Source organism: Musca vetustissima, unplaced genomic scaffold, assembly GCF_032173495.1.
Source record: "Musca vetustissima isolate MV318-11 ecotype Yass unplaced genomic scaffold, APGP_CSIRO_Mvet_v1 utg10137, whole genome shotgun sequence".
Lineage (NCBI taxonomy): Eukaryota > Metazoa > Arthropoda > Insecta > Diptera > Muscidae > Musca > Musca vetustissima.
Window position 1 is genome coordinate 69643 of NW_026880745.1, and position 247139 is coordinate 316781.

Genomic DNA, 247139 nt, shown 5'->3' on the forward strand with positions numbered 1-247139 from the left:
CATTCAGGGACGCTTTGCAGTGGAGCTTTTTTACCTCGCAAAGAGGCTTAAATCAATTGTATTTTACAAGGTATCCTATGGATTTCTAAAATTCAGTTTTTTTCCAAATAGATGAAGTTCTCCACCGAAGGGATACAATCAGTGGACATTTTTTGAAAGGTCTTTTGGATGTTGAAACATTATTTTCCGGCTGCTGTATATAAATCATATTTTATCCTTATGCTGGATATTGTGTGTAGCATCGATTGTATCATATTTTTATACCCTTATCCCGATTTAGTAACCGATTTCATTCAAAGTTTGCACGTCATAATATTTAATCCAAACTTAGATAAGGTTCGAAGATGGCATACAAAATTGAATTAAATTGAATTATGAAGGTAAAATGTAAGAGAAATTGCCGAATTGGTAGGAATGAGTAAATCTACTGTCCACGACATTATAAAGAGGTTCCGTGATGTATTCAGATTGACCAATAAAAGTAGAGAAGGTCAAGGGAAGATATTAAACGAGCGAGAAGAGCGTTCGACATTAAAAGAAATAAAACAATATCCATTTAAAACCGCAAAAGAACTTAAAATAAATTTAAAAACTCGCATTGGAAAAGATGTGTGCCTAAATACTGTTCGCAATACATTACATAAATATGATTATTATGGGAGAGTTGCAAGAAAAAAGCCATTTATAAGCATTAAAAATAACAAGTGAAAAAGCGTTAAGTTTGGCCGGGCCGAACTTTGGATACCCTCCACCAGAGATATACTTACAGGAACTTGAAAAAAAATATAGGGAACATACCAAAAAGTGTACCTATACCCACATTTCTACAAACCGACTATGGTTCTAAACATTTGTCTATCTTATTATTTCTTCCAAAATAGTTCAAGTTCGAACATGGGGAATATCGGTTCACTCTTTCTGGTAAAAGATGGTTACAGTTCATATATATGAATATATATATATATATATATATATATAACGAGCCTTATGTTCTAGTTTTTTTTCGCATCTTCCGCAGATGAAATGATTACAATTGAGTCTTAAAAACAAACCCAAACACGGTACAAATCATATAACTATGTTAATATAAAAAAGGGGGTATATACAAAAAGAGAATATTAAAAATTTTTTGGAGTTACCATATACCACTTATATGGGTACCCAAAATACAGAAAATTGGAGTGCCCTTATATGGGTACTAAACCTGGATTCATATATCCCATTTTCGAACTTGGCCTGCCTGCAGACAAAAGACAAACCTATGCAAAATTTCAGCACCTTATCTCAATTCCTTCAGAAGATAGCGTGATTACAACAGACGGACGGACATGGCTAGGTCGTCTTAGAATTTTACCCTGATCAAGAATATATATACTTTATAGGGTCAGAAATGAATATTTCGATGAGTTACAAACGGAATGACAAAATTAATATACCCTCCATAATATGGTGGAGGTTATAAAAACAGTAGACTGAAATATGCCAAGGAGTATTTACTAAAACCAGAAGATTTTTGGAAGCAGGTAATTTGATGATATATCATCTTAAAATACATTTCTATTGACAGTTTTTTTATATTAAGGTTCTGTTTACTGATGAAAGCAAATTCAATTTGCACGGATCAGATGGAAAGATGTATGTGTGGCGTAAGCCAAATGCTGAATTTAATCATAAGAATACAAAAGCCACTGTTAAACACGGAGGAGGTTCTGTTATGGTTTGGGGCTGCATGTCGAGTGCGGGAGTAGGCAATTTGCATTTTATTGATGGTAAAATGGACAAATTTGTCTACCTCAACATTTTAACAACAAAATGTAAAGCAAAGTGCAGACAAATTGGGTATCGCGAACAACTTTGCCTTTTATCAAGACAACGATCCCAAGTACACATCAGGTGTTGCAAAGCTTTGGTTGATCAATAACTACCCCAAACTTATACAAACACCTGCACAGAGCCCAGACCTTAACGTAATTGAGCATCTTTGGGAAGAATGAGCTAGGAGAGTGTATGAAAAAAAAATGTAACTCCTTAGTACAGCTTAAGGAACTCCATAGAGCCGAAGGTATGCCAGAATTTGGTCAAATCAATACCGAAGCGTTTACAGGCCATTCTGGACAAGAAAGGATATGCAACTAAATATTAATTTCTCGATTTTTTGCATTTTTTAACATTGATACTTTGCTTTGTCCGATTTTGCGTTGAACACAATAAATTGAGTTAATTTTGTTTTTCTGACGAAATTTACTGTTATTGTTCAGAAATATAAGTAAGTAATGTGTAAATAAAATCGCAAAAAAATCTTCACATTTAGACAATTTTTTTTTAAATGTATAGCATTATTATATGGAGCCACTGTATGTAATCCAATTCGCCAAAAATGCTCAAAATTTTCCGTTTGGATCCATGATTGCATTATGTAATATTGAAAATTCGAAGATGGGTCTGAAGATCAATTTTTCTAGCACCTCACCAAAGATGATTGGTTAATTGTCTCAATTTTAAGAAATTATAAATTTCTTCATCTTGACACTATACAACGATTCCAAGACCTCGATAAATCAAAATAGCGTACCTATGTCATAGGCTGAGATTGAAAACAGTATCGGCCAAAACCTAAGCACAACCTCAGTAATTTTTTTATAAATAGATTCCCAGTCTATTTTTTTCTGGTTTGACAGTTTTCTCGGTTGATTTTTGAGTTAATAATCTCCAACAAGTTCTGGATTGGGTTAAGATAATGGAATTAGACAGGTTTAGGGACAAGTTCTGGATTGGGTTAAGATAATGGAATTAGAAAGGTTTAGGGAGAATTTAATCGAATTGTGCAAGAAACCGCCCTTAAGCAATCTTACCGTATGTTTTGGTTATCTCGCTAGAATGTCAATGTAAGAGTCATCTATTCCTTAGCTGGGACCAATAACATGAACATTTCTACTAGGTAGATTTCTTATATATAATATTACAGCCAATAGGAGTGGGAAACGTGCCCCAACCTCCTTAAAATGTCGACATGTGGGATGTGCTATTATATGGGGACCAATATTTATAGTTTTTTGAAGTTTTGTAACCCAAAAAAAACTGAATCCAAAATTTTCTAATGTTGTGGTGTACAAATATGTGGGATCGGTTCAACGCTTCAACTACTTCGCCCACAAAGAAATGGACGATCCGATTTGATCCCATTTTTCTCTCCAAAATTGGTTCTAATTCATTATCCAAAGTGATACATCGATTGCACCTCATAAAATTTATACAGTCGACTCCGCTTTACTGTAAGTCGCTTAACTGAAAAATATCGGATAAGTGAAATTAATTTCCTGCACCATTAAATTTTAGCTTAATCGCCCACAATTTACTCCGCATAAGTGAAACATCGCCTAACTGAAAATATCGGATAACTGAAATAGCTTTTGGAATCAAATATTCCAATTTCCTTTCAAATCACTCAGTATTATTGAAAACTATGAGAATGAAGCATAATTACAGAATATTTTGCATTGAGGAATTTTTTAATTGTGAGAAAGTCACTATTTTTTCCAAAAAATGTAAGTTTCCATTAATATCAACATTATTTTCCTGCTTTGATCTACTTTATCACTATTTGTGCTCATAATTTCCTTTCTTTCTCTCCCTCTCATTTTTCGATAAAAACAATCACCAACACTCATAGTACTGCAGTGTTTGTTTTGGTATCGTCCCCTGCCTCGGTGGTCTGGGCTAGTGATGCTCATAATACATGCATTGGTATTTTTATGTTACTCTCCCGCCATGCAACAAACGGAAAATCTAAATTGAGAGAGAATACGTGTGGTTTGTTGTCACGAAAACGTAAAGGGCTGAACAACACTGTTCTGTGCCATACAAAGTTGTTTCTTTCACTCTCTCTAAGAAGAAGCCAGTTTTATGAATTGCATTCATAAAATGCAGAAATGTATACATAAAATCTACGAATTATTTTTTTCTTTGTAGATGTCGATTATTGCAATTGCTCGAGCCCGACAATGCACTCCGAGTCCGAAGAAGACTTGGACACAAACTGTCCCAAATTGTATAGACATTTCATGAAAAATAAATGCTCCACAAATGCCACAGGTTGATGATATATATGACTGATACATTGAAAGATTTCCATGCCATAATCTGTTTGAATGAACCTATATCTTTTTCTTTGCCATTAAATTATGACAACATATCACAAAAAATGCTATTGGTTGGTATGGACCACTTGTGCCTTGTAATGCGTTTATTTTTTGTTATTGTTTTCGTTATTTCTTCAATCATTATATGTCATGTTATGAAATCATTTTGTCAACGCGGCCGTTAGTCGCACTTTGTCCAGCGAGATCGATACGACATTTATGGTAAAACAGGATATCACAGCTATTTGCAGGTTCGAAATTGTAGACAGCCAAGCATTGAGGCATGTTAGAAACATGCAGACATGCTTTCGCCGTTGTCTCCAAGACCAATAACAACAAAAACAACAACAGCAATTTAAATTTGTATTATCAGTGATCGGCGCTCAGACCGCCGCTCATTGCTGCAATTTCGCATTCGATTTATTTTTGCCGCCTTTTTTTCTTCTATGAGTTGACAATCACTCCATAATGGTGTGTGTCCAACACACCCGCCCCTCCTGTACGACAGCTAAGTTGTGGTGTTGCATTTCCGTTACCAATTTTGAAATTATCACAAAAAAAACTTAATAGATAATAAATGGTGCGCACACAAAAAAAAAAGTTTGCAACAAGTGAAAACGATGTTAGGATCGGCGGGATCGAACTTTTTATACCCTCCACTATGGAATGGGCATTCAAAATACCTAAAGTCTGTCTGGATGTGTTTGTAAGCGTTAGGACATTTTAAATTTCTGCCGGATACTTTTAGCAAATTTCAGACACTCAAATTGAAAAGTTGGGCTAGGAATTTCAACATAACGAAAATTACTTGGGGCCTTTGTATGGGGACTATGAAGGAACATGGAAAAATTTTTGGAGAAAAAAACAGTTTTCACCTTAATCTCAAAATACAAAATTATATCTACTTCGTTGGAAAATGCGTTCAGGACCATGTTATTGCGGCTGGGTCTATGTTAAACAATTTACTTATATTAACGAATTTTCTACTGTGACGTTTTTTCCACCAAGTAAACGAAATGCCAAATATCATCCACTTCTATTGGAGAAAGTGACTGAAACCATCAAATTATTTAAAATTCGGCGTTACCTTTATATGGGGTTGAAAATGTTTTGTTCCTAACAAGAACCTGTAATACTACCACTTCGGTTGAAAATCTAGTATCTTTACATGGAGTATATTAGGATGGGGAAAAAATAAATCCATTAGAGGCGGGTCGTCGAAAATGTCGATAAAATCGGATAAATGATGGAAGTTGACCGACATGTTAGCAGTCGTAACTTCGCCCAGGAGCTAAAAATCGACTGTTTTAAACCATTTACATAAAACTGGATTAAAAAAGCAGCTCGATGTTTGGATGCCATCTGTGAAGACTTGGCCAAACGAAATGAGATAGACCCATATCTTTAACGGATGGTGACTGGAGATGATAAATGAATCACAAAAGCGGTGAAGCACCTCAAACGGTGGCCAAACAAACGGCCAGGAAGGTTCTGCTGTACATTTGATAGGACTGAGTTGCTTCCATGTGGCCAAAAGCTAAATTCTGATCTCTACTGTCAACAACTGGAACGTTTGATTATTGCAATTGACCAGAAACGGTCAGAATTGGCTAACAGGAGAGGTGTCGTTTTCCACCAGGACAACGCTAGGTCACACACATCTACAGTGACTCGCCAGAAACTTTGGGAGCTTAGTTGGAAAGTTTTATTACATCCGCCATACAGTCCGGACTTGGCACCAAGCGATTATCATTTTTGTCTTGCATTGCAAAATTTAATTAATGTGAGGATAGGAAGGGTTGTGATAGGGAGGGAGGATTGTGAATATCGACTACTAGATTCTTTTGCAAATAGAAAGCAGGACTTCTATGAAATAAACATTAGGAGTGACCTTTAAAATGGCAACAAACTCCTAAGTTCAAATAAAAACAATGGATTTATTTTTTCCCAACCTAATATGTCAGAACATGGAAAACAAAAAATGGCAACATATGTCCACGTCGCATGGAAAATGCGCCTAAGACATTAAAATTGGGCAGGATTTGTGTATGTGTGCTAGAATACTGAACTATATTGAATGGAAGTCGTTGCGTGCCAATTCAGGACCATACTTCGAATGTCCCATCTACGTTTCGGATCCTTTTCTGTTTATTCAAGTCGAAAGTTGTGAAAAATAACACACAACCCAAAACATACTCGTACGTCAAATCGTACTGAGTACGTTTATGCTATGAAAAACTTCCAATATAAATGTCAGATGGCGGCCTACAGCATGAAGTTTTTACCTATGCCATATGTTAAAGAATCTTAAAAAAAGATTTGCGAGGATATGCTAATACCCAGAGAAATTTGTCTTTAAAAAGTGTATGTTTCAGGAAGTATCCTAATGTTTGATATTATAGTACATCCGATAGCGTTAAAATAATCGGTCCCTTCTGTCGAACACATACGACCACCCTCTCAATGTAGCATCATCATCATTTATTTAGTGGCTATAAAGCAATGTAATGAAAGTAAAGTTGTTATGTGTCAATTACATTGCATGGCGTATTAATGTGGCCACAATCGGTGTGTGTGTGTTTGTATATCAGGCGCTCTTTGCTTACTCGACGAAAAAATGTTTGTCCACATTTACGAAACAAAATTCACTTTTAAGTTACACGAAGGATGACTGCAAAAGAAAGAAAATTATGCGTAAAACTGGCTCCATTCAACGATTTCAGGTTATGTGTGGTGGCAAAGATAAAACTGCAATTTTTTCTGGGTTCATGATAATTATGACAACGATGATGATGATTATTAAGTTGGGTTTGCAACATCATTATGAAAATGTTTGTATACAAATGTTGACAAACAACATGTTGTGTGTTTAACGAACAATATGAAACATTTGTATTGCATTTAAGATTTATTTTCGAGGTTGTGTTTATGGTTCGATGAGTTCTTGTCGGTGATAATGATGTTCACGTGCGTCTTATATTATGGTGTGGAAGTGGTTCGTGATTGATAATACAGTATTTTGGTTCAAAACACACTGATTTCACTTTTCTGTACAGAACTAATTGCAAGTGTTTTTTGCAAGTAAGTCAAAATTACTGTATATGCATTTCAAACCTTGGACTACCTTCTGATATTTTAATTCATATATACATATATCGGGTACATAAACCTGGAAATCGTATTACAAATCTATAAAAAAGGTTTTCTGGAAAACAAATCGGTGGCCTTCCAAACATCACGTCTACCATCGATAGACAATTATAAAGGCCTTGAAGTTCCCCTTCCAATATAGGAATATTCTACATAATTACATTTTTTTTGATATATTCACTTGTATGAAAATCCCGGGTCCTTTCCATCCACAGCCATTTTTAACTGGTGTTAGTCTACAAATATATTCAAAAGTAATCCAGATTACATATATATGCACCTTTTAAAGAAAACGTTTAGAGGTTAATGCGGAGTAAAGGGCACAGAGCTTGGAAGAGGAGTAGAGGTTATTGACTCCCTATTAAAAATCCAAGGGACCAATTCTATTTATTTCGGTTCCATAACAATTTTTAACTGCAATACCAAAACAATAGACCACAATAGACCTTTATGGTGTAATGTTGCCCAACAAACAACAATTAGTTAGAGCTTATATTTAATATGCAGCTAGTAGATATATATATATATATATATATTCTTTGGATTTCAAATGTCAAGACCTGATTATGGACGACACATATTAAAAGTAAAATCTAAAAAAATCAAATTTTTGGTAAAGTTATGAACTTTTTTTTATATAGAGAAGAGGGCAAAAACTTGTACAGTACAATGTTGCGCATAGTCTAAATTATTGAAATGTATTCGAATTGTAAGAATTCTGTCATCAGAATTATTTTTGAATATAGAGAATAATTTAAAATTATTTTTCTGTCGATTTTTCCGTTGGTTTTCTGTCGAATGCAAGGATGTAGCGATGTCAAATTTTGTGCATATCCTGTTTAGGATAGTTGGATTGAATCTGTGAACAGAAATTTGTGCTATGATTATGGAAAAAAGTTTGGCCACAAAGGGTTAAGTATTACTTCCATAACCGAATTTATATTACCCACCACGCGGGTGGGTCTTAAATCCAAAGAAAATAGTTGGTGAAAGAAGCAGAAAAAAATTTGAAAAACCAACAAGAGAAGATTAATGATTGCGCACCAAGGCAATGCGAAAACTTACGTATCTGATAAAACTAGTGCACTTTTACTGGACAAAACGTGGAAATAATTTGCAATCCACCGTTCTACATTGACTTGGTACCGAAAGACTTATTTCTCGAACATCAAGCAAAAACTGTATGGTCGAAGATTTTTGTCGCCAGAAGATGTTGTTCAATAGATATTTTTTGAGGTGTCTATTTCGGAGTTAAAAAAGTCGTCCGGCAATTGAGCTGTCGTGTGTGTGTGTGTGTGTGTGTGTGTGTGTGTGTGTGTGTGTGTGTGTGTGTGTGTTGAGCGCATGAAAATGAGTATAAAGCATTGTAGAAAAGGGCTTGGAAAATAATAAAATTAATTTGTATTATAAATATACCTACCTGTATAAATAAAATTAGTCAAAATTCAAAGAAATTCAATAAGGGCCAACATGGGATTATTGAATTTGCTGCACGTCGGGTAAAGTAAGTAAAATTCCTCCCCACTAAAATGATTTCGATGTTGGTCGATATTTTGACATAGGAGTCCATAACAAGTTGCAGTTCATTTCCAATTATGTGACTCTTCAGATTCTCCGATTCATGCTTAAATGTTGACTAGGCGTAAATTAAAAATCCCGCATATTTTTATGAATTTTGAAAGATCTTGATGTTTTTTACAAAACAAGTGTCTGCAATATGGTATTCTGAGTGATCAAAGGATAAAATATTTTACGCTTGTAAATTACATGTATGCAACATAGAACCAAACCGTCCATGTTCAGAATTTTGAAGATGATAGAGGACAAAGACCTCACAGCAGGAAATATTCAATATAGATTCGTCTTTTAAGGTAGTCCCATATAAATGCCCTGCCAATTTCATCTATTCTGATGATCGTATATTCGAGAGTGAAACTTGCTCGAATTCGAGCGAGAGTACTCCTGCGGTAGAAACAATAAATCGAGTATACTCTATTTTTCTCTGCCACTCAAATAAGAGCGCAAGTGCTTTGCTCGTTTTAGAGTGGGAGTGAAATACGCTCGAAATCGAGCAGATTCCACTCTTGCCGAGTACTCATTTTTGAATATCTTTTTTTTTAATTAAAATAAATAAAAATATTTTGATTTTAAAGCTGAATAATGAACTGCTTAGGCATTGATCGGCTTTCCTGCAAAAATAATTTGTATTTGTACCTTACATGTGTAAACATGTTTTAAATGCATTCAAAGAACAAAATAACCAATGTTTTTTGTTTTTATTCATGATCGATCAACAACAAAAACAGTTTGCTACCACACACGCAAATCAGAAAAATTAAAACGGTTTATAAAATGTATAACAGGTAATTATTTGTATAACACACCTTCTTTCCCACTGTTAATTCACATGCAGTATTGTTCGAACATTCAACATCATACAACCTTCCAGTATGGACTCAACGAACATGTTCGATAGCGAACAAACAGACTTCCCGCCAACCACAACCACCACCAAACATGGACAAAACACAAAATCATAAACAAACAAACAAGCAATTCAACACAATTCAATTTTCAGTTTTGCATTCAAATACCTTTAAGACTTTGAGACGTACGGATGTTAGGTACGCGCGCAATGTAAAAATTAAAAAAAAACGTAAACAAAAAAAATAAACGTAACGCTAACAACGCAACGAAAGTTATTCTAAATGTGTTATCTGAAACATGGAATATAAAAAAAAATAAAATATATTTGTAAATAAAACAAAAAATTACAAAATGGAAATTAATTAATGAAAAAATATTAAAAAAAAACAAATATTGAAATATTATATATGTGAAATAAATGCCTACCAACAACACTAATACAAAAAAGTGTGAAGTAACACAAAGTTTGCTAATTATTAAAAAACCATCTCTTCTTGGAAACAATAATATATTTATGCAGAAATATATAAAAAACCACCAACAACAACAAAGTGCAATATTTTTTGTGTATGTGTGTCCAAATGTGAGTTTTAAAATAACAACAACAACGAATAGCAATTCAATGGCTATTTATGAGAAAAATGTGCCACAAATAAAAAACAAACAAAAGCAAAATTCACAAAAATTAATTAATAAAAAAGAAACTACAGTATGAGCTCCATTTATGCAAATGTAAATTGCACCTAAATAAGGAATATTAAAAAAATAATTATTAAAAGAATTGGTGAATAACTTTATATAGATCGACTGTAAATTTGGATATTTCTTATCCATTTTGAAGGTTGGGAGTACATCAGTAAATTTTAAAGGAATAAATAATCTGTTATAGAGTTCATAATCCTTCTTATATTTATTATAGAAGAAGGTCTTCTTATAGAAGAAAGGCATATCTTCTTATAGAGGAGCAGAGTGTTTTCGTATAGAATATCAGAAATTATTCTTAGAGAATACCAGAAATTATTTTTATAGAACAGTAGAAGATATTCTTATGGAACGGAGATATTCTTATAGAAATGTCTTCTCATAGAAAAGGAGAATATCTTTTTATCGAAGAGCATAAGGTCTTCATATAGAAGAATATAAGATCTACTTATAGAATAACAGAAAGCCTTCCTATAAAAGAGCAGATGTTATGTTTATAGAATATAATCTTCTATAAGCAGACCCCCGCTTATAGAAGAGCCGAGGATATTTTCAGAGAGGAGTAAAGTGTCGTATTGAAAAGCATAAGGCCTCTTTATAAAAGAGCAGTATGTATTCTTATGGTAGAGGACAAGCAGGAGTCTCATATAAAAGCAGATTGTCTTCATAAAGAATATCAGAATATCTTCGTAAAGATGAGAAAAGAAAGAGGTCTTCTTATAGAAGATTATAGGGTATTTTTAAAGTGAACCAGAAGGACTTATAGAGGAGCAAAAAGTGTTGTTTAGAAGAAAAGAGAAGTTTTGAAGAGAAGTATGTCATTTTATAGAAAAGAGGAATGTCTTCTTATAGCAGAGCAGAAGGTTTTCTTATAGGGGAGCAGAATATACCAGAATGCTTTCCTATAGAAAACCAGAAAATATTCTTATATAAATTGAAAAGGAAGCAAAAGACAGAAGTCCTTCCAATTGAAGACCAAAAATTCTTTTCATAGAAAGCCAGAAGATTTTCTTACGCAGGAGCACTGGGTTTGGTTTAGAAGACTGAAAGTTTGTTTTTTTTAGAAGAGTGAAAGCTATTCCTCAAGATATTTCAAAAATAAACTAAAATGACTGCCTAAGCCTTGATTAGACCTGGATTATTAATTTATTATAATAATTTTAATTATTAATTTTATATACTTTAAAAATACTACTTTTTTAAATTAAAACCAGTGAGCGGAGCAGTATAGTCGGACGGGGCCGACCATACGATACCCTGAACAACTATCACGGAAATCTAACTTTCTGCGGATTTTTATTCCGAGCCTGACAAAATGTCGTGATAGTTGCACCCTTTTGCCCGATTAGAGGTCAATAGCACCTCTTCCTTACACGGACATACTTTCCGAATATTACTAATATTCAGCATAGTCCTCCTAAATACTTGATCAGATTCCCTTGACCGTGGGTTGTGTTGTGATGTTCGGTTTATAATTGTGGCCTATAGATCGACTCGAAAAAAATAAGTTTTCGGTCCACTTCATCCCAAAATTATTATCTGATCACCTCCGAAAATTATAGTCGTTGTCCCTGACCACTACTGGAACCTAATGGAACAATTCATAGCGATCAGCTATATATTTCCAGTATATATCCAGTGTGGTAATAGGCTACTAAATAATATATCAGTACGTAAGCACCTATAAATATTTAAGTGTAACTCCCACATCTGAGTACATACGACCATATAATTGGTATAAATTTAAAGGTCAACCACTCGTTTTGGATGTGCTATCAACTTCTCGGGTCTTTGTTCTTCATGGGTAAATATATACGCTATAGAATACAAATTTTGTCATTTTTCACTCAAAAGTCAGGGTCCATTTGACCCGCTAAATATTGACCGATCTTTATCAAAACAAACATGCTTATTCTTTGGCCCGATCCTTCTTCATGCAAAAAATCGCGGTGTTTGGGCCATAATTGCGGCCTCTGGAGCGAGCAGAAAATCCGACAAAAATAAAGTTTTTGGTCCATTTCATCCCTTAAATATTAACTGTTCTTTTCCTAAAACAATAGGGGTCTTCATTGGCCAGAACCCATCCTACATGCAAAATTTCGTGAAGATTGGTCCATAACTGTGGCCTGTATTGTGTTTACAAATTATAATGGACAGACGGACGGACGGACACACATGTCTTTATCGACTCAGCTAGTCGAGATATGACGATTGGTATACTTAAAGGTGGGTCTAGGACCAATATTTCGCGGCGTTACAAACTTTTTGGGCTGCACAAAGCTATAATACCCTGACAACATAGTTGTGTAGGGTATAAAAATAGTCTAAAATGAATGCCTAAGCCTTGATTAGACCTGGATTATTAATTTATTATCATTCATTTTAATTATTAATTTTTATATACATTAAAAATACTACTTTTTTTAAATTAAAATTAATACAAAAATTCCTCATATTAGGTTAGGGAAAAAGAAATCCAGTTTGGTTTTGTGTAAATAGTTTAAAACTGTTAAGGTCGATTTTTAGCTCCTGGGCGATGTTACATGCCGGTCAACTTCGATCATTTCTCCGACTTTATCGACATTTTCGACGATCGGCCTACCGGTGCGAGAAGCATCTTTAACCTCAAAAATTCCTGAACGTAAACTACGAAACCAAAATTGGCTGTTACAGTATCGGAACCATAAACACCATTCACTTTAGCCGCCTGTCTTGGCATTTTCGCCATTGGCAAAGAAAAACTGTAAAATGTACCGAATTTTATCTTTGTTATTCACTTCCACTTTTAACACCCTATAACTAAAAACTGAATGCACCAAACAATAAACAGGAAAATATATTTTTACTACTACGAAATGTCACCCTTGCAACGAGCAGAACTCTGAAATTGTTTGATCGACACAATGGCACAATGAATAGGTAGTCCATTTAGATCAGCTGATGTCTTGATTAACCCTTTCAGTGTTTTTGTCGAATATATTCGACATTTAAAAATACTCTCTTTCTTTGCCATTTTCCGGTTATCCTATGTACCGTTACTATTGTTGTTTTTGTTTTTGCTGAAAGACAGACGAAACTGTCCGATGATTAAAATTGCAATTGCTATTTTTTCTAAACTTTGCCCTTTTATATGATTTAAAATACAAAATTTTAGATTTTTATTCCGACAAAAAATTTTATTGACACTGAAAGGGTTAACTGTCAAAGTGCGTAATTTCTACTTGAATTCGATGCGCAGTGTTGCCAACCATTTGAAATATTATAAGGAAAATTTTGACAGATGCTCGAGACAAAAACAAATGTTTTTGTTGTGATATATCACCTTATTATTGCATCATGATCGACACCATACGAGAAATCTATCAGTAAAGTCATCTGCCGAAAAAATAATGGATTTCTTTTTCCCCAACCTAATATTAAAGAATTGCAAAAATTGAGCTCTTACTGTAGTTTTTTGGTTTCCGTGAAGATGATCGCAATTTTCGAATAAAAATTTTAAATTTGAATTTTCCAGTCATAAAATTCATGCAGTGAATGAACCACCATCCATAAAAAAGAAACAAGCCGGCTCCATCTAAATATAAATCAAAAGAAAAGTAAATAAATTAAAAATTTCGAAATAAAACTGAACACTTTTTTCGTTTATTTGGAAAAAAGTGCAAAAAATCAGTTTTAAATATATATATTTGGAACAACAAAAAACACACAACGTAAACAACAACAACAAAAGTTTTAGCAAAAATTTTCAATTGAAATTTTGCATTAAAACGAAGCTGTGCCAACGAAACGGAGAGAGGCCTTGGAAATAACAACAAGAAAAAAGAAGAAAGAAAAATAAGTTCAATAACCATTTAACAAAAGTATTGGAAAAAATGTGATACAAACAAAATTTGTTTTAAAATTAAATTGAATTTAATGTGTGTTAAGTGAAGTTAAGTGATTTACATGGAAATTTTGAATTTGGAAAACATTTAATAAAAAGAAGAATTTAATTTTTAAAGAAACGATTGAAAAAAACAAAAATTAATAACAAGAAAACAAAAAATAAATAAATATTGATTTTATTATTATTTTCAAACAACAACAAAATTTAACAAAGTGAAGATAGATATATAAATATTTATTTATTAAAAAAGTATTAATAAATCTCAAAAGAAATTCTAAGAGAAAATTCTCAACATTGAATTGGAGCAAAACGTGAAGAAAACCCATACATGCCACAGAAAAATTAAAATACTCAGTAATTAGTGAAGAATAATAAATAGAGCTTAACAGTGTAATATATTAACAACAAAAGAAGAACGATTTAAAAAAAGTATAAAACAGTATTCCAAGAAAACCACCAATTGCCTTTACCAAATCCAACCATTCACTATATTTTCTTAAAACTGGCCACTATTTGTTTGGCTAACTGCTCAAAGAATGCAATGGACGTTTTGAGGGGCCCCCTCATTTAATTGCTTTTAATTAACACACTTCAAGAAACAAATACCAGCATCGGCAACAACATCTAAATCACCTGCATACGAACAGCAACAGCAGCCGCAACAACAACACCCACCAACCAAGCAGCCACCCAACCACATTGTATGTTGGACCTTTTAACACAAAAGAAACCAAAAAAATACATCATCGTCATCATCAACATCATTATCGGTTTTTTTGTTTGTTTCTTTTATAAATTTTTTAATTTATTTCAACTGAAAATTATTTTTTGTTGAAACAACACCAACCAAAAAAAAACACCACCAACAACAACAACACTATTACCACCAACACCCAGTTGAAAAAGTTGTTAATTGTTGCAAATATTTTATTATCATTATGTATCTAATACAGGTGAGAATTTGTTTCTTTTTCTTTCTTTATATTTGTTTTTTTTTTTTTTTTGTTTTGGTTATTCTTTGTTATTTATGTTTAGTTTAAGTTATTTGTTTTCCTTTCGTCGCTTTTCTTGTTGTTGGCCTTTACATTACCAACATCAACACCGTCAACACCTTTAGGTTTGTTTTCTATTTTCTTAAATATTTGTTTTTGTCTTCGGTGTCTCTGCACACACACACATACACTGGCACCTCTTTCGTTTATAATGGTGTTAGGGTCAGTGTGTCTTAGGGGCATGCATATAGTGCATATAGATAACCGAAACCACCTTAAATATTTTTTTATTCACGACCAAGTGAAACTAAATTCGGGCTAAGGTGAAAAAAACACATGTGAAAATGGTGTGACATTGGAAGTAATCCTCGACCTGATATGAAGACCTTCTCATCCTTCCCTCAGAAGAGCGGAAGATCTTCTTATAGTATTACAATACCAAAAAGACCAGAAGGTCTTCTTCTAGTCTTTTAAAATTTCTTCATGTAGAACATCAGAAGGTCTTCTCATAGAAGATCAGAAGAACTTTTCATAGAAGGGTAGAAAGACTTATTATACAAAGGCAGAAGGCCTTCTTATAGAAGAGCAGAATGTTTTCCCATAGAAGAACAGAATGTCTTATCAAAGCAGAAGATCTTCCTTAGAAGACCAGATGATCCTCTATTTGTGGATCAGAAGGTCTACTCATGGAATATCAAAAAGTCTTCTCATAGAAGACCAGAAGGTCTTATCAAAGTAGAAGATCTTCCTTAGAAGACTAGAATATCATTTATTAGTGGATCAAAAGGTCTTCTCATAGAATAACAGCCATTTTTATTAAAGTTGAAGATCTTCCTTAGAAAACCAGAAGATCTTGTATTAGTGGACAGGAGGTCTTCTCATAGACGAGCAGAAGTTTTTATCATTGAAGATCAGAAGTTCTTCCCATAGAAGAGCAGGAGGTCTTCTCATAGAAAATCAGAAGCCCTTCTCATAGAAGGTCAGAAGGTCTTCCCAAGAATAACAGAGGGTATTATCATAGAAGATCAGAAGGTTTTCTTAAGAAGAGCAGAGAATTTTCTCAACAAAAATCTTCTCAAGAAGAGCAGATAGTCTTTTCAATATCAGAAGGTCTTCTGAAAGCCGGAGACCTTTCATAGACGAGCAAAATATATTAGGCTGGGAAAAAAAGAAATTCAGAAATTAGAAATTAGGCTGGGAAAAAAAAGAAATTCAAAAGAAATGCCAAATATGCCCCATTTTGTTGTATGATTTGTTGCCATTTTAAAGGTAACTTCATAATGCCTCTCTCATAGAAGTCCTGCTCTGTATTTGCAAAAAAAAACTCTAGTAGTCGATTTTCACAATTCTTCCTAGCTACCAATTTTTTATGATTATAGAAATTTTGCAATGCATGAAAAAGAAGGTAATCGCTTGGTGCCAAGTCCGGACTGTATGGCGAATGCATTAAAACTTCCCAACCAATCTTCCGAAGTTTCTGGCGAGTTACTGTATGTGTGTGTTACCTAGCGTTGTCCTGGTGGAACACGACACTTTTGACCAATTCCGGTCGTTATCTTCGAACGGTCCAGTTGTTGACAGTAGAGATAAGAATTTAGCGTTTGGCCATATGGAAGCAACTCATAATAAATAATCCCCATCCAGTCCCACTAAATGCATAGCAGAACCTCCCAGCCGTTCGCCCTGGTTTGGTCACCGTTTGAGGCGCTTCACTGCTCTTTCGCCACGATCGTTTTCGAACGGGGTTATCGTATGTGATCCATTTCTCATCTCCAGTCACCATCCGTTTATGAAATGGGTATATCTCATTCCGTTTGTCCAAGGCTTCGCAGATAGAAATTCGAAATTTCTTTCTATTTTTTCAGTTAAGGGGACCCCCCCATTCTCTGGGTCAAAATTTTTTTAATTTAATTCGTTTCTACACTAATTCAATAATGTCTCTACAAAATTTCAAGTGAAAATCTCAAGAACTCTTGAAGATATAGCCGATTTATTGTGTCAGCATCAAGTGACTGCTAAAGGGTTTCTCAAACTTTAAACGCGTTTTTCTCTTTTGCGAATGGCGGGCTCGATAACTCAAAATCTAATAACCCAATCGATTTCAAATTTTTACACGGTTCTCTGTGAGTGTATAGCTATCGTATGAACTAGGATAAAGCCAATCGGTGAATATCTTCCTTATTTTTTAACTTGGTTTTTGGTCAAAATTCGGTGATTTTTCAAAAATATTTTTTTATAGGTCCGCCATTTTGTTAATTTTAGAGCGAAGTCATTAATCCTAGTTCATACGAGAGCCAGACATGTACTCTTTCTAACACCGTTGGAATTTTCGGATTCCGTTGTTCCAGTGAGGAGTTATCATGCCCGCCATCAAAAATAAGGACTTTTCTTTAATTACAAAAAACAACAACAAAACAATAACAAAAATCTTTTGTAAATTATTTTTCTTCTTTTTTAAATCTTCACATATATATGTGCAAAGTTACAAACCTTAACAAGCATTGGTATTGATTTGCCAGCCCATTGAAAATCTTGAAAAATTAAAATCGAGAATGGGTGGGGTTTCCTTAATTGGTTTGGCACCCAAACATCGAGCTTCTTTTTGAATCCAGCTTTGTGTAAATGGTCGATTTATAGCTGCTGGGCAGTGTTATAATTTCGATCATTTCATCGATTTTATCGACATTTTCGACGACCAGCTTAATGGATTTCTTTATCCCCAACCTAATATTATATAGGAACAGAGAGTCTTCGTATAGAATACAGAAACTACATATAAAATACCAGAAGAGATTCTTACCGAAAACCACAAAGTTCGAGGACTTACCTGGCGTAATCTGAAAATAGAAAGTTTGACGTTTTTAGCATAAATTTACCATGTTCGCTGTAAGGTACTACCATGTGTTGTGTTGTTTACAGTGTTGCATTCTCAGAGAAGAACATTGCACAACTTTCGCTGTGGATAATCCACAGCATCTATAAACTTAAAAATCCGTATGGCAATATAGTCTAATCATAATTCATCTAAAGTTATTCATGGAAGAATCGCTTAGAAGCAAAGCGTCTTATATCAAAGGTTCCGCTTTAGCAACATAGGACGGCTAATTCTGAGTTGCACACCACTATTAGTGAAGGCACAAAGCAGAATCTTTTTGTCCGGCGAAAACGATATATGTAAGTCGCCATATAGCTTTTTATATAAAACATCAAAATGTCTTCCTATGGGAATCACAAATTCTTCACATTGAAAACCAAAGTTCTCCCCATTGAATACCAAAATTCCAACATACATACGCTGCATAGTAAAGGTGTAGATTTTCTTATAGTTGACCAATAGCAAATTAAGTTTTGAGCTTCTACATGAATACCTCTTTCTGGCCTATTTCTCAGGTCTACAAGATCCTTCTCCGATCTTCTATAAGTAAATTTACCGATTCTCCTGAAAGATGTATTTATTCTTCTACTATGTACTCTATTTTAGGCTTTATTAAGATTTGCCTTGTGCAACATAAATAATTCTCAGGGTCTTAAATAAATAGTTGCAACACCCGTCCATTGTGTCAATTGTAAAATAATTTTTATGACGAAGTTCTTATTGATCCTTATTACCTTAAACAGGTAAATAATAATAACGAGATCAATTGTTTACCTGCTTTTACCAATTCTTGCACTGATAGTCATTAAATATTACTTAGAAAGGGATTTATTTACACCAATCGTAAAATTTAATAAACAGTCAATAAAAACTTGCAAGAACAGTTTATAGTAGGTACTCAGTCAAACCTTTCCATTTCATTGCTTATTGGAATTCAACAAAAACGAGAGTTTTCTTTGTTGTCTTGATTAACTATGGGAATACATCTCTCTCAATTTATTTGCAAAAATATGAAAGCCCTTCAAAACAGACAATGTTTTACATAAATTTTCATAAATTACTTTCTTTCGTAATTAACGGCTTTTTTGTGTAAAATAGTTCGGCAGTCAGTTCGTCAGTTTATCTGACATGTTTATCTTCATTATTTAACACAAAAAAAACAAGCCACCTATTCAGACAGACAAGTCAAAACAACCAAGCAACTGTAAATTTGATGAATAAACTTCAGTTGAAAAAAGTAAACGCTGAAGTATTTAACTAAATGAAAAGAGAAATTTACATAAAAACCAACATTTTTTTGTTTTATAAAAAATATGCAAAAATAAACACAATTTAATGTAAAACTTGTGGGGAATATAACACTTTAACGGTGGCGTGTTTGTTGAAAAAAGTGTAAACGTTTTAAATTATTACTGGAAAAAGCATTTTATAATGGACTGTTATTATTTTAATGCAATTATATGTATATTGTAATCGAAGGACCAAACTACATTATTTTATTTCAAAAAAATCAAAAATCCAAGAAGTCGTCTTTAAACCCAAATATTAAAATAAACAACAACAAAAATTATAAGATCAATAGGCTTGCATTACCCTTTTAGGAGTTAAAACTGTTTTTCAGGTTCAGAATATCGCTCTTATTAAAGACATGAAGTAATTTACAGTTAAGGTATTTAATTAATTAAATAATAATTTCCGTTTATTCGTATTCATATCGAAGGACCAAATATTGAAACAAAGCCAGGGTTGCCATTATCAATTTCTCAAATGAGACTACCTTGTACAGTTATGCCATGACTGCCTTATTACGAAGTTACATAAAACGATCGAAGGACCAAAACGCTATATTTCAACGGCGATGGCAATCGAAGGACCAATATGTGTTTTTAAGAACACATATTGGTCTTATGGAAGATCGGAAATACCTTCGCATTAAAAACCAAATTAGTATTTTTTTTTCTTGACTAAGACTCAATACTTGATTAACGATCGAAGGACTTTCATATTATATGTCAACCGTGTTTTCAATCGAAGGACCAAAATGATTTTTAAAATATACCTATTTGGTCTATTTGTAAAATATCTGAGAGGTGATATTTTTTACTGGAAAACTAGAAAGGTGTTCTTATCAAAGACCAATCTGTCTTCTTATACATTATAATCGGATTTTTATTGGCTTATTAGTCTAGACTATTTACAAGTCGAAGACTATCTACAAGTCGAAGGACCAAATGTAATATTTATTCATAATTTTGTAATACTTTGCGATTTTATAACTCTCAGTTCCACCAGCAATGGCAATTGTACTACAAAAATATCGGATTGCAAGCGATGGATTAATATTTTGTATGTCATCAACAATCACAATCGAAGGACCGAAGAGTAGTCTTATATAAGACAAGTAGACCTCACTTGTATGTGTATGTGTATCACTTGTATGTGTATCTTATAGAAGACAAGTAGACCTCACTTGTATGTGTATCGAGTTATAGTAAACTTCATATTCACATCTATTTTCCGTCAGTGGTCACAATCGAAGGACCAAGTTTTATGTTTATAGGAAAAATATGAAGTTATCTTCGTAAGATAACTAAAAAATCATGAAGAACTGTTCTTTTTGTCCGAAAGGTAAAATGTACTGTTCATTCATGTCGAAGTATGAAATCTGTGGTGGCGTACAAATTGAACTATTATATCTTTATAATTTAAGTACCAAATATATTTTTTGACGAGGGAGCTATTTTTGTGCATCAGTAACCCCGAGAAATATAGATATTCGAAATGTTTTCTTAGAGAATATCGCAAATGTTTTCTTTGTCCCCCAAAAAACCTTGTAAGTGGATATTCTACGCTATGAATGTCAATCGAAGGACCAACTGCCACGTCAATGAATTTAGTCATGGAAACCACGAAGTGCAACCAAATTATTTATGATTTAAAAATTCCTAATTAAAAGCAGATGCAATTCAAATTGAAGGACCAATTTTTTATGTTTTTAATACATTTTTTTATATGCCGTTAATAGTCGAAGGACCATGTCAATCATAAAAGTTTATGTGAAAACAGTTTATTGTTTGACCTAAAGACATTAGCCTAGTTAATTGAGAATGACTCAATACTCGCCAAAGTTATGTTAAATTTGGTGTCTTTTTTCTTCAAAAAATTCTTTTTGGAAGGTAACGCTAATTATTCGCCAACTGGCACTACTCCAAAAATGCGAAAATGACAACAAAGAAATTTGGGACAGGGTCATAGGAAAATACAGTAGCCCCAATATTTTTATTATTTATGGAATTACTTGTTGAAAATATTTTTTAAATAATTTTAATGAAGATTTCGATCAGCAAGCAATTGATTTCACTGGAAATTTCCTTCGGATAAAAAACAATGATATCAAAAGAAGAATGTTGCTCTGCCACACACTCCCAAAATTAATTCACATCATCTCTTGAAATTGCTTTGCTTGGTGTCTATTTGCCTTAAAGATTCCAGAGAAGCCATTGTTATGCCCGTTAGAATTATGGCAAATTGTAGAAATTTGGCATGTAAATGGGTCTAAAAATGGTTTATCAAGAAGAAAGAGAAATTCGTTTAGATAAATATGTTAGTCTGTGCTCAATCATGATCTTAAATGGCTATCATATTTCTATCGAACTGAAAAAAATATATTTTTTTCGAATTCTACCCACCCTATGTATATAGGCTGTCAATGTAACATTCTCCCTATGGCGGCCCCATTCTAAACCACGATATAGCCAATAAAATGGCCACGAAACTAAGCTTGCAAATATGTAGGGTTTGGTGGTGTTGATTTTCATTTCCAAATTTTTGGGAAAATTGTGAGCAATCAGCATAGGCGTGGGTTGTGGACCCATTGGCTGGATTTCAGGACATTCTACAAATTGTATGATAAATATACAACATTAAAAAATAAAATTATTATATTTACCATTTTGTTGCTGTTCTGTGGGCTTTTGAGTTTGGGAATTATCTTGGGAAAATGGCCAAAATACCATTACTGATAGATTTTGTTGACTGCCTAATTAAAAAAAATATATTTTTAATTTTCAATATAAAATTTTGACAACAATAAAAAAATTCCAAAACAATTTATTGTTTTTTGAAAAACGTCATTGTAAATATGAATTTCAAGTGTTCGAAATAGATTATGGAAAACAATGAAAGGTTTACATAAAACTAATCACAATAAGCACAAGGCCATCATAGGCCATCATAAGCTCTTCCTATGGGAGACTCAGATGTCTTATTATATTATAAATTATTAAGACCATGCGATATTTTTATAGAAGTCCATGAGGGCTTCATATAAAATACCATGATCGTGAGGTTTTCTTGAAGAAGACCAAGAGGTATTCTTGAGGAAGACCATGAGGTTTTCTTGAAGAAGACCAAGAGGTATTCTTGAGGAAGACCATGAGGTTTTCTTGAAGAAGACCAAGAGGTATTCTTGAGGAAGACCATGAGGTTTTCTTGAAGAAGACCACGAGGTCTTCTCACACAAGTCCATCAAGACCATCGTCTTTTTTAATGGTCAATATATTTTCTTATATAAAAAGAAGAGGTGCCCTTATAGAAACCCCCGATGTCTTCTGATACAACAAAAAGAAGGCAACGAGGTCATAATGTCTTCCTATAGAAGTGTCTTCCAATAAGTCTTCCTACAGAAGACGAATGTGTAAGTGTTCTTATAAAAACGTGATGTCTTCTTTTAGAAGAGCAAGATTTCTTCATAGAACATCAAACGGTCTTCTAATAGAAGACCAAGAAGCTCTTCTTAATGAAGAGCTCTTCTTCCAGACAAAGAGAACTCCTTATGGAGGATAATGTAGTACTCCTGTAGAAGACCAAAATATCTTCTTATACTAAAATGTTTTTTTTATGGATGATGAATAGAACTTTTATAGAAGAGCATTCAGTTTTTTCTATAAAATATATGTGGTTCTCAGGAGCTAAAGTATTGAGGAGTTTTTCCTCAAAAATCCGGACCTTAGGAACTGAAAAATATTTTTCTATAGAAAAAAAGTAGTTTCTTAGGGAATAATCTTTATTTACGGAGGAAGAAAATCAGTATTGTTTATATTATCGCTCTTCAATCCTCCAGATAAAAACCTGTCCCAAAAGGAATAATCTGTCCTCAGTATAGAAAAAAATATGTCTTCTTGAATATTTTTCTATAGAAAGAAATCGGTCATATGTGCCCGATAAATTATTTTCTATAGAAACAAATCTTCGACAGAGGAATTTCATGCTATATAAAGCGGGTGAACTGTTTTTCTTTAAAAGAAAATATTAGGTTTGGGGAAAAAGAAATCCATCCATCCGAAAATGTCGATAAAATCAGATAAATGATCGAAGTTGACCGGCAGTCGTAACATCGCCCAGGAACTAAAAATGTACCATAAAACAGTTTTAAACCATTTCACAAAGCTGTGTAGGAAATTTCTTTTCTGACCTCATTGACCAACAAATTTGGGTTTCCATAAAAAAAAATTGACATCCATGGCTGAGAAAATGTGACCTTTCCATGTTATTTCCTTTTCACGGTTCTAAATTTGCCCATATTTTCCAAGTTTCCTTTTTTAATTCTCAAGAATAAATTTCCTCTAAAAATTCACCTCTCTCAAAATATTATTATTGCATTTAATTCGTTCGATGAAAATCTTACACTCCATTAATAAATAACAAATTAAAAAACAATAAAAATAAATTTAACGGAACATTGACACACACATTAATATTGTTATGTCTATACAAAAAAATCGAAAAAAAAAACAAAATACAAAAAACCAACAATCAAGAACCATTGATCCACTACTGCCATCCATTGCTATCGGGTATTTGTGGTTGGCATGGAAACCATCATCATGCTGGTTTGTTGACCACCAAGCATGTACGTATGTTAGCTTGCATGTTGTGTATCTCAAAGATAACAACAACAACAACAACGAAAGACACTGAGAACGAGACACACACAGAGGGCGAAGCCGATGTAAAATTCTCGGCGGCGGCGGCTAAGCATAAAAAAGTCGGCGGCGGCTAAAAGTCGACTGCAGCCGAAAGAAAATCGGCGGCGGCGGCTAAAGCAATATACGGCCGGCGGCGGCTAAAAGTCGGCTACAGACGACGACTTTAACGTGAACAAATAATTTCGGTTGTTTTAATAACTGTCAATTCATTTAATTTAAAATGAAAATATAAGTTTATATGCACATTTGTTGCTTATAGCACATTAAAAATTAATAAAAATACTTTAATTTGATAAAAATGGTTCGACGACTGCCTTGTTATCGTGAACAAACAATTGTTTCTTTACTGTTGCCGGATGCAGGCTGCTTCTCTTTGCATTTACACAATTCCCGGCATATGAAAATGCTTGCTCTGAAGATGCTGATGTGGCTGGAATTCCAAAGCACATATTTGCTACAGCAGCAACATTTGGAAAGATCTATAAAAAGTAAATGGTCAAAACGTAACCTGCTTAAAATAAGTTTAAGATGTGAATCTTTAACGTACTTGTTTGTTCTGTCGCCACCAATCTAGAGGCTCAACCGCCTCGACTTTCATTTCCAAATATTTTCTTATTTCTAACTCTACGTTATTTTGTACATTAGAAGGCGATGGTCCCATAAATTCCAACATTCTTTGACGACTAGCTGATATTTTCTGCAAGTAAAATATACGTTAGTTAAGTTTACCTTTACATTTATTAAAACATAATACCTGTTTTTTTGCATTTGGTTCAGTGCTCGTTGATGGCTCATTTAATAATGTGTCATCGATTTCCTTTAATTTTTCAATTTCTTCCATAATCAAGTTCTCCTTGGAAATTGGAGACAGAACATCATGCACAAGTTCCAAGGAGTTTGGCGATTGTTTGGGTATCTGTAGTATATATTTATCTAAAACAGGCCAGTTTTTTTGGCATGGGTCCATAAGCGCAGCTACAACATACATTCTATATACTTTGAATCGCTTTGTAAAGTTTTGCACAGCGAAATTGCATAAATTGATTGTTAGTTCAAAAGACGCTTTTTCTTCTTCTTTCTTCAATGAGGACATAATGGATTCCTGAAAATAAATACACGAAGATATCGTCGGATAATCTTGGCCTTGAAGGTGTTTTGTGGCGTCCTCAAAAATTTTTAAAAACGTGCCAAATTCCGTTATAATTTGCATTTCCATTGTCCCAATCACTAACAGTTCCTTTTTAGCTTTAACTAATGCTATATTTATAGTGGATATATTATTCGTATAGCTTTGAATCATTGCAAGCAGAGAGTTCCAACGTGTTGCAACGGAATTTTTCAAAGAGGTGTGGTGCTTGACGTTTAAAGTTGCTTCATATTGTTCAGTAAAATAGTCATCTCCATGTGGAAATTGTTCGCAACTATCCAAACTCTCCAAAATTATTTCAACCTCTGTAAATATTTTTACTAAATCGTTTTGTTCCTCCATATTTTGAATATTTGATATTTCTTCATAGCTATACATTAAGCTGCCATAAATTTTTTTTAATTTTGATATTATGTTATTAATATTTTCAAATGACTTGTTGTTTAGTATATCTTCCATCAAAAATCTGTGTAAAACATGAGCCATACAACCATATCTTGGTATATTTTTAATTTTTAAAGCTGAAACGATTTTGCTTCCACCATCAGTAACAGCACATATGTTTTTTTCCAACAGATTAAATTCACATAAAGCTTCTTCAATTTTTTCTACAACTGCTAGTCCAGTGTGAGGTCGTGGAAAGATCTCTGTCTTGAGCGTTACAATTTGCATTTGAAAATTTTGGCAGAAATGCACTTTTATGTTTATGTAAGACAAGTGCTTATGTTTATCTGACCACATATCCAATACAAGTGTAACATTTTCGGGCGACTCTTTAAGGCTTGTTTTTACGTGGTCCAAATATATGTTATAAACATCGTTTAAAGCCGTTGTAGCTATTGTCCTATCTGTGGGGAATATAGCCTTTGGGTTTAAGAAAGATACCAATTTCTTAAATCCTGGCCTTTCAACAATTTTAAACGGTTGCAAATCCCAACAGCACATTTCGGCGACCCGGCGAGCATTTTGTTGTTTGTTGTTACAACTTGTTGAGGATTTCAATGCATTTTGTGTCATTGTTGAACTTTTCAGGTTATTTAAAGATTTCACGTCCAAGTTATGTACAGCTCGTAGATGGTTCATATAATTTGTGGTTGATGTTGATTTTCCAAAACTAAAATCATAAACAATTACACACATGCGAATGGAAAAAATTAGAAATTCTTACCTTTTTAAATTGGTCTTTTCATCCAAACACAATTTGCAAAATTTATATTTTTGAAGTATATGCCTCTTTTTAAAATAGAGATCACCAAAATATTTCCAACACAATGATATACCACCTTCATTTACAACAACCTTTGCCAAATTTTTAAATTCATTTTTCTTTTTAAAAAGATCTTCATATTGAGATACATCTGCATATTGAGAAATATTGATTTCAGTATCAACAGATTCGTCAGAATCGGATTCTGATTTAGTCAAAACTGTTTGAACCTTTCGGTTAGCGGAAAAATAATTTTTAATATTCCTTTGGCACATTTTGCATTCTTTTCTTTGAACAAGCAAAAACACAACGAATCTTTGGCAAACAATATGGTTGCCACTCCATCAAAATTCGTAAGTTACAAAAGGTTGCCAAAGGTTTTGTGATAAAAAAACAAATCTACAAAGACATAATACCCTTACCACTATGTGCTGTAGGGTATAATTAATATAAATAGCCTACACGTTTTTGCCTCTCGAAGACGAGTGCACAATGTAAATTATCGTCCAATAATGAGCATTATAATATGTTAATTTATCGATAAGATTAAAAGACATATTTATACAAATTTGCTGTATAAATTTATATTTTTCAACGGCTTAGCCGACTCAGTCGGCTAAAAATTTGAGCCGATGAGAGCCGCATACATCAGCGGCGGCTCAGATCACTTAAAAAAAGTCGGCGGCGGCTGCACGCCGACTGCGAGCCGATCGGCTTCGTGCTCTGGACACACAACGTTGAAAAATATTTTTATTTCAAAAAGTTTGTTTTTGTTTTAACGGTCGAATTGACAATATTGATAGCTTGAGGAAATTACGTTACTTTTCTTATCGAGCCATGACTGTAAAGTATGTATGTATATATTACATAAATAAGAACGTTGACAATTTTAGTCATCAACACCCGGCGCTTAAGGGGAACAATTTAAGGGTTAAAGTGGTGGGCTTGTCTCTCTGTATTTGATGTGGTCATTAAATTAAAGTTTTGCATGACTTGCACATATAGTTTTTAATGAAGACGAATTCGTTTGTAAGCAGATTAGAATTTGAAGAAACTATAAAAATTGACCTCATTGATGAGATTTTTTTTTCGTTAGAAAAAATAACGTACGGAGAGTAACACTTTTTTAGAAAAAATACAAATCAGTGAGTTGTTTATTTCGTCTATCGAAAAATATCCAGGCTTCAATGACGGAGATATTCTAACTCAATACACGAGGAATTTTCTCAGTATCTGATATATTTTTTCTACAGAAAAAAATTCAACCTCAGTATATGAGGACTTTTTTCTATATAAAAACTTCGACCTTAGTATCTGAGGTTTTTTTCATTCGAATAAAATTCGTCCTCAGTATCTGAAATCTTTTTTTCTTTAGAAAAACTTCAAACTCAGTATCTGTGGTCTTTTTTATAGATTAAAATTCGACCTCAGTATCAGAGGTATTTTTTGTAGAAAAAATTCGACCTCAGTATCTGAGGTATTTTTTTTTATAGAAAAAATTCAGTATCTGAGATATTTTTTTGTAGAAAAAATTCGACCTCAGTATCTGAGGTATTTTTTTATAGAAAAAATTCGACCTCAGTATCTGAGGTATTTTTTTATAGAAAAAATACGACCTCAGTATCTGAGATATCTTTTTTAGAAAAAAATCGACCTCAGTATCTGAGGTATTTTTTATAGAAAAAATTCGACCTCAGTATCTGAGGTATTTTTTATAGAAAAAATTCAGTATCTGAGATATTTTTTGTAGAAAAAATTCGACCTCAGTATCTATTCTTTATATAAAAAATTCGACCTCAGTATCTGAGGTATTTTTTTATAGAAAAAATACGACCTCAGTATCTGAGGTATTTTTTATAGAAAAAATTCGACCTCAGTATCTGAGGTATTTTTTATAGAAAAAAATCAGTATCTGAGATATTTTTTGTAGAAAAAATTCGACCTCAGTATCTATTCTTTATATAAAAAATTCGACCTCAGTATCTGAGGTATTTTTTGTAGAAAAAATTCGACCTCAGTATTTGTGGTATTTTTTATAGAAAAAATTCAGTATCTGAGATGTTTTTTTGTAAAAAAAATTTGACCTCAGTATCTATTCTTTATATAAAAAATTCGACCTCAGTATCTGAGGTATTTTTTATAGAAAAAATTCAACCTTAGTATCTGAGGTATTTTTTATAAAAAAATTCGACCTCTGTATCTGAGGTATTTTTATAGAAAAAATTCGACCTCAGTATCTGAGGTATTTTTTATAGAAAAAATTCGACCTCAGTATCTGAGGTATTTTTTATAGAAAAATTAACCACAGTTTATGAAGTATTCTTGCAATAGAAAAATATTCTATATGACTTCTTTCCTTTTTTTCTATATAAAAAAATTCTCATGTGGATATTTTCTTTATCCACAATTTCGAGTGACACAATTTCGTTTGCTTTGTACTACACAAGTTTTTTTTTTATTGTTGGGAAAAGCAATAACAACACCAAGTTGTTATGGTTACCCAAAATAAGGTGAAGGACACAATAAGGACGAACTTTCCCAATCTCAAACATGTTGAGGTTATATAGTCTTTGAAACAATAGCTTCTATTAGAAAGTTCAGTTAATTTTAAGATTAGCCCACAAAACAAAGCAAAAACTATGTTCTATGTTTTAAGGTCAAATCAAGCTGTTAATTCAAAATCCAATAATGTATTTGCGGCAAGAGGCCAGGCAATACTTTCTCAAAATCATTTAGTTAATTAGCTAAGATAACAAATCCCCCCAAAAAAAGTAACAAACACAAACAATTATATGAAGGTTTAAAACGTATCGTATCTCCAGACAAACTTGAAATGTTTTCAATGGAAAACCCCCTCAATTCAAACTTCTACGCGATATTCAGCCTAGTTTTGAAAAGGTGAATGAGTGAGCGGATGACCAATCATAATAGCAAGCTAATGTTCTTTGGAATAGATGGGGGGTTTTTGCCTCTAGCATTACCATCACCACTACACCAACTAAGCAAGTTAATTTGTGTTCACATCAAACATAAGTGGAGATTTTGAAATGAACACCTGTCTGTGAGTTGAGTGTTCGTTCTTTTTTATGCTGGCTGATTCCTTAGAATGGTATTTTAGGAAATTTTAAAAACATGATTTAAAATTCTGATAAATCTATATTTATTGGGTTTTTTTTGAAAGAGTTTTCATAGCCAAGCTTTTAGAGATGAAGAAAATCGAATGACCTATTAAAATTCCATTAGAATGTAATTTGATAGAATATCTCTCCCAAACAAATTAATTAGCTATTTTCGGAAGATTTTCTTTGAAGATGTCCCCCTATTCAATATTTTTTATGTAATGTATTCATAATTGTTATATTTCTCCTTTATAGAATATTATATTTCTGGGTTAAATATGTTTTTTTTTCTATAGAAAAAAATTGTCAATAAAAAAAGACAGAATGTTTTCTCAGACACTGAATACAGAAATTCTGAAGTGCTATTTTTATAACCATTTTTGTATTAAACATCCAATAACTAGGTATAGACTGATTCTATAGGAAAATAATAAGTCATTGAGGACAGTTTATTTCTATAGAAAAAAATCATCTGAGGTCAAAACAATGTATTAAATACTGAGACCCGAATTTCCTCTATAGAAATAAAGTTCTGATTCCGATTTGTTTTATAGAAAGACTTCATCAGTTACTGAGATCAGTTTTTTGTATTCTGGCCCTGAACTCATATTTTTATACCCTTCACCACACTGTGGTACAGGGTATTATATCTTTGTGCATACGTTTGTAACAGGCAAAAATAATCGAGATTCACCCACGGTTCCTTTTGAGAATATGCATTGAATCACTTTCTGAGTCGATTTATGCATGTCCGTCTGTCCGTCCATGTATTTTAGTTAACAAAGTACAGGTAGCATTTATGATCCGATTTGAATGAAATTTAGCATAGGTCACTTAATTGGCCCAAGGACGAACCCTATTGAAATTGGAGAAAATCGGTTCACGTTAGGCATAGCTCCCATATAAGGGTACCCCCCCATTTTCGGTATTTTGAGGGGTTTTATCGCGTTTTTTGACTGAATTCGCTGAAATTTGGTACTTTGAGTTCTTATTGGGTAGCTAATCTCCCTACTAAAAATTATAAGTATAGGTCCTTTTTTTCGGATAGTCCCCATATAAGGGTACCCCCAATTTTCGGTATTTTAAAGGTTTTGATAACATTTTTCGACCGAATTCGCAGAAATTTGGTACTTTGAGTTCTTATTGGGTAGCAAATCTCCCTACTAAAAATTATAAATATAGGTTAATTTTTTCGGATAGTCCCCATATATGGGTACCCCCAATTTTCGGTATTTTGGGGTTCTTGAGCTCGTTTTATAACTGAATTCTCTGAAATTTTGTACATAGGGTTCTTATTGGGTACCAAATTACTCCACTAAAAATTAAAAATATAGGTCCAGTTTTTCTGGTAGTCCCCATATAACGGTACCCCCAACTTTTTGGTATTTTGGGGGTACTGTATTTTTCGACCGAATTGACTGTAATTTAGTATGTCGAGTTCTTATTAGGTAGCAAATCTCACCACTATAAATTATAAATATAGGTCCATTTTTTTCTGGTAGCCCCCATATAAGGGTACCCCCCAATTTGCGGTATTTTGGTTCTTGAGCACGTTTTTCAACCAAATTCCCATTTATAATCCGATTTGGATGAAATTTGGCACAGGTCACTTAATAGGCCCAAGGACGAACCCTATTGAAATTGGGAAAAATCGATTCAGATTTTGATATAGTCCCCATATATATTTTCGTCCGATTTAAGGTAAATGGTGCACCAAAGTCCCCAAATATCTTTCGATTTGCACGAAATTTGGCACACCGTACTGAATTAAGCCTAGAATAATGTGTGCTAAGCTCCGTGAAAATCGGTTCAGATTTAGATATAGCTTCCATATATAAATATGTAAATATGTAAATGGGCCAGCAAAGTCCCTAAATATATTTCAATTTGCACGAAATTATGCACAGCGTAATGAATTAGGTCTAGAGTGATGTGTACTAAGTTTCGTGAAGATCCGTTAAGATTTATATATAGCTCCCATATACACGAAATTTTGCACAACGTATCAAATTGAGACTTGATATGTCTGTGTCTGATTGAGATTAATTTTTTAACATTGCGGCGTACAGCATTGCGGGTATCAATTCGTTTTCCATGAATTTGTCCCATGGTACGCAGGCGACTCTAAATCTGCCCGAATAAAATTAAATTTATCATAGGTTGCAGAAAGACATGAGTATGTTCCTTCGAGGGAATACTGACATACACATGTAAGGATACTTATGTACAATATACCCAATGTGGTAAAGGGTATCATATAGTCGGCCCAGTCCGACTTTACCAAATTTCTTATTGGTTTAGAAAAAAAATCCTCACTCATCGAGGAGGATTTTTTTCTATAGAAAAAATTCTTCAGTCACAGAGAACTAATGTTTTTCTATAGAACTGAAAATTGATTTTTTCCATAAAAAATAATTTCTAAGCCATGCGTACATATTTTCTTCTATACTCATTCAACGAGGAATATTTTTTTTTTTTCAAATAAAATTCTTCAGTCCCTTGGGACTAATTTGTTTCTATATATGAAAACATCACATTTTGTTGTTGTTTTTAACTAGAAAAATCCTCTGTGCCTGATCGCAGATTTTTTTCCTATTCAAAGGATAACTACCTCAATTGCGAATAGATTTTTCCATATAAAAATTTTCCTTATATCAAAATAAATTCCCCACTCCGTGGCTAATTTTCCCGCCTTTGCTTGTTTCTTTTTCCTTCTTAGCTCTTTCATAAACGTAACAATTTTACAAAGAACAGCAACAACACCAACAAAAAATCCAATGACTGTTGCCATTGATATTCATGGCATTTTTGTTGTTGTTATTCTTGAACATTTTTCATGTGACGTTTTGAAACCGAAACCGAACACTTGGCTTATAATTAGAAAACAACAACAGCAACAACAAAAATAATAAAACAAAATGTTAAAACAATTCCATGCCATTCAGCGTGCAGCAGTTGTGTATGGCTGAAGGCAGTCAAAACTGCATAGACATCGTTTTGTATAGACCAGAACAGAAACAACAACAACAAAAAGGTTTTTGTTTTTAACCATTAGCCGCCAAGATTCCAATACCCAACACCATGCATTCCTTTGGTACAGTTCTTTTTATTATATTTTTTTTTTGTTGGCAAGAGAGCCAGCGAGGGAGGAGAGGCCTACAACCAGCCGTATCGTGAGGGTTACACTACACCATGCACCAGTGGTGTATTAGTTGTATTGTAATGTTTTTACCCTGAAGTGTGTGCAACATGGTCAGAACACCACATACAAATACAAAATAAAAATAAAAACAACAACTATAAACGTGCCTATTGTTGTTGCTGTTGTCATTACTCTCATAAATACTTGATTTAGGAGCCAAGAGACAGACGGACAGAAATTTTTGTTGTCAACAAAAAAATGCTGTTTACCTTCAAAACTGTGTTGCTATTTTGTTGCCGTAGCTGTTGTTTTTTATATTTTTGTTTTATTCTGAATTTTTTTCTAAATGGGGTTTTTCTTAATAACATGTTGGTTTGATGTTCGATTAGAACCTAAAGTGTGATTTTCGCCCAATCATGTAATAAAAATGGGGAAAAACTGAAAACAAATCATCGAAGTTGATAGTCAAATTCAATAGGAAAAAGTGGCTGAGGATTTTCATGGTTTTCCACAGGCCAAAAATTTAGTACTTCTGTAATAAAAATATATTTTTGAGAAACTTTTCGTTTTAAGAAAGTCATAGAAATTAAGCGATTTTTTTTTGTAACAATGACTTCAGTAACTGAAAATGTTTTATAGAAAAAATCGGTACTCAGTTATTGGGGAATATTTATTCAGAGGAGAAAAAATCTGACTTTTGTAACTAATATTTTTAAAGGTCATAACCTTTACAAGCGCCATGGTCATAAAAGTTTTTGTATTCATTGTTAACAATTCTTTAACTATACTCCAAAAAATCACTACTTTTATTCTTCATTACCCGAATGTGGGTTTTTATTACTACCAAAAAACCTCCTCCTCCTCCTATTCATTTTTATGGAAACAATATAATCGGAGAATCTTCAATAACAAGTCGTTGGTAATTTTTACGACATGTTACCTCATAAAAATATAGCCCTCACGTAATTTTCAAATAGATAATCGTCTCAGTTATAATTCTGAAACATTTAGGGTTTACCAAAATCTATTTGAATTCAACGGAATCTATTGTTTTGTTGTCTAAGATAATAAGACATTTTCAACTACCTGAATTCACACGTACTGCTATTTTGGCATCAAGAGATCCGCAGCATTTTTTTTGTTTTGTTTTATTCTAACTGATCCTAACAGCTGATCGAAGGATAGGCTCTAAGAAAAATAATCATACATTAATCTTGTCGTCCATAGACAGGGTTCTACTGACTGGGCTACCTACCTGCTTTTGCGTCATTGTAATTTATTCCGTAGGCGTTTGGACAATTAGAAAGATTTTGTGAGAAATTCGAAATTACATTTTCACAATGATCAACAGATGGAACTGCTTAACATTTTTAATTTTTTTTTTTGAATTTTTTCTTGAAAAATAAGAGAATACCTCACAACAGAAGTCGATTTTTATACCCTACACAACTATGTTGTCAGGGTATTATAGCTTTGTGCAGCCCCAAAAGTTTGTAACTCCGCGAAATATTGGTCCTAGACCCACCTTTAAGTATCTCGACTATCTGAGTCGATCTAGACATGTGTGTCCGTCCGTCCGTCTGTCCATTATAATTTGTAAACACGATACAGGCCACGGTTATGGACCAATCTTCGCGAAATTTTGCATGTAGGTTGGGTTCTGGCCAATGAAGACCCATATTGTTTTTGGGAAAGATCGGTTAATATTTAGGGGATGAAATGGACCAAATACTAAATTTTTGTCGGTTTTTCTGGTCGCTCCAGAGACCGCAATAATGGCCCGAACATCGTGAAATTTTCCATGGAGAAGGGGATCGGGCCAAAGAATAAGCATGCCTGTTTTCATAAAGATCGGTCAATATTTAGCGGGTCAAATTGACCCTGACTTTTGTGTGAAAAATGACAAAATTTGTATTCTATAGCGTATATATTTACCCCTGAAGGGCATAGACCCGAGAAGTTTATATTATATCCCAGAGGAGTGGTTGACCTTTAAATTAATACCAATTATATTGTTGTATGTTCTCGGATGTGGGAGTTACACCTAAATATTTACAGGTATCTTCGTATTCGTATATTATTTAGTAACCCATTATCACTCTAGAGAGCGGAACTATATCGCTGATCGCTTTGAAATGTTCCATGAAGTTCCAGGTATGGTCAAGAACAACGCCTATAAATTTCGGTGATGATCAGATAATAATTTTGGAATGAAGTGCACCGAAAACTTATTTTTTTGTGTTATTTTCGAGTCGATCTAGAGACCACAAATTAAAGCCGAACAACACAACACAACCCACGGTGAAGGACAATAGCTGTACTGAATAATCATAATATTCGGAAAATATTTCAGTGTGAGGAAGAGGTGATGTTTACCTCTAATCGGGCAAGAGGCTGCAAATATCACGAAATATTGCCCAGGCTCGGAATAAACATCCACAGAAAATTTGACTTCCGAGGTAGTTGGGTAGGGTATCGATTTTTTCTATAGATAAATATACCTCAGATAATGAGGTGGGGTTTTTTCAATACGAAAAATACCTCAGATTTTTTCTTTTGCAAAAAAATCAACACAGATAATGAGCTCGAATTTTTTCTACAGAAAAAAGTACCTCAGCTACTTAAGTGGAATTTTTTTCTATAAAAAATTACCTCAGCTACTGAGGTCGAATATTTTTCTATAAAAAATTTCCTCAGCAACGAGGTCAAATTCTTTCAATTAAAAAAATTCTGATAGGATTTTTATACCCTTTACCACACTGTGGTACAGGGTATTATGTCTTTGTGCAAATGATTGTAACAGGCAAAAGGAATCGAAATAGACACATGGTTCCTTTTGAGAATATGCATCGAATCATTTTCTGCATCGAATAATTTTCTGTCCGTCCGTCCATGTATTTTTGTGAACAAAGTACAGGTCGCATTTATTATCCGAATTGGATAAAATTTGGCACAGCCCATTGGTTTGGACCAAGGACGAACCCTATTGAAATTGGAGAAAATCGGTTCAATTTAGATATAGCCTCCATGTATAGTTTCGCCCGATTTTAGGTAAATGGTGCACCAAAGTCCCTGAAAATCATTAGATTTGCACGAATTTTGGTATAGCGTACTGAATTAAGTCTAGAATGATGTGTGTTAAATTTCCGTAAAATCGGTTCGGATTTAGATATAGCTCCCATATATAGTTTCGTCCGATTTTGTGTAAATAGGCCCCGAAGTCCCTATATAACTTTCGATTTCAACGAAATTTTGCATAGGGTAATAAATTAGGTCAAGAATGAAGTGTTTTAAGTTTTGTGAAAATCGGTTCAGGTTGATGAGATTATGCTCCCATATATAGTTTCGTCCGATTTTATGTAAATGGTGGACCAAAGTCTTTATATATCTATCGATTTGCACGAAATTTGGCATAGGGTAATGAATTAGGTCAAGAGAGAATTGTCATAAGTATCGTGAAAATCGGTTCAGATTTAGTTATAGCTTCCATATGTATTTTAGTCCTATTCAATGTAAATTGATTGACACAACGTTCTGAAATTTGTATTCCGACGACTTCTGTTAGGATACATATATTGAATATATCCAAAGTGGTGAAGGGTATCATATAGAGTCGGCCCAGTCCGACTTTACTACTTTCATTACTGGTTTTTCTATAGATGTATTTTATTTTACATTGTAATAAAAGAATTCGACTATTCTCACTAAGGGTGCAGCGAACATTTAAACATTACTGGCTATTTAAAATGCCATTGTGGTAGTAATTAAAATCAGTTAAGAAGGATTAGAATTTCAAAATAAAATTCCATACAAAAAACATTTCTTTAAAACCAATTCTGGGAAATTTTCAACACTCCCACCAGCATACCTGTTGTCCAGAGAATATTAAAGTCATTGGTGTGCAGATGTGTGTGTGTGCGTGCGTGTGATCATCAGTATTGTCACGTAGTATTGGGAAAAGATTTTTATTTTCAGATAAACCAAATAGACATGATGGTGACCTCTTCTTACCTAAGCTGTCACAGTGTGTCTGTCTCTCGTCACATTTCTCAAGAGATTGATTTCGTTTTGTGACAAATGACAAAATGTTAAGCAGAAAATTACCCTTAACATTTAACGGAAAACATCATGATCATCAATCAATCACGTTTTGATGGTAATCGAGAAAACAAAATAACCATCCAAAAGATTAAAATCGAAACAGCAGATTTTGTGAAGACCTATCACCTCAAATATCCAATCCAACTTATCTGGACAGAATTTTACTAATCTCTATCCGTTATTATGCTTAGGGTTTAAAAAATCAATTATTTCACTCAAAATTGTTGTTCTTGGCTAATACCTTTCGGGCAGAATCTTGAAATGACATACCCGTCTTTATGCAACATTGTTTGAGAATGGTGAAGGAGTGTCGGTGTTGATGTGTGTGTGCGTGTATGTTTCAGAATCCGTTCATTTCACGATCATTGATCTTTGGTTTGTGTTAATGGTTTGGCCCATATTTTATCTCCTCTACCATTTATTTACCGTTTTCCGACTGGTTGTATGTCATTTCATTCTGCACATTGTCACTTGAATTCAATGAACTTTTAAGGTTTGATATGTGTCAGATGCGGTCTTTGGAATACCATCTCATGTTATTCGATATCTTTTTTATTCCAATGACATACAACACAAACAAAAAATCTTTGATTTATTTTATCTTAAGGATGGAGGGGAACAACATCCAAATGCCTGCCTTTTAACATAAATTTATCGGAATTTATGTTAAGGGGATTTTAATTCCTACAGGAGTAAATAAACGGAGATAGTCATTCAGGGAGTGTTAAAAAAAAAAAAAAAAAAAAAAATATTTTAGTACCCTGTTATTGTCTTTGACTTTGGATAACCTCTGTGAGAATGGAGTTTAGATTTTTTTATAGAAAATGAAAATATACTAAAAATGGACCTATGTAAAATCTATAGAAATCTTCTCTCTCTTTCGTAACTGATTTATTTTTTATAGAAAAAAAATACAAGTCAATATGAGAGGTGCATTGTTCAGTAACAGAGGTGCTTTTATCTATTGAAAAAATCGACCTCAGTTACTGAGTTATTTTTTTTCTGTGGAAAAAAATCAGATTCAGTTTCTGAGGTATTTGGTTTTATAGAAACAAATTGTTCTCTGTAACTGAAGAATTTTTTCTACAGAAAAAATTTAACTTAGAGATTTTTTTTATAAAAAATCAACCTCAGTAAATAAGTTATATATAGCTATAGAAAAAGGTGTTTTTGTGTAGAAAAAATTAATCTGGAGGTGTTTTTTTTCTATTGAAAAAAATTCAAGCTCAATAACTGAGGTTTTTTTCTATTAAAAAAATTCAACCTCAGTAACGGAGGTGAAAAAATCAACCTCAGTTACTGAAGGACCTCTAACAGAGGTACTTTTTCCATAGAAAAAAAAAATTGACACCAACAACTGAGGTACTTTTTCCTTCGGAAAAAATATTTAGCTCAGTGACTGAGGTGCTTCTTTTCTATAGAAACAAATTAGACCGCAGTAAATGATGCGTTTTTTCTATAGAAAAATACTCAGTAACTGAGGTGCTTTTTTCTGGTTTTATCTTTTCTATAGAAACAAAATCGACCTCTAAAACGGTGGCTACTGATGCCTAATTTAATTTCCAATTCACAACAATCTTCATTCTGCCGCAATTGGCCGTTTTCTATTGAAAAAATCCGCCTCAATAAAAAAATTTATTTTTTTTTATCTGATCCCTTTTATGGAATGCCCTTTGCATTTATACGATTTAATCCAGGAACATTAGTTTTAACAGTCAAAGGTTCAAGGGTTTAGCCGAATGTGAATATTACCTTTGATTAAATTTTCCATCTGAATCCTTGTTGCCTTCTCACTCCGATGGAACTTTATCTGGATAGCCTCAATCCATGTACCAAATACTCGCTATCAATGTTCATTAGAACAGACGTGTGAAGAAAATATTTACACACCTTTGTCTGGCATCTTACCTCAAAAATGTCTGTAATTAATGTTCATGTATACCCCGAAATTAATCGAAGAAAATATTGTTTTTGATATGAACATCAAACGCAACACAAGAAACATCGTAACAACATACATCTCTTGAAAAATAATAACCATGACCATGATTTATTGGTGACATGATCTCGAAGGCGATATGATGAACATTCGAATTCTGAATTTTTCAAACATCATCTTTTAACCCTTCTCCTCACAACACACAGACACAGAATGCCCCTCATCATAAAAAAAAAACATTTTTATAATTTGTTTATCAAACCAAAAAGAACGATGTTCTGATGGTGCTTAGTTGTATCCACAACAACGATATGTTGCCTTCAAACATTAATTGATAGGCATTTTGTCTGACGAAAGAAAATGTGAAAGAATTTACACACAATAAAAAAAATCTACTTTAAATATTTTTTGTTTTCAATGTTGATCAGAGATCTCTGATGAAAGTGTTGAGCCCTTGTGCGTGCAACAGATCGCGTCAAATGAATACGCCCATGTTATTCTTCTATGGGCATTGTTTTTAATTTCAATGATTGAGTGACAGCATAAAATTATAATAGATTATAACCCAAGAATTTCCATTATGGCCAAGAAAAATCCATACAAAGTTAGAATGTTTTGTTGTAAAGGAAATAAAAATGAGACACGATAAGGCATTGGATGAGAAAAAAGAATTTGAAATAAAATTTCGTAGACAAAATTTTTTTTTATTTCTATCTTCGAAACACGTATGGAATATTTCCATATAAATTCACCTAAATTCGATAAATTTTATTATCGCGTTTTTGTTAATTTATTTTAATTTATGACAAATTTTATTAGTTTTTCAAAATAAAAATAAAAAAAAACAACAATATAAAATAATTAGTCCGTGCTATGTTAATTAGTCAAAATTGAAAACTATTAAATGCTGTGATGGTATTGATTTGACAAACTTTATTAGAAAAATCGAGATTTGTTTAAAAAAGTATTGAGCATTTTGAGGGTCCAACTGTTGGGTTATTTTATAATGTATTTATATATCCCTAAAGGACATAGACCCGACAAGTTCATAGTATAACCAAGAGGAGTGGTTGACTTTAATATTGATACCAATTATATTGTCGTATGTATTCGGATGTGGGAGTTACACTTAAATATTTACAGGTGCTTACGTATTCAGATATTATTTAGTAACACATTACAAACCTTGAGGTCGGAAATATGGCACGAATCGCTTTGAAATTTTCCATGAGGTTCAAACTGTGAAACGGTTATGATCAGATAATAATCTTGGGATGAAGTGGAACGAAAAATTATTTTTTGCCTTTTTTGAGTAGATATATAGGCCACAATTATAAGTCAAACTTCACAACACAGCCCACGATGAAGGATATCTGGACATATATAGAAATATTGCCCAAGCTCGGAATAAACATCAACAGAATGTTAGAGTTCCGTGTTAGTTGTATAGGGTGTATGGTCGGGCCCGTCCGAATATACTGCTCCGCTCACTGGTTTTGGATTACCTTCGATTCATATACAAAAAAAACTCAAGTTCGAGAAAAACAAACACATAAAAATGTCTTCAATTTCGGTAGGACTGAACTCTTTATATACTCCTCCATGAGGTGGATATTCGAAATACCTAAATTGTTTGGCATCGCACTTCGATGGAGGTTTATTATCAATTAATTGCCCTCCAATAAACGATTTTTTTTTGGAGGTAGGAAATCTTCTCCTCGACTCGCTCCAATTTTTTTGCTACCTCACTGATTTCTGTGCCTACATCTTCTCTAATTCTTGCCTTCCGAATATAGAACTAGACTGTGTTGGTCATGTATCATTTATGATTCAAGCCTACCACAATGAAATTTCCCTTTTCGTTCTCCCACTTTGAGTTTATATGGTTTAAGTTAGAGACCTAATTTTTAAGGGTGGAAGGGATTAGCCCGATATGTATATCATCTTTTATTGTGTTTTACATAAGGACCATTATAACCGTCCCACTCCGATGCCCTTTACCACAAGGAAATTTCCCTTTTCCTTCTCCTCCCTTTTGAATTTATATGGTTTAATTTAGTGACCTTATTTTTAATGGCCCAAGGGTCGAAGGGATTAGCCCGATATGTATATTGACTTTTATTATTATATTTTACATAAGGACCATTATAACCGTCCCACTCCGATGCCCTCCAATAATCGATTTTCTTGCGAATCTGACATTCTCCCTCGCTGCTTTATGTGGCTTCCTCTCCTTCAATACATGACTTGAACCCAATCTTCAAACACACAGAAATGGATAAGTTGTGCGCCTTACCCTTAGTCTTAGTATTACTTGCCGTCCAACCGCATCACAAGGAGAGTCTCCTTTTTGTTCTCCTCCCTGGGAAAATTTTCTAACTTCTTCACTGGGCAGTGTATTGTTCAGCAGGACAAAGACTTTGAGCATTCGTTTTGTCGTGAACTTGCTGCTCAAACCTCTGATGAACATCGTTGACTTTTGCAACTGAGGAAGGTCCGTTTTCCTCACCGGCTTCAGCATTCTCGCTCGCATCTCGCTTGTTGCTGGCCATTAACAGAATTAGACAAGTTGTGCGCTATACCCTTAGTCTTAGTATTACTTGCCGTTCAACCGCATCACAAAGAGAGTCTCCTCTTTGTTCTCCTACCTGGGAAAAATTTCTAACTCCTTCACTGGGCAGTGTATTGTTCTGCAGGCCAAAGACTTCGAGTGAACTCGCTGCTCAAACCTCTGATGAACATCGTTGACTTTTGCAACTGAGGGAGGTCCGTTTTCCTCACCGGCTTCAGCATTCTCGCTCGCATCTAGCTTGTTGCTGGCCACTAATTTTCTGCGGATTTCAATGCTATTGGAGGACTTAAAATCAATCATTAATATTTTCGATTAGATGTCCAGGGCGAAGGGATTCCCTTCTTACAGCATGTGCTTCGAGATCTTATTATTGATCGCGTTCATCACATCCTTACCTATTTACTGGATGCCACATTTTCGTCGATCACTGCGGCGGCCTTCTAACCATTTTTGTTATTCTCTTCCTTTTTCGTAAAGACCGGTTAGTCCTTTTGGTATTCCCGGTCTTTACGGAACATATGATGCAGTGCTCGTCTTCTGGATATTACAAACAGCTTGGTTACCCTTAGTCGATGAATTCTCTTGGCAGTTTTTCTCATTCAACTTTGGGTTGACTTCGCGTTCTCTTTATATCAGCCGATGGGAAGCCCTGCTTCCTTTTGGCTGCGCGGTAGGCTTTCGTTTGTTCTTCCAAAGACCTAATCAGGTCCGCTCAAAAGGTCAGGCTTAACCTTTATATTTTTATTTAGAATTATTTTGGTATTCGCGCTTGATACTCCGGTTTTTTCTTATCAGATAGCTGGTTTTTTTCCTTGTCATGAGCTTAGCAATGTCTTTGCTCACTTCTATCACCATCTTATCAGCTTATTTACCCCTCCGCTAACTTCAGAGGGTTATATTGGTTTTACTTTCGTGTTCAGAATGGGAATTTGAGTCCCCGCTTGTGTCGGAAGATTGGGACGATATTGCTCTTATCCATGGTTCTTAAACTCAGTATCTACGTTTGATTGTTGGCTGGCAAGACACCCACAACTGTTTGCTCACAATTGGGTCCGTTGGGCCAAGGCCCTAACTATCTTATTAACCTAACAGATTGTAATAGATGATCATCATTCACGTAATCCGTCACGTAATCCGTCGAAATATATTAAAAACGTTTAATGGCTCCTGACAAAATATTTGTCATTTACAGATGAAATATGCTATGTAAATTACTCCTAGTAATTTCTCAAATTACATTAATTTCTGAGTAACTTCAACAACACACAACATTTTGTATGTTAATTTAAGAAATTACATATAATTATGAGTGAATTAAATGGATTCACATTCCACGAAGGCCAAGTGTTGAGTAAAGGAGAAAAATACACACAACATTAAAGAAATTCCATACATTACACCATTATCACAATAATCACAGCACGGACGACTGTCAGTCAGTCAGATTGGTTAATTACGTAATATAATCTCGTATCTCAGAGTCAGTCACTTAACGCCCGACAGAATCCAAAATGTAAAGTTAAGAGAAAAAACAAAAAACCTGATTCAATATTAAAGGGTTATTGGCTATACCCATTGGATAATAAATAAACACCTGCATTCATTAGCAATTCGACAACAACAACATACAAATGCATGACAATTACTTATACGATTTTGTACAAATAAGTGGATAAGTGTAATTGAAGAAATACTTCAAATCATTATAAACCAAACATGTTTTATGAAAGAAAAAAATCGTTTATAACATCAAAGCTGGTCAATTAAATATGCCTTTAGCTATACAATAAAGGGACAGGGGTCATTGTAAATTAGATGTGATTTTTTTTTTGGGAGAAATAGAAACGCGTTGATATTTTAATGTTGTGCTGTGAATTTGAATTACTTCTTGCGTTTATAATTAACGAAGCCAATTTAAAACCAGTGAGCGGAACAGTATAGTCGGACGGGGCCGACCATACAATACCCTACACAACTACGAAGGAGTTCTAACTTTCTAAGGAAGTTTATTCCGAGCCTGGGAAATATTTCGTGACATTTGCACCCTCTTGCTCGATTAGAGGTCAACAGCACATCTTCCATACACTGACATATTTTCCGAATATTACTAATATTCAGTACAGCCATTCTTATTACTTGTCCAGATTGACTTCAGCATTGTATGGTGATGATCGGTTTATAACTGTGGCCTATAGATCGATTCGAAAAATTGCAAAAAATTAAGTTTTCGGTCCAATTCATCCCAAAACGAAAATTATATCAACGAAAATTATATAACTGGAACCCCATGAACAATTCCAAATCGATCAGCGTTATATTTCCGCCCTCTAGAGTGTGGTAATGGGTTACTAAATAATATCTGAAGGTGTAAGCATCTGTAAATATTTAAGTGTAACTCCCACATCCGAGAACAGACGACAATATAATTGGTATCAATTTAAAGGTCAGGCACTCCTCTTGGATATACTATCAACTTCTCGGGTCTATATCCTTTAGGAGTAAATATATCTGCCATAGAATCCAAATTTTGTCATTTTTCACACAAAAGTCAGGTTCCATTTGACCCGCTAATTATTGACTGATCTTTATCAAAACAGGTATGGTCAATCTTTGGCCCGATCCCAAAATTAAAATTTCACGATGGTCGGAACATAATTGCGACCTTTGGAGCGATCACAAAAACCGACAAAAATTAAGTATTTGGTCCATTTCATCGCCTAAATATTCATTTTCCACAACCCATCCTACATGCAAAATTTCGTGAAGATTGGTCCATAACTGTGGCCTGTATCGTGTTTACAAATTATAATGGACAGACGGACGGACGGACACACATGTCTAGATCGACTCAGTTAGTCGAGATATGAGTCGAGATCGGTATACTTAAAGGTGAGTCTATGACCAATATTTCGCGGCGTTACAAACTCTTGGGGCTGCACAACTCTGTAATACCCTGTCATCATTTTTGTGTAGGGTATAAAAATGTTTAACAAATCGCAAATGTGAGAGAAAAGGATCGATCGAACAATTCGCTCCATTTTAATTTAATGGAATAATTTTATAGCTACTTAAAGAAAAAAAAAGTTTGAGATATTTTATCTATAGCCTTGATAATTTGAGTTTACTTATAAAATCCGTTTCGCATAATTCAATGTCTTTTATACGAAACATATTACCTATATTTTGTTCTGGCCTAAACTTAAAAAAAAAGTTTTTTTAATTGTTCTTTTTAAAATTTTCCACTCTGGTAGAAGATACCTCCAAAACATGACATTTAAACGCATCAGTAGCACCTTATTGCGATGAAAATCATTGACGACGCATTTTTTTCTTGATGTGACCGAAAAAAATGGAATTCAGTCAGGGCTATACTGCGGTTGACCAATCAATTCCACTTTTTGGCCGCTCAAAAATGAGCTGGTTTGAGTTGATGTGCTATCGCAATGTAATGGTCTATGGAGTTTTTTTTAAGTTTTTCGATTTTTTTTCCGAAGACTTCAGGCAAACTCTCAGAATTGACCAGACTACGTTTCTCGAACTGTACAGTCGCCACATGATTTGTTTTACCTATGAAACAGTCGACAATTTGCTTCGAAATGCTTCGTGCAAAAACGGCTTGTGCAATTACATGGTGCGCAATGATTCCACTTCGTCTATCCCAAAATTTTCCAATTTCTCCCAAGAATTCAGGCAAATAGTACTCAGAATTGATAACCTACTTTGCTCGTGATTTACCGACGACACATGACTACTTTTACCAGAGAAACGTGCAATTATTACCTTCCACAAACAGCTTTCGTTAAATTTGACTCATCTTCGAAGACAAACGATTTCGAAATAATACGCCTAGATCCAAGCTTCTTTTGAATTTGTTTTGATGTTTTGCACCAATGATATGAAACTTTTATCTGGAAATAACGATAGTATTATCTATCTTATCGTATAGCACGTTTTCAATGTTCTGCAGCACAACAGTCCATGAAAACTGTGAAAAAAATTCTTCATATTGGTCGGCGCATTTCATCGAGCATGAAATAGTTTAAATATGGAAATAGTTTAGCTTTACTTTCTACGACATAACTATTAAGTCATTTTTTGAAATTAGCTATGTTGCACCGTGGCAGTTTTGGGGTTTTGCGAATTAAGTCTTATATTACCTGAAAATCTTTATTTTTCGAAAAAAAAAACTCAAATAATACGACATTTTGCTGTGCATATTGTGGCGTATACGTAGTGTCGACACTTATACGTCACCATGTTTTGTAGGAATGAACCATATTAATTTTTGGTGAATAGGGAGTTAAAATTGAAGATAGTATAGTAATATTCGTAGGGCCTTAGCTGATACCGCAATTTTTGTTAACAAATTTTGTGAAGCTGATCTGATGTGAAAAATGTTATTTTTGAATCAACATTTTACAATCTAAATTTCTATTCGTATATTGTGGCGTATACGTAGTGTTAACACTTATACGCATCCTTGACAGGAATGAAATTCACAATATTTTTGTTAAGTAGCACACAATATTTTAATTTTTTTCGCATATATGCGGTCCTATAAGAACCAGCATGGGAGACTGCGGAAAAATATGCATCCTTGAATTGTAAGAATGGAAAGAAATGAAAATCACAATCTTTTTGTTAAGTACGGCCCAATAAGAACCAGCATTGGAAACATCGGAAAAATAGAAATACGAGATATATTGACCTGGCGCTATCTCAAAAAGTATATTGAATTTACTGCCATTATATCATAGCTCCTCATTGTAAGGCTATAACAAATTCGGCATTATAACATTTTCGTTTTACATATCTTTTAGTTTATTAAATTATTACTCTGTAATTTTGATCAATCTCCAAAGGAGAAAGGAAAATATGTATAGAGGACATTTTTTATACCCTACACAACTATGTTTTTAGGGTATTATAGCTTTGTGCAGCCCCAAGAGTTTGTAACCCCGCGAAATATTGGTCCTAGACCCACCTTTAAATATACCGATCCTCATATTTCGACTAGCTGAGTCGATCTAGACATGTGTGTCCGTCCGTCTGCCCATTATAATTTGTAAACACGATACAGGCCACAGTTATGGACCAATCTTCACGAATTTTTACACAGAGAAGGGGATCGTGCCAAAGAATAAGCGTGCCTCTTTTGATAAGGATCGGTCAGTATTTAGCGGGTCAAATGAACCCTGACTTTTGTGTGAAAAAATTACAAAATTTGTATTCAATAGCGTATAGATTTACCCCTGAAGGACATAGACCCGAAAAGTTTTTGGTATATCCAAGGGCAGTGGTTGACCTTTAAATTGATACCAATTATATGGCTGTATGTACTCAGATGTGGGAGTTACACTTAAATATTTACATGTTCTTATGTATTCAGACGTTATTTAGTAACCGTTTACCACACTAGAGGGCGGAAATATAGCGCTGATCTCTTTAAAATGTTCCATGAAGTTCCAGTTATGGTCAAGGATAACGTCTATAATTTTCGGTGACGGTCAGATAATTATATTGTGATGAAGTCGACCGAAAACTCAATTTTTTGTGTTTTTTCGAGTCGATCTAAAGGCTCCAATGGGAATAAGAAGATCACAACACAAGGGAAGGGAATCTGGACAGAAATTGGAAGGGCTGTACTGATCATTAGTAATAATTGTCGGCCTCTAATTGGCCCAGATGGTTCAAATATCGCGAAATATTGCCCAAGCTCAGAATATAGATCCACAGAAAGTTAGTTTTTTCGTAGAAGTTGTGTAGGGTATCATATGATCGGCCCCGTCTGACTATACTGCTCCGATCACTGGTTTTTAATTGTAATTGTTTTAGACTTGGTTTTTCTATACGGAAATGAATTCAAATAATATTACAATTATTGCGACAATTTGCTAATAAATTATTTTCTTTTTCCCTCTCTTTTCAGGTATGTATTCTCAAAATCTATTCCGAATTACCCCGCACTCTTGAAATATTTGAAATTGTTTTTCGTTACAAAGGCTAAGTATTATGTTTTTCTGCAAATTTTACATTCTATACATATAAATTGTGATGTCAGCATTTAGATTAAATACAGACCATTGTAGCAAATGCGACAGACAATAAAATGCAACATTTCATTCCATTCCATCATCAAATCCAATTAAATTCAATAGCAAACAATCTTTTATTGTCAACAACAATTCACGCAACAATTGATCTTTTAACAGACCCCCCATACACAATACATCAGCACCCATCCGCCACTAGCTCGAATATTTTTTTCTTTTTGCAGATTGACATTCACTTTAATTAAGTCCAATTCATGTTTTTTGCTGCTGTGATTATTATGCAGCGGCGACATGGGGCCCTACACAAAGCTTTAATTTAAAATCAGACACTGATTTCAAATTTTTTTTGGCATTTAAATTGTTAGTCTATTTAGAATAACTTTTGAAAAGAAAATATGATTTTTAAAAGTTTAGATAATTGTATGTCGTCCGGTCATATAATATATATCTATGTTTTCACATTTATACTTCTTTACACACATTTTCCATATTTTGTCTCATTTCACCTTAGTATCTGCACAGCTGTGCGTTTTTCCAGTCCACACCCCTTTCCGCTGTGACGGTCTTATGTCTAATTCCAATTTAATAGAAACCTTTTAAGAGCACAACATTTATATCACCAATACTTGTTTTGGGTGGTTAGGTTTTTTTTGTCATTTGAATATCGGTTTTTACAGTCTTAATGTAAAAGTAATTTGTTACCGCAACCGACGACGAACCCACATAGCAGCAGACACACGATGGCAAACAAATCAAATAACAGCTGCAGACGAAAAATCAATGTAAAAATTGGTTTAACGCAATTTTCGTTGATATGAAAATTACGAGGGATATTTTAATAATGAATATCACCATAACAATTAAATTTCTTTAGGTACAATGTGGCGCATAAGTAGTGTCAATACATATACCCAACCATGTGCAGAAGAGAAAGAAATGTCAGTTTCAAAAAATTTTAAATGGTAATATTTATTTTTAATAATTAAAAATAAATTCTTTTCAGAATTTAAAACTTTTGAAGGAGTTTTTTATGGTCAGTCGTAATCCCAGTAAATTCTTTTTATAGAAACAACTATTTATTAGTGGTGAAACTGCGACATTGTCCACCAAGGGGTAAGGCAGGCAGTTTCTCGATCTCGTTCTTTCTGTTTTCCGCTCTTTTTGCAGAAGCTTTTTATAGCTTCTATACAAAAAACCGTTTAACACCCAAATATCTCTTGTAACAAATCGAAGTACTTGGCTATCCAACGATGTAAACTGCATAAAAATTTCGTTGGTGCTTACTTCTTGGTTAACAAGGAAATAGTAAACAAGACCATACTTTTGCCATTGTTATGTGTCGTCGAAGTGTCAATGAAGTGGGTCACACTTTTTAGATTAAATTCACGTTCAATGTCGATGATTTCAAATTCAAATTTCAGGGTTCCAAACTCTATTAATTCACCCACAATTAAAATTGCACCGAATTTAGTAGTATAATTTCCAAAACTTCCTACTTAAAACAAACCTACACCCCGACAGTGATTCTAAATCCAAGTTTTAGGATTCCAACTCCATAGGTTCACCCAAAATTCAAATTGTACCAGTAGTTTGAATTTCCAAAACCTCTTACTTACCCCAAACCTACACGACCATAATGATCCAAAATATAAATTTCAGGATACCAATTCTATCGGTCCACCAACAATTCAAATTATACCAAATTTTGAACACAGCAGTGCCAATTCCAAAACTTCCTACATATACCCCAATCATACACCCCCACACTGATACTAAATTCAAGTTTTAGGATACCAACTCTATTAGTTTATTCACAATTCAAACTGTACCAAATCTAGTGCACAGTAGTACGAATTTCCAAAACATTCTACATACCCCAATCCTACCCTCCACACTGATCATAAATCCAAGTTTGAGGATTCCAACTCTATCGGTTTACCCACAATTTAAATTGTACCAAATTTAGTACACAGTAGTACGAATTTCGTTTCACCTACAATTAAAATTGTACCAAATTTAGTACACAGTAGTACGAATTTCCAAAACTTTCTACATACCCCAATTCTACACCCCTACACTGATACTAAATTCAAGTTTTAGGATTCCAACTCCAACCCACAATTCAAATTGTATTCTAACTCTATCGGTTCACTCACAAAATTTACAAACACAAAATTTAGTACACAGTAGTACACATTTCTAAAATTGCCTTCATATCTCAATCTTACACCTCAACAGTGATCCTGACTCCAAATTTCATGATTCTAGCTCTATTGGTTCGCCTAAAATTCAAATTGTACGAAATTTAGTACCATTTAGTACCCATAAGTATTAATTTCTTAAACTGAGTGGTTCTAACTCCAAATTTCATTGTTCCCGCTCTATAGGATAACCTAAATCCAAACTGTACCGATTACAGTACGATTTAGAACTTTTCGCACACATAAGTAACAAATTTCCAAAACTACGTTCATATCCCAATCCTACTCTCCGACTGTAATTTTAATTTCAAATTCCAGGATTCCAACCAAATATAGTACCATAAAGTACTTTTCGTACACATGAGTACACGCTTTCAAAACCATCTCCTTATATCGACCCAACTTTCCAACCCTAATTCGCATTAATTTTTAGCTCTATCCGTTCACATGCTACAGAATTGTACGAAATTTAGTACATTTCGAAAGTTGTAATTCGAATTTCCAAAAACCTTTTGGTACATCTATCCTACACTTCATCAACGACCACCAAACCAAATTTCAGAGTTCTAGCTCCACCGGTTCGCCAAATACAAATGGTATCACATTTAGTACTTTTCGTACCGTTCTAGTACGAATTTCTAAAAACCCAGCCTTATCTGTCACATTTGGACCAAGAGTGACCCTCACCCAAAATTTCAAGATTCCAGGTTCAGCCGTTTCGTCTGGGCGGTGATGAATCGTTAAATCAGTCAGTCAATCACTTTACTCTTTTATTAGTATAGATAATTCGTCTAGACCTATTTTTTATATATGTGGACCCACTACGGAAAATAACCCAAATTACATGATACCCTCGTGCTGATAGTACTTTACCTTTTGTACAATGCTTTCCAAAACACACTCACCCAAAATCAATACACCAAGAAGAAAGTATTGCACTTTTTGCACAAAAATTGTATTGGAAGCAGAGAAGAGAGCGAAAAACAATACTGTTACAATTTTTGATTTTCATTGCTGTCGACAATGAATTAAGAATGGCATTACAAAAAAAAAAAAAAAAAAAAAAAATAGTAAAAACTTTTTGCTGTTGTTTTTTTTTGTTTTGTTTATTTGACTTTCTTGAATGATTTACAGCGTTTGCCCGCTTTTCCGTCAATTGAAATTCAGTACAAGGTTTTAAGTTTGGAAATGGTAACGTTAGCTGGTTGCTTGGTTAAATTGAAATGGATTTTAATAAAAATTACACAAACACAGAGACAGACACACCGTAGAGGAATTTATAATAGACGCCCAAAAATTAGATAGATCGAGGAAACAAAACTCAAAACGTGGACAAGGGGTCAAAAACACGAGCAATGTTTATGGCTCAATAAACATGTGTTCAACTGTTGTATATTTTTTCATTATTTTTCTTAAAGGTAGGGATTTGTTTTTATAGTGACCGTTTGGTTTTATGCTGCAAATGACAGTTAAGCCATAAACTAACAAATAATAAAACCGAAAACCAATTTGACTAGGAAACAATTTGCCAAAATTTCAGAGTTTATGTTTGCTGTTGTTATTATGTAGCAGTATTGTGTGATTTTTTTTTGTTCACACAAATTGATTCACAAGCTCAGGGCAACAACACAAAGAAGTTTTGTTATGTTATAACCTCAGTTTTTTTTTACGAATAAGAAATTACAGTTGTTTTTTCTTTTTGCTTTTCATTTATTTCTCAGATGTCAGTCCGTAAAGAAGTGTGTCAGATTTATTATTGTTGTTGTTGCTGCTGCTGCTTTTTTTAATGATACAGGTTGTTGTAGACAAGTTTTGTTTGCAATATGTAATTATAAGCAAATGTTAGGTTTTAAAAACTTCACAAGTTTGTTTCAATGTTTTTTTTTTCTATTTTGCAGTTAAGGTAAGGCAGGTGAATAATATTTGCAGGAAATATTGCTGGTGGTCTTAGAAATTTATGAATTCTCTAAAACTCTTATAATCCATCAAAATCCTAGCTCTGATAGTCCTACAAAAATATCCTTATGAAACCCACGTGCTCACATACTTCCAAAAATATCAATGAAACCACATGCTCTTGTGGTATATCCAAAGTAATTCTTAAACCAGTGAGAGGATCAGTACAGACGAACCGGGCCAACTTTATATATATATATATATATATATATATATACCACTGAGTCCTAACATTTTGGAGGCTTACATATAGAGTTTGGGCAATCTTTCGTCATATTTGCCCCCTATTGATCGCTAAGAGGTCAACAGAAACTCTTTCTTATCCTGTCATATTTTCCCCTAATGACTATATATATACCACTGAGTCCTAACTTTTTGGAGGATTACATATCGAGCTTGGGCAATATTTCGTCATATTTGCCCCCTCTTAATTGATAAGAGGTCAACAGAACCTCTTTCTTATCCTGTCATATTTTCCCCGAATGAATATTTAGCCCATAACATGCACATTATTTTAATTTTACACAGAAAAAGGCCGTGGTAGATTTGACATGCTGAATATTGACCGATCATTTTCAAAACCATCCTTGTAATAAGTTGGCCAGATTACCTTCCTCATCGAAAATTTGTGATGTTTGGTTTTATAGCAAATTAGAATACTGGTCTGAAAATTTGAGTTTTCGGTTAATTTCTTGCACCAATTTTGTACCGATTGGACCAACCTTGGTGAACCATTTATATCCAACTTCTAGGTTATACTAATTTCAGTACGTTGTGCAAAATTTCGGGGGAGGGGGGGGCCGGAAGTTAAAAATGAAATATAAAAATGAATGAAAAAAATCTCTGTTGCAAACATCAATTTACTGCGAACAAAATTCATTTTGGGGGGTGGGGGGGTCCCGGGCCAACCTGCCCCCACCTCTGCGTACGTCCCTGGTAGAAGCTATATCAAAATCTGAACCGATTAAATGAGACTTGCCAGAGATTAACTTATATTAACTACAGTTCACTGTACAAAATTGTGTGGCAATCGGACAATCTTTGGGTCTTTTTTGATGCACAATTTACATAAAATCGAAAGAAAAGAGTATATGGGACCTATATCTAAATCTGGACCGACTTTCAGGAAAATTAACACACATCATTCTAGACCAAAATCATTACGCTATGCCAAATTTCGTGCAAATCGAAAGATATATAGGAACTTTGGTACACCATTTACATTAAATCGGACGTAAATATATATTTGGGAGCTATATCTAGATCTGAATCGATTTTCAGGAAATTTAACACAGATCATTCTAGGCCTAATTTATTACGCTATGCCAAATTTCGTGCAAATTGAAAGATATTGAGGGACTTTGGTACATCATTTACCTGAAATCGGACGAAAATATATATGGGAGCTATATCTAAATCTGGACCGATTTTCAGGAAACTTAACACACATCATTCTAGACTTAATTCAGTTTGCTGTGCCAAATTTCGTGAAAATCGAAAGATATATAGGGACTTTGGAACACCATTTACATTAAATAGGACGAAAAAATATATATGGGAGCTATATCTTAATCTGAACCGATTTGTCCCAATTTCAATAGGGTTCGTCCTTGGGCCAAATAAGTGGCCTATGGCAAAGTTCATCCAATTCGGATCAGAAAAGCGACCTGTACTTTGTTTACAATTTAACATGGACAGACAGACGGACGGACGGACATGCATAAATCGACTATGCATGTTCTCAAAAGGAACCATGTGTCTATCTCGTTTTCTTTTGCCTGTTACAAACATATGCACAAAGACATAATACCCTGTACCACAGTGTGGTGACCAGGTTATACAAATTTGCACCATTGATAATATCTTTATTTTTTATGTCTACACACGACATGAAAATGCTTATACTGGCATGGAAAATAATCATTATTTACGATAACGAATGTACTGAAGTATTTCATATATAGTGAACAAATCGAAAACACACACATACACCCAGTAATAGGAACACCAAACAATAAATAGCGATATTAATTTTGTAATTTTTTAAATACCTGTTAAATTTCCAATAACAATGAAATGTCCACCATAAGCTGCTTGGATTACCATGCAGTCATTTCAGTGGCCACCATCATCGTCGTAATCTCCATTCTCATCATCATCATGATCAGTACCACCATCTACATATGAAATGGCAATTAAAAATCAATTTACACTAAAAGAGTGGTACGAATGAAATTTGAAACTCATCACCGTGACATGCCGGCAAACAGCAGCAGCCGCTACGGACATTTTTTTTATATTATTTTTTAATTCATGGCAGCTAAAATTGACCATGGCCAAGATATGATGGTCTTCTTCTTAAACACAAAAATAAAGCATTAAGTTAACGTAGCTTTTATTACCACAAATTGCCACCTATTGCTATGTAACCTGCTGGCTGTTAAGTTGAATATGATGGCGGCGTATACCCGAGAAATAAAATGGAGGATAGGCACTTGTAAGTGAAAGTTATTCCCAATCAAAAACTTGAAAAAAATGTCTGCTTTGAATTTTTAACATTTATTTTTTTTTTTTTGGAATATGAATGGAAACTAAATCATAATGAATTGGAATGTGTTGGATATTCGAAAATTTTGTTTTGGTTTTTTCTTTTTTTATTTAATTTATTCTCGTTAAATGTGAGACATACTGATGACATGTGTGGACAATAAATTACAATTTCCATCTTCTTATAGCTAAACATTGCACCTAGAATCACAATTTTTGAATTTTGGGATTTAAGCTTGCAAAAATGTTGGGCATCGCACGGCCGACTTAGTCCGGCCATAGACTTAGAATATTGTTTTCTTTTGACTTCAGCAATTGCATTTAAATTAATTTCTTATTTATAAATTCCACAACAAAATCTTGGACAAACACAGACACCTAAGGTTAGCACACTTAGACTCATGCCACAATTAACGTCCGCAAAACATTAAATACACACCACGACAGACGTTTTGTTTATTACTTCAGCACGATGTTAAGAATATTTAATTTTCATGTTTTGTTTGAAATTTGTCTTTTTCTTGCATACATAATTTTTAAAATGAGCCCAATAGAAATTTTTCAATGGGCCGAATTTTGGAACACCCTGTTCTTTGTATCAGTATTGCAATATATTTAAATTGTGTTGTGCCTGCACTTCTCAATAAAATGTATAAATAACATACTCGTATACTTTTGAACAAACTATTCATCAGATTTTCTTAATGTTGTTGTTGTTGTCAATAAGTGTATACATTTTTTAAGCTTGGTGTTGATTGTTGTGTTGGCCGCCAAGTGAGTAGCTCTGCTAGCTTGTTGGCATTCTCCAACATTTGCATCGAACCGACCTTACATATCCGTGTTACGTGAAACGTGCTATGCATTCATAATTCATTCGACAAACGTTTTGCTATTATTGATTGTCTTCAAGCACCGACCGACCGAATGACCACAACAAGCAAATAAATAAATAGCCAGCTTTTTGAGGTATTTAAGTGGGAGAAAAATATAAATAACGAAAAAAATGCATTTACATAAAATGGTCATAGGTCAGTGACTTACGATTACTTCGGATATGTACTTTTTTATATCCATTATTTATAATGTTTTTTTATGTTAAAGTGGTAATTGCACCATAGGGATCGGAGAATTTTTCAGAAGTCTCAGTGGAAATTGAATTGGACTGCGAACCGAAAACCCATTTTCATATAATAAGGTATACACATTTGGAATCGATTGGATTAATATGGTTTGTTAAACTGATACCAATGTCTGATGCTTAAGCCATAAACAGACTATAGCTTTTAGGGTTTTTAAAATATTAGTTTGGGGAAAAAGATATTTGTTCGGCAGATGGCTGTACTGATAGATTTCTCGTGAAGTATCGATCAAACAATTTCAGATTTATGCTCCTTGGAAGAGTGAAATTTCGCAGTAAAAAAACGTATTTTTCAGTTTTTTGTTTAGTGCATTCAGTTGAGAGTTGCAGGGTGTTAAAAGTGGAAGTGAACAAAGAGAAAATTCGGTACATTTTATAGTTTTTCTTTGACAAAGACGAAAATGCAAACCAAGCGGCTGAATATGGTTCCGATATTGTAACAGCCAATTATGTGCAATTTTGGTTTCATAGATTCCGTTCAGGAATTTTTGGTAGTCCGGTCGTCGAAAATGTCGATAAAATCGGAGGAATGATCGATGTTGATCAGCATGTTAGCAGTCGTAAAATCGCCCAGGAGCTAAAAATCGACCATAAAACTTTTTTAAACCATTTACAATAGACCAGAAATAGCCAATAGGAGAGGTGTTCCACCAGAACAACGCTAGGCCACACACATCTCCAGAAACTTCGGGAGCTTGGTTGGGAAGTTTTAATGCATCCGCCATACTTTCCGGACTTGGCACCAAGCGCTTATTATATTTTTCTTGCAAAAAATTGTTTAATGATAAAAAAATGGTATCTAGGGACGACTAGAGTTTTTTTTTGCCAATAGAGAGCAGGATTTCCATGAGAGAGGCATTATAAAGTTACCTTTAAAATGACAACAAATCATACAACAATACCGTGCATTTTTTTGATGCAAAAAACCTAATATATTCTTGAATAGAATAACATTTATACCGATTTACGCATATCCGACTGTTGAAATCACGATTAAGATCGCAATATTTAACATAGAGCTAGAGAGAAATTTTGTGCAGTCATTGCTAGTACTCCTAGGATATTTTGTATTGGTCACTTTTCCAACCCCATAAGGGTACGTACCCCCCAATATTCGGTATTTTGGGTTCTCATAATATAGCACATCTCCGTACCCCCTATTATTCTGCACTCCAGGGATTTGGGACACGTTTTCCCAACGAAACTAATATTCCAATCCTTTGCAAATTTGTACACTTTGTTCTGTACATATATAGCTATCGTATAAACTAGGATAAATGTCATCGGTCAAGATCTTCTTTATTTTCTAACTTGAATTGTGGTCAAAAATAGAGAATTTTTCAAAAATTAAATTTCATTTCAAAATCAAATTTCAAATCCTAGTTCATACCAGAGCCATACATGTACTATTCCAATGCCGGAATGGAATTTTCGAAATCGGACCTTCTAGTGATCGGAAATCATGCCCGCTGCCGAAAATAGGACTTAATTATAAATAAATAAAACAACAACAAAAATTTCATTTCATTTCAAAATCAAATTTCAAATCCTAGTTTATACCAGAGCCAGACATGTACTATTCCAATGCCGGAATGGAATTCTCGAAATCGGACGTTCTAGTGATCCGAAATCATGCCCGCTGTAGAAAATAGGACTTTTCTTTAATTATAACTAAAACAACCACGAAATTATGTCAATTCCTTTTCTTATCTTTTAAGTCTTCATGTACTTATTCACAAAGTTACAAAGTCTTCAATGTAATGCAGGTCCATTTGCTGGCCGTTTGAATATCATAAAAATTTGAAATGGGTTCCCATAATGCAAATTGCTTCCTCGATTGATTTTGTCTGAACTTTTCGGTTTTGGTTGAAATTAGCATCAGAAAAATCGAAAAGCCTCCAAGCAAATAGCTGTTTAAATTTAATTCAAATTTGAAATAAATTAACTGTCTTCGAAACGAACAATTTGAGTTAATATTTCAAACTTTAAGATAATTTCAAATAATTTGTTTTCAAATATAATAGTTCTTTTTTTCTAAATTTCTCTTTTCAGGTATGTATTTTATCGTCATCTTATGGGTGATAAGGATATGTCATAAAATTTTAATACGAATTAGAAGAACATCTGTATATGTGAGGTAATTTTAATAATTATGTTAGATATGGTTTTAATTTCTATGGTCAACATCAAAGACGTAACCAGCTACAATATACTTACAAATGATCAAATACACTGTGAGACAAAATCGAAGTCATGGTCTGGGGGATGGACTAATCCTATTGGGGATGAAAGACAATGGTGAGTATGTGAAAACACCATATCAAATTTCGGAGATATGACATGATTATTTGATCTGAATATCCAGATCAAAAAATTAAAAACCCGTTTCTTTCTTTCCCAAATATATATTTTGTCGTATTTGGAATAATGTTTTTAAAATGTCGATTCCTCGTCTTCGAGGATCCCACGTAAAATCTTATTAGCGAGGATGAAAAATCGCATCTTGTGATAATTATAAAGACACACAAGGAATCGACATAGAATGACAAAATGTTCTAGAAAAAATATTAATCATTCGTTTTTTTCTAAAGAATTGTAATCTGAAAATATACAATAGCTACAAATCAAGATATGAAGGTATATCTCCATGTATAATAGGGTCTTCAGCAAAAAATGATTACGCCATACCTATGAACTTCTTTGCTTTGCTTTTCATATACTTACCAAGGTCTTTAATTTTTCAAAAGGAATTTTCCACCCCCAAAATTTTGTTCTGCAGTGTAATTTAATAATACGACTTCCATCTTGCTGGAAAAAAATTAAATATAATTCAAATTCATTGTTAAAAACGTGGCAATTGTTAAAAAACTGGATTAATATAATGATATAGTTTTTTGTTTCTTCTCACAATTGAACATATATTCGTATGTATGTTCGTTGATGTGTACGGTCAAGGTTGAAAAATATTAAATATTAATTAAGAAATTGTTAGCATACATATTTTTTTGTTTCAATTGGGATTACAATTGAATTACTTTTGCGTGTTTTTTGCTATAGTAACATTTAAAAAAACGTATTTTCATGTATGTAAATGTTTCAAATTACTATGTAGCCTATGTGGTATTATTATAACCATGAAAAATATACACATTGTTTTCTACTAAATTATATAGAATTTATGTCATCTAAATAAATGATATTTGAAAACTGTACACATAAGGTCAAAAAGATCAAATTATTTTGTTACTCAGCGTGTGCCTTCAAACAATTTCTTATTTGAAAAATTCAAAAATTACAATTACACTACGAAACGAATCGGTTAACTTTTTATTAGGTGATGCAATAGCCCGCGCCAGCTGTGGTGTTACATTCGCTCTACCATACGGTAGAGGTTTGGAATAAATCAAAATATACACCGTGGATCCTATTAATTCACGTTTTTGAAATAGTCCAAATTATATTTTCCACCGAAGTGACGAATATTTGACACTCCAGGTTCACATTGGATATAGTATACCATAAATGGATAATGGTGCCCCATTTCCGATTGATTTAAGATCTTAAAAAGGCACTGAACCATTTCGGAATTATTAGGACTTAAAAGAACATTTTGGTTTCCTAGATATTGAAACAATAATCTAGCGAAAAATATTAGCTGTAGTTCCATGATTTGGTATAGCCTTATATAAGGGTCTCAACCGATCTTATGTATATCTGGTTCTAATGAAAGTGACTGCAATTTAAAATAAGCATAAAATCTCCTCTTCAAAATATAAAAAAAAAAAACAGCGAGCAGAGTAGTATAATCGGACGGGTCCGACCATATGATACCCTACACAACTTCCAGCGAACTCTATGGTCTCTCTATTTCTCGATATTTTCACTCTCTTTTTCAGGCATATTTTCCACGAATAAAAAATTATTTCATAAGATTAAAATGTTGTTATTTTACACAAAAAGTTTTTGTTCATTTGTCCCGCTAAATATGGACCGTTCATTATCTAACAACCATTGGAATAAGTTGTTCTATCGCCATCCCAATGAAAATTTATGATATTCAGTTTATAATTATGGGGTCTTAAACTAATCGAAAGCCGGACAAAAATGTTTTCGGTTCATTTCATACCCGAAATGTGATATGATTATCATTGAAAATTATAGGCGTCTTCCAAGACCATAACTCAAATCTCATTCAAAATTTCCTAGCCATTAGTGCTATATTTCCGCCCTCTAGTGTGGTAATGGTAATACTAAACAATCTGATAATACATATACCTCTTTATTATTTACGTATAACACCCCTATCCGAAAACAAATATCAATATAATTTGTATCTATTTAAAGGTCAACTTCTCGGGTCTATGTCCTTTAAGAAAAAATGTTAGGTTGGGAAAAAGAAATCCATTATTTTTATATGAACTATAGGACTTTATTTAACATGCTTCGGAATGTCCGATTTGCACCGTTTTGTTATATGATTTGTTGCCATTTTAAAGGTTTAAAGGTAATGCTCTCTATTTACAAAAAACTTTAGTAGTCGATTTTCACAATCCTACCTAGATACCAATTTTTTATCATTGAAGAAATTTTGCAATGCAAGAATGCTGTATGTCGAACGCATTAAAACTTCCTAACCAAGCTTCCGATGTTTCTAGTGATTCACTGTAGATGTGTGCGGACTTGAGTTGTCCTTGTGGAACACGAAACCTCTCCTGTTGGTCAATTCTGGCCGGTCTAGTTGTTGACAGTAGAGATCAGAATTAAGCGATTAGCAACTCATAACAAATAATCCCCTTCCAGTCCCACCCAATGCATAGGACCGTTTGAGGTGCTTCACCGCTTTTTGACCACGATCCCCAATTTCATATCATATCCCCATATATCAATAAAATTTGTATCAATGTAAAGGTCAATCCGTCCTCTTGGATATACTTTCAACTTCTCGGGTCTATGTCCTTCAAGAGTAAATGTATACGCCCCAGAATAAAAATTTTGTTATTTTTCACACAAAAGTCTGGGTCCATTCAACCCGCTAAATATTGACCGATATTCATCAAAACGGTCATGCTTGTTCTTTGGCCATATTCCCTTCCTCGTGTAAAATTTCGTGATGTTCGGGTCATGAAAACAGACAAAAATAACGTTTTTGGTTCATTTCATCCCCAAAATATAAACCGATCAATAGGGGTCTTTTTGGTCAGAACTCATCCTAAACGCAAAATTTGGTGACGATTGGTCCACAATTGTGACCTGTATTGTGTTTACAAATTATAATGGACAGACGGACATCGTATATATCTACATCGACTCAGATAGTCGAAATATGACGATCGATCGAAATATGACGAAAAAGGTGTGTCTAGGAGCAATTTTTCGTGGCGTTACAAACTCTTGGGCCACACAAAGCTTTAATACCCTGACAACATAGTTGTGTAGGTTATAAAAATCAATATCGGAACAAAATGGGTTAAAATATGTATACCTCTTACATTTTTTGTTACTTGATTGACGTTTCGTTTAGAAATATTGAAACATTTGTAATACATTTCACGTTTGGTTAATAACTTAGACACGTGTTAAATTTTAAATTCAATAAATGCAACATCATCATATCACTCACAACACGAAAAAAAATCTTAAAATCAATAGCTACGAAAACAAATAACCACAAAAAGACATGCAAATGATAGGCTCTTTTAAAAGCATTACAATGAAGCAGTAAAAGAAGAAACGCTAAGATATTGACACGTCCATTAAAAATCGGTAACAATGTCAAGACACCATGTGACACCAGCATAAACTAAAACCCTGCACATTATAAGCCATTTAATGCGGCCTATGGCCCTTGGACATGTCTTGTGGCATTGTTACAATGTTTGTTAAAGACTCGCATACCTTCATTATCAAGATGATGATGGTGGCGGTTATAATAAAATTTCCCCCTTTTTCAATTTGAATTCCAACATTGTTAAGCACTTAAAGACAACAATGTTAACAATAACGGAAATCAATCATAATTACTTCCGATTACAAAGTAATAATGGAACATTACTGCTTCGAACAAAGGCTTACAACCAACATCCATGGCTACTAAGTGAATAATCATGGAAAGGAAGCTGTGACTTGCTGCAAAAGATTTTTTTCATTTTTTGTGCCTTTCAATTTGTTTTTATTTTTTGTACTTTTTCTTTGCTTCCTTCTTCTATCTTTTTAGAATGACAAATTGATTTACTTAAATGCATGTAAATTAATTTTTAAATGAATAACAATTTGTATTCTTTTTTCATTGTGTGTTATTCTTTTGTTAAAATATTCACACAACTGAATTCACAGTTGTGTGTGTGTGTGAATTCACAGTTGTGTGTGTGTGCGTGTGTTTGTGTTTTGCGAACAAAAAATGCCACAAGAAACTTTAAATTCAAGTTCAAGCTCAACTCATACAAATGAATGGCGAAGGTCGGATGTTTTGTATTGTGTTTTAATTATTTTCATTGTTGCTGTTAAATAGTAATTGCAATAATTTGTTCGCTTAAAATTGCATAACTGAAATGTTTGCATGTCGTACTTAAATTAAGTATAAGTATGGTGATTTGTTTTAATTTGGGGAATTAAAGGTGGTGAGACCTTTTTCAAAGTCTAGAAAATAATGAGTGCTATTTTTTTAATCTCAGCTCTTTGATAAAAGGTTTTCAAATTAATGAGGTTGGGAAATTGTACAACTATCAAGAATCTTAAGAGCTTTGATTGAATGGGGAAACAATTCAAATTTTATAATACGTACGGCGATCAGGATTAGATCGCCATAGTACCGCTAATACAGACCATGTCAGTATTAGGGGTACTCGACATATATTGAATCATGGGTTTATGGTTACGACTTAAGAACCAAACCCATTAGAAGCCTTCGTTTGAGTCCACAAAATTGTTTGATCTGGCATATTTTGTTTTTAGTTATTTTAGTTTAGTTAGCTGTTACAGAACGCCGATCATAAGCTGAGCTTAAAAAAGATTTCCAAACGCGTCGGTTTTGTGCGCAAATCCACAAATTTGGAATACCACGTTCCAAGATTTTGTTTTCTACTTGGTCTTTCCATCTAATACGTGGCATTCCCCTTCTACGGGAACCATCTGAAGGCTCGCTTTTATATGCCTTTTGAGCTGGAGCATTATCATTCATTCGCACAACATGGCCTAGCCACCGTAGTCGCTGCAGCTCAATACGACTGACTATGTCGATGTCCGCGTACAAATTGTAAAGCTCATGGTTTATTCGACGCCGATATTCACCGTCGACGCAGATCGGTCCGTAGATCTTTCGAAGAATTTTTCTTTCAAACACCCCAAGAGCTGCCTCATCTGCTTGCGCAAGTACCCATGATTCAGATTCATATAATAGCATGGGTAGTATCAGCGTCTTGTAAAGTGTGAGTTTGGTCTGGCGGGAGGTGGCCTTGTTTCTAAGCTGCTTACTTAGACCATAGTAGCATCTGATGGCCATCACAATCCTTCTCCGAATTTCGAAACTGATGTCCTTCGTTTTATTTATGGCGGTACCAAGGTATATAAAGTCTTTGACTACCTCGAAGCTGTAGTTCTCAAGTTCCACAGTTGGTCCGAGTCTACTGGACGTCTTGCGCGTTGATACCATCAACTTGATCCGCCGTTTACTGCAAGACCCACTTTGGCAGACTCCTTTTCAATTTGCTCAAAGAAGGCTGTTACCGCTCGCAATGTTTTGTTTTTGTTTATTTATAATTGAAAATTGTTTTTATTGGTTTTCAATGATTTCCCCGTCATTGGGCGCCAATCCAGGGCAGTACAGATGATTCTCATTTTAGTCGATCAAATAGGCGCTGATTTGAACCGATAGTTTACAAATTATGGTGTACCCCTCCGATTTGACAATTTTACGTTGTTCAAGCGAAACAGTCGCCACATTATTAGATTTGTCGAAGAAACGAGAGATAGCGCCATTCAGAGTAAAATTGCAACATTAAATAAGCAGAGACACCAACCAACCAATGCACCAATCAAAGGATTCGTTGTTTCCAAACAATGATAGATGGCTTCCCCATTTTCTAGGACAGGCAACTGCTGACTAATTATCTATTTAACTGGAATTAAAAACAATGTTAGGCGAAACGTAAACAAAGAGTAATCGAATAAGATGACGATGATTCCTAAGTCCTGTAATTCCAAAATGAGTAACAGGAGAAAACACATGGCATATCCATGAATTGTGACCTCTGACGATTTTGATTTACGATTTACTTTGAAGAAAAATGAAATACTGAAACAATTATGTCCCAAACACCACGAAATTTTACACGATGAAGGGAATCGGTCCAAATAATGACCATGAATATTTTGATGAAAATCGGCCAATATTTAATTAGCGGGTCAAATGGACTCGGACTTGTGTGTGAAAAATTAAAAAAAAAAAATTATACTATGATGTATATATTTACTCTTGAAGGACATTGAACCGAGAAGTTGAAAGTATATCCAAGAGGAGTGATAGACCTTTAAATTGATAACACTTATAGTGATGTATACAGTCTGATGTGGTAGCTTTACTTACTGGTGTCTACGTATTCTGATATTTTTAATAGAGGGCGGGAATGTATCGCTGATGGCTAGGAGACGGCACTTATAATTGTCGATGATCAGATGATATCTCGTTGATGAAAAGTACGAAGGGGTTTCTCAATTTTAACGGGTCTAAGTAACCAAATTTTTTTTTTTGGGTAAAATAACAACACTTTAATCTTATGGTGCACTGTTTAACTTCGGGAGAACTTGATTTGGAAAGATGCCGCAGAGTAGCTGTTAACTACTGATCGATTAAGGGGATCCCCCATTCTCGGGGTCAACATTTTTTTTGATTTAATTCGAATCTACACTAATTCAAGAATGCCCCTACCAAATTTCAAGAGAAAATCTCAAGAACTCTTGAAGATATAGCCGATTTATTGTGTCAGCATCAAGTGACGGCTGAAGGGCTTCTCAAACTTTTAACGCGTCTTTCTCTTTTGTGAATGGCGGGCACGATAACTCAAAAACTAATGACCCAATCGATTCCAATTTTTTACACGTTTCTCTGTGAGTGTATAGCTATCGTATGAACTAGGATAAAGCCAATCGGTGAAGATGTTCCTCATTTTTTAACTTGGTGTTTGGTAAAAATATTTTTTCAAAGGTCCGCCATTTTGTTAATAATAGAGCGAAGTCAATAATCCTAGTTCATACGAGAGACATACATGTGCTCTTTCTAACACCGTTGGAATTTTCGGATTCCGATGTTCCAGTGGGGTGTTATCATGTCCGCCACCAAAAATAAGGACTTTCCTTTAATTACAAAAAACAACAACAAAACAACAACAATTTTTTGTAAATTATTTTTCTTCTCTTTTAAATCTTCAAATATATATGTGCAAAGTTACAAACATTAACAAGCATTTGTATTGATTTACCATCCCATTGAAAATCTCGAAAAATTAAAATCGTGAATGGGGGGGTGGTTCCCTTAAGCGAAATAACTCCCATGCTCGAAATATAGATCCGCAGTGGTAGTTGTGTAGGGTATCGTATCGTCGGCCCCGTCCGGGTATACTGCTCTATTCCATAATATCCAAATTTTAATATTATTAAAATATGTACTAATCTTCATATCCCACTGAGTAAATAAATTCAGAACAAAGCCTCATAAAATCTATTTACCCATTATTTGCCTTGATCGTTTTCTTCTTCGTCTTCTTTGATGATTCATTGATTCTTTTCATCATCATCATCTTTGATTTATTTATTTTGTTTTCTTCGTTCGATGTTGATTTTTTATTACATTTAATTAAATCATTAATTACCCGCTGCAGTTTGATGATTCGGATGCACAAACCCCCAACATATAGATTAATGATGAAAATGACGATGACTGTTTGCCAACTTTTTTTTTTATAATATTTTGTTATTGTTCGCGGTATTTGTTTTGATTTACTCACACGATTTTTTTCGGCGACAACAAATTTTTGAAAAAAAATTCAATTACGTCAATTTAGTTTCTCAAAATTTGTTGTCATTTTTTGTGTTTATTTGTTTTCTTTTTTGTTCTCCGTTGGCTACTTGCCGGATTTGGGTTCTTAGTTTATTGGCCCAAATTCAAAAAGAATAGAAACGGAAAGATGGAAGACGATTTGCCGACAAATTTTCAAAAAAAAAAAAAAAAAACTATTCTATAATTGATGACATCTTGCTTTGGGAGAAAATAAATACGATATGCAAACAATTTTCATCCATCATTGACAAAGTCGAGTGACAAATTTCGAAAAGAAAAGCAATTTTAAGGAACATTTACACTTACAAATATATTGAAAATTGGACCCAAAACACAATGATGGTATTGTTTTTATTTGGTTTGGTATTTTCCACAGGTATGCCAACATGGCTTTAATTAGGCACAGAGTAATGGATTTCAATTTGCACCCAACATTTGTTCGCATCACAAGAGATTCCCTTTCTTTTTTTCTAAATCCCAAAACAGTTGTTGAATTAAAAAAGCGAATATATTTTTTTACTACTTATTGCCTGCACTGTCTGTCTTGGTCTATTGAAAACGTTTGCCAAAATACCTATTAACCCATTTTTAGTTTGATTTCTGCTGATACCAGACGCCTGTCTATCATTAATTAATCTATTTTGGTATGGCCACAAGACAACAACAAAGAATCACACACGAAAAAATTCCAATTGTAAATAGCACAATGTTTTTTTTTTTTTTTTTGGTTTTCTTCTCCAACTTTTTTCTACCTTATGTTTTCATTGTTTTATTTTTTTCACAAACGCCTAAAAGCACCCACTTAAATTACTGACAAAATACGAAAAGAAACGAAAAAATAATAGAAAACTTGGCATATGGACGTACACATTCATTATCCTCCATTCAAACAATTGGTGATGCGACGCTACACTTCTAAAACGAAAGTCTTCCGCATTTCAAACATTTCACTGAAATACCAGCAAAAAACGCCACTTAAACGATCCGTCAGGCGACTTCGTATCTTCAGTCCCACATAGTTTGAGATGAAACAATTCGTCGTTGTGCTAATAATTAAAACAGCCAGCCAACAACAATTGCAAAAATAGATTTTGAAAAAAAAAATAATCAACGAAAGATATTCACACATCACAAGCTATCTATTCAAAATTTTAGCTACACATTTAACGAGGGTGGTTAGGGGAATTTTTATGTGTATATTCTGCATTTCTTAAAGCTGATTCAATTTTGAAAACATTCTCAAAACTACATCATTTCCCGGTTTGGCAATTACCCTGAAAAAGAGAAATAAATTTATCGTTTATTTCGGCCGATTCGGAGGGTAAACCATCACTCAAAATACCTAAATTCTAATCGGACTTTTATATGAGGGCTATGTCATGTTAAATTGTTGTCAGAACAAAACGAAATACAACAATTCAGACACTCTAGTTTGAAAATTGCATTACGATCGTGGAACATACTTGATTATGGGTTATATATTTACTCCTGAAGAATATAGACCGGAAAAGTTGATACTATACCCAAGAGGAGTGATTGGCTTTTAAATTGATATCAATTATCTTAGTATATGTTCTCGGATAGGTCAGTTATACATAAATATTAAGGGGACCCCCACATTCTCGGTGTCAAAAATTTGATGTCATTCGAATCTATTCTAGTTCTAGAGTGTCCCTACAAAATTTCAAGTGTAAATCTCAAGAACTCTTGAAGATATAGCCGATTTATTGTGTCAGCATCAAGTGACGGCTAAAGGGCTTCTAAAACTTTAAACGCGTTTTTCACTTTTGCGAATGGCGGACACGATAACATAAAAACTAATAAACCAATCGACTCCAAATTTTTACACGTTTCTCTGTGAGTGTATAGCTATCGTAGGATAAAGCGTAGGATAAAGCCAATCGGTGAAGATCTTCCTTACTTTTTAACTTGGGTTTTGGTCAAAAATCGGCGATTTTCCAAAAATATTTTTTCAAAGGTCCGCCATTTTGTTAATTTTAGAGCGAAGTCAATAATCCTAGTTCATACGAGAGCCAGACATGTACTCTTTCTAACACCGTTGGAATTTTCGGATTCCGATGTTCCAGTGAGGAGTTATCATGCCCGCCATCAAAAATAAGGACTTATCTTTAATTACAAACAACAACAACAGAAAAACAACAAAAAATTTTTGTAAATTATTTTTCTTCCTTTTTAAATCTTCAAATATATATGTGCAAAGTTACAAACCTTAACAAGCATTGGTATTGATGAAAATCTTGAAAAATTAATATCGAGAATGGGGGTTCCCTTAAAGGTGGTCTACTACGTATTCTGATATTGTTTAGTATTATCATTACCACACTAGAGGGCGGAAATGTAGGGATGATGGTTATGAAGACGTCTGTATTTTTCGATGATGCTCAGATCGTATTTCGGGGATGAAATGAACCGAAAGGTTTTTTTTTTTCTAAACGCTTTAGACATCACAATTATCAGCCGATTATCACAAATTTTCCATGTTGAAGGTGACCTGACCAACTAATTCGAATGGATGTCCTGATGAGGTGCTGTTGTCCTCTAATCGACCAAGAGAGTGCAAATATCGCGTAATATTATCCAGGATCTGCATATAGATCCGCAGGAACATAAAGCACAGTGGATGTTCTGTAGGGTATTATATGGTCGGTCCCTGTCCGACTATACTGCTCCACTCACTGGTTCTAATTAAATTAGATTACTTCCAAACTGATCGAAGAGAGTGCAAATATCGCGTAATATTATCCAGGATCTGTATATAGATCCGCAGGAACTTAAAGCACAGTGGATGTTATGTAGGGTATTATATGGTCGGCCTCTGTACGACTATACTGCTCACTGGTTCTAACTAAATTAGATTACTTCCAAAACTGATCGATATTGCCTCAAGGCAAAGACCGATATTGTCTACGCCGAAGATTTTTGTAAATCGAATCGAATTGTCTCTAATTTAATATTTTGGATTCTTATTGGTTGTAAAAGTTTCCTATCACAAATTTAGCGGAACAGTCGCTACATGACACGTTTTTTTTAGATTGTCTATCAAGACCCACTGAAATACAAACCTATTGTTATTTAATTTCGGATTCATATGCATAGATCCATGTTTCGTTCATTTTTCAAAACCCCTCGAACATTTTTGGTCGATTATTAATACTATTGGTTTTGCTGAAGGAATAGATGATAATTTTCTTCGAAGTCCGAATAAATTTCATTCTATATGATTCGTCCTCTTATGTATCATTGGAAGTCCTCTTATGTGTTTCGTCCTTTATTATGGATATATAGACGGACAAATAGTTACATGGAGATACGATGATTGCTATACTAAATGGTGGTTTTAGGACCAATAGTTCGTAGTTAATAGTTGTGGCCACAAAAACGTATAATATTCTCAAAAATACATCGAAACCAAACTCAATTAACACTAGAAAGACGGGCATTTTGTATATACCTATATTGCCTAAAATCGGTCAAAATGACTTCATTCTGAAAAAAATTTTATTGTGTAAAGAAATTTTTTTAAACTATTTTTTTAATATTTTTTACAATATTTACAATCATACAAAACGTTGTTATTATTTGTTTTCGGTGGTAGGGCTCTCGAGTTTCCCCTTTTGAAAAATAAGAGCGCGGACAAAATGTTCGAAAAAAGAGGAAGTCTTTACTCGAAGAGTGAAGTCGACTGGAAATATAAAATTTATTTTTCCCGATTTGTGTGTTCATATGTGTTTCTAGAGTAGCAAACGGGTTTCGATGTTGTTGTACCGATCTGGTCATATAAGAAATTTACTTTATACAATAATAAAAGTAGTTTGATTATTTAATATTTCAAAAAGGTCAAAATGACCGCTTTTAGGAAATATAGGTATAGCACATGTGAATACGGGGAATGAAAGAGGGGAGGAAGCAGCTACTATGATTAATAAACGTAGTTCTATGTGGTACAAAAAGTCACCAAATTTTAAAAAGCTGGGTCATAATATACACAACTGTTTTTGTACTTGAAATTGAAAAACAGTCAAAATGACTGCCTTCGGCAATCTAGTGTTAATAGAGGCTTAAAGGGGGAAAACGTATGAGGATTCAGGTCTGACCTGTTAAGTTGGTTTTGTATGAAATGCATGGTATAATAATAGAAGGTAACAGCAAGTGTTGTTGTACAAAAAACGATACAACAACCACATGGAAATTTGTTTTTGTAAGTTCTACTAGTGTCAACTCATTTGACAGAAAATGTAAACAAATAAACAAATTATCATCAAATTATTTTTATTTTGAAAATGAAATATTTTCGAATCCTCAAAATAAAAATTGAAAAACATGAATGAAAATCGATCAAATTTATATTTCTATCGCTTCCACATCTTTCCTATAATTGAGCCATTGCCATATATATGTGTAACACATATGAAAATGCTGGGAATAGCGAGTTATTCCTTGAATAAAGATTTGCTTCCTCAAACTTTCCCAGCAGGCAGATTGAGTAAATTGAATACAGGAGCACATTTAATAAAGAACAATTTCAAATTGTATGCGTTCCCAATTTTCCTGTTGGGTGATTTTTAAAAACATAATTTGTCAAATTCATATTGACACTAGTATTACGTTGGAATCAAATCAGCTGGGATTTGCTGTTACCTTTTATAATTGTACCATGTATGAAATGTTAATTTATAAAGGAATATCAGAGTCAATCTTGATATTGGACGCCGCTCTCCTTATTTTTTTTTACAAGAAAAAAAAAACAACCTAACATTCCAACACTGAAGTTTGGTTAAGAGGAATGTTAACTTCTGATTGGCTGTTATGTTGATTTTGAAGTATTGCCATCTAATTTTGGCATATTTGCTAGATTTACGTTCCCGAACTTTTCAAATTATTTTATACTCAGAGAGCAATTTTGAAATGTTTCCCTTTTACTAGCTTTACTATTAAAAAAGTACTGGAACAGGTCGAATGTAATTGAAATGTAATTAAAAAAAAATTTTTTTGTTATACCAATTTTTTGTTATGCAAATGACAAAACCTCAACAGCAAAGGTGTTGATTCACAAAGCAAATGAAATATCTGCCCCATAATTAAATTTATAAGTACTAAAATGCAAAGCGGCAAAAAGCGAAAACCTGTAGCCAACCACATAGATATTTTCCACACCTAATTAGAAAACACATAAAGAAAATTTAAACTAAAAAAATATTACCACAAAAGAAAACAAAAAAAGCAAGAGCTTTTAAAATTACCCATATTCGTAGACGGCACATATACATACAAACGGCAACAACAATTATAAATATAAATAAATAAACAAATTTCATGAGGAATGGATAGATGGATGGATGGCTGGTTGGACATTTCTTCTTAAACAAACACATACGTTCGTTCATACTTGGCCAAATCATCATCATCATCATTGTACAATGAATTCGTTGTATTCAAATTATCGAATATCCAACACATTTTGTTTTTTTGTTTTTTTTTGTGTAAAAAATAAAATAACAAAAATGTGTACATCCGTATTTTCTCTCTTTGACATTTCGAAAAATTGTCTTAAATAGAAAATATGTAATTAAGATAAAAATATATATGTATGTTGTGTACACATACAATTATTATTTAAATGAATCGTTTTGTCAATGTGTCAACTTAACTGGTGGCAGACGAATTGGCGGGGCAGGAATCTGTAGGGATGGCCACAAGAGAATACGTCTGATGATTTCAATTCTAAGAAGTCAAATTTGAATCTTGGACTTGTTTGCAACATTCTTTTAACTGTAATATCAATCTGAAAAGTACAATTTATATAATTCTTTATAACACTAGATTGCCGAAGGCGGTCATTTTGATCATCTTTCAATTTCAAGTACAAAAATAACTGTGCATATAATGACAATTTTTTTTTATAAATTTGGCGACTTTTTTATAATAAACGTAATTCTATGTTGCACAAAAAGTCACCAAATATAAAAAAATGTCATTTTTGTACATGAAATTGAAAAACGGCCAAAATGACCGCCTTCGGCAATATAGTGTTAAACCACAATTTCGTATCCAACAATTGTTCATTGTGTATAGTATTGCAACATAGTAAGTCTGATCAAAAATCGTTAATAATAAGTACGTAACCCTCCTCAGATATAATACACTTATGTCAGCGTTACTTCCGATCCTTGAAAAACGATTTCAATTTTTCTATATATCCTCAATCGTAGGAGAACGCTTTCTTTTCATCTCTGTCATATGTTTAGGGAAAAGGGAAAAGTCACTGGGACTCAGTCCATTGTAGTAATCCTTATTGTAAAAAATCAAATAACACATCAGAACACTACTAAGGGTAAGGTCACACTAGGCAAATATTTGACGAAATGTGTCAAATATTTCTTTGCCATAATCTGACCACAAAATATTTTCAATGGCAAACATAAAAACAGCTGATTTTGGGCAAACAAATTTTTTTAACAGTAAACAAAATTTTGCGTAAAGTATCCACAATGTGAACACCGACTAGCGAATATTTGCCTTATTTTTGGGCAAACATTTATTTGACCTTACAATATTTTTGTACGGGCAAACAATGGAAAATGACAGCTGATTAATTCATTGTGTTGGCATTTATATTATTGGAATTTCGTCATTTCGTTTGAAAATAAAACATTTTTGACACTTTATCCAATAAAATATGGCATTTTTTTATGAGTGGAAAACATAATTTCAGGCCCTAGGTACGCTTTCAAACCGAATAAGCTTAATATTGGTAATTCGAATTCTTTTTGGGGAAGACACCGCCTCGCAATGTTCAATATAGGTCAACATTTGTGTGTATGTAGCCCGATTTTCGATCTGTTGTAGGTTTTAAATATATTTTCAAGCGATATTAACTAAAACCCTTTATTTTGTATTTCGGTTTCTCAGATGGTAAATTATCTCGTCACATACAATTTTCAAATATCGACATATGGTCTAGACAAACATGGAGTTTTGACATATTCTCCATATAAAGGTCTCGCCCCATTTGGTACAATCCGAATTTTATTACCAAATGTGATCTAATTTGGTGGTGGTTATTAAAATGTTCGGTACGCCTGAACTTAATGGCAAATTGTTTCATTCATAATTCAAATCCTGGCAAGATCTAGCTACAGCCTCCATATATACGTTACATCCGATTTAATATATAAGCTGATTCCGACAGGATTTAAAAAATAATCGAAGTTGGCCATAATTTCTCTCAATATTCGCTGACAAATAAATTTATCCTTTCTGACAATTTGATCAAAATGTTTCATGGTGCAAATATATTATCCAATGTGACCACGCGTCAAACATGTTTTCCCATTTCATTATTTGACACTATTTGCTCATTGTTTGAGCAAACAAAATGTGTCAAATATTTTAGTGTAATGTGAACACAAAATAAAGAGTGTGCAAATTTGACATTTTATGGGCAAACAAAAAATAAACATTTGAGTCAAAGTGTGAGACCAAAACGCTAAATATTATGTTTATACATATAAATATATGTATCATACATTTGTATAAAAATAAATATATTTTTTTATCATACCTCGTATTTTTGATTATAATTAGAATTCTTGCTTCTATTGATAATTGTATCAATTTGTCTAAAACAAATACCTAGTCTCTTGTTGATTTATAAAAAAAAACACCTATTTAAGTTCATTCAACTTGTATCGTTTTTTAATATAAACAAAAAAAAACTACCTATCTAAAAATAATTACAAATGTGTATGAACAAAATGAAAGTGTTTTATTTATTCTCAAACACTTTTTTCTATTTTCTAATAAAACGAACTTTCTTCATTTGTACATTTATGGTTAGGAAATATTTTTTATTTATTTTCTTTCTGTTAAAATATATAATTAATGACCAAATATTGTATTCGAAATCATTCAATTACAATGACATTTATTTGCTTATAATGTTTTTTGAAACATAATACAAAACAATTTCAATTGTTATTGATTCGTTACATTCGGTCATCTTATGTTAGTCACAAAGCTACCACTTTGAAACAGTGATGACAATTTAGTGATTTTTTAAGGGGACTGGTATGAAAAAATGTATGTTCTATACATAAAATAACTGTTATTTTCAATTTTTTTATTTTTTCTACAAATGTCTCTTATACATATTGGTAATATCAGCAATTTTGATTTGTCAGTTTATTTTTAAGAGATAAAAAAGTTAGTCGTGTTTTGGCCTTTTTTAAATTTTTTTATTCCGTTGTGTGTAAAAATGAAATTAAATACACAAGGATTTAAAATATTGATTATGGCGTTTGGTGTGTCTGCTATGATCAGGACACAAGTTTAATTGTGGAATAACCTGTTTAAGAACATGTCAGTGACGATCCTCTACTGGTCGAATGGAGAATTTTGGATGATCGTCGACTCTATCAATTTTTACGGATGTTTCAAGAAGATTATTCCAAAATTTATCAATTTGGAACCAAAACAAGCATGGACATCGTTCAGATCAACGTTGAACCAGATCACGCAAAAAAGGTCATAAAAATAAATCATGGGTGTATGGTTATGACATAGAAACCATAGAGACCGAGACCGGAAAAATCATGTCAAGTTTGGTCAAGTGAGAAGGTTACCTCGGTTGCAAGGCGCATACGACCACACGGTCATACGATCAGTAAGGAATACAACTGTGAATTTAATCTCTGCTTGGGTGAACCAATTCGTCATGGATTTTTCACCATGATAGCTCACCTGATCACACATCGATGCTTGTGCCTGAGTTTTTGGCCAAAAATAAAATCGACATGGTGCACACTGGTTTTTTTCTACTTCGCAATGCTAAAGATACCGATGAAATGAAATCAAAGACAAATCGAAACAGGAGCTCTTGGATTCGGACCAAGCCCGAAGGGGATTACTGTATAGGGCACAATATAAGATATTAACTTTTTTTGTGTCGTCTTGGAGAAAATTATTCATCTTCTCTTGCTTGCTTCCCGAGCAATCGATAAAAGATCGCATGAGAATGTTCATGTGTTAATTGCATCTATTTGTGACGTACACATGATCGAACGTCTTTGTGAAGAAAATGTAAAAGTTTCTTAAAAAAGGCATGAAATACATGTAGCAGCTCTCAAATTTGTATTTTAAATCAAATGTTATTTTCAATCGATTGGAAGATTTTTTGCAGCGTTTTTTTTTCAATTCGATTGGACCAATTTATGACTAAATCGAAAAAAATACCATGAGGCGAAGTTTCAAAATATCATAAATTGGTCGGATGTTTGACAGAACGAAATACCAAATTACAGATATTTAGATTAGAAAAAATTAGAAAATGTGTATACGACCCTAGAAATATTTAAAATGGGTCGTGACCCATTGAAAACGTTCTGTCTTTATTCGCAGAAAAACTGGCATACTGTATTGGTTAGAAATATTATATTTCCTTGGTTCTTCAAAAAAGTGGGGTTAGACCCCACACAAAAACACACACAAAAGTATAAAAAGTATATACCTATATGGAAAATTTACTGCTGAAACTGGGTTCAAACTTCAAAAGTGTTGAAAAATAGGGTATGCCAAAAGTGGGATAATATTATTTAATACCATTTGAATACATCCTAGGAGTAAAATCAGCAGACAGCCCGATTGAATTTCCTTCTGAGTCTCTGCCGAATAATTTGAGGTGTGACAAATAAAATGGTTGTAATAATAGAGTACCGTTTGGCACATTAAAATCACATTTCTCTTCAGAAGATCACCTTCAAACTTCAAACTATCGAAAAAATTCACTATGGGACCTATACCAAAACATGATAATAAAATTAGATAATCTGACTTCGAGGAGGAGTTTATATCAAATAAAATTGGCAAAAGGGTTTATCATATATAATAGAGATTTAGGTGTATTTTTTATATTTTCTGCAAACAAATGTGCATATCGTTGTTCTGCGTCCTTTAGAGACATTTATAAAACAATTTTATTTTCGATTCTTTTTAATTTCTTCTGATAATCTGTTCATCCCAACTTTCCTTCATTCTCAATATGTGATATGTAGTGTACTTAAATTCAGTGATTTTATATCGTATTAGCGATTTATAGTCGTATTTGCGATTTTCTCATAATGCATAAGTAGGCAACACTTTTCTTTTCCACAATCTTTTTAAAGATCTCTAAATGCGCGCGCATCAAGTGGTACACTTGAGATACATTTAGTTTGCTCTCCCACTCTCTTTTGTTTAGTTTTCTTTAATGCTCTGAGTGTTGTGCTTGTGTGTGGGGGGTTGGTTGTTGACGATCAATCGATCGTGCAGCAAACCCCCCAAACATTGAGATAGATTTTAATTGTTGTTGTTGCTATTGTTGCCAATGGTGTCTGTTGCCGATGTGTGATGTGTTTTAATGTTTTGATTATTTTTTTTGCCTACATTTGTTTTTAGCGGGGGCTCTCCCAAACGACGATGGGTTATGTTCAGCACCATTTAGTCGCGTCGTGTTAAAGCAGTGTTGGGCAAAATTAAATTGAGAGCAAGTGTGTGCAAGCATAACTGAGAATTCACCATTAAAAACGACTGACGTAAAGAGAAAGAAAGAGAAAATGCGTTTATCAGTCGACCCTCAGTTACGGTAGCGTATATGGGTAAGCATGCCTGTGTTAAAGGCGTCAGCTACGCAGCTGATCTCTTTTTCTCCCTCTCTCACACTTTATTTTCTGTTTTTATTTAGTGTTGAAGATTTTAGTTTTGTTATTTTTTGTATACGATTTTAGTTATTTTTACGATTTTCATCGGTTTAGTTGTTTAGTCCGAAACGATCGCAAATGTTGCTGCTTCTTGTTGCTACTACAACAACTACTACTACTGTTGCGGCTACTGACAGCTACTCCAACATATTTTACTTCGAATGACAAGAAAAAAATAATAAGAAAGAAACAAAAAACGAAATACAACGTGCAAATGTGATAAATATCGTCCAACGATTTAAGTTTAAAACGTTATTGTCTCCTCGTAAAGAAAAATTTTAAATTAGCGCGGCATATAGTGCTATTTTTGTATTTAAGTAATTATATGGAACACAAAAAATAAAACTAAAAAAATAGAAAAATTCCTATTGGGGAATTTGGCAACGCAGATTTATTGCAACGACAAATTAAAGTGTTTTATTTTTAAAATATTTTTATGGTGATTTTATTTTTTGTTTGCCTGGCTTAAAATATCACAAAATAAAATGTTTGCTACTTGGTGTTTTGAACAAAAAAAATAAATAATAAATAAATAAAAATATATACAAATTGCAAAAAAACAAATCCTAAAATATTATGCTATGTTTTGTAAATGACATTTATGTGGACTTTAAAAATATTAAAAAAAAAAAACTAAATAGTAATATAACAAAAACAAATTTGTATATGCTTTAAATGTGTTTCTTAATATAGAACGAAAAATATTTTTGTCACAAAAAAACAGCAACAACAACAAACCTCCCTCTTAAGCGAAAAAACTGTGTTGCAATTTCTAATGTTTTTGTTTTAATTTATTTTAGCTGTTTTCTTGTAAAAAATATTTTTTCCTATCCCTTCTTCTTTTAATTTATCTATTTTGTTTAAAGTTCAAGAAATAATTTTTTGGCAACTTGCCTAATATTTCATAGTTTTATATATTTGTTGTGAACAATTTTTTTTTTTGCTAGACTATGATGCGATGTGGCTTTATTATATTTTTCCGGCAAATTTGTGTTTAACCCTTGAATGCTAAAAGAAAACACATTCACATAGATACACGGACGGACAAGAATTTGGCTGAAGAAAAATATATTTATATGGTAATAAAAAACCTTGTAAAGCTACGTCCCAACGTAGAAATCTGTGGTCATTCGTCACTACATTCCAATATAATTTTCGCAATAACTTATCCGAAGAATCTAAAGAAAATTTTTGGATCGTCCATGTGTCTAGTTTGTCTATGGATTTTTTTAACTTTGGCACGTGACACATTGTCTTATTGCCCAATAAAATAAATGAGGGTGACATGCCACTTGTGGTACATTGAAAAAACATCTCATAAAATAACAAATGGAGATCCCTCACATTAGTGTAGTATCAGGTTAATCCGAACATAAATATTCCGCACCTTGACATAATGTATTATAAATGTATTATAAATATATCGAGAATTTCCAAAATCTATTTTCAATTCAAATATATGTCCTTGGCCAAACAAATTAGGTCAATAGATCTCCATAGAGACTGACTGAAAATCGATGAACTTGACCCAAGTGACTGTCATCATACGAAGTGACATTTTTCAAATACCGAACTGAAACTGTTTTGAATTTTATCGCAAATAAGGTCCTATATGGACTTATGGAAAATCGACCTTGAGAACTATAGAATTTTCATATGTATCGGAGACCTGTGGAAAATCGATCTATATATCGAAGGTGTATTAGAGAGGCGTTTCCACCGAATAGACTTTAATTTGGCTACTACACAAAAAATTTCAATATTGGGCCCAATTTTTTTTAGGATATATTTTGGGTATGTTTCTTATCCGAATTGACTGTAATTTGGTTTTTTAGGTGAGTTTAGACACGTCTTTCCACCGAATTGTCATTTTATGTTCATGTAGTAAATCTCCCAACCAAAAATGATCAATATTGGTCCACTATTTAGGATAGCTCCGATACATCCGAATATTTTGGGATTTTAAGTACGTTTCTCAACTGTCGACTATAATTTAATACTTTATGTTGTAATTGGGTACAAAATCATTATTCCAGAAAATTATAAATACTGGTCAAAGTTTCAGGGTAGCTCCCATATACGGTACCCTCGATTATTCGGTATTTTGGGCAGTTTTCTCCACCGAAATAGCTGTAATTTGGGTATGAAAAGTTCTCATTGTATAGAAAATCTACATACCAAATATTAGGTTGGGGGGAAAAATCCCTTATTTTTATATGAACTATAGGTATTTATTTGACATACTTCGGAATATCCGATTTGTTCCAAATATACCCTAGTTTACCCATTAAACTTCATACTGCCTCTCTCATAGAAGTCCTGCCCTCTATTTGCATAAACTCTAGTAGTCGATTTTCACAATCATCCCTAGATACCAATTGTTTACCATTAAAGAAATTTTGCAATGCAAGAAAAATATGATAATCGCTTGGTGCCATGCCCGGACTGTATGGTGGATGCATTAAAACTTCCCAACCAAGCTCCCGAAGTTTCTGGCGAGTCACTGTAGATGTTTGTGGCCTAGCGTTGTCCTAGTGGAACACGACAACTCTCTGGTTGGCCAATTCAGGTCAATTGCTATCTTCAAACGGTCCAGTTTTTGACAATAGAAATCAGAATTTAGCGTTTCGCCATAATAAATAATCCCCTTCCAGTCCTACCAAATGCATAGCAGAACCTTCCTGACCGTTAGTCCTGATTTGGCCACCGTTTGAGGTGCTTAACCGATCTTTGACCACGATCGTTTTGGCACAGGGTTATCGTATGTGATCCCTTTCTCATCACCATCCGTTTAAGAAATGGGTCAATCTCATTCCGGCTTCGCAGATGGAAATTCGATCCATCCTATTTTTTTCTCTTAATTGCTGTCTCACCCAAACATGGATTTTTTTGAATCCTTTGTGTTTTATGGTCGAGTTTTAGCTCCTGCGCGATGTTATGACTGTTAACATGCCGGGCAACTTTGATCATTTCTTCGATTTTAACGACATTTTCATATTATAAATATTTTCCCAAGATTCGGGAATACCGTCTATTATTAGGTATTTTAGGGAGTTGTTTTCAAATGGAATTGGATTTAATTATTTATTTTGGTTTCCCATTGGGTAGAAAATATACCCACCATATAAGAACACTGATTTTGAGAATGTTAGATAATAACCTTTCTTTCTGGCATAAAATTTGATATACGTTTTCTTTTGGCTGTAATATATCAGATCATAGCCAACATATAAAAGTCCCAATAGATTTTAGCTTCTATTTACATGATTTATTTAATACGATTCCATTCAAGGGCAATATTATATTATGGACCCTAAAATTCTTCGATCTTTTGTCGGATATATCTAACCAAAATATAGGTTATAAGTCCCAAGTATCTTTGTACCAAATCTGTTTTCGACAATTTGGTGTCTGCCAATCTGTCTGGTTGTTAACCAATTTGCTTTAAACACATTGCGCATTGTAATTTTTTGCCATATCGATATATGTATATATATGACAAAAATGGACTTCATCGGTCCACTCTTTCTGGTGTCTCCCCCAAAAGGTCTCAACATTTTGACCTGTTAGAAGACTTAAATAAAGTGCCTGTGGTTTTTTTTCATTCAAGGGTTAAAACTAAATTATATTGCTCATAAACTCATCCTAGACAGCCTTTCTAATTTTCTTCTTATTATTTCTTGTACATTATTCGTGTATCGATTATACATCTAATTTCCTTTCTTTCTACTATTCTAATTTTCGATATTGTATTTTTATGTTCTGTTTGTTTGTTTGTATTTGTTGTAGTGAGTAATTGTTTAGTTAGTTATAAATAAAGCCGAACAACAGCAACATTATGTTTAAATTTCCCCTTAAACGTCATCACAATCATTCGTCGAATCATCATTCAAATGGCAAATCGGCAACGTCACTGAGTAATGATGGTTTTATTTTTATACGTTGTGGTCATCATAATCACTTAAATAGCGGCAGCAGTAACAACAACATCAGCAGCAATGGCATCATTACTGAAACCAACAATAATAACAACAACAACGACAGCAATGGCCACAAAATCAGCAGTAACAACAACAGTTCGGCCACAACAATCATCGATAACAACAACAGCAGCAGCATCAGCATCAATAATGCCGATAATAGTCCCTATCCTAACAAAAAATATATTGCAAAAAGTGTATGTGTTGCATAATAATAAATTCCCAACCTCTCAAAAAACTAATATTCATCATCATAATCCTACCTCTCTCATATTTAATATTAAATATATGTATATAAAACATATATTTGTATTAGTTCATTACATAAAATTATTAATACGTGAAAAATTATTGAAAGAAAAAAATTAGCTTTTAGTCTTGTATTTCAATGTTGTAAATTGTGTGCTTGTATAGACGTCTATTGATGTAATTCAAATATTTGTATAGCCTTCTTAACCCGCTCCGCTCTATTTCCTAATGACCTAACACCACAAGCACAACAGGGGTATTTGATATTTAAAAACAAAAATGTATTCTTTTTGTATGTTGGCCATAAACAGAACTTGTCCACTTTGTCCCATATATAATGGGTATGTGAGAGACGAAGAAAATACCGTTAAACCCCAAGGGCCACAGAGTAGGTCAATTATTGTAAGACACACCAAGGCAAACATTAGCTCTGGAAATTTTCAATAGAAGATGTATTATTTGCCTAAAATGATATAGCAGACATGCATACGTATATACCCGTACAGAAATCTTGCCTAAAACAAATTGATAAAATTGTTTGTAATTGGGTTTCGAAGTGGGAAGAAAATATAAATTAAAAAAAAAGTCTAAGAAACAGAAAATGAAAAAAAATGTTTAATTTGATTTATTTTTACTCTCAGCCTTATGGCTATATATACTTTGATATGACATTTCAAACAATTTGTAGTCGATTTACAATTGTCCGTCCATCTGTCTGTCTGGCCGGCTGGTGCGCACGATAACCGTAACCGTAACCGATTTCATCTATACTTTGAACTAACTACTAAAGTTAGTTCAAGTTCGAAGGTGGTGAATATCGGTCCACTCCTTCTGGTACTTCCCCACACAAAATGGGTAATTTGTGCTACAAATTAATTGTATAAAATCATGCGAACCGATTTGCACCAAACTTTGTACAACCTAGATTCAAAAATTTTCAGGGGGTCGGATTTTTATAGCAAAAACATCTCAGTGTACCAATGCCATTTGTATACCCTCCACAATAGTATGGAGGGTATATTAATTTTGTCATTCCGTTTGTAACTCATATTCATTTCCGACCCTCTTGATCAGGGTAAAATTCTAAGACGATCTAGCCAAGTCCGCCCGTCTGTTGTAATCATCATATCTTCTGAAGGAATTGAGATAGGGTGCTGAAATTTTGCATAGGGTTGTCGTTTGTCTGTAGGCAGGCCAAGTTCGAAGATGAGCTATATCGATTTACGTTTTGGCATAGTCCACATTTTCGGTATTTTCGAGTTCTTAAGCGCGTTTTTTCCATGAAATTTGGTACATTGGGTTCCTATTGAGTACCAAATCTTTCCACGAAAAATTATAAATATAGGTCCACTTTTTCCGGTAGCCCCAATATAACGGTACCCCCAATTTGAGCATGTTTTTCAACCGAATTCCCTGTAATTTCGTATTTTGTAGTCGTGTTTGGTAACAAATCACCCAAGGTTTATTCAAGTCTTAGTCTTTTCTTGCTGTCAATATTTTAATCGCGAAATACCAACCAGAGCAGGATAAAAATTCAAAATATCTTTCAGGAAAACGTAATGATAGTAATGTGCATATATATATATATATATATATATATATTTTGGTTCGAATAAAAGATTTTTTCTTTATTTATTCTTCAAATAATAAATTTGACAGTGAATGAAGACTACGAATCCGCCTCCCTGTTAACCTTTCGAATAAACCTTGAAATCACCCTTTAAAAAATTATTTATATCCGCCACGATTTAGGGGCAGTCCTCGTATAACTCTCTTTTGTATATTATACCAGTGAGCGGAGCAGTATAGTCGGACGGGGCCGACCATATGATACCCTACACAACATACAGGAAAATCAAATTTTCGTGGTTCTATATTCTGAGCTTGGGCAACATTTGTCAAAGCGATCAGCGCTATATTTCCGCCCTCCAGTTTGGTAATGGGTACTAAATAATATCTGAACACGTAAGCACCCGTAAATATTTACGTGTAACTCCCACATCCGAGTACATAAGACAATGTAACTGGTATCTTTGATATACTATCAATTTCTTGGGTCTATGTCCTTCAGGAGTAATTATATACGTTATAGAATACAAATTTTGTCATTTTTCACACAAAAGTCAGGGTCCATTTGATCCGCTAAATATTGACCGATCTTTATCACAAAAGGCATGTTTATTCTTTGGCCCGATCCCCTTCTCCATGTAAAAATTCACGATGTTTGGACCATTATTGTGGCGTCTAGAGCGACCAGAAAATCAGAAAAAAATAAAGTTTTTGGTCCATTTTATCCCCTAAATATAAACCGGTTTTTTTCCAAAAACGATAGGGGTCTTCATTGGCCAAAACCCACCATACATGCAAAATTTCGTGAAGATTGGTCCATAACTGTGGTCTGTATCGTGTTTACAAATTATAATGGACAGACGGACGTTCACACATGTCTAGATCGTCTCAGCTAGTGGAGATACGACGATCGGTATACTTAGAGGTGGGTCTAGGACCAATATTTCGCGGCGTTACAATCTTTTGGGGCTGCACAAAGCTATAATACCTTGACAACATAGTTGTGTAGGGTATAAATAGTTAACTGATTTTTATCGCGTTTTGGATTATATCCGTATACCCGCATTCTACCCTAGTATGGGGGATATTCTTTACTCGAAATTGTCAGTTTAGACCCCACAAAGTATGGAATTCTACCACGATTTAGTCGATTTAGCCATCTGTTGTAATCATTCCACTTTCGGAGAATATGTAGATACAAATCTAGGACGTCAGGTTGGAGAATAACCCTTATTCAGGCCTAGACCCTATATAAAAATACCTACCGGATTTATAAAGTTGGGTAAAGGAAGATATTGTGATATAAACTTTGAGCTTTAATTGCAGTATTTTGTGGATTTTATACACAATATCCATCAAAAAATGCGTTTTGACCTTTTGAGATTTTATGAAAAATCATCTTTAAAAATTGCTGAAATTTGTATTTGGTGTACATTATGGTTTACAAAAATCGATTGGTAGAATTGTCGTTATATGTCCATATTTTGATGTGTTCCCTATATTTTCATTTCACGTAACTATCAGTATATCTGTTGTGGAGGGTATCCAAAGTTTCGATATGATATTATTTTCGAATATATACAGAAATTAGACTTAATTTTCTGGATTTTTTGACAAAAAATCTACTCTGAAAATAAGCCAATTAAACATAGATTTATTTGCATTGTTCTATGCATTTCAACTTTATTTTCGATAAAATCGACTTATTAACAAATATTTTGATTACAATTTATAAAAAAACCATATTAACCAACAATACCACACTCCAAGTAGAAATTTTGTCAATAGTAATAATTGATAAAAGAAATAATATTGGCAACAGAGTATTTTTGTTACTATTTGCAAACATAAATAGCAGCCAAGACAGATAACAAATGGCAATAACAGCTACAGCTTTTTTTCTCGTATGTGAGATAAGAATGAAAATGAAATCGAAAAAAAACCAACTAACCTCATACATAGAGATGTTTGGTTTTCTTTACGCCATATGTCTTGTGTCTGTCGCTGCGTAATTTTTATTTTTTTCCGGTAATTCACATTGATAAACAAAATCTCAATACCCTGGGCCCAGCAGCAGCCGCGTCTCATGTTAATCATATACAGAAGAAATCTTTCTGTTCATTCTACTAACGAAAATCAGTATTTGTTTACACATAAAAAAACACAAAACTAGAATATATGTTTGCTAGTTAGAGTGTGGTTAGTGAACTTGAAAAAAAAAAATAGAAACAAAAAAACTTTGTTTGAAAATCTGTATGGTATTTCTTTTGAATGAGGGTCCCAGGAGGAGAGGTGGAAAGTGTTTTTATTTTTTTAATAAATATTACGCATGCTGAGAGCGATCAAACAACAATTGTTATTGAATATTCTATGATTTTCATTTGAGAGCATTTTTTTGTATATTTTTTAAATAATATTAATATTCAATATTATCAAAAGAGTAACAATTTTTGTTGCAGACCATCAAAATTAAGCTTTACCAAATATACACTTTTAGGTCTAGTAGATTCATAAAATATATATATTAACATTTTAGATTATAGCAATGCTAAATATTGTTTAAAAAATCTACCGCTACTGTTTCAGAACTCTCCTTCTCTGAAAATTTTAAAAACTTTACGAACATAGTTCTAAATTTTAAATATTTGGTTGGGGAAAAAAATCCATTCTGTCTGATTTGTTGCCAATTTATAGGTTACTTCATAATGTCACTCTCATAGAAGTCCTGCTCTCTATTTGCAAAAAATTCTAGTAGTCGATTTTCACAATCCTTCCTAGTCAATTACTCTCTTCAAACAGTTCAGTTGATGACAGTAGAGATTAGAATTTAGCGTTTGGCCATATGGAATCAACTCATAATAAATAATCCCCTTCCAGACCCACCAAACGCATAGCAGAACCTTCCTGGCCATTAGTCCTGGTTTGGCCACCGTTTGAGGTGCTTCACCGCTCTTTAACCACGATCGTTTTCGCACAGGGCTATCGTATGTAATCCATTACTCATTTCCAGTCAACATCCGTTCAACAAATGGGTCTATATCATTCCGTTTAAAGGTCAAAGATCAAGACTTTGCAGATGGAAATTCGAACCATCCTATTTTTTCTGTTAATTGGTGTGGCACCCAAACACCGAGCTTCTTTTTGAATTCAGCTTTATGACGACTGCTAACAACCTCAATCATTTCTCCGATTTTATGGACATTTTCGACGACCGGACTAATCGATTTCTTTTTTACCAACCAAATATTTCAAAATGTTATAATTTCAGAAATTATTACAATACCGTTGATAATGGCATTCAAAAGAAACCCAGATCGGATTCATCATCTAAAGTTTCAGATGCCAATGCATTCGGAGGTCGAATCCTTTTAAGATGTATCGTATCATTTTCGTTAATAAGGAATATATTTCGTGGAATTAGATAAATATTACAAGAAGTTAATAATTTCCGAAATTGTTAAAATGCCGTAGATAATGGCATTCAAATGGAAGCCAAATCTGTATCCTCCTCTATAGTTTCGGAGATGAGAGTTAACCCATGTCAATGTTTTCGGAGATATATACACCGAATATTACAAAGACATCTCATCAGTCAGGATCCATCCACAACCAAATCAGGAGCGAGATGAAATAGATGGGACAGTGTGTATGCTAGTCTGCGTATTGAACCTGCTCAGGATAATGGAAAATACTCCCAAAAATGACTTTATCTCGTAAAACTGGCGGTCATAATATTGGGTACATAGTTTGAAGGCCTTGACTCTGACATCATTTGCCATTTTTTTTTTCAATTAATTCCATTGTTGATAACTCGCTAATCGAGGAATTTATGCGATAATAAATTCTATGGCCGACATTCATGGGAAAATTAAAAAAAATCCCAATACTCTCTCTCTAGCTCTCTTCTTGATTTAAATAATTAAATGTTCGTTCTTGCACGGTGAATGGACTTTTCTCATAGTTGTGTTTATGTTTTGTTTTGACATTCAATATTAATTAAGTCAAAACTAATTAGGTGATGACAAATATACATACACACCAGCAAAACGAAACTAGCTGGTCACTTGATAAGTAGTGCGTAAGCATGACGGTCATAATGCGTCAAGATATAATTTTAATATATTACAATATAAACACTGAGATAAACATACAATATAATATGATAAGGCAAGGTTGTGGTAGAGCAAGGTGTTAATATGTTTTTAATTATTTTATTATTTATGTGGAGAAAAAAAAAAACAAAAAATAGGTATATATAACTCAAATAAAACTACCTACAAGTCTCTGGACTTTATTTTATTTTCGGGAAATTCATTAAGAAATTTTAAATATACTTTTTCATTATAAGAACTTAATAAAAAATGATATTATCATATCTAATTATTTCCTTTCTGTCTCCCCTTCATCTTCTCTCTTACAGACTGTCCAATCATCCTGGCGACCACAATTGCCTCTGCCAAAGGAAATACAACTTTCAAATGAAAACATCAACGAACTACATCACCACCACCAGCCACAAGAACACCAAACAGCATATCAACAACAAAAACCACAACAACAAAATAATTTCTATCCACAACAGCAGCAATACGACGTCGACGATATTGACGAAATACAAATCATTGAAAGCGACATGGATCGTTTTCACATGAGCAGTAAAAAAGATCCCTCACTGAATGGCTCCCAGCTATCGAATGCCAGCAACAATAACAGCACTTCGAAAAAATGGTCCTTCGGTCGTTTCTTTCGTCGAAATAAAAAAGAAATCGAATCAGAATCCTCATCGGAAGATGATCGTAAGGCAGGATTTTCTCCAACTCATAAATATCCACGCTCGAGTTCGGCGGCCACCTCAACGCCTAATAAAAAATCCAAGTCCAAAACATCTACATCAGCGGGTAATCGTAACAGTAGAACTAGTGGATTCGATCATGTTGTAGTCAGTCCCATATCGGGTAACTCATCATCGACTGTCACCTCACCTGTGGCATTGGGACACATAGACAATGAATTCTTTTTGCCCGTTGAAACTGTGTCACCAATGGGTTCCCAGGAACCATTCTATCAAAATCAGACACAGCGTCTGCATCATTCTCAACAGTACCTGTCACATGCACCACAAACGCAACAACAATTGCTGAGCAAATCGGCACATTCTCTGGATCGTCGGGCATCACGGGCCAAACAACGTTCTTCATCCAAGGCTGCGGGACACAGTCCCCAAATAATAGCCGGCTCTTCGAGTGAGGAGGAACTGATATCCCTAAATTCCTCCACCTTTTCAAAATATCGCAGCGATGAAAGCATTCACAGTGGTGGTCAGGGACACAATGGTTCGGGTATGAGTCGTAAGAGTAGGGCTGCCCGCAATGAACGTTACTACAAACGTTTATCACGCGATGGTGAAGTTAGTCATGGCCAGGTTCCGGTTATGTTTGCCCAACAGCCCACTCAGAGGTGGAAAACTCAACCTGTACCTCTGTCAATATATCAGGCTCCTAATACCGCTCGTCAGCATCCCGAACCTCAGTCTCGATCCTCGGTAGATAATGCTTCAATCGCTAAGCTGCGTAATACCAGCAGCCTAGAACATATGGCTCCATATGTACAATGGAATCCTCAACAATTACAACAACAGCAACGTTCGCAACAACAGCAGGCATCTAAAAATTTACAAAATTCGGTAAATGAAGCCAAGCGTAGCATCAGCTATGACAGTCACATCCACTTGCAAAATGTCAATGGTAGAATGCAAAGCAAACCCCTACCACCACCACCGCCACCACGAGACCCTCTACGCCGAGTGAACGTTAGCAGTGGTCACATGCAGGACGGAAGTTCCAGCGACTTAAGACCAATTTCATATGCTTTTGATCAAACCGGAGTACCGGTACTTCCGGCCACCGGTCTTGGTGGTCGCTGTGTTTCAGATGATAAAATCTGGGCCCAACATCAACCCCAATACCAATCCATACGCTCACTGAATATTTTAGCAAATCCTGTCAGCTCTGGGGTTCAACCACAAAATCGTCGTTTCATTACCCGTGCGGATCGTGATGCCCATCCCGGCAAGAAGTCTCTGCCAAATGGTATTGATTTCCACTATGTTGCCGATGCCACACCACGTTCCCGCAAACCCATACATATGCTGGAACCGACCAACAAGTCATCTTGTTATGGCGATGATGTTGAAGAACCACAGCAGCAGCCACCGTCCTCGGGTATATTGCGCACCACCAAGAGTGGTCTGCCCACATCACCGACCAAAGTAAATGCCACCGATTTTTGGAAACGCCTGGACGGCACTTCCCAGAATGCCGTTACACCCACTCCAGCTCCAAGAGGTCGGGATATGCAACGATCTGCCATAGATAGTGGCATGCAAATGAAACCCAGATCTGTTTCATCCTCTAGAGTTTCAGAGATGAGAGCGTATCCCATGCCAATGTATTCGGAGGTATATAAACCGAATAAGACAAAGACACCTCCTCAACCCAGAGCCGCATCTCCTCATCCACAACCAACTCATGATCAAGATGAAGTGGATGGTGTTGTCTGCGCTAGTCTGCGCATTAAACCTGCCCAGGATAGTAGCAGCAACTACGTTGAGATACGCAACAAGGATATGCCCAAGTCCCACTCGATGCCGGATCATTATCACAGGCGTTCGGGAGAAATGAGTGTCGCTCCGAATAAATATGAGGAATACGTCAATGAACGTAAGGAACAGCATCAAAATGCTCCACAGCCACCGCAACGGAAATTGGTTGGTCTGCCCAATATACCACAGTTGAGTTTTCCACGAAAGAAGCCGGCCAATTTGGAGGAGGCCATAAATGAATTGGAGGCCATTTATCGTTCATTGGGCTTGACAGAACCAGAGGCCACAGAAACGACAACGACTACCGTGGCAGCGACAACGGCGACGAAAAAAGATCGTGTACCCACACCCAATGATTTCGAGAAATATGCCCTGGCCCATGCCGATGAATACGATGATGACGACGATTCTCCCACTGGAGAACCCGATCCCATACGAGATGATGTGGCATATCGCAATATTAAGCTGGCCAATCTGCAACATAAGACCGTGGAAAAGCAGCCACCCTTTGGCATACCCATTGGACCAATTGTACCAGCTCCTCAGACAGATTATTTGCACGTGAAACCTAATCAACAGAAGGAGTATTTAAAGAAAGATACCAAGGCTCCGGATGTAATAAAAGATGATTTGGCTGTGAGAGCTTTGCGCAAAGATCCCGTACAACCAAAGGAGAGATTCCAGTATCCCAACAGTGTGCTGCCAAAGAAAAATCGTGCAACTCGTACCCAATCGGCCAACATTTATGCTCTCATACAAAGAGACGCTGCCAAGCCTTCGGGTGGTGATTTGTATTCCTACATGGAGTTGACAAAGAGCATTGATCGTTCGGGTAGTATGTCCGATTTACACAAGAAAACCCAGGAGACGGATGATATACCATCTACTCTGAAGCTATTGCAAAATCTAAAGGAACAGGAGAAGGAACAACAAAATACCAAGAAGGCCCACATACCTTTCCGCCATCCCAGCCAGGGTGGAGCCATTTGCCAATTGCCACAGAAACTGAGCACTGCACCATCGGAGGAAAAGAAACCTCTTGTTGTTGTCCATCACAAACCCACACCAATGCCACGAAAATCTCTCACACCTGAACCCCAACATGGAGGTGAAACAACTAAAATGGAAGAAGCTCTCAATAAAATTGCTCAGGATGCTCAAGAGAGTAGCATTAAGTTGAGCCAGGAGCTGCAAGAGTTACGCAAGGAGGCCTTGATAACCCAATCGAAACCGAAGCGACAAAATTCACACGAAGATAAAATCGAACAGGATCTCAAGGAGATTGAAAAGGTATCCCAAGCGGCAAAGAAATGTAGTAAAATGCTACTGGACACCTTGCCTGATGGCGGAGAAGTGGTGCCCAACGATAGCAACGTGGCACCGAGAAAACTGCACAAAGAAGATAAACTTATCCAGGCAATCGATCAGGTATCGGAGGCCGCCAATAAGGTGTGTGAGAAAATACTGAAAGACATTGTTACCACCGAACCACCTGTTGTGGTGCACGAAGCCATAAAGGTGAAGCAGCAGCCACAACAGTCTCCACGCACTGTGGAAAGCAAACAAGACACTACCTCTTCATTGGTAATACCAACGCTAATCAAAAAATTGGATCCCATACAGTCGGATAAAATCGAGGCAATAGCCAGGCGTTGTATGCGCCAACTGAGCGATCTGGCGGCCGACAATCACGACTATGACAATCTCAATCAGCCAGAAATCACAGTGGCCTCAACCTGTAATTTGGATGATAGCACTAGTAAAGTTCAGAGTCCCAATGATTTGTCCACTTCTACTCTTACAGAGACTTCTCAAAAAGCTTTTGTGGCCAGCAAGCCGCAAGAGGCGACGATTGAGGACATTGATCAAATCATGAGAGAATGTGAAGATCAGGCACGCCAGCAAGAGATGGTGAAACGCAACAGTACCACTGCCCCCACAGCCAAGGTGGTGGCGACAGGTTGCAGTGCCACTGCCTCCTCCATTTCATCTTCCAGTGACTGTTTGGCCAAATCCTCTAGTCCAACGGCCAGTCGCCGTTTCTCGTCAAGCATTACCTCATTCAATCCTTATTCGTCCAGTGATTATATCAAGTCACCCAGTAGTGATTATCATGCACCCAGCACCGATCGTATAAAATCTTGCAGCACCACATCCTACGATGTACAATCGACAACGAGTGCTACACCGAATATAACCACGACAACCAGTGCCGCCAGCAATTTCAGCTGTTCGCCCTCACCACCACCGCTCAATTTGACACCGGTCAGTAACTGCAGTGCCACATTGGCCTGTTCGTCGTCGCAGAGGGCCCGTTCATCGTCGCCCTCGCAGTACAACTCCTCCGAAGAATTGGCCATGATATTTGGCATTGAAGACAAGGCCGCCGCCAATCGTATGCCGCGCACTTCGAAACTACAGAAACACTCAGGTAACAACGAGTCCACCACCCAGAATTCCGAACAAGCCAGAATAACTGCTCTAACTGCTGCATCCCCCCATGACCATGTTGTATGTATCGCTAATGAATGCTGCTCTAGCTCCAAAACTAATCCGAATGAATGTTGTTTGTTAACCCTAAATAACTCATCATCAAGTTCTTCACCATCATCCATAACTAATACCAATGCAAATAGTCCTCAGCCCGCGACATCATCGGCGCTATCCTCCTCGAGTATGTCATCGTCTAGATTAGAAACCATACCCGAACAAAATGTAGATGTAGGTCGTGCACAAGAAAATGAGGAGCATTATAAGTTGTCGCCGAACTTTAATAGGATCTACGCCAGTCGGGTGAATATTTTGGTAGATCAGAATCAAGCGGAGACAGGGCAATTGACACAATTCGATTCGTTGAGTTCATTGGAAGAGACCTCCTCCAATCCGGATTCAGGAAATGTTAGTTTGGCAGATTTCCCATTGAGCGGTAATACCGCGGTCAGTTCTAATAGTTTGCAGTTAAGTTCTTCATTCAATAGCAGGTTTGAGATTAGAAATTGTTTTAGAACAGAAATTGCCATAAAAACTGAGGGGGAAGAGGAAGACGAGGAGGAGGATGAAGAAGATAGGGAATCAGAGGAAGAAGAACAGGAATTAAGTGACAGGGAAGATGTGGTAAGTGAAAGAGAAATAAGCGATTCAGAAGAGGAATTTCCACGCCTGCCAACCGAAGAAGAATTGCTGGAAAGCTTAAGAGAGTCTCAGTTGGAATATGAAAGCTCTAGTTCGGAAAGAGATGATTTTGAATATTTGAGTGGGGAAAAACTTGGTGATCCCAGAGCAGCAATGTATTTATTTGAGGAACGCATACAATTGGCAAGTGCTGAAATAATGGCTGAAGTCAAGGCTTTACAGGCCAAAAATCAAATGAAAAGCTCTGAGGGCACTCAAAAAGATAGCAGTATTTTAGATTATCAGTTAGGGGAAAATAGGGAAGATTTAGATTTGGAAGATCAGGAAACCTTGAATGAAACAATATGTGAAAGTACTGAATCTATTGTCGAAGAAGAATCCACCATGTTGGAAGTGTGCACAAGTTTGAAAGAAACCGTTCAAGAAAACTTGGAAGTCATCAGCTTAACTAAGTCTCCAAAAAGAAAACGCAGCATTATTATGGAAACACCTCTCTTGCAAATGAACATCATGGAAGAGAAAATTAACTACGAAATTAATATTAAAGATGATGATATGAAAAGTTTGGAGACTGTAGAAAGCTTTGAAGAGATGGTAACAAATTGTTGTGATTTGGAAAAAGCATTACAGGATGATAACAGCTTAGACAATCAATATGTTGAGAGGCCCAAAGGGGGTTTTGAAGTTCCTAGCTTACAAGATTTGGCCCATAATTGTTACGAAAAAGCTCAGCAAAGTTTGCAGTCAAAAGTAGAAGATGAACAAGATGAAAACATGAAGAAGAATGAAAAGAAGCAAAAACCCACTCAGCCTAGACAACAACCGCTGGATTATGAGCTTTTACCTTCATCGAGCGGCAAAGTAAGAGGTGAATCTCAAATGAATATTTTGGGCGAACAACGTGCCAATGCGGTAAACGGTTTGACACTGTTGGAGCACATTGTTGTTGCTTGTACATTGGGTCTAATTAACACGGATGATCTCTTTACACTATTTTTGATTATAATTGGCATTATTATTGTTATTGCCATTGCCTTGTATTGATTGGATGAATGATTTTGAAAGCACAACTTTTATAGTTGGATTTGTTTGGATTAGAAAAAAGTGCACTTATTTTTGTTATTTTCTAAAAAAAAAACTTGCATATGTTGAGAGCCCGAGACACAAAGAGAATGAATTTGAATTTTGCCTTATGAATACAAAACAAAAGGAACAACGACATTTTGTTATAACGTTTTTAGTGTAAAATATATTTTATAATATTGATTTTTTTTGAGTGCAATGATATTTTTTTTTAAACAAAAAGTTTTTAAGTAGGTCACAACAATGTTGGTAAATTGTATTAAAAATTCTAAAGCTTTGAAAGAAAGGTTGATTAAAATATAATATTTTTTCTAAGATATTGAAATTATTTTTTTTCAAAATTTGCTTGGCAAAACATTGTTGTGGCCATTAACCCATATATATTTTTTTACTAAAATATATTATTTTAATTTTAATTTTTTTGTATATAGTTTATCATATATATCTTTTTTGTTTCATTTGTTTTTCGTTAACTTTTGTTTTATTATTTTATATTATTTAAGTTTAGACTGCAACTTGTGCCAATGATTTTATGTTAGTAATAATTACTATATAACCAATATTATAATTAATACATATATGTTATAATTTAATCATTTTTTTTTAAATTTTTAATTTAATTATATATTTTTATTTTCAATATATATTTCTTTCTTTCCCATATATTTTCAGCAAAATTTGTAGTTTAAGTGAAGCATTTAACCCATAAATGATGACAAATGTCACATTATTTGCCTTTGTCATGTTTTTAGTCATTGTTTTTTTTATTTAACTATTATTTTTTATTTTATTTTTATTTTTTGGAAATTTGCCAAAATTGAATTCTGCAATATTTGTATTTACTTTGGAAAAGCATTTGATTTTTATCCGAAAAAAAGAATTTTTAGGAAATCAATTTTAACAATAATCTCTTTAATTTTTTTTGTCACTACTTATAAGTTTAATTTTAAATAAAACATAAAACCAATCCACATCATTATTATTATTATTGTTTTACGTTGTAATTTTATTTACAAAAAAAAAGAACAAGAAAAAATATTTTGAAAAAAAATCCAATAAAAAATACAATTTAAAAACAAATTTTTGCAAACTTTTATATTTGAATTTTTATTTTAATTTCTTTTCTGTTTGGTTTCGATGGATGATTTATAGTGGACGATTTCATAGCTCAAAATCAAACAATGCACAGAATCGACTATATGTAGCAAAGTCTGAATTGCTCAAGGAGATCTGCTATCCTTTATATCCTTAAATTTCATAATACAGTAATTTCGGGAGAAAAATGACGTTTGAAAACTTTAAATCGTTTGGGACCATTATATATCAAAATGTGGACCTAGATTAAAATGTTTCTATCGCCATGTTTTTTATCCTTTGAAAACCCCATATGCGATATTACAAAATAGCTAGAAATGTTGAGAATATTTATTAATTGACATTTCATATGACAAATAAAGTCACTTCTGTTGAAAGCTCATGTCATCACCGAAAGTTAAGTTCGGGTGAACCGATTGATCTTTACATCGCGGGATAATTATAGGGTGGCCTATAACCACAACGCAAAAGAAATACAAATTTCTTTTTGGAATATCTCAAATCCATAAAACTTGGACGTATATTAAATGGTTTTGATTGGATGGAACCAGGGGGGTTCGTTATCAATATATGGGTCATGCCTTAACGTTGACCGACATAGTCCATTTTCAATGGGGACTACCTCAATAAATAGTATTCATTTTGGTAGTGAAATTTGAAAACCTAAAATACAAAAAAAAAAAAAAAAACAGTGAGCGGAGCAGTATAGTCGGACGGGGCCGACCATAGGATACCCCACACAACTACCAGGGAACTCTAACTTTCTGCAGATCTTTATTCCAAGAATGGGCAATATTTCGCGATATTTGCACCCTCTTAACCGATTAGAGTTCAATAGCTCCTATTTCTTGCCATGAAATCTATTTGGAATTTGAAAACATTTTTTCATTTTACACAAAAAATAAAAAAAATTACAAAAGCCCATCAAAAGCAATTCTCCAGTGTAATATTCTGCTTATAATGAAAAAACACAGTTCCATCCCAAAATTATTATATGACCATCAACGCAAATTATAGGCGTTGTCCTTGACCATAACCGGAACCTCATGGAAATTTTAAAAGGGATCAGCGATATATTTCCACCCTACAGTGTTGTGATGAATACAGCTGCAAATACGACAATATAGTTGGTATCAATTTAAAGGCCAACAACTCCTCTTGGATATGTTATGAATTTCTCGGGTCTATGTCCTTCAGGAGTAAATATATAAGCCATAGAATACAAATTTTGTCATTTTTACACAAAAGCATGGGTCCATTTGACCCGCTAAATGTTGACCGATCTTTATCAAAACAGTCATGCTTATTCTTTGGCCCGATCCCCTTCTCCATGCAAAAATACGCGATGTTTGGTCCATAATTGCGGCCTCTGGACCGACCAGAAAATTAGAAAAAAAATAAAGTTTTTGGTCCATTTCATCACCTAAATATTAACCGATCTTTACCAAAACCCATCCTACATGCAAAATTTCGTGAAGATTGGTCCATAACTGTGGCCTATATCGTGTTTACAAATTATAATGGACAGACGAACGGACACACATGTCTAGACCGACTCGGCTAGACGAGATATGACGATCGGTATACTTAAAGGTGGGTCTAGGACCAATATTTTGCGGCGTTACAAACTTTTGTGGCTGCACAAAGCTATAATGACAACATAGTTGTGTAGGGTATAAAAATCTTTTGAAAAATGTGTCCAGAAAACTTAAAATGTCGAAAAATTATGCGTATCGTCATGGGGGACGATATATCCCATCTTCGAACTCGACATGCCTGGAAACGCAAAAAAAAAACCTGTATCTTTGCATTTTTTGAATATTTAGCATGATCAAAAATATAAAGATAAATTCGAAGAATTACAAACGGAAGTTCCAAATTAATATAACCTTCAAACTATGGTGGCGGTTATAAAAAAACTTAAAACGTTTACGTTTAGGTCCATTAAAATATACTTGTGGTATTTAGTATAGTTTATCGTTTTAGGAGAATAAGGACAAAAAGACACACAAGTACTTGATATAGACGGACGATATGTTTTACAACAAATAAAAAAGTGTCAGTCGGTGTTGCCGACCGATATACACCTATGGTTTGCGGAGGTCTTCGATTTAAAGTTGATCAAATCGGTTATTCAATTCGTTTCAGTAGCAGTTTTTAAAATATTGACAGTTTGTGGGGGAGGTGGCAGAAGGAGAGGACCGAGTACATAGATCGCCCTTGATATAGGCTTGGTAAATATAATAGGTTGTGCAAAGTTTGGTTAAATGGGTTTGGATTGTGGGTTTATAAATATTGCAAATTTTGACCATTTAGGGGGGAAGGTACAATAAGGAGTGCACCCATGGGTCCCATTTTATGGCTTGATCTGGACTTCGTAAAGATAATATGTTGTACTATGTTTGGTTCAAATCTGACATCCCGCTCGCCTGATGTTGGATTTAAAAATATTGACAAATTTGACCCATTGGACAATTGAGTCCCAATTATTGAGTCAATTAGACGTGAAAAAGATAATGAGTATTGCAAAATTTGGTAGTGCATCTTCGGGGTCAAGGCTTGGATTTAAAGATAATGAGTAGTGTCCCTACAAAATTTGTAAAAATCTTAGAACTCTGATAATCCGATTTATTGTGTAATTATAAACTTCAAACTTTAAACGCGTTTTTCTCTACACATTTTTTTGCGAATGGCGGGCACGATAACTCAAAAACTAATAACCCAATCGATTCCAAATTTTTACACGTTTCTCTGTGTGTGTGTAGCTATCGTATGAACTAGAATAAAGCCAATCGGTGAAGATCTTCCTTATTTTTTAACTTGGTTTTTGGCCAAAAATTGGCGATTTTCCAAAAATATTTCTTCAAATGTCCGCCATTTTGTTAATTTTAGAGCGAGGTCAATAATCCTAGTTCATACGAGAGCCAGACATGTACTCTTTCTAACACCGTTGGAATTTTCGGATTCCGATGTTCCAGTGAGGAGTTATCATGCCAGCCATCAAAAATAAGGACTTTTCTTTAATTACAAAAAACAACAACAAAACAATAACAAAAAATTTTTGTCAATTATTTTTCTTCTCTTTTAAATCTTCAAATTTATATGTGCAAAGTTACAAACCTTAACAAGCATTGGTATTGATTTACCAGCCCATTGAAAATCTTGAAAAATTAAAATCGAGAATGGGTGGGGTTCCCTTAAATCAAATGGTACATTCCTCATCTCCAGCCACCATCCGTTTAAAAAATTGGTCTATCTAATTCCGTTTGGCTAAGGCTTCGCAGATGGAAATTCGATCCATCCTATTTTTTCTGTTAATTGGCGTGGCACCCAAACATCGAGCTTCTTTTTAAAACAGCTTTGTGTAAATGGTTTAAAACAGTTTTATGGTCGATTTTTAGCTCCTGGGCGATATTACGAATGTTAACATGCCCGTCAACTTCGACAATTTCTCCGATTTTATGGACATTTTCTACGACCGGCCTAATGGATTTCTTTTTCGCCAACCAAATATAAAGCAACGATTTAATGACATTTTAATATTAAAAATTGATAAGAAATTATGTATATATATATATATATATATATATTGCAGTTTGATCAGCCATTTTGGAATTATTTTATTGGATTTACAAAATATACAAAAAGTGTTCAAAAATATTTTAAATAATTCAACTTTAAATAATTTTGACCGCCATTTTCTATCCATCCTAGTGACTTTTTTCGTTATTTTTTTGTGCTAATTATGGCCAAAAAATGGGTCTCTGGCCCATAGTGCATTATTCAAATATATTTGCTTGTCCCCACCACCTCCCAAAATCTTCTTACTGTTTCAATTATACAACACAGCACCTTTTGCAAATTTAGAGAATAATATAAAACACGATATCATCTGGTGGATATCGCATCCGATTTTATTTTTATTCAATTAAAATAAATTTGCAAATTTATATAATGTCAACTGTCTCATCTTTGAGACAGTTCGAACATAACCAAAACAAAATGAATTTAAAATAAAAAATGAATATGATCTATATTGCATGGGAGAAAATATATAAGAATAATACAATTACGAATGTTTAACTGTGAAATATGTTTTTTTTATATAAATGTTATTGAGGCCATGGCATGAAGTGTAACTAACGTACCTACCAAGCGATTTTATAAATATGATTTTGAGCTATGAAATGTTTATTTCTTTTTATATTTATTATATCACAATTTTCGTATATTTTCCTATTTTTCGCCCCCTAACCCAACGAATCCTATCGTTCATTTGCCTAACCCCCTTGTTCAACAACTATGCATTTGTTGTACATAACAAATTATTTATTTGTTCCATATTATAAATAAAAGAAAAAAACTAAATAAAACGATCGTTATTTACAACCCGAGACTAAGTAAAGCGTTTGTTGTTTTATTCAATTGTGTCTTTAATATTATTTAACGTATTACTATAGTTAATAATAAATGCTCGCTACCCGCTGCTGCTATTTCAAGTACTAATTGTTTTATATAATATTATTAAAATTATTATTAAAAAAATAAATAAAATGATGATAAATATATTATTTTACGAATTATGGTTTAAAATTATAGAAAACATTAAAATATTTTAATGAATTATGAAATATAGTGGGACATTTATTCACAGCTATTTTTAGGAGCATTTATGTGCAAATGTACTCATGCGTCATCTGTTGATGAGTAGTACACAGTATATGGCTACATCCCCGTATTTACGATAAAAGTATATAACGGTTTTTGTCCGTACTTACGTTTTTCATAATGGTTGAGAAACCCCTATTCTCGTCGACATTAGACACACAGGGGTTGTGTCTTCGATAGACAACAGTATTGCCAGCAAATAATTTTTCACATTGTTGTTGGCCTATGCTGTAACTTTTAAACTTTATTTTTATTGTTTAAATTTTATTTTTTTATTGAAACAACTACATAACAAACAAATGAAATTATTGTAAAATATACAATAAGTGGAGTTGTTAAAAAGTTACAGTATAGGTGTACTGAAAGCTATGAAGCTAATAATAGACGACAGCGCGGAGTTTTTTTTTATTTTTTTATTATCTGCAATGCCTAATTACAAAAAAGACATTGCATTGAAAACCAAAAAGTTGTAGTATATTTACAATTCCTGACCGTGATATGAGGTCTTTGTCAAAATATGAACCTAATTTGAAATGTTTCCGTTACGATTTTTTGAGTAAACAAAATCCTCAATAACTGAACCCCAGCTTGAGAATTACAACGTATTATATATTCGTCTGTTGACATCACGATCAAGCCCTCAACTTGTATGACTGAGCTTTGAAATAAAGACATATCGGTCTACGTTTCGGTATAATCCCCATATACAATTGTCGTTCCATTTTCTGCGTTCTTCAAAGTTAAACCAGTAAGGAAAGTAGTAAAGTAGGACGGGCCGACTATATGATACCCTTCACCACATTGGGTATATTCAATAAATGAATCCTAACAGACGTTGCATTTTTAAAGGACCAGTAAAATGATCATTCTGCAGCCTATACTAAATTTTTCATTTGGTCAGATATAGAAGCTATATCTAAATCTGAACCGATTTCAACGATTTCAGGAAACTTAACACACGTCATCCATTACGCTGTGCCAAATTTCGTGCACGCCGAAAGATATTAACGGACTTTAGTACACCATTTTCCTTAAATCGGACGAAAATATATATGGGAACTATATCTAAATCTGAACCGATTTTCACGAAACTTAACACACATCATTCTATACCTAATTCATTACGCTGTGCCAAATTTCGTGCAAGCCGAAAGATATTAAGCGACTTTTGTGAACCATTTACATTAAATCGGACGAAAATATATATGGGAGCTATATCTAAATCTTAAGCGATTTTCACGAAACTTAACACACATCATTCTAGACATAATTTATTATGATGTGCCAAATTTCGTGTAAATCTAAAGATATATAGGGACTTTGGTGCACCATTTACATTAAATCGGACGAAAATATATATAGGAGCTATATCTAAATTTGAACAGATTTTCAAGAAACTTAACACACATCATTCTAGGCCTAATTCATTGCGCTGTGCCAAATTTCGTGTAAATCGAAAAATATATAGGGAATTTGGTGCACAATTTACATTAAATCGGACGAAAATATATATAGGAGCTATATCTAAATCTGAACCGATTTTCAAGAAACTCAACACACATCATTCTAGGCCTAATTCATTGAGCTGTGCCAAATTTCGTGCAAATCGAAAGATATATAATGCACCATATACAATGAAAGATATATGGGAGCTATATCTAAATCTGAACCAATTTTCATGAAACTTAACACACATCATTCTATACCTAACTCATTGCGCTGTGCCAAATTTCGTGCAAGCCGAAAGATATTAAGGGACTTTTGTGTACCATTTACATTAAATCGGACGAAAATATATATGGGAGCTATATCTAAATCTGAACCGATTTTTCCCAATATCAAAAGGGTTCGTCCTAGGGCCAAATAAATAATAATAAATAAATAAATCGACTCAGAAAGTGATTCTGTGCATATTGTCAAAAAGAACTATGTGTCTACCTCGTTTCCTTTTGCCTGTTACAAACATATGCACAAAGACATAATACCCTGTACAACAGTGTGGTGAAGGGTATAAATAGACCATTGCAGACAAATTTCAACACATGTCACGATGTGTTCCAGAACCTGCACGAATGTAAAATTGTATACTACATTAGCTTTTTTTCTTTATGATATTGAAAAAAATGGTTAACATTTGTCGATTCTTGCAGTATGGGAATAGACCATCTATGTTTGGAAAAATTCCGTATAAGGGCCAAATAACCTACTTGACCTATTTTGATAATGAACTTATATATTGATGTAGGTAATATTTAACCATATTTTGACATAGGTACTTTATAAAGCACTCGCCTCTTTTTTAGATATTTTTATAATCCTAGGCGTATTATACCATCGAACTGGTTGTTATTTGGCATTCCAGGCTCTTGGAAGGTGAATAACTTCTAGGCTGACATTTTCAACTCAATATATGTCCACGTTTTGGTATATCCCCCCATAAAACGTTATTACCCAATTTTTTTTGCATTTCGATGGATTTAGCCTTATTTACCAAACAAACGAACTGTAATTTGGCACTTCGGAGGATGCAAAACATCTCTGTAGGATATTATTAATATTGTTCCACATTTCACCCACTTTTATGACCCTTAGAAAAATTTTCAAACGAAATGACTGTAATTAGCATATCGGGTATTTGTTATGTAAACAAAATGTTGTAGATCCTACCAACATAACACATCGGAAGTGTCTTCAATACTACAGTCCAGATTCTTGAAGGGTGAAAAACAATGTTCACCATATTTTAGGTCCAAGGCTCAGTACTGATATTCTGTAACCCCAATTCGTGGTTCCATAAAATATTTGTATAGAACCTTTTCAATATAGGTCCACGTTTTGGTGAATTCTCCCTATAACGGTACAGGTCCATTTTTGATAGGTTTGCCACTTTTTCCAACCAAAGTGACTTTAATTAGGCAATCCGGTTTCTTAGAGGATGAAATAAATCTTTGTAGGATATATGCAAATTTTTAACAGTCCGAAAGTCCTAAGTACATTTTTCTAACCGAAATGGGTGTAATTTAGCATTCCAAGTATTTTGTGTTTTAACAAAAACTTCGAGGAAAATCGCTATAGGTTCATGCTATGACATATTTTCATGCTCATTTTCCACTGGAAGTGCCTTGAATATGACATTCACTACTTTAGGTATTTTATTAGTCATAGGCTCATTATTGAAAATCGGTGCTGCTGATTTATGATTCCAAAAATGTCAGTACGTCCACGTTTTGGTATATCCGCCAATAGCGCTACCTCCCCATTTTTGGTGTTTTAAAAGTTTTTGTCGCATTTTCCAATCGAAATGGCTGTAATTTATCATTCTAGTTTCTTAGTGTGTAAAAAATGTTCGCAGAAAATTTTCGGTATGGGTACATGTTATGATATAGCCTCCATATTAAGTTACCGTCTCATATTAGGTATTTTCATGGCCTTATACAAATTTCCCAGCCATAGTTGCAGTCATTTGCCAGTGGTTCTTTGTTGGAATTTAGAAATTTCATCGCTAATATTTATACCCTACACAACTATGTTGTCAGAGTATTATAGCTTTGTGCAGCCCCAAAAGTTTGTAACGCCGCGAAATATTGGTCCTAGACCCACCTTTAAGTATATCGAGCTGAGTCGATCTAGACATGTGTGTCCGTCCGTCCGTCTGTCCATTATAATTTGTAAACACGATACAGGCCACAGTTATGGACCAAACTTCACGAAATTTTGCATGTAGGATGGGTTCTGACCAATGAAGATCCCCATTGTTTTTGGGAAAGATCGGCTAATATTTAGGGGATGAAATGGACCAAATACTAAATTTTTGTCGGTTTTTCTGGTCGCTCCAGAGGTCGCAATAATGGCCCGAACATCGTGAAATTTTGCATGGAGAAGGGGATCTGACCAAAGAATAAGCATGCCTGTTTTGATAAAGATCGGTCAATATTTAGCGGGACAAATGGACCCTGACTGTTGTGTGAAAAATGACAACATTTGTATTCTATAGCATATATATTTACCCCTGAAGGACATAGACCTGAGAAGTTGATATTATATCCAAGAGGAGTGGTTGACCTTTAAATTGATACCAATTATATTGTTGTATGTGCTCGGATGTGGGAGTTACAGCTAAATATTTACAGGTATCTCCGTATTCGTATATTACTTAGTAACCCATTATGACTCTAGAGAACGGAACTATAGCGCTGATCGCTTTGAAATGTTATGGTCTAGGACAACGCCTATAATTTTCGTTGATGATCGGATAATAATTTTGGAATGAAGTGGACCGAAAACTTAATTTTTTGTGTTATTTTCAAGTCGATCTCTAGAGCACAAATGAAAGCCGAACATCACAACACAACCCACGGTGAAGGAATCTGGACAATAGCTGTACTGTACTCGTAATATTCGGAAATATGTCAGTGTGAGGAAGAGGAGCTGTTTACCTTTGATCGGACAAGAGGGTGCAAATATCACGAAATATTGCCGAGGCTCGGAATAAACATCCGCAGAAAATTTGAGTTCCGTGGTAATTGTGTAGGGTATCGTATGGTCGGCCCGTCCGACTATACTGCTCCGCTCACTGGTTTTCAATATAGGTTCATGTTTTCACATAGTCCACATATAAATGCTCATCTCATATTCAGAATGCTGTAGGTCTTCATCCAATTTTTGAATCTGATAAATGGCATTTCATTCTATCGTCGTTTCCAATCACACCTTCAGATCAAATGTCGTTTTCTGGAAATTTGTAATGCCGTAATGTGCTGTAAGGCAGTACTAGTTCCACAGAACGACGAGAAATCGACACATTCGGGTCTTCGGCAACTCTATCACTTAGCGAACACTTTCACTTACAGCTGCGATATTTTCAGCAGAAGGAGCCAAACGATGATGCACAGACCTTGCAATATTTGTAACCGCTACAGTCCGTTAACATTTCTTTAAAATTTTGCCAATTGTTTGGTTCATTTGGTTGGACGATTATGTGAACCATAATCTCTTCTTAAAGCACGATATGTAGCTTTGGTGGAATCACATTTTTTGTGGAAGGTTTTGATACATTTTTGGTTTTACAACTTATTTTGACAGATATCAAATTCCAGTGCCATTCTTTTGAAATCACGAAATGCATAACACCGTATATGTCTGAAGAATTGTAATCCTTAAATTCCGAAATATGTCAACATTTTTGATCGCCTTAAACAATATAACCTGTATTAGATATTTTAGAGTGTCTTGTACATAGAAGAACAATTGTCAATAGAGGATATATGTATATAACGTTCTCTTCGACACGTGATTTTTCTATATTTGTAGTTGCATCAACTATTTTAAATTGTCCTTAGAAAAGCGTACACATTTGTAAATAATAAATAATACATGCATACAAAAATAAACCAAAAACTAACGAATGTCGCTGTGTGTGCGCCCTTGAAGGCAAGTGTGTTGCGTATAAAAAGTTCAATGATCCCTTGTGTAAATAATGAAATTACTCTAATCATGACCCCCACTAACAGGTTAAACTAACATAAACAAATAATAGGAACTACGAAACAAAAATATTTAAACCCAGCAAAAACAACACTTCCCTCATTAGAGAACCCAACACAAAAACCATCTTACAGCCAAACGTTGGTTTCCTTATGAGGGTATCCAGTCGAAGTCGAAGACTTACTGGAAGTCAACGACAAAGCACTGTAATAAACGTCTAAAGTGCAGGGCGACAATATAAAGGAGGAATAACGTAGGAAAAAATACCACGACCAACATGATTTTCACAGTACCAACCCACACAGAAAATCGCAATTATATTTACTTCGTTGGGTTTTGTGTTTCCCTTTCGTGCTGCAGCATTACCAGCCAGCCAGCCACCATACATCCCACAATGTTTGCTTTCTTCGAATTGTTTCCATAAACTTATGCAGGATGCAGTTTTAAGTTGTTGCAAAGGGAAATCCCTTCCCTTCCCCAATCCTTTGCTGATTTGTGGGTGTCTCCTTGACGAAAAGTTGAACATGTATGAATGGCAGAATGCATCGTTAAAAAATAGAGCTTAAGGACAATCCAAAGGATATACACGGTTGAGATGTAAAACAATGGCACAAGTATGAAACAAATACTTAACCTAATTCTTTATTTTTTCTGTTACTTTTTTCATAGCCAGCTATTGTCTGTGGAATTGCAACTTTATGGTTGATGGTTAATTATTTGCATTGCAGAGATAATAGTTGTTGTTAAGAATTCCTTGAAGATATTTCCGGTATGGATAATAGTGAGGGGGAAGTTTGCATGCAATTAGGTGGGGACTTTGTAGTAAATGAACTATATACAGATTTACTACTGACTATGAAGATAACCATGAAATACTAACCGAACCGAAAAATTCTTTAATAACTTAACACTAGAACGCCGAAGGCAGTCATTTTGACCGCTTTCCAATTTCAAGTACAAAAGCAACTGTGCATTTAATGACACTTTTTTTTAATTTAGTGAATTTTTTATAATAAACGTAATTCTATGAGGTACAAAAAATCACCATATTTTAAAAAAAAGTGTCATTAAATGCACAGTTGCTTTTGTACTTGAAATTGGAAAGCGGTCAAAATGACTGCCTTCGGCGTTCTAGTGTTAATTATCAATTAAGTATTTTATTTGGTTCTGGTGACCCCTAACAAACATACCTGCATTCAATAATATATATATACATATATACATATATAAGTTGTTATCCTTGTTAATGTGATGGCCGCCAATAAACATGGGTGTTGTTGCTGATGAACTCTCTACTTTGAGATTGCCTGCACTTGCCAGTGCGCAGATACAAACAAAACGTAAAAAGACCAACAACACCAGACAATTTTCGAAATCGGAACATCGAAACCATGTGGTAGGTCTTTAAAGAGAGGATAACTTACTCTCTTATATTTTTAATAATTAGAGAGATTATTTTTTTACAAAAAAATTAAGAGTCCTTATATGTCATTTACACCATTTCCATGAAAAAACCAGTGAGCGGAGCAGTATAGTCGGACGGGGCCGACCATACGATACCCTACACAACTTCCATGAAAATCTAACATTCTGTGCATCTATATTCTGAGATTTTGCAATATTTCGCGATATTATATCAGTGGGTTGTGTTGTGATGTTCGGCTTTCGACTCGAAAAGTACAAATAATTAAGTTTTCGGTCCACTTCATCCGAAAAATTATTATCTGATCATCACCTAACATTTTAGGCGTTATCCTTGACCATAACAGGAACCACGTGGAACATTTCAAAGCGATCAGCGCTATATTTCCGCCTCTCAAGTGTGGTAATAGGTTACTAAATAATATATGAATACGTAAGCACCTGTAAATATTTAAGTGTAACTCCCGCATCCGAGTACCTACGACAATATAATTGGTATCAATTTACAGGTCAACCACTCCTCTTGGATATACTGTCAACTTCTCGGGTATAGGTCCTTCAGTGGTAAATATATACTCTATAGAATACAAATTTTGTCATTTTTCACACAAAAGTTAGGGTTAATTTGACCCTCTAAATATTGACCGATCTTTATCAAAACTAGCATGCTTATTCTTTGACCGGATCCCCTTCTCCATGCAAAAATTCGCGATGTTTGGGCCATAATTGGGGCCTCTGAAGCGACCAGAAAAACCGACAAAAATAAAGTTTTTGGTCCATTTCATCCCCTAAATATTAACCGATCTTTTCCCAAAACAATAGGGGTCTTCATTGGCCAGAACCCATCCTACATGCAAAATTTCGTGAAGATTGGTCCATAACTGTGGCCTGTATCGTGTTTACAAATTATAATGGACAGACGGACGGACGGACACACATATCTAGATCGACTCAGTTAGTGGAGATATGACGGTCGGTATGCTTAAAAGTGGGTCTAGGACCAATATTTCGCGGCGTTACAAACTTTTGGGCCTGCACAAAGCTATAATACCCTGACAACATAGTTGTGTAGGGTATAAAAATAGCAAAATAGAAGCTATATAACAAATATGCTAAAATATACAACTTGTCATTGAAGACGATAAATTTTGCATATCTTTGATAGCATTTGAGATCTTGTGGCTACATATAATTGTTCGCAAGCGGCAAACTGACCAGTGAATACAGTGCGGAATAAATAATTACTGAACCAACGGTAGGTCCATTAGTAATCTATTCAGTGTCAGAATAAAGAAGAGCGAGAACTCGATGTTTGAAGATTTTGCTGACTCATGGAATACAGCATCCATGTCAATGCGAAGAACGCGATAGTTAACATGATGTTGGCAACTGATGGGCGTGGGAGAGGTATAACATTTTTTTTCAGACATTTGCTTTACCTAGAGATATATATTATATACATGTAGGGTACTTATGAATGGGCTTATTTATGGTGGATATGTCCATAATCAACATTTTCAAAAATTCAACATAATGCCTTACTGGTAGATATCGGAAAAGCACACATTACAAATTTAAATTACAATTACAAATTTAAATTCGAATGGAGAGGGGTAGCTACCATAACGGAAACCAAACAAGGAATTTTATATACAGGGTGAGGGTGAAAAAACTGCAACAAATTTCAGACTACTGTCATTTCTACGCCACTCGTCCAACAGCTGTTAAAATTATTCCAGTGACAGCTCATTATATTGTTTACAAGCATACAAAAGCATTTTGGTGAGAATTTGCCAGAAAAAATGATATTCATGATGGAATTCAAGCGTCATAGTGTGTTGTCTTTATATTTGGCTTCGTCGCATTGGCCGAAAAATGGTTCGTGAGCTTAAAATATCGCAATATTCCATTCAGTAAATATAGAAAAATGAGCTCAGGGTAAATCCATTGAAATTCCAAAAAGTACAAGAACTTACACCTCAACAGAAAGAAAATAGACGCAAAAGAGCTAAAGAGTTACTTCGCTTGTCCGAATTTGGTGTTCTCCGATGAGAAATCATTCGTTGTCCAGCAGTTTGTAAACAAACAAAATAATCGTGTTTACTTGCCAAAGAGGTCAGCTGAAAATATGCAATTTCGGGTGGCCACCAGAACTCAAGTGCCGATGGTCGCTCTCCGTTCGTATTAATCGACCGTGGAATCAGAATAAATAGCGAATATTAGTGCGAAAATATTTTGGAGGGTGTATTAAAGCCTTGGGCACGCAAACATTTTGGCCGCAGACCTTGCACATTCTAACAGGACGCAGCACCATCGCACTCAGCGTCAATCAATAGTGGTTACAAAATGTGGTTCGTCGCTTCATTTCCAGCGCACAACGACCGCAAAGGATTGGCACTAAAAAAGACCAAAGTGTCGATCACCTCAAGCAAACGCTTCTCCGGGAATGGGCCAAAATACCGCAGATTCGCAATATTCGTGCAGCGTGTAACGGTTTCACTGGCCGTTTGAAGGCCATAATTCGTGTCAATGGTGAAAAATTCGAAAAATTCTAAACTTATTCTAAAATATGATGCTATTTCCGACATTGTTTGCTTTCATTCTATAAAATTAAAGAAAAAATGTAATAATTATGCCTTTTGACTTTTTTGCAGTTTTTTTTTATTTCACCCTGTAAATGTATTAGGTTTTGTTTTTACATTCGGAACTTTTTAATGGGATAATGGATGCTATGTTGCTCCTGACATGGACGGATAAGTCATAACAAATAGAAATCAATTAAAAAGAAGGTTAGGTTCGGACCAGCCGAAATTGTTATATATATTATACATGTGATGTCCAACAAAAATTACTTAAGGGGACCCCCCCATTCTCGGGGTCAAACATTTTTTTATTTAATTCGTATCTACACTAATTCAATAATGTCCCTACAAAATTTCAATTGAAAATCTCAAGAACTCTTGAAGATATATCCGATTTATTGTGTCCGCATCAAGTGACGGCTAAAGGGCTTCTCAAACTTTAAACGCGTTTTTCTCTAAACATTTTTTTGCGAATGGCGGGCACGATAACTCAAAAACTAATAACCCAATCGATTCCAAATTTTTACACGTTTCTCAGTGAGTGTATAGCTATCGTATGAACTAGGATAAAGCCAATCGGTGAAGATCTTCCTTATTTTTTAACTTGGTTTTTGGTCAAAAATCGGCGATTTTCCAAAAATATTTTTTCAAAGGTCCGACATTTTGTTAATTTTAGAGCGAAGTCAATTATCCTAGTTTATACGAGAGCCAGACATGTACTCTTTCTAACACCGTCGGAATTTTCGGATTCCGATGTTCCAGTGAGGAGTTATCATGCCCGCCATCAAAAACAAGGACTTTTCTTTAATCACAATACATTTCTATGGGGAAGAGCGGGAATTTTATATGGGTATTATATCAAGACTTGTACCTCCATACACAATATTCCGTACAAATTTGCTTTACCCTTCAATATGTCGGAATGCCAGCAAAAACCTTCAAAAGACTGACAATTTGGCGCTACCCTGATATGCACTTATATATAAGCCTTTCAGAACCCATTAATCCAACTCACATCGATGTAAAAATGTAAAATACTGAAAATTTAATGTTACCGTTCAATGGGAGCTATACCAAACCGCAAACTGACATTGAAATATTTAATACCCCATAGAAAGATTTAACACCGCATAAGAATAAAAAAAAACAGTAAGGAAAGTGGTAAAGTCGGACGGGGCCGACTATATGATACCCTTCACCACTTTGGGTAAATTCAACAGATGAATCTTAACAGACGTCGCATTTTTGATTTTCACGAAACTTAACACACATCATTCTAGACTTTATTCAGTACGCTGTACCAAATTTCGTGGAAATCGAAAGGTATACAGAGACTTTGGTACACCATTTTCCTTAAATCGGACGAAAATATATATGGGAGTTATATCTAAATCTGAACCGATTTTCACGAAACTTAGCACACATCATTCTAGGCTTAATTCAGTACGCTGTGCCAAATTTCGTGCAAATCGAAAGATATTTAGGGACATTGGTGCACCATTTACCTTAAATCGGACGAAAATTTATATGGGAGCTATATATAAATCTGAACCGATTTTTATGAAACTTAGCACACACCATTCTAGGCTCAATTAAGTACGCTGTGCCAAATTTCGTGCAAATCGAAAGATATATAGGGACTTTGGTGCACCATTTACCTTAAATCGGACGAAAATATATATATGGGAACTATATATAAATCTGAACCGATTTTTATGACACTTAACACACATCATTCTAGGCCTAATTAAGTACGCTGTGCCAAATTTCGTGCAAATCAAAAGATATATAGGGACTTTGGTGCACCATTTACCTTAAATCGGACGAAAATATATATGGGAGCTATATCCAAATCTGAACGATTTTTTCCCAATTTCAATAGGGTTCGTCCTTGGGCCAAATAAGTGACGTATGCCAAATTTCATCCAATTCGGATAATAAATGCAACCTGTACTTTGTTTACAATTTAATATGGACAGACGGACGGACGGGCGGACATGGATAAATCGACTTAAAAAGTGATTATATGCATATTCTCAAAAGGAACCATGGGTCTATCTTGATTCCTTTTGCCTGTTACAAACATATGCACAAAGACATAATACCCTGTACCACAGTGTGGTGAAGGGTATAATAAATTAGAGCGAATTTGGTTGAAAAAAAGACTAAAACCCCATAAAATACGGAATAATTGTTATACCTTAATGAGGGGTCTACCCGGAAACTTGGACCCATATTGATAAAATTTGGTAGAGAGATTTTCTACTCAATGAGAATCCAAGATATAAAAAAAGATATGGTAGAGAGATTTTCCCAAAATCCCAAAAATACCGAAATTTCGGATTTATCGTTATATGGGGGCTTCCCTAAAAAGGTGAATATTGAGTTTTTTTTCTACGGTAAAATTGTCGCATGTTAAGTTGATGACTTTGAACTCTAGGACGCTTGTCAACAGTTTGAGATGTGATATGAACCAGGGTTTAAGTACCCGTCTATTTGAAGAAAACTATCTTCGGAAGACTTGTAGAGGGTCTATAACCGGCATTCCACTATTTACGTTTTTCATTTGACATACTATTTTTGGTTATTGTACCTATAATAAGTCATACCATCACTACAAACAATCACATATTACTCTCTCCCTCTCTTTCAATCTCTCTTTAGTTTTCTCTTATAACATTATTTTCGTGAGGACAATTATGCTCATGTCGTTTAGTTACTTTTCTTTATTCATTGCGAACAAACAGCTGATTCATGTATGTGTGTGTGTGCGGGGGGGGGGGGGGGTTACTAAATAAAGTCTCCTTTTTCCCGACATGTAGTTAAAGTTTACTACGCCTAACACGAAACATGTGGAAAGTTCGTAGGATAATTTGGGCCTACACATACGCACACACACACACTCACTCTCATAGTTGTCTAAACTAGTGATGATGGGCCCAACTACTCTTCAGCTGTTCTTGTTGCACTTGTTTTGGCCATGGTTGATGTTGTTGGGGGTTTTTGTTTTGTTTGGAATTGGGGGGGACAAAACGAAAGGCAACCAAACCTGTCTGCCGACATCCATGATTCTCAGCAGCAGACATTGGTGAAAACCAGAACCTTTTTGTGCCATCAGTACAAGTTGGCCATGTCAGTTGTAAACTTTATTTTGCCGCAAAAACATTGAAGAAAATCCTTAACAGGCGACGTCGCGCTAAATACGAACAAAGAGAATAACAAAACAAATTAAATACAGAAACAAACACCAACACAAAAATAAAAAGAAAGTTTGTCCGATTCGTACAGAAAAACTCGAAATCATTGACAAAAAAAAAAAATCGACAAAAAGGTTAAGTGGCGGGTTATTTGTTTGTTTGTTTTTTTTTCTTGTCTCCTACTGAGGCTAGTCTTCCTTCAAAAGTAAATCCATGAATCATCGATATCATTAACGTTTAGGCGGTGTTGTCACCCAACTTTTTTGTTGTGGCAGGACCTCTTCGACTCTGCCATCGATGCAAAACGGATGAGTAATAATTTGTTACTTTTTGTGAAGTGAAAAGAAGAAAAAAATAAACAACATCTAAAAATCGGGTTAATTCAATTACATACCCTCTTACTGTGAAGTGAATCAGCAACGAAATTAAGCAAAACAAGTGGATTACACTAAAAGTGGTAAATATTCAAAAGGAGTGTTTGGAACTTTTCAAAATTTGATTATTTTTTTTTTTCTGATAAACTAATGAATCTAAACAAAATGTAAAATAGTTAAAATTCATAAAAAGAGCAATAACTTAGTTTGTGAACCTAAAGCTGTTGATGATGTTGTTGTTCCATTAATTTACTGTAATTTTAAATTCTATTTTTGGCTTTCGTCCTTTTTTGTGGCTTTTTTTTAGGTCGTAGCTCTTTGTCTATGGATTTAAATGTCAGTTTGTTTGAATGTTTGCAATTATAGTGTTGGATCTTTGCCACAATAATTTTCTTGTTTATGTGCTTTCCGATGTCCTACATCTGGATGCTATGTATATGTCAGTGAGTTGTAAAACAAATGCCTTGTGATCATTAGAAATAAATGGATATTAAATGGATACATTTTCGAATTTGCCCCAAACATTATCAGTTTTCTTTGTTATTTAATTGTTTAACACCTAACTAAACAAAACACCTTATCCGAATAACTCCGAAGTTATTGTGTTCGCATAGGTACAATTATATGTATTTTTTAAATAGTGTTTATTTCTAATGAAAAACATAAGGCTCTTTTAAGAGAACCCCCATTCTCAGTTAAAATAATCGATTTTTATATCCTCCACCATAGTATGGAGGGTATATTAATTTAGTTTTTCCGTTTGTAGCTCATCGAAATAATCAATTCCGACCCTATAAAGTACATATATTCTTGATCAACGTAAAATTCTATGACGATTTAAGCATGTCCGTCTGTCCATTTATCTGTTGTAATCAGGGTGCGAAAAATGATTAAAATACGCTCTTCCTCACGAATGCTCACGGTCGAGAATTCGAATGTTTTCAATTTATCGCGAATGATAAAGTTACAATGAATGCACAAGCATTTGCATTCTCTCGCGAATGTTCGCATTGTACGAAAAATTCACGAACGATAAAATTTCGCTGCAAGCGTCGTCGATTCATTCTTTTGCGAGCATATGTTGCTGAAGAACATTCTTTTGAAAACCTCAAAAAATAAATGTTCGCGAATTCTCGCGAGCACTGTTAAAAACAACAACAAACAAAACCAGTAAGGAAAGTAGTAAAGTCGGACGGGGCCGACTATATGATACCCTTCACCACTATGAGTATATTCAACAGATGAATCCTAACAGACGTCGCATTTTTAAAGGACCAGTAAAATGAAATTGGAACCATAAACACGTCATTCTGCAACCGATACTAAATTGTTCATTTGGTCAGATATAGAACCTATATCTAAATCTGAACCGATTTCAAGAAACTTAACAAATTTAGTGCAAACCGAAAGATATTATGGGACTTTGGTGCACGATTTACATTAAATCGGACGAAAATATATATGGGAGCTATATCTAAGTCCGAAGCGATTTTCAGGACTACCAGAAAAAATTGACCAATATTTATAATTTATAGTGGAGAGGTGTGCTACCTAATAAGAACTCGACGTACTAAATTACAGTCTATTAGGTCAAAAAATACGATCAGAACCCCCAAAATACCAAAAATTTGGGGGTACCGTTATATGGGGACTACCAGAAAAACTGGACCTATATTTATAATTTTTAGTGGATTAATTTGTTACCCAATAATTACCCAATGTACAAAATTTCAGAGAATTCAGTTATAAAACGAGCCCAAGAACCCGAAAATACCGAAAATTGGGGGTACCCTTATATGGGGGCTTTCCGAAAAAATTGACCTTTATTTATAATTTTTGGTAGGGAGATTTGTTACCCAATAAGAACTAAAAGTATCAAATTTCAGCGAATTCGGTCGAAAAATGCGATCAAAACACCCAAAATACCGAAAATTGGGGGTAATCTTATATGGGGGCTATCCGAAAAAATGGACCTTTATTTATAATTTTTGGTAGGGAGATTTGCTACCCAATAAGAACTCAAAGTACCAAATTTCAGCGAATTCAGTTAAAAAACGCGCTCACGAACCTCAAAATACCGAAAATTTGGGGGTACCCTTATATGGGGGCTATCACAAAAAAATTGACCTTTATTTATAATGTTTGGTAGGGAGATTTGCTACCCAATAAGAACACAAAGTACCAAATTTCAGCGAATTCGGTTGAAAAATGCCATCAAAACCCCCAAAATACCGAAAATTGGGGGTAATCTTATGTAGGGGCTATCCGAAAAAATTGACCTTTATTTATAATTTTTGGTAGGGAGATTTGCTACCCAATAAGAACTCAAAGTACCAAATTTCAGCGAATTCAGTTAAAAAACGCGCTTAAGAACCTCAAAATACCGAAAATTTGGGGGTACCCTTATATGGGAGCTATGCCTAAACGTGGACCGATTTTCTCTAATTTCAATAGGGTTCGTCCTTGGGCCAATTAAGTGACCTGTGCCAAATTTCATCCAAATCGGATCATAAATGCGACCTGTACTTTGTTAACAAAAATACATGGACGGACAGACGGACGGACATGCATAAATCGACTCCGAAAGTGATTCTATGCATATTCTCAAAAGGAACCATGGGTCTATCTCCATTATTTTTGCCTGTTACAAACATATGCACAAAGACATAATCCACAGTGTGGTGAAGGGTATAAATATCATAAAACCAGTGAGCGAGGCAGTATAGTCGGACGGGGCCGACCATACGATACCCTACACAACTACCAAGAAACTTTAACTTTCTGCGGATGTTTCTTGCTAGCCTGGGAAAATTTTCCTGATATTTGCACCCTCTTGCCTGATTAGAAGTCAGCAGCACTTCTTCCTTACACTGACATATATTCCGAATATTACTAATATTCAGTACAGCCCTTTTAATATCTCATCCAGATTCCCTTAACGGTGAGTTTTGTTGTGATATTCGGATTATATTCGAGTCGAAAACACACATCCCAAAATGTTAATCTGATCATCACAGAAAACTTCTCGGTGTTTGGGCCATAATTGCGGCCTCTGGAGCGACCAGAAAAACCACAAAAAATAAAAACCACATAAATTCATTCTTAAAATGAGCACAAAATGAAAAGAATGTATTTTGGAATCATTCACGAGCGAATTTTTGCGCACCCTGGTTGCAATCACTCTAGCCTCTAAACGAATTGAGTTATCTTTTGTCTACAGGCAGGCCAAGTTCGAAGATGAGCAATATCAGTCCACGTTTAGGCATAGCCCTCGTATAAGAGCACCCCCAATTTTTGATATTTTGGGGTTCTTAAGCGTGCTTTCAACCGAATTCTTATAGAGTACCAAATTTCTCCACTAAAAATTATAAATATATCTCCACTTTTATGGGTAGCACCCATATAACAGTACCACCAAATGTTAATTATTTTGAGGGTCTTGAGCCCGTTTATGAACCGATATCGCTGTAATATGGTATTTTGTAGTTATATTTGGTAACAAATCTCCCTTCTCATCCCATTTCGGGGGTAGTCCCCATAGAACCCCATTTATACCCCAGCCTTATGGCTAATGAGGGTATATACACTTTGGTATTGTGAAATGTGCCTCATCCACTCCTTCTGGTACTTCACTGGCGAATGGAATGTCCTATTTGAATTAAATTTTGCACAAACTATTATCTTTACCAAGCCTAAACCAAGTCCGAAGATGGGACCCATTGGTCCACTCCTTCTGGTACCTACCCCACAAAGGGTAAATATTTTATAAACTCGTAAATTTAATTTCAAAAGAATTAAATAACCGATTTGATCAATATAAATCTGAAGACATGTTGACCATAGTAGACGGTGCTTCTTCTACAAAACTTCGAAGAACCCCTGATTAGTTTCTCGATTCTATACTCTTGATCCACGATACAAAACCCTTTACGATCTTGAAAACCATTACGGATGCCACGCGATCGCTATTTTTAAATTTTAGTTTTGTTTGCATCACTCGACACGAGCCTTTAGGTAATGTACTCCCACGAATAACTCTCGGTCTTGCATTATACCCTCACACAAGACAGAAAAGATTTATGATATAACGGTCGTTTTTTGATAACCTTTGTCTTGGATCGAACTTCGACCACTAATGTTTACGATTTAGTTCTCAAATCTAGGTGACCAATAAAGCTAAATATTGTACTAATACTGTACAAGGCAGTACAATTAGAAACCAGTTTGCCAAAATCTCGAAATAATCTTCAGAAGCCTCTTCTGCGAGTCGAAATTACAATAAAATAAAGCATCGAATTTTTGCACATACATTGCTACCACTTCTAGAATATTTGATATTACAAATATATCGGTCAACGTTTTGTTACAGCCCACTATAGGTCAAACAGACCATTTTACTGGCCAAAAGTCGAATTTCACACATTGTCTTATCACTTCTTTTGAGTTACAATCGAGTAAGGAACACTTCAAAACAAATAAAAATGAATTTTGTTTTTGCATAATCACTTATACCATTATATGGCAAGCTGTCAAACGTGTATTATTAAAATATCATAAAAAAGTATTAATTTGATATGTTACTTGTTAAGATTTAATGTGGAAATAAAATAAAAGTATAACTATAAGTAAGGAATTAATAAGAAAGTATTCGATATTTTTTATCATAAAATGTATCTATACATATGTGTATGTGTAAAAATAGTATTAAAATAAGCATAACTTTAGATTGATCGCAGAAATTTTTAAACTTTGAGGTTATGAAAGCATTAAATCCGTGGGCAACGTTTGGCAATTGAAATAAAAATTGATATTTGTTTATTGAACCGTCCTTAATCTAAATAACCTAATGTGGTTTTGCGGATTTGTGCGGGTTTTTTAATTATTTCCAGTTTTGTATGTTAAACCATTTACTGAAACGCGAATTAATTTGAATCTGAAATAACTGGAGTAGAGGTAAATCTTATATTTCGCCTCAAAAAATTTTTTAATTTAATTATTATGTCAGTTTTCATTAGATTTAAACATATTTCGAACTTATTGTTATGAAACAGCTAATTTAATATTGACGAAATATTCCTGGCTGTCCATGACTGCTACTGTCAATAAGGTACAAATTCATGTACTTCCATTAGGGGTTCTTGGAGAAGATGCTGCTATAGGTTGCATTACGCTCGTAAGAGCAACCGAAAGAATAACATCTAAGATATATTTACTAGAGCCTTGGATACATTAGATCCTTTAATATACTCCAATAATCAATTAGCTTAATCAAACGCATGTAACAGTAAAAACGTTAAAGCTTAAAATGATTAAAGTGTTAAAATGTCAAAATTCTCGAATCTCTAACCTAAATTCGGCTGTTTCAGAGATTTCAATTCATCAATAGAATCAAACTATTAAAGATGAAGACAGATCACATGATGAGAACATATTATATAAATATTCTTAATGACTTAGATTTAGAAAATGAAACGGACTTCATTTAAATAATATATGTAGTCACAGACGTATTAAAGTGGAGGGGTGTCCTTCGTGGTCGACACCGCCCGAATTGTTTTTGTTTACATTAACTTTTGTTATCCAACAGAAAAATGTTAATTTTTTCACAAACATCAAACATATCACATAAACTCCCCCCCTCCCCCTTTTCGAAACACTGCATACGACCCTGCATGTGATGATATTCCATAATTTTATTTATTCACAATAATAAGAATATATATAAATAAAATGTTATCAAATATATGAATTAAATTATTTTTGTCCCCAATGGGTTAAAACATTAATGACTTAAAGGGTTAATTTCTAAAAAAAAATGTTCCATTATTCTTTCAGAAAGTTAAGAAAGCTATTCTGGTTATTTTTTCAATTTTATGACTTTTGGCCACAAAAAATGCCACTTTGACCTATAGTGCAGCCCCTGCATAATGGCCAGTTGTTAACACCACAACGAGAAATTATGCGAACACGAGGTGTCTCTTGCAATAAAGCCATACTCGTTTCAGTTGTGAGGCATGTGGAGTAGTTTCTTCAATATCAGGCAAAAGAGTCGCTTATAATATGATCATAATGCTCCATCGTCCTTTTCGAAGAAGTAAGGTCCAATCAACCTTCAGACTAAACAGAAACTTTTTCTGGTTGTAATGTCCTCTCTTCCTCTAATTGAGAATTCTCGGAAAATTGCCGCTTAGATTTAGATTCGACTTTAACTTCAAAAAGTTTTCCAATTCCAACCGATTTTTCATACAAATTCCAAAGCACATTTTGCTCTCTCTTAAAAACGAACAACTTCTGGTTTATTTAGCTTAATTGGCAATTGTACTGAGATAAACGTATACAGTTGCCGATGAGCAAATATCTACCCAACATTTCAGACTTGGTCGTTACCTCCCCATATGCATGCATTCATTGTCTAAAACAAAGCATGTTGTACAAAGCCTACAATGCTTTCAAATTGTGGCACACAACCCACAGACGGTTTGGGGCAATCAAACGATGCAACCAACCCAAGTTGTGACAAGAGGCAATGTCACAGCAAGAGTAGTGAAGATTAACTACCAGCTTAAAGATGGGTAATAAAAGAGTTCAATGTGCATCGGGTTCATATTGTCATTTAATTGATTTAACAGGGGGTTTTATGGAGCTAGTGGTACGCCTGTGTGACAATAGAAGGCCGTGTGTGTTCAATATCCTTTAGTGCAATTATAGGTTATGTGTGCAGATAATATCAAAAAGGGAATACTTTTCGGGATTTTTTTTTTTGTTCTGAAAAATTTTGCAAATCTGGTCATTAAAATTTAGGAAGGCCAAAAGAATTATAAATTTGTACGGTTAAAAAAAAATAGATACTTTGGTATAGGACATTTTGCCAATGCAATAACTGGAAATAAGGTCAATAACAAGGAGCGGTTGTATGGTGAGAAAAAAGGAACGGCTAGCTATATGACTTAATCTGATCTCAGCGATTACAAATATAAAACAAAAGTAGGGGAATGGAAAATGAAAAAAGGAATGGTAATAATAAACAATGCAATAATATTTAGGCCTTTGTTAATATTATTTTATAACTTTCATATCCGAATACAACCATCAGTATAACTTATATTAATTTAAAGACCATTTCATTCGGGCACCCCGGATTATATATCCCCTGAGTAAACATATTAAATAATTTTATGGGAATCATTTTTTGGTGTTTTCGCAAAATAGTCAGGCTTAATCGCAGTTTTTTGTTTTTATAAAAAAACTATTTATTAGTGGGGAATGTATGGCATTGTCCGCCGAGGGGTATGACAGGCTATAGTTTCGGATTTCGCTACTGATCCTAATCAGTTCCCTTAGATTTTTGTTGGGATATTCTCCCCAGAAGCTATTTATACCTTCTTTACAAAAAACCGTTCATACCCAAGTGTCTCTTGTAACAAATCGATGTACTTACGTTACCAGCGATATCACCTTAATGAGAAGTTCGTTAGTACCTGACTTCGTGGTTATCAAGACATTTGCAGAACAACTGCAATACATTTCTCACAGCTATGTGTCGTCACTTTGCGACGGATGTACATAATGTTGTTGTTGGTATTGCTAGTTAAATCACTAAACCAAACAGTTTGACATTGCCTGCGTCTACATCTTCAATAGTGTTGACGGGACTATTTTGCAAAAACAAAATACAAATAATGTTCCCAATAACCCGCCAAAACTACTGGAAGATTTTTATACCCATCACCACCCTGTGGTACAGGGTATTATTTCTTTGTGCATATGTTTGTAACAGGCAAAAATAATCGGGAAAAATCGGTTCAGATTTAGATATAGCTCTCATATATATTTTCGTCCGATTTAATTAATGTAAATGGTGCACCAAAGTCCTTATATATATTTTGATTAACATGAATTAGGTCTAGAATAACTTGTGCTAAGTTTCGTAAAAATCGGCTCAGATTTAAATATAGCACCTATAAATATTTTCGTCCGATTTAAGGTAAATGGGGTACCAAAGTCCCTATATATCTTTCGATTTGCACGAAATTTGGCACATCGTAATGAATTAGGTCCAGAATAACGTGTGCTAAGTTTCCTGAAAATCGGTTCAGATTTATATATAGCTTCTATATCTGACCAAATGATCAATTTATCAAATGATCAAACGGCCAATTTAGTATCGGTTGCAGAATGACATGTTTATGGATCCAATTTCATTTTATTGGTCCTTCAAAAATGCGATGTCTGTTAGGATTCATCTGTTGAGTATACCCGGCCACGTCCGACTTTACTAGTTTCTTTACTGTTTTTTTTTTTTTTGTATTTTTTTACAGAAATATCTAGGATCATATCAGCAGCTAAATGTCATGGGTGGGTCAGATTCCCTTTCTTGTTAACATGAAGTTCGGGTCATAATGTGGTCACATAGCTAGATCGAGTCAGTTAGCCGAGAGATGACGATTGGTGCACCAAAAATGGTGTTTCAAGTCCACAGGGACCACAGGTTGTGGAACACGACTACATTACATGATATGAATGTATCGTAATTATATTCGACATAGTTATTTTCAATATATTTTCTCTGTGTATTTGACATTTCTTTTAAAAAATACATTTTTTTTAAATTTTTACAACGAAATTTCGAAATTAAGATTTTCAAGTGTACGCGATTTTTTTTCAATACACAAATTTCTCGTATTTAAAAGAGGAGATATAAGAAATTTTCTCGGATCGAATTACAGGTAATATAAATGGACAAAAATGAAAACGGTCCACATTATGCTAATACATCCAGATCTACAAAAGGTATTCTGACAATTTGAAATGTAAGAGATGACATTTGAGATATAAAGGGCCTCTATATGGTACTCTTCTATTCAGATGGGCTATAAACAATATTCCGTATACAGGAATAGATTTTTCAAAAATCTCTGAGTACATGAGGTGTTACATAAACGTATGTATGTACATATATGGTGTTCGACATTTGGAAGACAGAAAAAGAATGTCTTCGATGTAAATAGACAGAAAAGCAACTGAACGAGAAGAAGATATAAAGTAGAATGACTGTTGAACATCTAACTAGAAAGGGTCTTCTGTCTTGGCCTGAAAGTTCGTTAGTGAAGGTTAGCATCCTTCAGAATATTTTCTCTTTATTGGAGATCTACTTACAGAGGATCTATTATTCAAAGAGTATATAAAACAGGTGATATGATCTACAGAAGGCCTTATGACTTGAGATGTGCTACGGAAGGTAACTCTACAATATTCAGGTTATATACAGAAGACCATAAAATTAATACATTAAAGAATTATAATAGTTCTACTATCTGTAGTAGGCATACAGGATTTTGTTCATGTATAGAAGATATTCTAAAAGTCAGGACCAAAGAGGTGATGTTAAAAATTGGGATATTCGGTCGTCTTATTATGGATAACTTACTGAGACGTTCCGAATTAAATAAAGATTGTGTGTGAATCTTCATTGAAATCGCTGCAGATTATGATATAGCTCCCATATATATTTTCGTTCGACTTTATTTAAATGGTACAGCAAATAATCACATTTTGTGTGGTCGAGACGAAATCGTACACCATTGATTGTGGATTGAAGTGTTCTAATTCTAATTTATGGAGGCCAAATTTAGCATAACGTACAAAATTGAGTCTACGAAGTTTCCTAAAATTTATTGAAATCGATTGAGAGTATGATATATACCTCCCATATAAAGCGTCTAAATTTTGCCTTTCCGTTTGTAATACCTTGAAATATTCACCGGAGACCCTACAAACTACATATATAGGTATATATATTCTTGATCAGATGAAAATTCTATGTCGACTTTGGCATTTCCTTTTGTCTGTCCACCCGTCAGTAGAAATCACAATAGAGATCGTAATAATTAATATAGAGCTCTGAAATTTTGCACAGACATTGCTAGTATTCCTGGGATGTTTGGTATTGCAAATGGGATATATTGGTACCCCACAATATTCGGTATTTTGGACACGATTTTCAAACGAATTGGCTGTTATTTTTTTATTTTGGATTCTCATTGTATAACCTCATTTGGTATTTTGGGTTCCCATTGTATAGCGCATCATTGTATTAAATTATTTTTTTATTGTTATTATTATTGAGCCAAGTTTGACCGTAGCTCCGCATCTCCGTATTAATAATATTAATATTGACCTATGTCGATATTTTGGAAATTTTTGATACGTTCTTTAACCGAATTGGCTGCAGTTTGCAAAATATTCTCTATTGAAAATTATAAATATCGATTCCCGTTGTGGTATAGCCTCATATATCGGTAGCCCCCTTACTACCAAAAAGTATCAATGTCGATTCCTGTTTTGTTTACCCCCATATATCGGAGGACCCCCTCACCATTTAGGTGTTTTGAGAATATAAATCATATTTTTCTCACGACTTTTTCCATATGTTCATGGTTCTATCATAACATCAGTGTTTTCCTAGGACCCCCCCTAAATTTTGGACATTTTGATTGTCATTCTCATGGTGAAGGGTATAAAAATGTCGGCTCCCCTATAAATTTTGGACCGTTTTGGTTTAATGGTTCATCAGATACTTTGCGTATCTCCGATTGCGATGACATTTTGTAAAACGTAAAAATTAAGCCTAGAATAACCTGTATTGGGATTTGTTCAAATCGGTTCAAATTTATATACAACTCCTATATATTTGTTAAGGGGACCCCCATTCCTGGTGTCAAAAAATTTTTTGATTTAATTCGAATCTACTCAAATTCTAGAATGTCCCTACAAAATTTCAAGTGTAAATCTCATGAACGAAGATAAAGCCGATTTATTGTGTCAGCATCATGTGAGGGAAAGAGTGATTCTCAAACTTTAAACGCATTTTTCTCAAAGAAGTGTTTTACGAATGACGGGCACGATAACTTACTTACTTAACTGGCCTGTTACAGAACGGTTGTTCCATAAGACGAGCTTAAAAAAGTTTTCCAAGCGCGTCGGTCTTGTGCGCAAGTCCACCAATTTGGAAGACCACGTTCCAAGATGTTGTTTTCTACTTGGCCTTTCTACCTAATTCGTGGCCTTCCCCTTCTACGGGAACCGTCAATAGGCTCATTTTTATATGCCTTTTGAGCTGGGGCATTCAATAACCGTGGTACATTTGTACCCATCCAAAGATAGCTCTGTAACTCATTAAAAAATTGGACTACCGTGAGGATTTTTGTTTTAAATTAGTCTATACGGATCTGGTCTAGATGTAGGAACTCAAAATTATATATACATTAAAATAATATATATTTAATTGGCAATAATAATTGTTTTAGTCCCTGTATACCAAAGGAAAACCAAGGGAGTATCTGATTTCCACGAGTCGCCATGATGGCCACATGTTGTCCAGGGCCAAAAAAATTTGCAGAGGGGTTGAGGAACACCTAAATAAGATACCAATAAAAAAATAACTAAAAAAGCTTAATCCATTCGAAAGCTATAACGAATTTACTATGATTGTTTTAGATAGATTATCATTTAAGCATGGATTTAAATATATATTATTTTAATGTATATATATAATTTTGAGTTCCTACATCTAGACCAGATTCGTATAGACTAATTTAAAAAAATAACCTCACGATAGTCCAAATTTTTAATGAGTTACAGAGCTATCTTCGGATGGGTACAAATGTACCACAGTTATTGATCTACGTATACTTTTTTGGTTATTGACCGTAGAGTTAAGCTGTGTACCAAATACCTAAAGATTGGCTAATTGAAGTCGGATAAAATAGAGACACATATCAAATATTACGTCCGATTTGATGTCAATGGTCCTTCAAAAATGCATTTCTATATCCAAAGTGTTGAAGGACATTATATAGTCGGTCTCGTCCGATTTTTATGCTTTCCTTATCAATTTACATTGGGATTTTTTTTCAAAATTTGTTTATCCAAAATAGCTAAGAAATAAATATATGCTTCTGACCGCCGCTATATCAAAAATCAATTTTTGTCAAAATCCAAATTGTATTCTATATTTTGAAAAAAAAAATACGAGGTCTACTATATGTAGTAGGCATACAGGATTTTTTTCATGTATAGAATATATTCTAAAAGTCAGGACCAAAAAGGTGAAGTTAAAAAATGGGATATTCGGGCGTCTTACTATAGATAACTTACTGAAATTACTAGGTCTACTCATGGTCTTCTTTCTATATAAAGTCTTATAAATAGATTGACTTTTTAAATATTTCCAATATATTAGGAACATTTATCAATGTTCAGCTATGCTTTTTGATTTTATGTATTTTTATTGTTTATCCAAAATAGCTAAGAAATAAATATATGCTTCTAAACCGCCGCTATATCAAAAATCAATTACAGCCTGTTTTTGTAAAATTCTAAACGAACGAATTCGAGTGATTTACGACCAAACCTTTGTTAATGTAAACAAATATTTTTTGATTCAAAACAAAAATAAATGACATATTTTTCAAAACCAAGGAGTTTGGTCGTAAGTCACTCGAATTCGTTCGTTTAGAATTTTACAAAAACAGGCTGTTAATGTCAAAATCCAAATAAAACGATAAACATATGTAAAACCAATACCAAAATCGTCATTCGGTCGGTAGTTAGCTACTGAAGGAGCTATCGTAAAGCTATTCCAAATAACAGACTTGAAATAATTTTTCTTTAGTCATTAGCAACTTTAGTTGCCCTCGAATAAATACGCCTACGTCCGTAATACTTAACTGGATCAGTCAGTCAGCCAGTCTCGCCATCTGTTTGTTTTTTGTTTGTTTTCTATGTTTACAATAATTAATATTTATTAATGAGCTGTCTAATTATTAGAGTCTAGAAATGTGAACTTGAACATGAATGGAGACATAAAACCAAACGTTATCTGTCACCAATCATTTTGCATTTGATTTATCATTGAAATTAAAGCCAAATATGGAAAACATTAGCAGAAAATGTAATTCAAATGAGGATGTCGCGGATCGAAACCAAATTTTATTTATTGAGTTGATGTTTATGTATTTATGAGATCCACTGTATTTGCTTTATCAAGATATTCGAATAATTCGAACACAGATATTTTAGATTGGATAGAAATAGATGTTTTGTATATGTTTTCGATCATTGTTCAGTTCTTCGCAAACTACAATTTATGAGAAATGCATTGGTGTACATCGATGTAGGGTTTTCTGAGCAAGGATCGGCTAAAAGTGGGAATGGACCGTTAAAACATACGAATACCGATTTTTGTTTTTGAGGACCCTATTTAAAATCGTATGAATGAAATTTTTGTTCAATATTTGTAGGTGAAAAAATCTCGACTTGTGGAACTAAATAAATAAATAAAGGACTCGATGTAAAAGAAGGTTATTTTTACAAAATTGTTCCTCATTCGATTGGAGTGCAGACTTGATATCTTAAAAATAACCTGACAACATACAACGATATAAAGCTCCTTCTTCATGCTCTTTAGAGAGTTGCCAAAAAATATACGCCAAACTTGACCTTTGGCGAATTTGTCATAAAACCGTCATCCACCCCCCTTATTTTTTATTTTACTGCTGCTTGATCTATTAACCCCATTAATATTAATCGTGCTTCTGAGCTGCTTTCATAGATTAAAATATATTCAGTAGAAAAAAACTTAGTTTTTTTGTTGATTTTATTAAACTTATATCCGTTTTTTACTTTGTATTTCTTTCCAGGTATGTACCAATAATTTATATCCTACGCTAATGGCTTCGAAGAAAACTTCGTCCTTGCATTCAATTTCATTTTCCTGCAATACCTCGAGAGGATAGAAAATAATAATATTAATAAATAACAAGAAAAGAAAAAAAGAAATAACATTGTTCAATACAACACAGTTTAATGGAATGAAAGAACCCGACTAGTCGTAGATGTTTAAAAACATGAGTAGTTGATGTGTGTCCTCTATCTTCGTACAATCACGCAAGCTAATATTTACACTAATAACAAAAATAGATATTATTTCTGGACTGGGATTTAAGGAATTTTTATACATATTCTAAATTTATACATGGATTTCGACTGAATATTTATTTCGAAAAATACGACATGGTGGAGTATATAAAACAAATCTCACATTGGAATCAAAATCTATATTGATTTGTCCAGCCATTTAAGTTGGAGTTTTAAAATGTTGCATACAGATCGCTACTACATCAAAATATTCGGTATTGAACAATTTTTGGTACAATGCAATTCTTGGTTGTGGTACACGGTACTATGTCTTTGTGAATATGTTTGTGACATACAAAAGTAAACGAGATAGACGTTATGAGAGATATATCCCCCATGTCAATGTTCTTTCGAAAAGGCGGGGTCTGTTACGAGACATATGTAGAATATACCTAAAGTGGTGAAGGGTATCATATAGTCGGGCCAGTCCGTTTTTTTATACCATCCACCATATTATGGAGGCTATATTAGCTTTGCTTTTCCGTTTGTAACGCATCGAAATAATAATTTCCGACCCTATAAAGTATATATATTCTTGATCAGCGTAAAATTCTATGACGATATAGCCATGTCCGTCTGTCTGTTGTAATCACTCTAGCGTCTAAACGAATTGAGATAGGTCGCCAAAATTTTGCATAGAGTCGTCTTTTGTCTGTAGGCAGGTCAAGTTCGAAGATGGCTTTATCGGTCCACGTTTAGGCATAGCTCCCATATAAGAGTACCCCCAAATTTTCGGTATTTTGGGGTTCTTGAACGCGTTTTTCAACCGAATTGTTAGATTATGTTTATGTATGCATTACGTTCCAAATTTGTTTCCCTTCATAGCAAGGATACCGATACCTTCAAACAATTTATATTTTTTTAATTTCAAATGAAAATATAATTTTTGTGTTTTGGGTGGGTCAGGTAACAATAACTGTTCACCTATTATGGTATGCCAAACAGAGTAGGCCATTTATTGGATTTTCTTTCATTTTGCAAAATTAAAGTAGAATTCTTAATGAACTTCGTTCCTGGCCCTCTCTTGTTTTGCCACAACAAATGCATTGTCAAAATAAAATAACAACACAAAATCAATTGAGGTTAGAAACAGGTGGGATTGCCAACGTGTTGGTAGACAAGTTGCTGCGAGGAGTAGAAAATAAATCTACGTCCACTAGACACATTTCTGCATTAGTGGCATTCCGGTTTTTTTTTCTTGTTATTCGGCTCTGTACAATGGTTAATGTTTGGTATTTGGTGTGGCATTCAACACTTGATATATTGGGCAAAAAACGTTAGCTGGCTAAAGTCATTATGTAAGTAATCGAGACATTGTTTTTTTTTTTAATAAAACACAGTGAACATTTTGGGGCACTCACTGCATTTTGGGGATACATGATTTGGATGTACCCCTTTGGTGGAAATTATACGACATAGATATAACAATTTGCTGTCCCTAATGTATTTGAATTAAATTTGTTAATAGATGTTTTAAAGTTTGTTCGCGAATCCGCTCGCTAGTTTTGTATTGCTTGTTGTTATTTACCATAACTTCGGGAGGATTTGATACAAACTCCACCGAAAGGATTTCGTGGAAGAAGCACTTCGAAGTCGATAATCTTCTGGTTCTTCGGCGACGGTATCACTTAGCAATTCTGGCTCATACTGTACAATGTGCTTGCCTGGCAATACGTGGAATTTATAAAATCCATTCGCCGTACAACTTTGACTTGGCGCCCAATTTTATTCAAGCGATTTAAGAATGAGATGGGTGGTCAACGATGCTGACGAATTTTGCAGATGTTGTTGAAGGTTCTGACAACAAATAGTTCACTGGGTTCTGGGTTATTAACTTAAGTTGTTTGTGTTGAAAACTTTGTAAAATTTCCAATTTGTGTAATGCCAATTGCCACAGCACTGAGAGCATGAGTGACATCCAAATGTGTTGCCTATAAGTTACTGTAACTCTGCAGTGCACTGCAGTCGGCATGCAATTGGAAAATGCAATGTGAATCACCAAAAAGAAGTAACAATGCAATTGACAGATGTTGCCATTTGACGTGAGACAGTTCGATGCTGAAACAAATCTTAGTGGTTTTGTAGTTTGGTTCAATTTGTACACTTCCCAATATTGAAATATTTGAAATGAAAAGGAACATTTTGTGGGTATGAATCCTACTTGACATGCAGTCTGCAAATATTGAAAATATTATAAGGAAGAAAATAGGAATTTATTTTGTAATTGGATATCGAAATTCTGTAGAAAATTGGGGATTTAATATTACTGATTTAAAAATTCTTCAAATGAAAATGCCCTTTTAAAATTAACTTCTAACTAATTCAAGCTATCTTCAAGAAGATAATATTTAAAAATCTTCGCCTGGAAAAGGTTCTTTAAAAAATCTTCGACTATTGGTGTCCTCTAGAAAATGTCTTAAAAACTTCCTTATAAAAAAGTGCTTTAAAACATGTAATCCTATTGCTGACTTTTAGAAAATTTCCTACAAAAAAATTACGCTTATAGCTGACTTTCATAAAATACCCTTTAAAAAAATCATTGCCTGTTGATGATTTCTAGAAAATATCTTAAAAAATTTCCTTCTAGAAAAGGTCATTTGAAAATTATTCGCATTCTGGAGTCGTCTAGAAAATGTACTTTAGGGGAACCCCCCCCTTCTCGATTTTAATTTTTCAAGTTTGAGAAGGCCTTCAGCCGTCACTTGATGCTGACATATATAAATCGGCTATATCTTCAAGAGTTCTTGAGATTTTCACTTGAAATTTTGTAGAGACATTCTTTAATCAGTGTAGATTCGAATTATATCAACAAAAATTTTGGCCCCGAGAATGGGGGGGGGTCCCCTTAAGAAATATCCTTCCAGAAAAGGTCCTTTAAAAATTTACGCCTTTTGGTGTCTTCTAAAAAATGTCCTTTAAAAAATAAAGTCTTTTGGTGTCTTCTAGAAAATGTTCTTTGAAAAATCTGCGCCTACTGGAGTATTTTAAAAAAATCCCTTTTAAAAATATATGGTTACTGGTGTCCTCTAGAAAATGTCATTTTCCTAGAAAATTTCCTCCTAGAAAATGTCCTTAAAAAAATTTATGCCTACTATAGTCTTCTAGAAAATGCTCTTTACAAAATTGATGCCTATTTGTTTCTTCTAGAAAATATCCTCCTAAAAAGTACTTTGAAAAATCAACGCCTACTGGAGTCTTCTAGAAAATGCTATTTAACAACGCATACCGGAGTCGTCTAAAAAACATTTACGTTTATTCCTGATTCCAAAAACGATTCTTAAGAAATCTTTTCCTATTGCTGCCTTCTAAAAGATTCTTAAAAAAATGTACGCCTATTGCTGACTTCTAAAACAAGATCATAAAAAATCTAGCTTATTGTGGAATCTTCCAGAAAATATCCTTTAAAAAATCTACGACTATTGCTGACTTCTAGAAAAATCCTTTAAAAGTCAACGCCTACTGGAGTCTTCAAGAAAATTTCTTTTAAAAAATCTAAGCCTATTGATGTCTTGCCTTTTAAAAATATTCGTCTATTGATAGTCTTCTACAAAATGTACTTTAAAAAATCTACACTAACTAATGTGTCTCCTAGAAGGTGTCCTTTAAAAAATCGCATATTGCTGTATTTGAGAAAAGCCTTTAAATTTCTTTGAGACGTTTATTGCTGTGATAGTCCACTTTATATTATCCAGCCCTATTAGTGTCATTGTACTCTAGAAAATATATTTTTTTAATAAGCCCCTGAAGTAAATCACATCCTAGCAAACGGGAAATTCCACCAAGTTATTCGAAAAATATGTCAACGACATAAATTCAATATTTAACTATTTGCAAATCGATAGACATCGGAATTGTTGGGAAGTTAAAATACGAATTTATTATTAAGCCATTTGGCGTCAAACAATGACAGAAATTTTCTGGGTTTCAGGGAAACAGGAAAAAATTGACACCAATCAAGTGTTGTCCACTGAAGTGGCATATGTGTACCTGTGTGGCACTGTTGTCCGCCAGTCTGTCGCTTTGAATCTGACATAAACCTTGTTTTGGTTGTTTGGTTGGATTTTTGTCTAGCTTGTGTGGTAGCATGCTATGCACGAATACCCACTGAACCAGATTTTAAGACCCACATATGATTTTTTTCTTCGGTTCTAGTTGTCACCTCTCGATTACTATTCGATGTAGTGGTTAACGGAATAAATGGTTTGTTTGAAGTTTGTGCTTGTTGTAACGAAATTTTATTTGGAGTATTTAGAAGTAAATGGAAAATGGTTGTTACCCATTCGATTGAAATTTTTTGGTGGGAAAAAAAGGAAAATTTTTTAAAAACGAAACTTCTGGAGTTCATCAGCTACAGATTCAGAAATCATATCTGCTTAACGTGTGTACAAAAACAATGCTCTTATTAGAATGTGTATGTATATGTGTGGTCTTGAAATGACAAATTTCCGCCGACAATTTATTCTCATAGTTTTATTATACCCTTCACCACACTGTGGTACAGGGTATTATGTCTTTGTGCATATGTTTGTAAAAGGCAAAAGGAAATGAGATAGACATATGGTTCCTTTTGAGAATATGCATAGAATCACTTTCTGAGTCGATTTATGCATGTTCGTCCGTCTGTCCATGTTAAATTGTAAACAAAATACAGGTTGCATTTATGGTCCGAATTGGATGAAATTTGGCACAGCTCAGTTGTTTGGCTCAAGGACAAACTCTACTGATACTGGGAAAAATCGGTTCAGATTTAGATATAGCTCCCATATATATTTTCGTCCGATTTAATGTAAATGGTGTGCCAAAGTCCCTATATATTGAAAAATTTGGCAAAGCGTAATGAAAAGGTCTAGAATAATGTGTTCAGATTTAGATATAGCTCCCATATATATTTTCGTCCGATTTAATGTAAATGGTGTGCCAAAGTCCCTATATATCTTTCGATTTGCACGAAATTTTGCACAGCGTATGAATAAGATCTAGAATAATGTGTGTTAAGTTTCGGGAAAATCGGTTCAGATTTATATATAGCTCCCATATGTATCTTCGTCCGATTTAAGGTAAATGGTGTACCAAATTTGGCATAGCGTACTAAATTGCGTCTATAATAATGTGTGCTAAGTTTCATGAAAATCGGTTCAGATTTAGATATAGCTCTCATATATAGTTTCGGCCGATTTTCGGTAAATAGTCCATTAAAAGTCCCTGGAAATATTTTAATTTGCACGAATTTTGCATAGCATACAGAATTAAGTCTAGAATGATGTGTGCAAAGTTTCGTGAAAATCGGTTCAGATTTACATATGTACAATACATCCAAAGTGGTGAAGGGTATCGTATAGTCGGCCCAGTCCGACTTTACTACATTCCTTACTGGTTTTTGTTATGAAAGTATGCTCGGCCCAATCAATCTTTATACTTTTTTAAGGAAACCCCTTGCTATAACCACCGTTGTATTTATTTTAATCACATTTAATAAAAATTAATTTTCTTTTCATATTCGACCAGTAAGGGATCTGTTGGTTCGCCGTTAAAAAATTCTGTAATGCTGTGGATTGTTAATAATCTACCAAAATGACCAGAGGTTAACCATACATAAATTAAATGGAATTGTGGCAGACATAATGATGTCTGTAGACATATATGTTAATATACACATTATATGTTTATATGTATATGATATTCGCTTAAAGGCTATGACATGAAAATTAAATTTAAATACAAATTCTTCGTAAAATATCGAATAATTCATGGAAATCAATTAATGCGACAAAATACAAAAGATATTTTTATAGAGTATGCTTAAAGGTAATCTTACAGATTATATAGGTTATGGCATGAAAATGAAATACAAATTCTTCGTAATATATCGAAAATTTTAAGTAAAACAATTAATGCAACAAAGGGCTTAAATGTTACACAAGGGCTTAAAAGTTACCATTACCAATCCATTTTTCATTCTGAAAATGTTGTGCAAGGCTTTTATACCGAGTTTTTAATCTTGATTTAATATTTCCTTTAACTTTCCTGATTTTAAAATAGATCCACAAGCCTGTAATCAGCGATTCCGCTGATAAGACAATTTAACGCGCCTTTTTTCAAATGTTTCAAAGTTCCAGAGGTAACAGTTTTTTTTTCAACGTATCCTAATGTCAGATTCGGCTAAGCAGTTCTCAACAAATATCCTAGTTAGCTCCTAATTAAATCTGCCTTACTTGGTCATATCATAGAAAAGAAAAATTTCTCAAAGACCAGAAGATCCCTTCACGGAACAAGTTGTCTTCTTAAAGATGAATAGAAGGTCCTTTTAGAGAAACCGGAAATTATTCTTATAGACGACAAAAGATAATCTTATAGAAGACAAGAGGGTCTAGAAGGTTTTCTTATAGAGGACCAGAAAGTCTACTTATAGAAGACCAAAAGATCTTCTTATGGAAAACCAAAAGGTCTTTTTATAGAGGACCAAAATGCATTCTTATATAAGACTAAATGGTCTTCTTATGAAAATGTCTTCTTTAGAATACCAAAAGGCTTTCTTATAAAAAATCAGAGAGTCCAAAAGGCCTTAATATAGGAGACTATAAGGCCTTCCTATTGAAAACTGGAAGGTTTTCTTATAGAAAATCAATAGGTCATCCAGTATAAGGTTTTCTGGTTTCCTTATAAAAGACTAGCAGATCTTCTTATAGAATACCAGAAAATCTTCTCATAGGAAACCAGAAGATCTTCTTCTACATGAACTAAAGTTATTTCTCTAGATTACCATAAGGTTCTTATGGTCCAGAATTGTTTCTTATAAAAGCCAGAAATATATTTTTATAGGTGACTAGAGAAAGTCCGACTAGAGAAAGTCCGAATTTTTTTTTTAAAGTCCAGGTGGTTTTCTTTTGAAGTTCTTAATACCAGCAAGGTTTCTTCCGAAGTTCAGACAGTAATTATCGTCCAAATATGAGCATATTAATAAAAAAAATTGTCGTATTTATTGTTCCGAAAATTCTGATTGAACCTTATTTCTTCGAAACCGAATACGTAATGACGTCATTTCGTCAATTCGGAGCGTTATGGTTATATGATAGCCGACTTTTTTGCCTGCTATTGAAAAATACGACTTGGAGGATATGTGGTCAAGACGGTGCCATATGCCTCACAATTCGAGCATAAGGCTTTATTGCAAGAGACATTTTCTGGTCGCGTAATTTCTCGTCATGGCAATATCGCAATTATACTTTTATGGGGATACGCGAATGACCATGTTTATCCTGATAAACTCTGTTTTTTATATGTGTTTTATTTACGCCTATTTTAAATGGAAATACATACCTCTGACCAATGTCGCAAGGTCTTTTTGAGCAAGACCATAAGGTTTTCTTCTTACCCTCTTATAGTAGACTAATATATATATATATACATATATATAGACACCGCAAGATATCCTTCTTAACCTTTAATCAAAATAAACAAAATGTCATTGCATTTCACTTCCCTGGGTGTATTTACACCGCAGCAATTCTTATCAATGCAACTGTTGCAATTGGGTGTATGTGTGTGTATGTTGGTGGTAGTTTGCTGTAGTTGACTTCTGGACGTCGCCGTTTAAGTCTCGCTTTAAGAAGGCGAATAAGTAGAAACCTGATTAAACGGCAACAATAATAAATCTAAAATAATAAAACGTGTTTAGTCTGAAACAAAATGCGAAACGTAATGGTTCTCTGAACAACAAACTAACAACTGCAACTCCAAGCTCAAATAACGAAACCGCGAACTGAAAAGTAGGCAAAAAAAAAAACCAAACGAACGAACGAATGAATGAAAAACAAACAAAAACGAATAAACAAAAATAGAAAAACAAATTCAAGTTACATCAAGTGCATAAATTCAAGAAAAACAAATACAAAGACCGTGAAAACCCCAGGAATTTTCGTTTTATTTTCCCCCCTTTAAAACAAAAGAAGTGTAAATAATATCAAATAACAAGAATTGTGGTGAAGAAGAAGAACAAAAAATCACATTGCTAGCTGAAAAGTGATTTAAATTTGGAAAAATAAATAGTTTTGTTATAGAAAATAAACGAAGTATTTTTTTATATATGAATTTAATAATTGCTGTTATTTAATGAAATCAATTGCGATTAATAAGCACTAAGTACTAATTTTGTCTATGGTGTGATAAGAATCAAATCGAAAACAACAACAGCAACAAATTGTATAAAACTGAATCACTGAATAATGAAAAGAATAAACAACGAATTATTATTGGTGGCAAATATGTGAAGATTAATGTAATTGAAAAATGCACACCAACTGAGAAAGGCCAAAATAATACCCAATTGCGGTTAGTCATGCAACAAATATTAAATTTAATTTTTTCTATTTATTTATACCAGCACACCCTATGTGACAGATAATGAACTGATTGATTATAAACAATTAGTTGTAACTCACCACACTATATTATATAACCCGCATTATACAGGGTTATCAATTTAGTGATTTCAAAAATAAACTTAAATAAAACACGTATAACATATTTTTTATGCTATGACGAAACTCGACGTAGGTTGTCAATAAAGCCGGCCCATGTTGGGCGCCAGTGAAGAAACTCGAAACAACAAGATTTACAATAATGTTGGCTACTCCTTGTTTAGGAACTACTTTCAGCTTATGATCTAGTCCATCAACTTGGGCAAGCGTGGGTAATGATCTTAAGCCTTCAGTGTTCGCTAAACGAATTAGAGCCGGGTGGTCCAGGACTCGGAGTGTAGCGATTTTATTGAAATTTGGGTTTGCTTAAGTACTACATTTGAGAAGCGAGATTCTAATTTAGTATTGGTTGTATAAACATGTAGTAATATCAGTGATGTAATTTTTGGTACTATTTACAGACTATTTACATAAGTAACCGTTAATTTCAAATATTTAAATAAGCGTTGCATCTTAGTATTCAAATGATCAATAAAACGTATGTGTTTATACTATAGTAATTAAAATTTGAATAAAAATAGAGTTGATCCGCTTCAGTCTCCCCCTCTGATGCTGAAATCGTCCCGATGATGCATCAGTAATAAAGGGTTGTGGAATCTACTAAATGTTAAGTAGAGCTGGAGTGTTGATTCAGTAATGGAGATGTCGTTCTCGTAATCATCATTTCTTTCTGGGAGTTGGTACGTCAGGTATACGCCTTCTCCCCCTAGAACAGAACTGCAAACGATATGGTACATGGTGATTCTGCAAAATACCATATTTTCTCGGAACTGCATAATCTTCCAATAGCAGCTGCAACCCGTTTACTGCGTCGGCGTCTGAGATGTCTTTATATACTGTTATGGATGTCACAAATTCTTCAACTGAGGCGGCATCTCTCTGCCCCCGAAAACGCAAGTACAATGCGAAAACGAACCCGTCCGGTTGTTGTTCTACATTGCCTGGATCAGTTGTTGGACTTGGCTGTCCGTAAACTGCGTCATCTTTGATTCTTCGACTGACATGTACTCGTCGCTATCTGCTTTGGTATTTTCTTTTTCAATCTTTGTATCGTTGTTTGTGACCACGTCGTTGGGCATCTATAATGAAGGCCATCTGACTTGTTGGTGTTGTCCTCGGCTTTTACTTATAGGTCGTAGTTCATTACCACTGAATTGGGCGTCTATAAAGAAGGCCGTCTGACTTGTTGGTGCTGTCCTCGGCTTTTACTTATAGGTCGTAGTTCATGGCCACTGAGAAACTCGACGTTGTGTGCCAATAAAGCAGGCCCCACGTTGGGCGCCAGTGAAGAAACTCGACGTTGCATGGGCGGTATCTTAGGCATAACTTGACCACTATTGGTTTTTAAGTGCTCAAAAATTGAAGATTTATCTCCATAAATACGGTGATTCGCATAGCCCTATAAATTGCACGATCTTGCTGCTGCTGGAAAATTTTTCTTGCCATATTCGCTTGAGCAGTGTGGCAAGTGGCACCGTATTCTCCCAATAAAAGACAAAATAAGTAGGCTAGCATACGACCATAAAGCTCCGAATTGCCGCTAACAATCATTTCATTGTCGTTTTCGAAGAAAAAAAAACGCACCACATAGTAACTTTTTCTGTATGTAATGGCTTCTCTTCAATTACTTGAGGATTCTCAGAACCCCAAATACAACAATGTCCAAAAAGAAACCATAAGATGACATACCCTGAAATGTTCGTCTGAGATTCATGTGGGTATTGTCTACAATTTAACATAGCTGAAGCCAAGGTTCGGCTTTTAAAAAACGATAAGTGTTATAGTATCAATAGATTAAATTCGACAGTCCTGAATATTTTCTCAACTTCCATTGAGACACCTTTAAAAGGTGTGTTTTGAACGCTTCAACATAATTTTCTATACCGAAAATCGCATTGTTTTATATGTGCGGGATTAAAAAGAAAGTAATGGAGTGTAAGGATAGGTTTGTAAAGCGAATGACACATTGGCCATTGTGCATAACCATTTGTCTTATCCTGCTCATTTTTCGAATTTATATGAAGACTCTAGACAAACAGTTTATGGTGTGCCTCTCAGAAAAAGTCGCACGTAATTGCATTTGAAGTGTTTGTTGGACTTGATCGAACGTAAAGGGCAATGTTTTCTCCTCTCAGGCTCGAAGCTTCTACCAGTTTGACACAAGTCCGGGCTAGTATCCAATGCTTAATAAAAGCAAGCACACAAAGCACAAACATTGAACGTGCTGCCCCCACATACATACATGGTCCGCGTCACCGGATAGTCTACACGGAGTCCATTCTTGCATGGAGACCATTTACCACCTCCACTATGTACCGTGCTAAGGGTTCGATCAACTGCAAGTACCCTAGTAAAATCCAACATGTTAAATCTCTAATGTCCTTGTAGTAACATCATTTCATCAGTATATACTTCAAAACCATCCCACAGCCACATAATTCCAGCCCCTTTTTATGTAAAAATACATTCAAATAGCCATGTCTTTCAGTAGAAAACTTATAGCAATGGAGGACGACCCTCAATTTCGGAATCAACAAATCAATTTATTTTTATTTAATTTGAACGCGAAACTTCTCAAGAATATTTCTTAAAAGTTACAAGTGAACATTTCCAGAATATAGATTTATTGTGTATGCGACAGGTGATAGCGAGAGCGTTTCTCAACACTTGGCGACGGGTCCAAATTTTAACACGTTATTCTGGACATACATAACTATCGTATGAACTATTCAATCGGTGAAGATAGATCCCTATTTTCCAACTTGATTTGTGATCGAAAATAGCGATTATCCAAAAAATAATTTTCTTCAGATTTTTCTTCCGTCTGATTATTAGAAAAAAAATCCGCTAAGTTTGTATAGGGTATCACTGCCTCTTCTTTGCTTGTCTACAAAATTATTACCTATTGTCTTCACAATTGAAATGTACACCACCATTAAGTAACAAGGAAAATTCGTTCACACAAGTGTTTTATTTAAAATTATGTGTTGTAGTTTGTACCATTCACGGGCTGTGGCAAGCGAATAAAATATTAACTAATTATTCGTAGAGTGATGTAAAAAGTACCTCATTTAAAAAATGTGGGTTTCCAAATTTTTAGCAGCATAGAATACTTTCACAAATTACATATTGGGACACAGGGACCTTTCCATGGGGCTATGTCAAAATCTGTCTGCAAATAAGTTATTTCCCACGAAGTAACCAAAATGTCCAATGAATATTAACCCATTTTCAATACACATATGGACATGTCTAAATTTATACCAAATTTTATTCTAATGATTTATGGGGTCTCCGACGAATATTTCAAGGTGTTGCAGGCAGAAGACGCCCTCTGTAGAAAGAGTGTGTTATTTGACTTTTGAAATTGGGAATTTTGGGATCTTAAAAAAAGTTTATATACGCTGCCTTATGGCTAATGAGGCTATAAACACTTTGCTACGGCAAAAATGTACCCAATCGAAATATTGATTTTAGACCATTGTTGAACAGAATTAAATTGAAAGTAAATGTGTACCTGGTACCTCCTCACAAATTGTCAAATTTTTTACTTTTTAAAAATCAAATATTGGGCGAATGGAATGTCCGATATGAGACAAACTTTGTACACCTTATTAGCTTTACCAAGCCGGTATAACCCGTCGGCCCTCTATATCTGGTAACTCCCCCACAAAGGGTCAAACTTTTCCATATTTATAAATTCAATATCAGTCGTAGGCCACTCGAATTCGTTCGTTTAGAATTTTACAAAAATAGGCTGTAAATCCGAAACCTCTTAAATAAAAATATATACCTTATACAAAGCGAATAATAAAACCCGAAGACCTCCACAAACCATAGGCTGAGAGTATATATCTGTCTGCAACACCGACTTGTGATATTTTTACTTGCTTTTGTGATATTTTTAGCTCTTTCTTTATTCTTAATTACTCTCTTCAATTCAATCTGATAAATATGTTAAAAAATATCGAATGATAGATACCAGGGGGAATTATTTTTTTTTATATGGAGGTTATGGCATAACACGGAACTATACCAAAACATGAACCAAACCAAACAACCAAGGAGTACAGGGTTGCCCATATTCGACGGACCCATGTTTTTTTTTAAATCAAAGATAAAATAAAAATTTGGCGGTTGGCAATGTTAATCATTTAATTTGTTCCAAGTAGATTTGTTTACATCCATTCTTGAATATGATATTTCTCAAATGGCCGCCACTGGCGTTGATGACGTATTGTGCCCTTTTTGTTGCATTTTCCATCGTTTTAGCCAACATTTCGGCAGGAATAGCGGCTTTTTCTTCACGAATGTTGTCCTTGAGCTCTTCTACGGTCCTTGGCTTGTTAACGTAAACCTTTGACATCAAATATCCCCACAAGAAGAAGTCAGGCGGCGTCAAATCGGGCGAACGCGGTGGCCAGTCCAAATCATCACTTTTCGACATCAAACGGCCCGGAAACAAAGTCTTCAGAAAATCGATTGTTAAGCGACTTGGAAGAAACACGGCCCAATGACCGTTTTCGCACTAACGCCGCACCAAACTGTGACTTTTTCGTCATGAAGAGGCACTTCTTGAATCTCCTGAGGATTTTCAGTGGCGTAAAAACGGCAATTTTGCTTACTTACGTTCCCATTCAATGTGAAATGGGCTTCATCGGACATGATAATTTTGTTCCAAAATTGATCGTCATCTTCGGCCATTTCGATGACTCCTTGGGCCCATTCCAATCGACGAAGCTTGTCCGCAGGCAACATTCTTTGCGTCAATTGAATTTCGTACGGGAAGAAATGCAAATCAAAGCGAATAATCCGTTGTAAAGTGGACCGAGCCATGCCCAACTGCTGAGAACGGCGGTTTTGGGATGTTCTTGGGGACCTCTCAACACTGGCTCGTACGGCAGCGATATTCCCGGCCGATCGCCTTGGTCGACTTTTATATGGCCGACTTTTATACGCCTTGGTCTGCATTTTAATGTTTTAAAAGCACGCTAAGTTTTGACGACTTCTTCATGTAACGCGGTATGTCATTAAGCGATGTGACATCTCTGTCAAAAGTTATGGCATTGCCAGATGGGTCCGTCGAATATGGGCAACCCTGTAGTACGGCATATGAAATATTTCTAACCTATATCATAAATATTTTTATCGTGATTTTAATAGACCGACATACGGTCATTATAAAAACGATATAGAATTTTTTTATGATCAAGAAATTATTAAAATTATTCCAAACGGAGTGACAAATTTAATATGTATTCCCCTATATGGTGGAGGATACAAAAACTCCCTTCGAACTGTTATTAAGATTGTTCGTCGATTGCTATAAATATTCACATTTTCCTTTCAAGGTGAATGAGACATTGAAAACCACATAAATGATCTCAATTATATACTATTTTGTTGTTATTGTACAAAGTATGGAAAAAGGTCACTATCGCCGTTTATTGTTCAAATGTACAGCCTCAATGCTATTCTTGGAAAATACAATGTACAATGACAAAAACTGACTATGCGGTGGCTCAAGAAGAAGGTCATAGAGAAAAGTTAACAAAAAAAAGAACAATTTTTTTTCAACTGAAAAAGAAAGGGAGTTGTAATGCTTAACTGAAGCACAAGAAAACATGAAAAAGATAATAAAGCAAAGCAAACCAAAAAGGTGTATGTATAAAATAAACAACAAAAGTTACAATAAATTGAAGAAGTTCAACTAAACCAGTTTCGCAACTGGTGATGCTGAGCTACGCTATTCCCATCCTCCTTGGTTTCAAATGAACAGCAATAGAGTGTAGGTTTATTTTCTGTTGAAATTCAATTTGAAGGCAATTAACCATTTAATGGGATTATAATATATACTTTGTTCGCTATTATTCGTATGAAAGTATTTTGTTACACTGTTGGTATTTCAAATAAGTACGTGGGTGTATAATAAATGATATCTAACTACAATATTCTTATTATTATTATTATTAAGTGAATTAAAATGTTGAAAGTAACCATTTTTAAAAAGCCTATGGAATTATTAGTGATGCGTATTTTTTCTTCCAATATACTTCAATAGCAAAGATTTAGTCTACATCAGCCCTAACAATTCGAAATTTAGACCGTCAGTTTCTTTGGATAAAATTATTTTAAGATAATCTGGAGTCGATTTATACATGTCGATTTGACTCTCAAGGCGAGTAACCTGTTTTATCCAAACTTTGGTAATATTACTTCCAAACTTAGTTCAAGTTCGAAGATGGGGAATATCGGATAATTCCTTCTGGTACCTACCCCACAAAATGGTCAAAATTGTACCAAAAAATTATTTTATTATATCATGCTATTTGAACCAAGCTTTGTACAACCTATAACCTTTACCAAACCTATATCAAGTCCAAAAATGGGAGCTATTGGTCCACTCGTTCTGGTCAGAATTGGTCAAAATGCTCAATTTACAAATGCAATTTTAGCCGAATGAAATATCCGATTTGAACCAAACTTTGCACAAGCTTTACCAAACTTAGATCAAGTCCGAAGATAGGATCCATTGGTTCACTCGTGCTGGTCCTCCCAAAATGTCAAAATGTTCAGTATTTATAAATCCAATATCAGTCAAATGGAATGTCCGATTTGAACCAAACTTTATTTTTACTTAGCCTAGATATATCTCGGGGCTGTAACCCGTCGGTACTCTCCTTCTAGTACCTTCTCCACCAAGGGTCAATAGTTTGTATATTTAGATTGAAGTAAATTGAATAAACAATTTGATGAACATTAATATAGAAACCTCTTTGATCAAAGCATATACGTCATATAAACCTCCGCAAACCATAGGCTTAGAGTATATATATATATATATATATATATATATGCAACACCCTGATTGTTTTTATTCGCTACACAAGAGGCCGCAATTATGGCCCAAACATCGCGAATTTGATAAAGATCGGCCAAAATTTAGCGGGTCAAATGGAGCCTGACTTTTGTGTGAAAAATTACAAAATTTGTATTCTATAGCGAATATATTAGGGCATGGAGCCGAGAATTTGGTAGTATATACAAGAGGAGTGGTTGACCTTTAAGTTGATAACAATTATATTGTCGTATGTACTCGGATGTGGGATATACACTTAAATATTAACAGGTGCTTACGTATTCAGATATTATTTGGTAACCTATCACCGCACTAGACGGCGAAAATATAGCGGTGATGACTTTGAAATTTTCCGTGATGTTCCACTTATGATCAATGACAACGCCTATAATTTTCGGTGATGATCAGATAATAATTTTAGGATGAAATGGACTGAACATTTAAATTTTTATGTTTTTTTGAGTCGATCGGTAGGCTACAATTGAAAGTCGAACATCACAACACAACCCACGGTGAAGGGAATCTAGACAAGTAATTAGAAGGGCTGTACTGAAAATTAGTAATATTTGTTGACCTTTAATCGGTCAAGAGGTTGCAAATATTTCGAAATATTGCTCAGAATATAGAACCACAGAAAGTTAGATTTTCGTGGAAGTTGTGTAGGGTAGCATATATATTCTGCTCCGCTCACTGGTTTATTTTTATACTTATTTTAATTATCTTTGGTGTTTCCACGCTGAAAGATTTTCCATACAATGGGGTTGCGATGGTCACGGCTGTTGTTGTCACCAGTGGCAGTGGACAATCGTAACCCAGCAACACAGCCAAATCACAGTGAAATAAAAATAATTTGTAATAACATAATAATGATAATAGCCGTGTGACACGCATTTCACCTACTGAAAAGTAGGTGACTTGTAACGGTCAAAGGCGACGAAGCAGAGTGTTGTCGGCCTTTTGATTCTATGAAAAATACAAGAAATATATAGAATTGCAAGGGCAAGCAACATAGAATGCCTCACAGATGGTGAAGATACAAGGTTTCACCATTATAGGTCTTTCAAAGGTAGATAATTTTTATAGATCTATGCAATGAGTTATTTTTAACATAGAACGTCTAGGTTGTATTTCCATAGGTGGTTTGGAAATACATCCTAAAAATTCTAGATCTAGATCTTCTATAAATCGTCTACGTATATAGATGAACTTCCGAAGGTGCGTGATTTGTTTAAACCATTGTTGCCAAAAAAAATAATAATAGCTAAACAATCACCACCCTATGTATATAATACATTATAAACATAGTGACAAATGAATTTTTATTGTCATTTTGCTTATATGTATAATAGCTTATTATTATTTATTTCTCTTTTATAATTAAAAAACAATTTTAATTTCAAATCCCACAATGCTGGTATTATTATCAAGAATTATAATATATTCATATATTTTACAATTACACAACCTTTTTTACCCATTTTTTTCAATCGATCACCTCGATTGCTTCCTGAAAACTATCAATTGTGATTGAAGGTGAATGACGGTGCGTGATGATTGAAGTACAACAACAAAAAACAAGAAATAAAGAAAATAATCGTTGTGCATTTTTAAAAGTCAATTTCCAAAGCCCGCGTCATATACCAACAGCCATTGTTGTTGGAGGAACCATCCTTTTGTGAGCTGATGTTCCAAAGGTGATTGATATACGATGAGACACCAGAAGTCCGTCGTTCTTCCCATGGCGTACGTCATTCAGATGTTTTATATTCTACATATTTTTCTCGTTTCTCTGCTGCTGCCTTTCTTTTGTGAGTGTCGTCGTATCATCGTATCATTAACAAAGTCTTGGTATATTTCATTCGTATTGTGTTGTCTTATTGCTGCTGTTGCCTGCTATTGACATCCTTACATAGGAAAGAACTGTGAGTGAATATAATGAATGTTAATGAAAGATTGACAATGACAATGACTGACACTCATTAAAAAGGAGTGCTACAAGTTAGGTCAGTTTTTTAATAATATTTTTGGAAAATATTTCTTATAGGGTTAGTCGAAAAATAATAAATAACCCCATTCCGATCAAGGGCAATACAATTTTTTAAATTGTTTCGATTTGGTGGTTTTAAAAATATGGGACTATAATTCGATATCTGTCAAACTAATGGGCGTATATACACTTTGCCATGGTAAAAATGTTCTTCTTTTAAGTTAAATATTGATGTTAGACTTCATGTTTCTTCTGACTTAACCCTTTTCAGACAATTTGGAGTCGATTTGCGCACGATAACTCTCGAAGGAAGTAACCTATTTCATACAAACTTTACAAATCATAATATTCCTTCCAAACTTAGTTTAAATTCAAACATGGTGAATATCGGTCCACTCCTTCTTATACCTTCCACACAAAATGGTCAAAATTGTGAAAAAAATAAGTTTTTAATATCATGCGAATGGACTACCCGATTTGAACCAAAGTTTGCGCAACCTATTATCTTTACCAAGCATAGATCAAGTCCGAAGATGAGACCCATTGGTCCACTCTTTCTGGTAAACCCCCAACAAATTATGAACATTTTAATTATTTATGTATCCTCCTTCTGTTACCCCCCATACTTTCAAATACAATATTAGCCGAATGGAATGTCCGATTTAAGGGACCCCCCCCATTTAAAATTTTAAATGGGCTTGTGTATGAATACCAATGCTAGTTAAGGTTTGTAACTTTGCACATATATATTTGAAGATTTAAAAAGGAAGAAAAATAATTTACAAAAAATTTTACTGTTGTTTTGTTGTTGTTTTTTGTGATCAAAGAAATGTCCTTATTTTTGATGGCGGGCATGATAACTCCTCACTGGAACATCGGAATTCGAAAATTCCAACGGTGTTAGAAATAGTACATGTCTGGCTCTCGTATGAACTAGGATTATTGACTTCGCACAACAATTAACAAAAGGGCGGAACTTTGAATTTTTTTTTTGAAAATCGCCTATTTTTTACCACAAACTAAGTTAAAAAATAAGGAAGTTCATCACCGATTGGCTTTATCGTAGTTCATACGAGAGCTATACACTCCCAGAGAAACGTGGAACCGTTTGGATTGGAACCGATTGGATTATAAGTTTTTGAGTTATCGTGCCCGCCATTCGCAAAAGAGAAAAACGCGTTTAAAGTTTGAGAAGCCCTTTAGCCGTGACTTGATGCTGACACAATAAATCGGCTATATCTTCAAGGGTTCTTGAGATTTTCACTTGAAATTTTAAAAAATTTTTGACCCCGAGAATTGGGGTTCCCCTTAAACCAAATTTTGGTATAAACTTGTAGATTTTATTTGAAGCGAATTGAATAACCAATTTTATCAAGATTAAATCGAATATCTCCGTATGCATCTGTTGCTAAATGACTGATATTTCTTCCTTCTTCTCATTTGAAAGTGTGATATTGAGGAAAATGTAACCGATCCATTTTCCTACAACACATAAAAAATAACAAAGCCTACAGCAGCAAATATGGTGATTCAGCCACATCCAAGAAGGGAGGGAATTCTGGTATACATTATCGTCCAACAACGCAAGTAATTGGTAAAATTGAAAAGAAATTTTGAATAGATTGCAGCGGTTACAAATATTATAATGCCTTGGCATTATCGTTCCGCTGAAAATATCCCTGGTGTAGGTAAATGTGATGGCAAAGTAGCAAATGTTTCGATTTCTCGTTGTTCTCAGGAATTAGGCTTGTCTTAGGACATTAAGTCGTATTTTGCATTTATCCATATTAGGTCCGGCACAGCAGCTGACACATGGTGATGGGCGGTTATTTATCGAACAAAATTTTCTTTAGCACATTTATCACTCGCTAAGTATGCTAATAAACAAAATTGTCGTATTTGGGGTTCTGAGTATTCTCAAGTAAGTGAATGAATGCATTAGGTTGGTGCGTATGATACATCGGATTCTTAAGTGATTGTATAATATACATGTTAGTGTGTGCGGTACCCACTTGTCCCACCATTCCAATCTCAGAAAGGTGTCTCAAAATCGTTGTATGGTCAACTTTCATTCTGATAGCAAGTTCCCTCGTGGATACGGCTGAATCCGCTTCCACCAGAGCCTTCAGGTCATTATCCTTTACAGAAGTTTTGGGTGCACTTTCCGATTGTTAACCGTATTCTCCCCAAAAGCTTGGTTTATGTTGCGTGCAGCTATTGCAGCACTATTACCAAGTGTGTACTCATATTAGAAAATGATATGAAATTATTGCCGATATGAATTCTGCCGACATTCATATCGGCAATAAATTCAAAAGAAATAACAAAAGGGAAGACCTTCGAGAAAAAATATTTTGCTGAAATGAGTCAGTGGCAATGGACAATACGACTATGAATGAGATTATGCCAATGACAAAAGTATAACGAAAACAGGGAGATGTAAAGAGGATCCGACATTTCATACGCACCAACCTAATAATTATACCCAGAAAAAATTGCAGTTTGGTGCGCAATTTACCTTACATCTTCGAAAACGACCTGTCACCTTCAATTCGGATTGTTATGGTCATATGATAACCGATTTTTTTCCTTGCTATTGAAGAATTCCACTTGGAGAATATGTTATTTAAACAAGACGGTGCCACGTGATACACAACTCGATCGGATATGGTTTTTTTGCAAGAAACAATTCCTGGCCGGGTAATTTCTCGTCGTGGCTATACTAACTGGTCACTCAGATCATTAGCTCTTGAATACTTAAAAGCCAACATTTGCCAAATTATGGCTGAGATACCGCCCCCAAAATGTATCAAAAATGTGGTCGAACATTACCTAAGAAGTAAAAAAATGACAATAAAAGCTCGGGTGGAAATCATTAATAGATGTAGTTTTTTACACATGAAGTCATCCAGATTTTAGTCGTATTATTTATAATTAATTACTTTCTACAGTATATATCCGACGACCAATGCACCTAATTATACATTATTTGATTTAATGATGTGGATAATTAATTGTCTCATACTAAGTTTAACATTACGTTTATAAATAATTTTCCTATTTAAGTCCTTTTGAGGACATTTGTATACATATGATATTTGATTTTCTTGGAATTAATAACACATTACCACACACACTGTCGATACCCATTCGCAATAGAAATGCCAAAAGTCATAAAAATGTGTGTGTGTGGGTGTGCGTATGTGGAGGAATGTTACTGCTAGTGAATAGAGTAGATAATTACAATTTTGAAATTCCCGAATGAATAGCTTTTAATTAAAATTTAAAATGAAATTGGAAATGTGGCCATAGAAGTGATTTTAATCTGTCAACGTCATATCATTCAGTAAAGGGTTGTTTCTATAAATTCGTGCAATCATTGTTACATCCTATTCTGCATTGATATTACATTAACATATCATATATTGGGATTATTCACTAAATGTCATAAAATTTCACTATATTCCTAACTTTATAAATAAATCGACAGCTGTCGAATTTTAGTTTTTATATGCCTGAAATGTTCAATCCAGTTTCATGTTTGGCATAGCCTCCATATATAGAATTTGGCATTTTAATGACTTTAAACAAATTTTCAATCGTAGGAACTATAATTTGGTGGATACAAAATTTTGTTACAGAAAATGTTGAATAGAAGTTCACGTTTAAATAAACTCCCATCAGCGCTCAAATTTTGGAAATTTTAATAGGTCTTTAAAATGAGGCTAAGGTGGCCAATCGCACGATTTTGGTGGCCAGTTGAAATCTCTTGAACCAAATACATATTCGCAAAGAACGCACCAAACAGTAACGTTTTCTGGATGAAATAGTGTCTCTTGAGAATTCTCAGAACTCAGGATTCTACAACCAGTAAGGAAATTAGTAAAGTCGGACGGGGCCGACTATATGATACCCTTCACCACTATGGGTATATTAAACAGGATAAAATATGTGATATTTATCTGACTAACATAAAATCAATCTATAACATAAGGGAGCTATATATAAATCTAAACCGATTTTCACTAAGCTTAGAAGCTTGTGTGGACTTTGGTGCACCATTTACATGAAATCGGACTAAACTATATATGGGAGCTATATCTAAATCTGGACTGATTTTCCTGTAAACTTATAGAAAACGTCAACTAGGCTCAATTCCCTACGTTTTGCCAAATTTTGCAAAACGATATGTGCAAAATTTGATGTCACCATTTAACATAAAATCAATCTATAACTATATATGGGAGCTATTTCTAAATCTGAACCGATTTTCACGAAACCTGGCCGACATCATTCTAGTCTCAATTCAGTACGTTATGGCAAATTTCGTGCAAATCGAAAGATATATGTGGACTTTGGTGCACCATTTACATTAAATCGGACGAACATATATATGGGAGCTATATCTAAATCTGGACCGATTTTCTCGAAACTTGGCAGACATCATTCTAGGCTCAGTTCAGCACGTTATACTAATTTTCGTGCAAATCGACAGATATATAGGGTCTTTGGTGCACCATTTACCTTAAATCGGATGCAAATATATATGGGAGCTATATCTAAATCTGAATCGATTTTTTCCAATTTCAATAGGGTTCGTCCTTGGGCCAAACAAATGAGCTGTGCCAAATTTCATCCAAATCGGATTATAAATGCGACCTGTACTTTGTTTACAATTTAACACCAACAGGTGGACGGACATGCATAAATCGACTCAGAAAGTGATTATATGCATATTCTCAAAAGGAACCATGATACCCTGTACCACAGTGTGGTGAAGGGTATAACAATTTTGTTTAGAAACACACCCCTACTTCTTTGGAGAAGTTCAAGATGAGGTTGACCTATAGAACCCATCCTAAAATTTAATGTATCAAATCAGTCATTCCATTATCCTGATATTTTATTAACAATTTTTCTAAACGTTTACACTTTGTGGGGGTGGTGCCGGAAGTAGTGGTTGATATATGTATGGTATATTGATTACGATGTGCAAAGTTAGAATGTAATTGGATATTTCGTTTGCTCCACATGAGATTTAAAAGTGTGTGAAAGAAATGTTACGATATGCACAGTTTGGATCCAATCGGACATTCCATTGGCCTAATATTGAATTTATAAATATTGAAAATGTTAACCATTTGTGGGCCACCACCCATTGGTTCATAAGGTTCGAACTTGAACTATGTTTGAAAGAAATTTAACAATGAGCAAAGTTTGGATGAAACTGTTAACTCCTTTAGAGAGTTGTCGTGCGCACCAGCCGGCCAGACGGGCATTTGTAAATCGACAACAAATTGTCTGAAACGGATTTGGTCCAAAAAAACTCCATGAGACACACTTTTGCCATATGACTTAGGATATAAAAAATTGGTTTAACAATTTTCAATTTCAAGCCCATACTTTGAAACCACGAAATGGATAACCCTGCATAGTTGTATATATTTGCCTTTTGATGTTGTATCTCTAATTTTGGCAAATCTTATTATTATCAGTTAAAATATTATTCATCCGCAATGTAAAAGTAAATAACGATATTTAGGCAGTATTAAGTTGCCATTTTACTGCAGAAGTTCTTACAAGTTCCATTCCATTGTGATATGGTGGTGTCCAAGTCATTTGTATGTATAAATGCCACCACTTACCACATTGGCCAAAGTTGGCTTCATTGGCAAACACACACACACACACTTGGCTTTATCAAAAAAATGTGTGACTTATATTTCCACAAGTTTAGGAGGGACATTCTTTAAATTCGAATTATATCAACAAAAATTTTACAAGTTGCCATGGTAACTTTGCATGTTTACTTTGCCACTTGGTGAAAACTTTTCCCAACATAGCAAACTTTGAAATAATAAAAAAAAATGTTTCAAAAATGAATTGGGCTCCATGAAAGTACGAAAATGAAAATGATACTCAAAAAAAAAAAAAATCTAATAGCTAATATTTTCCAGATAAATTTCCACAACAGTCTGAGAACCAATCCACAATCGGCATTTAGTTTACTGGGATATTCGTACATTTTTTTAGAATGATATAACTTTAACACCATCAATATTAAATAAAGTGTTTGTTCTAGTTTGAGTTTATTGGCTGAAAGCCATTTACAGTTTCCATTCATGGAATACGTGCCAAAATCTGGAAATATTGCCGTAGCTAGTGGGCCTTAATTGAATCACTTGGCCAAGAAGAAGTAGAAAGAATCAATATAATATAAAATCTGAAATATTCTTTAAGACAGTATCTACAATACCGCAATATCATTTATTTCATCCAAACTTTACAAAATTAGAGCAAGCCCGAAAATGGGACTTTGGCTATCTCCTCCACAAATTGTCAACATTTGAAAATTTGTTCATTTCATTTGATGTAAATAAAGTAATCGATATTATCCATTGCATATCGTACTATTTTACCAAACCAAATATATGGGGTCAATAGGGTAACTTGTTCAGATGCCTTTCCGCAGATAGTCAAATTTTTGATAAAAACCAGTAAAGAACGTAGTAAAGTCAGACTGGGCCGACTATATGATACCCTTCACCACTTTGGGTATATTGTATATATGTATCCTTTCAATTGCATGTCAATGTTCCCTCGATGGAGCACACTCATGCCTTTCTGCAACCTATGCTAAATTCAATTTCATTCGCGCAGATTTCGAGTCGTCTGCGTGCAATGGGACACATTTATGGCAAAAGATTTATAGCAAAATTAATACAACCCCTCGAAATACTTATGGAAGCTATGTCTACATCCGCACCGATTTCAACAAAACGCAATAATGAAATTCAAGTCTCAATCGAAATCTGAATCGCTTTTCCCTAAACGTACCACACAGCATTCTAGACTCAATTCAGTACGCTATGCCAAATTTCGTGCAAATTGAAGGATATATAGGGTCTTTGGTGCACCTTTTACATAAAATCGGACGAAAATATGTATGGGAGCTATATCTAAATCTGAACCGATTTCCACGAAACTTAACACACATCATTCTAGACTCAATTCAGTATGCTGTGCCAAATTTCGTGCAAATCGAAAGATACTTAGGGTTTTTGGTGCACCATTTACCTTAAATCGGCCGAAAATATATATGGGAGGTATATCCAAATTTGAACCGATTTTCACGAATCTTAACATTCACCGTTCTAGACTTTATTCAGTACACTATGCCAAATTTCGTGCATATCGAAGGATATACAGGGTCTTTGGTGCACCATTTACATAAAACCGGACGAAAATATATATGACAGCTATATCGAAAACTGAACCGATTTTCCCGAAACTCACAACTCATCATTCTAGACTCAATTCAGCACGCTATGCTAAATTTCGTGCAAATCGAACGATATAAAGGGACTTTGGTGCACCATTTACCTTAAATCGGCCAAAAATATATATAGGAGGTATATCCAAATCTGAACCGATTTTCACGAATCTTAACATTCACCGTTCTTGACTTTATTCAGTACGCTATGCCAAATTTCGTGCAAATCGAAGGATATATAGGGTCTTTGGTGTACCATTTACATAAAACCGGACGAAAATATATATGGCAGCTATATCGAAATCTGAACCGATTTTCCCGAAACTCACAACTCATCATTCTAGACTGAATTCAGTACGCTATGCTAAATTTCGTGCAAATCGAAAGATATAAAGGGACTTTGGTGCACTATTTACCTAATATCGGACGAAAATATATATGGCAGCTATATCTATATCTGAACCGATTTTCACGAAACTTAGCACGCATCATTCTGGACCTAATTCAGTACCCTATGCCATATTTCGTGCAAATCGAAAGATATATAGGGACTTTGGTGCACCATTAACATAAAATCGGACGAAACTATATACGGGATCTGACCCGATTTCCTCGAAACTTGACACACGTCATTCTAGACTCAATTCAGTACACCATGCTAAATTTCGTGCAAATCGAAAGATATTTAGGGACTTTAGTGCAGCATTTACCTTAAATCGGACGAAAATATATATGGGAGCTATATATGAATCTGAACCGATTTTTCCCAATTTCAATAGGGTTCGTGATTGGGCCAAATGAATGTGCTGTGCCAAATTTCATCAAATTCGAATAATAAATATGGACGGACGGACATGCATAAATCGACTTAGAATGCGATTCTATGCATATTATCAAAAGGAACCATGTGTCTATCTCGTTTCCTTTTGCCTGTTAGATATGCACAAAGACATAATACCCTGTACCACAGTGTGGTGAAGGGTATACAAAAAAAAAAAAACAATATACCTAAATTTTTTCAGCGATGAAGTATATTTCTAACTCGGTGGCTATGTTAATAAACGAAAATGTTGTATTTGGGGTTCTGAGAATCCTCAAGTAATTGTAGAGAGGTCATTACATCTAGAAAAAAGTCATTTCAGGTATGAGAATAAATGCATACAGAGCTTCAATGATTCGAGAGTTCGATCCAGGAATAGTACAGTGACAGGAGGAACTGGTGGGAGAGGAACTTATGTCATCTCTACAATCGCCTGCTTCTCTTATCACGGTTCTGTCAATGTTAAAGACTGATTTCAATAGCTTATCAAAATTCTACAAAAAATGTGCTAAAAACAAACATCAATAAAACATTGAACTGGATAGGAAGGAGTAGCTACCATATCAGAACTCAAACAATTGTACGGTACACATGTCCGGACGTGATAAATTTTTAATAATAATTAAGATCATAATTGTAGTCTCTGTAAAAAAATCATATCAACAGGTAGCCAATTAAAAAGCACACGTCTGAAAAATATTAATTTGAATGGAAAGTAAAGGATTAGCTACCATTACAGAACACAAAGGGAATTCTACATAAATTTACCAGGATTTTTGGAAACACAAAATGGCTACAGTATATAGGTCTCGCAGACATTACAAACTGTACTGGTACCCTTGACTGTGCTTTTTGGTCAAACAAATACATTTGGTATGCAATTTGAAATTCAAAACGACGACAACAATAGAAAAGCTAAAAACAATTTCCTTCAATAATAATTCTTCATTCGTGTGGCGCTGGCAAACAAACTACCAAATAACGCAAGTTCCTAATGCATGGCATCTAAAACCTATTTACCTAGATTTTTTTTCAATATATAGTATGTAGCTTCTACCATGTGGTATGACATCGTAATGTAATTTCAAAGAAGCGTATTCTATTTTTGTTCTATGTTTTGGCAGTTTTTTTTATTTCATTCTAATTGATTGTGTTTTCTCATTCTCGTTTTAGGTAATAAATAATTTCCTATGTACATAATATTGGCAAATAAGGTAAACATTATAAAACCATTGATAATTATTTACTATTTTTTATTTATTTATGTTGTAACTACATTCTGGAAAATTGTAGATTTTTCTTAAGTAAATATCCTCACCTCTGTCATATCACATGAACACACACACTCATGATTATGTTTGAAACCACCCCTACCCATATATATGTTGTAAGTCATTTTCGTAATATTTTAAACCATTTTTATTCATACGATACCTTTGTATCGCATCTTTTAATTACAAATGTTAATTAAATAAGCATTTCACAGATTTAAGATATATAAACTATGACATTTTCGAGTCCTCGCTTTTGCCCCATAAGGTAGACTATTTGTTGTCACACATTCTCACAAAGTTATCATTTGCTTTGCTTTGTCATCATATGCGGCGTGATGTAGTTTGCAAATCCCATCATTTGAATCATCATCATTTATGTGAACAATAAGAACATCAACCTTTATGGTAAATTATTTAATTTAAGGGGGAGTTGAAAATCTCCACATGAGTATAATTTAATTATAATGATGTTTTAATAAGCTGAGAATTTGTTAAAGAACAAGTGAAAAAGCGGTAAGTTCGTCCGGGCCGAACTTTGGATACCCTCCACCATAGTTATATTGACAGGTACTATAAATGAAAATATAGGGAACATACCAAAAAGTGGACCTATACCGAAATTTCTAAAAACGGATTATGTAAACTATAATAAAAATTTTAGAAATTTTTATGGCTAATGAGGGTGTATACATTTTAACACGATGAAAATCATCGAAATATTGGTTCTAGATCCCATGTTTCTTTGGACCAAATCCGTTTCAGAAAATTTAAATTTCATCCGAACTTTGCCTATATTTTTATTTCTTCGAAGCTTAGTTCAAATTCGAAGGTTGTGAATATCGGTCCACTCCTTCTGGAACCTCCAATCAGGGGCTAGGTCTTAATGCATTACCGAACCTTACGTTCTAATTTTTTCCCTCTATCCTCCGCAGGTGAAATGACTACAAAAGGGTCTTAGAACCAAACTTAAAACGCGCAACAAATCAGATAACTATTTTAATATAAAAAACGGGGGCGAATATTAATATTTTTTGGTAGGGAGATTTATTACCATATACGACGCGATTTATTACCATGAAAAACGCGCTCAAGAACGCCAAAATACCGAAAATTGGAGACTATCCGAAAAAATGGACCTATATTCATAATATTTGGAACCTATTAAGAACTCAATGTACCAAATTTCAGCGTATTCGGTCGAAAAACGCGCTCAAGAACCCCAAAATACCGAAAATTGGAGGTACCCGTATATGGGGGATATCCGAAAAAAATTGACATATATTTATAATTTTATGGGGAGAGATTTCGAAATACTAAATTACAGCCAATTCGGTGGAAAAATACGATCAAAACCCCCAAAATACTGAAAATTATTTTCTGGTAGCCCCCATGTAACGGGGGCTACCAGAAAAAGTGGGCCTATATTTATAATTTTTTGTGTAGACATTTAGTACCCAATAAGAACACAATGTACCAAATTGCAGTGAATTCTGTTGAAAAACGCGCTCAAGAACCCCAAAATACCGAAAATTGGGGGGTACACTTATATGGGAGCTATGCTTAAACGTGGACCGATATACCCCATCTTCGAACTTAACCTGCCTGCAGATAAAAGACAACCCTATGCAAAATTTCAGCACCCTATCTCAATTCCTTCAGAAGATAGCGTAATTACAACAGACGGACGGACAGACAGACGGACATGGCTAGATCGTCTTAGAATTTTACCCTGATCAAGAATATATATACTTTTTAGGGCCGGAAATGAATATTTCGATGAGTTACAAACAGAATGACAAAATTAATATACCCTCCATACTATGGTGGAGGGTATAAAAAAATAGATTTTGTTTTCAAAAAGGTAAATTTCTACAAATAACGATACCCCATCATTCCATATTTTGGGGACCTTGGACCAGCTTTTCTATGGTCCCATTGGGTAGCAAATCTTCCTACCCAAAATTTTTAACATCTCATTGGGTGCCAAACCTTCCAACCAAAAGTGTACCATGGCATAGCCCGTCATTTATGAAGGTCTCGAAAAATGTCATCTGCATGGTGGCGGGGAGTAAAAAAATTCGGCCCAGCCGAACTTAATGACGCTTCTACTTGTTCCTGATTTGCGGTAATAAATCTAAGTCATTGGGTACCAATGCAGACAGATGACCCATCAATTGAGTCGATGTGTGAAGGGGCCATCAATTTAGGTTTTTGACTGTCAAAAACTTGTAAATGGAAAAGATCATAGATCGTATTTAATTTATATGTTTATAAAATATTGACCCCTTGAGGGGTCTGTAACATAAGGAGTAGACCAATGGATCCGATTTTCTGACTTAATCTATGCTTGTTAAAGATAATAGGTTGTGCAAAGATTGGTTCAAATCTTACATTCCATTCGCCTCATATTAACTTTATAGATACAGAAAAAATAACCATTTGTGGGGGAGGTACCAGAAGGAATAAATCAAATGGTCCCATCTTCGGACATGATCTAGGCTTAGTGAAGATTATAGTTTGTGTACAGTTTAGGTCAAATCGGATTCGCATGATATCATAAAATTAATGTTTGCACATTTTTGACTACATTGTGGGGGTGGTATCAGAAGGAGTGGACTGATATTCCGCTTGTTCGAACTTGTACTACGAGAGTTATAGTGCACACCATTTTGTGGGGGAGGTACCAGAAGAAGTGGACTAATATTCCCCATCTTCAAACTTGAACTATGTTTTTAAGAAATATTACGATATGCAAAGTTTGGATGAAATTTGTTACTCCATTCGAGATTTATCGTGCACTCCAGCCGGCCAGACAGACAAACGGGCGGATATTTGTAAATCGATTCTAAATTGTCTGAAACTGATTTGTTTCACCGATCCACCCTCCTTAGCCACAAACCAGAGGGTATCATAATAATTTCCAGCCAGCCAGACAGACAAACGGGTGGATATTTGTAAATCAATTCCAAATTGTCTGAAACTGATTTGTTTTATCGAACCATCCTCATTAGCCACAAACCAGAGGGTATCAAAATAATTTTCAGCAAAATTTTGACAACATTGTCGGGGAAGTACCAGAAGCAGTGGATCGATTTTTCTTATAATCAAACTAGGTTTTAGTTTGGAAGAAATAATATGATGACCAATATTTGAAATCGATTCCTCCCTTCGAAATTTATAGTGAGGACAGACGGGCGAGTATTTTTAAATAGACTCAAAATCTTCTGAAACGGATTTTGCCCAGAGAAACAAAGGGAGAAACATGCGTCTGAGGGTATAAAAATGCAAAAAGTACGTAGACAAATAGGAGAAGACAATAGACCATAGGAGTGTGGAAATTTGATTATGAGGATGAAAGCCCTTGGCGAGTGGTTTACGAATCCAAAAGAACAAGCTCGCCATAGGTTAAGTTTTTCTGTTTTAGCGGGTTGGTTTTTTTTTTCTGGTAACTCTAAAATTCATGAAGAATTTATTTTTCGTTCTTATTTTCTTGAATAATATATATATATATATATCGTTCATAAGATTTTGGGTATGGACCTCAAAGACAAGCAATTAATATTCCACTTTTTAACCGATCCTTCCACAGAAAACCATAGGTACATAGATGTACCCTAATAAATTTTGAGTATGTTGCAGATTATGAAAATCCTTTAGATTAGTCAGACATATCTGCCATTAATTGATGACATTTTGACAAACAGGTTAATAAAATACATATTCACGAGAGGCAGCCCCGGATCCTAATATGTTTTATTAACCACATGACTGCCGAATGGCCATAGGAAACATGTTTCATGCCATATATCAACTCTTGTCTCCAACGTGAGTGGCAATAAACGCCCAAAAATCCATATTGGACGAAAAGCTCATAATCTGTATATATACCTTTGAAACCAAAATGACTTTTCCCTTTCCCAGTAATAAAGAAATTACAATCATTATTCTCAGTAATCATTATCCCAACCATCACAGCAACATTTAATTAAGTCATGTTCACCGTTTCACAAAATACAAATATTTTAACACCAATACAGCCAATGTCCGTCCGCCCAGTTCACAAAACATACATTCTCATATGTTAGTTACCTTATTACATGTATGGTAATGTACACATGGACATCGTCCTACATTGAATGTGGACGGTGCTTCATGGTATTGTGAACTGACCTTCGGTTTATTTTGAACTTCTAGCGGAGCGATTTTTTTTATTCAATAAAAACTATGTTATTGTACGTAAGCAAGCAAACAGTAATGGCAACACAATGGGCGTCATATAACAATAAAATGGAAAATCTTACTGACGTCTTTCAAAACTGTTCGAAACGGGGGCTGAATTATAATTCCACTGAAATACCACAAATTCACATAAGTGTCAAAAGTGTCACAGAAAATCATTCCTGAAATTTTAGTCGAAAATTTGTATTAGCCGTGTTACAGATTTGTTTTTTTTTTTCATTTTCTCCACTAAAACCACCAGTTTTCAACGAACAGTGCAAAATTTACTGAAAGTTAAACTTTTTTTTTAATTTCACAAAATTATTTTATTCGCTAACCATTCATTTTCAAATGTGAAATTTATGTACACATTTTCATGGAAAATTTCAGGATGTTGAAATGATAAACTTTTCTACATCTAACCATATTATATATGCTGTAGCTCTACGATTGTTGTTTCAAATGTTATTTAAATACGCTTAAAGGATAAAATGTACCATTGAAGTTAAGAAGCACTTTAAACTTTTCCAAATATGATATTTTATTTTAATGTTGAACGTATTATAAATACATAATAATTTAAATTTTAAATAATGGGAGTATAGTAAAATAATTTTAATTAAAGGACAGGGTTATGCATTTCGTGGCTTAAAAAGTAAATAACACGTATACAATATTTTCTCAGAACCCCAAATACGACAATTTTCTTTATTAACATTCCCACCGAGTGAAAAATGTGCTTCATCCCTGAACACAACTTTGAAAATTTTCCGAGACATCGAGAAATTTGGGTCTTCGACTACACATTCAATTACAGCAGCGATATAATGCACAGACCTTACCATTTTTGTAACATATCCAGTTTCTTCAAATTTTTTCACTTTTTTATCGTTTGCTGACGTAGTTGGGCGCCATAATGCGTTCATGTCAAGCAACTGAAAAGAAAAAATGTTTAATTTTGTTTGACAGATGCCGAATTCCGGGCACATACCACGAAATGGATAACCCTGTATATAAAAAACCTATATTGATCTATTGAAAGCAATGGATGAAGATATTTTACGCCATTTGTTCCTGGTTGCAATCAGAAGAACAAACGAATAAAAAACTCGAATGATAAGAGAGTTGGAGTCAGGGATGTCACTCCTCTTAGTGAAGTGGCGGATGCAAGATGGAAGAGAAACTTTATGTAATTTCTCCAACCGCCTGCTACTCTTATCACAGTTTTGAAAGCTGATTACAATAAATATACCGAACGAAAAAACAAACATCAATAAAATATCTAAATGGAAAGGAGTAGCTACCATAACAGAACCCAATGTACATGGGAGCGGTACATATACATTTTCAAAAAAAAAAAAAAGAAACAAGTGAAAAAGCGTTAAGTTCGGCCGGGCCGAACTTTGGATACCCTCCACCATAGATATACTGACAGGTACTTGAAATGAAAATATAGGGAAAATACAAAAAGTGGACCTATATCGACATTTCTACAAACCGATTATGTAAACCATAATGTAAAATATAAAACAAATTTCAGAAATTTTTAATATACAATCAGCTTTATGGCTAAGGAGGGTGTATACACTTTGACAAAGTTAAACCCCATGTTTCTTTGGACCAAATTTGTTTCAGAAAATATTATTTCTTCCAAACTTAGTTCAAGTTCGAAGATGGGGAATATCACTAGGCCTAAATGCGGGGTATATTTCATATATAGTTCAATATCGAACCTTACGTTCTATTTTTTGAAGTCGACATCCTTCGCAGATGAAATGATTACAACAGAGCGTTAGAACCAAACCCAAAACGCGGAACAAATCAGATAACTATTTTAATATAAAAAAGGGGGTTATATGGGGACTTCCCCAAAAAGGGGACGAATATTAATAATTTTTGGTAGGGAGATTTGCCACCCTATACGACTACAAAATACCAAATTGCAGCAAATTCGATTGAAAAACGCGCTCAAGAACCCCAAAATACCGAAAATTGGGGGTACCCTTAAATTACTAAATTACAGCCGATTCGATGAAAAAATGCGACCAAAACACCCAAAATACGGAAATTTGGGGGTGCCGTTATATGGGGGCTACCAGAAAAAGTGGACCGATATTTATAATTTTTAGTTTAGATATTTGGGACCAAATAAGAACCCAATGTTCCAAATTTCAGAGAATTCGGTTGAAAAACGTGCTCAAGAACCCCAAAGTACCGAAAATTGGGGGTACCCTTATATGGGGACTATCCGAAAAAATTACCTATATTAATAATTTTTTGTGGAGAGATTTGGTATCTATTAGGAACTCAAAATACTAAATTACAGCCAATTCGGTGGAAAAAAACGATCAAAACCCCCAAAACACTGAAAATTAAGAGGTACCGTTATATGGGGCTACCAGAAAACGTGAACCTATATTTATAATTTTTTGTGGAGACATTTAGTACCCAATAAGAACTCAATGTACCAAATTTCAGCGTATTCGGTTGAAAAACGCGCTCAAGAACCCCAAAATACCGAAAATTGGGAGGTACTGTTATATGGGAGCTATGCCTAAACGTGGACGTGGACCATCTTCGAACTTGACCTGCCTGCAGACAAAAGACAAACGTATGCAAATTTTCAGCACCCTATCTCAATTCCTTCAGAAGATAGCGTGATTACAACAGACGGACGGACGGACATGGCTAGATCGCCTTAGAATTTTACCCTTATCAAGAATATATCTACTTTATAGGGTCGGAAATGAATATTTCGATGAGTTACAAACGGAATGACAAAATTAATATACCCTCCATATTATGGTGGTGGGTATAAAAACATCTTAAATTTAGTTTATGTAAAGAATAATATCAAGAGGTAGCCAATGGAAAACACACACATCAGAAACATAATTCATTTGACTTGAAAGGAAAGGATTTACCACCCCAACAAAACATAAAAGGAGATTTCATGTCAGAGTTTATTTTCCCAGGGTAATTATAAAAATGACATAAGCCTTTATTTAATTGTGAAATCATGTAAATATTAGGGTATCTTAAAAGGAGACACCTGATCCTAATAATAAAAAGGACTGGTTTCCATCGTTTTCTAGGACCAATGTTTAATTTTGTTCAAAGGTACATGATGGTTAAAAGACATACTTTTTTATGGTTTATATGATTAAAAAAAAAGAAAAAAAATACACTGAACTCGTGATCCGAGTCAAGATCCTCTGAGTTAACATACAACTATTTTCTGCAAAATAATCGATTATTTGGTAAACCAATCTGTATTAACCATAAACATATCTTGGATGTTCATTACAAATACACATTTAATAATTTATGTTAAACCGCTAGACATCTAGAATAACTTACCACAGAGGTAGGTAATTGTTAAGAAACCAACTAAAGCAACTGAAAATGGATATTATTTCACATATAAGACAATTAAAATATATATTTGTTATGGATTATTATGACAGCGATGTTAAGAGTTATAATAAATTATATAATTGATTTGAAAATAGAATCTGACGTTATATTAACGATTTTGTAATATGAATTTCCTGGAATGCAATAACATTGACATCAACAGGTTCTGATACAGTCACTTGAAATGCGGCTAACATAAAACCACACTTCATTTTCCCTCGATGATTGCAAAACGGATAACTTAATATGTAGTTGCAATTATATTATGAGATGATTACAATCCAGTGATGTATTCCATGAATGGAGAATGGTATGGGAAAGTTGTTGTTTGAATTGTATTAACTGCACAAGATATCGATCATAAGCCATAATGGATGAAGTGTTGAATGTGACATTTCAATTTAAAGGCATTCGCCTTTAGTCAGTGGTACAAAAATGAGCAAAATCTATTAAGACTAGTATATAACCGCTACATCGTTATCGCAAAACAGAAATTTCCTAACCAACAATAAATTTTCTAATTTAAATAAATGAATACGTTAATTTAGACTAATATACACTTCCGAGTATAAGTATTCTCATAATTCAATAAAAGTTTCGTTACAAATTTATTTTTAATTTAATCGATGATCGATTTGTCAGATAATTTAATTTATTTTCGATATATTTTACACAGTATGTGTGCGAGCTTTGAACATCTTTTAATTATTAATTTGTTTTTTAATATAACAAAAAATGGAATTATGTTCATGTTTTCGAAACGTATATTAGGTGGGTTTAATACTGCAATTAGGAGTATTTAATATCACATACCGGCACGAAGAAGAATACGTCTTGGAGAATATATGTGGTTTTAACAAGACGGTTCCTCAGCCACACTACTTGAGCGAATAGGGATTTATTGCTATCGCTTGAACCTCGTTTCAAGTTTTTTGTATCGTCGCTACAATTTTAGTTAATATCTTGGTAATAGATTCCATCAACATGATTGAAATGGCTAACAATATCAAACGTTACCATCTTAAAAAGAACATGTTCACACCACAGAGATTATATTTTACAGGAGAAGCAAAAAACGTTATAAAATGTATTAAAATTGAGTATGGCGGGAATTTTTTTTCAAAGTTTAACCGCACTACAGAGCCGTATTTATTTTTTAAAAAAAATTAATTTTTGTATACCCTCCACCATAGTATGGAGGGTATATTAGTATTATTTTTCCGTTTTTAACGCATCGAAATAATAATTTCTGACCCTATAAACTATATATATTCTTGATCAGCGTAAAATTCTATGACGATCTAATCATGTCCGTCTATCTGTTGTAATCACTCTAGCATCTAAACGAATTGAGATAGAACGCCAAAAATTTGCATAGAGTCTTTTGTCTGCAGGCAGGTCAAGTTCGAAGTTGGGCTATATCGGTCCACGTTTAGGCATAGCTCCCATATACGGGTACCCCCAAATTTTCAGTATTTTGGGGTTCTTGAGCGCGTTTTTCAACCAAATTCGCTGAAATTTGGTAAAATGGGTTCTTTTTGGATACCGAATTTCACCACTAAAAATTATAAATATAGGTCCACTTTTTCCCAATTTTCAGTTTTTGAGGGGCTTTGACCGGATTCTTTCACCGAATTGTCTGTAATTTAGTACTTTGTGTTCTTATTGGGTATCAAATCTCTCCACAAAAAATTATAAATATAGGTCCATTTTTTCAGATAGCCCTCATATAAGGGTACTCCCAATTTTCGGTATTTTGGGGTTCTTGAGCCCGTTTTTCAGCCGAATTCACTGAAATTTGGTACGTTGAGTTCTTATTGCGTAGCAAATCTCTCCACTAAAAATTATAAATATAGGTCAACTTTTTTTCGGGTAGCCCCCATATAAGGGTACCCTCCAATTTACGGTATTTTGGGGTTCTTGAGCACGGGTTTCAACCGAATTCGCTGTAATTTGGTGTTTTGTAGTCGTATATGGTAACAAATCTCCGTACCAAAAAATTATTAATATTCACCCCCTTTTAGGGGTAGTCCCCTTATAACCCCCTTTTATTTTAAAATAGTTAGCTGATTTTTTTCGTGTGTTGGGGTTATCCCATATAGCTGTATTCCACCATAGTAGGGGGGAAATTCGGTAGACGAAATTTTCAGTTCATACCCCATATAGTATGGAATTATAAATCGATTTATTCGATTTAGCCATATGTTGTAATCATTTTTCTTTCGGAGGATATCGACATAAAAACTAAAACGTGAGGTTTGAGAATGAACTGTATCGACCCACATTTATATTTAACAGTTCCATACAGTGCAGCTGCTAATAAATCGTCATAATCTATAACATAATTATACAAATGTTTTGGTGTACCTAGTTCGTCATGGCGGCTCTTTCAGACCACAGCAATACATACATTCAGGTGTACTTTACTCTTTGTATGTTTATTAATTACGTTACGAAGTTATCTTAAACCAATGCCATAACGTTAATTAATGACAAATACAGATTATAAATTTTCAGTTTCATTTATGCAAAACACCAACAAATCAGAAGCTGAATTAATTTGTTAAACAGGTTTAAAATATCTAACTAACACTTGACTATACTTTTTGTTTGTTTTGCATTTGAATGTAGAAAAAAGTTAGACATGCGATTTGTAAATGGTAATAATTTCAATTGTTAATAAATTCATTAAACATGACTGACTTTTTCTAATTACCAAAGAACAATGCGTTTGAAGGTAGCTGAACAAAATGAATGTATTCGTAATTTAATTAAGTTTCCATGATGATTTATAAAACTAAATTCATGTACTAAAAATGTGTTTATCAATTAACATTTAGGTATTTTACTTTTCAGTTTCAAGAATAATAATGATTTATATATATATATATATATTTTTTTTTTTCTCATTAAAAAAATATTTTTAAAATTACCCGTGGATTTATTAAAAAATATTTTTCACGATATACCAAAGGCGTGATTTATTGAAAACTTTTTAAAAAATGTTTTTCACTATACACCAAAGGCGTGGATTTATTAAAAAATATTTTCACGATTACTAAAAAAAATTTTGGATTTTTAAAAATTGTTTTCATGATACACCAAAGTCATGGATTATAAAACCAGTAAGAAAAGTAGTAATGTCGGACGGGGCCGACTATATGATACCCTTCATCACTTTGGATATATTCAAGAGATGAATCCTAACAGACGTTGAAGGACCAGTAAAATATACTAAAATATACTAATAGGACAGAATTCCAAGCCGATTTCATCGAAACTTGTCACAGATTAAGTTATACTAAATTTAGTGCATCATGTACTTAAAATCGGGAGAAAATATATATAGGAGCTCTATCCTAATCTGAACCGAGTTCAAAACTACAAACCACAAAATGAAAAAAATCGCAGTTGCAAACATAAATTTACTGTGAACAAAATTCAAATTTCAAAATTCCCGGCTCTGCGTAGAAGCTATATCAAAATCTGAACCAATTTAATGAGACTTGCCAGAGATTCAGTTGCCAATTCACTGTACAAAATTGTGTGGCAATCGGACAAACTTTGGGTCTTTATTGCACAATTTACATAAAATCGGACTAAAATATATATGGGAGCTATATCTAAATACGAACCGATTTTCAGGAAACTTAACATACATCATTCTGGACATAATTCATTACGCTGTGCCAAATTTCGTGCAAATCGAAAGATATATAGGGACTTTGATACACTATTTACATTAAATCGGACGAAAATATATATGGGAGGTATATCTAAATTTGAACCGACTTTCAGGAAACACACACTAAACACACTAATTCATTACGCTATGCCAAATTTCGTGCAAATCGAAAGATATTGAGGGACTTTGGTACATCATTTACCTGAAATCGGACGAAAATATATATGGGAGCTATATCTAAATCTGGACCGTTTTTTAGGAAACTTAACACACACCATTCTAGACCTAATTCAGTATGCTGTGCCAAATTTCGTGCAAATCGAGAGATATATAGGCACTTTGGTACATCATTTACTTGAAATCAGACGAAAATATATATGGGAGCTATATCTAAATCTGAACCGATTTTCAGGAAACTTAAGACACATCATTCTAGACCTGATTTATTGCGCTATGCCAAATTTCGTGCAAATCGAAAGATATTGAGGGACTTGTGTGCATCATTTACATTAAATCGGACGAAAATATATATGGGAGCTATATCTAAATCTGAACCGATTTTTCCTAATTTCAATAGGGTTCGTCCTTGTAACAAATAAGTGACCTAAGCCAAATTTCATTCAATTCGGATCATAAATGCGACCTATTCTGTAACTTTTAACAACATTCGATATTGTTTAATTTTCTTTTGTTATTGTAAAAACAACAAAACAAACAAATGTAATTGTTGTAATATAAACAATGTCGGAAATTGTTAATATGGACATAAAGACGGACGGACGGACATGCATTCTATGCATATTCTCAAAGGGAACCATGTGTCTATCTCGTTTACTTTTGCCTGTTACAAACATATGCACAAGGACATAATACCCTGTACCACAGTGTGGTGAAGGGTATAAAAAAATAGTTTTCAAGATAAGTCAACGGCGTGGATTTATTTAAGGGGACCCCCCCCCATTCTCGAGGTCAAACTTTTTGTTGATATAATTCGAATCTACACTGATTAAAGAATGTCTCTACAAAATTTCAAGTGAAAATCTCAAGAACTCTTGAAGATATAGGCGATTTATTGTGTCAGCATCAAGTGACGGCTGAAGGGCTTCTCAAACTTTAATCGCGTTTTTCTCTAAACATTTTTTTGCGAATGGCGGGCACGATAACTCAAAAACTAATAATCCAATCGGTTCCAAATTTTGCAACGTTACTCTGGGAGTGTATAGCTATCGTATGAACTAGGATAAATCCAATCGGTCGAGATCTTCCTTATTTTTTAACTTGGTTTTTGGTAAAAAAATCGGCGATTTTCCAAAAATATTTTTTCAAATGTCCACCATTTTGTTAATTTTGGAGCGATGTCAATAATCCTAGTTCATACGAGAGCCAGACATGTACTCTTTCTAACACCGTTGGAATTTTCGGATTCCGATGTTCCAGTGAGGAGTTATCATGCCCGCCATCAAAAATAAGGACTTTTCTTTAATTACAAAAAACAACAACAAAACAATAACAAAAATTTTTTGTAAATTATTTTTCTTCTCTTTTAAATCTTCAAATATATATGTGGAAAGTTACAAACCTTAACAAGCATTTGTATTCTTTTACCAGCCCATTGAAAATCTTGAAAAATTAAAATCGTGAATGGGGGGGGTTCCCTTAAAACATAGTTTTTTGACTATACATCAAAGGCGTGGATTATTAAAAAGTTTTCAAGATACAGCAAAAGGCATGGAATTTTAAAGAAAGTTTCATGATACAGCAAAGTTTTCAGAAAAATATTTTTCTAATTCTTGAAATTAAAAAAAATATATATTTTTCGGTATCCACCAAAATATTCAAATATGTTCTTTAAAATTAATAATATAAAAAAATATTAAATAATTATATTGAAAATTAATTTTACGGATCTATCAAAATTTTAAATTTCTCAAAAAGTATTTTCCAGAGTCCACCAAGGGTGTAGAATTTTAAAAAGTAGCTAGAAAAATGATTATGTATGAAGATCAATTTGTCTAGTTTTCTAAAATAGTATTAAAAATTATCCGAGAACTGTTGAAGTCATCGACGATTTACTAAACATACTCATAATTAATAATAGTCATACGCACCCGGGTTCATTAAAATAAAACTTTATTTGTTTAACGTTTATCACTTGATTGGATTTTTTTTGTAAGAAAATATATATTAAAGGATGCACCAAGTACATCAGTCTATACATATTTCAATACGGTCCATCATGACCCATGGATATAGTGTCTCACTTTATGTTTGAGATAAATCGGATACAACTTTTGTTTATAGTTTTAAAAACTCAGTTTTCACAAAACCTCAGAATCCGTATGAAGGGATTTATTGAAGCGGAATGATCCACAGAAAACACAATTAAATACGTGATATTTTCAAAATGTTTTAAACGTGTTTTATCAAATAGAAAGGCATAAACACATGTTTGCACTTCAACATAAATATTTGAAATTTTATTTTCCCCAAGAAACTCAAATTTTTATGAACCGAAATAAAAATAGAAACAAAGAAATTAAATTGATGATGGAAGGATACATAACCTAGCATATTTTACTTCTACAGACTAAACTCGATTTGCCATTTTTTTCATCCACAACCTCCCATTTTTTTCGTTATTGTTTTTGTCCGATTTGCTTATCAATGCAACCTAGTTTTAGATTTTTTTGTACGTTGTCTATAGCACTTTTTTGTCTGTGTTTGTTTTTTTCAAGTGTGGAACATGTCATGGCAAAGTGCCGACGTTTTTGTGTTCAGTAGTTTTTTTGTTTGTGTTTGTATATTTTCATCCTACTAAGGCTGCAGCTTGTTAAGTGTGTTCATATGCTTCAGCACACTCAATATACTGCAAATTATGTACATACATAGTTATCTATTTTTACATTCAAAATAAAATTCAATAGAGGCGTTAGCCAATGAACACTTTTTTATGTTGGTTTAGCCTACCTAACTGTTTTTTGTTTACTTATTTTATTTTCAAAAGTAATGATTATTGAAGTAGCATTATTTATTATTTATAGGAAAACAATTTTTATTTCAAATCCTAGATACAATTGTTCGGTATTGGTTTTAAGACGATACACATATAAAGCTATTGGAACACTAGAATAGATTGAAATCTTGCCCATCGTAATATATATTTTCCAAGCTTAGTTAAATCCGAAGTTTGGGGTCTATCGGACTCACATCAATATTGGTCCACGTTTTAGGACCAACCTAGTCAGCTGCAATATGGTGTTTTTAGGTTATCACTGGGTAGAAAATGTTCCCACTAGAAATGATTATTATTGGCATTTTGAAGCTGTAATGCACGTTTTTTCTTAACATACTTGGTTCTAATTTTATATAAGGAATTCTCATTAAGCAGAAAATCTCCTTACCAAACATGATCAATATTGATCCACGTATCATGTCGACATAAATTATTATGCGTCAAAGGATGCATGATTCCGTTGTGTTTTTATACCCTTCACCACACTGTCGTACAGGGTATTATGTCTTTGTACATATGTTTGTAACAGGCAAAAGGAATCGAGAAAGACACATGGTTCCTTTTGAGAATATGCATAGAATAATTTTCTGATTCGATTTATGCGTGTCCGTCTGTTCCATGTATTTTTGTGAGCAAAGTACAGGTCGCATTTATGATCCAAATTGGATGAAATTTGGCACAGCCCATTGGATTGGCTCAAGGATGAACCCTATTGGAGAAAATCGGTTCAGATTAAGATATAGCTCCCATATATAGTTTCGCCCGATTTTAGGTAAATGGTGCACCAAAGTCTTTATATATCTATCGATTTGCACGAAATTTGGCATAGGGTAATGAATTAGGTCAAGAGTGAAGTGTTATAAGTATCGTGAAAATCGGTTCAGATTTAGTTATAGCTCCCATATATATTTTAGTCCTATTTAATGTAAATTGATTGACACAACGTACTGAAATTTGTATTCCGACGACGTCTGTTAAGATACATATGTTGAATATATCCAAAGTGGTGAAGGGTATCATATAGTCGGCCCAGTCCGACTTTACTACTATGCTTACTGGTTTAATTATTGCTATTTAATTGAACACTGCTAAAATGGTTACCACAAACATTTACCAACTTTGTGTTATATAAATGGTATACCACAGCAAGTCTTATATTCAATTCACTGACAATATCTAAAAACCAATCTGGGTATTAAAAACAAAATAACAGCCAAACAACAACAACAAACAAAGTGTCATAAATTTGTAATTTTCTCTTGTTAGACTTAAGTGGGCTGCAGTTTCCAAGTGTTTGATTTTTATTAACCTCGCCTCATTCAAGCGGACCGAAAACTGATGGAAACAACAAAAAGCTGAAACGTTGACAACGTCATCGCCATTGTCATCAGTATAACCATTTATTTGCCTATTCTGCCATTCTCAGTTGTTGGCCTTAGCATTGCAATTGATAGCTTTAACTATGTCATGCTATTTCACGGTATTCAACGATTCAAAACCCATGGTGGTTGGTGTTCTTATCGTATTTCTTTTTTTTTTTTTTGCCTTTCCTTTTATATTAAATTTTATCGCCCGAAATGCAGTAAAGAAAAGTGATTCTTACCAATTTTTATTTTGTCGAGATGACATAGAGAGAGAGCGAAATGCACCTGGTTGTACTGATATCCAATTATGGTGAAATGGGTGGTTGTGTGTTGTATTCAATGTTGTTCGGTGAAATATGTTAAGGTTTTACTTTTAACCGCCAACATTGTCATCATTCTGTTTGCCACAGACGTTTTAGACTTGTGTTGTCTACATTTATTTATCCTGTCATCCTGTCGTTCCTGCCATCATCGATCCATCGAACAAAATGACATACTCACATAGTCATATATTTATTTGTATTTTAAGCCATCTGAAATTAAAGTATTTCGTGGAATTAACATTTTAATATAATTAAGATGAAATGCTAAATACTGGATACAAAGTAAATTTTAATTTATATAATTGATGCATTGAAGCTTTGTTTGTTGACATCGTGACATTTCACTTAAATAAGAAATATTTATTTACATGTTAATTCTTGAACCCACCAGAATGTAAGGAATACAGGGTGATTAGATTAAAAAATATTTAAGTAGGATTTTCTATTGGCGTAGATTCGTTTAAGGGGACCCCACCCATTCTCGGTTTCAAAAAAAAATATTTTTTTATTTTGATTTAATTCGAACCTACACTAATTCAAGAATGTCCCTAGAAATTTTTGTTCGCATTTTTCTCCAAACAACGTTTTTGCGAATGGCGGGCACGATAACTCAAAAACTAATAACCCAATCGATTTCAAATTTTGAGACGTTTCTCTGTGAGTGTATAACTATCGTATAAACTAGGATAAAGCCAATCGGTGAAGATCTTCCTTATTTTTTAACTTAGTCTGTGGTAAAAAATAGGCGATTTTTCAAAAAAAAAAAATTTCAAAGTTCCGCCATTTGGTTAATTGTTGTGCAAAGTCAATAATCCTAGTTCATACGAGAGCCAGACTCTTTCTGACACCGTTGGAGTTTTCGGATTCCGATGTTCCAGTGTGGAGTTATCATGCCCGCCATCAAAAATAAGGACTTTTCTTTGATCACAAAAAAAAAACAACAACAACAATTTTTTGTAAATTACCAAATTTCGTGCAAATTGAATGATTTTCAGGGACTTTGGTGTACCATTTGCCTAAAATCGGTCGTAACTGTATATGGGAGCTATATCTAAATCTGAACCGATTTTCAGGAAATTTTACACACATCATTCTAGGCTCAATTCAGTACGCTATGCCAAATTTCGTGTAAATCGAAAGATATATAGGGACTTTGTTGCACCATTTACATTAAATCGGACGAAAATATATATGGGAGCTATATCTAAATCTGAACCGATTTTTCCCAATTTCAATAGGGTTTGTCCGTGGGCCGAATAAGTGACCTATGCCAAATTTCATCCAATTCGGACCATAAATGCGACCTGTACAAACATATGCACAAATACATAATGCCCTATACCACAGTGTGGTGAAGGGTATAAAAAGGGGGTTATATGGGGACCACCCCCAAAAAGGGGGCGAGCATTAACTACAAAATATCAAATTGCGCGAATTCGGTTGGAAATTAAACCTACGCACTGTGGGCGAAATGGACGATCTAGCGTCGTTTAATTGAATTTTCAAAGTGTTTAATTGCGCCAAAATTGTATCTCTATCGATTACTACTATCCCACTGATCTAATATATCGATTCTATTCTGATTGATATGATCTAGTTGAACAGCTGTGAGCTGTCAAACACAACATATGTTTCAGCCAATGCATAACTAAGCTTCAACACGTGTTTTCTTTGCATTGCCAAATTTTCTCTAAAGTTGCATTTGTCTCAATTAAGTGAATGCAAAGTTGATTTATTTATTGTTAGAGGTATGTATTAACTAAAAAAAAATTTGTTTGTGACCTGTGCTTAAGTGTTGTAGAAAAAATATAGTTCAAGTGTACTATACCACTCATCTGCTTGAAAAAATCCAAAGTAAGACTTCCGTAGACCGGAACTTCTAATATTCGTGTGTATTCGCGCTAGAATGTGTTTTTTTAAATTACTATGTCGTCTTGTGATTGTAAAATGTCCAAATGATCTGCAGCCACCTGCAACTTTACATGATATTGCATTTTTTAGGAAAAATGTCGATGCTCAGACGAGAAGTTTATTTACCATGGCGCAACGAGCCTATGTCTACTAAAAAATTTTCTGTCATTGAAACTCATATATTTAATAATATTATTAATATTAACATGTGCGATGCTAATAAATTTCATCTAATAATAAAAAAATAGAAAATTTGTAGCAAAATTGGCTGAGAAATGGAAATTCGATCGTAGAAGCAGCCACAAATTTGAAGAAAACAACAAGTAGTGGTTAGACGGATAATTTTTATTAGTTAATCCACTGACTAATCGCGGAACACCCGATAAGAAGTTTGACGAATATTCCATCAAAACGAAACTAACATGTTATCCAAATGGAGTCCAATTTACGAACTATTCAGCTCAAGTGCCTTTAAAAGATATGGTAGATCATATTGTTACGCGCCTCGAAGAAGCTCATTCTTCTATCAGAATTTAATGTTGGTGAACGGAGTGAGCAGAATCTCATTTTTTGCGGACTCAAAGTCGATATTGAATCTTTTAGGCAATATGCTTTACAGACCGCAGAACTTACTGTATCCTTGGTTTTATATGTGGTGTTCCATACATAAAATCTTAATACATGGAGCCGATATAATTAAAGTATCACCACTTCAATTAGGAAAAATGTCGGAAGAAGCGTTAGAAGCCCGGAGAAGATTACCGCAATTTCCGTGAGCACCATACGCGAAAGACATCCCGATTAAATAAATGAAAGACTTAATGCATCCGCTTTTGTGTTTATCAGATCCCTTGATTTCAAACTTAGGCAAACCACAAGGCAAACAAAAAAATGTGTATCCAAATCGGAATAAGAAACTATTATTACAATAGTAATAATAGTTTCATATTTCGATTTGTATTTTTTCCTTTTTTTTTGTATTTATAATTAAATGTTTGTTATGAAAACAATTGAAATGTATGAAGTCTGAATAAGGCCAAAAATATTGTTAAAAAAATTAATAAATAAATGTTTAAAAAATGTTTTTATTATTAAAGTTTAATATATTTTTAGCCCCAAAGAATGAGAAACATTAAATATTCCAACTTAATCATGTTTTCCTGAATGAAATAAACAATGTCTAAAAAATTAAAAAAATTGCAACTTTAAAATATATATATATATATAAATTAAATTTTAATTTTTTTTTTTTGGTTTAAATCTGTAGCTTAATCTATTTTCAACTAAAAAAAATATTACAAAAAATAAAAAAACAAAATCCCTAAGCGCTATTAATTAAACACCGCTAGATGAGTCTTTTCGCCCACTGTGCTACGGTCGCTTTTATGGTTAATAAAATATCATTTACCTTTTGCCAAAAGTGCATTCACGATCGAACGCAACCTGTCGGTTACTAAAGCATTCAACATTAGAAACGTCGTTAAGTGCGATGTACCTCATTCCACCATGAGGAAGGCATTCAAAATACCTCATATAAGGCAGCATGTCATTTATCCTAATGGATAAATGACATGGATAAATGGATAAATGACATGCTGACCCATACAAGTGCAGGATTTTTTATTTTATTTTGAAAATTCTGCTCAGATATTGAAAATATACGTGATTTGGTTATGTAAAATTTAATGAAATGAATATGTATGTCCTTGAGATCGTGGTGGTCATTTGGATATATACGGCGTGGTGTGGCAATTTTTATTCCTTCAGTTCTGTCAGTTCAGCCAAACCTCCGATTGAGCTTTCTTTGGTATAATTGATATTTGTTTTTCAGAACCAACAATAAAATTTTCTATTTAAAAGCCGGCGTAACAAATTATATCCAATTTATAAAAATTACTAAAAACCGTAGTTACCGTTTTATGCACGATATACCTCGTCATTCTCACAGAACCAACTACGTTTGTGATGCAGTTGAAACACATGCTATCTTTCTTTAGGAAACTTTCGTATGAATTGAAACCCTATTTAAATTGGTACTTCATTCTCTCACTCTTGGTTCATAAAATTTTCCGAGCAAAATTGAAAAGAAAACTGTGTAATCTCATTTTGGATGTAGTTCAATTTGCAAGGCAAAAAACGAAACGAGAAAAAGATACATCAAACGAAAATTGAAAATCTGATAGCATACTTTCATGGTCAGCGCATGTGGAATAAAAACCTTGCAGTGAAATTTAAATAACAAACAATTTATTCACCAACACGGCACACCGACAACGACGACAGTCATAGCAGAACCACTAACTATTGTGGGAGGTTTTAGCCAGAGTCATTCTATCTGTCATTTAATATGTTTAACGTCATCGTTACGGCTATAAAACTTTTGGTAAATTTCCACTATACCCTGAGTAAATACGAAATGTATTTACAGAGCCCAACACTATTTCATTGTTGAAGGAATTTTTTTATTAAACGAAAAAATTGAAAAATTTTAAAATTGTATTTTTTTTAATTTTATTTACATATGTTTTTATATTGGACGTCTTTTTCACTAAATACGTAGTTATTAAAATAATAACTAAATTGACATCGCATTAATTAAGATAATAATCAAGACTACAACGACACAATGATGAATGTAATTTAAAACGCTTTCAATATTAAATTGTTTCTGCAAGTTTTATTAACATCATCAGCCCCTACATTTTTTAATTTGTATTACACTAGATGTCAGCACCCGATTTGATAATCTTCTCAAATCTTTGGTTGAGATTTTTTCACTACAGCCGCATGCAATTATTACTTTGCGGCAAGAATATTTCCTTCAATTAAAATTAAAGAATTCAATAAATTAATAAAAATGTCAATAGACCACAGAAGAGTTAAGCCGACCTTATTAAACCTTAAATGAGGTGATAATATATATAGCTGTAAATAACAAATCCTCGCTGGCAACAGTCCCAACATTTATCATTCAAAATTGATAATTTTTATGCATTCTCCAACACCTTTCAATTGCTCCAAACCAATTGCCGAATCACTTTTTTTACTCCAATTGAGACGCCCAAAAATTAAAAAGTGTTGCCAACAGATGTAAACCCCCAGCCAATGCTTTGCGGTGGTTTTCGGAATTACACACAGATTTTATTATTAGCTTTATATAAGAAATATGTTTTTATCAAAGAGGTTTCGGATTTAATGTTGAATAAAATATTGACCATTTGTGAGGGAGGTATCAGAATGAATGGACCAATGGTTTCCATTTTCGGAATTGATCTTGGATTGGTAAAGATAATAGGTTGTGCAAGATTTGGTTGAAATATGACATTCCATTCGCCTGATATTGGATTTACAAATATTGAAATTGTTGACCATTTGTGGGGGAGGTGCCAGACGGAGTGGACCAATGGTTCCCATCTTCGGACTTGATCTTGGGTTGGGAAAGATAACAAATTTTGCAAGGTTTGGTTCAAATCAGACATTCCATTCGCCTGATATTGGATTTAAAAATATTGAAAATGTTGACCATTTGTGGGGGAGCTACTAGAAAGAGTGGACCAATGGGTCGCATCTTTCTACTTGATCTGGGCTTGGTAAAGATAATAGTTTGTACAAAGTTCCATTAAAATCGGATAGTCCCTTTGCATGTTATTATAAAATAAATTCAAATTCCCATATTCAAACTTGGAAATTATTATTTTTTTAAATACGACGCTAGCAATAGTTCCTATTTTTTTTAACGCTGACGATAGTTTTTAAAAATTTGTATTAAAAAAATCGACGCTATTTCCATAACAAAAAAAAAACAAAAGAAAAAACAAGTGAAAAAGCGTTAAGTTCGGCCGGGCAGAACTTTGGATACCCTCCACCATAGATATACTGATAGGTACTTGAAATGAAAATAAAGGGAACACACCAAAAAGTGACCTTTCTACAAACTGATTATGTAAACCATAATGTACACCAAATACAAATTTCAGCAACTTTTAATGGATATTATACACTTTGATACTGTGAAAATGTGCCTCGTCTATATATTGGTTCTAGACCCCACGTTTTTTTGGACCAAATCCATTTCAGAAAATTTTGATTTCATCCAAACTTTGCCTATTTTATTATATATTCCAAACTTTGTTCAAATTCGAAGATGGGAAATATCGGTCCACTCTAGGCCTAAATCCGGGCTATAGTTCATGTATAGTACATTATCGAACCTTACGTTCTATCCTCCGCAGGTGAAATGATTACAACAGAGTCTTAGAACCATACCCAAAACGCAGAACTATTTTAATATAAAAAAGGGAGTTATATAAAAAGGGGGTTACGCGAATATTAATAATTTTTAGTAGGAAGATTTTTTACCATATACGACTACAAAATATCAAATTGGTGCGAATTCGTCTGAAAAACGCGCTCAAGAACCCCAAAATATCGAAAATTGGGGGGACCCTTATATGGGGGCTACCCTAAAAAAATGACATATATTCATATTTTTTTGTGGAGAGATTTGGTACCTATTAAGAATACTAAGTTACAGCCAATTCGGTGGAAAAATACGACCAAGACCCCCAAAATATCAAACATAGGAGGTACCGTTATATGGGGGCTACCAAGTGGGCCTATACTTATAATTTTTGTGGAGACATTTAGTACCCAATAAGAACCCAACCTACCATATTTCAGCGAATTCGGCTGAAAAACGCGCTCAAGAACCCCAAAATACCGAAAATTGTGGGGTACCCTTATATGGGGGCTACCCGAAAAAATTGACCTATATTCATAATTTTGTGTGGAGAGATTTGGTCCTATTAAGATCTAAAAATAGTAAATTACAGCCAATTCAGTGGAAAAATACGACAAAAACCCTCAAAATACTGAAAATTAGGAGGTACCGTTATATGGGGACTACCAGAAAAAGTGGACCTATACTTATAATTTTTTGTGGAGACATTTAGTACCCAATAAGAACCCAATCTATCAAATTTCAGCGAATTCGGCTGAAAAACGCGCTCAAAACCCCCAAAATACCGAAATTTGGCGGGTACCCTTATATGGGGGCTGCCCGAAAAAAATGACCTATATTCATAATTTTTTGTGGAGAGATTTGGTCCTATTAAGATCTAAAAATAGTAAATTACTGCCAATTCGGTGGAAAAATACGACCAAAACCCTCAAAATACTAAAAATTGGGAGCTACCGTTATATGGGGCTACCAGAAAAGGTGGACCTATACTTATAATTTTTTGTGAAGACATTCAGTACCTAATAAGAACCCAAAGTACAACATTTCAGCGAATTCCGCGGAAAAACGCGCTCAAGAACCCCAAACTATCGAAATTTTGCGGGTACCCTTATATGGGAGCTATGCCTAAACGTGAACCGATATATCCCATCTTCGAACTTGACCTGCCTGCAGACAAAAGACAACCCTATGCAAAATTTCCTTCAGAAGATAGCGTGATTACAACATACGGACGGATGGACGGACATGGGTAGATCGTCTTAGAATTTTACCCTGATCAAGAATATATGGGCAATATTGCCAATTTTTTAACATAGCTGAAGCCGAGGTTCACCCCTTTATAACTCGGAAACTACTTAAGTATATGAACAAAGTGAATAGTTTTGGGTTAATTGATCTGTCGTTGCAAACTGTTCATGATATTGACCTCCTTTGTGTATATGTGTGGAAGCTGTGTCTACTTTAATGTAAAAAAATGTGTAAAAACAGGTTGAGGCGAACCAGTTTTCTTATGTTATCTATCGATTTGTGACTAAGCCACTCATTGCACGGTCTTCGTGTCAAAATAAAACTAGAAGCCAACAAAATGGGGACTACGCCCCTTATGTATCATTTTTCAAAATTTTAACTGCATCTACCTTTAAATGATGCTGACATTTTGAAGCTCGATTTTGAGTGTTTTTTTAATTTTACTTCTAGCTTTAATACGCAAACAGGAATTTATAAAAATCGATTATAAGATTATTGTAGTCGCGAATCTGCGTAATTTGATATGTATTTAGTGTATGTAGTATGCACAGCTTCAGAGTAATACTCATCCGAAGGTGCGAATTTTGTGCGATCAAATTTCTAAAAAACCATCTTAGACGTCAAATGAAATTTCGCAAAATATATATGGATTGGAAGATAAACTCCAGTACTTCCTGGAAACCGCATGCGCATCAAATGATTTTGAGAATTACGCGATTTACACGCAATTTAAAATGTATATTTCGTAAAATTATTTTATTTTAAGATTTATCCTTTTTTATAGAATTCTAAGATTTATAGGAAGGGTCTTGATATAATCCGCAAGGCGTATACTTATACACAAAAAGTGATTATTATTATATATGTCAATTTTTCGGCGAAATTCGGGTAAAAAAGCAGAATAACCCCAACATTTTTTCTGAAATTTCTTGTATTCAATTAAAAAAATAAATATGATGACATTATTTTTTCGAACCAAAAACAAATATTTTTCCTCAAATCTTGTTTTATTGTCGCTTTGATTTAGAAATTGCTACACGGACTTGTGTGATTTTGACATCATTTGATTCATCATGGTGTTTAGATTATGTAGATATTTTTAAATTAATTTTTAGGTGTGTATGTTATTAATATAATGAAAATATTAATGTAATCTGCTATATATTTTTTATTTTTCTCATATTTCGCGAATATGTGCAACTTTATCGTTATTATTATAATATATTCATATTCTTATTTTACGGAGGAAGATATATATCAACTTTTGTACCAAAAATCATTGATGTGCCACAAAAACAAAAAAGCTTATTTTTTGAAAATGGAATATTAAAAAATTGGCAATATTGCCCATATATACTTTATAGGGTCGGAAATGAATATTTCGATGAGTTACAAATGGAATTACAAAATTATGGAGGAGGGTATATACTATGATGGAGGGTGTTAAGTCCGCACTATAGGGACTTGGGTGGTTGGCAGGTACAGTGCAATGAGAGGCTCTCCTAATAGATCCAGTACACGATAGTACTCCGGAGCCAAAATAAAATATGTAAATAGAAATAAAACACGATATGTTTTAGTAAGAGGTTTCGACCAATGCCGAATATTTATTTGTTGGTAAACGATATTACCTTATTAGCACAACTATATGTGCGTAGCTTACAATTTAAGCGCTAGTGATCACAACAATATGTGTGGCCCGTAGGTTACAACGAAAGTTCAAGTTAATAACAATGCTTGTTGACATATAGATGCCTTAAGGTGGCGCAAACTCAAAAATGTAAACAAAGGCCGTTGAAATCTGTCAGCCTCATACTATTACAAGGGTGTAATAAAAAGGAGTAGACAGATTTCAACGGCTACGGCCTTTCAAATTAAAGGCTAACTATTTAACCATTTTAAATAGCATTCTCGCTTAAACATTTGCCGCCTCCCTTGAAACATCCATATGTTTTAACATATATGAGAAATTATAATTAACGGCATAGTGCATGGTGAGCAAAACCTTTTACATTTTTTCAAATATTTTTTCCAATTTTTTTTTCATCATTTTTTTTTACTTTTTTCAAATAACAAGCTTACATGCTAACGATAGGGTCATTAGGGACCCCGCGATTATATAGATCATCAATGACCTGTTGTTCGAATGGGCCATTAGGGACCCCGCGGTTGTGTGAGGCCAGAAAGGACCTGTGGTACGAAAGGGCCATTAGGGACCCCGCGAAACGATAGAGCCATGAAGGACCCCGCGAAACGAATGAGCCATTAGGGACCCCGCGAAACGAAAGGGCCATTAGGGACCCCGCGATATGTGAGCCAAATTGTGTTATGTTTGTTGAGGGCCGCCTTACAACGATTTCGTACGATTTACGAAAACAATTTTATAGGACCAGTAATTATCCAGCCGAATTTTGTATTTTGAGCGAGCAGCGATCCAGACGAAAGTGGAAAACTATGATTTTGTATGATTTGTGGATACAAGTCTGCTCCTATCAAAATATCTACTGGACGAGATTCAAGGAAGTCAGGATCTGCCAAAACTATATTTGACAAATCCGATTTAATGTCCGAGATAGTGGAAGACGATGGGAGATTCCCCGATATGGAATCTACTACCAATGCTGACGTTTCCAAACTGTGCGACCTATTACGACAACTACCCAGTGTAAATGAACATATTTTTCGACAAGTTGTGGCAACAGTACTATTTACTCCACGAATTGTCGAAATTGTGGGTTTAACCGGCAATTTCAATTTCTTCTGAAGCCGTTCAGAAATGAAAGACGACTCAGAAGCCGGATCTATTAACGCCCGAGCAGGAAAACAAGCACCATGGTGAACAATATTGACCACGGCTGTCCCCAATAGAACTGCTTTGTTCTGCGTGGCGTGAAAGATCTGTCGAATAGCAGTGACCGCCGATGCGGGTGGACCGATCACAGTGGAAGAGGACGAATGACTACCATTAACATTTAAATTGCGTGGTCGAAAAGCTGGTGCCGAAGACGATAAATTAGAATTTACAGGAGTCACCATCTGACTCGGAGAGCTCACAATAGAGCTATATCTGTGCAATAGAGTGTGATGTCTCTGATTGCACTTTCGACAACAACGACTATTACAATTTTTGACTTCGTGTCCCCTATCGACAGGTGTACAATTTACAAACCGATAGCAATAATGTATTGTATGTTGCTCCGAACAAAGAACGCAACATGAATCAGGCGACGAACGAGGATTGGAAGCTATACATTTACGAGAAACGAAACTCTTTCTATTATTTGAGTTTGACACAGTATTACCATTTCTCATCTCATGCAAACACAGAAGAGTACGAATTCTCTCTGTCAAGAATGCATCTAACTCTTTCCAAGATGAAAGAGACGATTTGGATTTAACACTTTGCTCCCATAAAGCGTGTGTCAATTTGGGCAATTTTTGCAAATAAAGAAATACCACAATCGGATCCTAATTTTCCGTAGGTATGTTATAAATTGCCATTGCGGAAAGACAACTATTAATTCCGCGTTGAAGTGACTTTAGTCCCGAACTACTTTCCTGATCCAGCACAGGAAGTGCGAATAAAGACTTTAAATGGCTATGTACAATAAGACGTGGATTATCATAAGTGGAATTCAAGGCATTCCACGCAGGTTCAAAACTCCGATGAGTTAGAGGAAATTTCGAGACGATCTCTCGAGCCTCACCACTAGTTTTACTCACCAGATGACATAGACGCTCAATGTCTGTCAATCGGGAGTTATTAATATAAACCGCACTAAATAAATCTCTGAAAGTGGGCCAATCAAGAATATTTCCACTGAAAATATCGATATTGCAAGGAGGTATTGCGAGATTGTGAAAGTTATCTACATTAGGAGAATCAACAACAAAGCTTTGACCTATTCTAGTATTCCCAATATTCAATATTGTGGAGCTAGATGTCTGTATTCCCACCTCGCGAGAGGAGTGGGACGATGAGCTCATGTTATGAAGGGAGACATCAACTGACGGCTTTCCCGAAAGAATATTAGCAGGATGCTCCGCTACTGATAATTTATTTGAATTCCTAAATTTAGACAACAGTCTATTTATAATTGATACGCAAAGCATGTATTCCTTATACGAAACCTCATATTTACTATATACACTATCAAGATCTTCAGTATTTCGAATGTGGGAGAGACAATTATTAAAAGTTTCCTCGACAGATTTCCACAATTTTTTAATTTCTTCACTCCTAACCTCAAGATCATATATATCCAATTCTTCTTCCTTCAATGCACCGAAGTGTGCAGTGAATCTCACAATAGAGGTGGAAGCACGGAGAAATAAATTCATAGGAGTGAAAGCCATTTTATCAAATTAAAACAAAATATGTAATAATTCTAAGTCCAGAAAGGCCAGTGGAGAATAAAAGACAAAATAAATGTCGAAATCAAATGAAATTTACACAAAAACGATAAAAACTTTCAAAAAGTTAAATAATAATTCAAAAAATGTTTTAAATTCAGGTATTTTATAAAAATTGACGACTCTAAAACCGAAAGCGAATTAGATAATATAAATTTTGAATAAAATATATCTAGATATCAATAAATCTCACGGGAATTGCCTAAAGTTTTAAATACAATGCTGAAAATACACAAACATCGAGGATAACTTTGGAGAAAATCCACAAAAACAACTATCAATTATAGCTGACAGTCAACAAACTAACTACCAATTGTAGCGTATAAATTATTAAATCAAATAAAGAAGCTACCGAATGTAGCGTTTTTATAATAAAATTGCTATAAAATGCAAAAAATTATTAATATTTACACAAAATCGATATGCAACGATCTGCCAAATATACACCCTACACAATACAAAAGTCCAAACGACCGATTGTAGGGCATAAAAATATTCACAACAAATATTAAAATCCAAAAAAAATAAATAATATGCAACTATATGCACAATGAAACAAAAATAAGTTATAAAAATCGAATAAATTATTAATAGGCAACAATATGCTAAATAAGCACCCTACACTATACAAAAGTCCAATTGACCGATTGTAGGGTGCGCTGGATTTTAAAATGTCCAAAATTATGTAAATATTATTCCCTGACACAAATATTATATTTACCATAAAATATAATATTATGTGTCACTGTCCTAATATACCAGCCGGGGACTGTGTAATAATACAGTGGCCGGAGACCGTGCAATAAAACGGACACAACAGAAAAGGGAATTAGCGAAAATGCAGTATGTATGCTTACATGCGTGTGTGTATTTATTCTCATACAAGCGACTGGCTGACCAACTAGCCAGAACAACAAAGCGACGATGCTGGAGTATGTAACAATACGTACGTGTGTAAATTAAGAAATAGGTAGCCACGAATAGGCTGTAAGCGTACGTATGTCACACGCGTATATATGAATATATTATTGTATATTTTTGTAACCGAAAATATGCAAAACAATATGATCGATACGAAAGGAGATAGAATAAAAGCGATGTTCTTCAACGAAGTTTACAAGAACAAATTACTCTACGAATTTAGAGAAAAAATAGAATAGAAATTTCTTATTTTGTTTTGTTTACAATGTTCCCTTATGACTGTCCTCAAATGGACTTTGACCGATCGTCAACAAAAGGAGGGAATACGCGACGCGTTGTAATGACGGCCACACAAACAAACGAAACACTTTGTTGTTATTATTTTTGCTCACTGCACTATACGTACCAATAATTAATATAATATTTATGCTGTGGACTGTAATTGCAGCAAGCCAATGGTCTTATCCAAAAGAAGCCAATCCGTATCGCGGCTCGAAGTGACCAAATGTTAAGTCCGCACTATAGGGACTTGGGTGGTTGGCAGGTACAGTGCAATGAGAGGCTCTCCTAATAGATCCAGTACACGATAGTACTCCGGAGCCAAAATAAAATATGTAAATAGAAATAAAACACGATATGTTTTAGTAAGAGGTTTCGACCAATGCCGAATATTTATTTGTTGGTAAACGATATTACCTTATTAGCACAACTATATGTGCGTAGCTTACAATTTAAGCGCTAGTGATCACAACAATATGTGTGGCCCGTAGGTTACAACGAAAGTTCAAGTTAATAACAATGCTTGTTGACATATAGATGCCTTAAGGTGGCGCAAACTCAAAAATGTAAACAAAGGCCGTTGAAATCTGTCAGCCTCATACTATTACAAGGGTGTAATAAAAAGGAGTAGACAGATTTCAACGGCTACGGCCTTTCAAATTAAAGGCTAACTATTTAACCATTTTAAATAGCATTCTCGCTTAAACAGAGGGTATAAAAAACTTAAGAACTCCCCTCTTGAAATAGTCATTGGGAATATTTAAAAAATACAGAACAAAAAAATTTTGAATATTTTAATATTTCATAATTTTAATTTCATAACTTCCATATTGTACATGTACCTCGCGTAGAAGACAAATACAAATGTTTAAAATCACGAATAAGTCACTAAGTCGCTATTAGTTTTGCAACTGTTTTATGTCTACTTTTTATCTTGTTTACAACCTCGATCTCTCCTCGCACTCGCATATATATTTTCCAAATGATTTCGATATAAATGCTCAATATAATGTTTCAAGTAAGTGTTGATACGAGCAACCAGCCCAACAGAAAGATTAACAGTTTTGCTATGATGACGCAAAACAAGAAGATGTAAGCAAGTAAGGAATATCGAGACAAGACAAAAACAAGGAAGAAAATAGGAAATCATAGAAAACCCGCCACCACCACCAAACATAACTCCAAAGTTGTTTTTCACTGCATCTGTATTTAAAGTTTTGTGAATTGTATTCATAAAATACAGAAATCCGAACATTTGCAACACTTTCTGAACACTCACTATTCATATGATATATGAATTATTTTCTATATATTGTCTTGTAGGTCAGCCAATTTAGGGTATTATTAAGTGCCACAATTATCAATCGAGTGATTCGACTTCATCCATCTGCCAATGTATTGAATTTTCTTAATTATTTATGTACACTGCGGTTGTGTGCCAGTCTGAAATGAAATCGAAAACTGATCTACTTATTTGCTGCTAAATGAAATGTTGTAACAAATAAATTTAACTGGGCTCGTTCGTTCATTGTAACTAGTTGTGGGTGTTTTCCGCTGCTGATGCCACCCACCAACCGCTACTTCGTCTGTGGCTTATTGCAGCTGCTGTTGTTGTTGTGTGTTTTATCAGTTATCGCATCGCCGAAGCTGCAGACAATTTTAAGCGGCTACAGATTGGTAGTAATTTAAGTTATGACGAGTTACAGCTACAAGTTTTAAGCATGCGATCAGTTGTTATTGTTATTATTGCTGAGGTTGTTGTGCCTTATCTGAGCTTAAAGCGCATGATTGTTCGATTGGCGGTGGTGGTGGTGGCGGTCGCGGAGGCGAAGTTGTACCTGCAATTCGCGGTTATCAATATTGAATGGGGATTTGTTGGTTTGTGGCTTGTACGGAATCAGTGGGGTTGGTGGTCGGTAGCAGCTCATTATTGCGTCATCTAATTGAAGAAACAAATAAATAGCCTAGTGTCTGACATACTGAACATGTAATTACTTCATGTGACAGCATACATAGCCAAGCACATGTGTTTTTGTATGAACGAATAAGTTGTATTTGTTGTTGTTGTTGGAAGGGTTGTTGCGGTTATGAGCTATGGGAAATGTAAATAACATATCGTATTATATATGTTAACCACAATTAGTTTAAGTTTAAATCTAAGCAAATTGAAGACGAAATAATTTATAATAATAATTTATTTTCGAAATATTAAATATCAGTTTGGATATTAAGCTTCGTATTGGAAATAATATCGAATGATCGAAAATTGCGGTTCGGCCGGACGGAACTTTTTATACTCGCCACACTCATTTATAATACCTAAATTTAGGATTATATGGGAGTTATCACATGACAAATTACTGCTCGGAAAAACTAAATACGGAACTATTGTACACTCAGTTTGGAAAATTGGACCTTGAACATGCTGCAAATTAAGTCTGAATTTTGAAAAGAAATCGTGAAGTCCTTATAATTCTGAAAGTTGGAATATTGGGTATTGGAACAATATTGATCATATTTGGAAAGAATGAGAACCCAATATATCAAATGAAAACAAATGAAATTAAACTTCACATTGGAGATAAGATCGAAAAAAGGTGGCTGAACTTTTTATTCCCGGCACACTCATTTAAAATAGCTAAAATATATGTTTATATTGGAGCTATCACATGACAAACGAAATACGAAACTATTATATACTCAGGTTGGAAAATTGCAATCTGACCTCGAACATATAGAAAATCTGAAAGTCTGACTTTTGAAAAGCATGCGTGAAATCCCTAAAATTCTGAAAATTGGGTATTGGAATGATATTGATCATATTTAAAAGGAATCGGAAACCAACATTTCAAATAAAATCAAATTCAGGTAAAATAAAATGCCCAAAGTACCAAATAATGATAGATAGCATTATATGGAGTAGAACCTGAAACTTGCGACAATATTGGTAATTGTTGTTGGGGAGATTTTTTACCCAATTTTAATTACAGCCAATTTTATTGAAAACGTTCCCACACACCCCCAAGATACCTCAATTTAGGAGGTAATCTAAAAATAGGATCCATATTGATAATTTTGGTAGGAAATTTAGCTACCAAAATACTTAAGTATTGCCAATTTTGTTCGGAAACAAAATTCTCAAAATCCTCGAAAAAACGATTAATAGGGGTACTGTTGTATGGGGACTACATCTACGATTTCAGCAGACCAAGAAATACCTCTAAATTGTCACTCCAGGTATTTAGAGGGTGAAAGAAATCATCACATTTGTTGACATAGCAATTCCCCCTCATTATACCCTACACAACTATGTTGTCAGGGTATTATAGCTTTGTCCAGCCCCAAGAGTTTGTAACGCCGCGAAATATTGGTCATAGACCCACCTTTAAGTATACCGATCGTCATATCTCGACTAGCTGAGTCGATCTAGACATGTGTGTCCGTCCTTCCGTCTGTCCATTATAATTTGTAAACACGATACAGGCCACAGTTATGGACCAATCTTCACGAAATTTTGCACGTAGGATGGGTTCTGGCCAATGAAGACCCCTATTGTCTCTGGTAAAGATCGGTTAATATTAAGGGGATGAAATGGACCAAAAACTTCATTATTTCTGTGATTTTCCGCAATTATGGCCCGAACATCGTGAAATTTTACATGGAGAAGGCGATCGGGCTAAGGAATAAACATGCCTGTTTTGATAAAGATCGGTCAATATTTAGCGGGTCAAATGAACCCTGACTTTTGTGTGAAAAATGACAAAATTTGGATTCTATGGCGTATATATTTACTCCTAAAAGACATAGACCCGAGAAGTTGATAGTATATCCAAGAGGAATGGCTGACCTTAAAATTGGTACCACTTATATTGTCGTATATTCTCGGATGTGGGAGTTATACCTAAATATTTACAGTGATTTTCAGTGATGATCAGATAATAACTTTGGGATGAAGTGGACCGAAACTTAATGTTTTGCAATCGAATCGATATATAGGCCACAGTTATAAGCCGATCATCACCATACGCTGAAGTCAATCTGGAGAAGTAATAAGTACTGTACTGAATATTAGTAATATTCGGAAAATATGTCAGTGTATGGAAGATGTGCTGTTGACCTCTAAGAGGGTGCAAATGTCACGAAATATTTCCCAGACTCGGTATAAACTTGTTTAGAAAGTTAGAACTCCGTCGTAGTTATGTAGGGTATCGTATGGTCGGCCCCGTCCGACTATACTGCTCCGCTCACTGGTTTTATATATGTTGATGTCCTAGCCTTATTTTCTAACCGAGGTAGCTCGATTTCGGAATTATGGGATGTTGATGGTTAAACATTTTGTTGGGAGGACATTTGAAATGTAGGTCTTTGTTTTGATAAAGCAGCCGTATATATTTATATAGTTGTAGGTGTATTTACCTTCGATGTAGCTACCATTTGGCAAATTTTTCGAATTATATTTTCAATTTTGTATAGTGAAATGTGATTTTCAAAGTAGAGATTCTGTTATTCGGTCTTCCGGGCTTACTGTGTCCTAAAGATTAAAGCTTTAATATATCACAGATATATAACCCGCTCCATTTTCAGCATTTTGAAGTCCCTAAACGATTTTTTCTTACTTAAATTTGTTAATCGATTGTTCGTATGTTCAGAAGCAGAACATTTACAATATAGATCAATGTATTGACATGTAACATCTGTTAATAGACTCTTAATGTAAGTTTGTAAGAATTCAGTTAATAATATTGTAATTTTCTGAATGTAAGAATTATAGGAGTTTTCTTTTCACAAATTAGTACTTTGAAATCGTGTCCAATAATGAGAATGTTTACAGCCTTGTTACACCACACACACCCACAAAATATTTAAGACATATGCCTTCCGCTATACACTCATTTTCCCCGATACATTGGCCCACCATTTATCCGATAACATCGAAAATCCAACGCCAATGTAATCAGAGAAAATTACATTTGATTTATAAGAGAATCAAAATACAGACCACGAACGAACTAATGATGACGATAATCGTTCGTTGATCGCAATGAATGTAACAATAAATAAACAATTTATATTTATGAATATTGTTTGTGTTTCCTCTTTATTCTGTTTTTGTTTTGTAGTAGTGATAGGCAGGAAGACAGACAGTCAGTCAGTTTGTCTGTTTTTAATGGTGCTATTGCCTCGGTCGACGATGACGACTGTGGTTGGAAATCGAATGAGGCATGGCAAGCAATGCAGCCGATTACAATGGAATGGCTAATTAATAAACTCCCACATAACCAGAAGACAATGCGCTTATATGTTGTCAGCTACCACAACAATAACAATTGCAACAATAACAATAAGAATAAAAAATAAACAGATAATCTGCAACAATAAAAGTAATGATCAATCAGACTGTTGTTGTGATAACTAAGTGGGGAAGTTAATTTTTCTGTGCCGACTGATCGGACAATGCAAGCAGTCAATAACAGTGGGTTTAATTGCAGCAGGAATACAATGATTGTTAATAAAGAGTCCATAAAAAGGTTTAATGGTGTCAAATCGCGTGATCTTGGTATCCTGCTGATATCACCACGACGAGAAATTACGTGTACCGTCATCTGGAGGCCGTGAGCCTATATTGATAATTCTTGGCAGGGATTTCTTAAGCAATGAAAATTCACAAATTCAAATAACAGCTAATTCGTTTGAAAATCGAGCTCAAACTCCCTAAAATACCCAAATTTCGGAGGAAACGATATATGGGAGATATAATCAAAATTACACCAATATAGGTAATTTTTGGAAGATTTTCCACCCAATGAAAACATTGAGTCAATTTGGTTAAACATCGTCCTCTAACTTCCCAAAAATATCAAATATTGGGGGGGGGGGTAACATTGTATGGGTGTTACCCTACAATGTGGACCAATATTTATAATTTGGATAGGCAGATTTGATACCCAATGAGAATTTAAAATATAAAATTAAATTACAAGTCTGTTAGGAACTTGCCAAAAGTTTCCAAAGTATAAAATATTCCGTCATAAGGAGGCTATACCAAAACGATATGCCCGATTTTATTGATTTTTATTTAAAAAATTTATATAATAAAAATAATCGGATTATTATTCCAATGATCCTACAAAAAATATTTAATATTTGCAGCTCTTATATCCCTTCAAACAATTTTTATGCCCTACACAACTATGTTGTCAGGGTATTATAGCTTTGTGCAGCCCCAAGAGTTTGTAACGCAGCGAAATATTGGTCCCAGACCCAACATTAAGTATATCGATCAAATCTCGACTATATGAGGCGATCTAGACATGTGTGTCCGTCCGTCTGCCCATTATAATTTGTAAGCTCGATACAGGCCACAGTTATGGCCTGTATCGTGTCACGAAATTTTGCATGTAGGATGGGTTCTGGCCAAATAAGACCCCAATTGGTAATGATCCGTTAATATTTAGGGGATGAAATGAATCGAAAACTTTATTTTTGTAGTTTTTTCTGGTCGCTCTAGAGGCCACAATTATGACCCGAACATCACGAAAACACAGAGAATAAGCATGACTGCTTTAGTGAAGATCGGTCAATATTTAGCGGTCCAAATACACACAGACCTTTGTATTTTCCTGGAGGACACAGTATATTCAAGAGGAGTAATTGACCTTTAAATTAATACCAATAAGATGACTGTATGTACTCGAATAGAGGAGTTGTACATAAATATTTGTATTCCCATTACCAAACTAGGGGTGTACAAATCGCTTTGATCATTATTAAATTGTACATGCAGTTCCGGTTATTGTCAAGAACGACAGCTATAGTTTTTGGTTATGCACAGATGATATTAAGGTCATGAAATGGACCGATAAGAATGGTTTGTCTGTTTTTCTAGTCGATCTAAATGTCACAATTATAAGCCGAATGCAGGTTTTTAGAATGATCGGCCAAATTTCAGCCGGTCAAATCAATCAATACTTACTACTTATGTAAAATTAAAAAAAATTCATGCTAAGGCCGGGATAACAAGATTCGGAAAATATTTCAGGTAAGAAAAGATGAGTTGCTAAACCTCTAATCGGTCAAAAGGGTGCAAATATTTTGAAATATTGCCTAGGTAGTAATGGCAGTTGTGTAGGCTTTCATATGGTCGTGTAGGCTTTCATATGGTATTTACAAATTTGTTAAGGGGTTATTCGAGTTATAAGCGCGATTTAAAATATACATATATAATATTAAATAAATATTTTTCTGATGGCTGTTGTTCTGGAGTGCCTTCAAAAATATATTTTATTTCTAATTACTATTTCTCCAGGGAACTACAATCCAACTCATCATTCTTGTTCTGAAGTCCCTTAATTTTTTGAAAATTAAAATTTTTTCTATAGACGCACGTAAAAATAAGTTTGCAAAACTCAAATTTTACGATTATACCTCTGGCATTCTTTAAGAATGTACTCATAAACACGCACATTTATTATTATAATAGACTGTCGGCTAACAATTTAATACTATTATATATTTTTTTTAATATCATAATTGTAAAACTTATAAAATAAATCTATATCCATATATTATTTCTTTTATTAAAATAGTTTTTTTTTTTATTAAAATAATCCAAGTTATAAATTTTCATCTCTTTTCAGGTAAACTCATAATTTATATATTTCTACACATCGTATTAATGGTAAGAAACATTTTAAACATTATCCATAATTCCATTAGAATATTTTGTCTAAAAATAACACTACTGCAAAGAACTGTCGCCTGTAAATCAGAGGTCAAATTTGTTCATTTACATATGAAAAATTAGCTGTCGTGTCTCATGTGTACGACAAGTACTAGGAGTAGTGAAATCAAAGCGACTGTCATAAATTAATATTAATGTGAACATTGACATTTTTTGTATATACGCGACTAAGGCCAAGGGTGATAGAATTATTTTGGTCGTACATGACGGCTAATGTAAACCTAAAAATGTTGGCTAAAAATACGAAAATACGGAAATGTTTGATGTGAATGGTGGTAGGCATAATCGTTAAATTAAATATAGTTCACATAGCAATTCAAATTTCATACTTAAAAATATGCATTACGTTTTAATAGTCCTTCCTCCTAATTATTATCCTTCTTAAATGATCTAATTAAAATTTGCACTCTTCGAAGCGATGAACTTTTATATATTTTTAAATATGCTTAAATATTCTGAGGCTATAGCTTTGATAATCCTCGAAAAATATTTTTGACAATTCCACACTTACATCGTCGATAATCCTTCAAAATATATTTTTAAAAATCCTTCAAAATATTACTTAGAATTCAAGCAAAGATAGTTTTCAAAAAAATTGTTTTTGCTTAAAAATTCACGTCTCATAGTCCTTTAAAAAATATATTCTTAAAAAATCCACGATAACGCCTATAATAACAACTATTTTTGCTAAGAACAAGAAGAAAAAATGACAAATGTGGTCTTTCCTTGTATTTTTTGTCCTTACTTCACGTATTTAAGGACAATTAAAGAAACAAATGCTTTAATTTTGGTTTAAGTCTACACTATCTTTAAAAGTCTACACTATGTCATTCGAAACAAATATTATTATTAAAATTTCTTAAAAAACCACGCTTATTATTCTGATAGCCCTACAAAAATATCCTGAAAAATGCAATGCAAAATATTCTTAAAAAATCCACGCAGTTGATTTCTGTTCCGATGTTCATAAAATCATATTCTTAAAAATCCACGTTCCTAATTTTTATTCCGATAGTCCTTCAACAAATAGTCTTAAAAAATTCAGGCTCTAAAAATCTTCAAAATATTCTTAAAAATCCACGCTCGTAACTGTAATAGTCTTTTAGAAAATATTTTTATTAATCGCTTTTTATAAGGTATATTTAAAAAAAAATATATAGGTATAGTAATTTAATGTTCTTTCGGTTATTCAATTCGCTTCAAATAAGATTTCCAAGTTTATATAACCCTTTGTGGGGAAGTACCAGAAGAGAGGGCAGACGGGTCCCATCTTCCTACTTGATCTAGGCTTGGTAAAGATAATAAGTTGTGCAACGTTTGGTTCAAGTCGGACATTCCATTCGCTTGATATAGGATTTATAAACATTGCAAATTTTTACCATTTGTGTGGGAGATACCAGAATGAGTGGACCAGTGGGTCCCATCTTCGGACTTGATCTAGGCTTGGTAAAGAAAAGAGGATGTACACAGTTCGGTTCAAATCGGATAGTCCGACCGCATGATTTCGATGAGGCACATTTTCACCGTATCAAAGTGTATATAATCTCATTAGCCATAAGGCTGAGGGTATAAAAATCGAGGGATATTGTCCTTCAAAAATATTTTTTAAAAAGCCCTTTGAAAAATGATATAAGTTATATATTAATATAATATAATAATATATAATAATATATAATTTATATTATTATAACTATTCACGCTTGTTTTTCATAATATTTCTTCATCATATTCCTAAAAAATCCACGCACTGATTGTATTTTAAAAAAACATTAACAAGAACATGTTTGTTCTTAGAAAATCACGCTCTGACTGTCCTTTAAAACATATTCTTAAAAACGGTCCTTTAACATTTTTTTGACAAATTTAAATTTGTTCTGATATTAATTCGAAAAATATGCTTAAAAAATCCTATAGCGTTCTGATATTCCTTCAATTAATATTCTTCAAAAATAACGCTTATTATTGTCATAGTCCATTAACTAAACATTCCTTAAAAATCCAAACTCTGCTGGTCTTTCAAAAAATATTCACAAAATGTGACACTTATTGTTCTGATGACCCATCCAATGTTTTTCCTTCAAAAATATCCTCTTTTTGTGAAAATCCTTAAAAAAAATATTTCTAAAACTAATGAGCGGAGCAGTATAGTCGGACGGGGCCGAGCATATGATACCCTACACAACTACCACGAAAATCAAACTTTCTGCGGTTCTATATTCTGAGCCTGGAAAATATTTCGAGATATTTGCACCCTTTTTTATTATACATCAATAACTTCACTTTCTAACCCTGACATATTTTTCCAATTTTTTTCTTGAAGTGAATTTTTACGCCATAAAATAAAAAATGTTCACTTTAGGTTTGGTTTCATTTGACCCTCGGAATATTGACCGATCATCATAAGTATTTGGTCAGATCCCCTTCACCTTGTATGTGATGTTCTGCATATAATAATTGCCTCTAGAGCGACTAAAAATCTGACAAAATTAAAGTTTTCCGTTCATTGCACCCCCTGAATGAAACCTCAACTTCACCGAAAACTATAGGCGTCGCCTATATATATATATCAGCGCGACATTTCCGTCCGCTAATGGAGCAATAGTAACACTATGGACATAGTCACTTTTACCTAATTACGTATAACTCCCACATCAGAGTACATGCAGCCATAAGTTTGGTATCAATTTGAAGGTCAACAACTCCTCTTGGATATACTATCAACTTCTCGGTTCTATGTCCTTCAAGAGTAAGTATATACGCCCCAGAATAAACATTTTGTAATTTTTCACACAAAAGTCAGGGTCCATTTTACCCGCTAAATATTGACCGATCTTTATCAAAACAGGAATGCTTATTCTTTGGCACGATCCTCCATGTAAAATTTCACGATGTTCGGACCATAGCTGCGGCCTCTGGAGCGACCAGAAAACCCGACAAAAATTAACCTATCATCCATGCAAAATTTGGTGAAGATTGGTCCATAACTGTGGCCTGTATCGTGTTTACAAATTAAAATGGACAGACGGACAGACACACAAACCGACAAAAATTAAGTATACTTAAAGGTGGGTCTATGACCAATATTTCGCGGCCTTACAAATTCTTGGAGCTGCACAAATATGATACCCTGACAACATAGTTGTGTAGGGTATATACCAAAAATATAAAATCAATGTTATAGCTCTGAACAAATAAAAAAAAAACTTAAAGGTGGGTTTATGGCCTCTACAAACACTTGGAGCTGCACAAAGCTATAATACCCTGACAACATAGTTGTGTAGGGTCAAAAATATTTCAAAATCCAATTTTATAGCTCTGAACATCTTTCAAAATAAAAAACACTCTCATTACTCCCTGAAAGCTGTAATAGTTTTCCAGTGCTTGACGCCATTGAGAAAAATTCAAAGCTTTGCTAATTCAAATTGTTTTTCCAACAAATTGAAGCCAAAACTTCAAATTTTCCTAAAAATTCATTAATACAACAGAGATAGTTCTTCAAAGTCGATGGTACTCTCCGATGCATATTTCACGTTTAAATTATAAATTTTATTAAATTCTGAAAAAAATATGGCCCCCCACATTTGTTGCACAGTGTAATATTTGCAAACAGATATTTACAGATTTATTTAATCGTATTTGAAATTATCACTTTTTTCCCGCAATCGCCTTAAACACACGCCGAGAGGGTATCCCCATTTGAGCAAATCAACCTCAAACAAAGAAATAAATGCACACATACATAGATATGTACGTGTGTGTGTATGTTCATGCTATATATATTCGCTTGCCAGTTTGTTGGCTTCTTCTTCTTGCTGCAGCATCCAAATATACCGGGTGTTGTTTCTGTTGTTGTTCTTCGTTGCAGTAGACAAATGCAACGTGCCTGGCTTCTGCATCCAAACCAAATGGGTTAGTGGGGGATGTGGGTGCTTCGAAAATCCAATGTTTATTTACTGTCGGCTAGCTGATGGTGATGATGCTGCCCAACCAAAGTGTATCTCTCACAGATAATAATGATGCCGATAATGATGTTCACCAGGCCAGTAGCAACTGACTGCCAGTCTGGCCTCTTATTTGTTCACGCTCTCGGCAAGAGAACAGACAAAAGGAAAACAAATTCACACTCTGCAGTTGGTACAACAACTGTATCTCTCAGATAATTACATATATTTCGTTTTTGTTGTTAGAGTGCTGTTTTTAGTCTCTTCTTCAAATCTATTGTGTCTATTAAATATTGTTCTTGTTGTTGCTACTGTTAGTCTTCATTCACACTCTCCATACTACTTACCACTACAATCACTTGTACTCGTAGTATTTTATTTTTCAGTTTTTTTTTTCTCTAGCTCATTTGTAAATTTCTTGTTGGCATTGTTGTTTTTGGTTTTGTTTTGACTACAACAAAATTTATTTTTAGTGTTTCTGGTAGGACGGCAAAAACAACAACAGCAATGAGTACAATTTTGTTGTTGTATGTTTTCCCATTTTTTGTTTTGTTCTTTACACGGTCTTCTCTTGTGACCGACCGACCGTATGTGTTCTTTTCGATGAGATGAGCAGAGGTGAGAGTTCTAGATACTTCCCATTGCAAATACAAAACAAATGCCTCCCAGCACTTTTGCTTTGTTTGCAGATACTAGTAGTCATTTGATTTAGAAATATATGTACAGTGGTTTGCAGCGATGAAAATGAACGGTAAAAAATAAAAATAAATTCAACAGGTTAAAATTTTTTTTTATCTGAGGAGTCCTTTAACAAATGTTTTCGAAAATTAAAATATTATTATATGTTGAAGGACACTGCGAAGTACTTAAAAATAAGAATATTCTTTAAAAAAATCGTGATTATAGCTGTCATAACCCACTTAAGAAAGTGAAATCTCAGAAGTCCTTAAAAATATATTCTTAAAAATTCAATTCTAAGTGGTGTTAAGTCTTTATATTTATAAAAGTCCACTATTAAGGATGTAAAGTCTTAGAAAAACTATTCTTGAAAATTCATGATATGAAGTCCTAAAAAATGTTTTTTAAAAATCCACGCTTAAAGCTGTGAAATCCTGGAAAACATTACGAATAGCACACGCTGTGAACTTTATAAAAACCACGCTTAAAACTGTGAAATACTTAAAAAGCAACTAATTCGAAACTCGCACAAAATACTGTAAAGTCCTTAAAATCCACTTAGGACAGTATGACTTAAAACTCACGCTTAAGGCCAGTCCCTAAAAACCCACGCTTAAGGCTATGACATATTTAAAAATCCAGGCTTAAGTCTGTGAAGTCCTTAAAATTCTAGCTAAAAGCTGCGAAGTCCTTAAATATCCACGCTCAAAGTTGTATAGTCCCTAAAAATCCAAGCTTAAGAATGTAAGTCCCTAGAAACACACGCTTTAGGCTGTAAAGTCCTTAAAAAATCCACACTTAAGGTTATGAGTCCTTAAAACATACACTCAAAGCCCTTAAAAATCCAGGGTTAGGGCTGTGAAGTTCTAAAAAATCATCGCTTAAAGCTGTGAAGTCTTTAGAAATTCACGCTTAAAGCGCCTAAAAATCCAGGCTTAAGTCTGTGATGTTCTTAAAACTCCACGCTTAAGGTTGTGATGCCTTTAAAACCCACGTTTAAGGATGTGAAGTCATTACTCATAGAAAAAGTCACCCTGTGAAATCCTGGAAAATATTACGAAAAATACAAGCTGTTAATTTTTTAAAATTCACGCTTAAAACTGTGAAATACTTTAAAAGTGACTAATTCGAAACTCGCACAAAATAGTGTAAAGTCCTTTAAAAATTTTCAAAAAAAAAAAAAAAAAAAAAAAACGCGCTAAGTCGATATTCGTTATTATTCTGTCGTTAATATTCTGATAGACCCTCAACAAATAATAATTAAAAATGTATGCTTATTGTCCTGACAGTGGACTTACTTTTCTGATCCTCCAGGCTGGGAATTTGGACTAGGCCTTTAAACATACAGAAATACGAAAAATTTGTTTGGCATGAAAGATTTGATGCCCAATTGATACCCAAAATTTATAATATCCAAAATACAGAATATTCAGGGGAATCATTATATGAATTCTATACCGAAACTTAAACCAAAAAATTGCCTAAAACTCACCCTATTTTTTAATAGAATCTTAAAATATCCCTGGTTATTGCTTTGAGAAAACCATACAAATAATCAAGCTTTAAAAAATTCCGGCTTATTGTCATCACAAAATAATCTAAAAATCCACCTTTATTGTTCTCGAAGTCCTTCCAAAAAATAGCAACTTATTCAAAATATCATTTAATTCGATCGGGATTTATATGTGTCATCTAAATTTCTGCCAGGAGAAAACGAAATAGCAAACTTAAGACTCTCAGAAATACGATCAATTGTGGTGTACTGTTATATGGGGCCTATATCAAACATTTCAATTACCAAAATACCGAGTCTTAAGAAGTAGTGAAGATACCACCACTTGGGCTAATAGGGCCACACAATGATAATTTCAAATATCAAATTACAACCATTTTTCATGGAAAAAACTTGACCAAACTACCCAACATATCGACATTTAGGAGGTACCGTTATATGGGAGCAAATTTAAGATAGGCAGACTCGTTACCCAATGAGAACCCAAAATATCAAATTAGACCCAATTCGGTTGGAAAACGTATCCAAAATACTAAATTTTGGCAGGTTCAGTTATATAAACGGGGCTATACAAAAACGTGGACCCATAAATCCCATTTTCTATTCCAAACTTTTTCGGAGTAGTATGTAGGAATGTACAAAAATTGTAAAGCTTTATCATTCACTAGCAAAGTGCCCGCTACTTCGTATGCGGAAAGGGAATACAAAAAAAAGAGAATAATAATAACATTTCATATGGAAATCGTGAATACGGTATAATTTGTTATAGTATAGTTCCGAATTCCACTTCTATTCCTACATTTAATATCACGTTTTTTACCGTTTAGTAGTCTTCATACACATAAGCACCATTTAATACTTTTCCTATTTAAGAGGTTTAATTTCCAACACTGTCTAAATCCTGTACTCTAACAGTAATTTTATTTTCAAATATAAGTTTTCCATCTCCATCCTTTCACTCAAATCTAAATTGTACTAAACATAGTACCATTTAGTACAAATAAATACACCTTTTCAAAACTACCACCATGTCTCTATCCTACGCTCCAACCTTAATTTTAATTCCAAAAGTTAGTACTATTTAGTGCTTCTCGTACCCATAATACAATATCCCAGTCATCTTCATTTCAAATTTCATTCAAAATTTGCATCTCTATTCGTTCACCCAAATCTAAATTGTGCCAAATTTGGTACCTTTTAATACACATATTTACGAATTTTCAATACTACCGGCATATCTCAATGCTGCTCGCCTGTAATTTAAATTCAACATTTCAGGACCTCAGACCTATCCGTCCACACCATTTGGTAACATTTAGTACTTTTTGTTTCTATAATTAAGAATTTTCTAAACTATCAAATCCTACACTCGAACAGTAATTTTAATTCCAAAATTCTGGAGTCCAGCTCTATCCGTTCATACATAACCAAGTTGTACCAAATATAGTACCATTTTATATTCCACCAGCAAGCATTATTCCAAATTTTAGGTTTCCAGCTCTCTCCGTTCACCCAATTCCAATTGTACCAAATTTAGTGACGTTTCGTACTTTTCGTACACATAAATACGAGTTTCCAAAGGTGCGTCTATAGCTCAATCTTCAACAGTAATTTTAATTCCAAATTTCAGGTTTTCAGCTCTATCCTTTCAAGCAAAATCCAAATTGTTCTAAATTTAGTACCATATAGAACTTTTCGTACCAGTAAGTATGAATTTCTTAAACTACCTCAATCCTACACTCCAACAGTCATTTTAATTCTCAATTTGAAGACTCTAGCTCTATCTGTTCAACTACATCCAACTTGCACCAAATTTAGTATCATTTAGTACTTTTCGTACACATAAGTAGGATTTTTAAATGCTACCTCAATCATGTACTCCAATAGTAATCAAAATTCCTATTTTCAGCATTCCATCCCTATACACTCAACTAAATGCAAATAGTACCAAATTTAGTACCATTTTGTACATTTTATACACATAAGTACGAATTTCTTAAAACATTTCCTTACATCAACATTACATCCCAACCTGTATTCTATATAAAATTTCAATATTTTTGCTATATATGTTCAATATATATATATACAATTAGAACTAATTTTAATAATGTTTAGTACTTTTAGTACACTTATAGATCGAATTTTCAAAAACCCTTTTGTACGTCTTTGTAACTTTCCATCAGTTACCCACATTCCAAATTTCAGAATTCAAGCTTTTCCCGTTCGCCTAATACAAAGGGTACTATATTTGGTACATTTTACTACTTTTCGTACCCTCCTAGTTCGAATTTCTAGAACCCCACCCTTTCTCACGCCTACACACCAACAAGAACAAACACTCAAAATTTCAAGCTTCTAGCTTCAGCCGTTTCGTCTGGGCGATGATCTGTCAGTCAGTCACTCACTCACTCACTTAACATTAAGCCCTTTTATATATTAAGATATTGCCGCAGAACTCATATCAAAATCTATGGGTTATGCGGCGAATATTTCAAAGTGTTGAAAACGGAAACTCCATTTTAATATACACTCCATCTTATGGTGAAGGGCATACAAATCCTCACACTTATTATTCCGATTGTCATCCGACATGTACATAACTTTATTTGTCTCACAAAACAAAAAAATAAAGAAATATATTTCTTCAAAGAAAAACATAAATAAGTAAATAAAAATCTAAAAATCTCCTTTATGTTCCAAAAACCACTGTGCTTAGCCATTTATAATGATGACGATATAGAGCAATCATGAAGATTATGAGGATGATGATGACGATGGCGACGACGATGATGATGAGACCATGCCGTCGTCAGTCATACCCTGGTGGTCATTCATTCACAGGCAAATAGCAAATGTTTTCGTTTCAGTTTTAATGCGCTCTTGTTGCTGCAAGTTGTCTGTTGTCAATTGTTGTGTTTTGTTGTGTTGTCTGTCTGTCTGTCCGGTGTTGTATCTTTCCATGCGCCAGCAAACACCATCGTCATCGTAATTGTCGTCGCCGTGGTTGTTGTCGTCGTCGTCGCTCTTCGATGTCGTTGTCTAATGTTGTCCCATTGTGTCTTTAGCCGCAAGTCGTCGAGACGTCTAAACAAAATCAGATTATATGCCGCGCATAATTTCTTTTTCTAACAAAATCTACCAAATAAAACAAAATTGTTGTAAAAAATTTTCGTGAAAAAAAGGAAATTAAAAATTTATAATATTCGTAGAAAAATATATAGTTTAAAATAAAGAATTAAGAAAAAATTGTGATTGAAGAAAATAAAACAAAACCAAAATTAAAGTGCTTCACAACAAGATAATATTTTTTTACAAAATTACAAAAAAAAGTGAGGGAATCAAAGGGAAGAAGAAATAATAATATCCCATTTTAAGCAAACGAGTGTGTTTCGTTTAAATTTAGAAAATCGAAAAGCAAACGTCAGCTAAAAAAGCTACATCAGTATGCGTTTGTAAAATATAGAAATTATCAATAAAAAAATTATTTGGAAAATTAAAAAAAAAATATCAAAGAAGAATAAATTCATTACAGGTCAATAAAAATAAAATCTTTGAAATAATCCCTTCCAAGTGAAGTGCAGAAAGTAATATACCCACTATATGATCCTGAAATAAAAATAAAGTTACAAAGTGTGTTTTATTGTTTTTCTCTACAACTCAGCATCAACAAAGCAGTGATAATCAGCCATCATGTTGGCCCTCAAGGAATGTCTGATACGTGAAGGTGTCTTAAATTTAAATACCCCAAATAATTCATCAACGACATCACAGAAATATCCACCGCCATATCCCCTGTATCGAAATCATTATAGTTTTGGCTCACATTTGGATATGTTGTCTACACCGGCTATAACGAAAAGTTAGTATTCCCAAAAAAAAAAAAAAAATCATTCCAAATCAACCAATACCTCAACATTAAATTGAATTTTTTATTTGTAAATAATACATGGAGAAAGAAATGAAATAGTAATAAATTAAAAAATATACATTAGAAAAAATGTATACAGTGAAGTCGATAAATAACTTATCGTATAGATAATCTCTCCCATTTTTGACAAACTCCGACTATGTGTGATCTTTTTAAACAGCCTGTTTTGTACCCACTAAGATTTGTAGTGCCGAATTATAAAAATACCGTACGATCTTTATAGGGACCTATGTCCAAATATTGGCCTAAACTTGAAATGCTATACGAAATGATATGCGAAATTATAGCCACATCGATTGGAAAATGTGCCTTGGTGCCATCAAAAAAAAACCCCCTTTAAGGGACCACCCCCCATTCTCGGGGTCAAACATTTCTTTGATTTAATTCGAATCTACTCAAATTCAAGAATGTACCTACAAAATTTCAAGTGAAAATTTCAAGAACTCTTGAATATATAGCCGATTTCTTGTGTCAGCATCAAGTGCGAATGGCGGGCACGATAACTCAAAAACTAATAATCCAATCAATTCCAAATTTTTACACGTTTCTCTGTGAGTGTATAGCTATCGTATGAACTAGGATAAAGCCAATCGGTGAAGATCTTCCTTATTTTTTAACGTAGTTTTTATAAAAAAAACGGCGAATTTCCAAAAATATTTTTTTAAAGGTCCGCCATTTTGTTAATTTTAGAGCGAAGTCAATAATCCTAGTTCATACGAGAGCCAGACATGTACTCTTTCTAACACCGTTGGAATTTTCGGATTCCGATGTTCCAGTGAGGAGTTATCATGCCCGCCATCAAAAATAAGGACTTCTCTTTAATTACAAAAAACAACAACAAACAATTACAATTTTTTTTTTTGTAAATTATTTTTCTTCTCTTTTAAATCTTCAAATATATATGTGCAAAGTTACAAACCTTAACAAGCATTGGTATTGATTTACCAGTCCATTGAAAATCTTGAAAAATTAAAATCGAGAATGGAGGGGGTTCCCTTAAACAAGGCGGAACCTTTACAAGCGGGATTTGTCAAAATATAGACAAATATTGAATTTTTTACGAAGATTCGAACCCACGAAAAAAGCCCAGTGGCAAAGTTCCTAGTGCCTAAATTTTTGTGGGACAGTTATATGGACTAATAATGACAATTTTGGCCGGAGAAGTTTTTAAAAATACTGAAAATATGACATAGCCTTATATGGGGGCTGTAATAAATCCTTGACCTATGTGGATTGTTTTGAAAAATGTGCAAACTTTCGAAAATCAAAAGTAATCATTTAGTGCCAAGTAATGGCTGTACGGCGGATGACATATCTAATCCAAGTTTTGGTCGGCCAGACTTAACTCGGAGAACTCACATTGCCATGACACACAATTATTCGAATTTTAGTTTTCACTTTTCGAATTTCTCCAAAGATTCCGGTAATCACTCAAAATATACTTCCTACATAGCTGAAGCGGAACAATTGCCATATGACCATTTTTTCCAAAGAAGCAGACAAACATGTTAGATGTTAGATTTGTCTCGCCGTCGAAGTACATAATGGCGAATTTTTGGGAACACCAATAAATTGTGCGGAATACAACAATATACTTTTTTACGGCCAGGAGTTCATATAATGGTTATAAAAATGTCCCAAGATGCCTATACCACCCAAGGTATAAGGCAGTTTTTAGTCGTTCGTCATTGCGCAAGTTTCGGTTACGATTGACCAGTTAACCAGAATGCAATAGAATGATCCTTCTTCATCTACATACAAATAATTATGTTCGTCGAATGTTGTGAAAAAATGATCGCACGAAAATGTATTTTTTTACGCGAAGAAACTTTTTTTACGGTCAGGTGTTCATGCTAGTTAAAGAAATGTCCAAGGATGCTTATACCACCCAAGGCATCAATGTTTTCTGGGACAAAACCCATTTTTGGACGTTCGTTATTGAGCGAGCATCGGTCATGATTGACCAGTTAACCTGAATGCATTAGAATTATGCTTCATTGTCATTCCGAAATTTAGCTTTGTCGATCTGATCAGATCGCGAATTTCCACTTGGAATGTTGTCAAATTTAATTTTCAAGTCACTGCAAGCAACGCAACACATGACAGAACTCCAAACCCTACTCATTATGCTTTTACCTACAAAATGTTAATATGGAAGCTGACATATTCTATTCTGATGTTTTTTTATCTCCTCAATTGTAGCATAAAATTTTCATTTAATCCGTGTCTTCAGTTTGGCGGAGAGACAAAGTTCTAGAAGGCATCAAGTCCGCCCAATACGGCGTTTTAGGCATGATTATAGTTTTTCAGCCGCAAAAAATGGACCAATGTTGATAATTTTTGTTGGGGAGATTTTCTATCCCATTAGAAGCCAAAATATAAAACTGTATCCATTTTGGTAATAATCCCCGACCAAACTTCACAAAATACCAAAATCTTGGAGGTATCCCTATATGGGGATTAACAAGTTTATCAATCCGTATAATTTTCTATAGGAAGATTTGCAACACTATAAGACCTCGAAATACCAATTGCCGGCTAATTCGGTGGAAAATGTTTCCAGAAATCACCAAAATACCGAAAATCGCGGGGTACCGCTATATGGGATCAATACCAAAAGGTGGACCGATATAACCCATTTGCAATACCAAACCACGTAGAAGAAGTGACAAAGTGCTTTGGAATTGTCAACGCTGTATCTTATCTGTATCTGTATCAAAGTAATATATATGGGGAACAACGCCGGAATTTTGAAATTCGGAGGTTCCAGTGATCGGCAATCATGTCCGCAGTCTAAAAGAAGGGCCTTCTTTAATTACAAAACACAACAACAACATTTTGTCAATATTTTGACCAGTTTTCCCCCTTAGTTTTAATTTGTTTAATATCGAATCCTATATTGAAATTAAAAAGCAGTGATCAAAAAATTTTAAGAAGGAAATCCGATTTTTGGGCCTCTGAGGATTTTGTTTTTCTCAAAATTTAAATTAAATTTATGGCACCTTCTTTGAAAATCCGGCTAAATTTGCCGCTTAAGCGATATGTCGTCATAAGCAATATCAAATAAAGGGCAGAACTTTCCTCGGGTATTTTGGGTACAGTCGGTTTAAACAATGTTGACCTTATATAAACGGTTTGTTTTGACAACCAAAATTTCGGTTATAATTTTTCAAAAAATCTGTAAATTTTTTTAATGATTTAATTGCACTTTAATTTTTTCTCCGTGTATTTTTCATAAATTTGTGTTCGTTGCTAATTTTTTCATATTGTTTTAAAATGCACTGTGTGTTTATTTGCTAGTGGTTTTATAGTGAATACATGTGTATTTTTATTCGTTTCATTTACTTAGCTGCTTTTTTTTAGAATTTTCTTGTTGTTTTTGTTTTTGCCTAAAAATACTCTGTTTTAATTTTAATCTTAAAATGAACAAATCATTTGTTGTTGCGTTCTACTTAATTTTCGGTTCGTATTTTTATATCAAAAACAAAATAAGGCAAATAATGCAAACATGGGTATAAATTGAATTGAATTCAACGATGACAATCGGACGTTAACGACGGAAAAAATAAAATTAATTTATTAATGATTTACTGAATGAAAGCAAACACAAACCTACACAAGTCACGTCGGATAAAGTGAGGAAGCTGTCTTTGGGAATGGCATACATAAATTAATCTTTTAATTAAATTTGTTTTCGTTTTTAATTTAATAAGGAAACTGATTAAATTTTCTCCCACAGTTGCGGAGCATTGATATTTGATTGCACTGTTCAGAATATATACACAGAAGATTCTTTTCTGTTACATTTTTCTATCCTATTTTATTTTTGTGCTTCATAAATTCCCAAACTTTAGAACCAACCTCGTAAATTTGTCAACAAATTTGTTCGGAAATACTTTTTTAACACACATTTTTTAGCATAGATATGTGAGAGAACAATTAGTTGGCCATTGTTTCCAGATTCGATGGCAGGGGGTTATGGTCGTCGGTCACAAGTGTAGATCGCCAGACCACATTAAATCATTTCACAACCTTGTGCTAAGTCAAGAGATATTTCACATTCTTTTGTGAAAGATACACACCCCTCCATATGAAAATTTGGACAAAATTCTTAAATAACACCAGATACCACTCAAAAGAAATTCCACCGTTTGGTGTTGAAAATCTACAAGTGTAAAAGACCTAATTTATTGAATGTTTTCATAAAAGATTTAAACGTTTTATGGCAACTATTCTATCCATTTCATTCCACTGAAATCGGCCTATATATATATATATATATATATTACATTTTTATGATTTTATGTGATGTGAACTACACAAAAAGTGTTTTTGTGCAAATAAATGTTATTAACGGACTTTGTGAATACGATTTTTTTAAAGTGTAGTTCAACGTAGTTCATCTCCAAAATTAAACATTGGGAAATTTATTAGGAGGTTAGTCCTAAAGGATCTGGTCATGGATTGTGATATCAAGACCAATGTTTTGGGAAATAGTTACCAACAACCACGACGTAACCAGTTTGTTTGAATTTTTCAAGTCGAACACTGAGAATACGGATATACAACATACAGCATACATATACTAACGGAAATTTACACACTTCATAAGGGGGGTGCTGTAACTCCTATTTTGAAGAGCATAAATTTTACACTACACCATAATTATTTTGCTTTTGAAAATAAATTATTATTTTTATACCCTAAACAACTATGTTGTCAGGGTATTATAGCTTTGTGCAGCCCCAAAAGTTTGTAACGTCGCGAAATATTGGTCCTAGACCCACCTTTAAGTATACCGATCGTCATATCTCGACTAGCTGAGTCGATCTAGACATGTGTGTCCGTCCGTCCGTCTGTCCATTAAAATTTGTAAACACGATACAGGCCACAGTTATGGACCAATCTTCACGAAATTTTGCATGTAGGATGGGTTCTGGCCAATGAAGACCCCTATTTTTGGGAAAGATCGGTTAATATTTAGGTGATAAAATGGACCAAAAACTTTATTTTTGTCGGTTTTCCCGGTAGCTCCAGAGGCCGCAATTATGGCCCAAACATCGCGAATTTTTGCATGGAGAAGGGAATTGGGCCAAATAATAAGCATGCCTGTTTTGATAAAGATCGGTCAATATTTAGCGGGTCAAATGGACCATGACTTTTGTGTGAAAAATTAAAAAATTTGCATTCTATAGCGTATATATTTACCAGTAGTGTTTGGCGGGTTATTTGGGATACCATTTGTATTTTGTTTTTGCAAAATAGTCAGGCTTAATCCCAGTTTGTTGTTTTTTATAAAAAACAACTATTTATTAGTGGGGAATGTATGGCATTGTCCGCCGAGGGGTAAGGCAGGGAAGACTATAGTTTCGGATCTCGCCACTGATCCTCATCAGTTCCCTTAGTTTTTTGTTGGGATATTCTCCCCAGAAGCTATTAATAGCTTCTTTACAAAAAACCTTTCAAACCCAAATGTCTCTTGTGACAATTCGAAGTTCTTACGTTACCAGCGATACGACCCCAATGAGAAGTTCGTTTCGTTGGCGCCTGACTTCGTGGTCAACAAGGCATTTACAGACAACTACAATATATTTACCCCTGAAGAACAAAGACACGAGAAGTTGATAGCATATGTGAGAGGAGTGGTTGACCTTTAAATTGATACCATTTATATTGTCCTATGTACTCGGATGTGGAAGTTACACTTAAATATTTTCAGGTGTTTACGTATTCATATATTATTTAGTAACCCATTACCACATTAGAGGGCGGATTATAGCGCTGATCGCTTTGAAATGTTCCATGAGGTTACAGTTATGGTCAAAGACAACGCCTATAATTTTCGGTGATGATCAAATAATAATAATACTGAGATGAAGTGGACCGAAAACTTAATTTTTTGTGTTTTTCGAGTCGATCTATAGGCCACAACATAAGAACATAACGCACGTTGACGGTCAATAAAGTGAAAATATTGCCCAAGATCAGAATATAGAACCACACAATGTTGAATTTTCGTGGAAGTTGTGTAGGGTATCATATGGTCGGCCCCGTCCGACTATACTGCTCCGCTAACTGGTTATTTTTATACCCTAAACAACTATGTTGTCAGGGGTATTTGTGCAGCCCCATGAGTTTGTAACGCCGCGAAATATTGGTCATAGACCTTTAAGTATACCGATCGTCATATCTCGACTAGCTGAGTCGATCTAGACGTGTTTGTCCGTCCGTCTGTACGCCTGTCCATTATAATTTTAAACACGATACTGGTCACAATTATGGACCAATCTTCTCGAAATTTTGCATGTAAAATAGGTTCTAGCCCATGAAGACCCCTATTGTTTCTGATGAAGATCGGTTAATATTTAGGGGTTAAAATGGACCAAAAACTTTTTTTTTGTCCGTTTTTCCCGAACATCGCGAAATTTTACATGGAGAAGCAAAGAATAAGCAAGTCTGTTTTGATAAAGATCGGTCAATATTTAGCGGGTCAAATGGACCCTATGTGAAAAATGACAAAAGTTGTATTCCATGGCGTACATATTTACTCCTGAAGGACATATATCCTAAAAATTGATAGCATATCCAAGAGGATTGGTCGATCTTTAAATTAATACCAAATATATTGTCGTATGTACTGGGATGTGGGAGTTACACTTAAATATTTACAGGCGCCTACGCATTCAGATATTATTTGGTAACCCATTACCACACTAGAGGGCGAAAATGTAGCGCTGATCGCTTTGAAATTTTCTATGAGGATCCAGGTATGGTCAAGGATAACGCCTATAATTATCGTTGATGTTTTTGTGTTTTGTCGAGTCGATAGGGCACAATTATAAGCCGAGCGTCACAAACACTACCCACTGTAAAGGGAATCTGCACAAGTAAATAGAAGGGCTGTATAGAATATTAGTAATAGTTGGAAAATATGTCAATGTAAGGAATAGGTGCTGTTGACCTTTAATCGGACAAGAGTGTGCAAATATCACGAAATATTGCCCAGGCTCGGAATAAACATCCGCAGAAAATTAGAATTCCGTGGTAGTTGTGTACCGTCCGACTATACTGCTCCGCTCACTGGTTTCTTTTCTAATAAATAAATCATATGCCCAAAACGGACAAATGGATTAAACCTTAAAATATTCACGAAATGCCACATGACCTATTGGCAATAGAAATCTATAAACACCTATAATTTTTTAATCGAGTGCATTTATTTGATACACATGATATAATCGACAATTTTTACAATTGCCATGGGAAACATTTATGTAGAATTCCCTTTAGGTTCTGTTATGGTAGCTACTCCTTTCCATTCTAATTTCAACTCCGTTATCTATATATTGGGTATAATTTATTAAACAAACTGCATTTATGGCCGTCAATTTAGAAAAAAACCAATGCACACGCATACGGTACATACGTGGATGGTATATGACTTCATTCCATTCTCTTCCATTTACTGAAGATCTCTGAAAGGGTTAATACCTTGAGAAGTTCTAGGATTTATCATGGTTTTCACCTGTGTTAGATTTTCTCGTTATGTGAAACCAATACACATGATTTCATTTTTAATTAACGATTTTTACTATAGATTAAAATAAATCTACTAATTTTTTTACATCTGTTTATTATAGCCTGTTTTTCTCGTATGCTCTTTTAAAATCATGTTTATTACCTTTTATTGTCATATCCACAAACCTTCTTCTTATCTCTGTGCACCGTCATGTCTCATGTCAATCCTATTTCTTATTTCCCCTATTTGTGGTTTCCATGGTAATGTAAAAATCCCTCTAATGAGATTATATTGTTATATATTACGTAAATACCATTCCGGCATAATGTCTAAGCTAAACCCATTGATTTGCAACCAACCAGCAGTTCGTTTGGTATGATAGCATTTGGTGTTAGTTGGTTAGTATTATCAGAATTATTGCTGACAATTTCAATAGATTTAACCGCTGCCACTACTTGCCGCACACCCTATTGACCTCCTTTTTTGTTCCCGATAAAAAAAAAACACCTACCTCACCTTACTGAGTGTTGATGATTATCGCTATTCTTGCACTCGAGTACGAGTGCTGGCTGACTGACTTGGTAAACAAAAATAACTACGATTACAACAATCATCACTGTTGTCATTCATATGCTGCTGTCATGAACACCCTTCTTCGTTTAGGGTACTTGAAATATTAGGTGTTGGATGGATGCTCTTCTTATTGTCACTACTAGAAAATAAAACACACATGAAGACCTGTCCCCACACTGGTTCGGTTCAGTTCACTGTATAATAAAGCAATTGGAGGTGATGATATCACTCACTCACCCTCAACTACAGCATCACATCATATCACGTTCATGTAATTGTTGTAAGCCAGCAATTCAGTTTGATCATCATTTTGTTTTGATGTTTACTATGCAAATCTGTATGAACGGTAGTGGTGACTAGCAGCGACAACTAGCTGTGGTGTTATTGGTATTGTGTGACAACCACTCAACGATGCAATGAACTAAATTTAGCAAATAATAAAAATAAAAAAACTATAGGAAAACATATCTGGATAGGTGAGAAAAAAAATAGAAGAAAATAAACGTATTATAGGGACCAACAAATAATAATAACAAAACACATCACGTCATAATGTATTTTTATTCCGGGGGATTATATAGATCCTTTATTTGGTTTTTTTGGGTCATAAGCCTTCTAAAGATGGATAGTATTCTTCTTGATTTTTCAATAAATAATACATGTTGTTGTAATCTTAAATATATTGAATATATCCTCTATAGATAGGCCATCTATGAGTAATTATCATTTTATATATCGTTAATATATACATGGTATTTTATAAGTATAAGGGAATTCAATTTCAAATTTCGGCTATTTCCAACAGGCTGGCAAGTGAACATAATCCTCAAAAATTATTTGCTTATTTGAATGAATTTTAATTCTTAAAATTGTCACACTAAACCATCTTGATTTTGAAAAAAAGGATCAGGTCTCAAAAAAATTTACGAAAAGCCACATGACCTATGAACAAAATAAACTATTGGCAATAGAAATCGAAAAACACCTATAATTTTTTTATTTTCTGCAGGGTTATCATTTTTAATTAGATACAAAAAATATAAACGGTTTTTTTATAATTGTCATGGGAAACGTTTATATAGAATTCCCCTTTGGGTTCTGTTATGGTAGCTACTCCTTGGGTCTAATTTATTGCAAAAACTGCTTGTATGGCCGCTAATTTAGAAAAAAAAATAATTCACACGGTACATTCATGGATAGTATATGGTTTTTGGGTGCTGTTATGGTAGCTCCTCTCGTTTCAAGAATAACTGAACCTAGTCCAGTTTTAAGCCACGTGACAATTGATGAAGCGCCACTAAGTGAACGGAGTCACATGTTCCTGTTACTAATCATTAGATGCTTCAGATTTCTTAAGACCACTGCCACTGTGAGGTACAGAGTACGCTATAATTGCTATAGAGCTTAAAGCTCTGCGAGGAAACATATTAAACTTCCCGTATAAATCAGACCAACCCATTTAGGGAAAACTAGTAAGACTTCTCGAAGACTACGAGCGGTGCAGAAAAACTGGTTGACATGACCAAGGTTGTGTAAAGAGGATAACAGCTTATATAGTTATCCCAGCGGCAAACCATCTGGCGCCAAAATATTTATTGATCAATTAATAAATGTTTCATTCTGGATAAGACCCTATTTTTATGTTTTGTTAAAACTCGCTAAAATTTGACGGCTTAAAAAAAAGAAGAAGAAAAAAATATACATGTAATTTTTTAATTAAAGTTAATTATTTCGACGCCGGGCATGGCATTGCATGTCATGCGACTGAACCAAAAAATTCCAAAAGGATTAAAAGGGTGCATGTCTGGCTCTGGCCTGATCGAGGATTATTAAATTTGCATACAAAATAAGAAGATGGCGCACCGACGAGAACATTTTAAATTTCGCAGTTTTTTTTTCAGTCACAAAACAAGTTAGAAATGTGAAATCCCTTTACCGATATTATTTATCCTAGTTCTGTCCGTTTGTTTAATCACGTCACAATATTTAAGATAAAGGCATGCACATACATTATAACTACAATTAGAATATTTCTAACTGAAAATCGTATACATCGGTTACTAAAGAATAGGGATACCTTTATAAGGTGGTTTGCATGTAATTTTATATTTTAACGCCATTTGGTAGGAAATCTTCATACCGAAAATGATCAGATTTTAGCTATAGCCCCCATATAACGAAACTCCCGACTTTTGATAGTTTTTATAATTGGGTTCTATTATGGTAGCTACTCCTTTTTATTCAAATTGCAACTGGGTTATCTACGTCGATTAAAAAAAAGTATAATGCAACGTACACGCGACATACGTGGATGATATATGGCTTTTGGGTGCTTTTATGGTAGCTAGCTACCATAAATTTAAAATTTTGTTGGAGAAAAAACATTTTTAATATATGTTATATATATTTCATTTCACTGAATTTTATTTTAGACGTATTACCATACTTTTGAAAAACAAATTGATTTCTGTGGTGTATGTGTACAATATCCTGAGCCGATTTCTATCAATCCATTCATATTTCAATTGACAATCTAATCAAAATGTCGTTTCGATATCACAGTTCAAGGGTTTTAGAGTATCGTTTATAAAAAATCGGAAAATTATATATGATACCTATGTGTATTCGTATGTATTGTATGTATATTTCATGGCAGTTAAACAAACTTAAGGTTTTTAGTGAAAATTTAGCATCAATTCGATCGTAAATATACATTACAGATATAACTAATTCGGACTTGATTTTAAAATAATTTTTCACCGATCTATGCAAAATTTTATCTCAATCGAACCATTGGACAACCATATTGATGAAAACGGTTGTCAGCTATATTTAAATCTAGACCGATTTGAACAATACATAATACAACACATTCTGGGCTTAGTTGGGTACGATATGTGCCATTTCGTCTTAAGGGGATCCCCCCCCTTTTCGGTGTCAAAAATTTTTATTTAGTTTTTTCGAATCTACACTAATTCAAGAATGTCTCTACAAAATTTCAAGTGAAAATCTCAAGAACTCTTCAAGATATAGTAGATTTATTGTGTCAGCATCAAGTGATGGCAAGAGTGATCCTCAAACTTAAACGCATTTGTCTCGAATGTGAAAGGCGGGCACGATAACTCAAAAAAGAATAATCCGATCGATTCCATTTTTTTGAACGTTTCTCTGTGAGTGTATAGCTATCGTATGAACTAGGATAAATGCAATCGGTCGAGATCTTCCTTATTTTTTAACTTGTTTTGTGGTAAAAAATAGGCGATTTTCAAAAATATTTTTTTAAAGTTCCGCCATTTTGATGATTTTTGAGCGAAGCCAATGATCCTAGTTCATACAATAGCCAGACATGAACCCTTTTTAACACCGTTGGAATTTTCGGATTCCGATGTTCCAGTGAGGAGTTATCATGCCCGCCATCAAAAATTAGGACTTTACTTCAATCACCAAAAACAACAACAAAACAACAACAAAATTTTGTAAATAATTTTTTTTCTCTTTTAAATCTTTAACTATATATGTATAAAGTTACAAACCTTAACATGCATTGATATTCATTTACCAGCCCATTGAAAATCTTAAAAATACAAAATCGAGAATGGGGTGGGGGGAACAAATGGAACAAATTTTGCGTATATGATTACTCTGATGAAAGAAAAGTTCCTACGCTTATTTTCATCATCAAAAACGATGTGTCATGGAAAATATTTTCTTTATATTTCATCTTGTCACCTGAGTTGTTGTTTTTTCACATATTTCCTGTTTGACCCCCACCTGATTTGTTGCGATAATGCACGTGGACATTGCACTTGATGACACTTCAAGGGCTATTTCACTTCAAGAAACTACCTCCATCAGTTTTCTTAGGTTTTCATATGACATTTTTTGCTTTGTATATATTCTGCACAACGTTGATTCAATTGGCCGCCTCAATGTCCGTCTACCTTTGTTTCGACGGTTTTTTTATTTATGGTATTAGATGATGATGTACAATTCTCATAAACACAATTCGAAATGAAGGTGCCAACAGAGATACAATTTCCAAAAGAACACACACACACACTCAAAAACAAAACGTACCTGAATGTAAACCTTTAAAGAGCTTTAACGAAAAAAAAAACACGAAACAAATCAGTATTCAATGACACAAAATGAAAAATGCACTGGCCATAAGGTATATTCCCAACCGCCCGTCTCTCCACAAGAATCGTAAGATGTAGAACAAGTATGGGACGTATGCGGATAACAATGACATAGAGAGGTGTAAATCAATGAACCATAAGAGGGACTTCAAAATGCAAATATAAATATTTACGCACACACAAACGAAAACATAGAAATTGAAATCGCAATATGCACTTTACAATAACCCATTAAAGACAACTTCGGGTGTTGATTTATTGATGAAATATATTGGTATCGTTATAGAATTCGTCATTTTTATAATCTCTAACACTTATTATACCCGAACCCTATTTTGATATAGACCCCATATGACGATACCGCCCCCCCCCCCCCCCAATATTCTCCCTACAAAAATGATCTATATGGGTCTATTATTTGGTATTTTGGGCACGTTTTTCAATCAAATTGGCTGTAGTTTGGTATGTTGAATTTTTTATTGGTTGACATACCTTCCTACAAAAAATGTCCAATATTGTTAAATTTTTTTGGGATAGCTCCATATAACGGTATTCCCAAATTTTCGGTATGTTGAGAATTTTTTGGCACGTTTTTAAACCGAATTCGCTGTAATTTGGTAATTTGAGTTTCTATTGGATGACAAATCTCCCTACCAAACATTATCAATGTTGACCCATGTTTCGGGGTAGCCTCCATACAAAGGTACTTCCCAATATTCGGTATTTTTGGTATGTTGGGCACATTTTTTAACCGACTTAACTGTAATTTCGTATTCTGGGTTCTCATTTGGGTGACAAATCTCCCTACCAAAAATGATAGATATTGAACCATATTTCGGGCTAGGCCCCATATAACGATACATCGCAAATTTCGACACTTTTAGGAGTTTGGATATGTTTTTTAATCAATTTGGCTGTAGTTTTATATAATGAATTCTCAACATCGGTCCCCATGTTAGTATAGCTCCCATATAACAGTGATGCCACTACTAATTCGTCTTATGGATGTCCTTGTATTTTTTTTAAAACGAATTTTGCCAATATGTTGGCTTTCTAAACAGAGGGCTTTTCAATAGACCTTTTAGGTTTCTTATATATATATTTTATATAACTACTTTTATGCTCATATTTTAATGGGTTAATGCACACAAGAGCTTACTGGAACACCCCATCCGCAATTACCCACAATTCTAATGCCTTTGAGTAGTATTACATTTCATATCTGCTAAATTCAATCGGAGGACAAAACTAACAAAACTATACGCATTTGAATGATGTCGATGGTCGTCGTTGTTAACAAGTTGTTTGTCTGTTGGGTTGGTTGGTTTGGTAGCTTACATTTCTGTGACTTCTATTTTCTTTCATGTGGTTGCATTTTATCTACAAACAATGGCTTGACATAATACGCACTAATGTTGCATATAAAAGATAGATAACAAAGGTTTAGTTGGTGAGACCATGAAACCAAACAAATATATATAGAAAATTGTTTAGTATTCAAATTGGACATCAAAAACCAATAGCAACAACATCTTATTGGTCTATCCGGAAATCTGGAGAAATGTAGCAATGCATGCAAGGATAACTTGTTTTATTTGGCTTACAAAATCTATATATGGAAGCTATATCCAAATATGAACCGATTTAAACCAAACTTTTCACAGGTTAGGCTATACTAACCTCAGTACGTTTTGTTCCTATCGGCCATAATTTGGGTCCTTAGTGCACCATTCACGTGAAATCGCACGAAAATATATATGGTGCCAATCGCCCAAATTTTATCTCTTTGCTGCACAATTTACTAAAAATCTGACCAATATATATATGGGAGCTATATCTAAATCTGAACCGATTTGAATGAACCTTGGTACACGTTAGGCTATACTAATTTTAGTACCTTGTCGGAAAAATCGGTTCAGATTTCGATATACCTCCCGATTTACTGTAAATGCTGCACCAAAGTCCCTATATTTCTTTCGATTTGCAGGAAATTTGACATGGCATACTGATTTGAATGTAGAATGATGTGTGTTAAGTTTTGTGAAAACCGGTTCAGATTTACATATAACTCCCATATATATTTTCGTCCGATTTTTAGTAAATAGTGCACCAAAGAATCAAATTTATTCCGATTGGCACGAGATTGGTGCACTATTTACTAAACATCAGACGAAAATATATATGGGAGCTATATCTAAGTCTGAACCGACTATCAAGATACTTAACACACATCATTCTAAACTCAATTCAGGACGCTATGCCAAATTTCGTGCAAATCGAAAGAAATGTAGGGGCTTTCGTACACTATTTACATAAAATCGGGCGAAAATATATATAGGAGCTATATCTAAATCTGAACCGATTTCAATACAACTTGGCACACGTTAAGCTATACTAACTTCAGTACGTTGTGCAAAAAAAGTGAGCTGTGCAAAATTTCATCCAATTCGGATCAATTTGGATCATAAATGCGACCTGTACTTTGTTTATAAGAATACATGAACAGACGGACGGAGTCAAAAGTGATGCTATGCATATTGTCAAAAGGAACCATGTGTCTATCTCCCGGTAGTACAAAATGAAAAAAATCGCTGTTGCAAATATAAATTTACATAAATCTGCGTATGTCCCTGATCATATCTATAGTATTTAATATTATTTTCACTTTTTGTGTTATTGAAATGTAACACCAATAGAAAATAGACACTAACATTTCAATATGACAAAATAAACAACACCGCCCAAAATCAAAATCAAGAAAAACAAAACAAACTTTTCCAATGAAACGTGCCATGAATATTCATTTCTATTTCTAGAATTTCAATACGCAATTGAATTCGCGAAAAAGGAAATATGTACGCTGATGTTCCCTTGTTGTCGACAAACCAATTGGATATTATATTTTTTGTGTTTCAACCAAAAAGAAGAAAAAAAATTTTTTTGGCTTTTTAGCTTTTTTATTATTGCATTTCCTTTGTACGAAATAAAATTCGTATCAAATTGTCAAGTACAGAACAAAACCAGTAAGGAAAGTAGTAACGTCGGACTGGGCCGACTACATGATACCCTTCACCACGTCGCTGTACTGTTTAAAATTTAATCTCAAACAGACACCCATTGATTATTTGGTGTACAATTAACATAAATAAGTCGAAATTATATAAGGAAGCTAAGTTATATCTATATCTGAACCGATTTCAAGCAAACCTGCCAGAGATTAATTTATATTAACTTCAGTACGTTGTGTCAATCGGACTATGGTATGGATCTTTAGTGAACAATTTGCTTAAAACCATCACATCAGTCTAGACTTTATTTAGTACGCCATGCCAAAATTCTTGCTAATCAAAAGATTTGCAGGGACTTTGGTTCACCATTTACCTAAAATCGGAATGGAAGCTATATCTAAATATGAACCGATTTTCACGAAACTTAGCACACATCATTATATATGTAATTCAGAATGCTATACCAATTTTCGTGCAAATCGAAAGATATATATGGACTTTGGTACACAATTTACCTTAAATCGGGCGAAACTACATATGGGCGCTATATCAAAATCTGAACCAATTTTCACGAAACTTAGCACACATCATTCTAGACCTAATTCAGTAGGCTATACCAAATTTCGTGCAAATCGAAAGATATGTAGGGGACTTTGGTACACCATTTACCTAAAATCGGGCGATACTATATATGGGAGCTATATCTAAATCTGAACCGATTTTCTCGAAACTTGGCACAAGTCAATCAGACTTAATTCAATACGTTATGCCAAAATTCGTGCAAATGAAATCATTTTCGGGGACTTTGGTGCACCATTTACGTAAAATCGACCGAAACTATATATGGTAGCTATATCTAAATCTGAACCGATTTTTCACGAAACTTGGCATACATCATTCTAGACCCAATTCAGTAGGCTATAACAAATTTCGTGCAAATCGAAAGATATATAGGGACTTTGGTACACCATTTACCTTAAATCGGACGAAAATATATATGGGAGCTATATCTAAATCTGAACCGATTTTTCCCAATTTCAATAGGGTTCGTCCTAGGGCCAAATAAGTGAGCTGTGCCAAATTTCATCCAAATCGGATCATAAATGCGACCTGTACTTTGTTTACAATTTAACATCAACAGACGGACGGACGGACAGAAGGACGGACATGCATAAATCGACTCAGAAAGTGATTCTATTCTCAAAAGGAACCATGGGTCTATCTCGATTCCTTTTGCCTGTTACAAACATATGCACAAAGACAATACCCTGTACCACAGTATGGTGTAGGGTATAACAAGAAACTATAAAATGTGCTATAGTGATGATAACGCTTATGTTTACGGAAAGTTTGAGATTATGATGACAGTTTTTGTTCAAAAGGTTACGTGCATTTGATGATAGGGGTTTATTAGGTTATATGCACTTCAAAAAGTAAAAATAAAACTTTGTTTGGTTCGGCCGGACCGAAATATCAAAATGTCTTAAAAAGGTTGGCTCCTTTACCTATCATAATTAATTGCATTGAAATGGTCCAACAAAGTCTTTGCGATTAACACGGAATTTTTGCATAGATTGCCGAATTATATTACGGTTTTCCGAAAGCATTATTGAGAGCATTTCTTGTATATAGGGTGTAGGCTATCATATAGTCGGCGCCGCATAATTTGCCACCTTTAATAACCCTTATAATCACATTTTCGTTTTATGTGACGTATTTGATACAAAGGTCTTTTCTATGGTTTCTCAGTTCAAAATCCAAAAATTCTCACCATCAATGTCGTATGACCAAGAAGAAACCACCTTCCTTTTTTATTGTTATTATTTAATTTTACAATTTAATTTTGCTTGCGTGTATTCCTATTTATTTATTTAGTTTTTTTGCCTGTTAGCTTTTATGGGCATTTTTGGCAACCGTTTTTATTTTCGTTGATGTTGTTTTTGTTACTGTTCGTACATTATTTGGCAACGTTCCCATAAATCAAATAAGAATGCCAATTTAAAGGCCCACCAAAATATCGAGGAACAAAAAATGCATTCTTATGCCAGTCGGGTTGCCTGTTCTCTATTCGCTGTCGTCTGTCTGTCTTTGTTGATGTTTCGTGAAAACATGCAGAAAATTGTCTAATACACAATTCTTAATTGTTTTGATGTACAAACGAAATTACTAAAAAATTCTAATTACAAACAACATTTTCGATAGGAATTATTAAAATATGCCATGACAGCATTAGTTATGGACATAAAATCGGTATTTTGTTTGTTTGTATTTTGGAATATAAACAAATGTGATTGATAAATAAAGGAGATTTGATGTCATTGAAATGCAATATATGTATATATATATATATAGTAATCAGGGACGTACATCGGATTACCCATCTCTTCCATTTATTGACGGTCAAAACGGCCCTTATTTAAGCCGGTGTCTGAGAGCTTCATTCTCATGGGGCACAAGGATTCGGCATCTCTTGTTTGTATTTGGGAATTTCTACAAAGACTTTAGGCATTCAACTGTGGTGCACTAAAAATACTTTTGTTTTGGCTAGCCTACGAAGCCGCATGCGGCCAATAGCATGAGTATACAGTCGAATCCGGTTAAGTGCAAACGCCTAATTTCAGAAAAAAAATTTCTCCTAAGCAGAATTTTCAATTAAAAGAACTTCGGATAAGCGAAACTCGTTGCGCTTAAACGAAGTTTTCAATCAATATCTGAAAAATCGTGAAATGTGTACATCATATTATAAAATGAAGTGAGTAAGAACTTGTTTTTTGGTAGACATTTGATTGGATGGTTAGAAAAATGTGCAACATAATTTAGGGTTGCACATAAAATTTTTAATAAATTTCGTCGCCCTTACAAATATTATATTTTTTTTTTCTTAAACGGTGTTCATTTCATTTATATTTGTGTTTTTGCAGTAAAAAAGTCTTTCTCTTATACAGATTTTCAACTAACCGGGTTCGATAATTTCGATAAACCGGCGTTCGCTTGTCCGAATTCGACTGTACATCCAAAATTCGTCACTTATAATGATCTTTTGAACCGACCGCATTTCTTCAACATTTCTTTTAACCAATAAATGCGAGGGCAGTTCGAAAAGTTCTTCATATAGAAACAGGACGCATTCGCAATTTTTTTACAACGAAAGCACGCATTTCCATTTTTATACCCTCCACCATAGTATAAAAATCATTTCCCACCCTATAAAGTATATATATTTTTGGTCAGCGTAAAATTCTAAGACGATCTAGCCATGTCCACCCGTCTGTCCTTCTGTTGTAATCACTCTAGCGTCTAAACGAATTGAGATAGATCGCCAAAATGGTACACAGATTCGTCTTTTACCTGCAGGCAGATCAAGTTCGAAGAAGAAGGGAATCCCCAATTTTTCGGTATTTTGGGGTTCTTAAGCGCGTTTTTCAACCAAATTCGCTGAAATTTTTTATATTCGGTTCTTATTGGGTACCAAATTTCACCACCGAAAATTTTAAATATAGGTCCACTTTTTCTGGTAACCCCCATATAACGGTACCCCTCAATTTTCAGTATTTTTGGGGATTTGATCGCATTTTTCGACCGATCCCCAATATAAGGGTACCTTCAAATTTTCAGTATTTTGGGGTTCTTGAGCCCTGTTTTCAACCGAATTCGCTGTAATTTGGTATTTTGCAGTCGTATATGGTATCAAATCCCCCTACCAAAAATTATTAATATTCGCCCCCTTTTAGGGTAGTCCCCATATAACCCCCTTTTTATACCCTTCACCACACTGTGGTACAGGGTATTATGTCTTTGTGCATATGTTTGTAACAGGCAAAAGGAATCGAGATAGACCCATGGTTCCTTTTGAGAATATGCATAGAATCGCTTTCTGAGTCGATTTATGCATGTCCGTCCGTCCGTCTATTGAGGTTAAATTGTAAACAAATTACAGTTCGCATTTATAATCCGATTTGGCTGAAATTTGGTACAGCTCATTTATTTGGCCCAAGGACGAACCCTATTGAAATTGGGAAAAATCGGTTCAGATTTAGATATAGCTCCCATATATATTTTTGTCCGATATACGGACTTTAGAACCTGCAAATCATTCGATTTGCACGAATTTTTGCATAGCGTACTGAATTAAGTCTATAATGGTGTGTGCCAAGTTTCGTGAAAATCGGTTCAGATTTAGATATAGCTCCCATATATAGTTTCGCCCGATTTTAGGTAAATGGTGCACCAAAGTCCCTAAAAATCTTTCGATTTCCATGAATTTTTGCATAGCGTACTGAATTAAGTCTGGAATGATGTGTGCCAAGTTTCGTGAAAATCGGTTCAGATTTAGATATAGCTCCCATATATAGTTTCACCCGATTTTTGGTAAATGGTGCACCAAAGTCCCTATATATCCTTCCATTGCACGAAATTCGCTATGCAAATGTGGATTTATAAGTAAATGAAGAATTCAAAATGTGGCCGAACATGTGACAAGTTTCGATGAAATCGGTTTAGATTTCGATATTTTGCTTTAAATTTATTTACATAATTTTGTCCCATAGTAAGAAGCAACTCTATATCTGACCAAAATTTAAAATAGGTTGCAGAATGACATGTTTAAGTTCATGTTAATGGTCCTTCAAAAATGCGACGTCTGTTAGGATCCCATCTGTTGAATATACCCAAAGTGGTGAAGAGTATCATATAGTCGGCCCCGTCCAACTTTACTACTTTCCTTACTGGTTTACATTAAAATAGTTAACTGATTGGTTACGTGTTTTGGGGTTGCCTACATATACCCATATATTCCACCATAGTATGAGGATATCCTGTACTCGAAATTGTCCGCTTATACCATTGTTGTAATCTATCTGTTTTAATAAACTTTCCTTTGGAGGATATCGAGATAAAAAACTAGTAGGTGAGGTTCTACAATGACTATATTGGCCCGCATTTAGGCCTAGCCCCCATATGAAACCACCTACCGATTTAAGATTTAGTGTGAAGGAAGGTATTGAGGTACAACACTAAAACAGTAAGGAAAGTAGCAAAATCGGACGGGGTAGAGTATAAACTGATGCATCCTAACAGACATTGCATTTTTGAAGGACCAACAACATAAAATTGGATGAACTAAAATATGTTATCTGTATCTAAATGTGGACCAATTTAGATCAATCCATTTCAAGCTAAAATCAATCGGACATCGGTTGAGCTATGTATGTACTTCTATAAAACGCAACTACGTCATTCTATGCTTAATTTTTGAGAATTGCATGTCAATCTTAAAAACATGAGGAGTTTGGTGCACCATTTGCTTAAAATATATACAAGCTATATCCAAATATGAATCGATTTCAACGAAACTTGTCACAGGATAGGTTATACTAATTTTAGTATGTTTTCTTCCTATCGGTCATATTTTGGGTCCTTGGTGCATCAAATTTGGTTCATCCTACAGCCAAATAAATGAGGTGTACCAAATTTTACACTTTAACATGGGCAGACAGACAGACATACAACGACTCAGAAAGAGGTTATATGCATATTATCAAAAGGAAACATGTCTCTATCTCGTTTCCTTTTGCCTGTAACAAAGACATAATACCCTGTCATAGGGTATATAGGTACATAATACCCTCCACCATAGTATTCCTGTGGTGGAGGGTATCCAAAGTTCGGCCCGGCCGAACTTAACGTTTTTTCACTTGTTCCATTTTAACATGTTTTTATAACAGATATGGAAGTTTCCAAAACACTTAACTTTTGCTGTGTATAGTGCACTTTTTGTGCTAGACTAAGAATTTCCCGAACAGCCCTCGTACATACTGTATGAGACCATCCGATCGTAATTGTTCAAGATTTCGATTTCTTTGAGACTCAATTCAGTTCGTGTATGGAAAACTCCCTTCATTTCGTGTGTAATACTCCCTTCCGATCGTCTATGACAGACTTCTTTCGTCTCGTCGATTACCTATAAAAGGCTCCCGCTTATGAAAGACTCCCTTCAGCTCCTCTATAAAATACTCCCTTCAGCTCGTCCATGAAAGACTCCCTTCAGTTGGCCTTCAGCTCCTTTGCTCCCTTCAGTTTCTCTGTCAAATACTCCCTTCAGCTCCTTTATGAAAGACTCCCTTCAGCTCGCTTATGAAAGTCTCCCTCCAGGTCGTCTATGAAAGACTCCCCTCAACTCTCTTCAGTTCGTTAATAAAAGGCCCCTTCAGATCACCTATGAAAGAATTCCTACAGCTCGTCTACGAAAGACTTAATTTAATTCCTCTACAAAAACTATGCTCGTCTATAACGACTTTAGTTTTTCTATTAAGGGTGCTCTCTTTTAGCTCCTCTATACAATTCCCTTCGATTCGAATATAAAGATTCCATTCTCCAACTCATTTGGATAATTTTCAATTTTCTAGCCGCATTCTCATTTTCATTCATTTGTTTTATTATTATAATTATTATTATTATTTTTTGTTTCATTTTTGTAAAATAATTTTTTTGTATTTTTCCACAAAATTATTTTCATCTCAAAAGCTGCAGGACATCTTCATTTAGACAAACATCAAAATTTGATTTCAAAGGAAAAAAATGCATTTTCAATATTCGCATTATTGCGTTGAAATCAATTTGATTTCACCCAGATTGATTTTCTTTGAATTTTTTTAGAAGGACAAATGTTTGAAAAAAATCTTCTATGTTATTTATGTGACAAGCAGAGATAAATATCTTAAATTTCAACTAGACGACGCAGTAGCCAATTTTTGTGTTCGTGTTTTTTTTCAGATTTCACAAAAGATACATTAAGGGATGCCTTTCATTCATTTCGACGAGCACTTCGTATCGAAGAATGCTGATTGAAATTCGCAGAGGCATAGAATGTTCAAAATAATTTGTTGTTATTTTTAAAGATCATTGACATTGAGCCACTTATGAGGAATGCCCACCCTCTTTCCCAAGCTAATGGGCATATAAATACGAGTGTGTACGTTGTAGTGTGGCACGGCTTCTAAAATTCTTTGCTTTATTTTCTTCTTATTTGCACTGAAACGAAAACACAAATTATTGTGGCAAATAATCACAAAAGAAAACAGACCCCCAAGCAACGTGCCACTGCTGCCGCCACAATGTGAACATGAGTGAAAAATTCCATTGGTCGAAAGAAAATACATTTTTGATTCATTCCGGCTAGATTAGCATATCGCACATAGCGTGTGGGTATGCTTGTGATTTCCTCACACTTTTGATATCTGAATGATATAGTCATGTGGATTCTCTTTTTTTCGTTTCGTTTTATTTTTGATGTGTGTGAACACTTTTTGGCAAAAAATTTATGCGTTCTTTTTTTATTAGTCCAGAAATAAAAATAAAAAATAGACCCATTAATAAATTGGACAGACAAAAGAATATATTTTCAACATTTATAATATGACTAATGACAGGTCGTCGTTTTTTTGTGACGAAACATACTTGCGTATTTGAATGTGACCCAATTAAAAAGTATTGTCATGAGATTGAAAATATAACAATTATTAACACACAATCCTTAACAAATTATTAAAATGTCGGATTATCGCTAGTCCTTTAAAAACATGGATTTTTATGATGTATGATAAAGGAATGTGATTTTAAAGAATTAAAAATATCGAAGCCACTCAAATATTAAAATTCCAGTCAAAATGCACAATATTAAATATTATGCGTAAACATTTAATTAAATTAAATAAATAAATATTTCGTTTTTACAAAAATCTACAACTCTTTTTTTTCATTCCACATCTCAAAAAAACTTTTAATAAAAAGCAACTCCACGAAAATGATAATTAAAACAGCGTTTCAAAATATTTTTTTAAAGATCCAAAAATAATTTTCTAAAGATATTTTTAACGCCTCAAATAAATATTCTGAATGTTTCTCCTTTTTTATATCCGCCTCTCCAAAAACATTTTTAATATATCCGCCTCTCAAAACAATAATATATACGTTCTTAAAAATGCGGTAAACACAGCTTTAAAAATCTTTGTTTCAAAACATTTTCTATTTAAGGCTTGGAAAATATATTTTTATACCCTACACAACTATGTTGTCAGGGTATTATAGCTTTGTGCAGCCCCAAAAGTTTGTAACGCCGCGAAATATTGGTCCTAGACCCACCTTTAAGTATACCGATCGTCATATCTCGACTAGCTTAGTCGATCTAGACATGTGTGTCCGTCCGTCCGTCTGTCCATTATAATTTGTAAACACGATACAGGCCACAGTTATGGACCAATCTTCACGAAATTTTGCATGTAGGATGGGTTCTGGCCAATGAAGACCCCTATTGTTTTTGGGAAAGATCGATTAATATTTAGGGGATGAAATGGACCAAATACTAAATTTTTGTCGGTTTTTCTGGTCGCTCCAGAGGCCACAATAATGGCCCGAACATCGTGAAATTTTGCATGGAGAAGGGGATCGGGCCAAAGAATAAGCATGCCTGTTTTCATAAAGATCGGTCAATATTTAGCGGGTCAAATGGACCCTGACTTTTGTGTGAAAAATGACAAAATTTGTATTCTATAGCGTATATATTTACCACTGAAGGACATAGACCCGAGAAGTGGATATTATATCCAAGAGGAGTGGTTGACCTTTAAATTAATACCAATTATATTGTTGTATGTGCTCGGATGTGGGAGATACACCTTAATATTTACAGGTATATCCGTATCCGTATATTATTTAGTAACCCATTATCACTCTAGAGCGCGGAACTATAGCGCTGATCGCTTTGAAATGTTCCATAAGGTTCCAGTTATGGTCAAGGACAACGCCTATAATTTTCGGTGATGATCAGATAATAATTTTGGAATGAGGTGGACCGAAAACTTAATTTTTTGTGTTATTTTCGAGTCGATATATAGACCACAAATGAGAGCCGAACATCGCAACACAACCCACGGTGAAGGGAATCTGGACAATAGCTGTACTGAATACTCGTAATATTCGGAAAATATGTCAGTGTGAGGAAGAGGTACTGTTTACCTCTAATCGGGCAAGAGGATGCCAATATCACGAAATATTGCCCAGGCTCGGAATAAACATCCGCAGAAAATTTGAGTTCCGTGGTAGTTGTGTAGGGTATCATATGGTCGGCCCCGTCCGACTATACTGCTCCGCTCACTGGTTTTAATATACTTTAAAAAATATTAAATATTAATGATTTAGAAAATAATTTAATTGAAGCTTAAAAAATGTTTTTTACTTGAAAAAAATATATATTTATAAAAATCCACAGCTAAAAAATTCTCAACTCAATTGTTTATTCCACATCTCAAAAAAATATATTTAACTAAAATCAACTCCTCAAAAATGAAATAAAAAAATACACCTTTAAAAAATTTTAACACCTAATATGCTTAAAAAATATTCGTAAAATTAAAAAAGTACTTTAAATACATACTCCAAAAAATTTGGTCTTCGTAACAGTTATTAAAAAAAAATATTTGAAAATTCTTAGTTTCAAAAATTTTAAAAAAATTAATTCAGACCTTAAAAAATGTTCTTAAAAATCTACGAAGCTAAAAAAGGATTTTTTTTATTTTTTATAAATATAAAAATAAATGTAAACAAATTATAAAATTAAAAAAAAATCTACTTTAAATACATACTTAACCAGTGAGCGGAGCAATATAGTCCGTCGGGGCCGATCATATGATACCCTACACAACTTCAACGAAAATCTGACTTTCTGTGATTCTATATTTGCCCCTTTTGACCGACTAGAAGTCAACAAATATTATTAATATTCAGTACAGCCCTTCTAATTACTTATCCAGATTTGCTTCCCCGTGGGTTGCGATGTTTGGCATTTAATTGTGGCCTATATATCGATTCGAAAAACACAAAAAATAAAGTTTTCGGTCCACTTCATCCCAATATTAGTATCTAATCATCACCGAACATTATAGGCGTTGTCCTGCTGTATTTCCGCCCTCTAGTATGTGAATGGGTTACTAAATAATATCCGAATACGTAAGCACCTGTAAATATTTAAGTGTAACTCCCACATCCGAGTACATACGACAATATAGTTGGTATCAATTTAAAGGTCAACCACTCCTCTTGGATATACTATCAACTTCTCGGCTCTATGTCCTTCAGGAGTAAATATATACGGCATAGAATACAAATTTTATAATTTTTCACACAAAAGTCGGGTCCATTTGACCCGCTAAATATTCACCGATCTTTATCAAAACAGGCACGCTTATTCTTTGGACCGAACCCCTTCTCCATGTAAAAATTCGCTATGTTTGGGCCATAATTGAGGCCTCTAGAGTGACCAGAAAAACGGACAAAAATTAAGTATTTGGTCCATTTCATCCCCTAAATATAACCCGATCTTTACCAAAAACAATAGGGGTCTTCATTGGCCTGAACCCACCCTAATGCAAAATTTCGTGATGATTGGTCCATAACTGTGGCCTGTATCGTGTTTACAAATTATAATGGACAGACGGATGGACGGACACACATGTCTAGATCGACTCAGCTAGTCGACGAATGGTAGGTGGGTCTAGGACCAACATTTCGCTGCGTTACAAACTTTTTGGGCTGCACAAAGCTATAATACCCTGACAACAAAGTTGTGTAGGGTATAAAAATTTGATCTTCATAGCAGTTATTAAAAAAAAACCCTTCTTTGAAAATTCTTAGTTTCAAAAATTAAAAAAAAATAATTCAGGCTTAAAAAATTTGTCTACGTTATAACAATTCACGCTTCAATTTTTAATCGAAGATTAAAAAAATGATATTTTTTATTTACGTTAAAATATTAATAAATAATCCACTGCTACATTTTCATTTTTAAAAACAAAAAAACACACCTCAAAAACCCCGCTTAATAGATATTTTAAAAGTGCATATTTGAAATTTTTTTGTAAAATACACATTTGAAAAAAAAAATATTAAATTAACTCATTAGAAAAAATATATTTCTAAAAAAGTAAAAAGCAATATTTTTTATAATATTAAAATATATCGACGCCTCTGAACCTTAGTATGCTAAATCGACTTAGCATGTTTTAAAGTTCTTTACGTTTTTACATACTACGGTCCTTAATTTAAATTTACTGAAATTTTGGTAATCATCGGCCAATCCAAACCAAAGTTATGAGCAAAAATGTACTTAGCATGGCACGTACGATTAAAGAAACTTCCATACTTTGAAAGCTTCTACTGAAAAACTCACTTTTCAGACTTAGCATACTATGGTTCGGAGGCGTCGATATATTATATTAATATTTAATAATAATATAATATTAAAATATCGACTGAAAGATATATAAACAAATATTTCTAAAAATTGTCTGATAAACAATAATGGTTTGAAACCATAATAAAATGCTTTTGAAAGATCGTTGCTCCAAAAACGAATAATTTTTTTAAACACATTTAAGTGAGCAATGCCTTTAGAACCCATTTAAAAAATTGTTTTTAAATCTCAAAAATATTTTTAATAATTCCTCATATCCAGAACTCAAAAGATGTTTTTAAAAAATGCACACCTTAAAAATATTTGTAATAAAAAATTAATTTTTAAAATTATTTTTTCTTAATCCAAACCTAAAAAATACTTCAAAATAATACTTTTATGTAATTTAAAATATGTATTGTTATTATAAGGTAATTTTAAAAAATAATGTTTTACAAATTCAACAAACAAATATTTTACAACAATTCACACTTTATTTAATAACATAGAATAGCTGTGAGAGCCTTTAAAAAAAAAACTAATAAAATATGCGAATTTTCTCCATTATATGTTTAAAATTATATTTAAAAAACACTTTCTAGAAATGTACGTTCAAGCCTATAAAGCCTTTGTTTTGTTTCTGATACATTTAATAAATAAATATCCATACCCACTACTTCATCTACAAATCCATACCAATAAGAACGCAATGATTTTGTCTTGGTTATAACAAATGATTAATTACTTAAAAGTAAAATGTTTCAATTGTTAACATGTGAACTTGAACTACAGCCAGACAGTTCAATTACCTAATTTGTCTGTCAAAAAAAAAAAACTGAGTGAAACAAATTTAGATTTGTAAAGAAAATGGCATTCTCCTTCACGCACATAACGACAAAAAAACAAATAACCACTGACACTGAACTTTTTCTCTTCCCACAACAAAAATTCACTCGAACGTCAATTTCAATTATGTCTTGAGTTGTCATTCAATTACTACAGATTTCAGCAAAATCCAAAACCCAAGAAAAACTACACAACCGAAATTTTTTTTATCGAATTTCTGTTTATTTATCGGCGTTTTTTCAATCAGATTGGCATATTTTGCGTGCTTGTGTGTCAGATAATTATAAACAACAATTGTGGTATTTTGTTGAAATTTATGATGCTTTTAACATCTAAATGGAATTCCATTGTTGTTGTTGATTTTTTTTAATGTGCGAAAAAGAAATAAAACAAAATAATAATAAAAATAAATATTGCAAATATCATTTTGAATGATTAGCCAGCATTTCCTCGAATAGATTGGTGGCATTATCGCGTATGTGTACAATTTGTTCAAAGAAGTTTTCCGGTGGCCAATTGTAATCATCGATTTCTTCTTGGCACAAAAACTGCACCGTGGAGCAATACTTTTCGGGCCAGGATTCATAAACTATTGAATAAAAAAATATTAAAATAAAAATACAAATTCTGAAATATTATTCCTCTTTAAAGAGCATTCTTACCCATCTGATATTTACATGCTGAAATTTCCATATCACAATTTGTTTGAAAATGCCGAAAACATGATCGTTCTGTATCAAAATAGCACTGATTTTGTTCCGACACTTTGCATGACATTCGTATGCGTTCACGGCATTCGTGATTGGCTGCCGTCGATGCCGCCGCTGCATAATTGTATGAGAGCACACTTAAAAATAATACTACAATTCCAAAATTATTTAAAATATTTTTATTTTTGCATAGTTTTTGTTGTTGCTGGCTATTCCTCCGCCTGCCCAAGAACTTTACTCTCGTAGTGAACATTTTACGCGTATTTTTGATTTGAAACTAATTTGTATCATTTTCGGGTCTTTACTTATTGCCAAGAAAATAGTTTTTTTTTGTTTTTCTTTGGAATTCTATTAGTTTTGTTCATGATATTGAACCCTATTTGGAGGGGGGCCACAATGTATGTAAATATTAAAAACATATGTTGTAGAGGAATTGGTTGTGTATATTAGGGTGTATGTTTTCACTGAGAACTAGGTAATTGGCAAATGTCATTGTATATATTAATATATATATATATATAGCAAATATTTCATGGGTCTAAGGGAAGATTTCCAATAATGCCAAAATAGGTATTCTATATAAGGAACGTCCCCGGTAGGTATTCTATATAAGAAGAAGACGATTTTTCGAAAGCTTTATTTTTGAAAAATATATTGAGACCTTTTTTTCCAAGCGCAAATTTAAAAATATATTTAATGGATTTATTTTTTTTAGTTTTATTTTTTTCACACATTGTTTTTAATTTGGTATATTTATACCCTACACAACTATGTTGTCAGGGTATTATAGCTTTGTGCAGCTCCAAAAGTTTGTAACGCCGCGAAATATTGGTCCTAGACCCACCTTTAAGTATACCGATCGTCATATCTCGACTAGCTGAGTCGATCAAGACATGTGTGTCCTTCCGTCCGTCTGTCCATTATAATTTGTAAACACGATACAGGCCACAGTTATGGAAAAGATCGGTTAATATTTAGGGGATGAAATGGACCAAAAATTTTATTTTTGTCGGTTTTTCTGGTCGCTCCTGAGGCCGCAAATATGGCCCAAAAACCGCGAATTTTTGCATAGAGAAGGGGATCGGGCCAAAGAATAAGCATGCCTGTTTTGATAAAGATCGGTCAACAGTTAGCGGGTCAAATGAACCCTGAATTTTGTGTGAAAAATTACAAACTTTGTATTCTATGGCGTATATATTTGCCCCTGAAGGACCAAGGCCAGAGAAGTTTATAGTTTGTTCAAGATCAGTGGTTGACCTTTAAATTGATTAAATGTTTCATTGTAGAGAGCCTGCATGTTAGTCCTAATGGTAGTAGCTTTGGCTATGAAGCTGGGCAGAGGCTATAGTCTGTGAGTGACCAGTCTCGAACTGTTTGGGGTTCTACTGGTAATAGCTTTGGCTATGAACCTGACCGAAGGTTTCGGTAGCACGGGTGTCAGGGCCCCTAGGTGTGCGGATCTAGCCTGGCAGTTGGTGTTGGCCCTTCAGGGAGCATCGTGCTGGATGTGGTTTATACCCAAATCGCGGGTAGAGCTGTGGCTCGGCGTGGAGTTGCATTACAACCGGGTGCCTGACCCATAGAAAGGCTAAAGGGCTCCGCTTCCATCCAAGGAGGTGATCGCGTCCAAATACGTGTGATCGATTGGTACCTGCATTTCGGTGTGGGGGCGTTGGTTGACGCTTTGTATTAACTGGTGTTTACAGCACCGTGGGGTAAGACCGCAAGGTAGGTACCCACGTACTCTAAGCATCTCTATATGGTCGTATGTACTCAGATGTGGGAGTTACACTTAAATATTTACAGGTGCTTACGTATTCAGACATTATTAAGTAACCCAATATCACACTAGAGGGCGGAAATATAGCGCTAATCGCTTTGAAATGTTCAATGAGGATCCAGGTACGGTCAGGTATATCGGGTATAATTGTTGGTGATGAAGATCAAAATTTTGGGATGAAGTGGACCGAAAACTTAATTTGTTATGTTCTTTTCGAGACGATATGTAGGCCACAATTATAATCCGAACATCACAATACACGGTGAAGGGAATCTGGGCAAGTAATTGAAGGGTTGTACTCAATATTGGGAATATTCGGAAAATATGTCAATGTAAGGAAGAGGTGCTGTCGATCTTTAGTCGGGCAAGAGGGTACAACTATCACGAAATATTGCCCACGCTCAGAATAAACGTCGGCAGAAAGTTAGAGTTCCGTGGTAGTTGTGTATGGTCGGCCCCGTCCGACTATACTACTCCGCTCACTGCTTTTTTTTTATAAAAATGTGAAGTATATTTAAATCCTAACTTTTTGTTTCTTTTTTTGAGGCATGCATTATTTAATGAAAACATTTTTTGAAGAAAAAATATTTTTTTAAATGGAGTGTTTAAATAAATTTTTTCTGTACAACTAAAGGAGTAAAGTGATTGACTGACTGATTCAATGACAGACTGACTTAAAGATTCATCAACGCCAAGACGAAACTGCTGGAGCTAGAATCTTGAAATTTGGGGTCCAAAGGGGTCCGATAAGGCTGGATTTTTAACAATTTGTACTAGAACGGCACGAAAAGTACTAAGAAGTACTAAATGTGGCACCATTTGTATTTGGCGAACCGGTGGAGCTAGAACTCTAAATTTGAAATGAGGATCAATGATGAAGTGTAGAATAGATGCAGTATACGAAATATACTAAGTATACGAAAAGTACTAAAATGTACTAAATTTGGTACAATTTCGTATCATGTGAATGGATATGAATGGATAGAGCTATAAACTCGAAATTTTGGAATGCAAATTAAGGTTGAGAAGTAGAGTCGATATAAGAAAGTGGTTTTGAAAGCGCGTACTGATGTATACGAAAAGTACTAAACTGTACTTAATTTGGTACCATTTGAATTCGGAGAAACGGAGAGAGCTCGAATCCTGAAATTTGCCGAATCGTAATGTCGATCAGAGTATATGATAGCATATGTAGGTAGTTTTGGAAATTTGTACTTATGCGTATGAAAAGTACTAAATAGTACTTGGTACAATTCGGATTTGGGTGAACCCATAAAGCTGAAATCTTGACATTTGGAATTAGGATCATTGTTGGGGCGAGGGAAGGGAAATTAGTTTTGGAAATTCCTACTAATGTGAACTAAATTTGGTACAATTTAAATTTTGGGTGAACCGAATAGATGGTTTGGAAATTTGTACTAAATAGTACCAAATGCGAATTTGGGTGAACCGATTGAGCTGGAATCTTTAAATTTGACGTTAGGATTACTGTTGGGGTATAGGATTGGGCTTTGTAGGAAGTTTGGGAAATTCGTACTAATGTGTACTAAAATTGATACAATTCAAATTTTGCGTGAATCCTGAAATTTGGAGTTAGGGTCACTGTTTGGGTGTAGGATTGCAAGATATATAACGTTTTGAACATTTGTACTAATGTGTACTAAATGGTACCAAATTTGGATTTAGGTGAACCGATAGAGCTGGCATTTTGACATTTGGAGTTAGGAGCACAGTAGAGGTTTTAGATTAATGTGTACTAAATGGCACTAAATTTAGTACAATTTATATTTATAGTGAACTGATAGAGCTGGAATCCTGACATTGAGTAATACTATTTCTAGTGGATTACATGATGTAGTTAGTAATGCAAATGTGTATGTATGTGTACTAAATGGTACTAAATTTAATATAATTTCGACTTAGGTAAACCGTTAGAGCTAAAATTCTGAGAATATCAAATTAAGATTGTGGCATTTTGGAAATTCGTACTTATAGTAAGTAGTTATGGAAATTTATATTGATGTGTACTAACTGGTACTAAATTTGGATTTGGGGAAAGCTACATTTGATTTAGAGCTAGATTTAGTATAGAGCTAGATTTCAGTTGCGGTCATAATGGGTGTGTAGAGTTGAGATATGGAAGTACTTTTGGAAATACGTACTATAAGAGAAAATAGGTACTAAATGGTACTACAATTTTAATTGTGGTCGGTATTGGTTTTTAAATAATTCCCACATTATTTTATAAATATTTTCTTTGACGTCGGGATATTTTCAAATTATTTCTTGAAAAATGAATTTTTAAAATATTTTTGGTAAATTTTGAAAATAAACAAAAACAAAAGAAAATTTGACTTAGAAAATGCGTTTTAAGTTTTCAATTTACTAACACCTTACAAGGAACAGAGGAACTTCTACAGCTTCTCAATCATTGTATGTAAAAGATATTTATCTGATTTTTTCACAACATTAATTCAATTCAGCATCGTTAACTCAAAATTCACGATTTTTGATTTTTGCCAGTATTTAACAAAATGAGATTTATATGAGCTTTTTACCTATTTTTAAGTACCTCTAATTTTTTCAAATGACCACCCTAATGTTGTTGTATGTATTTAATAAACAAAAAACTACATACTTAATTCCGAGTACTCAGTTAATATTTACAAAATATGTTTTTCGGTTTTTGCTTTGCAATTCTTTAGAAATGTGTGCTTTTGCCCAAATAGACTTTGTTTGGACGATTTTATGAGGTTTCTTCTAATGGCGCGACTTTTGACACCTAACAGTGTAAGATATATACGTGTTTAGGTTACCAGCAAACATTGTGTAAATATTTTTATACAATGTGACAAAATCATTTACAAAATCCACGTTCAATGACATGACAAGTTGCAAAAAACAAAAAATCAGGTGTTAAATTGTCATGGAAAGGGTTTCATGGCAATCGTGAACTTATAAGAAGACCTTTTGGAATATTAGTTGGAAATCCCTTTGATCGGCATGAACGAAAATTGGATTGCCATGTCAGGGCTGTACGTAGGATGACCCATCGTTTCCATAAGGAGCAAGCTTGAACCGCTGCTCCTAATTCCAACTATTCTCAAACAATTTTATGTGACACAATTATCCTTTTTGGCAATCTTCGTATAATTCACTATACAACATAACACATGGTGGTACGCAAAGCGAATTGACAACACATCGCGGTACGTCGACTCTTATAAGAACAAGGTTGGACATCCATCTTTGCTCTTATAAGAGTAGAAGACAAATCTACCTTCCTTCCTATTAAAAATTATTTCTACAGATGGTCTCTATTGTATTCAATTCGTTTTGACGTACCACCATGTGTTGTGTTGTATATAGTGAATTATACGAAGATTGTCAAAATGGGTAATTGTGTCACATACAATTTTTAATAGGAAGAAAGGTATTTTTGTCTTCGACTGATATTAGAACAAAGTTGGACATCCTTACTTTTTATACCCTCCACCATAGTATGGAGGGTATATTAGTTTTGTCATTCCGTTTGTAACTCATCGAAATATTCATTTCCGACCCTATAAAGTATATATATTCTTGATCAGGGTAAAATTCTAAGACGATATGGCCATGTCCGTCCGGCTGTCCGTCCGTCCGTCTGTTGTAATCACGCTATCTTCTGAAGGAATTGAGATAGGGTGCTGAAATTTTGCATAGGGTTGTCTTTTGTCTGCAGGCAGGTCAAGTTCGAAGATGGGATATATCGGCCCACGTTTAGGCAAAGCTCCCGTATAACAGTACCCCCCAATTTTCGGAATTTTGGGGTTCTTGGGCGCGTTTTTCAACCGAATACGCTGAAATTTGGAACATTGGGTTCTTATTGGGTACTAAATGTCCCCACAAACAAATATAAATATAGGTCCACTTTTTCTGGTAGCCCCCATATAACGGTACCTCCTAATTTACAGTATTTTGGGGATTTTGATCGTATTTTTCTACCGAATTGACTGTAATTTAGTATTTCGAGTTCTTAATGGGTACCAAATCTCTGCACATAAAATTATAAATATAGGTCAATTTTTTCGGATATCCCCCATATAAGGGTACCACCAAAATTTTGGTATTTTGGGGTTCATGAGCGTGTTTTTCAACCGAATACGCTGAAATTTACTATATTGGGTTCTTAATAGGTAATAAATCTCTCCACAAAAAATTGTAAATATAGGTTAATTTTTTCGGATATCCCCAATTTTCGGTATTTTGGGGTTCTTGAGCGCGTTTTTCAACCGAATACGCTAAAATTTGGTACATTGGGTTCTTAATAGGTTCGAAATCCCTCCATAAAAAATTATGAATAAAGGTCCATTTTTTCGGATAGCCCCCATATAAGTACCCCCAATTTTCGGTATTTTGGGGTTCTTGAGCGCGATTTTCATCCGAATTTGCTGCAATTTGGTATTTTGTAGTTGTATATGGTAACAAACTTCCTTACCAAAAATTATTAATATTCGCCTCCTTTTTGGGGTAGTCCCCATTTTCTATATTAAAATAGTTATCTGATTTGTTCCGCGTTTTGAGTTTGGTTCTAAGACTCTTTTTTAAGAATTTCACCTGCGGAGGATAAAGTGTATACACCCTCATTAGCCATAAGGTTGTAGTTATTATTATCCTTTAAAAATTTCTAAAATTTGTATTATGGTTTAAATAATCCGTTTTTAGAAATGTCGATATAGGTCCACTTTTTGGTATGTTCCGTATATTTTCATTTCTAGTACCTGTCAATATATCTATGGTGGAGGGTATTCAAAGTTCATTCATTTCATTTTTCACTTGTTATTATTCTCTTTGTATGTAATAACCCCTTATTTGACTCCTTTTAAGTGTCCCGTTCACTTTCGTCTTCTATAAAGAAACCCTTGGATTTTTTTAATTTGTTATCTTTGCTTCAATGACCAGCTTGGATCTCTTGCCAAAAGGCCCTTTAAGTTTTCAACTTTAATTGCCTTATCTAAGACAATCAATCGATAATTGCCACCTACAATCAATTCAGCTATTTTTGCTTTTGTCTACCCGCCCATCTGTCCGCTTGTCTAATGTCCACCTCCATACGCATTTAAACTTTACAAATTGAAACAAATAAATTTGAATTGAGTCGAACAACAGAAACAAACTTATTTTTCTATGTCATGTTCAACTTTTGGGGCCGTTAATACAAAAATAAAATTCCACCTCGATACCTATTTTCATTCGTTGTTTTTTTTTTGTGTGTTCTAATTTTTGGGCACGAAACCTCAACAATGACATGCAAAAAAAAAAAGAGAATAATAGAATAGAATAAAATTGGTTTAATTGTATATAATTCAAACCCGAAACAAACAATAATAACAAACACTTGGCAAAAATGTCAGGGATGGAAAACCTCTTGTTCTCGAAAACTTTTTCGAATGAGAATAAGAATAAGTTTTATTAAACTCCCATGTAATATAGAGAATGTGTGATCTGTTTATAAAGAGAAATGTTTTCTAATCAATTCAATCAAAGAAGAAGAACCCTTAAAATTAACCCAAATTTTTCAATTGAATAAGTAATAAATGTGTATGTTCGTCTGCGACGAACTTTCTATCATACCATCTATACCAGGAGCGAAGCATTCAGCATATCTAATATCGCTCTGGACTTTTATATGTGGACCAAGTCATAGTAAATTCTTCGCCTGAAGGGTTTTTACTCTTAGAATACAGATACTCATGTTGGAAATTTGGGTTGAGACCTTCAATATCCCGAACATGGAGCTGGATGTCTTTATCGGGGCTTCTCAAAACATGGACATATATTGAAAACTATGACTTATGGCCAAATTTTTACCCGCCAATAACTCCGTTTGGGTATGCATTAGGGACCATTAAAATAGATCATGAAAAATGGGACTGGGACGACCAGCAAAATACCGAGAACTTAATATGCAGGTTGTGTCAAAACAAGGACCCACCAAAAAAATTTTGGAATATACACCTGGGACCATAAAAATGAATCATGGGCCGCTAAGAATTTAAAATGTCAATCTACAACCACTTCAGTTGAAAAATGCAACTGGGACGACCAGCAAAATACCTAACATGGGACGAGAACTTGATATGAATATTATGCCAAAAAGAGGACTTAATTTTAAAATGTTTTGCGGAGAATATTTTTTAATCGGAAATATCCAATCACATCCAGTTCCGTTGGGAAATGGTCTTAGGGCTATGAAAATACATAAATGTGGCGAAACCTTTACATGGGTACAATTTCAAAATATATTTTGAAAATTCTTTGCGAAGAAATTTGGTACCCTCAATGTTGTTTTTTTATGAAATTGCAATTCCCCAGCTCTGGAAGCAAAAAAGAACAAACGAAAAAAAACACATACCCAAAAAACATGCGACCAAAAATGTGACCGCAAAAGAATTCGACAGCTAACAAAAAAATGAGCACAAGAATCACGAGAGTGACAGATGAATTCAATTGAATTACAAATGAAAACAATGTAACTGTGTGTGTGAGTGTGTTTTTTAAGGTTTTCAAAAATTATTGGGACGTCACTAAAATTTAGACTGAAACGGAATCGTTGCGCTATATTACAAGGAGATATCTAATACAAGAAAATTCTAAGGCCGACCGGTCCGAACTTTTTATATCCTCAACCAGGAGATGGACATTCAAAATACCAAAAATCGATTGGTACTTTTACATGGAGACTGGGCCATAAAGAATTGCTATCAAGAACAAACGAAATGTCAATATGCAGATCCACATGTTGGAAATTTTGAATATAACCTTGAAAATTATGTGTGACCTTCATATGGCGACTATGGAGAAACAGATTTCTACTGAAAATATTCTGTGTTGTAGTATAAACGATTTTTTACCGAATAAGAATTAAAAAAGTGTAAATACCCCCAAATCGATTGAAAAGCGTTTATATACTCCCAAAAATACACACAATGGCTACAAATCAAGATATTGAGCAATTTCTTCATGTATAATAGGGTGGCCAGCAAAAAAACACTATAACGAATTTTGACCTGTGGCGAATTTTTCCTCCTGGGGTTTTCATATACTCACCAAGGTCTTTCATCCCCAATGTGCATTTTACAATTAAATATTTAGACCCGATGAGAATCGATAAAAATTCTTTTGCAAAACATCTCATGAATTCAAAAGTTGGGGGCTACCTTCACACTTTTGGCAATTTTCATAATTTTTGATAGGCAGATTTTCTAAAATATAAAATTACAACGAATTTGGTTTAAACCCGAGCCAAAAATTTTCAAAATTCCCAATTTCGGATGCTTAAACAGGAGCCCCCCCAAAACAAATATTCAATCGTGAATAAATGTACGAAGAAAAAGGCATGTGCCAAAATGCAGGGCATATAGGTGCATTTTAACAAAAACTGCTGACTATGATAACAAAAACGGAATACAAATTGTTTTTGTCATTTACCTTTTGATCGGCAGCCTAAATTTACAAAAATAAAAAGAACGCGAAGACAATGAAATACAAAACATTTTTTTGTAAACTGTTTACTGTAAACTTGGCAGCGATATTCTTTAAGTTTTAAATGTGGGTGTCGATAGTGTTGACCAAGAAGCCATAGGGGGGCATATTGTGAATGTGACTACTTCAACCACTACACCTGTAATCGTGTCAAGGTTAAGGTAATGAGATTTAATTTTATTGAATAAATTTCAATTGTTGGTGACACTTAATTCGATATTTATTGAGGTTAATTCGACAAAAGATTAAGGCCACTGTGGTAAGGGGAATTTGGTAGAAGTAACAGCATGTGATAGCAGGAGAAATTACAGCGATAGGCATTCTGCCATTTTGTTATAAATATAGAACGGTGTTCAAAATGTAAATAGTGACGATATGAAATGACAATTTGATGTCAAAATATCGACCTATTATTAAAAAATGTATGCGATGTGATCTGTTATATTCTTAGAACCGATAGACTATATCGGATCACATGATATTATAAATATATTTTTTATCGAAATGTTGATATTTATTGAAATTGTTGACCGATGTAATTAATTGCACTGTTTAGATCACAACAGTTGGCCCCTTCGAGAATTATCTTGCACACCTGCCAGCCAGACCAAGGGACAAACTGCAAGTTGTCTGGCATGGATTTGATCTGGAGACACGTGGGATCGAATCCCCAATATATCTGGTATTCCATATTATACAAAAAATCCCCTTTATTATTTGTATCGTATCAAAGAGTTTGACAATTTTAATACTTGTAGTAAAATATACACAATCTCTAATTTTATATTACCCAAAACTAATATCATTATTAGTTAAAAGAAAAAAATTTTCATTTTATTGATGCCGTTGTACCAAAATTTTTCCACACTAAATAATATTCATAATGTGTCACAGAAAATAACAAACCAACTAAATTATATATTTATACTAGCGGGCCCGGCAAACGTTGTCTTGCATAGCAATATTGTTGATGTATTATTCACATAACGATAGGCCAATAATAAGTTAGCTTTTTCTACCCTCCACGATTTGAGATAGTGCTCTGAAATTTGCACATACATTGGTACTACTCCTAGGTTCACTATTTAGGGTAGCCATATAACCGTACCTCGCAATATGAGAAGTTTTGACGATTTTTCAACAGAATGGGTTGTAATTGAACAGAAAATATCCGTACCAAATATTATCAATATTGGCACATATTTCAGAGTACTGCCCATATAACGGTAGCAATAAACATTCCATATTTTGAAGATCTTGGTCACGGTTTACAACAGAATATCTGTACTTAAAATTATCAATATTGGCAAGTATCCAGGTAATCCCTTCATTTAATTTTATATATTGGATGATCATTGAGTAGAAAATGTTCCTTAAAAAATTGTGCAAGCTTCGGGAAAGCCTCCATATAATGGCACTCCACATTTTTGGAGTTTTGGTCACGTTTTTCAACCTAATCAGCTTTAATTGGTTGTTTTATTTGGTAGCATGAACCCTACTTAAAATTGTCAATATTGGTCCACTCCTCTGTATTTTGTTTGAACACGTGTTTCAACCAAATTAGCTGTAATTTTATATTTTAAATGATCAGTGAGTACAAAATCTCCTTACAAAGAATTATCAATATTGATCCAAGTTTCCGGGGAGCACCCATATAATGGTAACCCCAATAATTTCTCATATGCTGTCAAATATTCCTACCAAAAATGTATATATCTCCATTCCCATTGTAGTAGCTAAAATATGTCATTCCGGGATATTGGAGGTGAGACACATTTCTGCGAAAAATTACCTATTTAGGTCCAAGTTTTGATATAGCAATACATACAGGTCTCGCCCCATTTTCAATACATTGACCTAATCTTCTCATAGAGTTGGCTATAATTTGGCATAACATCATCCCAGAAGTTATGCACTATATCTAAAGGTTCTTACTCCCGTTTTCCAATCTGAGTGTTATCGGTAGTTGGCATGTTCAATACGAATAGGTAACATCGGATGGAGGTTTTGGTACAACCATCAAATTAGATATTATGCTATTTTTCTAATTTTGCTGGTTTTTTGTCGGTTGTTCTCTTTACAGCTGAACTTAATGATAGATTTTTGCAAAGGAAATATCTGGTATATTAGTTTTCTCTGTGATACACATTTTTGGTATGGGATATATGCGACGTGGTCTGTTTATAAGTTCAAAGATATTGAAAAACGATTAGGCATTTAACCACCTGATTTCATATTTCCCGTTGCATATCAACATTTCATTTACTTCATTCATATTATTATTTTCAAACATATTAATCTAGGGCATGGATCTTAGAATCCGAATATCCTGAATGGCCACGAACTCGATTCAGAATGTCTTCTGATTTTCCATCCTTGCATTGGTCCCAATATGTACCTGTATTCTATGGAAAACGTGTAAATACAATGATCGCGTGTGCATTCAATAATATACTTCTCAATTATTTGTTGTATTCTCCCAAAAAAATGTTTCAATACAATGTCAATCCAATTTAAAAAAAAAATAAATATTTTGAAAAATTTTAATAAATGACAAATGTAGGCTTAAAGGCATTATACTCTACCAATTTTCGCTCAAAATACCTCAAAATAACAACTACGACGTGGTGCTTTCCATATAGCTCGATACTAAATTCGCAGAAATGCAAATATGCTTCAAAATATTTTTTGCAAATTTTTCGCGATTTTCAAATTTTTCTCACCTTTTAAACCTTCCCTGAAGATTCACGAACACTTCAACATTCAACATTGCCGCCCCGGCAAACGTTGTCTTGCATAGCAATATTGTTGATGTATAATTCACATAACGATAGCCCAATATTAAATTATCTTTAAGATAGTGCTCTGAAATTGCGGTATTGGTATTGGTGAGGCACCCAACCATTGAGCTTATTTTTGAATCCAGCTTTGTGTGAATGGTTTAATTTTTAGCTCCTGGACGATGTTACGACATGCCTGTAAAATTCGATCGTTCCACCGGTCTAATGGATTTCTTTTTCCCAAACCTAATATTAGGGATACTTATTGGGCAGAAATTCTCCCTAATTAGAATTTTCCATATTGACTCAAGTATTCGGATATCCCCATCTAACGGCATCCCTTAATATTCGGTATTTGGCTGCCATGTTATGTTCGCCCAAGGTTTCAAATATCCCCCATGTAATAGTAATCCACCTTTTTCGATACTGTGTTCCTATTATTATTATTTTCAAGAAGAATAATCTAGGGCACGTGTCTTAGAATCAGAACTCTTTCTGAATCTTCAGATTTTCATCCTTGCATTTTTTCCAAAATGTACGTGAATTTTATGGAAAACGTGTACATACAATGATCGCGAATTCATCTCAATTATTGTTTTGCATTCTCAGAAAAAAAGTTTCGTTACAATGCCAATTGAATAAAATAAAATATTTTGAAAAATTTCAATATTTGACAAATGAATATTTATTTTTTCATAACATTGTTTTTCATAATATTTTTTTTCATAATATTTTTTCTTTTTTGCAAATTTTTCGCGATTTTTAAATTTTCCTCACCTTTTAAACCTTCCCTGAAGCTCTACGAATATTTTAAGACTAAGATAAGAAAAATCCGTTCAGCCGTTCTCGAGTTTTAGCGAGACTAACGAACAGCAATTCATTTTTATATATATAGATAGATAAGTCTGCAACAAAACCCAAAAAACTTTGTTTGTTGTCTACCCTTTTCAATACCTCCACAACTATCTGTGGTTATCCGACTCACATATTCAGTGTGTGTGTGTTTTATATTCTCACAGGTTTTGACCTCTTGACTTTTTGTCATTTCGATTCATTGGGTCATGTGTCAGGCTAAAATAAAAGTTCACATGCAATTGGCAATCGCTTCATTCATGGTGTGTAGGAAGATAACAACCATACGCTTGTATATATGTACATATAATATTTCTTACACAACTTGAAATATGAAAGTTCAAAAGCTTAAATATATAACATTCTGTCATCCAGTAAATCTCTATAATTGCCATTAATTTAATAAACAAAACATTATTTCACATTTATCTTTTTTCATCTGAGTTCTTGAATTTTAATTGCCCTTTCTCTTTCTCGTTTTTTTTTGCATTTTTTGCTTTTCATTCCAGAATCCGCTATTGATAGCTCGGTGAATGACCTAAGTTCTGAATCAGCCACTGCCAAAACTAGCTGCCAGCTACAACAACAAAATCCCCAACCACTGCAACTGCAACATCCACAATCGGAACAACAACAACAATCACTACTTAAGAAGCAACAAAATTTCAAACGTTACCAAGGACATCATCCGCACTTCCATCATCACACTGCACCCGCATACTATACCGATCTACATTTACGTATCCATACGCCGGAAGTCAAGGATTCTCTGAATGAGAATTATCAAAGTGTCTATAGGACACCCTCGAAATTGGTAAAGGACGAACGGCAATTTCCCAAAACGGCCACAGCCACAGTAGCACCGCCCATTATCCAATCACCGAAATCGCCCACAGCTATAGCACCAAAGGACGTGACCAGTGCCGAACAACAGGAAGGTAACTCCACAACATCTGGGGCTTCGTTTTTTCGTGGGGCTGGTTCCGGTCTTCCAAGGGAGGAACCGCAGCCAAAAAGTGTCAACGATCCGTACGGGAACTCATCACCAAATTTGGCGAACCCTGCAAAAGGTAATATTCCCTATGATCTTCCCCCGGTCGCTAATGCCGATGGTAGTGTAGTTTTTGCTTGTACCAATTTTAAGCCCTGTAACAGCAGCAAGGCAACGGAATTCGCTCCCCAGCCTTCTGCTGGCTCTCCGCGAAATTCACCTGCCACTGCCGGAACACGTAGTAGTCGAAGCACGCAGCGTTTTAGTAACCGCCGGAGGGCAGTGCGTGTGCGCAGTGAATCACGACCAATTAGCGCTCTCTATGACATAATATGCAAAGAAAAGGGTCTAGACATCGGCAGTTCATCATCAAACGAAGACGAATTTTCTGCACCCAATAGTCACGACGAACGTCAACGATCTCGACGATCGCATTCAAGATCGTTGAGCAAACAAACAAAGGCGGCCAGTAGCACAAACGTCATGATGTCTCCGGGCGGGGAGACAAGTCAAACCCGTGTGATGAGCCAGAAAAAACGCTCCAAGGACAAGCGTTCCTCATCGTCCATCTTTATCAATGATCTTAGTGACAACGAGTATGACGATAGTAGTCTCCTCCTGCAAGTCGAGGATGATGCCAACATGGCATTGCATCGCAATCACAAGAAATCCCATCTACCAATGATGGATTCTCAGACCAAGTCTTCTTCTTTGCCACCAGGTCTAAAAAGTCTTTCGGATTATAGTTTGAATATTGAAAATCACAATAACAAAAATAATCATCAAACGCATCGTCATCATCATCACCAACAAAAACAACAACAACATCAACAACCACCACAACCTCCCTCCAGTAAAGTATCTCAAGACTCCTTAAAGACTCTTCAAACCAGTAGTGCTAGTGATAATGTACTTAATGCTAATCATTCATCATTATCTTCATCATCCACGAAACCGATTCCGCCTTCTGTGGCCCAGCCAATGGCGGGAGCAGGTGCTGGCACCTCTACAGCAGCAATCATTTCGCCCAAAGCCGAACGTTCATCACGTAAATATAGACGTTCACGCGATGAGAAACCGCGCCGTCATACCGATGGTGCTGTCCAACTTTTAACAGCCGAACAGGAACTGAAGGAGAAGGAGCTCGAGCGGCATCAGGAATACCAACAATACCCGCATCATCATCATCTGCCACCTCATCCTCATCAGTGTGATGATCACAACGATGATGATGTTGTTGTTGCTGCTGATCAAACGCATCGTCATCACCACCACCATCGCCATAATCCTCCTCATCCTGAGCATTCTCATGCATCAGAGCCGCAACAACAGCAGCAGCAGCCACAGCATTCATATCATCATGATTTAAATGGTGCCGGTCACGATTTTCATGTATCCGCTAATGCTGCAAATGCTAAGAGGTAGGTAGTGGTGTTGGAGACTTAAGTTGCACATTTGTTTTGCTTGCCTCCAATTTGTGTGTTTATTTAAAACCTGCCATTCGTCGTTCCATCCGCATCAGCATCACCAACAGCGTCTTGGCTGTCATCGCCGTCGTCGCCGTCTTCGTCATGCTTATGACCAAAACCAATGTCAGTGGCATTGGCCATGGTTAGTTTTGCAAATTACACAAAATTGCGGCAAATATTTTTAATAAGCCCTGTACTCCATGGGGAAAATTTTACAGTTTACCTTGTGCAATATACAATTGGTTATCCTTGAACTTGTTCGATTGGAAAAGTTTCTGAGAGTTTTATAGATTGGAAGTGTAATAGACTAATGGAAGTATTGCAAAGTGTTTAATGAAACGCATACGAGGGTTGCTATATATATATATTTAGAGATAAGATATAATGTTTGGTATTGCGAATGGTATATATTTGAGCTACACGATTTTGTGTAGCTCCAATATAAGGATACCGCACATGTTCTGTATTTTTTCCAATACACCGAATTGCCAGTCACTTTACATTAATAGGTCTTGGTGGGGGAGAAACATCGTTACAGAAAACTGTTGGTATAATTCCAAGTTTATCATAGTCCAATATTAAGGGCTTGACCAATATTCGGTATTTTTAAGATTTTAGACGTATTTTTCAACAAAGATTTGATATTTGAAAAAATATGTATATAGGCCAATTTTATGACATAGCCAAATAAAGGTCCCTCCCCATTTCCGGTATTTAAGGGTTTTAACCATATTTTTCATCACAAGTGGTTGTAAAATACTACTTTCTTGGAGGTTGCTCAAAATATTTTTTGAAGGTCCAAATTTTAGCATAGCCGTCATATAGAAGTTCTGACCCATTTTCGGTATTTTGAAAGTTTTAGCCGCATTTTCCGCCGTATTAGCTGTAATTTGGCATCCCGTATTTTGAAAAATGATTCGAATAGGTTCGTGTTTTGGAATAATTCTCATATGGAAGTCCCGTTCCACTTTCGGTATATCAAATGTTTTAGATGCATTCCGGACCAAATTGGCGGTAATTTAAAATTTCTAGTTTAAGTAGACTATGCAGAAAAGTTGCACCGAAAAATACGTTTTCGGTACATTTAATGTTGTTGTTGCAAACATGTTGGCTGTAGGCGAAAGTTCTTTCCTGAAAATATTGGTAGAAAAAAATAGAACTCAGAAATGGAAAATATTAATTAGGAATTATAATTTAATTTTTGATTCCGGAAACAATGCGCTCTCGAAATGAGAACATTGCTGTACCTGGGTCTTAGTTGTGCACAGAATCGAACTAGTTTTCCTAGTCTCTCACTGTCCGAAATTTCTGGAAGATATTGGACTTTCTTGCATCTGTAACCATTTATGGCTTCGGAGATCACCAATTAATGTATGGATTTCATCGCTATTGAAAATCTGTCGATATTCGGTGAAATGACGCTATGGATGCCTTCGTGACGGATTTGCCGCGGAGGCCCCTGTGATCACGGTGTGAAGGTTTGGAAGATACGACAGATGGGATGCCAACATGAACTGTCTACTCAACAACACAATGTGATGTTTGAGGATAGCATCCTGGTCTCATCACGGAGGTGACGCTTGTCATCTGGGCACAGCCGGTTGCAATTTGTGGTGCAATGTTTTGTGTAGTTGCAAGGACCTCCATTGTATGTTGCTATCGAAAAAAGTCCAGACTGGGAGAACATAATTCGTACCCATGACCTCGTATGTCGTTACCAACGTTTCTCCATTCTTACCCCAAGAGATACCAGCCAAAGCTTTCAGAACTTTGTTCCTAGCTTTCACCTTTTGGTTGACGTATTTGGAATGCGAGGAGAAATGAAGGAGGTTATCAAAGACAATCCCTAGGATTTCGGATTATGAATGGTGGGGATGCACCTTTCTTCGATGAAAATGTCAGATAATACAAAAACCACCCACTTCAGACTTGGGTGGTTTTTGTATTACCTGATCGACAGAATCTGTATGACTTCTATTCAGACATGCCTCATACGTCTTTTTATCTACAGGTTCACTCCGCCCGAAGAATTGAACTATTGAACCTTTTAACCTCTCCCTCTCTCTAAATCATAAAGATGTTTCCTGGCGTTCTTAGGCACGGCAATATTGACCATAAGGCTATGGTAGTGATGTTTTCAACTGTAACTTTATGGACGAATATGAGTTTATGGACGAATATGATCTGCGTCTCTCACGAGGAAAGTCTATTGGTGTCATATGGAACATTCTGTTGCAGTTCTCAGAGCGCAACCTTTGGGCCTATCTATAGATCATGAAGGTCTCTCTTGATGTTCCTGGGTTAAGGAGACTCCCAGTTGTAGTTCTCAGGGCGGCACTTTTGGACCTCTATAGATCGAGAAGATCTCTCCTGACGTTTCTAAGCGGGGAAAGTTTGTCCATAAGGTTATGTCAGGGTTGTTTCCGACTATAACACTGCATCGACTACATGTGTATGCAGGTCTAAATTTTCTTCTACTACACATGACTTACAATCGCAAACCACACTGGCTCCTCATAGCTTACCACTGATCGGTCTAGAGCTTTTTAAGAAATCAACAAGGTATAGTGCCAGGTGTTAGCCAACTACTTGTGGACCTTGTTCCTATTTCTTATCTTCTTGATAACTGCATTGGGTTGCTCAGACAACTTGAAGAAGATGACGAACGGAGAAAAAGAACAACTGTATAAAAGTTTAACATCTCACATTTGTTATCGAAAATTGGATCAGTCGCCATGCTCGTACAATCATTCCTATACATTACGATCTTAATTCCGCCCGATAGTTGTGGAATATCAAAAAGTAGAGGTTAACATATGTACGCAGATGTCAATCCTCCTTATGTGAATGCCTCATGGGACTGATGTTCTCACATATAGTTCCATTTGTAACTCAGGATCGAAATTTATTTCATAATTCATTAATAATATTATTTGTAATGTTTTATTCCCACAAAATCCAAGCCTACGACATTCTTTAAAAGAACGCCCTTATTTCAATAAATCGCATAAAAAAGTAGGAGGAATAACAAAAGAAAAATTAGAAATCATATTTATGCAAACTTATTGCCATACGTTTTTTTGACATTTATCTTTGACAAACATGACAATTTTTTACTTCTGCATTACAACTTGTAATCTTAACTTAACGCGCCTAAAACGCTTTGTGGGTATCAGTAATTTATTACCAAGTAGTTTTCGTTTCTTCTCTACTTTTGTCACTTTCCTTTTCTACACATTTGCTTCCATGTTATTTATTTGTATTGCAATTAATATTTTTTATTAAGTATTTTCATTTTATTTTTTTATTTACATATATCTATTTTATTTATACTGGACCCCCCTCCTATTCATGATGTTGTTGTCTGCATGTCTGCCAGTGTTCGTCCCATGATCATATTTTTTATGCCGGCCGGTAGTTGTTTGGTGTTCCTCGGCCTAACGTTTAACACCAAAAACCCAAGTGGCATCACATACGAACGCACACTCACTCGCGCACACACGTACCTCTGTCACGGCAATATTTATGAGCTTACCTCAATCACACTTTCTTCCATTCAATCAATTGATGATGACGACGATGATGGCCAAGCTGAATGACTGACTTTCTCAAAGAAAACAACGAACATTTTTTTTGTGGTTTACAACCGCTCATGGCGAATCCGCTTCACTTTCAGTCTTTACGCAATTTGTTGACGTTTTCCATAGCTAAACCCCCTACCAAACAAATCAAATATTAGCTCACATGCTGCAGCTCACCGCGCAACACTACTGCCACCGGCTAATAGCGTCGAAAATAATCTGTGCACGCTTCACTACTTTTTTCAAATCCCAGGAAAGACAAATTAAGGTGCAACCAACCAACCAACCAGCCAAACAACAAACCAAGACAGTCAATCAATCCAACATTTATTCGTCTTTGCTGAAATGGGGAACTTCATATCTACGATATCATAGAGAGACAAACGTACATACATGGCAATAACGACATCATTAATTGTCGACTTACGTATCATAAACTTTATTAACATCATTTATATGCAAAATTAATAGTTTCTCAACGCATGCACTTGCATTGCAACAAGTAAACGGAACGGAGTTGCAGCTGGAGGTTGGGAGCAGAGTAAATGCTATATGGGAGGGTATTACTTGCGGAGGGATTTTCGAATGTTTTCTCGATGAATGGGGAATTTTATTTTCAAAGTCTTCCATGGGGGTTAGCTTATTTTCTATGGAATGCCTACGATAGGTCAACTATGGACAGAGGGGTTTGTATAGATTTTCTATGGACTTAAGGGAACCCCCCCCCCATTCTCGATTTTAATTTTTCAAGATTTTCAATGGGCTGGCAAATCAATACCAATGCTTGTTAAGGCTTGTAACTTTACACATATATAGTTGAAGATTTAAAATAGAAGAAAAATAATTTACAAAAATTTTTTGTTTTGTTGATGGCGGGCATGATAACTCCTCACTGGAACATCGGAATCCGAAAATTCCAACGGTGTTGAAAGAGTACATGTCTGGCTCTCGTATGAATTAGGATTATTGACTTCGCTCTAAAATTAACAAAATGGTGGAGATTTGAAAAAAATATTTTTGGAAAATCGCCAAGTTAAAAAATAAGGAAGATCTTCACCGATTGGATTTATCCTAGTTCATACGATAGCTATACACTCACAGAGAAACCTGTAAAAATTT

At 34.3% G+C, this 247139-nt stretch overlaps 2 protein-coding genes across 2 annotated transcripts; one reads left to right on the plus strand and one right to left on the minus strand.

Moving 5' to 3' along the window:
• Positions 1-15208: 15208 nt before the first annotated feature.
• On the plus strand, positions 15209-242391 carry LOC133326568 (uncharacterized; the record flags this gene model as incomplete). Its single annotated transcript, XM_061535197.1, has 7 exons — positions 15209-15257; positions 86304-86395; positions 86450-87393; positions 87472-88138; positions 88208-90915; positions 240489-241671; positions 241825-242391. Coding segments are annotated over exons 1-7 (6176 nt in total), but the record flags the coding sequence as incomplete, so codon positions are not given.
• LOC133326570 (zinc finger BED domain-containing protein 4-like) lies at positions 24397-27240 on the minus strand. Its single transcript, XM_061535198.1, has 4 exons — positions 26474-27240; positions 24913-26419; positions 24706-24855; positions 24397-24637 (listed from the first exon to the last, which is right to left on the minus strand). The coding sequence occupies exons 1-4, from the start codon at positions 26785-26787 to the stop codon at positions 24443-24445; spliced, it is 2166 nt and encodes a 721-aa protein (XP_061391182.1). The 5' UTR covers positions 26788-27240; the 3' UTR covers positions 24397-24442.
• Positions 242392-247139: the final 4748 nt, after the last annotated feature.

Coding starts and splice junctions, on each gene's coding strand:
- LOC133326570 (XM_061535198.1), bottom strand. CDS start 26,787: ATGTGCCAAAGGAATATTAAAAATTATTTTTCCGCTAACCGAAAGGTT. Junction 24,856..24,912: donor AACCAAATGCAAAAAAACAG/GTATTATGTTTT, acceptor TTTTACTTGCAG/AAAATATCAGCTAGTCGTCA. Junction 24,638..24,705: donor GGTGGCGACAGAACAAACAA/GTACGTTAAAGA, acceptor TACTTTTTATAG/ATCTTTCCAAATGTTGCTGC.